At 42.6% G+C, this 288,358-nt stretch overlaps 1 protein-coding gene across 2 annotated transcripts; it reads right to left on the bottom strand.

Moving 5' to 3' along the window:
• Positions 1–76,195: 76,195 nt before the first annotated feature.
• On the bottom strand, positions 76,196–254,021 carry LOC142759518 (putative cation-transporting ATPase 13A5). 2 transcript variants are annotated; one of them, XM_075861765.1, is made up of 30 exons: positions 253,940–254,021; positions 239,674–239,847; positions 235,026–235,148; positions 227,668–227,738; positions 227,503–227,583; positions 208,411–208,480; positions 205,791–205,925; positions 205,625–205,697; positions 203,610–203,741; positions 202,886–203,056; positions 200,200–200,357; positions 186,123–186,311; positions 183,250–183,311; positions 181,170–181,320; positions 180,980–181,054; positions 175,424–175,580; positions 174,314–174,431; positions 119,906–120,030; positions 112,703–112,866; positions 109,972–110,109; positions 109,061–109,140; positions 108,565–108,607; positions 101,378–101,487; positions 98,029–98,125; positions 96,848–96,920; positions 93,790–93,964; positions 88,496–88,668; positions 88,161–88,249; positions 85,394–85,474; positions 76,196–76,491 (listed from the first exon to the last, which is right to left on the bottom strand). In XM_075861765.1, the coding sequence occupies exons 1-30, from the start codon at positions 253,982–253,984 to the stop codon at positions 76,315–76,317; spliced, it is 3,510 nt and encodes a 1,169-aa protein (XP_075717880.1). In that variant the 5' UTR covers positions 253,985–254,021; the 3' UTR covers positions 76,196–76,314. The 2 variants fall into 2 exon arrangements, with proteins under 2 accessions (XP_075717880.1, XP_075717881.1); XM_075861766.1 differs by lacking the exon at positions 235,026–235,148.
• Positions 254,022–288,358: the final 34,337 nt, after the last annotated feature.

Here is a 288,358-nt window from a genome sequence, read left to right as displayed (position 1 = left end):
ATAAACACTCCCCCCCCTTACAGCCCTCTTTCACTATTTTATTTGTAAAAGTAAATCCCACGACAATACGATATAGTCCAAGACAAACCTGTAAAAAAAAACACAGATAATAAAACACATGTATAAGACCGTTACAAGCATACAATTACACACTTATCCAGAAGCTGATTCCTGATGTAGCCGGCGCTGTCTTTCTTCGTCCTTCACTGGCCCGCCCTCAGTGAGGATGTTGTTGCAGACAGAACCAAGAACCCAGCAGGGAAAGTGTCAGAATTGATGGACACATCGCTGACGTCATCAGTGCTGGTCCATCAGAGGGCAGCGGACGGCTGGAGGGGTGTCTCACACTTGAGACGGAACAAAACTAGAAGCAAGCAAGTTTACCAGGTAGGTTAATTATAATGCTAAATATTTTTTTTCTTATTTTATATTTATTTATATTCTATTTTGAGGGTCCCTTTTTAGGTGCAGCTCAGTAAACATTCTATACTGTATTTGCTAGTCTAGCAGACAGTTGCAACTTTTTAAAGACCAATTAAATTGCACAATTTAATATTTTCAGGATAATTACCTTCCTGATAATTCAGCACTGTCAACATCATTCTGTCCACATTTAGGCCCCTATCACACTGCTTTTTCCAGTCTTTGTTTGACGTATATGCCAGAAAAAGAACTCGACTTCTACGTTAAACGAAAGCTGTGATGAAAGTGGCATCTGTCACCAAAGACTATATGGTATCTGTTTAACTGATACGTCCTGAACTGCTATTGAAAAGCTCATGATGTATAAGTTAAATGTCACGGTGTCTATCATTTTGCAAGACAGAATAGTGCAAAATGCTGAGTTATATGGTCCATGAAAGGACTTAACGGAACACACGTAATGGAATGGCTGCATATTTTCCATCCGGAACTGCTGTCGGAAAATACGCAGTGGAATACAAATGTCATGCACACACTGCAGAAAAATTCTGTCCAGAAATTCAACAGCTTTGCGTAATTTTGTTTCCGCACTATGTCAAATATTGCTTTGGAAATTGGACCGAGTTCCTGAGTTTTTTCCCCTAAGAAATCAACTTGGAACAACAATTCCGCAACAAACTACAATATGCTGCGTAATTTGGTGCGGAAATGCTGCAGAATTTCTCACTGGAGGTGGAAATTACATCACAGGAAGAAGAAATATAACCATCACACAGGTCTTGAAAAAATGCACTAAAACAACACAGCAAAAATCGTCACTATTTCCCGCAGTAAAAAAACGCATTCTTGCTGGCACCCGTTTACATATCAATTTGACTGTGTTGGAGTGCTGCTGTCTTCTCTGCTGGTATATATATATATATATATATATATATATATATATATATATATATATATATATATATATACATACTAGACCTTCTCAATGAATTAGAACATCATCAAAAAGTTAATTTATTTCAGTAATTCAATTCAAAGAGTGAAACTCATACATTATATAGATTCACTACACACAGAGTGATCTATTTCCAGCATTTTTATCTTTTACTGTTGATGATTATGGTAACAATTAATGAAAACCCAAAATTTAGTGTCTCAGAAAATTAGAATATTAAATAAGCCCAATTTAAAAAATGATTTTTAATACTGAAATTTTGGCCTACTGCAAAGTTTGTACAGTATATGCCCTCAATACTTATTCAGGGCTCTTTTTGCATGAATTACTGCATCAATGCGGCGTGGCATGGAGGCGATCAGCCTGTGGCACTGCTGCTGTGTTATGGAAGCCCAGGTTGCTTTGATAGCGGCCTTCAGCTCTTCTGCATTGTTGGGTCTGGTGTCTCTCATCTTCCTGTTGATAATACCCCATAGATTCTCTGAGGTGTTTAGGACAGTGGACTAACACTGTTGCTCGGTGGTCCAACGTCCTGTTTTCAGATGAAAGTAAATTTTGCATTTAATTTGCAAATCAAGGTCCCAGAGTCTGGAGAAAGAATGGAGAGGCATCAATTCAAGTTGCTTGCGGTCCAGTGTGAAGTTTCCACAGTCAGTGATGGTTTCGGGAGCCATGTCATCTGCTCGTATTGGTCCACTGTGTTATATCACGTTCAGAATCAACGCAACCATCTACCAGGAAATTTTAGAGCACTTCATGCTTCCCTCTGCTGACAAGCTTTATGGAGATGCGGATTTCATTTTCCAGCAGGACTTGGCACCTGCCCACATTGCCAAAAGTACCAATACCTGGTTTAATAACCGCAGTATCACTGTACTTGATTAGCCAGCAAACTCGTCTGATCTAAACCCCACAGTGAATCTATGGGGTATTGTCAAGATGAAGATGACACACCAGACCCAACAATGCAGACGAGCTGAAGGCCGCTATCAAAGCAACTTGGGCTTCCATAACACCTCAGAAATACCACAGGCTGATCGCCTCCATGCCACGCCGCATGGATGCAGTAATTCATGCAAACGGAGCCCAGACCAAGTATTGAGGGCATACACTGGACATACTTTTCAGTAGGCCAACATTTCAGTATACAAAAATCATTTTTAAATTGGGCTAATAATAATATTCTAATTTTCTGAGACACTACATTTTGGGTTTTCATTAACTGTTAGCCATAATCATCAACATTAAAAGAAAAATAAATGCTGGAAATAGATCACTCTGTGTGTAATAAATCTATATAAGAGTTTCACTTTTTGAATTGAATTACTAAAATAAATCACATTTTTGATGATATTCTAATTAATTGAGAAGCACTAGTATATGTATACATGCTGTGAAGGATGGTTTATTTGCTTATATTCTCTGTATGAAATTACATTATGAATTATCAAGCAGGATGCCGAATTACTAAGATATGTATTATGTGAAAGTGATTATAATAATGTTTAAATGATTTTGTTTCGTGCAGCAGCCATCTTGTCTGGAGTTCCCATCTTGTTTTTTTTGTAGTGAATAAGAAAGTCATTGTTCCTTTAACGCAAGTAATGTTGATTCCGTATGTTTTATCTTTGACCTTGGCTCCCATACGAAGCTTACAGAGAAGGCACAGGGAGTGAGATGGGAGGGTGGAAAATATGCTTTGGGGAGTGCCTCCCCCATCTTACAGGAACATTCTTGCCAAGAGAGATAAGGCCACCTGCAAACCTGATGTGTGAAGAATTATAATGATGTATCTGGAATGTATCGTATGTCTGTAATTGGCTGAATAAGAATTATTGTCACATTGCCTCTGATTGGTTAACCTCAAGTCTACACCCCATTTTAATGATATTATTATAGTGGAGTTTGGTAATAAACCTCCAGAGGAGTATTTCGAGCATATCAGCAGCGTCTGTGTGTTTTTTCCTCCTCTCTCGATATATAGGGGTATGACATATCCTGATTAGGATGCTGGATAAAGTTCCTGGCGTGAGTGTCTATTGGAACACTCATCTAAATTTCAGTCTAATATATTTTCAGCCATTGACTTCCACGACAGTAATGGTGCTGAAACCCGGAAGATTGCTCATCTGATAAGCTGTCGCTAGAGAGGTGTGGCTTTGCATCTGTGAATTACAAAAAACCCGCGGTAGGTAAGGAGCTTATTCTTACACCATTCACACATGTATTGCGTAAGCCACGGAATTTAGCTGTCATGACGTCACATCTTCTGGACGTGGCACTTTGTCCAGCAGTGGTATTAAAGATTGATCCAAAAAGGTATGTTGAAGCTTTTTGTGTGATGAAAGATTGCAGGTGCGTACGTGATCTTGAACTGTTGATATGAAAGACATGAGAAAATTGTTGCCAGCAATTACATTGTTTACCAGAAAAATTGTGAGAAGTGTAAGACCTCCCCCTTTGGAATGCAGTGACGTAGCGCATGGCGGAGAGAAGTTGTAACTCACAGGTGAAGTTTTTAAAATAAAAAGATTGTAGTCTGGACAGTGAGGAAAAAAAACTTGTGCTTGCTGCTCTGTTGTGGTGTGTCATTTGTTATTTAGTTGTGTAAAATGGTTGTGGATTAATAGTTGTTCTGTTACCCGATTTGCTCTGGGATTATAGTTGGGAGGTACTGACTGTCTGTAGGTGAGAGAAAAGTTGGATATTTGTGAATAATATCCTGTAGTACCACAAGAGCTTCAATGGTTAAGTCCTGATAATGGAGAATCCAGTGCAACAGGGAAAACTTTGAATGTAGTTTTGAATAATCATTGATACACTTTTAGCACAAACTGCCATCTTGTAATACTGTGTGTAAGGGTCCTTCTGTATGAACCAAATGCTATACCCCGGCAGTGAGGGGTTTGTAGATGTTTGAAATGATGTTTGAAATGAATGTGACCAACTCCTGTTTGATTCAATGGAGGTTCATGAATGTCGATTGTGTTGAAGAATTTGCTCTTGCAATTGTTGATTGGAAGCATTTTGAGGGATCAGAGGAAAGGGGATCCTACTGACAGAATGTCTGGAGGAACAACTTTTGAAATCGTATTGGTAAGACAGTCTAGGAGATAGACTGGTCTGAGATATCTGTCGGCAAACGTGGAAAGTTTGCCTGGAGGGGGGGATGTACCGGAGATCACCCTACTGCTCTCTGACCATGGGGTCAGGAGGAAATGAGACAAAAATGCGGGACAGCCTTGGGGCACGGGTCCCGGCCATCATTATAGTAGAATGAGCAAAAGGAGCTGGGGCTTTGATTGTAAAGTATGTGAAGGCAAAATAACACACTGTAAAAAAATTGTTGAAGAGGCTGGAAGCCGTAAGATGGTTGTTTGCATGTGATAAATAGAATGGTTTGTGGAGAGTGAAGAAAATGGAGCAGCTACGTACATTGCAATGACTAACGTGGGTCAGAACGGGGGGAGTGTAATGTGAACGGGTGCGATGTGACATCTGTGTGATGTGTGAGACATGTGTGTAATGTAACATGTGTGAAGTTTGAAACTAGTGGCCACAATAAAGCAGATCTATATTGTATGTTCTTATTTTTAACAGCAGTAATGTCTAAAAAAATAAATACAATTCTTAGTGTTTTGTGTATGGGGTTAAAATCAGTTGCTCTCTGTATAAAGGAATTTTTCTTAGCTTTGCGCATGCGCTGTTGTCCGTAACTACACCAAGCGAGATAAATATTACAGCCGGCTGGATTTGTCTGCAAAAAGATAAAAGTTACGTTGCATATTTATGTGTTATGATGTGATAAGATTTAATGTTGGAATGTTTTGATGTTAATTCAAATGAACTAAAATATAGATATTGTGAGACACAGGGTCTTGAACGTGTATGTACCCCCACTGTTCCCTATTCTTATATATAGTTTATTGGTTTGCAGTATTACCAGATATATTATTTTCTGTTTTATTGAATAACTAATTACAATTGTTTTGTTTTTGTTTTCACACATGAGGCTGCCTAAATGTTATTTTTGAAAATGTGAGATGTTTTACAGGTAAATGGTTGCAAGTCATTTTAAAGATAAAATGTATTTTTGTCAGGAGAAAGTCATTTTTGTTCCAGGCTGTTTTGTATTACAGGGGGCCAAACTAGTGCCCCCCAGAGAGAGTGACCAACTTTATTATGTTGAGATATGTAGATTTGAACCCTGCTACATTACTTTCGCAGAGTCCAAATAGGAGGGAATGGTGAAGGGACTGATCAGGTAGTTTTGTTTTGTGTTTTATTTTGTTTTGAATTAAGGAATTTGGTTCTAGGAGGTCTACAAAATGTGTATCAGACCCCAATGAGTAATCCAAATTAAATGTGTATGCCAGTAACCTACATTTTGAGGTATTTCTGTATAGATGGTTCCAGATCCTTCCAGAACGGTAAATATGGCACTGGGTATGCTGTGCTGTAGTCTCCACCCAATATGAGGTATTGTGTAAGAGACCATCCCCCTCCAGCAAATTTACACAGGAGGCGAGGTGACGTCACTCACAGATGAGTCTTTACAGATTTAGATGGGGGAGAAGGCAAAACAAAAAAATTGTCTGAACATTGTTCATTTTATGCCAGATTTCAGTAACATAATTTGTTTGTTTTTGTATTAATCAGGTATTTACAGGACCTGGTGGGTGGGATTTACAAGTGTCCTGGATCATCAGATGAATGTGGAAAAATAAAACTCCATCCTTTTGAAATTTTCTATCTATCTGTGACAAGGGTTTCCAATGTAAATTTGTAATGTAGAGATACTTGATCATATACAGTATGTACAAGACAGGATATGAGGCACAAGGTAAATCATCCAGAAACCACTCTCACCTTCTTGTTCATCTCAAGGAACAGAGCTGAAGGTGTTCGCTGAGGCTTGTAACCTGGCAAAAGGTAAGACGACCGACATTTACATTGACTCTAGGTACGCTTTTGGCATCACCCACAATTATGGGCCCATTGGTAGTAGGAACTTTATTGGATCATCGGGTAAGCCAATTGAGAGAGCAAGAGATGACAGACCTGACAACAAGAGTACACTGCCGTTCAAAAGTTTAGGGTCACTTAGAAATTTCCTTATTTTTGTAAGAAAAGCACAGTTTTTTTCAATGAAGATAACACTAAATGAATCAGAAATACACTCTATACATTGTTAATGTGCTAAATGACTATTCTAGCTGCAAACGTCTGGTTTTTAATGCAATATCTACATAGGTGTATAGAGGCCCATTTCCAGCAACTATCACTCCAGTGTTCTAATGGTACATTGTGTTTGCTAACTGTGTTAGAAGGCTAATGGATGATTAGAAAACACTTGAAAACCCTTGTGCAATTATGTTAGCACCGCTGTAAACAGTTTTGCTGTTTAGAGGAGCTATAAAACTGACCTTCCTTTGAGCTAGTTGAGAATCTGGAGCATTACATTTGTGTGTTCGATTAAACTCTCAAAATGGCTAGAAAAAGAGAGCTTTCATGTGAAACTCGACAGTCTATTCTTGTTCTTAGAAATGAAGGCTATTCCATACGAGAAATTGCCAAGAAACTGAAGATTTCCTACAACGGTGTGTACTACTCCCTTCAGAGGACAGCACAAACAGGCTCTAACCAGAGTAGAAAGAGAAGTGGGAGGCCCCGCTGCACAACTTTGCAGCAAGAAAAGTACATTAGAGTCTCTAGTTTGAGAAATAGACGCCTCACAGGTCCTCAACTGGCAGCTTCATTAAATAGTACCCACAAAACGCCAGTGTCAACGTCTACAGTGAAGAGGTGACTCCGGGATGCTGGCCTTCAGGGCAGAGTGGCAAAGAAAAAGCCATATCTGAGACTGGCTAATAAAAGGAAAAGATTAAAATGGGCAAAAGCACACAGACATTGGACAGATGAAGATTGGAAAAAAGTGTTATGGACAGACGAATCGAAGTTTGAGGTGTTTGGATCACACAGAAGAACATTTGTGAGAAGCAGAACAACTGAAAATATTCTGGAAGAGTGCCTGACGCCATCTGTCAAGCATGGTGGAGGTAATGTGATGGTCTGGGGTTGCTTTGGTGCTGGTAAAGTGGGAGATTTGTACAAGGTAAAAGGGATTTTGAATAAGGAAGGCTATCACTCCATTTTGCAACACCATGCCATACCCTGTGGACAGCGCTTGATTGGAGCCAATTTCATCCTACAACAGGACAATTACCCAAAGCACACCTCCAAATTATGCAAGAACTATTTAGGGAAGAAGCAGACAGCTGGTAATCTATCTGTAATGGAGTGGCCAGTGCAGTCACCAGATCTCAACCCCATAGAGCTGTTGTGGGAGCCATATGGTATGCAAGAAGTGCCCATCAAGCCGATCCAACTTGTGGGAGGGGCTTCTGGAAGCATGGGGTGAAATTTCTCCCGATTACCTCAGCAAATTAACAGCTAGAATGCCAAAGGTCTGCAATGCTGTAATTGCTGCAAATGGAGCATTCTTTGACGAAAGCAAAGTTTGAAGGAGAAAATTATTATTTCAAATAAAAATCCTTATTTCTAACCTTGTCAATGTCTTGACTATATTTTCTAGTCATTTTGCAACTCATTTGATAAATCTAAGTGTGAGTTTTCATGGAAAACACAAAATTGTCTGGGTGACCCCAAGCTTTTGAACAGTAGTGTATGTGCAGCCAGGTATCAGTAAATTGGCTTGTCCCTGGATACAAAAATGCCACCTCTAGGTTTGTAGCAGCCTGCATGATGTGCACACGGCATGACATAGGTAAAACATAAAAGGTACCTGTGAAAAGTACAGCCCGGCCAGATTACCCGTTACATCGACTGCAGAACATACAACTACCCGAGGTAGAAGTGTATGAAAAGGTGCTTGTATGTGTAGACCTGTTCTCAGTGTGGTCTGAAGCCCAGCCAGTACCTTCCCCACTACAGAATTCAAGAAGTGTTGTGGGAATATTAAATACTAAGGTTAAGTTTTATGTAAAGTTCTAGACCAGCCTTAGCATTGGACTATTGGAGGCATCCGTCAGATAAAATGTACAGAAGCGGAATATTCCCATTTGAAAACATTTTAATGAATAAATTTTGTTGTTGTTGCGAAAGGAACATTTTAGAGCAGAAAATTCTCTGAAGTGTATATATATATATATATATATATATATATATATATATATAGAGCAAAAATCAGGCAGCACTCCGTTTGTGAAGGTGAAAAAAGAGGGTACTTTTATTGTCCCATAGGCAACGTTTCAGCTCCTTCCCCTGGAGCCTTTCTCAAGCAACTAACATGTGTCAATACAAGCATTTAAATGCTTGTATTGACACATGTTAGTTGCTTGAGAAAGGCTCCAGGGGAAGGAGCTGAAACGTTGCCTATGGGACAATAAAAGTACCCTCTTTTTTCACCTTCACAAACGGAGTGCTGCCTGATTTTTGCTCTATATAAAATTGGGCTCTTGGTCTATCCCTTTGGGCTAGCACCCACACTATACCAGTGCTGCTGGATCCATTTGTCTATCTATATATATATATATATATATATATATATATATATATATATATATATATATATATATATATATATATATATAAAGAAGAAAAATGAGTTTGCATTTATCACTTCTAGTTACTGCTCAATGTCACCGTTTAATGTAAAGATGTTATTTGTTAATGTTTTTCTTCAATTGAATTATCTGATTAAGATCAATTAATGATTATACAATGAAAAAGATTGTTCTACACAGGAAGTCTCCAACTGGGAGCGAAAGGCGTGAGACCCAGATTCTAACAGAATGTGGACGGATAAAGGAAGGTAAACCGGTAGCACTCAAGGCACTCTTGATGGCACTTGCATTAATGGTGTGACCTCACATATGCCCCAAGATTGCAAGGATCGATGTGGTAAGATCTAATTGGTATGCCCCAGGCTTTACAGCTGTTGCTGCTAAATTCTATTAGAGCTGTTTGATTTGCCTACAGAACAGTCCTGGCAGACCGGTGCCAACCTTATCATACCCGCCTCCCACGAAGTGAACAGAGCTTGAGAGGTCTTCCCATGCAATACAAGTCAGAGTAAGAAAAATTGGTTTGCGACATTTGTCAGATAAACATGTGGAATCTGTGTATATTTTTGTGAGTTGGAGCTGTTCCAGGCAATCAGCTCAGATCAAGGTACAAATCCTGCTGAAAAGTGTAACACCAAGTGCAAATACAATTTACCCAGTAACTACACATTTTCTAGGTGCCCTGTCCATTGTAACAGAGACGTTTTTCTTATAAAGGTGTGTTTGATTTCGTTTAAGGGCCTGACATTGTTATTGTATGTACTTAGAACAACTTTTATATTACGTAGATGATATCACCAGATTAGTATTTATTTTAACAATTGATAAGGGTTGGGGGTCCCCAGCAAGTGCCAGTAAACATGATCTAAAAGACTTTTAACATGATGAACTCCATCACTGAGATGCGGCAGGCGCAGCCGGAGCCAGTACAACGCGTTTGTCATGGACTGACGGCAGTGTCACAATTCTAAGCAGCCGCCCAGACAAGTAACTTACCAGAGAAAGAGGACAGATGCGGAGGGTTTGTGGTAGTCACCATCAAACTCCACTAATCCGTCTACGTGGGAACTCACCCCAGGCTCACAGCGCAGCCGAGTGATGTATACTAAAAGAGACGGTGTCTGACAGATGAGAAGGACCAAGCCAAGTCCTGATGACATCAGCAAAGGTCAAAGTAAAGCAAAGACAACTGGGTGAACCCGTTAGCAACATCCAAGTGTTTTAATAAGTAAGTGACTAGGAGGGGGTAATAATAAATCCCCCACTGGACACCACCGTACAGTCTGACACCATAAATTGTGTGGGTTACCCTGAGGGTGACAGTCAGTGAAGAGCAGAAGATAGAAGAGGACAGCCCTTCGAACCAGAAACGAACCATGTACAGGACTTGTCAATGCACTTGTGGGACCCCATACCCAAACTGGACATTGGTGATGCATCATATTAGTTGTGGCCCTATTGATATATTGTTTGAGTTTTATAATCATAATATATTATTTCTGTAATTTAATATGAGAAAAAGGGGGTTTGTGAAGGATGGTTGATTTGCTTATATTCTCTGTATGAAATTACATTATGAATTATCAAGCAGGATGCCGAATTACTAAGATATGTATTATGTAAAAGTGATTATAATAATGTTTAAATGATTTAGTTTCGTGCAGCAGCCATCTTGTCTGGAGTTCCCATCTTGGTTTTTTTTTGTAGTGAATAAGAAAGTCATTGTTCCTTTAACGCAAGTAATGTTGATTTCGTATGTTTTATCTTTGACCTTGGCTCCCATACGAAGCTTACAGAGAAGGCACAGGGAGTGAGGTGGGAGGGTGGCAAATATGCTTGTGGGAGTACCTCCCCCATCTTACAGTTACATTCTTGCCAAGAGAGATAAGGCCACCTGCAAACCTGATGTGTGAAGAATTATAATGATGTATCTGGAATGTATCGTATGTCTGTAATTGGCTGAATAAGAATTATTGTCACATTGCCTCTGATTGGTTAACCTCAAGTCTACAACCGATTTTAATGATATTATTATAGTGGAGTTTGGTAATAAACCTCCAGAGGAGTATTTTGAGCATATCAGCAGTGTCTGTGTGTTTTTTCCTCCTCTCTCGATATATATCGGTATGAAATATCCTGATTAGGATGCTGGATAAAGTTCCTGGTGTGAGTGTCTATTGGAACACTCATCTAAATTTCAGTCTAAGGCTGGGTTCACACGACCTATTTTCAGACGTAAACGAGGCGTTTTAAGCCTCGATTTACGTCTGAAAATACGGCTCCAATACGTCGGCAAACATCTGCCCATTCATTTGAATGGGTTTGCCGACGTACTGTGCCGACGATCTGTCATTTACGCGTCGCTGTCAAACGACGACGCGTAAAAAAGACAGCTCGTCAAAAGAAGTGCAGGACACTTCTTGAGACGTAATTTGAGCCGTTTTTCATTGATTCCAATGAAGAACAGCTCCAAATTACGGCCGTAATTGACGCCTCGCAAAACGCGAGTACATGCAATTACGTCTGAAATCACGGAGCTGTTTTCTCCTGAAAACAGCTCCGTAATTTCAGACGTAAATGCAGTTATCGTGTGCACATACCCTTTTATATTTTGAGCCATTGACTTCCACGACAATGCATACATACATATGTATATCCACACATTTTTATACATATATCCATATATCTTTGTATTGAAAAGAATGTAACTATATAATGTGTACTCTCAAGAGGGAAAATTATTGCAAAGTTAAAGGGGATGTCCAGTTTCAACAAATTAATGTTACTTTTTGTATAATTAAAAGTTATGCAATTTTCCAATATACTTTCTGTATTAATTCCTCACAGTTTTCAAGATCTCTGCTTGTTGTTATTCAGTAGGAACATTTATTGTTTACTTCCAGTGGATAACATTTTGTCCATGGTCATGTGATGGACACATCATCTTCTGGCTCAAAAGCCACAAGATATATGTCTTCAATGTTTCATTTTTGATGACTCATTATATGTTATGTAATTCTAAAGTCTCTCTTTACATGTTTACATACAGCCGTTAAAAAAATACGGTATGTCAGTGCCAGAACTACAAGCTCAACTCACATGGTGAAGTTTATTTTGTATCACATGAGAAGCATACGACTGAATAATATGTTAAACTAAGTCAGCCCCATAACAAATTCAGGCATAAATGGCATTTTTTCTATATGAGTAAAACCCCATTCTTCTCAGTGAACGACCCTAAAGCAAGTTTTTATATCAAAATGAATTTTCTTCCAAGTGAAGATTCCATTTTAGGATCCAAACACTTAGCAACTGTTTAAGTGGCTCTAGGGAAACGTGTTTTTTTTTAGATTTGCACTGTACATTAGGTTATGACATTATGTAACAATAAATAAGGCTTGCTTCATAAGAAAAAAAAGAGCATGGGGTCTTTGAAAAAACAAATTCTGAAATGTCTCTGTAATGTCAGTTGTCCAGCTGAGTCTTCAAGACAAACAATCTTCAGTACTGTCAGGACTTACACAATTTCCCAAGCACAGATACTCATGAAAATTCAATGTGTTCAGTGATCCCAATCTTTTAACTATTTCAGAACCTCCCACTGTCAAGTTTTGTTGTATTTGCTGATATTTGTGCAACACCGACATAAATTAACGTTCATTCTTCTGCTGGAGATCAGAGCCCCCACAAAGAACCCAACACTTGGACCAGGCTGTTACTCGCAACCTCTGTCCTAGTGATATAATTGAGACCTAATTGCTTTTTTACGGCAATCACGTGATTGGGACCTGAACCAATTATGGCACTGAAACTATTTCAACATATTTCCACTGTATAATTCACTGGAATAGTGAGAAAATAAAAGAAGAGAGCCTTTGTTTTTGACCCTATAGCTAACAATACATCTAACGTCCTTATTAGGGCACATTCAGACGTGGCGGAATTGCTGTTGAATTCCGCTGCAGACAGTCCACAGTGGAATTCTGCAGCAGCCGTTTTTTACATTTGTTTCTATAAATCTTTAGAAAATTTAATTCAGATGTTGCGGAAAATAACTGTGCGGAATTTAGGCTGCGGTGCAGATTTTCCCCCCTGCAGCATCCACTGTCTGTTGCGGAGAAGCAGAGGAATTTCACTGCAGATTTCAGCCTTTGCAATGCAAAAACTGAAATCTGTGGCAAGTCCGCTGTGATATCCGCAACGTCTGAATTACCTGTCAAATATGCAAATTGCGTAATTGACGTGAATCTGCAGCAACATTTGCAGCGGAAAAATTCTGCCACGTCTGAACATGGCCTAATTTTTCAGTCTATCTGCAATATGTGGTCCTAACAATTGTCATATAAAACCTATCATACAGTATCATCCTTCAACACGTTTCATCCTTAAATATAGAGGGATCATCAGGAGCACTAGATAAGTTATGCAAAAAATATAAATAATTAAGACAAACAGATACAAAGTAACAAAAGCAGTAAAAATTGCTGTGGCAGAGCTCGGGTGGTGAACTCGGGCACAATATGAAACCAGAAGCATATTGACGTAATAATACACCTATCACAGAGTATCGACAAATGTAGCAGTTAAAATGACTATGACAGTGCTCTGATGTTGAGCTCCAATACTAAGCCCTGCAGTAACCTTAAATTGATAATATCAGCCCTGCAATAAACTTAGCGATTTATTTTTCTTCCTTTATTTGAGTTCTATCTCGATTTAGTCCATAGATAGTTTACTCTTCACATGGATAATTACGTGTCCACAACAGCTTGTTGTGGTGCTCTCTTGTGGAGGTACTGTACATGTGCATACTTCAAGAAGTGGAGTGGACATGTCCATCAGTGATGGGCACTAATATATAGAGGTGGAGAAGATACTAGCAAACTAAATAATGCTGGACCACTATTCATTATCTCATCTCCATTTATATATACAAGAATTTTTTTTAATTCAAATCACACTTATTATTATTGTATTTTATGTTTATGTAGAGACGCTGCTTTTTGCGCATATATGGTATTCAGCAGCACCATAGTATATAGCAATGGAGTTTGTATTATGAGCACTGTGTGTATCCGCGTCCTATCTCTATAGCGAAGGGCACGCCACCTCACCCTGACGCAGCCAATCTGCTCATCGCTGCCACGGTCCAATCAAAGGGAGCAGGAGGGGCGGTGCTTAATGCATAAATAGTCAGCATTTGATCAGCTGTGAGGTAGACCTCGGTATCAGAGTCCACCATCAGGGCGCAGATTCAGCAGTTTTCACTGCTCACCTTTGTTATTTGTGTTCATACTCCTGGCTCTTTTCATGTGTTTGAGCTGAACATAGAGTCTACTACACAGCAGTATTCACTGCTGGATTGGCCTGATGAAGTCGTTAGTCCAACGTTGAAACGCGTTGCCTACTTATCTCCATTAAAACTAGTTATTTATTTGCTAACCACTTATCATCATTATCTTCATTCTAGCATTCTGGGCTAAGTGCAGATTCTCTGCAACTGGACGCGCACTGGCCCTTTAAGGTCGTGCAAGCGAGTGCGCGCGCGCCCTGCGGGAGACAGTCTCAGAACCAGAAAGTGAGTGCCGGCGTCTCTCAGGAGGGAGATGCCGCCGAGAACTCACTCGTCCATGGCCGCGGCCGACAGAGGGTAAGTCAGAACGACGGTCCGCGGCCATAGACGTTACACAATATAAACATAAATGTACAAAATTAGTCATTAATAAATCTTTTTTTTAAAAATAAAATAATTTGCTTTTTCAAAAAGAAAAACAATGTCAGCCACAGTAATGCACAGAGGCTTGTGTATATCTGATGGGAGATGCTTCAAGGCAAATCAGGTGTTACATTCAGTTGACATTGAAAAGCAAAGAATATAACCATATCTAGAGTATATAAGTTGAAACTTATAGAAAATGAGTCAGTAGAGATGAGCGAACTTATGAAAATTTCGGTTCGGCTGGTTCGCCGAATTTCATGAAAAAGTTTGATTCGGACCGAACTAGTTCTGACCGAACCTGTAATTCAAGAAAGCCCCTAAAAATTGTGTATAAAACTGTTTAAAAGCCCTAGAAGCCCTGTATAACACTCTTAGGTCACCCATGAGTGTATCCAAGTACTTTTGAGCTGTCTTTAAGGCAAAGTTAGTGTCAAAGTTACGCCAACATGTATGGCTATAGGAAAACTGATGGGACACGGTGATAACTAACAGAGACCACTGCACTTGTGCATGTTGTATGCTTAATGCATTGTTAAAAAAGGTACAGAAATTAACCATTTTTGGCGGCAGATGCCTGCCAGGGTTCATACATATAAGGTGGTAAAAGAAGAAGCAATGGCTTTTGAAAAGCACTCCAAAAATTTACCCTTTTTATTGGCAGATGCCTGTCGGGGTTCATCCATACAGATACATGGATGTAAAAGCAACAAGTAATGGCTTTTCACAAGCCCTCCAAAAATTTACCCTTTTTATTGGCAGATGCCTGCCGGGGTTAATCCATACATGGATGTAATGTAAAAGCAACAAGCAATGGCTTTTGACAAGCCCTCCAAAAATTTACACTTTTTATTGGCAGATGCCTGCCGGGGTTCATCCATACATGGATGTAATGTAAAAGCAACAAGCAATGGCTTTTGACAAGCCCTCCAAAAATGTACCCTTTTTATTGGCAGATGCCTGCCGGGGTTCATCCATACAGATACATGGATGTAAAAGCAACAAGCAATGGCTTTTGACAAGCCCTCCAAAAATTTACCCTTTTTATTGGCAGATGCCTGCCGGGGTTCATCCATACATGGATGTAATGTAAAAGCAACAAGCAATGGCTTTTGACAAGCCCTCCAAAAATTTACCCCTTTCATTGGCAGATGCCTGCCGGGGTTCATCCATACATAGATGTAAAAGCAATAAGCAATGGTTTTTCACAAGCCCTCCAAAAATGTACCCTTTTTATTGGCAGATGCCTGCCAGGGTTCATCCATACAGATACATGGATGTAAAAGCAAAAACCAATGGCTTTTCACAAGCCCTCCAAAAATGTACCCTTTTTATTGGCAGATGCCTGCCGGGGTTCATCCATACATGGATGTAATGTAAAAGCAACAAGCAATGGCTTTTGACAAGCCCTCCAAAAATGTACCCTTTTTATTGGCAGATGCCTGCCGGGGTTCATCCATACATGGATATAATGTAAAAGCAACAAGCAATGGCTTTTGACAAGCCCTCCAAAAATGTACCTTTTTTATTGGCAGATGCCTGCCGGGGTTCATCCATACATGGATGTAAAAGCAACAAGCAATGGCTTTTCACAAGCCCTCCAAAAATGTACCCTTTTTATTGGCAGATGCCTGCCGGGTTTCATCCATACATGGATGTAATGTAAAATCAACAAGCAATGGCTTTTGACAAGCCCTCCAAAATGTACCCCTTTTATTGGCAGATGCCTGCCGGGGTTCATCCATACAGATACATGGATGTAAAAGCAACAAGCAATGGCTTTTCACAAGCCCTCCAAAAATGTACCCTTTTTATTGGCAGATGCCTGCCGGGGTTCATCTATACATGGATGTAATGTAAAAGCAACAAGCAATGGCTTTTGACAATCCCTCCAAAAATTTACCCTTTTTATTGGCAGATGCCTGCCGGGGTTCATCCATACATGGATGTAATGTAAAAGCAACAAGCAATGGCTTTTCACAAGCCCTCCAAAAATGTACCCTTTTTATTGGCAGATGCCTGCCGGGGTTCTTCCATACATGGATGTAAAAGCAACAAGCAATTGCTTTTAACAAGCCCTCCAAAAATGTACCCTTTTTATTGGCAGATGCCTGCCAGGGTTCATCCATACATGGATGTAAAAGCAACAAGCAATGGCTTTTCACAAGCCCTCCAGGCCTGCTTGTAGCAGACGGCAGTGGAGGTGTATTGGTGGTAGTAGAGATAGCCAACGGACAGCAAGGGTGGTGGTAGTAGTAGTAGCAGCACATTAAAAGACACTGGACAGTCACAGGACAAAGCCCTGTGGTGGGGCAGGCCTGCTTGTAGCAGACGGCAGTGGAGGTGTATTGGTGGTATTAGAGGTAGCCAACGGACAGCAAGGGTGGTGGTAGTAGTAGTAGCAGCACATTAAAAGAGACTGGACAGTCACAGGACAAAGCCCTGTGGTGGGGCAGGCCTGCTTGTAGCAGATAGCAGTGGAGGTGTATTGGTGGTAGTAGAGGTAGCCAACGGACAGCATGGGTGGTGGTAGTAGTAGTAGTAGCAGCAGCACATTAAAAGACACTGGACAGTCACAGGACAAAGCCCTGTGGTGGGGCTGGCCTCAGGCCTGCTTGTAGCAGACGGCAGTGGAGGTGTATTGGTGGTAGTAGAGGTAGCCAACGGACAGCACGGGTGGTGGTAGTAGTAGTAGTAGCAGCACATTAAAACAGACTGGACAGTCACAGACAAAGCCCTGTGGTGGGGCAGGCCTGCTTGTAGCAGACGGCACTGGGGGTGGATTGGTGGTAGAAGTAGTAGCAGCACCAACAGCGGCACATTAAAAAAAGAGTGGACAGGACAGAATCCCGTAGTAGCAGGCGGCAGTAGCAGGCGGCAGCGGCAGCAGCAGCAGCAATGGCAGATCTAATCAGTGGCATCAGGCACAGGGGTTTTAAAATCCTCACCGATCCACGCTTGTTTCATTTTCAGAAACATGAGATTTTCAAAGCTGTTGGCGGACAATCTTGTTTGCTTAGGGGTGACGAAGCCCCCTGCCGCGCTGAATACCCTCTCTGACGCTACACTTGAGGGTGGACAAGACAGTACACCCATGGAAACTGGGCCAGTTCTTGCCAATGATCCAATCTGCTGACACAGAAGTCCATGGGGTCTGGGATCAGGATTTCTGATTTAGAAAGGGCACAGTCCAGGTACGAGTGAACCTGGTTGTTTAGGTGCTGGTGATGGTGAACATCCCTTTGGTGACTACGATGTGTGTCAGGTCGGGTTATTGGATGTAAAAATGTTGTCATCATATTTTCCAAACTGAATTGGCTGCTGCTGCTGCCGCTGCTGCCGCCTATTGCAGAGGTAGCTCTGCCAGAGGCGGTGGAACGATGAGACAGTGGGGAGCGGAGAGTGGCCCCCCGGTCAGACATGCTTGTAGCAGGTGTTTGCCGTTTGAAAGCCGTGACAAGCTGGCTGCATAGCTTCTCTCGATAATAAGCCAATTTTGCCTCCCTCTCGGAAGGCACAAAAAACTCCCCCATTCTGGCTTTATACCGATGGTCTAAAAGTGTGGCAATCCAATACTCATCACTTTGCTTCATACTAACAATACGACAGTCAGCGCGCAAGTAGCAAAGCATACAGCTCGCCATCCTGGCCAGCATTTCAGAGGGCCCGGTTGGTTCCATCTCCGCCCCATACTGCCATGGTTGTCCATCATTAAGGTCGTCGTCAGACTCGTCATCATCATCACTGTCATGTTGTGCGGCTGACTCGTCCCCTATCCCTTCCAGTGATTCCATCTCCAAATCCAGCTCCTCTTCAGGTTCTGTTTCCTCATCCTCCTCCTCCTCAACATCCATAGCCAGATGTGATCCTTCCTCCATCCTTTGCTCAATTATCGCTGTGAGTGTTTGCTCCAGAATGAATATCAGCGGCATAACATCGTTCATTCCGCTAGCGTCACGGCTCACAAATTGTGTGGCCTCTTCAAAGGGCCTAAAAATGCGACATGCGTCTCTAACCAGCTGCCAGTGCCTGAGCTCAAAATTACACTGGCTCCAAACGCTGCATCAGGAAATCATTCACGGCTTTCCGCTGTTCGTACAGACGGTCCAACATGTGCAGGGTGGAATTCCAGCGTGTTGGAACGTCGCAAATCAGGCTGTGTTCTGGGAGATTGTTTTGACGCTGCAAGTCCAGGAGGGCGTGCTTAAATGCATACGAACGTCTAAAGCGAACGCAAACCCTCCTGGACATGGTCAGCACACCCTTCAAACCAACATATGACTTTAAGAAGCGTGTTATGACCAGATTGATCACATGTGCCATGCAAGGAGCGTGTGTCAGGTGACCTAGACGCAGTGCAGCCACAACGTTCTTCCCGTTATCAGAGACAACATTGCCCAGTGTGAGTTTCAGAGGAGACAGCCAGCGTGCGATTTCCTCCTTGATGCACAGCAGCAGCTCCTGCCCTGTGTGGCTTTTCTCGCCCAGTCTCAGCAGGTGTAAGACAGCGTTGTGGCGCTTCACCTTGCACCTATGAAAAGAGGAGGGAGGAGGAGTGGAAGATACGCTGTGTCCTGTCGGGGACGGGAAGACCTCCATTGAGGAGGGAAAGGAGGAGGAGTAGGAGGGGAAGGATGGTAGGCGCCTGGTGTCCGGAGCTGAACCAGAAAGATACAAGCGTGGAGGTGGTAATGCCTGGCATTGCCGCGGTGGTGCATCAGACTGCAAAATATTGACCCAGTGGGCCGTGAAAGACTTGTACAGTCCCTGCCCATAGTTGCTGCTCCACGTGTCGACGGTGGCATGTACCCTGCTGCACACGGATAATTGCAAGGACTGGTCCACCTTTTCCTCCACGTGCTTGTGCAAGGCAGGGACAGCTGTTTTGGAGAAGTAATGGCGGCTAAGTATTCGCCACCTAGGCTGAGCGCACGCCATCAATTGCTTGAAGCCGGCGGAGTCGACCAGGTGGTACGGCAGCGACTGCACCACCAACAACTTAGCCAGGTGTGAATTAAGCCGCACGACAAGTGGATGACTTGGTATATATTGTTGCTTATTGGACAACAATTCCGTAATGGATAACTGATGGGACGTAGGAGGAGCACTAGATGACAGTGATGATGATGACAACGAGTTGGTGGATAAGGCCTGGCTACTACTTAGATGACAGGGACTTGGAGCAGCAGCAGCATCAGAGGGGTCTTCATTAGATATACATGATGGTGGGGCATGTCGATTGTCCCACATGGACTTGTGATGCCGCTCCATGTGTTTACATAGAGCGGTAGTTCCTACATTGCTGCCCTGCCCACGCCTTACTTTCTGCTTGCAGATACGGCACTGTGCCATGTTTTCGTCCTCCGGGAAGGTACAGAAAATTTGCCACATGGCAGAGTACCGTAAAGAGGTAGTACCACGTCCACCACCACCACCACCCGAGCTTGCCCCTTGTCTGGCAGGCTTTTTTCAGGAGCCTACACCAGTAGCAGCAGTGTCGCCGTCACCGGCTCCTGTGCTGACCCTACCGCTGCAACGTTTTGCAGATTTACTTCTTCCCCTAGCTCGGCTTGGCTGTTTATCACTGCCAGTGCCGCCACTACTACCCTCCTCCTCTGATGCTGTCATCACCTGGTTCCCACGTCCTGTCTAAAACAACATCATCATTATAGCCCTCCTCATCATCCCCGCCACTTCTGTCACTGTGTTGTGAATGTGATGTGACATCATGGCGGGCTCCATGCCCCCCTCATTACTGTGTCTGCCACCACGGCTACCACCAACACCCCCACTACCACAGCTATGCGTCTCGGACACCGCTTCCACCTCCACCGCCGCAACACACTCCGTTGGCTGACTCGCGGAAAACAAATCATCATCACTATGTTGTTCAGTATCTTCCTTCGCACCCGAGGAGATGTCTCTTAGGACTCTCAGGAAAGATGGCTTCCCGCTAGGAAGGGGGAGTGAAGACATAGATGATGGAATGGAAACGCTAGAAATACCAATATTACTACTGTCACTGTGCCAAGGAACTGTAGAGGATCTGGAATCCAACGAAACCTGGCTTGAAGCCAGATCGTCAGAGTCTTCCTGCTGAGATGACCGCGAGCCAACCAAACCAGTCCACAATGGCCGTATTGTCTAAAATAACCCGCCCGCCGGAGGAGATGGACAAGTCTGGCTTGCTGATACTGCTACTACTACCAGCAGGCACATGGCTGCTGCTACTTGTAGAACTGGGCACATGTCTTGTGCCACAAATGCTGGTACTGGGTCTGGCACCAACAGATCCAACATTTGGACTGGAAGAGGACATGGCATGGGTGTTTTTTCCTCTACCCCGTCCTTTCACAACCTTTTTTTTACCAGACATTTCACTGCTGGAGTGCAGCAAGTTGAATCAAAACCCCTTCCCCTACTAGAGGAATGAGGCCCTTATAAAATATTATTTGGACTGGCTGAAAATGAGCGACTGTGAATAGGTGGCAGTCAGTGTATGCTGTGACTTGTATAATAGCACCAAAGGCACCGGCTGTACTTAATTAGCACGTTGAATTAAACCCTTAGACAGAAATGAGGCCCTTTTAAATTGTTATTCGGACTGGCGGAAAATCAGTGACTCATAAGGTGCCAGTCAGTCGGGGAATGCTGGGCGTTGTAGTACTACAAAGGCTGCCTGTATTGCAAGTTGAATGTTAACTCATGCAACGGGGATAAGCCCCTTCTAAAAGCTTATTCACACACTGGCTTGGCAAATGGCAATGAATGAGAATTTCTATCAGCCACTGTGCACTCAGGGAATGCTGGGCGTTGTAGTACTACAAAGGCTGCCTGTATTGCAAGTTGGATGTTAACCCATGAAACGGGGATGAGCCCCTTCTAAAAGCTTATTCACACACTGGCTTGGCAAATGGCAATGAATGAGAATTTCTATCAGCCACTGTGCACTCAGGGAATGCTGGGCGTTGTAGTACTACAAATGCTGCCTGTATTGCAAGTTGGATGTTAACCCATGCAACGGGGATGAGCCCCTTCTAAAAGCTTATTCACACACTGGCTTGGCAAATGGCAATGAATGAGAATTTCTATCAGCCACTGTGCACTCAGGGAATGCTGGGCGTTGTAGTACTACAAAGGCTGCCTGTATTGCAAGTTGGATGTTAACCCATGCAACGGGGATGAGCCCCTTCTAAAAGCTTATTCACACACTGGCTTGGCAAATGGCAATGAATGAGAATTTCTATCAGCCACTGTGCACTCAGGGAATGCTGGGTGTTGTAGTACTACAAAGGCTGCCTGTATTGCAAGTTGGATGTTAACCCATGCAACGGGGATGAGCCCCTTCTAAAAGCTTATTCACACACTGGCTTGGCAAATGGCAATGAATGAGAATTTCTATCAGCCACTGTGCACTCAGGGAATGCTGGCAGTTGTAGTACTACAGCTGCCTGCCTGTATTGCAAGTTGGATGTATCCCATGCAACAGGGATGAGCCCCTTCTAAAAGCTTATTCACACACTGGCTTGGCAAATGGCAATGAATGAGAATTTCTATCAGCCACGCCGCGGTGCACTCAGGGAATGCTAGGCTTTGTAGTACTACAGCTGCCTGCCTGGATTGCAAGTTGGATGTTAACCCATGCAACGGGGATGAGCCCCTTCTAAAAGCTTATTCACACACTGGCTTGGCAAATGGCAATGAATGAGAATTTCTATCAGCCACTGTGCACTCAGGGAATGCTGGCCGTTGTAGTACTACAAAGGCTGCCTGTATTGCAAGTTAGATTGTTATGTTAACCCATGCAACGGGGATGAGCCCCTTATAAAAGCTTATTCACACACTGGCTTGGCAAATGGCAATGAAGAATGGCAAATGGCAAATGGAGAATTTGTATTGCAATTTGGATGTTGAGAGTAGAGTAGACTCCCACTGTAGTGGGAGCCCCTTCGATTGCTGGATTCCTGGCTTTTAGATTCCTAAAGCTTTCCCTTACTGCACAGAGATGCTATCCCTACAGCTCCTGTCTCTAAAATGGCCGCTGAGCTCCGTGCATAGACTTTTATTGCAGGCTTGAGCCCGCCCCTATGCTGCCTCCCGATTGTTTGGGAGAGCCGTTTGCAAGGCATTATGGGGTAGCCTGATGTCAGGTGACATTTTGAAATCCTCCATTTTAGATCTAACATGTGGCAGGCGCCAAAATGTAGCCGGGTTCGGTCAAAACGGGTTCGGCCAAACCCGGTGAAGTTCGGATTCGCTGTGAACCGAACTTTTCACGATGTTCGGACCGAAACCGGGTTCGGTTGTCCCGGTTCGCTCATCTCTAACAGTCAGGTAAACAGGGGAGGGAAACAGTACATCATAGCTATATATTTTTGAGCCCTTTCATATGTGTTCTATTAGTATCCTATTAGCATCATTAAAAAATAATGATGCTAACAGGATGCTAATATAATTACATTGTCCAGCAAAGAGAACATTCTTCTAGAAACAGAAGCCAGGACGAGACACCATTCTCTTTCTCTTACAAGTCCCTGCATGCGCTTTGTAAACTATACAGGGTCTTGTAGAATGAGCTTCAATATGAAGCATGGTGCTTCAGGTATTTTAGTCATAGGGTGGCGACACCAAACTTAAGCATCCTACAGCAACTGCTATGGCGGTAGTGTTCTCTTCTATAGAGTCATAGTAATAAATACGGTAAATATCATACGGCTACAATACACTGCTTTATTTGTCAAACAGTATCCATATTTACAAAATGTAATGCAATAATCATCGAAACATTTTTATTACTTATCCCAGCCTTCTATTCACAGACGAGAAGTCCCAAGCCACTCCAGGCAACAAATCCCTTATTAAAATGCAGCTTTTGGAGGAAGCTGTTGACAACGGTGCTTTAAAAGTGAACAATAAATATGACAGTGAATTTCCAGCCCTTTCCAATAAGAAAATCATCTGTCAGGCGCAAATTCTAATTGATACAGAATTGTGCACGGATCTGCTGGGAATGAACTGTGAGCAATGTTTCATCTATCTGCGTTATGGAGAAAAAGTTTCTGTTCAGGTATTTGGAATTTGTTATTTTACTGAATTGTAATTAACATACTGTACACAGTCAAAAGTAGAAATGATTATAAAAACCATACAAAAAAATAACAATTGCCGGGGCACTCACCAAGTTAATAAACTTTCTCTTATTATGATCATGGTGACAGGATGTGGAATAAGAAATAGCCAATGGCCATTTTACATGCTATCCACTCTTTGTTCGGGCCACCTTTTTATATACAAACATTGTAACTTTAACCTCTTCCCGCCGCAGCCCTTTTTCAGATTTTAATTTCCGTCTTTTCCTCCCCACCTTCCAAAAGCCTATTTTTCCATCGATATAGTCCTATGAGGGCTTGATTTTTGCGGGACAAGTTCTAGTTTTTTGTAGCACCATTTATTGTGCCATATAATGTACTAGGAAACAGGAAAAAAATTATTTGTGGGGTAGAAAATGAAAAAAACAGCGATTCCTCCATTGTTTTTTTCATGTAGTTTTTACGGAATTCACTGTGCAATTAAAACAACATGTTAACTTTATTCTGTGGGTCAATACAATTACGGTGATACCAAATATATATAGTTTTTTCTATATTTTACCACTTTTACAAGTAAAAATCTAAGTGTAAAAAATAACATTTATTTTGTGTCGCCAAATTCTGAGAGCCATAACCTTTTTTTATTGTAATAGTTCAGACTTTTACGGATGCGGCGATACCAATTTTGTTTATTTATTTTTTTATTTTTTTACTATGCTCTAGGGGGAAAATGGAAAAAGGTTTTTTTTTTTTAAACTTTTAATATTTTTTATTATTTGACATAAAAAAAACGTTATTTTACAAATTTTTACTTTTTTTTATTAGTCCCCCTAAGGGACTTCAACCAGCGATGGTTATATCGCTTGCACTATATACTGCAATACTAATGTATTGCAGTATATCGTGATTCTGACAGGTAACTATTAAGCCCTGCCGGAGGCAGAGCTTAATAGGAGCACAAAGATGGCGGACCTGGGGGCCTTCATTAGGCCGCCAGGCAGCCATAGCAACCATCGCCACCTCGCGATTGCATTGCGGGGGGCACGATGAGCTGTTAGAGCGGGTAGCCCCCCTCTTTCTAACGATTTAAACGCCGTGGGCGCTATTGACCGCGGCATTTAACAAGTTAAACAAGCGGGATCGTGCTAGTTTTTACTCTGAAGTGTCGGCTGCAGCATACAGCCGACACCGGCATCGTATGGAGCGGGTTCACGCCGTGACCTCTATCTATAATTCACCTACCCGACTTGGCATATGGATACATCAAATGTCGGCAAGGGGTTAATATAACAAACATTTAAAAGAAGAATATAAATACCAAAACAGAATCTGCACAATAAAATGAAGGATATACATGATTTGGGCTCTGTTCACATCTGCGTCAGGGCTCCGTTCCGACGTTCCGTCTGAGCTTTCCGTCGGAATGGAGCCCTGACTGACACAAATGGAAACCAGAGATTTCCGTTTCCATCACCATTGATTTCAATGGTGACGGATCCGGAGCCAATGGTTTCCGCTTGTCTCAGTTGAGCAGGGCTTCCGTCGGGTTCCATTGTTTTGACAGAATCAATAGCGTAGTCGACTACACTATTGATTGAGGGCTCCGTTCTGACGGAAATTTCAGACGGAACGTCGAAGCAGAGCCATGACGCAGGTGTGAACAGAGCCTTATTACTCAATTATGCTTTATATTCGAAAAGGACTTAGATAATTTGTATGATTGAGACCAAGCGGTCCTAGTAGCTCCGTTTATAGAATTAATTCAGTTTCCTACTGAAGTAACAGGCTACATGGAAATATTACCTGTTTAATTTTAGGTCTAATTCACATAAACACATGCATTTTAGCGCACTATACAGTGTCCAAAACATAACTGTATTGTACACTACAATATATCAAAGTGAGTTTTCACTTATCAGCAGGTCTTGTTTTTTGAGGGATGAGATGTAGATTCTACACGTACCATTTGGGGTACATATAAATTAGCGTTCACTTTTTATTAACTTGATTTTGAGGGAAACAATTTAAAAAAAAGAATTTTTCAATTTTTCCCCTTTTCTTTTGCGTAGTTCATCGCTGACTTTTAAAAAGTGCATATATTTATAATACTTATCGTGACAGTCACAAGAATATGAAATATTTGGGGGTTATGTTACTGTATGTGTGTTTTGTTTTTTGTTTTTAAATAAAAGTCAATTTTAACAATACTTAAAGTGTCAGTCCAATTATACTCTCCCGCCCAAACTAATATCAGGCGTGAAAATGCATTGGAAGTTTATGCTGTGTTTAAGGCCTCATTTACACGAGCGTGTGCGTTTTGCGCGCGCAAAAAACGCTGCGTTTTGCGCGCGCAAAAGGCACTTGGCAGCTCCGTGTGTCATCCGTGTATGATGCGCGGCTGCGTGATTTTCGCGCAGCCGCCATCATAGAGATGAGGCTAGTCGACGTCCGTCACTGTCCAAGGTGCTGAAAGAGCTAACTGATCGGCAGTAACTCTTTCAGCACCCTCGACAGTGAATGCCGATCACAATATACACCAACCTGTGAATAAAAAAAGATGTTCAAACTTACCATGAACTGCCTGCTTCCTCCAGTCCGGTCTCCCGGCCGTTGCCTTGGTGACGCGTCCCTCTCTCGTCATCCGGCCCCACCTCCCAGGATGACGCCGCAGTCCATGAGACCGCTGCAGCCTGTGATTGGCTGCAGCCTGTGCTTGGCCTGTGATTGGCTGCAGCTGTCACTTGGACTTAACTGTCATCCCGGGAGGTCGGACCGGAGTTATCGGTAAGTCAGAACGTCTTTTTTTTTTTACAGGTTCATGGATTTTCGGAGCGGAAGTCACTGTCCATGGTGCTGAACCAGTTTAACGCTTTCAGCACCGTGGACAGAGACTGTCTCCTGACGTCGCGTACCCGAACATTTTTTACCGGTTTCGGTCAAAACGAGTTTGGCCGAACCCGGTGAAGTTCGGTGCGCTCATCTCGAATTTGACACTCCGTTTGGATGTTTGTAAACAGAAAAGCACGTGGTGCTTTTCTGTTTACATTCAGGAGTTTGACAGCTCTTGCGCGAATCACGCAGTTCGCACGGAAGTGCTTCCGTGCGGCATGCGTGGTTTTCACGCACCCATTGACTTCAATGGGTGCGTGATGCGCGAAAAACGCACGATTTTAGAACATGTCGTGAGTTTTACGCAACGCACGCGCACTGCGCAAAATTCACGCATCGTCTAAACAGCCCCATAGACTATTATAGGTGCGTACGACACGCGTGAAAAGCACGCGCGTCGCACGCGCGTATAATACGCTCGTGTAAATGAGGCCTTAGAGACATTTGCAGTCGGGATATTAAATAACGCCGACCAAGGGGATAAGCTGACACAGAGACCCAGTTTAGAACGGATCCACCTCTCCACTTAATTCCAGTGAGTCTGAGCTACTCAACAAAACCACCAAATATGACATAATGATCCCAGCCACGGAAGCATAAATTAGAATGGGAGAGAAATATTTTCGCCAGTCGTTCGGGAGTTAGGTACCATCTTGTGAAGAGTTTGTATGGGGTTTCTTTAATATTATAAGAGCAGGAAGAAGTGTGGACATTCCTCCAAATCTGCTGCCAAATAATGCTATCAGTGAGATCAGGCCAATTTCCTTTTCCCATGCCTCTGCATAGGATGGAGTACCGGTAGAGCTCAGGTTCCTAAATTTGGAGTAAAATTTAAAAATCATCCCTTTATTTTTAGGTGCTAATCTACAGATATTCTCATGTATGAAAGTGAGCGTACCAGGAGTGATTGTAAAGAATTTAGAAATTAAGTGACATATCTGAATATACCCAAAGTGTTCCCTTAAAGAGATATTCATCTTATTTCTCAACTCAACTGAAAAGACTTTAGTTGGCCATTTCAAGTAAGATGAAAAATGGTAGTAAGGTGGTGATCCAGACACCATTGAAAGGTAGCGGTAGTTTGGACTGGGAGGAAATCCGGGTTATTGAAAAGACATTGCCGAGAAGAGGGGTCTGACATCATCTTAAAATTAAGCCTGTGAGTACTCCAGAGTCTCAGGGAATGTGCAACCACTTTATTACCAACCGAATGTAGGTGTGTGCCCAGATGAGTGCCCCCCTCAGAGTGAGACAGAAAGAAATTCAAACAATGCCCATCTTTTTTAACGTGGGTTATCGTTTGACACTGCTAATTGAGAAAGCAAGATAATATAATTTTAAATTCGACAGTTCCAGGCTCCCAGAGAGTGGGGAACTACAGTATATAAAGTCTGTCTGTGAATTCTAAGTCTGCAAACGGCCCAGATAAATTTATCATTAATACCCTGGATATGTAATAGAGCACATCTGGGAACGGACCCTGGCAAATATCTGAATAAATACAGCAGTTTAGAAAGAACAGTTATACAGATAGCAGATAGTCTCCCCAGCCATGAAATATTATAATGGGGACCATTCCTCCAAAAGCTTTCTTATACCTGAGAACAATTTAAGGAAATTACAAAGGTAAAGTGAGGATGGGCTTTTGGAAATAGTAACCCCTAGATACGACACGTGGACCTTTTTCAATCTAAACCCAAAATTCGGAGAAAGTAAACCCTGGTGTAGATTAGGAAGGGAAATCAGAGGATTCCTGATAAATAAGAGTATGTGATCTGCATACATACTAAGTTTAAAAGACGGCATACCACTAGTATACTTTAACAGGCTTTTTAGAAGAAACAGCCCTAGGGACCTTTATCTGGCCCCATGCTGTCTCATAATTCAAAAACATCCAAAAAGATTTTTTTTGAAAGGCACAACTGTCAGTGACTTTTATCCATCTATTTTGTATTTCAATTGCTTCTCCTGCCATTGACCGAGTGGGCACAGTAGCAGCGTAATGTCCTTGACGTATTAGTATCTACCTAAGGACCTTGATGTACTATAATATCAATGTGTGGAAATGCGTATAAGTGAGTGTTTTTATTCATTTTCAAATACATGATTCTTATAACAAACGTCTGCCAATATCGCCCCCTCCTCCCCCAGCAATAGTCCCATAAAATAAATCAAACAATAAAACATGCACTCTAGTACATATATTTTACTATTTAAATTTATATTTATTTTTTGGGGAGTGGTGGCACAATTAACTTTATATCCACAGAATATGATAAAAATGCCTGAAGGCCAGTTCTTTGCGGCTGCATTCTCCATATACATCAATGGAAAGGTGGCTGCACTTTCGTGAGGCAACATAAATTGAAATCATGGCAGCACTTGGTTCTTTCCATAACTCCCATAGACTACTTTGGAGGGGCCGCACACAAGTGTGGCCACCTCTCCATTGATGTGTATGGAGAATGTGGCGAACGTAAATTGAAGAACAGGGGTCAGGGTACCTCCATTCCCCCGATAGCTGGGGGTCCCACAGATGGCATTTAAGGAATATTCAGTGGATGGTAATTCCTCCTCAATTCCTTAAGTGCGGCCTGTTTTGGGCCTTTAGGAAGCAGCATTTTTTGATGAAATTTCTGTGAGTATTCCATTTATCAGAATGGGGCCAGCAGAAACCCATGCAGATGTTGCAGAAACATTCAGATCTATGAAACTGATTTTTCAGTCGCAAACACTTCTGCAACAAATCTGCCGCATGTGAATATTCCCTTAGGATGCATGCAAATTGCACTAAATTTACACATGGCACATGGCATGATAAATTTAGCGCTGCTTGCTATTTTAGACACATTCCCTTTTACCACCTCATGTACATTTACATCATTAGTATAAGCCAAAAAATGGGCATGTTCTCCACTTTTTTGGAGCAGTTTGTGACAGAATTCTGGAACATTTTTCCTAGGTTATCTCCCCTTCTGTTTTAATTATAGTATTGCAATTAGAGGAATCAGAAATGATGTTATACCCATGATGACTAATATCAAATCTTAATCAGAGAAACTCTATATTACATTATGAATACAACCTAGTAACAATGGTAAGTATAAAATGCGCTGCTGCTCCCTCTTATCAGCATGTAGTGTGGTATTAGGCTTCTCTTGTTCACATAATGTTTACTCAGTATCCCCATACAGCATATTTCATTCTTTGCAGACTGGGAGTAGCATAGTGCATCGGCTATGGATGTTTAGCAGTGGCAGTTTAGTCAATGTATAAGACTTAACAGAGTTACTTTGTGAGACTATGATAAGCACATTCACTTGAGGGAGTATGTGCTGCTTTAAATATATTTTTAGCACATTATATGGCTCAATTCACGCCATGACTGTAGTGAACGGTTGCCGTAAACAGTGGGAAAATCTCACTTGCCCATAGACCTAATGGATAAATGTACAGTATATCGAAAGGATATTCTTTTGGTGAATGTTTGGCCAGGATATGTCATGACCTTGCAGCTCCAGCTCTTTGGAACAGTGCAGTCAACTACACACACTGTTTATTAACGATTAGCTTTCCTGATTACTGTTAGGAGGGGGTCCCGCATCTTTCAGACATTTATGACATATTCTGTGGACAGGGGCAGATTATAATGAGGGAAATCTGGACAAGTGCTCGGGGCCTGAGGCTGAAAGGGGGCCCAATGACCTCCCCCCAGTGGTGTAGCTATTTGGGGTCGCAGCAGTCGTAGCCCCCCACACCACATCTCTTCACAGTTACTGTGGTAACTGGAGCCTATAGGCCCATGTTACTATAGTAACAGTAAACTTACCCTTCCCGCTCCGGAATCAGTTCTAGACGCTGTGCTGAGTCCTGACGTCACGATGTTATGTGCACTGCGCACAACGTTGTGACGCTGAATGGCGTCAGGACTCGAGATGCACCCGGTGAAGAAGAAGACAGTATCTGCTTCCGAGGCGTTCTGCTTCCGATTTAATCCGTGTGAACATAACCTTACCCCTGACAATATTTCTTTTTAATGTGATTATATCAATTGTTTGGGGACTTACAACTGATATATTTTTACAGTCTTTCACAGTAGCGAGGAGGGTAAGTATAAGAATATTGTCTGCTAGACCCTGTATCGAATCCTTAAATGGGGGATACTGTCTGCTGGGCCCTGTATCTAAATCTATCATGTGTGATGCTGTCCGCTTGGCCCTGTTTCTGAGCCTATCATGTGTGATATTGTCCGCTGGGCCCGGTATCTAAGCCCAACATTTGTGATACTGTTCGTTAGGCCCTGTATTTAAGCCTATCATGTGTGATACTGTCTTCAGGGCTCTGTATCTGAACCTATTATGTTTGATACTGTCCGCTGGGCCCTGTGTCTAAGGCTGTCATTTGTGATACGGTCTGCTGGGCCCTGTATCTGAGCCTATAATGTGTGATACTGTCCACCGGGCCCTGTATCTAAGCCTATCATGTATTATACTGTCTGCTGGAACCTGTGGGCAGTGTGAGTGGCATTATCTACAGGGGGCGCTATGTGGGGCACTATCAACAGGGGGCTCGATGTGGGGCACTATCTACAGGGGGCAGTGTGAGTGGCACTATCTATCGGGGACATTGTGTGCAGCACTAGCTACAGGAGGCATTTTGAGTGGCAATATCTACAGGGGGCACTGTGTGTGGTGCAAGTGTATGGTGCTATTATATTCAGGAGCACAGTGTATGGTGCTGTTATAATCAGATGCTCAGTGTGGGGCACCACAAGAATTTTATCTATTTTATAGGTGCAGAAATGTTGGAAAAGTGAGGAAATTAACACATCTGAGCCGCAAACTCTGCAGAAATGGGTCGTGGCTGGGAAACATCGTCATGGAGGTCCGGACCAGATGGAGTCGAAAAGAGAAAAATAATGACTCGAATCTGAAAATACATCACCTGTGAGTCACTAAATGTGAATGTTTATTCACCCTCTGACTGTGTTTTATCAGTACTGTAGTCACGGTATGATCTGCAGCGTGATGATGGGCGGTAGCATTCTTTTTGTGAAACACCAACTCCCAGCATATACTAACCATTGTTCAGGCCATGCTTTGAGCTGTAATTTCACATGGTACAAATTTATATAGCAGGGATTAAACTGAATTGTCAAATGATCTCTTTACTGAGCTGTATTTGTGCTGCATATATGTACTGAGCTTTGTTCAGGTGGTGTATGTACTGGACTTGGTTCTGGGGCTATATTTATGTATGAGCTTGGTTCTGATTCTGGTTCAGGCAGTAAAAACAACATGTTCACCTTATTCTATTGGTTGATATGATTACTGCGATGCCAAATTTCTGGTTTATTTTTCTGTTTTACCACTTACTGATACCATTTTGGGGTACGTGACTTTTTGATCACTTTTTATTCCATTTTTTGGAGCGCTAAGGTGACCAAAAAGCACCTTGGATGTCTTATATATATTTTTTTTTATGGAGTTTACCGAGCGGGTTAAATAAAGCTATTGTGATAGTTTTGGAATTTTACGGATGGGGCTATACCAGTTATGTTAACTTTTATTTCTTTTAACATTGGTTTAGGGAAAGTATGGGATTTAATATATTTTAAATTTTAGGGGACTTGAACCAGGGATCTTTGGATCGCTTGCATGATATACTGCATTACTAATGTATTGCATTATATGGCTATACCTACAGTCTCCTTTGAAGCCCTGCTAGAGGCAGGGCTTCAAAGGAGTACAAAGATGGCAGAACTGAGGGCCTTCATTAGGCCCCCAGGCTGCCATGATGACTATCGACAATCCGTTATCATGCCCTGGGGGGGCCAATGGTAAGTTGGGGGGGGGCCGCCCCCTGATTCTAACGATTTAAATGCCGCAGTTGCAATTGACCGAGGCATTTAAGGGGTTAAACGGGCAGAATCAAAGTAATCTTAGCGCAAATGTGAACGAAGCCTTAGGGTATGTTCACACGCTTAACCAAAAACGTCTGAAAATACGGAGCTGTTTTCAGGGGGAAAACAGCTCCTGATTTTCCCAAATTTTTTTTAGCAATCAGTCAATTTAGTCAATGAAAAACGGCTCCAAAAATGGCTCAAGAAGTGACATGCACTTCTTTTCCACTGTTGTTTTTTTACGCAGCCGTTTTTAAAATCAGCCGTGTAAAAAAATGGCCCGTCGGAACACAATGCCGTTTTCTCATTGAAATCAATGGGCAGATGTTTGTAGGCGTTCTGCTTCCGATTTAATCCGTGTGAACATAACCTTACCCCTGACAATATTTCTTTTTAATGTGATTATATCAATTGTTTGGGGACTTACAACTGATATATTTTTACAGTCTTTCACAGTAGTTGTGTCTGAGGTTACAATTTCTCAGTTGATGGGATGCCTCTTTGTGCTGCTGCTGAAATTCCAACTTTAAATAAAAATTACAATGATCAACAAAATCTGAAATTTTACAATTAGAAGCTCTGGTACATTAAAGGGGTTTTCCAGCCACTAAGTGAATGGGAGAAAAAGCCACAATACATGTGAATCACCATTAAATGCGTGTCGACGGCTCACAGTGAGCAAGAAGAAATGAAGAGGAAGCAGACTCGTACGATCGATGTGGCCCCTTCAAAACAGCTGATCAGCGGGGATCCTGAAAGTCGGACCCCGACCCATCAGCTATTGATGGCCTATCCTGAAGATAGGCCATCAATTTTTAGTGGCTCGAAAACCCCTTTAGTACCATTAGAGTTTAGACATGTAATACCTCCTTAGAAAAAAGGAGTCCCTAAAAGAAAAGAATAGATCTCACAAGTAATCTTTTGTATAGAGCAACAAATGCAGTAAACTTTTCTTGACCCTTTTGTACTACTGTTTTTCTAGAACATGACATAGTTATGTTCTGAATAAGTCCTAAACCCATTTCACTTTCTATGCTTGTCCTCTGTCCAAGTGCACACAAAACAAGTATTATGCAGTCACAAGATGTTAGAATGTTCTACATGATAACCTTTCATTCAGTTGTAACCATTGGATTCAGGAGAAAATGTGCATAGCCTTATTTTTATTCCCCCCCCCCCCCAAAAAAAAAGACGCTGGTTAAAAGAAATACTATTTATAGTAATGTATTTTTATAAATATATAAAATACATAGTGCTACTATTAGAATAATGAATAAATAATATTTATGCATTCATTATTATATTACCCAGAATAAATGGGGATTAAGAAATAGTTCTAAAATGTCATTTTTAATCATAATGCAATACATCAGGCATCATTTAGGGATACATTCAGATGTAGCCATCTTTATCTTGACTTTTAACGCATTAAATACACAGTGTCAAGAATCTTGAACTTGACTTTTTCAATGTTTTTTCAATGGCTTTAGTTGTGTGATATCAGGCTGCAGCAACTTATCAGAGTCAAGATAAACTTGGCTACATCCGTAAAGGTTAGTGTTTAATATATATGAATTCATTTAAGGCCTCATTTACACGAGCGTGTGCGTTTTGCGTGCGCAAAAGGCACTTGACAGCTCCGTGTGTCATCCGTGTATGATGAGCGGCTGCGTGATTTTCGCGCAGCCGCCATCATAGAGATGAGGCTAGTCGACGCCCGTCACTGTCCAAGGTGCTGAAAGAGCTAACTGATCGGCAGTAACTCTTTCAGCACCCTCGACAGTGAATGCCGAACACAATATCACGTAACCTGTTTAAAAAAAAAGAGGTTCGTACTTACCGAGAACTTCCCGGCCGTTGCCTTGGTGACGCGTCCTTGGTGACGCGCCTCTCTTGACATCGGGCCCCACCTCCCTGGATGACGTGGCAGTCCATGTGACCACTGCAGCCTGTGCTTGGCTTGTGATTGGCTGCAGCTGTCACTTGGACTGAATTGTCATCCCGGGAGGTCAGACTGGAGGAAGAAGCCGGGAGTTATCGGTAAGTCAGAACTTTTTTTTATTTTGACACGTTCACGTATATTGGAATCGGAAGTCACTGTCCAGGGTGCTGAACCAGTTTAACTCGTTCAGCACCCTGCACAGTGACTGTCTCCTGCCGGGTTCGGTCAAAACGAGTTCGACCGAACCCGGTAAAGTTCGGTTCGCTCATGTCTAAGACACTCTGTTCGGATGTTTGTAAACAGAAAAGCACGTGGTGCTTTTCTGCTTACATTCAGTTTGACAGCTCTTGCGCGAATCACGCAGTTCGCACGGAAGTGCTTCCGTGCGGCATGCGTGGTTTTCACGCACCCATTGACTTCAATGGGTGCGTGATGCGCGAAAAACGCACGATTATAGAACATGTCGTGAGTTTTACGCCACACACTCGCGCAGCGCAAAATTCACGCATCGTCTGCACTGCCCCATAGAGTAATATAGGTGCGTACGACACGCGTGAAAAGCACGCGCGTCGCACGCGCGTATATTACGCTCGTGTAAATGAGGCCTAAATGGCAAAAGGCATAAAAAAAAGCTATTTACCCATAGTTGTTTTTATTTATTGTGTTTTACGCCATTCACCCTTAACCTTACCAACAAACGACGGATATATCCCTCATGAGCGGGTGCTAGCTTGAATTTTATAAAGTTCAATAAAAAATTAGAAAGTAACCCCAGAAAACAAAATAAATTAAACCCTTTTTGCATTAAAAATATTTATTTTTTAAAAAAAATGGTTCACCTTAATAAACAAAAACATATGGTTCGCCTTAAAAAAAGGAAATACATATTAGGTACCGCTGCAATCATAACGACCTGTAAAATAAAAACAAATTATTATTTTAAACACGTGACATGACAAAAAAACTGCTGGCAGATTTTGAGTATTTTTGCATCGCCCAAAAAAAAAAAAGTCAAGAAATGTATATGTACCGCAAAATGGTACCAATAAAAACGACAACATATCCTGCAAAAAAAAAAAAGCTGTAATATGGCTATATCGGCAAAAAAACGAAACAAATTATGACTTCTGAAATGCGGCAACACAATAACGGCTTTATTGTGCAAATGTACTAAAACTTAAAAAAAACTTTACATATTTTGTATCGCCGCATTCTTACCAGCCAGTAAAATAAAATGAACATGTTATCCTTACTGCACGTTAAACGGTGAAAAAAAACCTGCAAAAAACAAAAGCAGAATTGCTGTTTTTATGCATTCCCTTACACAAAAAAAACGAGTAAATGCTAATAATTTATATGTGCTCCAAAATTCTATCATTGAAAAATACAACTCAAAAAGTTATGGGTTTTGAAATGTGAGGATGAAAAAAAAAATTTTTTGGAACATTGACACCCAAACAGGCCTGGTTGTCAAGGGGATACACGATATGAAAGAAAAAAATCTCACAAGAGTTGTTTTCTGTAAAATGTGGGAAAAAAAATCTCCACAACTTTGATGATGAAGATGCTACAGTGCTCCTGCAATGTAGTGTCCCACTAAGACAATAGTAAATGTGATATGTAATTTATTTTATGTTACAGTAATGTATTCAATTTTAGTCCAGCCAGAAACCTGTTTTAAATTAATCTTTGCACTGTATTTGATATAATATGTACTGTGCCTTTAAAAAGTCTGGGAGAGACCATTTGAGGCAGGAGCATGAGAGTAAGGCCTAGTTCACACAGAGTTTTTGGCAGGCAGAAAAATCTTTCTCAAAATTCCTTTCGGATTTTTTAGGCAGATTTTGACCTGCCGGCGGAACATTTGGTGAGTTTTTTGCCATGTTTTTCATGTTGTTTTTCAGCCGTGTCCATTGAGTACAGCAAAAACCGCAGCGAAAAACGCTTTCTCTGCCTCCCATTGATGTCAATTGCAGGTCAGAGATGATAATGCCTGAAGAAAGGACATGATGTCTTTTTCTCCTGTGAGTGTTTTTTTTATGCTCGCGGGAAAAAACACCTCCGCTTCCCATTGAAATCAACGGGTGGCGATTTCAAATGTTTTTGGCGCGGTTTCCGCGCCAAAAACTCTGTTTGGACTCTCCCAATGGTTTCCCCTGTTTCTGTGGTTGAAGCTCTGAAGATTAATCTAGAAGAAGGGGCGGAATTTAGAAGCTTCGGTGGACTTCCCCTCCTCTAGTCAGTTGGTGGAAGAGTGTTCAGCTTAGGATGGGCTGAGCGGATGATGAGTGCTGTATTCTGAGTGGTACAGAACAGTCTGTGAGAAGTTTTTCCTAGGCATCACAGCCACAACTGGGTCATAGGCTTCCGGCCTGGCTCAGCAACTTTTGGGAGTTTACATGCTGTTTTTTGTTGAAGATCTACACCATGCTGTTAGAAATCACAAAAAATGTATATATATATATGTACACCCTGCCATTGGGAACTGCATGGGACTGAAAGTGTTATTTGAGGAATTGAATCAGAGTAACAGAATTGCTGAATTTGAGATTGAAATTTAGATTTTGGGAACTTTGCTCTAGCACCGCCAGTCCATTGCCAGACAACTGTTTTATAAGAACTGTGTGCCTCCATCTTGGAAGTGTTCTGCAACTTGCTATAACTAAAGAAATTGAGAGTTATATGTTCACTTGCATTACAATCTCCTGCCTATCATTTTCACTAGACCATCAAGAGCACCCCATCTTCCACCAGCCTGGAGACATTTACACATGGTGTGTCCCAGAGGAACAACTTCAGCAGTGGCGTAACTACCGCGGTAGCAGCCGCTACGGGGCCCGCGGCTTGAGGGGGCACGTGCCGCTAGCCGACACATCCCCCCTATATGCCCGGTGGCACCGCTAGCAGCCATTATGGCTGCTACAGCGGTAGCGCCACTACTATGGGGCCCGTGCCTCCAACAAGTATGGGCCGGGCGACACAGGCCCTCTCATGCCTGTAGGCGTCGCTAGCACCTGAGGGGGCCCCGGTGCTAGCGACAGCCAAATACATGCATTAGCGCTGAATGGCCGGGCATGTTCCGTGCCCGACCATTCAGCGCCTTAGAATGACGCTGATTGGCTAGCGGCGCGAGGATGTCATCGCGCCGCTTCCATGCTTGAAAGGCGCTGATTGACGGGGCAAGTCATTCTGCCCCGCCAATCAGCATCATTGGACGACGCTCGTTCAGCTCCAGCAGACCTGCTCAGAAGAGAGCAGATCTGCATTGCCAGCGAAAAGCGCGGGAACGGGATCATGTGTTTATGTAAAGTTTTTGTTTTTTTTTCTCATAAAACTGTGAGTGGCATTATATATAGTGGGGGCTCTATCTATAGCGGGGGTCGTCTATGTGTGGGCCACTATATACAGGGGGGTCTATATGTGGGGATTTGGGGCACTAGCTACAGGGGTGGTCTGTATGGGGGGATGTGGGCCACTATATACAGGGGGGTCTATATGTGGGCCACTATCTACAGGGGGGTCTATATGTGGGGATGTGGGGCAGGGGTCTATATGTGGGCCACTATCTACAGGGGGGTCTATATGTGGGGATGTGGGGCACTATCTACAGGGGGTCTATATGTGGGGCACTATATACAGGGAGAGCTATATGTGAGACACTATATAGGGGTGGGCTATGTGTAGAGCACTATCTATGGGGAGCTATTTTTTAGGGCACTTTCTATAGGGGTGAGCTATATGTGGGACACTATATACAGGGGTGGGTTACCTGTGGGGCACTAGCAACAGGGTGGCTATATGTAGGGCACTGTCTACAGGGGTGGGCTATATGTGGGACACTATATACAGGGGGAGCTATATGTGAGACACTGTCTACAGAGGTGGGCTATACGTGGAGCACTCTCTATAGGGGAAGCTATATGTAGGGCAGCACGGTGGCTCAGTGGTTAGCACTATTGTCTTGCAGCTCTGGAGTCCATATGTGGGCACTATCTACAAAGGGTTGTATGTGGGACACTATCTTCAGGGGCTTCTATGTAGGTCACTATCTACAGAGGCTCTATGGGGGTCACTATCTATAGGGGGCTATGGGGGCACTATCTATAGGGGGTGACGGTGTGTGTGTGTGTGGGGGGGACACAGTGTATGATACTATTATAATCAGGGACACAGTTTATGGCGCTATTATAATTAGAGGTACAGTGTATGGTACTATGATAATCAGGGACACAGTGTATGGCACTATTATAGTTAGTGGTGCAGTGTATAGTGCTTTATTATATTTGGAGGTGTTGAGAATTTTAACTTTGTTTATAGGTGCAGAAATGTTTTAAAAGTGAGAAGCTGAAGACATCTGAGCGGAAAACTGCAGAAATGTGTCATTGCCGGTAGAAATCCGTCATAGATGTCTGGACCGGAGGGAGAAGAAAAGAACTAGAATCTGAGACACCACTGGTGAGTAACTTAATGTAAATGTTTATTCTGCCTCTAATCAGTATTATAGTCACTCTATGATCTGCAGCGAGATGATGAGTGTTATGTTTTTTTAAATGAAACAGCATCTCCCAGCATATCCCCACCGTTGTTCGGGCCATGCTGGGAGCTCCAGTTTTACGCCGTACAAACTTTTACGGCAGGGGTTGCACTAAATTGAGCTGTATTTGTTCTGGTGTTGTATATATGAACTGATCTTGGTTCTGATTCTGTATGTAAATACTGAGCTTGGTTCTGGTGCAGTATATATATATATATATATATATATATATATGAGATTGGTTTTGGTGCTGTGTATATATGTAATGAGTTTGGTTCTGATTCTGTATGGAAATACTGAGCTTTGTTCTGGTGCAGTGTATATATATATATATGAGATTGGTTTTGGTGCTGTGTATATATGTAATTAGTTTGGTTCTGGTGCTGTATATATATGTACTGAGCTTTGTTCTGGTGCTGTATTTATGTACTGAGGTTGGTTCTGGTGCTGTATATATGTATGGGCTTTGTTCTAGTGCTGTATTTATGTACTGAGCTTGGTTCTAGTGCTGTATTTATGTACTGAGCTTGGTTCTAGTGCTGTATTTATGTACTGAGCTTTGTTCTATGGCTGTATATAGGTCAATGCTTGGTTCTAGTGCTGTATATATGTACTGAGGTTGGTTCTAGTGCTGTATTTATGTACTGATCTTGGTTGTGGTACTGTATTTATGTACTGAGCTTGGTTGTGGTACTGCATATATGTCAGAGCTTGGTTCTGGATCTGTAGTTATATAGGATATATTTATAATAACAAAATTGCAGGGCAGATGGAATTGTTCTGAATTCATTGTGTATTTAATGGGAATCTGTCAGGTAGTTTTAACCCCTTGAATCTCCACCATGCCATAATGCATGACCTGACAATATTTCCAAACATTCCCTTGTATGTTTTTTTCAGATGCAGCAAAATCCTTAAAATCCACTTTTAAAACGGCGCACACTATATGCTAATTACTAATTAGAGGGTCATGGGGCGGTGCCGCTATCCTGTAGAGTCAGATAGTCCTGCCTCCAAACCCACCTTTCCATGTTTGAATGACATCTCCCTGGCTGATACAACTTTCTCGGATGCGCCATTGCCTTCTGGCACTATACACAAGCGGGGGGCTGTGTGGCACTATACACAAGGGGGAGCTGTGTGGTACTATACACGAGGGGGAGCTGTGTGGCACTATACACATGGGGAAACTGTATGGCATTATTTACAAGGGGGAGGGCTGTGGCTCTATCTACAGGGGGTTGAGTGTGGCGCAATCTACAGGGGTCTGTGTGTGGCACTTTCTACTAAGGGGTCGGGCTGTGCTGCACTTTCTACTAAGGGGGGGCTGTGTGGCGCTATATACAGTGGGAGCTGCATAGCGCTATATACAGTGGGGGCTTTATGGCGATATCTACAGGGGGGCTGTATGGCACTATCTACAAGGGGTAGGTGGGGCGCTATCTACAAATGGGATGTGACACTGTCTATAGGTGGGGCTATATAGCACTGTCTTCAGTGGCTGTATGGCACATTCTACAGGGGGCACTATTTATAAGGGGGGCTGCTTGTGGCACCCGGGGGTGGGGGGCCCGGTCAAGAGTTTGCTATGAGGCCCAGTCTTTCCAAGTTACGCCCCTGAACTTCAGTATCATCTTAGCGCAACCCCCTCATCACTGTGCCAGCTCTAGAAGTGTGGGAGGTCTAGTGAAGGCGGGCCCTGCCACCATAAACCCTTTGACCAGACTGTGATTTAGGTCTATTACTCCCAACGTCCTGCCTGCCTGTTGTCCCACAAGGTCAAACCGCAGTTGACTTCCCCTGGAGCCTTGGGGGTCACAGAACAGGCACATGAGGGACATATGCGGCCCTAAGTCATCAATTAAGCATCTTTGGTCTAGAAGTATGCTGTTAAATCAAAGATAGCAATCTGATCATTTTAAAGAATGTAGCAATTTATTTTATTTCACATAGATGAACTAAAGTTATAGCTAAGTGTCCCTCTTTTGGATTTACGCTTCCACTTTTTAACTAAAATTACTCTGTCCCTTATTTTTTCCAAAAATTTCCCATAATCATTGCGTTCTGTAGATCTACATTAATTGATTTAAAAGCATGAAAACACTTCACCAGAACTGCTCTATTTTAACCAGTTCAGGACCGGGCTATTTTGCGCCTTCAGGACCAGACACCGTTTAGCCATTTTTAGCACGTGTTCGTTAAATGGCTATAACTTATTTATTTGTTGGGCTAACGACGTGATTTTTGCAACGTTTTTTTCCGTAGACAATGCAGGTTTCATTTTTTATCGTTTTTATACACACCTTTTTTGCTATTTTAGAATTTTTATTCATAAAGTTTGAAAATAATAGTAAAAAAAAAAGAGCTTTTTTACGTTTCAGCTATTTTTTTTTCGGGCAATAACATAGTTTTACCCTAAAATAGACCTTTTATTTGTGATCATCATTGTCTACCATAAATTTTAATATATTACATGTCTATATTACGGTAATTGGGTCAGCGCTAGCGTTACAACATTGATTGGCAGCGGGAACGTTTTTTTTTGGGGTGGGTATTTTATGTGTATTTATTATTTCATTTTTTTTGCACTTGACTTTACTATTTTTTATTACTATGGTCTGTCCCTCAAAGGTCAAAAAAGACCTTTGGGGAACTTTATCTATTTATTTTTCTTTCTTTTACACCATGTTTTTCCACTGTAACTGGAGCTGCACAGCAGCCCCAGTTACAGGGGAAATCAGCCCTCTCGTAGTGACGGTTGTCACTAATAGGGCTGTGCTGGGTCTAGTAAGACCCAGCAGCAGTCTGTCAGTAACGGCACCCGGTGATCATGTGACCAGTCACATGATCACCGGGAGGAATAGAGACAGCGCCGCTGCTGCTGTCTCTATTCCTATACACAGCGTTCATTGAGCGCTGTGTAAAAAGACATCGGAGAAGACAGAAGCAGCGAAAGCTGCTTCTATCCTCTCTTCAGGGTCCCCGGCAGTCACTGACAGCCGGAGACCCGACATTCAGCTGCCCGATCAAAGCGGGCAGCAAGTTAAAACCCGAGCCGTAAAAAGTCTATGGCTCGGGTTTTAAGGACCCTGACCGCTGGCCGTAAAAATACAGCCAGCGGTCGGGAACCAGTTAACAAGATCTAACAGCCCCAAGATCTAACAGCCCCAGGCAGATTTTTTGCAGATATTTCTGCAAGTGAAAATTTATTCCACACATCTGGAATTATTTCTGTAGCATAGGTATGGATTTTTACAAACCCCATTCTGGAACATTAAGTTTCTGTAACAAATCTGCCACGTAAGAACCATAATACAGTGCCCTTATAACTGTTTCGGCGCTTACTGTACCTACATATGCCCCTGTAGAAATCAGACAGAACATTTTTTGGCAAGCTCTATCGGATACAGTGTGGATGGAGGTATTATCCCCTAAAGGCATTGCTTCGGAGCCTGTATGGTATTACACGGAGGATGTATGATGCCATACAGCCAGTGGTGGTTTACAACATGGGCGGTATTGGCACCTGCCGGGGGCCCAAAGATTTAAAGTACATTGTGGTTTTGTTGTAGTTAGGGCTCTGAGGTCTGTATTGGTTTAGAGGTCTGTTTTGGGGGTCTTTTTTTAGGCGTTCTGGTCTGGGGTCTGTATTTGTTTTGGTGGTCTGGTCTGGGGTCTGTTTTAGTTTAGGTGGTCTGAGATCTGTATTTAGGTGGTCTGGTATCTAAATTAATTTTGGGTGTGGCGTGGTTCAGTATTTAGGAGGTCTGTGGTCTATATTTTTTCCTATGTCTCTATTTATTCTAGTGTCTGGTCTGGGGTCTTAATTTAGGGGTCTAGGGTCTGAATTTATTTAGGGGTCTGACCTTTGGTCTGAAGTTATCAGTGTTGCTACAGAGGCTGGGGATGACTGAAAAAGTGAGTGGTCAAATATGTCTCACCAGCAAACTACAGTCATCAGGAGAAGTTGTCCTGACAGTCTGGGCCGGACAGAGAAGAAAAGGAAAGAGATAGTCTACATTGAAAGTAGATGTCACAAGTGAGTCAATGAATTTATAGAGGAGTGGTCAACTCTCTTGCCATGTATGTTATAGTAAATCCTTGAAATCTACAAAAAGTCTTTGTGAAGCCAAGTCCTAATTAGAGAACACTTTCTGCAGTTGTTTCATTATGATGAATCAATCAGCCGATTAATTTCTATGTCATTTTGATGAAATAGGTAAAATTATATTTGCTCAAAGATTATGTTATGTTAGCTTTTATGCACTATATAGCCTAAAGTATTTGGACACCGCAGTTCAGGTTGTTCAGCCAAATCCATTGCAAACAGGTGCATAAAATTAAGCACATAGCCATGCAATCTCCATAGACAAACATTGGTAGTAGAATGAATTGCACTGAAGAACTCATATTACTTTATAGATGGCACTGTCATAGGATGCCACCTTTGCTACAAGTCAGTTTGCAAAATTTATGATTTGCTAGATCTACTCCAGTTAACTGTGCTATTATTGTGAAGTGGACCCATCTAGCAGTAGACCATGCAAACTCACAAAGCCGGGCTGCCAAGTGCTGAAGAGCATGTCATGTAAAAATCCTATATCCTCTGTTGCATTACTCAATACAGAGTTCCAAACTGCCTCTGGAAGTGACATCAGTATAAGAACTGTACGTCAGGGGCTTTATGAAATTGGTTTCCATGGTCGAGCAGCTATCCACAAGACCAAGATCACATGCACAATGCCAAGTGTCAGCTGGAGTGATGTAAAGCATGCCACCACTGGACTCTGCAGTGGAAACATGTTGCCTGCACTGATGATTCACGCTGTCTGATTGATAAATCTGTGGTTTGCAGGAGAATGTTACCTACCTGAGTACATAGTGCCTGTTGTAAAATTTATGGAAGAGGGATAATGTTCTGGGGCTTTTCAGGGTTAGGGCTAGGACCCTTATTTCCAGTGAAAGGTAATGTTAATGCTGAAGTATACAAAGGCATTTTGGACAATTGTATGCTTCCAACTTTGTGACAACAGTTTGGGAAAGGCCCTATCCTGTTCCAGCATGACTATGTCCCTGTGCACAAAGCAAGAACCATGAATACTTGGTTGACGAGTTAGGTGTGAAGGAACTTGAGGGACTGAGAGACCTGCACAGAATCCAGACATCAACACTATTGAACAGCTTTGTGATGAATTGGAATCCAGACCTTCTCATCCTACATCAGCTACTGACCTCACAAATCCTTTTTTGGCTGAATGGGGACAAATTCCACAGACACACTCCAAAATCTTGTGGAAAAGCTTCCTAGACGAATCGAGGTTGTTATAGGCATAAAAGGGACCAATTCCATATTAATGGCCATGGTTTTAGAATGGGAAATTTAACAAGCTCATATACAGTAGGTGTTTAGTTATTTACATACTTTTGACCATATAGTGTATGTTGGACTCGTACATAAGAAATTTATCTTTTTTTTGTCTTGACATTCAGTAATGCATTTCACCAATAACCCTTTTTCTAAGATCAGCAGTTTGTATTACATGCAAAGTAACTTTTTACTTTTGTTAAAGACATCTTTATAAATAGCAGTTCTTTAAATTGGTGTTAATGATAAAAAGTTGTACACAAAACTATGTAATGTAACAATGCAGATCAAATGAGCAAAATATTTCTGTTATATAAAATACTAATAAATCATCCGTCACTACCTTTAAACAAATGAAACCCCATTATGAAAACACATTTAGCACCATGATATTGACAGTGAAACAAAGTTCTGAAGCTCGTGTTTATTGTTTAAAGGAAATGCCCTGCAGTTTACACCTATTTTTGAATATTCAATTCCAGAAAGAAAGTACTGATCGGATTAAACATACCACCAAAGATTGCAGTTGAATCTTCAGTTACAGAGATTTCTCAATCAAACTGTCTTTGTTATCCAATAGGTACATTATCAGGCAGGCACGTCTCATATGTCTCATTTGCGGATTAAGCAGCACTTGTTTATTTGCTGCAAAAGCACAGAATGTGCTTTATGTAAAGAGGTTTGTATCATTGGCAGGCTGTATGCTTATTTTATATAAGATTAATTAGAAATGGGTTGCACTGTTTAATTACCTGGGTTCTAGGCTATGTACAACTACACCATGCAAAATACTAAAATTCAGTGTTAAAGCTATGTACACCTGTATACAGAGCGACTGTATATTGCGCTAAATCCTGTATCTGTCAGGTCAGCGGGACTGATGGGTTCAGTGTCAGCGGGTCCTGCGTGTCTCTGGCACGCATGATCGAGATGTTATTGATCACATCTAAGTTCATAACTTAGATGTGATAGATTACAGGTGAATCCTACGTGTCAGAGATTGAGGTCTTCACAATAAATACAGCTGCTCTGTATACAGGATACAAAGCAGCTGTATCTCAAAAAGTAAAAATTATTTTTAATAAAAACTAATTAGAAAGACCAAAACTACTGATAGACATTTTTATTAAAAAAAACAAAAAACAAAACGCTTTTTAAAGTTGTACATAGCCTTTAACCCCTTCCCGCTCCTGGACGTACTATTAGGTCATGGTAGTGTTAGGGATCTGCCAGGTACTACGTCTAGGTATACTCCTGGGATTAATCAATCCACACCTGAGGCCAGACCTGGTCGTCTGACACCATCTCCCACCAACCAGGGTGGCAGGCTCAGGAGTGGGAGAGCCTATCGCGGCCTGGTCAGTCGGAGTTAGCTCCGCCCCCTGTCCTTTATTACCTGCTGTGTTCTCCTCCTCAGTGCTTGTAATTCTTTTGGATTCCTGGCCCCACTGCTGCTTGCTCCAGCCTGCTCCTGCCGTGCTTCTGCCTTGCTGCTGTTCTGCTTAACCTGCTTTGCTTTGCCTCCGGCTTGCTTCCTCCTCCGTGCTCACTTGGGTATACTCCACCTTATCCTGGTCCTGACTACTCATTCACCGCTCCGTTTCCTCGTGGCGTTCCGTGGGCTACTGCCCCTTCCCTTGCGTGTTCCCTGTTTGTTTTCCCGTGCACTTAAACAGCGTAGGGACCGCCACCCAGTTGTACCCCGTCGCCTAGGGCGGGTCGTTGCAAGTAGGCAGGGACAGGGCGGTGGGTAGATTAGGGCTCACTTTCCCTTCACCTCCTTCCTGCCATTACATAATTACAAGCCCTTTACCTAGTCTACCATTTCCCCTACGCTGACACTATCATGGACCCCCTTGAGACCCTGACCCAGCAGATGCAGGGCCTCTCCCTACAGGTCCAGGCCCTGGCCCAGAGGGTCAACCAGGGTGACGCTGCCGTAGTAGTTCCCCTCACCTCACCTCTAGAACCCGACCTCAAGTTACCTGACCGGTTCTCAGGGGACCGTAAGACGTTTCTCTCCTTCCGGGAGAGTTGCAGACTGTATTTCCGCCTTAAACCCCACTCCTCAGGTTCCGAGAACCAGCGGGTGGGTATCATCATATCCCGACTCCAGGAAGGACCCCAAGAGTGGGCCTTCTCCTTGGCTCCTGACGCCCCTGAACTTTCCTCTGTTGATCGCTTTTTCTCTGCCCTCGGACTCATTTACGACGAGACTGACAGGACTGCTTTAGCCGAGAGTCAGCTGGTGACCTTACGTCAGGGTAGGAGACCGGTTGAGGAGTACTGTTCTGATTTTAGAAAGTGGTGCGTAGCTTCTCGGTGGAACGATCCAGCCCTAAGGTGCCAGTTTAGGTTAGGATTATCTGACGCCCTGAAGGATCTGCTGGTTAGCTACCCCTCTTCTGACTCCCTTGACCAGGTTATGGCCCTAGCAGTACGACTTGACCGACGTCTCAGGGAACGTCAGCTTGAACGCTTCAATGTGCTCCCCTCTGACTTTTCTGCGATCCCCCCGAGGTCCCGTCTCCTCGCCCCTCCACGGAGGACTCGGAGGTACCTATGCAGCTCGGGGCCTCCATGTCCCCTCGACAACGTAGGGAGTTTCGCAGAATGAAGGGTCTCTGCTTCTACTGTGGGGACGACAAGCATCTTCTGAACACCTGTCCCAGGCGCAAGAATAAAAAGCCGGAAAACTTCCGCGCCTAAGTGATCATCAGGGAGGTCACTTGGGCGCACAGGTATTTCCCGTTAATGTGAAACGCAATAAAATTTTGCTTCCCTTTCAAGTCTCGTTTGCTGGCCGGTCTGCCACTGGCAGTGCCTTCGTAGATTCTGGCTCATCTGCTAATATCATGTCTGTGGAATTTGCTATGTCTCTAAAAATGCCTTTTATTGATTTACCTTATCCTATCCCTGTAGTAGGTATCGACTCAACTCCCCTTGCTAATGGTTATTTTACTCAGCATACTCCTGTTTTTGAACTCCGTGTTGGCTCCATGCATTTGGAGCAGTGCTCTGTACTGGTGATGCAGGGATTATCGTCTGATCTGGTATTAGGTCTTCCCTGGTTGCAGTTGCATAATCCCACGTTTGATTTGAATACTGGGGAGCTTACCAAATGGGGTAGTGAATGTCTTATGTCATGTCTTTCTGTTAATTCTATTTCTCCCCGGGAGGAGGTAAACACGCTTCCTGAGTTTGTTCAGGACTTTGCCGATGTGTTTTCTAAGGAGGCCTCCGAGGTGTTGCCCCCGCATAGAGATTACGATTGCGCCATCGATTTGGTGCCTGGTGCCAAGCTTCCTAAGGGTAGGATATTTAATCTTTCATGTCCTGAACGTGAAGCTATGAGGGTGTATATCCAAGAATGCCTGGCCAAGGGTTTCATTCGCCCCTCGACTTCTCCTGTAGGTGCTGGCTTCTTCTTTGTGGGGAAGAAGGATGGTGGTCTTAGGCCGTGCATTGATTATCGTAACCTGAATAAGGTCACCGTAAGGAACCAGTACCCACTTCCTTTGATTCCGGATCTTTTTAATCAGGTTCAGGGAGCCCAATGGTTTTCTAAGTTTGATCTACGGGGGGCATATAACCTTATCCGCATCAAAGAGGGGGATGAGTGGAAAACTGCGTTCAACACACCCGAGGGTCATTTCGAATACCTGGTCATGCCCTTTGGGTTGTGTAATGCCCCTGCTGTCTTCCAGAATTTTATTAATGAAATCCTGAGAGATTACCTGGGTAATTTTCTTGTTGTGTACCTTGATGACATACTGGTGTTCTCCAAGGACTGGTCCTCCCACGTGGAGCATGTCAGGAAGGTGCTCCAGGTCCTTCGGGAGAATAATCTGTTTGCTAAGACTGAAAAATGTGTCTTTGGGGTACAGGAGATACCATTTTTAGGGCAAATCCTCACTCCTCATGAATTCCGCATGGACCCTGCCAAGGTTCAGGCTGTGGCGGAATGGGTCCAACCTGCCTCCCTTAAGGCGTTACAGTGTTTTTTAGGGTTCGCCAACTATTACAGGAGATTTATTGCCAACTTCTCGGTCGTCGCTAAGCCTCTTACGGACCTTACTCGCAAGGGTGCTGATGTCCTCCATTGGCCCCCTGAGGCCGTCCAGGCCTTTGAGACCCTCAAGAAGTGCTTTATCTCGGCCCCCGTGCTGATTCAGCCCAACCAAGAGGAGCCATTTATTGTGGAGGTTGACGCATCCGAGGTGGGAGTGGGGGCCGTCTTGTCCCAGGGTACCAGCTCCCTCACCCATCTCCGCCCCTGTGCTTACTTCTCTAGGAAGTTTTCGCCCACGGAGAGTAACTATGATATTGGCAACCGCGAACTCTTAGCCATTAAATGGGCTTTTGAAGAGTGGCGGCATTTCCTGGAGGGGGCCAGACACCAGGTAACGGTCCTTACGGATCACAAGAATCTGGTTTTCCTAGAATCGGCCCGGAGGCTTAATCCTAGACAAGCTCGGTGGGCACTATTCTTTACCAGATTTAATTTCTTGGTTACCTATAGGGCTGGGTCCAAGAATATTAAGGCTGATGCCCTGTCACGTAGTTTCATGGCCAATCCTCCTTCCGAGAAAAATCCTGCTTGTATTTTACCCCCTGGTATAATCATTTCTGCCACGGATTCTGATTTAGCTTCTGATATCGCGGCTGATCAGGGTGCAGCTCCCGGGAACGTCCCTGGGGACAAACTGTTTGTTCCCCTGCAATACCGGCTAAGGGTACTCAGGGAAAACCATGACTCCGCTCTATCTGGTCATCCTGGCATCTTGGGCACCAAACACCTCATTACCAGAAACTATTGGTGGCCTGGGTTGCCTAAAGACGTTAGGGCTTACGTCGCCGCTTGTGAGGTTTGCGCTAGGTCCAAAACCCCTAGGTCCCGACCTGCGGGCCTACTACGTTCCTTGCCCATTCCCCGAGACCTTGGACCCATATCTCCATGGATTTTATCACCGATTTGCATCCATCTCAGGGCAAGTCGGTGGTGTGGGTGGTAGTAGACCGCTTCAGCAAGATGTGCCACTTTGTGCCCCTTAAGAAGCTACCTAACGCCAAGACGTTAGCTTCTTTGTTTGTGAAACACATCCTGCGTCTCCATGGGGCCCCAGTCAATATCGTTTCTGACAGAGGGGTACAATTTGTTTCCTTATTTTGGAGAGCCTTTTGTAAAAAGTTGGAGATTGATCTGTCCTTCTCCTCCGCCTTCCATCCCGAAACTAATGGCCAAACGGAGAGGACTAACCAGTCCCTGGAACAATATTTAAGGTGTTTCATCTCTGACTGTCAATTCGATTGGGTCTCATTCCTTCCCCTTGCTGAATTTTCCCTGAATAACCGGGTCAGTAACTCGTCAGGGGTCTCCCCGTTTTTCTGTAATTTCGGGTTTAACCCAAGGTTCTCCTCCATTTCCCCTGGTTGTTCCAATAATCCTGAGGTAGAGGATGTTCATCGGGAACTGTGCACTGTCTGGGCCCAGGTTCAGAAGAACCTAGAGGCGTCCCAGAGCGCACAAAAGATTCAGGCGGATAGTAGACGTTCTGCTAACCCCCGGTTTGTCGTCGGGGATTTGGTCTGGTTGTCGTCCAGGAACTTGCGCCTTAAGGTCCCGTCCAGGAAGTTTGCTCCCAGATTTATTGGGCCTTATAAGATCATTGAAGTCCTCAACCCTGTATCCTTCCGTCTGGAGCTGCCCCCATCCTTTCGCATACATGACGTCTTCCATGCCTCCCTCCTTAAACGCTGCTCCCCGTCCTGGTCCCCCTCGAGGAAACCTCCTGTTCCCGTTCTCACCCCTGAGGGGGTGGAATTCGAGGTGGCCAAGATTATGGACAGTAGGATGGTCCAGGGCTCCCTCCAGTACCTGGTCCATTGGAGAGGGTACGGGCCGGAGGAGAGGACTTGGGTACCTGCCCGTGATGTTCACGCTGGGGTATTGATCAGGAGGTTCCACCTTCTCTTCCCTACTAAACCGGGTCCTCTTAGTAAGGGTCCGGTGGCCCCTCATAAAAGGGGGAGTACTGTTAGGGATCTGCCAGGTACTACGTCTAGGTATACTCCTGGGATTAATCAATCCACACCTGAGGCCAGACCTGGTCGTCTGACACCATCTCCCACCAACCAGGGTGGCAGGCTCAGGAGTGGGAGAGCCTATCGCGGCCTGGTCAGTCGGAGTTAGCTCCGCCCCCTGTCCTTTATTACCTGCTGTGTTCTCCTCCTCAGTGCTTGTAATTCTTTTGGATTCCTGGCCCCACTGCTGCTTGCTCCAGCCTGCTCCTGCCGTGCTTCTGCCTTGCTGCTGTTCTGCTTAACCTGCTTTGCTTTGCCTCCGGCTTGCTTCCTCCTCCGTGCTCACTTGGGTATACTCCACCTTATCCTGGTCCTGACTACTCATTCACCGCTCCGTTTCCTCGTGGCGTTCCGTGGGCTACTGCCCCTTCCCTTGCGTGTTCCCTGTTTGTTGTCCCGTGCATTTAGACAGCGTAGGGACCGCCGCCCAGTTGTACCCCGTCGCCTAGGGCGGGTCGTTGCAAGTAGGCAGGGACAGGGCGGTGGGTAGATTAGGGCTCACTTTCCCTTCACCTCCTTCCTGCCATTACAGGTAGCTATATCGTTCGCGCTCCATGACCTAATAGTACGTCTCGGGAGTAAGGGCCATTTCGGCCGTCCTCTCGACACATACAGGAGCTGTGACAGCTGCTGTCTCGTACCGCAGCTCCTACAGCGGGGACCGATCGCTGTGTCTCCGCTGATTAAGCCCTTAAAAGCCGCGTTCAATAGAGATTGCGGCTTTTTAGGGGTTAACCTACCATCGCCGGCCTGCAACACGATAGCGGCCGGCGATGGTTACTATGGCAACCGGACACCAAACAATGGCGTCTGGCTATGCCATCAATGGAAGCCTAGTGGGTCCTGACAAAGTTAGGACCGACTATGCTTGCTGTCAGTGAGTAGCTGACAACTCTGATACACTGCACTACGCATGTAGTGCAGTGTATTAGAATAGCGATCAGGGCCTCCTGCCCTCAAGTCCCCTAGTGGGACAAAGTAATAAAGTAAAAAAAAAGTAAAAAAAAGATGTGTAAAAATAAGAAAATAAAAGTTTTAAAAGTAATAAAAGTAAAAATCCCCCTTTTTCCCCTATCAGTCCTTTATTATGAATAAAAATAGATAAATAAACTATACATAATTGGTATAGCCGCGTACGTAACGGCCTGAACTACAAAGTTATTTCATTATTTATCCCGCACGGTGAACACCGTAAAAGAAAATAATAATAAACCGTACCACAATCACAATTGTTTGGTCACTTCACCTCCCAAAAAATGGAATAAAAAGAGATCAAAAAGTCGCATGTACCTAAAAATTATAATGATTGAAACTACAGTTCGTTACGCAAAAAATAAGTCCTCGCACGGCTTTATTGATGGAAAAATAAAAAAGTTCTGGCTGTTAGAATAAGGTAACACAAAAAGTAAATGATTTTTTACAAAACGTATTTTATTGTGCAAACACCATAAGACATAAAAAAAAAACTATAAACATCTGATATCGCCGTAATCGTATCGCCATGCAGAATAAAGTGAATATGTCATTTACAGTGCACGGTGAACGCTGTAAAAAAAATAGAATAAAAAAACAATAGTAGAATTGCTGTTTTTTAGTCACCACGCCACCTAAAAATAGAATAAAAACTGATCAAAAAGCTGCATGCACCCCAAGAAAACTACAATGGATTCCTCAAGGGGTCTAGTTTCCAAATTGGGGTCACTTTTGGGGGTTTTCCACTGTTTTGGCACCACAAGACCTCTTCAAACCGGACATGGTGCCTAATAAAAAGGAGGCCTCAAAATCCACTAGGTCCTCCTTTGCTTCGGAGGCCGGTGCTTCAGTCCATTATCACACTAGGGTCACATGTGGGATATTTCTCAAAACTGCAGAATCTGGGCAATAAATATTAAGTTGCGTTTCTCTGGTAAAACCTTTGGAGTTTTAGAAAAAAATGGTATAAAAAGGATTTTCTGACAAAAATAAATATGTAAATTTCACCTCTACTTTGCTCTAAATTCCCATGAAACACCTAAAGGGTTCATAAGCTTTCTAAATGCTGTTGTGAATACTTTGAGGGGTCTAGTTTCTAAAATGGGGTGTTTGATGGGGGTGTCTAATATATAGGCCCCTCAAAGCAACTTCAGAACTGAACTGGAACCTAAAAATAAATAAAAATGGGGCAATACTTCGCTTCTCCTAATGAGCATTGCCTACTCCAAGATGACCCCAGTTTTGACCGTTTGTAAACGGAGACCCCTATTAGACCGTTTCAGTGCCCGGTTTTCTCAAGCATACACCACCGAGACGTGTATTTCTATTGATGAGTCCTTGGTACATTTTAAAGGGAGGCTTCAATTCCACCAGTACCTGCCGGGTAAGAGGGCAAGGTATGGTGTGAAGATGTATAAGCTGTGGGTTTCAACTGTACTGGTACCTCAGGGGCTTCTGCATACATGACTTAGCACCAGAAAATCCCCTGTAGGCCAAATGGTGGTCCTTTCCTTCTGAGCCCTCCCATGGGTCCAAACGTCAGTTTATCACCACAAATTGGGCATTGCCGCACTCAGGAAAAATTGGCCAACACAATGGGGTATTTTATTTCTTGTGAAAATAAGAAATTTTCAGCCAAAACTACATATTATTGGAAAAAATTAATTTTGTTTGAATTCCCAGCCCAATTCAAATAAGTTATGTGAAAAAACTATGATGTCAAAATGGTCACAACAACCATAAATGAATTCCTTGAGGGGTGTAGTTTCCAAAATGGGGTCACTTCTGGTGGGTTTCCATTGCTTTGATACCTCTGGGGCTCTGCAAATGCGACATGGCACCCGAAAACCAATACAGCAAAATCTGCACTCCAAAGAACACACAGCGCTCCTTCCCTTCTGAGGCCTCCCATGGGCCCAAACGGCAGTTTATCGTCACAAATGGGGTATTGCTGCACTCAGGACAAATTGGGAAACAAAATGGGGTATGTATTTTGTTCCCTGTGAAAATAAGAAATTTTTATCAAAAATGACATCTTATTGGAAAAAATTTAATTTTTTTAAATTTCACAGCCCAATTCAAATACGTTCTGTGTAAAAACTGTGGGGTCAAAATGGTAACAACAACCATAAACTAATTCCTTGAGGGGTGTAGTTTCCGAAATGGGGTCATTTTTGTAGGATTTCTACTGCTTTGGCACCTCAACACCTCTTCAAACCTGGCATGCTGCCTAAAATATATTCTAATAAAAAAGAGGCCTCAAAATGTACTAGGTGCTTCTTTGCTTCTAGGTCTTGTGTTTTGGTCCACGAGCACACTAGAGCCAGATGTGGGACATTTATAAAAATGGCAGAATCTGGACAATACATATTTAGTAGTGTAGTGTTTCTCTGGTAAAACCTTCTGTGTTACAGAAAAAAATTGAATACAATTGAAATTCAGAAAGACAAATTAAATTTGCAAATTTCACCTCTACTTTGCGTTAATCTCTGTGAAATGCCTGAAGGGTTAAATAAACTTTGTAAATGCTGTTTTGAATACTTTGAGGGGTCTACTTTTCAAAATGGGGTGTTTTATGGGGGTTTCTAATACATAGACCTCTCAAAGCCACTTCGGAACTGAACAGGTACATTAAAAAAAAGGCTTTTGAAATTTTCTTAAAAATATGAGAAATTGGTGTTTATGTTCTAAGCCTTGTAACATCCAAGAAAAATAAAAGAATGCTCAAAAAACTATGCAAATCTAAAGTAGACATATGGAAAATGTGAACTAGTAAATATTTTGGGTGGTATAACCATCTGTTTTACAAGCAGATGCATTTAAATTCAGAAAAATGCTATTTTTTCTAAATTTTCTCTAAATTTTGCAATTTTTCACAAATAAACACTGGATATACAGACCAAATTTTACCATTAACATAAAGCTCAATGTGTCACAAGAAAACATCTCAGAATCGCTTGGATAGGTTTAAGCATTCCGACATTATTACCACATAAAGTGAAATATGTCAGATTTGGGCTCTGAGCCTTAAGGCCAAAACAAGGCTGCGTCCTTAAGGGGTTAAGGATAGGCCATCAATGTAAAGCCCCTTCAATAACAAAAAATTGCTATGGAGTGAATACCCTTCTAACTTATAGGGTGTAAATTCTCATGAAACCTTCTACGCCAGTTTTCTGGCGAAGTAAAGTAATAGATGCTGCAAAAGTGCAAAAATTAGATGCCGCAATATTTGCAAAAATGTTCAACTTTGCTACATTTATACTGCTCACGCTACTTTACACCAGTCTTAAAAAAATCCCCCCGTAAAAACATCAAAGAGGGGTTGACCGCTTGGGACCTCCTCTATTAGACAGAGTGGGGAGCCACTAAGTAAAAGCCGTACTTTCTCTGGCACACCCGGACCATCAATGTATTAGATTACATGACATTCATTAAAATGACCATTTTGTAATACTACATTTTTCCTGCAGCAACACCCTTGCTACTAAACAATGCCAGGTCTCACTTTGCATTTTTCATCACCATTTTTATAGCAAGAGAAGTGGTACAGAATTGTGGGTACATTCGTACACCAGTGCGCTTCATGCAATTGAAAGACTATGCACTTTTTTATGAACATTGCAAAGAAGTTGTTTGTGTCCAGAATTGTGGCAGTAGAACGTCCTACACAATGGGGCAGATTTACTACTGTCCTAAAGGGGTTTTCCCATCTTGGACATTTATGGCATATCCACAGAATATTCCATAAAAGTCTGATAGATGTCAGTCCCACCTCTGGGACCCGCACCTATCTCTAGAACGGGCCCCCTAAACCCCGTTCTAGCCTACTCGGCTACCGTTGCTTCGATGGCCATATCCTGGTTAGGTGGTCAGAAGTTACGGAAACAGCCGAGCTCACTGAGCTCTGCTGTTTTCATAACTCCCATAGAAGTGAATGGAAGTTACGGAAAAAGCGTAGCACTGTGAGCTACACTGTTTCCGTAGCTACCGAGTTTTGGAAACAGTGTAGCCCGTCGTGCTACGCTGTTTCCGTAAGTCCCATTCCCTTCTATGGGAGTTACGGAAACAGCGTAGCTCAGGGAGTACTTGACTGTTTCCATAGCTCCCGACCAACTAACCAGGAAGTGGCCGGGAGGCAGCAGAGACAAGTAAGCTAGAATGGGGTTTATTATTGAATATTCAATAGTATATGCGTCCTTAGGATGCAGATACTATTGAACACTATAGCTGTTATGGCCGGAAGAAGGGGAAGGGGATAAGTGAGCCCTGATCTACACACCGCCCTGTCCCTGCCTACTTGCAATGACCCGCCCTAGGCGACGGGGTACAACTTGGCGGCGGTCCCTACGCTGACTAAGTGCAAGGGAATACAAACAGGGAACAAGCAAGGGAAGGGGCAGTAGCCGACGGAACACCGTGAGGAAACCAGAGTGGTCAACGAGCCAGACAGAATCAGGATGTCACAAAGTATACGAACGCAGAGCAAGGAGCAGGAAGCAAGCCGGGATCAGAGCGAAGCAGGATAAGCGGAAGCTGTAGCAAGGCTGAAGCAAGGCAGTAGCAGGTTGGAGCAAGGCTGTAGCAGGGCATGAAACCAGGAAGAATCACAAGCAATGAGGAAGAGAAAACGGCAGGTATAAATGGACAGGGGGCGCAGCTAACTCCGACTGACCAGGCCGCGATAGGCTCTCCCACTCCTGAGCCTGCCACCCTGATTGGTGGGAGCCGGAGTCAGTCTAAGAGGTCCGACCTCAGGTGTCGATTGATTAATCCTGGGAGTATCCACAGAAGTAGTGCCTGGCAGATCCTTTACAGTACCCCCCCTTTTATGAGGGGCCACCGGACCCTTACTAAGAGGACCTGGTTTAGTGGGGAAGAGAAGGTGGAACCTCCTGACCAATACCCCAGCGTGAACATCTCGAGCAGGTACCCAAGTCCTCTCCTCCGGCCCGTATCCTCTCCAATGGACCAGGTACTGGAGGGAGCCCTGGATCATCCTACTGTCCACAATCTTGGCCACCTCGAATTCCACTCAGGGGTGAGAATGGGAACAGGAGGTTTCCTCGAGGGGGACCAGGACGAGGAGCAGCGTTTAAGGAGGGAGGCATGAAAGACGTCGTGTATGCGAAAGGATGGGGGCAGCTCCAGACGGAAGGATACAGGGTTGAGGACTTCAATGACCTTATAAGGCCCAATAAATCGGGGAGCAAATTTCTTGGACGGGACCTTAAGGCGCAAGTTCCTAGATGATAACCATACCAGATCCCCGATGATAAACCGGGGGTTAGCAGAACGTCTTCTATCAGCCTGAACTTTTTGTACGCTCTGGGACGCCTCTAGGTTCTTCTGAACCTGGGCCCAGACTGTGCACAGTTCCCAATGAACGACCTCTACCTCAGGATTATTGGAACTACCAGGAGAAACGGAGGAGAACCGTGGATTAAACCCGAAATTACAGAAAAACGGGGAGACCCCTGACGAGTTACTGACCCGGTTATTCAGGGAAAATTCGGCGAGGGGAATGAATGAGACCCAATCAAATTGACAGTCAGAGATGAAACACCTTAAATATTGTTCCAGGGATTCATTAGTCCTCTCCGTTTGGCCATTAGTTTCGGGATGGAAGGCGGAGGAGAAGGACAGATCAATCTCCAACTTTTTACAAAAGGCTCTCCAAAATAATGAAACAAATTGAACCCCTCTGTCAGAAACGATATTGACTGGGACCCCATGGAGACGCAGAATGTGTTTAACAAACAAAGAAGCTAACGTCTTGGCGTTAGGTAGTTTCTTAAGGGGCACAAAGTGGCACATCTTGCTGAAGCGGTCTACTACCACCCACACCACCGACTTGCCTTGAGATGGAGGCAAATCGGTGATAAAATCCATCGAGATATGGGTCCAAGGTCTCTGGGGAATGGGCAAATAACGTAGTAAGCCCGCAGGTCGGGACCTGGGGGTCTTAGACCTAGCACAAACCTCGCAAGCGGCGACGTAGGCCCTAACGTCATTAGGCAACCCAGGCCACCAATAGTTTCTGGTAATGAGGTGTTTGGTACCCAGGATGCCAGGATGACCAGATAGTGCGGAGTCATGGTTTTCCCTAAGTACCCTTAGCCGGTATTGCAGGGGGACAAACAGCTTGTCCACAGGGACGTTCCCGGGAGCTGAACCTTGATCAGCCGCAATATCAGAGACTAAATCAGAATCAGTGGCAGAAACGATTATACCAGGGGGTAAAATACAAGCAGGATCCTTCTCCGAAGGAGGATTGGCCATGAAACTACGCGACAGTGCATCAGCCTTAATATTTTTGGACCCAGCCCTATAGGTAACCAAAAAGTTAAATCTGGTAAAAAAATAGCGCCCATCGAGCTTGTCTCGGATTAAGCCTCCGGGCAGATTCTAGGAAAACTAGATTCTTGTGGTCAGTAAGGACCGTTACCTGGTGTCTGGCCCCCTCCAGGAAGTGACGCCACTCTTCAAAAGCCCATTTAATGGCTAAAAGTTTGCGGTTGCCAATATCATAGTTACTCTCCGTGGGCGAAAACTTCCTGGAGTAGTAAGCACAGGGGCGGAGATGGGTGAGGGACCTGGTACCCTGGGACAAGACAGCCCCCACTCCCACCTCGGACGCGTCAACCTCCACGATAAATGGCTCCCTTTGGTTGGGCTGAACCAGCACTGGGGCCGAGATAAAGCACTTCTTGAGGGTCTCAAAAGCCTGGACTGCCTCAAGAGGCCAGTGGAGGACATCAGCACCCTTGCGAGTGAGGTCCGTAAGAGGCTTAGCGACGACCGAGAAGTTGTCAATAAATCTCCTGTAATAGTTAGCGAACCCCAAAAAACACTGTAGCGCCTTCAGGGAGGCAGGTTGGACCCATTCCGCCACAGCCTGAACCTTGGCAGGGTCCATGCGGAATTCATGAGGAGTGAGGATTTGACCCAAAAATGGTATCTCCTGTACCCCAAACACACATTTTTCGGTTTTAGCAAACAGATTATTTTCCCGGAGGACCTGGAGCACCTTCCTGACATGCTCCACGTGGGAGGACCAGTCCTTGGAAAACACCAGTATGTCATCAAGGTACACTACAAGAAAAATTCCCATGTAATCTCTCAGAATTTCATTAATAAAATTCTGGAAGACAGCAGGGGCATTACACAACCCAAAGGGCATGACCAGGTATTCGAAATGACCTTCGGGCGTGTTGAACGCAGTCTTCCACTCATCCCCCTCTTTGATGCGGATAAGGTTATACGCCCCCCGTAGATCAAACTTAGAGAACCATTGGGCCCCCTGAACCTGATTAAAAAGATCCGGAATCAAAGGAAGGGGATACTGGTTCCTTACAGTGACCTTATTCAAGTTACGATAGTCAATGCACGGCCTAAGACCACCATCCTTCTTCCCCACGAAGAAGCCAGCACCTACAGGAGAAGTAGAGGGGCGAATGTAACCCTTGGCCAGGCATTCTTGGATATATTCCCTCATGGCTTCACGTTCAGGACATGAAAGATTAAATATCCTACCCTTAGGAAGCTTAGCACCTGGTACCAAATCTATAGCGCAATCGTAATCTCTATGAGGGGGCAACACCTCGGAGGCTTCCTTAGAGAAAACATCAGCAAAGTCCTGAACAAACTCAGGTAGCGTGTTTACCTCCTCACGGGGAGAAATAGAGTTAATCGAAAGACATGACGTCAGGCATTCACTACCCCATTTGGTGAGATCCCCAGTATTCCAATCAAACGTGGGATTATGCAGCTGCAACCAGGGAAGACCTAATACCAGATCGGACGATAATCCCTGCATCAACAGTACAGAGCACTGCTCCAAATGCATGGAACCAACAAGGAGTTCAAAAACAGGAGTATGCTGAGTAAAATAACCATTAGCAAGAGGAGTGGAGTCGATACCCACTACCGGGACAGGATTAGGCAAATCAATAAAAGGCATTTTTAGAGACATAGCAAATTCCACAGACATGATATTAGCAGATGACACTGAATCCACGAAGGCACTGCCGGTGGCAGACCGACCACCAAACGAGACCTGAAAGGGAAGCAAAATTTTATTGCGTTTCATATTAACGGGAAATACCTGTGCGCCCAAGTGACCTCCCCGATGATCACTTAGGCGCGGAAGTTTTCCGGCTGCTTATTCTTGCGCCTGGGACAGGTGTTCAGTTGATGCTTGTCATCCCCACAATAGAAGCAGAGACCATTCTTCCTGCGGAACTCTCTACGTTGTCGGGGGGACACGGAGGCCCCGAGTTGCATAGGTACCTCCGAGTCTTCCGTGGAAGAGCGAGGAGACGGGACCTCGGGGGGAATCGCAGGGAAGTCAGAGGGGAAAACACTGAAACGTTCAAGCTGTCGTTCCCTGAGACGTCGGTCAAGTCGTACTGCTAAGGCCATAACCTGGTCTAGGGAGTCAGAAGAGGGGTAGCTAACAAGCAGATCCTTCAGGGCGTTAAATAAGCCTAACCTAAACTGGCAACTTAGGGCAGGGTCATTCCACCGAGAAGCTACGCACCACTTTCTAAAGTCAGAACAGTATTCCTCAACAGGTCTCCTACCCTGACGTAAGGTCACCAGCTGACTCTCGGCCAAGGCAGTCCTGTCAGTCTCGTCGTAAATGAGTCCGAGGGCAGAGAAAAAACGATCAACGGAAGAAAGTTCAGGGGCGTCAGGAGCCAAGGAGAAGGCCCACTCTTGGGGCCCTTCCTGGAGTCGGGATATAATGATTCCCACCCGCTGGTTCTCGGAACCTGAGGAGTGAGGTTTTAGACGGAAGTAAAGTCTGCAACTCTCCCGAAAGGAGAAAAAAGTCTTACGGTCCCCTGAGAACCGGTCAGGTAACTTGAGGTCAGGTTCTAGAGGTGAGGCGAGGGGTACTGCTATGGCAGCGTCAGGCTGGTTGACCCTCTGAGCCAGGGCCTGGACCTGTAGGGAGAGGCCCTGCATCTGCTGGGTCAGGGTCTCAAGGGGGTCCATGATAGAGTAGGAGAAAGGGTAGACTAGGTATGGGCTTGTGATTATGTTATGGCCGGAAGAAGGGGAAGGGGATAAGTGCGCCCTAATCTACACACCGCCCTGTCCCTGCCTACTTGCAATGACCCGCCCTAGGCGACGGGGTACAACTTGGTGGCGGTCCCTACGCTGACTAAGTGCAAGGGAATACAAACAGGGAACAAGCAAGGGAAGGGGCAGTAGCCCACGGAACACCGTGAGGAAACCAGAGTGGTCAACGAGCCAAACAGAATCAGGATGTCACGAAATATACGAACGCAGAGCAAGGAGCAGGAAGCAAGCCGGGGTCAGAGCGAAGCAGGATAAGCGGAAGCTGTAGCAAGGCTGAAGCAAGGCAGTAGCAGGTTGGAGCAAGGCTGTAGCAGGGCAGGAAACCAGGAAGAATCACAAGCAATGAGGAAGAGAAAACGGCAGGTATAAATTGACAGGGGGCGGAGCTAACTCCGACTGACCAGGCCGCGATAGGCTCTCCCACTCCTGAGCCTGCCACCCTGATTGGTGGGAGCCGGAGTCAGTCTAAGAGGTCCGACCTCAGGTGTCGATTGATTAATCCTGGGAGTATCCACAGAAGTAGTGCCTGGCAGATCCTTTACAATAGCAGAGCCGGGAGGTATCTCCCTGCTCTGCTATCTACTAGGCAAATGGTTCCCAAATGTGGTGCCGCGATAACCCTCCAGGGGTGTCGCGACGCTCCTCTGAACCATGACTGTGCTTTCTCTCTTCCTCCTCACAGTGCGAAGAGCATGTGAGATTTTTTGCTGCCTCCATTGATGGCACCCCCCACCACCCCTTCCTGGGGCCACATACCCCCCTTGTTAGGTAGTGCCACACTCCCCTGTATATAGTGCCACACAGCCGCCTTGTACAGTAGGCAGTACCTACAAGGGGGCTAGGTGGCACTACCTACAAGGGGGCTGTGTGGCACTACCTACAAGGGGGCTGTGTGTGAATGTCTATAAGGAGGAGGTTGTGGATTATGGCACTGTCTACAGGGAGGCTGTATAGCACAATCTACAGGGGGGCACTATCTACAAGATGGGGGCTGTGTGTGGCAGCAAGGGGAGGGGGGCATTATACTGTGTGCAGGCCACTATGCGGACATTATACTGTGTAGGGGCACTTCAGGGGCAATATACTGTGTGTGGCACTTAGGGGACATAATACTGTGTTGGGAAAATTAGAGGACAAAATACTGTGTCTTTGAAGGGGTTATAATATATTATTATTATAATTATTATTATACAGATGTAGCCGTCTTTAACTTTACTTTTAACGCATTAAATAAACAGTGGCAGGATCCCTTATCTTGACTTTTTGAATGACGTTTCATTGGCTTTTGTTGTGTGATATCACGCTGCAGCAAGTTATCAGACTCAAGTTAAACACGTCTACATCTGTACTGTATGTGGGGCACTAAAGGGGAATTATACTGTATGTGGGGCACTAAAGGGGAATTATACTGTATGTGGGGTACTAAAGGGGCATTATACTGTGTGGTGGCACTATATAGGGCATTATACCGTGGGGGTGCATTATACTTTTCTATGGGCCATTTTTTTATGATGAGGTGTGGCACCGAAAGATAATTTTGCACGGGGCGCCATCTATCCTAAGGCCGACGCTGGGTGCGTGTCCCATAAATGTCCAAGATGGGGAATCCCCTTTAAATTTAAACAGCTTAGAAATCGACTAGATGCGCCAAATTCATCACAGTGGCTCATGCATGATGATAAATTTGGCACATTGTGTTCATGCCAAAGGCCAAAGTTTATTTTTAAATGGTTGTATGAGTTAAAAAAAAAAAAAAAAAGGTCCATGTCTGGTATTGCTATCCAGGTGCAGCCCATGTTCAAAGGTGGCGCTACTTCTGGTAAAAGAAAAAAATAAATATATATTTTCTAATCTCATAAACCCCATTAACCCTTTCAGGTCCAGGGTATTTTGAGCTGTCAGGTCCAGACACGGTTTAGTCATTTCTAGTACGCATTAGTTTAATGGCTATAACTTTTTTATTTGTTGGGCTATCAACGTGATTTTTGTGGCTTTTTTGTAAAAAATAACCTATGTTTGTACACATTTTAACTTTTTCTGAATTTTTAGGCTTATAGGTTGTTTATTTTTCTGGTAATAATTTCGTTTTACCCTAAAACTTTCTTAGAGTTTGTCATTGTCTACCGAAATATTTGATGTATTTGATGGAGCTAGCAGTACAGCAATGATTAGAGGAGGGGGGGGGGGATATTTTGTGAAGGGGTGCATATTTTCTCTGTATTAATTTATTTTATTTATTTACATTTTGTTTACTTTTATTTTTGTATTTCTTTTGTGTGTCCCTTAAAAGACAGAAAAGACCACTGGTGGATTATTATAAAAAAATGTTTTCACTATATTTTCCACTGTATCTGGGGCACAGCAGCCCTGTTTCAGTGACCCTGCAGCAGTCTCTTTCTACCGGCATCCTGGTGATCATGTCTGCCTCTTTTCCACACACTCTGCTCATTGAGTGCTGTGTATGTGAGAACAGAGAAGACAGAGAATTGAATATTTCTCCTATCTCCATTAATTTTACGAATCACATTAAATCATTAACTCTGTAAAAGAATGCATAAAAAAAATCATAAAACAACTACTACACCTCACATCTTTAATATAGAGAAAGCAAGTGTATTTGATATAGCAACCACCTCAGTTTTATGTGCAAGAATTAAGTTGTTTACAAATATATGCAAATAACAGAAGAATAATAAGTTTCAGATAGCAATACAAAGACATGCAAGTGTTTCCTAAATTTTTACCTTAAGTGTACCTTACCTTTTTACCTAAAGTGTAACTAAACGTTCAACAAACTTCTGACTTGTCGAAGCGGCAGAAGCGCTTGTGTGAGCGCTGAGCCGGCTTCGTTTCTGTTAGTCTTTTTCTGGAAATCGATGTAGCGGTGTGCGGACCCAATACAAAGTCCATCAGCACGTACACCGCTATATCGGCTATACGGAAAAAGCGCTCACACGAGTGCTTCTGCCGCTTTGTTTTAGCGATTGGAGGGGGTCTCATTGCTTGGACCCACACCAATCAAAACTTCTGACACGTCATATTCTGAAATAGAAAAACTATTTTCAAATATAACGGTGAAAAATGCACTAACCGTCAGTTTCATCAGTCGAAGTGCAAATGAATCATTAAAGTGAAAATGTAGGCTAGGAAGCCATTGACAATTGTAATGTTTTATAACTATTATTTTTTTTTTAATGAGGCAAACTCTTTAAATGCCCTTACTGATTCAAGCAACAATCAGCAAATGTTTTATTTCAATGTTGGGTTGGCCACTAAAAAGCAAAATAAACTAAGTGTCCCAAAAAAAAAAAAGAAGGAAAACAATATGCTTTATATAAAAATAAAACGTATAAAGAAGCAGTAAAATGCATTTAATAATTTTTTTTATGTCCATGTGCCCATTTAAGACCTGTGCACAGCAGACTTGTGTGGGCTGGAATACAAAGAATCAAAAGTGAAGACTCCCTACATGCCTCATTGTGATGTCAGAGGCTCCTAACGTCCCTGTCTGTAATCAGCATGGCAACTTGCCGATTAAATATTTGACTTCTTCAGCTGGCAGCCCTTGTATTAGTGCCGCAGTGTGGGACTGTGTTATGGTCACTTTTTAGTTTCCCCATTCCGTGGTTGGTTTTAAGGAATTTTCATCTCCTGAAATGGTAGAATTCTCCTAGCATTTTAGTAGGAGAATTCTACTGGTCCAAGAGATGTTATGAGTATGAAAAGGGAGAATTCTAATTGTCAGAAGCTGATATCTAGCTTACCAGGAAACAATATCAAAGAGAAATTTACATAGAAAGCGCAGATGGAATAAAAAGCCGAGCCAGTGAAAGACAAAGCTAACGGGAAAGTATGTACAGCTGGCTCACAGTGTGTCTGGGCCTGGTGTACCCAACAGAAAACAAGCAGTGGCAGCTCTAGACCTGGTGAACACATTAAACAGAGAAGCAAAAAGCACGGCGCCACATGGTGCAGGTCAATGGGATAAAAAGAATCGTGAACGTAGTCTATTATGCTCACCACATTGATGTATGATAAAAGCAGTAGATCAATCCACTTAGTGCTGCTGCCAGGATCCAAACCGGTGAACCCGGTGATTACCGCTAGTTAAAACATAGGGAAAAGAAATGGAAACAAAAGGGAGGATCCTATAGGGCGCTGCTGCGTGGTTGTGAGAAATAATCAATGATGATAAATATAAAGATATATAAATAGATATTTATTGAAATAATAAGGCTACGCGTTTCGACGCTGTACTAGCGTCTTCCTGAAGGCCTGAGGAAGACGCTAGTACAGCGTCGAAACGCGTAGCCTTATTGTTTCAATAAATATATATTTATATATCTTTATATTTATCATCATTGATTATTTCTCACAACCACGCAGCAGCGCCCTATAGGATCCTCCCTTTTGTTTCCATTTCTTTTCCCTATGGTGAACACATTGGAACACATGTGGAGGTGGATCACGAGAGCCTCCGTGCAGAGCGCCATCTGACCGTTCTGCTTCAGACAAGTAGCAGAGTTATACTATTCCAGAAGATTCCAAGAGAAACGAAACAAAAACTACAAACCAGGATGAATCTTCACAGGCATACAATAAAACAGGGGGTGGATACACACGTGGGAAAACACTTCTCTGGACCAGACCACAGTCTGGCAGATTTAAAGGTCCTTATACTGAAGGGTTTTAAGAATGACAGAAAGAAAAATTTGGGAATTCAAGCTGATGATAAAATTCCAGTCATTGACACAAGGCCTCAATCTAACACCAGGATTTATGAACCACTACATGGACACACTGTCACATCCCCCATCAGACTGACTCCAGATGCCTTAACTCCTAAGTCATCACCCCTATAACCTCAGTTTTATTGCCCCGGCTTATCTTAACGATGTATCACCTCATATACTAATTGTTTTTGGGTATCATCTTTTAACCCCTTAACGACCTCCCACTGTCTTTTGACTGCAGGTGGTGCAGGTGCTTCATCTACAGCGGCGTCTTTTGGCGTCATTGTAGAAGAGGCTGATGAGCGCTCCTGTGAGCGCTCATCCTCTAACTAGGATCTGTAACTAACAGCTCCTGATCATAGAGAAGCCTGCTGAATACAGCTGGGGTCGGAAAACATTCAGACTCTTGCTGTTTAACCCTTTGTTTGCCGCGGTCCGTGACCACGTCAAGATCAAGGGGAACTCCCCTCTTTGATCGCGTCACTGGAAAACCGGTCAAGTAATCAAAGAGCAGGGAATCCCTCTGCAGTCATCCTTGGGGACTACAAAGGACCCCAGGGCTGTCTGTTCAGTTTGCCTGCTGTTAGGGCACACTATGTGCTGTCCTAACAGCAACCTGTGTCATAGTGACAGTGCAATGTATTAGCATACAGGAGTATGCTAATATATTACAAGTAAAAAATAAAGTTATAAATAAAGTTATCCCTTAATGGGATTAAACAAAATTAACAAAAAAAATATATATATTTTTTTTAAAAAGTATATTTTCGTGCCCCTAAACTAAATAAAAACAAAAAACCTACACATATTAGGTATCTAAACGACTGTAATAACCTGAAGAATTAATCTAATGGGAAATTTCATGTGAAACATGAGTGGGATAAAAAATAAACAAGAAACACTATGCCAAGAATCGCTTTTTCTATATTCACACCGTAAAAATAATTTTTTTCTACCTCCAAACTGTGAAAAATAATAATAATACAATTTCTCCGGCATAAAACAAGGCATCATACGGCCACGTCAATAAAAAAATAAAACAGTTATGGCTGCTGAAATGCAGAGATAAAAACTGAAAAATGTAGCAGGTCATTAAGACCATTTCAGGCCCGGTCATTAACCCCTTTGCGCACGCAGATGTGCTTTTACGTCCGGGTGCGGGGCGTGGTGTTTGGAGCGCACTCACGCGCTGAGCTCGCTCCATATGATGCGGGTGTCGCTGTTCCTGGCTGCGATAGTGATATTCCTGGCTATTTAACCCCTCAAATGCTGCGGTCAATCGCAACATCAGAATCTGAGGCGTTGAAAAGAGAGGACTGCCCTCTCTGACAGCTCATCGCCCCCCGGCAGTGAGATGTGGGGGGGGGTGACAACAGTTGTTATGTCAGCCCAGGGGCCTAATGAAGGCCTCCAGGGCTGCCTTCGCTCTGCCTGTTAAGCCCTAGTAAAAAATACACAATTTTCCCAATTTCCCCCTAAAGTAAAGTAAAAAATAAAAAAGTTAACAAAATTGCTGTAGTGGCATCCGTTAAAGTCTGAACTATTACAATATAGGATTATTTAATGCGCACGGTGAACAAAAAGGTCTACGTACCAAAAAATGGTACAGGTGAAAACTACAGCTAGTCCCGCAAAAATAAGCCCTGACACAGCTCAATGAAAAAATAAAAAAGTTATGGTTCTCAGAATGTGGCGACACAAAACATTTTTTAACAAAACGTTTATTATCACTAAAAGCAGTAAATAAAAAACCTATATAAATATCACCGTATTCGTATTGAGCCAAAGAATAAAGATAAGTTGTCGTATTTACCGCACAGTGAAAGCCGTAAAAACTAAACCCAAAAAACAATTGAGGAATAGCAGTTTTTTTCCATCTTCAGCCCCCAAATAATTTTTTTTCAGTTTCCCAGTACATTATATGGAACTATGAATGGTACCAAAATAAACAACAACTCCTCCCGCAAAAAATAAGCCCTCACACCACTCTATTAACGGAAAAATAAAAAAGTTATGGCTCGAAGGGGTTAAGGGGTTAATGTTGTGCTCTTTTCTAAGTCTTTCATTTGTAAACTTGCCTGAAGAAGGAGCCTGTGTGCTCTGAAAGCTTGCAAACATAATTTTTCTGGTTAGCCAGTAAAGGTATCATACCTATAATACTTTTTTTTTTTTTTGACACTAAAGTATTTAACATTGCATAATTCCAGAAGATAAAATGGAGTATGAATAATAGAATTCTCCTACTCGTCAGAAGCAGGCAAACAGATGGCAGATTCAACAAACTTACAGCAATTGCAAGTTATGGGGCACAACAGAAAGCAGTCAGGCTGTTAGAGAGGAGAGATAATTATATACTTAGAGCCAGAAACTGAGATCCAGGTCTGCCCCATGGAAATAGCAAATACGGTCACCCGTGCAGGTCCTGGACGTCATGCGCATGCGCAACTGGCTTTCTCAGGAGGCTGAGCGGAGTCTCCAATGAGTGAATCATTACATCTAAGAAACTAACGGGTGTGCAGTACACTTATGGCCATGTGGCATCACATGATTCTTTGTCTCCTGACATTTTATGGAGTAGAAGGCTTTTTTGAACCAGGAGGCATTACTTCCCCAACCAAGAAAACAGCACAGAGCTTCTAATGTTAATATTATTACCTATTTTTCCCTTTCCCACATATTAGGGATTAGGGGTCGGGCCGGGGCTCTGAAGCCAGGGGTGCCCATGGCCTCCTGCACCACGTCTGTCCACAGTTACTGTAGAAACTGGGGTCTATCTCGTAAAATACACAGGCCCCTGTTACTACAGTAACAGTATACTTACCTTTCTTACACTTCTGAGTCAGGTCATCTTTGGGGGCACCGCTGGGTCTTGACACTTTCTGTGTCAGTACGTTGTATGTGCGATGCGCAAAACGTTGTGGTGCTGAATGGCATCAGAATCCAGCGTTGCCCCCGAAGAGGACCCAACTTAGGAGCAAGGAGGATAAGTATTTGGATACTGTCGGCTGCGAGGCCCTATATCTAAACCTATTATGTGTAATACGGACTACTGGGGCCTGTATCTAAGCCTATCATAGGTGATCCTGACTGCTGGGGCTTTGTATCTAATCCTATACTGTCTGCTAAGCTGTGTATCTAATCCTATCTGCAGAATTGCTGTACACCACGTTCCAGATTATTATGCAAATGTTATTTTTCGCTGATTTTCCTAAATAGACGATGCAAATGACAGTCAGTATAATCTTCAAGCCATCAACCGTTGGAGTATAATGCAAATTTTATTGAACAAATCTCCTAATGATAACAGATTTTTTTTAGAAGTAAAAAACTCAAAATGCACTGTTTCAAATTATTATGCACAACAGATATCAAAACATTTTAAAGGTTGTAAAGAGAACTAAAATGGTAATTTGTTGAATGTGCAGCATCAGGAGGACATATTTACAGAAATCAAAAGCTCTTTCAATCCCAAAAAAATTAGCAGGCCAAGTTACATGTTAACATAGGACCCTTCTTTGATATCACTTTCACAATTCTTGCATCCATTGAATTTGTGAGTATTTGGACAGTTTCTGCTTGAATATCTTTGCAGGATGTCAGAATAGCCTCCCAGAGCTTCTGTTTTGATGTGAACTGCCTCCCACCCTCATAGATATTTTGCTTGAGGATGCTCCAAAGGTTCTCAATAGGGTGGAGGTCAGGGGAACATGGGGGCCACACCATGAGTTTCTCTCCTTTTATGCCCATAGCAGCCAATGACACAGAGGTATTCTTTGCAGCATGAGATAGTGCATTGTCATGCATGAAGATAATTTTGCTACGGAAGGCACTGTTTTTCTTTTTGTACCATGGAAGAAAGTGGTCAGTCATAAACTCGTCGTACTTTGCAGAGGTCATTTTCACACCGTCAGGGACCCTAAAGGGGCCTACCAGCTCTCTCCCCATGATTCCAGCCCAAAACATGACTCCACCGCCTCCTTGCTGACGTCGCAGCCTTGTTGGGACATCCACCAACCATCCGCTACTCCATCCATCTGGACCATCCAGGGTTGCACGGCACTCATCAGTAAACAACACGGTTTGAAAATGAGTCTTCATGTATTTCTGAGCCCACTGCAACCGTTTCTGCTTGTGAGCATTGTTTAGGGGTGGCCGAATAATAGCTTTATGCACACTTGCAAACCTCTGGAGGATCCTACACCTTGAGGTTTGCGGGACTCCAGAGGCACCAGCGGCTTCAAATACCTGTTTGCTGCTTTGCAATGGCATTTTAGCAGCTGCTCTCCTAATCCTATTAATTTGTCTGGCAGAAACCTTCCTCATTATGCCTTTATCTGAACGAACCCGTCTGTGCTCTGAATCAGCCACAAATCTTTTCACAGTACGATGAGCACGCCTAAGTTTTATTGAAATATCCAATGTTTTCATACCTTGTCCAAGGTGTTGCACTATTTCACGCTTTTCGACAGCAGAGAGATCCTTTTTCTTTCCCATATGGCTTGAAACCTGTGGCCTGCTTAATAATGTGGAACATCCTTCTTAAGTAGTTTTCCTTTGATTGGGCACACCTGGCAAACTAATTATCACAGGTGTCTGAGATTGATAATGATCCAAAGAGCCCTAAGACACCATCCCATCCATGAGTTTAATTGAAAAACTAATAATTAAATGTTTATGACACTTAACCCTTTCAAGACCGAGCTCATTTTGGCCTTCAGGACCAGCCCCATTTTTTCAAATATGACATGTGTTACTCTATGTGGTAATAACTCCGGAATGCTTTTGCCTATCCAAGTGATTCTGAGATTGTTTTCTCGTGACATATTGTACTTTATATTAGTGGAAAAATTTGGTCAATAAATTAATTGCTTATTTGTGAAAAACACCAAAATTTAGAGAAAATTAGCAAAAATTATGATTTTTCTAAATTTAAATGTATCTGTTTGTAAAACAGATAGTAATACCACACAAAATAGTTACTCTTTCACATATTCCATATGTCTACTTTATATTTGCATTGCTTTTTGAACATTATTTTATTTTTCTAGGACGTTACAAGGCTTAGTACTTTACCAGCAATTTCTCACATTTTGAACAAAATTTCAAAAGGCGATTTTTACAGGGACCCAGTTCAGTTCTAAAGCGGCTTTGAGGGCCTTATGTACTAGATAGACCCCATAAATCACCCCATATTAAAAACTGCACCCCTCAAAGTATTCAAAACAGCATTCAGAAAGTTTCTTAACCCTTTAGGCGTTTCACAGGAATTAAAGCAATGTAGAGGGGAAATTGACAAATGTTATTTTTTTTGCTGCAATTCATTTGTAATACATTTTTTCTGTAACATAGAAGGTTTTACCAGAGAAACGTAACACAATATATATTGCCCAGATTCTGCAGTTTTTAGAAATATCCCACATGTGGCCTTAGTGTGAAAATGGACTGAAATACCGGCCTCAGAAGCAAAGGAGCACCTAGTGGATTTTGTGGCCTTTTTTAAAAATATATTTTAGGCACCATGTCGGGTTTGAAAAGGTCTTGTAGTGCCAAAACAGTGGAAATCCCCCAAAAGTGACACGGTTTTGGAAACTGCACCCCTCAAGGAATTTTTCTAGGGGTATAGTTAGCATCTTGACCCCACAGGTCTTCTGCTATATTTATTGGTGTTTGCCTGTGAAAGTGAAAATCTACTTTTTTCTGAAAAAATATAAAAAAAAAAGATATTTGCAAGGAATAAAGAATAAAAAGCACCCCAAAACTTGTAAAGCTACTTCTCCCGATTACAGCAATACCCCATATGTGGTACTAAACTGCTGTTTGGACCCACGGCAGAGCTCAGAAGGGAGGGAGCGCCATTTGGATTTTGAAGCGCAGATTTTGCTGGATTGGTTTACAGTGCCATGTCGCGTTTGCAACGCCCCGGAGGGAGCCAAACGGTGGTAACCCCCCAAAAGTGACCCCATTTTGTAGACTACACCCCTCAAGGAATGTTTCTAGGGGTATAGTTAGCATTTTGACGCCACAGTTTTTTTGCTGAACCTAGTGGAATTAGGCCGTGAAAATGAAAATCTACTTTTTTCTGAAAAAACATAGAAATGTTTAATTTTTACAATGAATAAAGGAGAAAAATCACCCCAAAATTTGTAAAGCAATTTGTCCTGATTACAGCAATACGCCATATGTGGTAATAAACTGCTGTTTGGACCCACGGCAAGACTCAGAAGGGAAGGAACAATATTTGGCTTTTGGAGCTCAAATTTAGCTGGAATGGTTTTTGGGTGTCATGTCGCATTTGCAAAGCCCCTGAGGTACCAAAACAGTGGAAACCTCCCAAAAGTCCCTTTAGGGGACTGGAACGAGCGATCATTAGGTCGCTGGTACAATACACTGCAGTACTAATGTATTGCAGTATAATATCATTTTTACAGGCTCCTGTAACAGCGCGATCGCTGTTCCTGTCCATTAGTCCCGGGTGTCAGCTGTAATACACAGCGGACACCTGCAGAATATGGCGCGGGCGCAGCGCATGAGCCCGCTCCATATATAACCCCCCGCACCATGACATGCTATTAAGTCGTGGTGCGCTAAGGTGTTAATGCGCAGCAGATGGTGCAAAGTGAAAATAAAAATTTTCCACTGATATGCCATTTTAACGCACAATATGTTGTGCCCAGTTTGTGCCACTGAAGACAAAAATACCTCATACAATGTTGAGCGGGTTCTCCCGGATATAAAATATCATATATGTGGACGTAAGCTGGTGTTTGGGCACGCTGTGGGGCTCAGAGGGGAGGGAGCGCCATTTGGCTTTTGGAGCGCAGAGTTTGCTTGGTAACTGTTCTGTTTGGGGTTTTGCTGGTATTTCAGTTTATGATGTGGGGGTATGTGTAAATTGGGCAGAGTACATCAGGACATAATAAGAGGGTATAATAATTAGGTAAATAAATAATAATCCGCAGATATGTGGCCAATGTCGCACTGATAAATGGCGCCCGATCTTATCCGCTTTTGGACACTGCACAATTTCTGTCGCTATATTCTGAGAGCCAGAACTTTTTTTATTTTTTCTTCACCGGAGCCGTGCGAGGACTTATTTGTTACGTTACAATCTGTAGTTTTCATTGGTACCATTTTAGGGTACATGTGATTTTTTTATCACTTTTTATTCGATTTTTTTGGCAAGCAAAGTGACAAAAAAACAAATTCTGACAATGTTTTTTGTCTTTTTTTTTTTTTACACTTTTCACCGTGCGCTATAAATGACATTTTACTTTATTCTGCGGGTCGATACGATTACGGCGATACCAGATGTATATAGTTTTTTTTATGTTTTGTGGCATTTGCGAAATAAAATCACTTTACGATAAAATTATTTATTTTTTGTGTCACCATATTCTGAGAGCCATAACTTTTTCATTTTTCAGTCAAAAAAGCTGTGTAAGGGCTTGTTTTTTGCGGGACGGGTTGTCATTTTTATTGGTACTACTTTAGGGTACATGCCACTTTTTGATCACTTTTTATTCTATATTTTTGGAGGGTTGATGACCAAAAAAATAGTGATTCTGACATTGTTTTTTTAATAATTTTTTTTGCGCTGTTCACCGTGCGGGAAAAATAATATTATAGTTTTATAGTTTGGGTCGTTACGAACGCGGTGATACCAAATGTGTGTACTTTTTTTAACATTTTCATTTTTTTTCTATAATAAAAGACTTATTATAGGAAAAAAAGCATTTTTTGTTTTTGTAAATTTTATAACTTGTTTTTACATTTTTATAAAACATTTGTATTACTTTATTTTTTACTTTTTACTTGAAGACTGGCAGCACTGATGGCTGCTATAATACATTACACTACCTAGGTAGTGTAACGTATTATAAACTGTCAGTGTGACGCTGAGAGTCACACTGACAGGAAGCTTATGAGAACCAGCATCCGGCTGGTTCTCATAGGCTGCTGTGCATGGCAGACCCGGGGGCCGTTGTGTGGCCCCCGGTTCTGCCTTATAACCGACTGCAGCACCCGCAATTGGCCCCCTGGAAAGTTTGTTGTAGCAACAAACTTTCCAGTTTGTTGTAGTAACAAACTTTCCAGTTTGTTGCTACAACAAGCTTTCCCTGCGATCACATGACCGGGACCTGAACCAATTAGGTCCAGGTCATGTCTCCGGACCAGAGGCAGGGGATAACAGCGCGATCCGGGTGTCAGCGCTACTCTGAGACATCCGGATCGCGCTTTTAACACCCACCGTGAATTCACGTCGGCACTGCACAGAGCCAAGCAAATGGCAACGTGAATATACAGTGGGCGGTCGGGAAACGGTTAAATCCAACGTGCATAATAATTTGGAACACGGTGTATTTATTCCTATCCAGGTGCATAGCTATAGGAATTTGTCTTATAAATATGATGTTTCTTATATAGATATATAATTAATGTACGTATATATATATATATATATATATATATATATATATATATATATATATATATACACACACTTTATTTTTTACTTTAATTTTTTTTTACAATTTGTGTGGATTTTTTTATGGTGGGCAAATATGTCTTGGGACTTGTGCCCCGGATATGTTTAAACCGTAGCAACGCCCCTGGCTGATAGTGCTGTATTAATGGGCCACTTAAGAGACCTAACGATGCAGTTGAAAGTTTCGGACGGGCCGTAAAGAAAAGTTGGGGGCCAAGAAAAACTTTTGCACTCGGGCTCATGAGCCTTTAGCTACGCCCCTGGTTGCCATGTAAGGGTATGTTCACACGGCAGCGTCCGTAACGGCTGAAATTACGGGGATGTTTTCAGGAAAAAACATCCCCGTAATTTTAGCCGTAACGGCATGTGCAGGCGCTTGAACGCCGCGTCCATTACGGACGTAATTGGCGATGCTTTTCCTTGGAGTCAATGAATAACGGCTCCAATTACGCCTCAAGAAGTGACAGGTCACTTCTTTGACGCGGGCGTCTATTTACGCGCCATCATTTGACGCCTCGTGTGAACAGACAAACGTCAGCCCATTGCTTTCAATGGGCAGATGTTTGTCAACGCTTTCAAGCCGCATTTTTCGGACGTAATTCGGGGCAAAAAAGCCCGAATTACGTCCGTAATTAGTGTGTGTGAACATACCCAATACCTCACATCCTCTGCAAGGGCCATTACATGTGTGGCCGCCGGCACCTTATAGATTGGGTGGCTTGCTTTAAAGGGGTTTTCCAGCCACTAAAAATTGATGGCTTTTTCTCAGGATAGGCCATCATTAGCTGATGAGTCCGGTCTGACTCCCGGGACCCCCGCCGATCAGCTGTTGTGAAGGGGGTGCAGTGCTCGTACGAGCACTGCTTCCCCTTTATTTCTACTTGTTCTCCGTGAATCGTCGACACATATGTAGCGGTGATTCACATTTTTGCAGCCTTTTCTCCCATTCACTTCAATGGGAGAAGGCTGCAATACTGTGATTCGCCGCATGCGGTTTCTTCCTATGCGCTTTTCAGGAGAGCGCCAAAAAAAATGCAGCAAAACTGCACCATGTGAATACAGCCTAAGGCCTTATTCACACGAACGTATTTTCTGTCCATGATACGCGCGTGAAAATCACACTCGTCGCACGAACCTATGTTAGTGAATGGGGCCGTTCAGACAGTCCGTGATTTTCACGCAGCGTATGTCCGCTGCGTAAAACTCACGACATGTCCTATACCTGGCTGTTTTTCGCGCATCACGCACCCATTGAAGTCAATGGGTGCGTGATAATCGCGCACGGCACACAGAAACACTTCCGTGTGTCGCGCGTTATTCGCGCAACAGTAGATAAAGAAATGAAGGAAAAAATAAAAGCACTTCCTTCATTTCTTTTTCTAAACTTCAAAACCGCGTGTCAGAAGTATGGCATATGCGTGAAAATCACGCAGCCACGCAGTCAACACTGATGACACATTTAAGTGCAATGCGCGCAAAATGATGCGTTTTTTTGCGCGCGCAAAACGCACACACTCGTGTGAATCTGGCCTGCGGCTGTATAAAAACTTTAAGAAAATCTTAAAATTACACCACTGTATACTGTACCTTGAAATAACAGTTAGGGTATGTGCACACGTAGTGACCAAAAACGTCTGAAAATACAGAGATGTTTTCAAGGGAAAACAGCCCCTGATTTTCAGACGTTTTTTGAGCAACTCGCGTTTTTCGCGGCGTTTTCGCTGCGTTTTTTACGTCCGTTTTTGGAGCTCTTTTCATTGGAGTTTATGAGAAAACAGCTCCAAAAACGTCCAAAGAAGTGTCCTGCATATAATGTATATAAGTGTCCTGCACTTCTTTTGACGAGGCTGTATTTTTACGCGTCGTCGTTTGACAGCTGTCAAACGACGACGCGTAAATGACAGGTCGTCTGCACAGTAAGTCGGCAAACCCATTCAAATGAATGGGCAGATGTTTGCCGACGTATTTTAGCCCTATTTTCAGACGTAAAACGAGGCATAATACGCCTCGTTTACGTCTGAAAATAGGTTGTGTGAACCCAGCCTAATACTGACAGTTTTAAAAGTGTCATGTGAGGTCTTGTTCACATCTGCATTGGAGGATTTGTTATGGGCCTCCGTCTCCAGATTACTGGAGACAATAGCCCAGCATGCTGCACTATTGTCTCTGGTGAAATCATGGACACCCCGACAGAAATGTATTAAAATCAATGGGCTCTGTTGGCAGCCGGCGGGGTCCGCTGTGCAACGGAATGATAGTTGCTTCCGGAATTGCTTCTGTTATTCCTTTGTTCTGCTCCTCTGCTTATTCTGCTCCTCTGACGGAGCAGTACAACAGAACACACTGATGCAGGTGTGAACGAAGCTTAAGAGGAATACAAGTTTTACTATCCATTATACTTCATAACATAATGAGCAACCCAGACTTCTTAAATGACAAGTGCATAGTTATTTTATGTTATCCAAAAACACACATCAAAACTAGAAACCATTTATGGTAATATTTTATCTGCACAAATTTACTCCTCATGTCCTTTGTCACTGAATGATACATTAAACACAGTCTCTTTCTAGTAATGAAAACCGTTGCATTGAAGGAAATATCCCTTTGTATAAAGAGGTGTCTGCATGCTTTTCCAAAGTCCATTGCATTTCCTTGTACTGGCTCTTTGACTTGTAACCAAATATCTTCTTTATGAACAACCAAAGTTCCCGATTGTACACAAATACCTAGTGGAAATTAAAAATGTAAGACATTATCAATAATTAGCAGAATCACATAACTACACCGCTTTCCAAATTATTATGCAAATGTTATTTTTCGCTAATTTTCCTAAATAGTCGATGCAAATGACAGTCAGTATAATCTTCAAGCCATCAACCGTTGGAGTATAATGCGAATTTTATTGAACAAATTTCCTAATTATAACAGATTTTTTTTAGAAGTAAAAAACTAAAAATGCACTGTTTCAAATTATTATGCACAACCGAGATCAAAACATTTTAAAGGTTGTAAACAGAACTAAAATGGTAATTTTTGAATTTGCAGCATCAGGAGGACATATTTACAGAAATCAAAAGCTCTTTCAATCAAAAAAACTTAACAGGCCAAGTTACATGTTAACATGGGACCCCTTCTTTGATATCACTTTCACAATTCTTGCATCCATTGAATTTGTGACTATTTGGACAGTTTCTGCTTGAATATCTTTGCAGGATGTCAGAATAACCTCCCAGAGCTTCTGTTTTGATGTGAACTGCCTCCCACCCTCATAGATATTTTGCTTGAGGATTCTCCAATGGTTCTCAATAGGGTTGAGGTCAGGGGAACATGGGGGCCACACCATGAGTTCCTCTCCTTTTATGCCCATAGCAGCCAATGACACAGAGGTATTCTTTGCAGCATGAGATGGTGCATTGTCATTCATGAAGATAATTTTGCTACGGAAGGCACGATTCTTCTTTTTGTACCACGGTAGAAAGTGGTCAGTCATAAACTCTACGTACTTTGCAGAGGTCATTTACACACCGTCAGGGACCCTAAAGGGGCCTACCAGCTCTCTCCCCATGATTTCAGCCCAAAACATGACCTCGCCACCTCCTTGCTGACGTCGCAGCCTTGTTGGGACATGGTGGCCATTCACCAACCATCCACTACTCCATCCATTTGGACCATCCAGGGTTGCACGGCACTCATCAGTAAACAACACGGTTTGAAAATTAGTCTTCATGTATTTCTGAGCCCACTGCAACCATTTCTGCTTGTGAGCATTGTTTAGGGGTGGCCGAATAATAGCTTTATGCACACTTGCAAACCTCTGGAGGATCCTACACCTTGAAGTTCGCGGGACTCCAGAGGAACCAGCGGCTGCAAATACCTGTTTGCTGCTTTGCAATGGCATTTTAGCAGCTGCTCTCCTTATCCTATTAATTTGTCTGGCAGACACCTTCCTCATTATGCCTATATCTGAACTAACCCGTCTGTGCTCTGAATCAGCCACAAATCTTTTCACAGTACGATGATCACGCCTAAGTTTTCTTGAAATATCCAATGTTTTCATACCTTGTCCAAGGTATTGCACTCTTTCACGCTTTTCGGCAGCAGAGAGATCCTTTTTTTTCCCATATTGCTTGAAACCTGTGGCCTGCTTAATAATGTGAAACGTCCTTCTTAAATAGTTTTCCTTTGATTGGGCACACCTGGCAAACTAATTATCACAGGTGTCTGAGATTAATTACAATGATTCCAAGAGGCCTAAGACACAATACCATCCATGAGTTTAATTGAAAAACTAATAATTAAATGTTTGACACTTAAATCCAATGTGCATAATAATTTGGAACACGATGTACTTAGTGTTATACTTATTAGGAGAAAGCATGGTGTAGTCAGTGTACATAGTATGAGGGTCAGCTCATATCTACTTAAAAATGTATTTACAAGTAAATCAAGTATAAGCTATTAAAGTTAAAGTGGATGCCCAGTTTCAGCAAATTAATATTACTTTTTTATATAATTAAAGTTAAACAATTGTCCAATACAATTTCTGCATTAATTTCTATAGTTTTCAAGATCTCTACTTGTTATATAGTAGGAACATTTATTTTTTACTTCTCATCTTTTTTCTCTTCCCTCTGTCTTCATTGTTGCTGCTACTAATCTGTGCTACTGGGGCAAGATCTGAGCATAAAGAGTCCTGTCCCGCCTCTGGCAGATGACATTATAGTCCCTTTTTATTTCCTCAGCAGATAGGTAACGTGGGGTCCAGAGTAGTGAAGGTATATACTGTGTGAGATCCATAGTAAGCACTCCCTTAGAAAACAATAAAATATGAAATAACAAAAAAGACTGAGTGGGCATGTGCAGGGTTCATATTTTCTATCAGGAAGCAGAGCTTTACAATCCGCAGCATGTCAATTTCTGTTGTGGATTTTAACCGTGGATTTCACCCCTTTACAATATAGAGGGGTGAAATCTGCTATAAATCTGAGGCGAAGTTTGCATGTTACACATTTGTGGCGGATTTTATGTCTATTGTGGACTAAAGCCGGCCATACACATTAGATATAGGTCGGCCGAACACGCCGATTTCGGTGGGACCAGCCAATCGTCCAATGTGTATGGGGGCATCTCGACTCTCTCATGACGACAGATGTCGGGAGAGAGAAGGGTCGGGCATGTTGAATTTGTTTGTTTGTGTATAAGCCACTGCCAGAGAAGTCTGGCAGCTGCTTTCGTCCTTCCCCTATTAAAAACCCATGCACGCTCGGCACACATGTACACTTTATATACCAGGTGGCACCATACTATGCAAGTAAATGTCATAACTCTTCACTTAAGCATGTAAGTGGCAAACAATGTGTAACGTCTATGGCCGCGGTCCGTCGTTCTGACTTACCCCTCGATGGCCGCGGCCATGGACATGTGAGTTCCCTGCAGCGTCGTCCTCCTGTGAGGCGTCGGCACTCACTTCCTGGTATTAAGACTGTCTCCGGAGGGCGCGCGTGCACGCGCGTGCACAGTTTTAAAAGGCCAGTGCGCGCATAATTGCAGGAAGTCTGCAATCAAGCCCAGAATGCCACTGGACTATAAAAAGGGCTCTGCCCTCTTGTTCTTTGCCTGAGCATTGTTCGTTAACCTAAGATTGTCTTGTAAATTGTCTCCTAGTGTCTTCCTGTTCCCAAGTGTATCCAGTATCCCGTGCTGTCCTAGTCAAGTGGGTCCACACCCCGCATCATGACAGTACGCTCAGGCCATGGACCCCGCTGGTCAATTCAAGGGCATGTCATCCTCCCAAGCCATGCAGGCGGACCTGCAGGATCTCCGAGCAAGACAGGATCAGCTTCTTGTGGCGGTGGACTCTATTGCACAGCAGCTAGGGATGCTGGCTGCTTCCCTTCCCACTCCTATGCAAGCTCCTTTAATTCGACCCTCCTGCTACACGTCCTGGCTGTTCCGGTTCGGATCCTCGGCTCTTGCTGCCATTACCTTCTCGGTTCCATGGAGACGCAAGTACGTGGAGAGGGTTTCTGAACCAATGCCATATCCATTTTACCCTGCACGCCCAAGCATTTCCGTCGGATGGAGCCAAGATCACCTTCATCGTGTCTCTACTGTCCGGCAAGGCCCTGGCATGGGGGAACCCAATCTGGGAACGTCAAGGACCCGAGACCCAAGACTTCCAGGGGTTTGTGCGGTTGTTCCGTACTGTTTTCAAGGAGACAGGAGGAGTCTCGTCGGCAGTCACTGCTATCTTTAACCTTCGCCAGGGGGACACCTCCATGGGCAAATACACCATCCAGTTCCGGACCCTGGCAGGAGAGCTGTCTTGGAACAATGAGGCCTTGGTAGCATCCTTCTGGCATGGCCTATCGCCCGAGATCAAGGATGAACTTGCTGCTCGAGATCTACCACCTGCCTTGGACGACCTGATTCTACACGCCACTCGAGTGGACATAAGGCTCAAAGAAAGATCTCAAGTGGTTCGACAAGAGAGACGGCTTCCTAGACTGGCGCCCAACTTCCAGCAACCCCTCTTGCCATCTCCTACTGCTTTTCCGCAGCTTCCGATGCAGGTGGATCGGCTAAAATTGTCCGTTCAAGAGAAACAGCGCAGGCGCACCTCTGGATTCTGTTTATATTGCGGCCTCGCCGGCCATGTCGTGCATCTGTGTCCTCAGAAGCCAAAAAAAAACAACGCCTAGGTTTGGTTGGAGAGACAACCCTGAGCGCTACTGCATTTAATCGAGAACTCTCCTCCAAACTGTTAATTCCCGTGTCCATCATTGCTGGCGAGAGGCCCCATCTGGTCTCTGCTTACCTGGACTCTGGATCTGAAGCCAATTTCATCTGCCAAGACCTTGTGGATCTTCTTCAGTTGCCCACTGTCCTGCTGGAAAGGCCGTTGATCATTGCATCGGTAGATGGACTGCCTTTGCCTGACCCCGTTTTGTCTGTGACCAAGCCATTGAGACTTCAAGTGGGAGCTCTTCACTCTGAGCTCATCTCCCTGTTTGTCCTGTCCAAGGCCGTCAACCACGTGCTGCTGGGTTTGCCTTGGCTCCGTTTGCACGCCCCTGTCCTGGATTGGAACTCTGGAGAGGTTCTCCCAGGTATCTCGAACACTGTCTGGGTCATATCCATGCACCACAGTCTTCTCCGCATCAGTCATTGGCAGGGTTGACTTCTTCTTACTCTATGCTCTCTGATGTCTTTGATAAGAAGGAAGCAGAAACCTTGCCGCCACATTGAGCATATGATTGTCCGATCTATTTGGTTCCTGATTCGTCTCCTCCTCGCGGTAGAGCGTACCCTCTCTCCTTGCCTGAGACCCAGTCCATGTCTGCCTAGATTAAGGAGAATCTGGATAGGGGCTTCATTCATAAATCCTCATCCCCGGCTGGAGCTGGGTTTTTCTTTGTCAAGAAGAAAGATGGATCCCTCCCACCCTGCATTGACTACCGAGGCCTCAACCAGATCATGATGAAGAACAGGTACCCATTGCCTTTGATTTCGGAACTGATTGATCACATACAGGGGGCACATTTTTTTTCTAAACTGGAACTGCGGGAGGCCTACAATCTGATCCGGATTCGTCAAGGTGACGAGTGGAAGGCTGAATTTAATACACATGATGGGCTCTATGAATACCTAGTTATGCATTTTGGCCTATGTAACGCCACCGCGGTGTTTCAGGGATTTGTCAATGACATTTTTCTTGATCTCCTGTATGTCTGTGTTGTGGTGTATCTCGATGACATTTTGATTTTTTCCCCAGATCCAGTAACTCATCAGAATCATGTCCGCCAGGTGTTGCTTCGTCTAAGGGAGAATCATCTTTATGACAAGCTGAAGAAGTGTGTGTTTGAAAAAAAGTATCTTCCCTTCCTGGGTTATATCTTCCACCACTCAGGATGGCAGGCTTAGGAGTGGGAGAGCCTATCACAGCCTGGCCAGATGTAGCTAGTTCCCGCCCACTGTCTATTTATACCTGCCTTTCCTGTTCCTCCTTTGCCTGTGATTCTTCTATTCTTGTTTCCTGGCTTGCTGCTGCTGCTTGTACTACTGATCCTCTGCTTGTTATTGACCTTGGCTTTCTGACCACTCTCCTGCTCAGCGTTTTGTACCTCGTTCACTCCTGGTTTGACACGGCTCGTTCACCACTCTTGTTGCTCACGGTGTCACCGTGGGCAGCTGCCCCGTTTCCCTAGCTTCTGTGTACCCCTGTCTGTTTTGCACTTACTGAGCGTAGGGACCGTCGCCCAGTTGTACCCCGTCGCTTAGGACGGGTCGTTGCAAGTAGGCAGGGACTGAGTGGCGGGTAGATTAGGGCTCACCTGTCTGTCTCCCTACCTTGTCATTACACGTGTCAAGAGAGCCCAGGTGCTCAGGTGACAGCTTCTTTGAGTCGTTTTCTTCTCCATCTAGCCCAGACCATAATGACGACTTCTCACAATGACTGCAGTTTTCTACCCATAACCATCTGTAGCAACACAATTAAATTTGGACCTCAGAACAGACCCTAAATTAAGTCACACCTCAGACCAGATCTAAAAATTAATTAAGACCCCTAAATAAAATTAAACCCAAACTCAGACGAGACCCATATACAAGTTCAGAACCCCGACCAGACCCTCTATATATTCAGAACCCTAATCAAACCCCTGTATAAATTCCGACCCTCAACCAGACCCCTGTAAGAGGGAGCAAGTACGCTCCGATCAGGGTCTCAAGATGGACCCTCAGAAGATAACGGCTGTCCTGGAATGGCCACGCCCCCAAGGCTTAAGGGTCATACAATGCTTCCTGGGATTCGCTAACTTCTACCGGCTGTTCATTCCCAACTTCTCGTCTTTGACAGCTCCCATCTCTACCCTCACTAAAAAGGGCATGAATGCCAAGGTGTGGACACCGGAGGCAGAAGCCGCATTTGAATCCTTAAAAAAAAGCCTTCACGTCAGCCTCCATTCTTCACCACCCTGATGTGTCCCTACAGTTTTCTTTAGAGGTGGACGCTTCCTCTGTTGGTGCTGGTGCACTGTTGTTACAGAATGGTTCAAAAGGCAAGACTGTGTTATGTGGCTACAATTCTAAGCTGTTTTCTTCCGTAGAGCGCAACTACTCGATTGGGGATCGGGAGTGACTGGCCATCAAGCTGGCTCTGCAGAAGTGGAGACACCTACTGGAAGGCACAACTTATCCTATCCTGGTCTTCACGGATCACAAGAACCTGACCTGTCTACAGACGGCTCAGCAGTTTAATCCTTGTCAAGCCAGGTGGTCGTTGTTCTTTGCTCGGTTTCGGTTCGAACTCCACTACCGTCCTGCTGACAAGAATGTGAGGGCCGATGCCTTGTCTAGGTCAGTTGAAACAGAGGACACTGTGGAGTCCCCACAGAATATTATTGATCCTTCCCGCATCTTCTCTGTGAACCCTCTGCAAGTTAGAGACATTCCTCTGGGAAGGACTTTTTGTACGTCTGGCAGACAGAGGATGAATCCTCCGCTGGGGTCACAGTTCCAAGCTGGCAGGTCACGCGGGTGCTCGTAAGACCCAAGATCTAATCGTCCGTCAGTTCTGGTGGCCCACACAGCCCAAAGACGTCATGGACTTTGTCTCCTCATGTACCGTATGTGCAGCAAATAAAGTTGCCCGCTCCAGACCGGCTGATCTGATCCAGGCGCTGCCTGTGCCCATTGCTCCCTGGCAGCATGTCGCAATGGACTTTGTCACGGTTCTCCCTCTCTTTGCGGGTGGCAGTGTGATCTGGGTGGTGGTGGATCGATTTTCTAAAATGGCTAATTTTGTTCCCTTGACTGGTCTGCCTTCTGCTGCGCGATTGGCCGACCTCTTCATTCAACACATCTTCCGTCTGCACAGCTTGCCTTTGCATATTGTCTCGGATCGAGGGGTCCAGTTCACCTCAAAGTTTTGGTGAGCACTCTGCGGTCTCCTCGGTGTAAAGTTGGACTTCTCTTCGGCCCATCATACCCAATACAATGGGTAAGTCGAGAGGGTTACCCAGATTATGGAGAACTATCTACGTCACTTTGTTTCCAGACGGCATGATGACTGGGTGCAGCTGCTCCCGTGGGCAGAGTTCTCCTATAATAACCACACTAGTGAGTCCACCACCTCCAGTCTGTTCTTCATCGTCTACGGCCAACACCCTCGAATACCTCTTCCTGTCTCTACTATATCCCAGGTACCTGCTGCTGACTCTACCTTCAGGGACTTTTTCTGCAGATATGGCAACAGACCCGATCTTCTATCCTGCTGGCGGTGGACCGCATGAAGAGAAAGGCAGATACTAGAAGACGGGATCATCCTCAGTTTCTTCCAGGTACTAAGGTATGGTTGTCTTCAAAGAATATCATGCTGAGGGTGCCGTTCTGCAAATTTGCTCCTAGGTTCCTCGGGCCCTTCGAGATCCTGCTACAGATTAACCCGGTGTCTTACAAGCTGCGGCTGCCTCCTACCCTCAAGATCCCTAACTCCTTCCATGTCTCCTTGCTGAAGCCCGTGGTCCTGAACCGCTACTCCAGGACTCCTAGTTCTGCAGTGGTCCCTGGCGGATCGTCAGGGACTTTCGAAGTAAGGGAGATTCTGGCCACCAAGAAGGTAGGAGGAAGGACGTTTTATTTGGTGGATTGGAAGGGATTCGGTCCAGAGGAGGTCTTGGGAGCCAGAGGAGAACATTGATGCCCCTGTCCTCATGAGGAAGTTCCTCTCCCGCTCTGGTCCCAAAAAGAGGGGGCGTAAGAGGGGGGATACTGTAACATCTATGGCCGTGGTTTGTCGTACTGACTTACCCCTCGACGGCCGCGGCCATGGACATGTGAGTTCCCTGCAGCGTCGTCCTCCTGTGAGGCGCCGGCACTCACTTCCGGGTATCGAGACTGTCTCCAGAGGGCACGCGCGCCCGCCCGTGCACGGTCTTAAAGGGCCAGTGTGCGCATAATTGCAGGAAGTCTGCAATCAAGCCCAGAATGCCACTGGACTATAAAAAGGGATCTGTCCTCTTGTTCTTTGCCTGAGCATTGTTTGTTACCCTAAGTTTGTCTTGCAAATGGTCTCCTAGTGTCTGCCAGTTCCCAAGTGTATCCTGTATCCCATGCTGTCCTGGTCAAGTGCCGTGGTGAAGCTGTTGTCGTGTTCTGCTACTCCACGCCTGATGTCTACCTGCTGCCTGGTCCCAGCCGAGCCCGACTTGCTACTGTCCGAGTTGCCATAGGTACCCTTTCTGGACTATAGACTCTGTACATGAGTTACATGTTAAAGTCACATTCTTTTTTTTATTGTTTCCACAATGGTTTAAATGTTTCATGTTTTTTATGAGAAATTAATATTATTATGACTATTATTAGTATCATGTAGGAAATTGGTGCCTTTACTTCATTGACCTTCTTCCTACCCATACAGCCAATCAGGTTTGTTGTCTGAATACTTTTTGCTTACAGACAATCCCTAGAAGTGACATCATGTTGGTTGCAATTCATAACAGATAATTCCTAGAATTTGAAAACCTCTGATCTAGAGCACACAGAACAAGTGTTTGATCACCTTTTACCTACTTACTAAAATTATATAGGTTTTTATGCAAAAGTTTATAGGGAATAAAAATGACTTACCTCTACACTGTAAGAAGCAGCAAAAAGGATGATAAGCATTCCTAATATTTCTAATCTCCAGTGAAAGGGAGTGCAGACAAGCTGGTAGAGAAGGTAAAATAAAGTGATAAAGTGAACAATATTGTATGTTATTTAATAGCTCAAACTCTTCACCATTGATTGGTTATTAAATATAAATATCAAATTTATAACAGAGTATTTAGGAGATCAGCAGCACAACCAGGTAAGTTTCACAGAGGAGAAGGACAAAAATATCCCAACGAGGGATGGTGCACGCAGAGAGAAAGGCCTAGGTCCAAAAGGACAAATTGTACGCAATATAAGTAAGGCGGGATTCACACGACCGGGTCGTTCCCGAGCCCGAATGCCGGCCGGTAAAATCGGCCATTCTGCCCGGCCGGTTTGCATAAAGTTATGCATCCGTGCCGGGCCGGGCAGATCCGGACAGTGACATCAGCGGCAGCTCCTGAAGGGGAATCCCCATGTGTTCGGGGATTCCGCTTCAGGAGTTTCCCCTGATGTCACTGCCCAGATATGGACAGAGACATCAAGCGCTCTGTCCAGGAGCGGAATCCCCGAAAACACGGGGATTCCGCTCCTTTAAGGAGCTAAAGTGCGGCTAGCACATAGCAGAGCGGGGAGATACCTCCCTGCTCTGCTATAGTGGCGTCGCTGCAGTAGTAGCAGCCGCAGCAGCAGCAGCTGCTGCTACTAGCGGCGCCATCGAAGGTGTCGCCGAGCCAGGGTGCTTTTAACAAGCAGGGGAAGGGAGCCAGCGCAGCGCTCCCTCCACCTGCTGTACACCCCGGCCCTGCCACACCGTGTACAGCGATGCCATTCGTCAGAATGGCATCAACTCCTCCTCCTCACATGCACTCTGCGGTGTGAGGAGGAGGAGATAGAGCGCAAGCTCCGGAAAACCCGGCCATCACTCGGAACACATTCCGGTGATGGCCGTGTAATACCCGGCCCCATAGACTTCTATGGGAGCCGGGCGGCCGGGTGCCCGGGCAAAGATAGAGCATGTCCTATTTTTTGACGGCCGGATTTCCCGGCCGTCAAAAAATCGGTCGTGTGAATAGCCCCATTAGGGGTCTATCATTCCTAATGCAGCCGGGTGCCGGCCGATTTATGAACGGCCGGCACCCGGCCGGGAAACCCTGCCGTGTGAATGAGGCCTAAGAGCAACTGCAGCACTCAAGTTTCCAAAAGATGTATTGGTTTTTATTCACCAAGTAAATAACTTGCGACTTTTCAACCCGTGTTGGGTCTTTATCAAGCATGATAAATTTATAACATATACATCATCTATATACTCAACATTCTATACGGCTGTTTTTACAATATTCATTCCCAGCATTAATTATTCGACTACGCTATTCATTCTGTCAAAATGACGGAACCCTTGCACAACTGACACAAATGGAAACCATTTGCACCGGATCAGTCACCATTGAAACCAATGGTGATGCAAACGGAAACCTATGGTTTCCGTTTGCCTCAGTCGGGGTTCCGTTCTGAACGGAAGCTCCGACGGAACGTCAGACTGGAACCCTGACTCAGATGTGAATGAAGCCTTACTGCTAACTTAGTGTTCACATATTTATGCTCTCCTTTCGCACTAAGGATACTTTATCAGTCATTTATTTATATAGTCATTTTATTATTAAAGGGTTATTCCCATCTCGGACATTTATGGCATATCCACAAGTTATGCAATAAATGTCCGATATATGCGGGTTCTACCTCTGTAACCTGCACCTATTTCTAAAATGGGTCCGTCAACTGACTTACGAGTTGGCTTGGTTTTCCGGAAACAGCCAATTTTGTTTTGCTACACTGTTTCCAAAACTATAGAAGTGAATGAAAGTTACACAGACAGTGTAGAAGAGCAAGTTCGGGGAGCCACTCACTTTTATCAGAGTTACGGAAACGGCGTAGTAAAATGCGATTGGCTTTTTCCGGAAAGCCCAGCCACAGAAGGTAGGACGGGGTAAAGGGGCCCAGTTCTAGAGATAGGTGCAGGTCACAGAGGTGGAACCCGCATCTACCGAACATTTATGGCAAATCCTGCGGATATGTCATAAATGTCCGAGGTGGAAATACCCCTTTAATATAATGTACTATTCTATGTCTGTCCTGTTTTAGAAAACACAATTTGATTAAATAAAGGGGTAAATTAAGGGCCTGCTCACATGAACGTTGGTTTCCATTGAGGGGTTTCATTGGACCTTTCCATTGGAGGAACCCCTCAACAGAAAGGCAAACGGAAACCATAGGTTCTGTTTGCATTACCATTGATTTCAATGATAATGCTTCCGTTGCCTATGGTTTCCGTTTGTTATCGTTGTGTAAGGTTTCCGTTTTGTTGATGGAATCAATAGCGCAGTCGACTGCGCTATTGATTCGGTCAAAAAAACGGAAACCTTACACAACGATAACAAACGGAAACCATAAGCAAAGTATCCGTCACCATTGAGATCAATGGTGATGCAAACGGAAGCTATGGTTTCCGTTTGCCTTTCCGTTGAGGAGTTCCCCTGACGGAAAGCTCCAATGGAACCCCTCAATGGAAACCAACGCTGATGTGAACACAGCCTAAGATCCTAAATCTCCACCCTCATCCTTCCATTCATCCAAGTTCTTTTGCTTCCCCTGGCTGGGCCCTATGGACATATGTATTTTTCAGCCATACTAACTATATAACTGTACACAAATAAAGCAATACACAAGCAGTTTAGTCAGCTCAGTTTTAATTTTTACATACCTCCATGGAATGGTAAAGAGGTTCAATATCAGCAAACAGCATAAACAAAAAGGCAACCAATTGGGTTAATATTAGTATGCAAAATACATCTGCAGAAACAAAAGGCAAGAAAATAGATTAAGAATTTAAGACTAATATTTCTTACCAGTCAACTTATGTTATATTGTTTGCACTAAAAATGCAAGGTGGCCCATATAAGACTCTGAGGTTTAATATCTAGCGCAACAACATGCACCATATTATAATACTATTTCCAGCACTTTTTTAAGTTTTGAAACCACTGGATTATTATTTTTAAGTAGAGGTACTGTAGATAAAATAACATAGGCACTTACAGTTTGTATATATTGGTTTTCTAAAAGGTTTTCCCTTAGAAAACACAAATTCGACAATGATGAGGTTTATCCCACTCACAGGCCACAACGTAGTAGTCAGGAAGTTCTGGGAATTACTGTGTGGCATCATCATTGTTTGGTTGACAGAAGTATCATTATGAAGAAGACAAGCACTGAAAAATGAGAAATATATAAAGTCAAGTGTTATTCATTAGCGAATATTTCAAAAGAATACGAAATCTAAGAACATGTTTAATACGCATTTGAATCTATCATAAGGTCAGCAAAACTGTGTATGTGGGGAAGATGGGACATAAACTGAAATGCTGCTCGTTCTCTATGTAACATAAAGACTCGAGATGATTGAATTTCCCAACATTTTTGGGTCCAATTTTGTAGAATCAGCCGTCTTAATCTGTCAAAATAAATTCGCTGTGAATCGAAAGTGCCCCGATTGCCCTGAAAACATGTGTGTCTGAGTCTCTGATGTCTTTTAGGACTGTAAACTGTTTAACACCAAGCCAGCATTTAATGTCAAAGAGACATCAACATGTATGGGTAGAGGGAGGGATAAATTAAGTGCATTTTGGGAACACTGCAAGGCATTATGAGTAAGCCCTCCCATGGTCATGTGAGCCTTTTTTTTATTCTGTAAAATGACTGCCATTGTACTGCAATTTGTGGGCCACGAACCCTCAAAAGTTAAAAAGTTTGCTGAATTCGCAACTTTTGGGAAATTTGGACTGTAAAATCAATTCGCTCATCTCTAATATATATGTGCGCTAAGAACCTCCCTATTGTAAGTAGATTTAGCAGTAATGCATATTTATTTATTTATATTTAGTGGCTTAGGTGACATTGGTGTTCGCAGTGTGCTGTCGCCATTTTATTGTGTGCTGTATAAATTTGCAGTCACAGGCGTTCTTGCACCTGTATACACGTTTTGTTTCATTTTGTTGGAATGTGTTGTTCAAACTTTTGTGTTGTTTATGTGATTCCTATATGTGTTGTTAGTGCCTCCATTTTTGATCTTGCACTCCTCCCATTCTGCCCTGGGTGATTTCAATTAGTTTAATACTGGTTCCTACCATCCCCAATTATATGTAGACTTAGTCCCAGTTCTGGGTGTATGTGCAGCATAGGTTCTCACCTCATAGACGTCGCCTTGTCGTGGCAGGTGGGCTCACATAATTTAATCAAAATGTTCACTAAGAACCTCCCAATTGTAAGTAGATTTAGCAGTAATGCATATTTATTTATATTTAGTGGTTTAGGTGGCATTAGTGTACGCAGAGTGCTGTCACCATTTTCTTGTGTGCTGCATCTCTAATATAGACCTAGTTATGTAAAATTGAAACAGGATTTTAACTGATCCACCCTGCAGCTAATAAAGTCCTGCGATTACAGTAGTGTCTGCACTGTTTAAAGTAGATGTTCTCTGCAGTGTGAGAGGGGTTAGGGGGAGGGAAATGTAATGTAAGATGCCAGGTTTGTAGAAACAATAAGGACTTATTCACACAAACAGGTGTCAAATCGGCCATTAAAAATTGCCGTTTTTCAATGCCGATTTGTACCCGTGCGGAACCTGAGTTCACAAATCCATCATAGATTTGAGTCTATTGAGAGATCTGTGAAAACGGGCAAATATAGAACATCCTAGTCCCATTTTCTCGTGGGCCGTTCACATGGTCCGTTAAAAAAATGGCTGTGTGAACAGCCCCACAGATGTGCATTGATTTTAATGCAGCCATGTGACAACCATTAAAAAACATACAGACGATTATCCCGTTCGTGTGAATAAGCCCTAAGAACAGCTTCCTGTTTGTGAATTAGGAAGAAAAGATCTGCAGCACAAAACAGTGGAGTTTGAATAGAAAGGTTTTACAAAGGTACTGCACAGTAGGATCTGTGCAGTTTTTATTTTTCACTGAAAGCATGTTTTAGGTAATCTGGAAAGAAATTAATTAAAAAAAGCTTTTCCTTTAGTTGAGCTAACATAGAACTATTAGCTTAGAAGTCCGTGACAATACAAGTATGAGACATGAATGGCAAGCAAGTGGCCTCATTGCATACAAGACACCATAAGCTTATTCATTTAACATAACAATCTGGCTAAATTAATGGAGTAACCGAGACAGTGACACTGCTATAGGTACCCTCGAGAGAGAGAGGGGGCTCAGCCCTAGTTGGCTCCATGCCCTCTGCAGCTGGGTGGCAAGTACGTGTGCAGGACTCATCTCCAGAGACGCTGCATGGTTAGCAACCAAAGGGGTGTCGAGAATTGGCATAATGGTCATGGACAGGGAGGAGGAAACAAACACCAGGCTCTTCTGTTGTGTGTGGCAAAACATGGCACCATAATAGGGGGCTCATTTAATGCCTTCGCGCACCACAACATAATAGCGTGTCCTGGAGCGTGGGGCAAAGTATGAAGCTGGTTCACGCGCTGAACCCGCTCCATGCTCTGCTGGTGTCAGCTGTGTATTACAGCTGACACCCTGGACTAACGGCCAGGAACAGCAAACACGCTATTTCTGGCCGTTTAACCCTTCAAATGCCACGGTCAATAGTGACCGCAGTATCTAAGCCGTTAGAAAGAGGGGCGGCCCCCTCCGACATCCCATCAGCCCCTGTGTGATACGATCGTGGGATGCCGATGGTTATCATGGCAGCCCAGGGGCATAATGAAGGTCTCCCTTCTCTCTGCCTCTGTCAAGCCCTGCCTTTAGCAGGGCTTAACAAGCCTGTGAAAATGACACTATACTGCAATATATTTGTTTTACAATGTATTGTTCAATTGATTTCAAAACACCCCCTTTTCCCATTTTCCCTCTAAAGTAATGTAAAAAATAAAAAAAGTAAATAAAATTGGTATTGCCGCGTCCATAAAAGTCCGAACGGAATATAACATTATTTAACTCGCATGGTGAATGCCGAAAATAAATGAGTACATTGAAAACACCAAATTCGCTGTTTTTTGGACACCTTAGCTCCCAAAAAAATAAATGTAATAAAAGTGATCAAAAAATGGTACCAATCACACTGACCGACGAAAAAATAAAAAAGTTATGGCTCTCAGAATGTGGTGAAACAAAACCAATTATTTTTTAATGAATAAATTTTTCTTTGTAAAAGTAGTAAAATATAAAAATGTTTTATAAATTTGGTATCACCTTAATCATACTGACCCACAGAATAAAGTTAAGTTGTTGTTTGTACCACACGGTGAAAGCTGTAAAAACAAAATCCAAATAACAATGGAGGTATCACAGTTTTTTCCAATTCCACCCCACAAATATTTTTTTTCAGTTTTCCTGTACACTCTATAGTACTTTAAATAGTGATAAAAGTAACTACAACACCTCGCGCAAATAAATAAGCCCTCCCGCCACTCTATTGACAGAAAAATAAAAAGGTTATATATATATATATATATATATATATAATATTTGATTTTTTTATTAAAAATTATTTTGACCTTTTGAGATACATTTTCTTTGTATCCTGCATACAGTGCAGCTGTGTCTTGCGCTGAAACCTGTATCCATGTGGTCAGCAGCACTGACGGGTTCAGTGACAGGATCAAGCTGTTACCGATCACATCTAACTTTATAACTTAGATGTGATCAATAACAGGTTGATCCTGCGTGTCAGAGACATGCAGGACCCGCTGACACTGAACCCGTCAGTGCCGCTGACCTGACAGATTCAGGTTTCAGAGCAAGATACAGCTGCTCTGTATACAGGATGCAAAGCAGCTGTATCTTAAAAAAAATGAAATAATTTTTAATAAAAACTATTTAGAAGGTTTCTGTATACTTTCATTGAAAATATTAATGTTGATTCCTGGGACAGGGCTGGGCTTAAGCAACTACATTGTATTTTTCGTTATTCTGTTGTTCGATCCTTCACTGACTTCTCCTTTTCTGATGGTATTTTGTGTTCGGACTTCTACAAATTTCTGTACATAAAACATGTGCTGGAATCTTTGGATGTCTCTCGCCCACTGATTGCTAATTAAGTATTGTTATTCTTTACCAACTAGCTTCCTAAAGCGAGGGGTATTTCCTTGTTTTATAATATATTTACTGCTTATATCCCGACGGTTAAACCTTCTTTTCTGCTTAAATGGGAACTTGAGTTGAACCTGATTTCCCGGCTGCAGCACTGGTTTAAAACTATGGCGTTTGTTAAGACAATCTCCAAGAGTTCGATACACTGGGCGATGTCGCGCAAGCTTATCTTGAGTTGGTATCTCACACCATTTCGTCTCTCAAAAATGTCTCCCTCTGCTTCAGATATGTGTTGGAGGGGGTGTGGGGAGAGAGATACCTATTTAAATACTTGGTAGGAGTGTGGTTTAGTTCATAATCTCTGGGTTATCACCTTCCAATTAATATCCCGGGTTCTGGAGTTGAGCGTTTCCTTGGATCCTGGTCTGGCCTTATGCTTCCTAAACCTAGATCATATACCAAGTCATGGAAGAACTGTAGCGTGTCTTCTTTTTTTGGCGTCCAGACTCATTATTGCCCGTAAATGGAAATGGGCTGATATATTCTCAGAAGTGGAATTGATAAATCAGGTAAATTTCTCGTATCAGATGGAAAAAGCATGGGCTATTAGAACACATGCTTTAGAAAAATGTAATTTTGGGTGGATATACTGGACAGAGTTCTTAGGACCACACAGTTCTCCTCTGGCCTCTCCCCCTCCCGATCGTAACCCTTTTTTAGCTGAGGAATGTACTGGTTGCGAAGTCCTCTTTATCTTATCTACATAATTCTTGTGACTGTATTGTTGCATTTATTTCTGTACTCACACTGATATTATCGGTTTATTTATTTGCCTATGCTGACACATTCACTTGCAGATGTTATGTTGTCAATTTTGTTTGTTACTGTTAATGGAATCCTTTGTTCTGATTCCTTTGATAACTGCTCGTCGCGTGATTGTTTCTTGTTGGAGTCCCTGCATTATGTCTGTGTATTTTTTCAAAAATGTAATAAAAATTTTATTGGAAAAAAACAAAAAAAAACTATTTCAAAGTTGCACCAAACACACTGATGGACATTTTGAAGGTGTCTATAGCCTTTAAATAATCAAGTCCTATGCCTAATTATTTTGATTATATATTTTGCAATGGAGAATGTTTATAATATAAAGGTCTGATATTGCAGATAGGCGAATGGATACTTTGAGTGTCTACTTAGTTCATGCACAACCAAAACATAGATTTTATCCCAGGGCTGAAAATAAAAACACTTCTGTTTCTAAAATAAAGAAAATAATCTCACCTAAAAACGTTACTTTCATTGTACCACGGTTGCTGCTGCACGAGGAAGAATGCACTGGTCTGTACTATGGTTGTGAATGAAATATGCAGAACCATTGAGAACAGTAAAGGTGGAGAAAGGAGACTCATTGCAGGTCTATAAGGGGCTAACTTTGGAGCAGGGCCAGTTATACTCACTGTGGGAAAATTAAGAAAACAATATATTTAGTAAAAATGGACACACTCTGCACTTGCGTTCAAATCCAAAGTAGTTTTTACAACAGATTATTGAATGCTTTGCAATAATAGTAATTACTACGTTTAATTGTAATGTTGTATTTTCTTCTGAATATAACTGTTGTCAGTATTACACCAGACTGATCTTAATTGAACATGAAATGACTAATGCCACCTTAAAGGAATTGTCTGATTTAGAAAACCCATTTCCATATACCCTATATATGGCATTTCAAATTAATAAAAAGTAGTTTCTTTGTTGAGGGCCTCTCACTTATTTACATCACATCACAGTTTTCTCAATATTTTCGTATTGTGTCTGTATAACTTAGGTTTATATAATAAGCAACTATCAACTATAGAAATATTATACTGTATAATTTACTATATAACTACAATAAATACTGATTTTACAGATTTAGCTGTTAAGTAGCGATATATGACCATAATTGCACCTGATAAATCTGCTATATGACTTGGTAAGGAAATAAAGGTGTATTGTGATTATCAACCACTAGAGGTCAGACAAGCTTAAGGGAACCTGTCACCAGGATTTCACCTATTAAAGAAGCAATACCTGGTGGTAGTGGGCGAAAAATAATTTCTATGTAACCTATAATTACAATATAATTATTTTTTTTAGTGTTCCTGTGCCATATGCTAGTGAGCATAAAAGAGTCATATCTTCATTCCTCAAGTCTTTCCGAGTTAACTCCCTCCATACTTTCGACTCAATGTACTGTTCTGGAGCATGCGCACAACGGGACACCATAGCGGCACATGTGCAGTAACTAGATTTGAGGCCCGGACGAACCAGGGAAGGGTGTCGGACCATACATTATGGGTGCATGTGTGCTATTTCAGATGATATTTCCGCATTCAGGGCGAGCCAGTTTTTGGTGGTGGCTGGGCATAAGAAGAGGAACGAACGAGGCTGCCAAATTATTACCATAAAGGGCGCAAAATGTTTGCAGACCATTATTTACGGTCAGAGGAGGAGTTTAGGAGAAGGGATAAAGGCAATGAACTTTTCACGGCAACGGCCAGCGAGGGGTGAGTAGAGTTCAATAGATGAAATGCTGGTGACAGGTTCCCTTTAGTCAATTTCAGATTTTTTTTATATTACTTACTTTTACTAAACAGTCTAAATATTTTAAACACATTACAAAGAAATAGACAACTTTTACCTCAGTCACCAAAGTAATTAAAGTCATATAATATAACATTACATTTTAAGGGTGGCTAAAATGAAAACCAGGAAAAAAATCAAACAGTTTCAAAAGGACAAAACTATATTTTACAATATATTTTATGAGATTGTTTGATTATTTCATTTTTCTATTTGAAGCCAAATTTTTTTCTAATACAAATGATAGGTTTTCAGCTGTAAAACTGTATAATCTAAATGTCAAAGAACACAGAATCAGAACTATTCTACATCCTGAAAAAAACAGAAGCAGAAGATTGAACAGAAATGACCACATAAGAATCTACTCCTCTTAACTAGCTGAATAGCATATTTTAGGTTAGAATCATGTTTTGTGCGGCTCTGTCATGTCATCAAGCTACATTTCTTCATGAAAACCGTGTTCCCTTACAGATAGATAGATATAGATATATGATATACTGTATGCACACAGCATATATATTATATTTTTATACACATACATACATTACAGATACATATGACCCCAATGAGCTTTTTACCCAAAATGTTTATACCCGAATACTGCCATACAATTCCTTTTACTTCCATTAAAATGCTCACAAAATACTTCCATTCACTGCTCAAATAATACTGCCATACAATACCTAAATAATGCCACGTAACACTGCCATATATTTCAAACACAATAGTATCATTCAATGTTGAAATAAAACTGTATTCAGTGCCCAAATTTTACTACTATTATCTCGAGGCCAGTGGGATAATATGTCCCGGGGCCACTATGTCAGCAAGGGATTTGACATAGGGCTAAACCAAAGAGTGGAGTCTAAGGAAAACCTTGGTATTCACCCTTAAACCCCTATACAGGTATCTGTATTTCACTGCAGGGGAACCCCAGGTCGCTGCCCACAGTGTATCCCTTGGTGACGGCCAATGTAACTGGTGAAGTACAACTCAAGTACAGTAAGTGGTGTCAGGTATAGCAATTAGGTCAGAGCAGGTAGCAAGGTTTGTCACGGGTCACTAGCCAGCGGTCAGGGCAGGCGGCAGGGGTTTGTCAGAGGTCACCTAGCAAAATGTCAGTACAAGTGGTAGGCAAGGATGGTCAAGGATACAGGCAGAGGTCAAACACAGGAATTCCACCAACGATATAGTGGAAAAGATAGGGTTAACCAAAATTGCTTTGGCATAAAGGAAGGGGAGTACCCTTTATACCCAGGACCCAGAAAGGAGCATTGGCAGGGTGGTTGGCCACCATACGCTGACCTGGGAGAAGAGGAGCGGCGTCGGGAAAGGAGGACATTACAACTATACAATGCCTAAAAAGGAAAGGGGATAATAGTAAATTCCCTGGGGTTGTACTACTGCAGTGAAGGTTTACATGCTCCACTCTTAGGGTGTTTGTGGGTGTCACTTGGAAACACTGGCCATGGGAAATTGCTCAGTTTGTAATCAGCTAAAAAAAACAGTCCTACTAACCAATCTCTTTCATAAGTTGTGTATATTCCCAGTGTTCTCATTCTTGTAGCATTTTTCCTATGTTGTCTGAAACCCATTCTTAGAACTAAATATTGTACATCACATTAAAATAAAAAGTCCACAATACTTCCTAACATACAGTAGACACATTAAGATGCCGTTCAACATCTGTCAATCCCAATGAAATCACACTCACTTGTTAGCAAGACTGTGACAGTGATGGCAATGTCCTGCATCAGATATTGGTAATTTCCTAATAATGTTTGTTTCTGGAGAGAAAAGTAATGTAAATAACTATTGTAACAGGTTCCTTGACACAATCAAGGAAAATAGACATATTATACAGTTAAAAAATTTATATCTTATCACATGTATGAAAAAATTGCAGACTAAAGGCTTTAGAAAGTCATAGACATGGAATATTTTATTGCTGTATGTCGTTGACAACTTAAATTAGAAGTTGACAGTGTTTTTAGGCTAGGGCTCTGCAGAGTCACCTGCGGTTTGCAGTAAAATCACAATGTTACCACAACTCGAAGGTGACTTCAATGTTTCCTCATGGGAAAAAAAGGTTACATTTTTAAAAGGTTGCTTGCAACTTCCTTTCACATAAGGAAACCCTAAAGTCATCCACAAGTCGTGTAAATGCTGTTATTTGCTGTTATGCAGGTGAGTCTGACACGCCGTAAAGTTCTACTTTTATTCTCTGTTTCTTTTGCAGTCCATTTTTCTCAAAAACTGTTTTGGATGACAGTGGAAGTGAGAATAGATAAAAAGAAAACTAATTTGCTCATATTCAAAATTTGATGTTTAAATGACTTTGACCAAATTCTTCTGATTCAAACTAAAAATATGAAATGTTAAATACTTTTGTGTCAAAAAAGACAAAAGTATAATAGGTATGATACCTTTATTGGCTAACCATAAAAGTTCTATATGCAAGCTTTCAGAGCACAGAGGCCTCTTCTTCAGGCAGTATATAGAACATATAGTGCATATAGAACTTTTATGGTTAGCCAATAAAGGTATCATACCTATTATACTTTTGTCTTTTTTGACACAAAAGTATTTAACATTTCATATTGTCTCTGGCTAACACGGTACTACACAATTTTTTACTGTACTTCGTCAAACTAAAAATAAAATTTGATAGCATTTTCACAAAAAAACAAACCCTACACTTGAATTGCAATTTAAATTTAAATTAACTTGTGTCCAGTTGGACTTCGATCACTTTACTAAGTTAGTGTGTTAGATGCGTAAAGACACAATGAAGTATATTAGATGCTTGTATTTTAGTGAATTGTCTATTATGCTACTATAACATATTATACCACAATCTAATTACTTCATATTCATAGAACAACTTTGTCTTACCCAGAATAGAAGCAACATGCAAATAAGCTCAACCAGGGTATACATAATGAGGTATTTGAACAAACATATAGAAGTAACAAATGTATTTCTTCCTTCTCTGTATGTCAAGGAAGAAAAAAAAAGAAAGATTAAAGCATCTTTTCACCAAAATAATAAAAACTTAATGAATATTCCCACCTGCTTACTCTTATCTGCATGACTAGCTATCCCTCCATTCGCACGTTAGTGTGATAGTTTAATGGAGAATAAAGCTATACATTATGAATTAACGCACACCCAAAATACACATCAAGATAACTTTATTTATATGGTACAAAATGCACAAAGAATAAAAGCATCTAAAACAAGGAATGGTCCATGTGTGTTATAGCACAGGACCGACTGCAGCACCAACCCATAATAAGGTAGAATCACTGTATACAAAATAAAGGTTCATAACAAATGTAATAATATACAAATTGAATGAAGGAAAAAAGGAAATGTTACTAATAGTTAGAAATATGGAAAAGTGTAAATGCAAATAATTCACCTCAGAACAGAGAAGGAATATATGCAATGTGACTTCATGATACCATAGAACACAAAAAGGTAGGTAATATAAGTAAGGATATACGTGACCCAAATGTAAGCTGCAGCATATGAAGTCTCCCCACAAGTATCGCTGCCTCCTAGTGCAGCTTCGTCAGGGGTAAAGTGGAGACTAAATGTTCCGCCTACAGTGAAGGAAATAAGTATTTGATCCCTTGCTGATTTTGTAAGTTTGCCCACTGTCAAAGTCATGAACAGTCTAGAATTTTTAGGCTAGGTTAATTTTACCAGTGAGAGATAGATTATATTTAAAAAAAAAAAGAAAATCACAGTCAAAATTATATATATTTATTTGAATTGTGCACAGAGAAATAAGTATTTGATCCCCTACCAACCATTAAGAGTTCAGCCTCCTCCAGACCAGTTACACGCTCCAAATCAACTTGGTGCCTGCATTAAAGAGGCTCTGTCACCAGATTTTGCAACCCCTATCTCCTATTGCAGCAGATCGGCGCTGCAATGTAGATAAGAGTAACGGTTTTTTTTTTTCAAAAACGAGCATTTTTGGCCAAGTTATGACCATTTTTATATTTATGCAAATTAGGCTTTCTTAAGTACAACTGGGCGTGTTTAAAGTTATGTCCAAGTGGGCGTGTATTGTGTATGTACATCTGGGCGTTTTTACTTCTTTTACTAGCTGGGCGTTGTGAATATAAGTGTATGATGCTGACGAATCAGCATCATCCACTTCTCTTCGTTAACACCCAGCTTCTGGCAGTGCACAGACACACAGCGTGTTCTCGAGAGATCACGCTGCGACGTCACTTCCTGCCCCAGGTCCTGCATCGTGTCGGACGAGCGAGGACACATCGGCACCAGGCGACAGAGGCTACAGTTGATTCTGCAGCAGCATCAGCGTTTGCAGGTAAGTCGATGTGCACTGCCAGAAGCTGGGTGTTAACGAAGAGAAGTGGATGATGCTGATTCGTCAGCATCATACACTTCTATTCACAACGCCCAGCTAGTAAAAGAAGTAAAAATGCCCAGATGTACGCACACAATACACGCCCACTTGGACATAACTTTAAACACGCCCAGTTGTAATTAAGAAAGCCTAATTTGCATAAATATAAAAATGGTCATAACTTGGCCAAAAATGGTCATTTTTGAAAAAAAAAAAAACGTTACTCTTATCTACATTGCAGCACTGATCTGCTGCAATAGGAGATAGGGGTTGCAAAATCTGGTGACAGAGCCTCTTTAAAGACACTTGTCTTAAATGGTCACCTGTATAAAAGACTCCTGTCCACAGACTCAATTAATCAGTCTGACTCCAACCTCTACAACATGGGCAAGACCAAAGAGCTTTCTAAGGATGTCAGGGACAAGATCATAGACCTGCACAAGGCTGGAATGGGCTACAAAACCATAAGTAAGACGCTGGGTGAGAAGGAGACAACTGTTAAAAAATTATGCAAACCAAAAAATAACATATGGTAAAAGGTCAGGTTACCTCCTCTTAGACACCGTAGTCTGCGGTGCATAGAGAAGCCATCAACGGCGTCCGGAAATAAGCATTGCACAGACTCCGAGGGAATACCCAGATTCATAAAGTAACACTGACTGCGCAGGTGCTGATAATACAGTGGTGCATGCGCAGGATTAGGACAGGCCTCCTAGGCAACATGACGCCAAGGAGTAATTGTCACACAAAGTCGCCCCAAAGCAGAGGGAGGCAGACAACACACAATACAATACGGAAGGGCTGCCCCACATTGGGCACCTGAAATTTTTAGAATGACTAATATATTGTTCCCACACTGAGCACACCCGTTGCCTGGGGCAAACACAGTCCAGTGCAAGACAGACACCATTCAGATCCACACACCAGCCCCCATACATAGCCCAACACTAGAGCAACATACGGGCAAACCTAGGCAATTATATTAGTGGTCCATGCATAGTACCCGATGTTGTTTGGTAACTGTATGACTATATTATCATATATAGATAAGTGTTTATTATAGGGAAACATTGTTAGGAGCTAGGGCTGATGCAGGAAAAACTTTCAAGGATGCAAGTTCCAGGTCTCACATCTTTGAATTTATTAATAAATTAATATCTAGGGAGAATTAACTGCTTAGGTATTGTATCTAAGCGTATCATGTGGTAAAAGATTTATCTTATAGCTATGCTGTCTTCGAGATATAAATGTATATATTTTTTTTGGGTGGGCGCAAAAGATATGCTTTAGGGCTCCTGCCCCTGATCTTTCAAGACCCTACCATCGCCCCTGCCAGATTTATAATATTAGCAGAAAGTTCTATAGCTAGTTTGAGATTAAGCACTTTTTACTGGATATAAAATCATATGTAATTCATACTTTAGATCTGTTCATGCGGGACATAATGAATCTCATTATTATACTTTATTGAGGCAGTTCATCCAACATTAATATAACTTGAACTTGGTAACCTAATCATAAGGTCATGTTCCCATGAGAATAACATTTACTTCTTTGTGACGCCATGCCCAAAGCAATTTTTATTATGATGCTGAGTGCTTCTCTTTTACATACTGTACAGTCCTTTGATAAATCTACAATTCCACATTCTCTCATGGATCAAGGGCAAACTATACTCTACGAAGCCTAAAACCATTTACATAACTCTCCTCAAGCAGAGTGAATAGATTGTATTTTACTTAGGTAGAAAAATAGAGCTGGATCAATTGATAAGAGGGAGATCAGTGTGCATGATTTTGAGTGGCAATCCATCAGTGCTACTCATCATATCTAGTAGGTAAGGCAACAGTAACTTACTTTAGTAATTTTGGCACGCATTCAATGTTTGGAATTTTGGATGTAAAGGGTGAAGCTACTGATGCTTCCAAGTTTGATAAAGATATTCCTGCATGGGCGACTTTAAGAGCCTAGTAAAAAGAGAAAAAAAATATTTAATTTAATGCACAGACCCCACTGATGGTACAAAAATGTTTAACTCAGTATTGATAAAAGCTGCATTTACATGACATAATTTATCAAACCACCAACATATGCTGTGCGACTTCGGCTGGATGAACTTCAACAGGAAAAGTCAGATTATGAACATTTACACTTAAAGGGACACTTAGGCCAAAACTAAACTTTCCCATGTGTACCATTATGGTATTCCAAGTGTCAGTTTCTCTTATGTTATTTTTCTTGCTATCTATATATATCAGACTGGGATGGTGTAACGTCCACGGTCGCTGACCACGAACTCTTCTCATCCTGCCGATGCCTTTCTCTCCAGAGATGCCACCACATGCGGCCGTCCTGTCCCGCAGTGACCACTAGGGTGAGCGTGCGAGCTCAGTCCAGCCTTAAAGAGTCAGAACGCACACATGTGTGAGATTGAGCTGATTGCTCCCAGATCCCCCCGGACTATTAGAAGGGCCCTGCCCCTTCCTTCATTGCCTGAGCGTTGTTTGTACCTACCCGTGTAGGAGTTGTGTCGCCTACTACACCCGCTGTGTTTCATCGCACCTGTTGTCTGCCTGCTGCCTGAGTTCCATTCGAGCCTAAACCATCGCTACTGTCTGAATTACCACAGATACCTTTATCCAAAATATAAACATTGACTTTGTACCCTGTTTGGCCAGCTACTATCCCGCTACGGCGGTATGGCCTAGTGGGTCCACATACCCACAGATCGTTTCTTAGTGAATTAGGCTTGGTGACACGCTTTCTCTACTTGAGTCTATGGAGATCTATGTGTCACCCATCACAGGGCTTCAGCAGTTCCTGTACGACACTAGTTTTGCTCGGTGGGGGATGGGACAGAGATTTCTATCATCAGATACCACTGATACTTAGTCAGGTTTCTGTCATACAAGTATAATGTGGAAGAATACAGTGCGGCCTCCCTGTCTGTATACTTATGGTTTCTCAGCTTATTTAGGAGAATATAAAGAGAATGATATTTACAGTGTCCTCCAGCATGCAGAAGTCTTATGGTCTTTAGCTGGTCGTGTGATTCTGTCCTGAAGCATCATGGTATTGATTGCAAAGCAGAGAGGAAGAGAAAGCTGGGGAAATGTAAGAATCAAGGTGGAGGCTTTTTTTTTTTAGCACAGACAAGGAAGCAGTTCATGAAGCAAGTACAGTATACATAAAAGAAGTGTAGAGTGTGGTATAAAGTCAGGTAGGGAATGCAGACATGGAAAGTTGTATTTCCACTGGAGGTCTTCTTTAACAACTTCTCAACTATAATGATGAATGTATGAATAATCTATTTTAATCAATGACAAAAACTATAATTTTATGGTTTCTAGTTGATCATTTTGTGACTTTACAGTGATCAGTTATTGTTCTAATCGCTTGAAAGCATACGAATGCCAATCATAGTTGATATGTGTAAACATAAGAAATGAGAAAATAGATTCTAAACAAAGCAAATTGGGTCCGAATTTCCCAAAAAGTTTCAGAGTCAGCAAAAAATGAAATGTTTTGGGTTCATGGTGCACAAATCACGTCAGAATGGCAGCCACAATTTTACAGATAATATAAAGGATCACATAACCTCAGACAGGCTTTCCAAAATGCACTGCAGTTATTCCTCCCTCTACCCATTTCACTTTGACATTGCTAATGCTGGCTTGGCGTTAAAGAGCTTGAAAGGGGTTGGATACATTCATAGAAGACACCAGAGGGTCAGGCACGAGTTTTAAGGGCAATCAGGGCACGTGCAATTCATAATTCAGGGTCAATCGGATGGCTAATTTGACCGAACCGAAAGCTAATTTCAGGAAAATTTGCTCATCTCTAGTAAACATGCCTCTAAAGAATAAACTTCAGCTTTACTATGGACATCATAGCTATTTCATTAATACACTATAGAAAATGTAACTTGTTTCAGCTTAATTCCTTCGCGCACCCAGACGTGCTATTACTTCCGGGTGCGGGAGGTGATGTTTGGAGAGCGCTCACACGCTAAGCGCGCTCCATATGCTGCGGGTGTCCGCTGTATTTTACAGTGGACACCCGACACTAACAGCCTGGAACAGCGATCGTGCTGTTCCTGGCTGTTTAACCCCTCAAATGCGGTGGTCAATCGTGGCCGCAGCATCTGAGGCGTTGAAAAGAGGGGTGGCCCCCTCCGACAGCTTATCGCCACCCCCACAACGAGATCATGGGGTGACAACTGTTGTCATGGCAGCCCAGGGGCCCAATGAAGGCCCCTAGGACAGCCTTCACTCTGCCTCTGTTAAGCCCTGCCTGTGGCAGGTCTTAACAGAAGCCTGTAAAAATAACATTATACTGCAATATGTTAGTATTGCAGTGTATTGTACCAGTGATCTAACGATCACTGGTTCAAGTCCCCTAGGGGGCTAATTAACTGTGTAAAAAAAGTGAAAAAAAGTTTTTAGTAGTGAAAAAAAATATATATTAAAAGTTTTTTCCCCTAAAGTAATGTAAAAAATTCAAAAAGAAAACAAAATTGGTATCGCTGCATCCGTAAAAGTCTGAACTATTACAATATAGCATTATTTAATGCGCGTGGTGAACAGCGTAAAAAATAAAACCGTCAAACGGTAAAATCACAGTTTTTTTGTCAACTTAGCCGTCAAAATTTTTTTTATAAAATGGGATCAAAAAGTTCTACGTACCAAAAAATGGTAACAATAAAAACTACAGCTCGTCCCGCAAAAAATAAGCCCTCAATCGATGTAAAAAGAAAAAAGGTCTCAGAAAGTTATGGCTCTCATTTTGTTTTTTAACAAAAAGATTTTAGCAAAAAATGTAGTAAAATATTAAAAAAAACTATATAAATTTGGCATCACTGTAATCATATTGAGCCACAGAATAAAGATAAGTTGTTGTTTTTTCCACATGGTGAAAGCCGTAAAAACTAAACCCAAAAAACAATTGAAACTACAACTACCAGTAGAAACTACAACTCCTCCCACAAATAATAAGCCTCACACTATTCTATTGACAGAAAAATAAAAAAGTTATGGTTCTTGGAACACGGGGAGTGAAAACGAAAATGAAAAATCAAAAAATGGCTCAGTCCTGAAGGGATTAAAGAAGAATTACATAGTTGAGAAGGTTGAAAAAAGACACACGTCCATCAAGTCCAACCTATAATCTTATTGTGTTAATCCAGAGGAAGGCAAAACACCCATGAGGTGGAAGCCAGTTGCCTCATTAGGGGAAAAAAATTCCTCCCTGACTCCAAATATGGAAATCAGAATAAATCCCTGGATCAACGTTCTATCTCCAGAATCTAGTACTATTATATATTTTTTTTTTAAACGTCAAGGCCCTTCTTAAACTTGTTCAAAGAATCAACCACCACAACTTCCTGTGGCAGAGAGTTCCACAATCTTGGTACAGGTCTAGGTGTAAAAAGATCATTAGAAAAATCTCTGTACTCTCCAATTATATATCTGTACATTGTAATTAGATTGCCCCTAAGGCCTCATGCACACGACCGTGCCCATAATACAGCCCGCTGTTGCGTAGTGATACGGAAAGGTGTCCGCGGCCAATAGAACATATTTTTTCTAAACTGAATAGCCCCAAGTTTTATGCCATATCCTGTGGATATGTCTGACAAGGTTTCTCGTGGGAAAACTCCTTTAAGTAGTTTGAACGCTTTATTTTTATCATTTATTGTCCCCCTTACTGTTTTATTCAACCACATTGGTTTCATCCTGTCTATAGCTTGTTTATTCTTATAAAGTATATATTTTTTACAGAACCTATTTAAGTGGCTTTTAAAAAAAAAGTGGCTTTTAAAAATGTCCCATTTCGTTTGTGTATTTTTATTTTTGAAGACATTGTACCAGTTTATGCCCTTAAGGTCATCATCCTTTAGCCCAAGAAAATTGGCCTTTCTGAAGTTTAGTGTTTTTGTAGGTACTCTACCAAACACCTTATTAAAGGATACATGAAAACTTATTATGATGTGGTCACTATTGCCTAGGTCATGCCCAACCTGTACTTTTGATATCCTGTCCGGCCTATTTGTTAAAGTTAGCTCTAGAAGTGCCCCCCCCTCTTGTTGGGTCCTGCACCAGTTGTGAAAGGCAGGGACATAACTAGGAAAGACTGGGCCCCATAGAAAACTTTTGACTGCCCCCATAGCAAACGCGGGATGGGGGCTCTGGGCAGTTGCCCAATTTTCCCCACCCTAACGCCAGCCCTTCCTGCAGCCTATTAAATGGCAGAGTAGGGAGCTACCTCCATGCTCTGCCATAGCGTTCAATAGTATCTGGTTCGCCGCGCATGGGTGGGGGGGCTGTAATGGATGGTGACATGGGCCCCTCATGCCGTTGGCCCCGTAGCAGCCGCTATGGTTGCTACAGCGGTAGCTACGCCACTGGTGGAAAGTAATTGTAATTAATTATTGTCAAAAACCTGTTTTCTTTTTAGGACCTGCAGGTTTCTGCCTCCCAGTCTGTATCAGGGTAGTTAAAGCCCCCCCCATAATAATGACTTCATTATGATTTTCTGCCTCATCTTTTTGTTTATTTGTTGATTTTCTGCTTCTTACATTATATTTGGAGACTTATAACAAACCCCTATCAGTATTTTATTATTATTTCTCCCTCCACTTATTTCAATCCCTAGGGACTTCACATAATCATTTTCCTCATAGACATCATCACGCAGGATGGGTTTTAGGTAGGATTTTACATATAAGCAAACCCCTCCCCCTTTCTTATTAGTCCGATAATTTCTAAACACACTGCAACCCTGCAAACTAACAGCCCAGTTATAGCCATCACCCAGCCATGTCTCACTTATCTCCACTATGTCACAATTCTCCTCCAGCATTATCAATTCTAATTCCTCAATTTTGTTATTGAGGATTCTGGCATTAGTATACATGCACTTTATATATTTATCCGCTTTTCTTCCTATTAACTGTTCTAACTCATTCCTTTTTAATCCATGTTAATTTCTTAGCCCCAGTTCACTAGCTACGCTGTTCTCCTATACAGTAATTGTCCCCACATTCCCTAGTTTAAAGACTCCTCCAGCCATCTTTTCCCCCAACACATCTGCACCCTCCCCATTTAGGTGCAGCCCATCCCTATTGTAGATTCTGTAGCCAACAGAGTAGTCGGACCATTTCTCTAAGAACCCAAACCCCTTTGTCCTGCACCAATTCTTTAGCCACTTGTTCACCTCCCTAATCTCCCACTGTCTCTCTGGTGTGGCACGTGGTACAGACAGTATTTCTGAAAATACTACATTTGAGCTCTTTGCCCTAAGCTTCTTACCCAAGCCCCCGAAATCATGTTTTAGGATTTCCCACCTACTTCTATATTTGTCAATGGGCACCATGACCGTTGGGTCTATACCAGCCCCTCCCAATAATCGGTCAACCCGATCCACGATATACCGAACCCGAACACCCGGAAGACAGCAAACTGTTTGGTATTTCTGGTCTTTGTGATAGATTGCCCTATCTGTTCCTCTAATAATACAGTCTCCCACTACCAGGACATGTTTAGCTTTTCATATGCTCCCATTACCTTCCTTACTGGAGCATACATTCCCCTGGTTGCTAGAGGAGGTGTCTAGTTGCTGCAGGTACCCCTGACCTGACTTCCCCCTCATTACCCAACTTGGCAAACTTTTTGGGGTGTTCCAGATCAGGACTAGTCTCCCTGACACTCTTTCTTCTACCCTTCCTTCTAAATGTTACCCAGTTAGCTGCCTCAATAGCCTGAGCCTCCTTTCTTCCATCCTCCCCTGCATCTGCCCCAGTGAGTGCTTGCTCAGTGAGCAGCAAACTCCTCACCATGTTGTTAATTGCCCGCAGTGTTTAAAGTTGCTCACTTAATTCCAGAATCTGGGCTTCCAAATGGGCTATTCTCACACACCCTGCACAGCAGTATGGTCCCTCAAATGGCTGTTCAATGAGAGCATACATGGCACAGAATATACACTGGGTAGCATTGGCAGCAATGGGGTTCATTGTGTCTAATGGGGATTTAACAGTCAATATACCGTTGTAGGGAAAAAAATACACTAAACACCCCAAACAACAACAATTTCTTCTAAAGTGACTTAACCTAAAGTTACTGAATCTTAAAGTGGTTGACCGCTAAACGACAACTGATGACCTATCCACCGGATAGGTCATCAGTACATGATCTGTGGGGTTCGACACCCGGACCCCACATCGTTAAGCCGCTCCGGCTGCCTCAGAGCACCAGACATACATGCCGGAAGCAGTTGGCTCCGGCCAGGGAATAGCGTCCAAGCTGCAGTTCTGAAGCATGGCCGCTATGCTATGTATGGAGCCAACTGCTTCCGGCTCCGTACATAGCATAATGGGCAACAACATCCTGTGCTCGGATGCAGTCGGAGCGGCTTAACGGTGCGTGGTCCAGGTGTCGGACCTGCACCGATGATATACTGATGACCTATCTGGTGGATAGGTCATCAGTTTTTCAGTAGTGGACAAACCCTTTAAGTCACACTCAAGACACCGCACACTCCCACACTCGCTTTGCCACTTAGCTGCTGTTTCCAGTAAGGTCTATGGCTGCATATTGATTTAGTGACATGCGGTTGCAAAAAAAATAAAAAAAATAAAAAATACAAGCATGTCTCATGACATGCCATATTACAAAGCATTAGAATGAATATCATGCATATCATTGGGCATTAAGCTTGCAGCAGTGTCTTCACACCACAAATGTAACATAAATGCTCCAAAATTATTGGACATCAGCGCAACTGTCACTACTTTATGCTGCCCTCAGACAGGGCAGCATAAAAACCTGAAAGATCCTCTGTAAATACAAGTATATTATGGGGTTTCTTATCAGAGATAGTAACCATTAACCAATACTATGTTCTGTTGTTAAAACCAATTATAAGACCTTGTTCAAACAGTGCAAATGTGGTGCATTTTTATATGTATTTTTTTAATAGACCAGGAATGGATCCAAAACCGAATAACATTATATAGGAAAAACTAATACTTTTCTCAAATTTCTTACCCCACAATCATTTGCTCCATCTCCACACATACCAACATAATAGCTAAAATAAAAGAATAAAATATCAGTCAATACATACATACTAGTGTTCTTTTTTGCCTACCCATACGGATGTATACATGCTAAAATGCTGTCATAAAATAAACAAATGTGTTCAAGATTGCTAAATCTCCTAGAAGGAGGACCTTAGAGTGCAGGACTTCTGTGAGGTTTGGCACAAAACAACTATGCCAGCTCATTGCCAATGTCTATTTTATGCTAGGCCATAATTTCCATTAGCAGCAATCTATAGTCATCATAAAACACCAATTAGTAATAGTTCCAATAATCATCAGATCATTTATTTTTAAAATCATCTGTGAAATCTACAGGTTAAGATTAAAAAATAGACCCAATCAAAATAATGAGCTCTAACATTGGATTATAGTCACTTTCAGCTTTAAGGAAAAAAACAAATGATGTTGGATGTCAGAAAAGATTTATTTAGTTAACTCACTCTGTTTTTTGCAAATCTTCTATAATGCTAGATTTTTGTTTTGGCGTCATTCTGCCAAAAATAGTTCCATTAAGAAGAATCTAAAACACAAAGTCAAAAAGTGATACATGAAATATTGAATTATATATATTTGCAGTCGTATCGTCATCAAAGAAGGCTGTGCAACTAGACTTCCGGTCCCCCTCCAGCACTATGAAAATCTATAAACATCTCAGAATCAGCGCGACGGGGAACCGGAATATATATTAGCGAGTGTACTCACATACTACAGTGAGTATACTGCTAATAAATTTTGATCCCCACATAACCCCTTTAAGACAGATAGCTAACAGGCATTGTCACAAGACAGCCCGAGGGCCTCTCTCAAGCCCCGGACTGGGAGTGTAAATGAGAGTACCATCTCTTTGTTTACAGATGTAGCAACCCTTGTCTTGATTTTGATAACTTGCTCTAGTGTGCTAACTTATAATGAAGCCATTGAAAACCATTGAAAAAGTCAAGTTAAAGTTTCTAGCCACTGTGTATTTAACACGTTTAATATCAAGTCAAAGAACGCTACATCTGTATGTCCTCTAGGTACCCCAATCTCTATAGACCATGATGTCTAAGGGGTAAAAGAGAAGGTAATTACTTGGACTTTGGGCTATTATTATGGCAGTTTGGCTGCCAAACACAGATACCCTTTTACTAACATCTATTCAGTCATATCTCTATGGTTGCAACGTATGGAGCATCGCAGTAAGGTATGCATTCTAACAAAATGTTTTTTATCTAGATAAATAAATATTTCTGCTTTCTCTATGTTTTGAGGTGATACATTTGCATTTAAAAGTTTTTAATCAATTCTTTTTTTACCCCAATTCATTGACATTACCATTTCTTAACAAAAATAAAATAAAATGAACACTTACATCTGGCACCATGTCAGGAAAATGTTGCTTGATAACTTCATATGATTTCCCGCTCATTGCATAATGATATTTCCCTGCACGTGCATTAAATCCCCAGGTAATATCAGAGGTTGTGGTTATGATCTGCTTCATGGTTTTCTGGTAAAACAAGAATTTATTTATGTTTTTCAGATAATTTTATCATCAATAAATAGAACAATGCTGTCAAAACATTCCTCTGGAGAGGTTCACAGCCGTATAATTCGTTCAGTCGTATAGTAATAGTTTGCAAAGGATGCACTTATGACTGGGTAATATAAGGGAGGTAACAGTGGTTCTATAGCGAGCAATGATACAATGGCCTGCCTCATGCCTTAACTTACATTAAGAAAACACATTAGACAAAGTTACCTTACTTTAGAAATTAATGCTTACTGGTATATATCTTGATCTAATCTAGAAAATCTTTAAAAAATGGGCGACTTGAAAATACATTGCACTATATATTATAGCCCAGAACTGCATTTAAGATTACATTTGTTGGTACTAGACACACTATTAAAAGCTTAGCTGAGATGGTATAAGACAAAGCAATTTACTATTGTTTTAGATAACCCTTTCTTAATATTATTCTCTTAAGGTGGAATTTTTACTGTCCGCAAATACTGATACACATCCGTAGCCGTCCGAAAGCGCACACAGACTTCCATTAGCGAGTCTGTGCCACAATTGCGGACAGGAATAGGACCGGTTCTATATTTTGCAGATCATTTCTACGGCCCGTGCACACATCCGTAAATATACGGAAAGGTGTCCGTGGCCTTTAGAAATTAATGGGTCCGCAATAACATCCGTAATTACCTGATCTGTAATTACGGATGAAAACTACGCTTGTGTGCATGGGGTCTAAAGCGTACCTAACTTTTCAGGTGACTTTTCAGAATAAGCTGATATATTTATGTACATGAGTAATAACACTATTTCTGGCCATTATATGACTTATATTCTTCATTATTTAGCAGTTTCTCCTCTGCAAGCTTTCTCTCTAAGGCCTTGTTCACATGGCAGAAATTTTGCAGCGGAGCCTGCAGCGGATTCCGACGCAAAATTCCGCCTCTCTTTCATTCCAATTTAGAGTCAGACGCTTCTTTTTCCTGCTAGCTGATTTTTTCAGCTAGTGGGAAAAAGAAGCGTCCTGCTCGATCTTCGGGCAGATTGTGCCCGAACCTCCCATTGAAGTCAATGGGAGAATGAATCTTCATGCTGACAGCAGGAATAATTCCACATTGGATTTAGTGGCGGGGCCGCCACGCAAAATCAGCCGTGTGAACAGTGCCTTATTCTCAGGTTTCTCTGAGCTAGTGGGTGGAGCTTAATGGCTATCATGTTTTCTATACACTGCACACAGTGAAGAGGATAATCTTGGTTTATTTTCTCTATCTATCACATATATAGAATCTACTGCTAGCAGCATGGAGGAGATTATACAGCAGTACAGACCAGTGTAAGTGAGAATCCAGTGTAAAGGATCTGCCAGGTACTACGTCTGTGTATACTCCCGGGATTAATCAGTCGACACCTGAGGCCAGACCTCCTAGACTGACACCGGCTCCCACCAACCAGGGTTGCAGGCTCAGGAGTGGGAGAGCCTATCGCGGCCTGGTCAGTCGGAGTTAGCTCCGCCCCCTGTCCATTTATACCTGCCGTGTTCTCTTCCTCAGTGCTTGTTATTCTTCTTGGATTCCTGGCCCCACTGCTGCCTTGCTCCAGCCTGCTTCTGCCGTGCTTCTGCCTTGCTTCAGTTCCGCTTATCCTGCTTCGCTTTTCCCCTGGCTTGCTTCCTGCTCCGTGCTCTCGTTGGTATACTCCACTACATCCTGATCCTGACTGACTCATTCACCGCTCCGTTTCCTCGCGGCGTTCCGTGGGCTACTGCCCCTTCCCTTGCATGTTCCCTGTTTGTTCTCCCTTGCACTTAGACAGCGTAGGGACCGCCGCCAAGTTGTACCCCGTCGCCTAGGGCGGGTCGTTGCAAGTAGGCAGGGACAGGGCGGTGGGTAGATTAGGGCTCACTTGTTCCCTTCACCCCCTTCCTGCCATTACATCCAGCACTAAAGTGGCACAGAAATCTTACCAACAGCCTGTATCTCTCTCTCTGATTCTGCTTCCTCCCCCTGCTCTCACTTCCCCTCTCCATAGACTTGTATAGGCAGTGTGTCTGTGTCTGGCTCACTTTCTCCCACTCCCCTCGCCATAGAATTGTATTGGCAGGCAGTGAAGAGACACACTCCCACCTTCTGAAGCCCATCAATTCTGCTCTGCAACATAGGATGGACTTTGCTTGACAACAGGAAGTGGACAGCAGATAACAGGAAGGGAGACACATGGTGGCAGTCACTTCACATAGAATTTGCATGGATAAAACAATTAAATTTTAACAGTAAGTAAATTACAAAGTTAATCTATATCAGGTATACTATTATATTAGCAGAAGTTGTTTGAAAAGTTACTGTAGATTTAAGATGGACAGTTTTGTATTTAAAGTAGAGTGGCAAAAATTGTTTCTGCTGCTAACAATCAATTTTAAGTAAACAATATTGTTTACAATTAAGAAATATTTTTTTAGGAAAACTACCCACCTTTATATTATTATTGTTCTAAGGTAGAATTTCTTTCTATTTAAAAAAAACATAAAAGTTGCTGTCTCGCTCCAACACTATCATGCATAAGTCAATTTGGTAATATAACTTACATTTTGTGTGTGTGATATGTCTCTGTTGCTTTCCACTGACTGGCTTGTAAATGACGCAGGACTTTCACCACGAGGTTCACAGGCTTCTAACATGATTAAACTGGAAGTATCAGGTACCATCTCAGAGCTCAGTCCCACTGTACAGGCCGTTTGAAGGTTGTCACCTTTCAATAAATTAACATATTATAACATAATAAATTAGCATATTAATGTAGATCGTTATTTTATAATCAAAGAGTGTTTTAAAATGAATTAAGACATTTAGTTGCAAAGTAGGTAAGCATTATTATCGACGCGTCCTGTAACCAAGTGATGCGCCGCTGATGTTCCTGCCTCACCCCCTCCTCACATAGGGATGCGTCCTGTAACCAAAATGATGCGCTGCTGCCTATTGAAGCAGTCACCAATCAGAGCCGGTTATGCAGATCTGATGAAAGTGAAATGATAGCTGATTGGTCTTTGGGCCAGACCATTCAGCCTGCTTCCATAACTTATAAAGAGATGCTAACCAAGCCACAGACGCCATTCTTTACAGCCGCTCTACCCTGAAGAGACTGTTTAGCGTTGTGAAACATATAGGAATGCTGAATCGAGACCTCGTTTTTTAACATCACCAATGTCCATGTCATCCACCGTCATTCAATATTAAAGGGGGCTATTAAGGGAAACAGGCAGTGATCTCAGCCTGTGCCCATCTGTATGTAAATAGGAGGAATGTCTCCAGCCTCTCTAAGTTGATAATAGGAGGAATGCCTCCAGTATCCCAACGATAATAAAGGGAAACTTTTCAGGAATTTAATCTAATGCAGTTATAGGCTTCCTCGTTTTAGATATATATTTAGTAATAGCACCCTTTTCACTGTGATCAATAAAGTCTAACAACAGACACAACAACAGTGGTTTCATGGTCAAAATATTTTAATACACTGTATGTTATACGTGAAGTGACACAAATTTTAATGCATATCATTCAAATTTAGTTTTATTTAATTTGAAGTCCACATAGTATCGTATTGGTTTGTGCAACGGGACAAGCCTTGTGTATATTAGAAGCATTATAAGTATAGTACTTCCCCTGTATGTTGTAATAGACCTATTCTGGTTTAACCCCTTCACGACCAGTGACGAAAATGTACGTCATGGTTGGGTGCTAGTTCCCGCACCAGGACGTTCATTTTCGTCAGATTTTCAAACTGTCACTCTGTGTAAACACAGAGTGACAAGTCCGTTCTGACCGCTGTCCTAGACAGCTGATCAGTTCTGTGAGTGGTCGAGAGACCAATCACGACGTCCTGGCGCCACGATCGCTATCATTGGTCAGTTACTGACCAATCATAGTGCGTGACGTAGTGTGCTAGGTGGAAAAGCCGGTGTTCGGCTCTGATCTCCTCAGTCCTGTCAGTTGTGTTGAGGAGATCAGAGCTGTGCTGCTTGATCCTCCTGTCATCATCAAAAAGTTAAAAAACAGACAAATTTAACCCTTACACTGCCTCCCCAATGTCCCTGTTACCATTCCCCTTATCCCTGTTACATTTGCTTTCATAAAAAAAATTGTACAAAAAATAAAAAAATATATAATTTATCGTTCAGGTAGTGTTAGGTAGCGGCAGGTGTAGGACGTTAGTTAGCGTACTTTTTATTTTATTTTTGTTATAAAGAAAAAAAAAAAAGAAAAAAGAAAAAAAAAAAATTTTTTGGGGGGGATTTGTTTAGTGTTATAGGTAGCGTTAGGGATTTGGCGTTAATTCGCGTTAGGTGTAGGGCTAATTAGGTGCGTTTTAGGGTCTTGTATAAAGAAAAAGGAATTGTTTAGTGTTATAGGTAGTGTTAGGGATTGGGCGTTAATTAGCGTTAGATAGGTGTAGGGTTAGTAAGGTACATAGTCGTTACACATTATCTAGTGCGTGTTAAATATAAATATATATATATATATATATATATATATATAAAAGATTTTGATCTAAAATAATGGCTCAGCGGATGTTTACAGCAGAGGAGGCGTATGCAATGTTGTGCTCTGATACAGACACTGCAAGCGAAAGTGAGGAGCAGTTTTTATTATCATCCTCATCATCTAGTAGCGACAGTGATGAGCCCCAAGCACAGCGGAGCAGGCCTAGTGAAAGTCAGCCGAGTGTTAGTGACCCTGATTGGCAGTCCGCCGCCACATTTATTCCCCAAATTCCTGATTTCATACCTGCCGCAGGAATTAACATCAACACCACAGGATTTAGCGAGGGAGATTTTTTTAAAATCTTCTTTTCAGAAGATTTAATTAATCTAATAATTACTCAGACAAATTTATATGCCAACAATTTTATTTTAACTCACCCCGATTCATTTTATGCCAGGGAAAACAACTGGCAGCCGGTTGACAAAGCAGAAATGCTTAAATATTGGGGACTACTATTGAACATGGGCCTTGTAAAAAAGCCGACTATAAGATCGTACTGGTCGACGGATGTCCTGTACGATACGCCCCTGTATCGTGCAGTGATGACGCGCAATCGTTTTGAGGCCGTAATGAGATTTATCCATTACAACGACAATGCACAATGCCCCCCAGCAAGTGACCCCAACCGTGATCGGCTATTTAAAATTAGGCCTCTTATAGAGCATTTCAATTTAAAATTTGCTGAGGCATATACGCCTGATAAAAATGTTGCTGTGGATGAATCCCTGGTTTCATTTAAAGGGAGGCTAAAATTTCGGCAGTATATACCCACCAAGAGGGCCAAATATGGCATGAAAGTATATAAAATTTGTGAGAGCAGCACTGGTTTTACCCATCGTTTTAGGGTATACGAGGGAAAGGACACCCAGATCAACCCCCCAGAATGCCCAGCCATGCTCAATGTAAGTGGCAGAATTGTTTGGGACCTAATTCACCCGCTGTTGGACAAGGGTCATCACTTGTATGTAGATAATTTTTATACGAGTGTGCCCTTGTTCCAATGTCTATTGGCCAGAAAAACCGTAGCTTGTGGCACAATTAGACGGACCCAAAAAGGCCTTCCAAAGACCCTGGTAAATTTAAAATTAAAACGTGGTGAAAAGAAAACCCTTTGTAAGGCAAAGGTAATGGTGGTTAAATACCGAGACAAAAAAGATGTCTTTATCTTGACATCAATTCATGCAGATGAAAGCAGCCCTGTGCCTGTACGTGGGAGAGATGCCACCATTTCTAAACCCCTCTGCATACAGCAATATAATAAGCACATGGGAGGGGTGGACCTTGCCGACCAAATGCTGCAACCCTATAGCGCAGTAAGGAAGTCAAGGATCTGGTACAAGAAATTGGCAATAAATCTGGTGCAAATGGCACTTTATAATTCTTTTATTATTTTTCGGAAGGCAGGCAACAACGGACCTTACCTGAACTACCAGGAAAAAGTAATAAAAAACCTAATTTTCGGAAACCAGGGTGGTGATGGCAGGGCTACAACTTCAAGTGAGGCCAGCAGGGTGATTCCGGGACAGCATTTCCCTTCCCAAGTGCCCCCAACCGCTAAAAAGACACGTCCACAAAAAAGGTGCCGTGTGTGTTTTAAAAATGGTATTAGGAAAGACACGGGCTACCAATGTGAGTCCTGCCCAGACAAACCAGGGCTGTGCATACACGAGTGTTTCCGAACATATCATTCCTCACTAGATTACTAATTTTTTTTGAAGATTTTATTTGCACTACTGTTTTGTCCCTTCAAACATTTCCATTATTTGATTTTCTAATCCTTTTCACCCCATTTCCCATTATCATATTGGACACGCTAAAATGAAAATACTCATTATACCCCTAGATGAATATCTTGAGGTTTTTTTAATTCATAGAATTATTTTTCTTTGGCATAACACCTTACAGTGGGGCCTAAAACATTTTCAAGCAAAATATGAGTCCTGAAAGCCTCCGGGTGCTCCCTCCCTTTCGGGCCCTGTCGTGTCTCCAAGCAATGCATTAGGGTCACAATGGGGGCATTTTTGAAAACAGGAGAAACAGGGTGATATATTTTGGGGTGTGTTTCTTCATTCTCTTGGTCGCTTTATACAGAAATCGGTCTTCAAAGTGATACTTTTATGAAAAAAGTGTTTTTTGGTTTTTTTTCACCTGCTATGCATTAAATTTAGCAAAAAACTGTGGGGTCAAAGTACTCACTACAGCCCTAGATAAATACCTTAAGGGGTCTAGTTTTCTAAATGGGGTCGTTTATGGGGAGATTCTATCGTTCTGGTAGTTCAAAACCTCTCCAAATGTACAGTGGGGCCTAAAACATTTTCAAGCAAAATATGAGTCCTGAAAGCCTCCGGGTGCTCCCTCCCTTTCGGGCCCTGTCGTGTCTCCAAGCAATGCATTAGGGTCACAATGGGGGCATTTTTGAAAACAGGAGAAACAGGGTGATATATTTTGGGGTGTGTTTCTTCATTCTCTTGGTCGCTTTATACAGAAATCGGTCTTCAAAGTGATACTTTTATGAAAAAAGTGTTTTTTGGTTTTTTTTCACCTGCTATGCATTAAATTTAGCAAAAAACTGTGGGGTCAAAGTACTCACTACAGCCCTAGATAAATACCTTAAGGGGTCTAGTTTTCTAAATGGGGTCGTTTATGGGGAGATTCTATCGTTCTGGTAGTTCAAAACCTCTCCAAATGTACAGTGGGGCCTAAAACATTTTCAAGCAAAATATGAGTCCTGAAAGCCTCCGGGTGCTCCCTTCCTTTCGGGCCCTGTCGTGTGTCCAAGCAATGCATTAGGGTCACAATGGGGGCATTTTTGAAAACAGGAGAAACAGGGTGATATATTTTGGGGTGTGTTTCTTCATTCTCATGGTCGCTTTATACAGAAATCGGTCTTCAAAGTGATACTTTTATGAAAAAAGTGTTTTTTGGTTTTTTTTCACCTGCTATGCATTAAATTTAGCAAAAAACTGTGGGGTCAAAGTACTCACTACAGCCCTAGATAAATACCTTAAGGGGTCTAGTTTTCTAAATGGGGTCGTTTATGGGGAGATTCTATCGTTCTGGTAGTTCAAAACCTCTCCAAATGTACAGTGGGGCCTAAAACATTTTCAAGCAAAATATGAGTCCTGAAAGCCTCCGGGTGCTCCCTTCCTTTCGGGCCCTGTCGTGTGTCCAAGCAATGCATTAGGGTCACAGTGGGGGCATTTTTGAAAACAGGAGAAACAGGGTGATATATTTTGGGGTGTGTTTCTTCATTCTCATGGTTGCTTTACACAGAAATCGGTCTTCAAAGTGATACTTTTATGAAAAAAGTGAAATTATATTTTTTTACGCCTGCTTTGCATGAATTCTTACAAAAAAACTGTAGGGTCAAAATACTTACAACAGCCCTTAATAAATACCTTAAGGGGTGTAGTTTTCAAAATGGGGTCACTTGTGGGGGTTTCCACCATTCTGACACCGATGAGCCTCTGAAAACCTGGCTTGGTGCAGGAAAACAAAATGTACTTCAAAATGTATAAAATTCTTACTAAATTTGTAAGTCCTCTAAATTGCTAGAAAAAAATTTTTTTTTTTCAAAAGTGCTGCCAAAATAGAGTAAAGAGATGGAAATATATATTTAATAAAAAAAATTGTACAGTATGTATGTACATATATGACATATTACAGTTAAAAATAGGGAAAAATGATAATTTTTACAAAATTTCTTCAATTTTTCTATTTTTTTAATAATTTCCGCAAATCGTATCAGTCTACTTTTACCACTAAAATAAAGTACAACATGTGACGAAAAAACAATGTCAGAATTACTTGGATATTCAAAACTTTCACAGAGTTATTCTCTGATAAAGTCAGACATACCAGATTTGACAAATCTGGCTTGGTCATTAAGGTACAAACATGCCCGGTCATTAAGGGGTTAAGTTTTGCTATGTAAACATCAGGGATAATATTTTGACTTTGAATTGAGTGCACTGTCCTTTTAATCTAGACCATCCAACAGTCCTTTAGGCCTATAAGAATATGTACTCTAGGAGTACTACTCTGGCAAGATTGGTGCAATGCTGGAGCCTCACCCTCTCAGGCCGGATCACGACTGAGAGACATTTATGTACTCACTCTGGCATCTTTACACTAATGATTGATAATGCATAAAATACAATACACGTTTAATGGTGAAATGTGTTGAACTAAGATAAGATACAATAGGGCTCAAAACTCCCTTCTCTTGAGGATGGGGTTCTGGCACATAAGTGTCCTTGTCATGCTAATACCTCTATATATGCATATAGCCTTATTGGTAGGACAAGTATTGAAGGGCTTAATTCAAAAATAATGTGAACATAATTTCCCTGGATCTCACACAATTTTTGTCCTAACCCTATGGGACTGTTCACACGCATAGATTTTACTTTGGTGCACTTGTTGCAATGTTTAAACAATAATACATATATATACTTATTTTATATACGGTTCCTAATATAATAAAATCATAAACGTTGTGACCATAATGTATATTTATAGTTCTGCATTTAGGAATATGATACCTACTATCAAAAACGAAGTATTCATTATACAGAAAAGCCCTGCATTAGGAAAATATATATATATATATATATATATATATATATATTGATATTTACCACTGCTGATTAGTAAACTGTCATTTCTTAGGGGACTTTCCTAAACAGCAGCACTTTCCTGCGCGAGGGCAAGAGCAGGGTGAAGCTGAAGAGGGCTGCTCAACAGAGAGTTAGTAAGCAGGAAGGAGGGAGAGGTAAATGATAAGAGTGCAGGAGGACTGAGGAGAACTAGCGTGCACCAGGGGTACCACATGGAGCTGCCTGGGAAGGTGCTGCTGCAGTAGAGGATAGATACACTTATTTGGTACTTCTGACCTCTGTTGTAAGTATCCCTGATTTCTGAATACAAACTCAGTTCAATTTTAGTGCCCTTCTATGACAAAACGGTGCTAAAGTGGCAATGGATGGCAAATAGGGATCCCGTGCGCATTGAATAGACAGGAACGAAAGAGTAAATAAATGCCAATTCTGCGCCCATTTTCTCTTTAGTGTCCTTTTGTTCAGTGGCCCTTTTCTGCCCTATTGCCATTCATTGCCATTTTCCTTCTGCTTGGTATATATATGGCGGGGGGGGACAAGATTTGTGAACAGCCCAGGACCTATGATACACTTAATCCGCCGCTGCATGTGACAGTAATTAATTTCCACACCAAAATTATATTTTCTCACCTGTAACCATGATTGTTCTTATGTTTGCAGATTTTAGTTCATGAAGAACTGGTTTTGTTTCAGACTTGAGTCTATTTTCCATTACTAAAAAGCCAAGAAACTGAAGTTCATTCTCCACTTCTTCTCTGGAAAAAAGAAGTTATTTGAAGGACTAAAATCAACAGGTGAAATCATAGCTGACGCCTTTGAGTAACATTTCAGGAACACATACATTGTAGAGCACCTCATTCATACCCTCACAATACACCACACTCACAATGAGCTGGCCAATATTTGATCTTAGGATATGACTAAGGCATTTTGCCTCTGTTCTAGATCTATAGATAGCCTATTGGAAAGCGCAGTTGTTCCTCTGGGTCAGGGCCGTATTATAGTTTATGCTATGGAAATTGGTGCTGTAAATTCTGATGACTGCTGGTCATGTCTCTGTTACATTTACATTGACTAATTCTACTTGCACATGATAGATCAATGTGAGTCACTGGAGCCTTTAGTTGTAAATTCTGTCCTTAGACTTAACACAAATTCATGTGTAATCAATATTGTTACCTTCTTTAGTGGTAAGTGTTAGATGGGATGTAACCAAACCACTCATTGGAGTGGCCTATCTGTTAGCGGTAGTTGATCTTTGCCCTGTCATTGCAGTTACATAGTTACATAGTTAGTGCGGTTGTAAAAAGACACATGTCCATCAAGTTCAACCAAGGGATGGGAAAAGGGAAGGTAAAAATTTCTACAGTGGAGGAAAAAAGACTGAGTAACAGCATCAGAATAATATAGATTTACTGAAAGAATAATGTGTTCTTCCTCACATCCTGTAAATCATTTTGTAAAAATCTGGTTTAAGGCTTTAGAACTGTATATGTAGTTTTAGGCTACAGTCACATGACAGTGAAAAAAATGGCCATAAAAAACTGATCAACTGTAATTTTTTTCATGATCGTTTTGCATTAGTGTGTCTCCAAATTTTCGTCCAATTCTAGTCCGTCTATCCATTTTTAATCGCCATTTGTAATCCGTTTGCCATCCATTTTTCATGGCCATTAAACAAATGGATGGATTTAATTTGTCAGGGTTTTTTTTGTCCCAACCCCCTGAAAACACCTCAGTGCCCATGGCCGGGGATTCCACTCCAGGAGGATCCTCTGACGTCACTTTCCATATATACTGTCCCCGGCAACTTTCTGGCCGGGGATTCCGCTCCAGGAGGATCACCTGATGTCACCATCCATATATGGATAGTGACGCCAGAGGCTCTTCCAGGAGTGGAATCACCGGCCAGAGTGTCGGCAATGCTCTGGCCCGGGATTCCATTGCAGGAGGATCCCCTGATTGTTTGATTGTCCTTACATTGTCGTGTGAATGTAACCTTAACCCCTTCCCGACATTTGACCAATCCATACGTCATATCCGGGTAGGGGAAGTATGGAACGGGCTAACAGAGTGAACCCGCTCCATACGATGTGGGTGTCGGCTGTATGCTACAGCCGACACTTCACAGTAACAAGCGGTATCGTGCTCGAGCGCGATCCCTCTAGTTTAACCTGTTATATGCCACGGTCAATAGCGACCACAGCATTTAAATTGTTAGAAAGAGGGGCGACCCCCTCTAGCAGCTCATCGCGCCCCCCGCAATGAAATCCCGGGGTGGCGATAGTTGCTATGGCTGCCTGGGGGTCTGATGAAGGCCCCCAGGTCTGCCATCTTTGTGCTCCTAATAAGCCCTGCCTCGGAAAGACGATATACGGCAATATATTGGTGTTGCAGTATATCATGCAGGCGATCCAACGATCGCTGGTTGAAGTCCCCTTGGGGGACTAATAAAAAAACATATATTACAAATAAATTACATCTCTTTTTCTCCCACCTCTGCCCAAACCACCCCCCACCCACTTGTTTCTTGTGCTTCTATATTCAATTCTACTTATCTGGAAAAAACATATTCCACTGAGCGAAGATATCCTGAACCTCAATTCCATAATATTTCTTTAGAAACTCTCCCCACCTCTCCCGAGAGAGAGTACATCCATCTTGCTTCCCCTCATTCCTTCAACCACAACATTATTTTTTCCAAAATATCTATTATAATTTCCCTTAAAGAAGGTTGTGGTTTGCTCCAGTTTATCAAAAGGTTTAATCAGAATTTAACCTTGAACTCCAAAACTCTGAACCTTCTGGAGTTGATATAACATTTCTCCTTTACTATAAGTCTATATTCACATGACAGTGAAGAAAAAATGGCCATTGAAATCTGATCAACTGTCAGTTTTTTTATGCCTGTGTTGTATCAGTGTGTCTCCAAATTTTCATCCATTTCCAGTCTCTCTGTCGGTTTTTCATGACCAATAAAAAAATAGATGGATTTCATTTGACAGTTTTAATTTCAATCCCAACCCCCTCAAAACACCACAGTGCCCATGTAGATAATGCCGCAATGCCCCTGTAGATAATGCCACAGTGCCCACTGTAGATAGTGCCCACATAGATACTGCCAGTGCTCACATAGAACCATAGTGCCACAGTGCCCACTGTAAATAGTGTCACAGTGCCCACATATGAAGTGCCAGTGCCCACACAGAAAACGCCAGTGTCCCCTGTAGATAGTGCACATATAGTGCAACAGTGCCCTTGTAGATAATACCACACCCCCTTGAAGATACCGCTACACCCCCACTGTATATAGCGCCACACACACACACACCACTGTCCAAATTTGGACAGTGACACCAGGGACTTCTCCAGGAGCGGAATCCCCGGCCAGAGCGACGGTTCCACTCTGGCTGGAGATTCCGCTCCTGGAGGAGCCCCTGACGTTACTATCAATACATGGACAGTGATGTCAAGGGCTTCCCCAAGACAGGAGTCCCCGGCCAGAGTGCTTGCGATGCTCTGGCTGTGGACTCCATAATTGAAAGCCCTCATATTACTGTCCAGATATGGACAGTGACGTCAAGGGCTTCCCCGGTCTGAGCGCTTAAAGTAGCGCTGTACCCTGGGAGTCCTTTTGTGAGTGTCCGGATCAGTTTTTAACGGCTGTCACAAGGATTCATTCCTGAAACATGGCCGTTAAACACACACATTGAGCTCTATAGCAGCTGTGAAAATGGCCAAAAATAGGACATGTACTATTTTTTTACTACAAGAAATCACGGGTCGTTAAAAAAAACGGCAGTGTGTATACAGCCATAGATTTACATTGTTCTGAAAACGGCCGTGTAACTTTAGCCTAAGTAACAGATCCATTTGGCACCTTTACATGTTAAAGGATATTCCCATCATAGACTTTTATGGCATACCCACAGGATATGTACACCGCGTTCCAAATTATTATGCAAATGTTATTTTTCGCTGATTTTCCTAAATAGTCGATGCAAATGACAGTCAGTATAATCTTCAAGCCATCAACCGTTGGAGTATAATGCGAATTTTATTGAGTAAATCTCCTAATGGTAGATATTTTGCTTGAGGATGCTCCAAAGGTTCTCAATAGGGTTGAGGTCAGGGGAACATGGGGGCCACACCATGAGTTTCTCTCCTTTTATGCCCATAGCAGCCAATGACACAGAGGTATTCTTTGCAGCATGAGATGGGCTTAACAGAAGCATAGTAAAGGCATTCCTGGGGGCCTTTATTAGGCCCCTAGACTGCTATGACAACCGTCATCACCCCACGATCTCATTGCGGGGGAGATGAGCTGTCAGAGCAGGCCACCCCCCCTCTTTTCAATGCCTCAGATGCTGCGGTCGTCCCGGGTGTCAGCTGTAAAACACAGGTGACACCTGCTGCTTATGGAGAACGCTCAGTGCATGAGCACGCTCCAAACATCAGCCCCCGCAAAAGGACGTAATGGCACAGCCGGGTGCGCAAAGGGGTTTTTAACTAATTTAGTTATTTCAAATAAGTGAGTTCAGTGTAACGGAAAACAGTCATTTACTTTCATTTAGTCCTTTTATAGACAAAAGTCTACACAAACAACCTAATGAAAAAAAGAATATAAGCAAAAAACATTGCATTTGTGGTCTTTTCTAATCTATGTATCTAAGTTCCCATATAAGCTTTGCAGTTTGCCTGATTTAACAACACTTGAGTACTGTATGGCAGGACAAAAAATAAATAATTAAACGTACATTCTTTAAAAACACGTGCTAGTAGTCTTATATAAAGAGGAACAGTAACTGTTCCTTGTACGTCATATGAGCATGACATGAAATGTTTATTTAAACAAAGAGGAAACAGCTTAAAAAAAAATTACTGAGATGATTCAGCAGTGAAATATTTTTTTCCTGGTCTATTGTCCACTTCTGAATCCTGTCTTACTACCACAGGAACAAAGAAAACGTCATGATCAATCCTAAAATCAGTGACGGATACCGACATTACTGTGAAACATTTACTTATAAGTTATACATCATGTAAATCTGAAAGGGCATGTAGCGTCCCCTACTTTTATTGATGTTTATTTTCTTTGCTAGAAAATCTTTGTAGATCTATATCTAATGTAGGAGGTTAAAACAGAAAAGTTTAAGAACAGAATATCTACAATAAGCTTGAAAAATTTACAGAGTTTTGGAATCCCTTGGTGAGGTTCCAGACACAACCTTTTTACACAACCTGTCTTTTAGACAAACATGTAGACAGTTTCTCTGACAGATCTCTCGCTCACTTAGAGACTTGAATTGGGTTGAGAAACTTCTCACAGACACTTTACCTAAGGCTAAATCCATATCTAATATCTACTCCTTACACTTCCAAATCATACTATATAGGCGACTGGGAACGGGAACTTGAGGCAATTCTCAGAGATGGAACCCAAAATTTGGCTGCTACAAGTTGCTAATCCCACTACACTAGAGAGATCCAGAACCCCCCTCAATACAGCAACGGCGTGAGAAAGTTCATCAGCTTTTCCATTTTGAGTAATTATGCGGGTGGGAGCAGAATAGTAGGCAAAGATTCCTTTTTACATGGAATGCCTGGATTACGAATACGACACCTCAGCAAACATCTACCCTTCCCAGTATAACGACTTAACCTGGAAAGTATTCCTGCTGTCTTGAATACATTTCAATTAATGTGGTGATTGTCCCCCTGGATATTTTGACAATAACCTATATACATTTATTTCATTATTTATTTCACTGTTACCTTTTTGAAAGCTTACTTGCAGATGTGGCGGCAAGAGGCATCTCCGCCACAAATCTTAATTTATTGTTTCTGTTGTAATGTTCTGGTCTCGACATTGAATTGCTTTGTATTGTATTGGGTGTTCCGATGTTCTAGAATACTTTTTTGTTTATGTGTTTTAGAGCTTACGCAAGTATTAAGTTACACATGCTACCTTGTGAGGTGTGCCTTTATACTTGTAGTTATTTACTCTCACATTTAGTGTATGTTGTGAAAATTTCATTAAAAACTAATTTGAAAAACTTACAGAGCAAGAAAAATAATACATTGTGTCACATCAGGGAATACACCTACTATGTTTTTACAATACCTGCACAATTAAACTAAGCGTTTTATTCTTTAGTGTTATATTACTTAACGCATACCTCCCAATTTTCAAGCATCACAAAGAGGAACAACCGATGCGGCGCGTGCAGCGTGGCACAGATTGTTTTCCCCTTATAAGTCATGGCTTTAACCCCGCCCAGTCCCAGCCCATACACACCCGATTCAGCCCACACAGTATCATGCTCCCATAGTGCCTCCCCAATGTATAATGCCCCCATAGAACCCCTCACACAGTATAATGACTCTATAGCTGCCCCCACACAGCATAATGCCTCAAAGTGCCTCTTACACAGTATAATGCCATATAGCTGCCCCCCACACAGTATAATGCCTCAAAGTGCCTCTCACACAGTATACTGCCCCTACACAGTATAATGCCCCATAGATGCGCCCATACAGTATAAGTCAAACACAGATGCCCCCATACAGTATAAGGCCCACACATATGCCCCCATACAGTATAAGGCTCACACAAATTCCCCCATTGAGTATAATGCCCCATAGCTGCCACCATACAGTATGTCTCAGCTGCCACCATACAGTATAATTCCCCCTTAGCTGCCCCATACAGTATAATGCCCCATAGCTGCCCTCATACAGTATAATATCTTATCTGCCCCTAGTGCCAGTACCACATAGATCGTGCCACAGTGCCCATGTAGATAGTGCCACAGACAGTGCCCATGTAGATAGAGCTACAGTGTTCCCTGCAGATAGTGCCTACATAGTGCCACAGTGCCCATAAATATAGTGCCACACCCCCTTAAAGATAGAACCACCCCCCTGTAGATGGCCCTACATCCCCTGTATATAGCGCCATTGGGGCTCCCTCTGGGAGCGGAATCCCCAGCCAGAGCGTCAGCCACGCTGTGGCTAGGGATTATGCTCTAGGAAGCGCCCAGATGTCACTGTCCATATGTGGACAGTGACGTCAGAGGAGCAAAATCCCCGACCAGAGCATTGGCAACTCTTTGGCAGGTGATTCCGCTTCAGGAGTAGCCCCTGACGTCACTGTCCATATATGGACAGTGGCTTCAGGGGTTCCCTTCTAGAAGCGTAATCTCTGGCCAGAGTGTCGGCAACGCTCTGGCAGTGGATTCCGCTCCAGGAGTAGCCCCTGATGTCACTGTCCATATATGTCCCCAGCCAGAATGTCGACAACGCTCTTTCCGGGGGATTTTGCTACTGGAGGAGTCAGTGACGTCACTGTCCATATATAGACAGTGTCGTCAAGGGCTTTCCCAAGACTGGTGGAGTCCCCGGCCAGAGAGTTTGCGTTGCTCTGGCCGAGGACTCCATAGTTGAAAGCCCGACATCACTGTCCATCTATGGACAGTGAGGTCAAGGGGGTCCTCAGACTCACGCTTAAAGTAGCGCCATGCCCGGTAGTCCTCGACGAGTGGAGGAGCTCCCTCTGCTCCTCCGCTTTGTACTACTGCTGAAGCAGGGAGCTGACGGCTCCTTGCTTCAGCATTGGATTCAAAAGTATCTGCATCCTGAGGAAGCAGATTCAGTTGACACCGGGATAAACCACCGGCCGCCCGGAATCCGGGACTGTCCTGCTGTATCCGGGATGGTTGGGAGGTATGCTTAACAGGTAACTGTCAGTTCAATTTTTTTAAATAATGTATAGGGCAGGCAATTTCAATAAATATTGCCATACACTCAATTAATTAATTCAGTCTCCTTTTATTGTAAAACTGTTCCACAACTGGAGATAAGATCAGTGTGGCTGGGTATTAGTAATGGACTGAAACAGACTGTTGTAGAAATACCCAATGCACTGAGGCACTGAGGTTTCAGGAGCAGGCAGCATTAAGTGTTCCCCACACAGAGTAGCTGTGTTCAGTGTTCGGCGTTGAATACAGATTTTCCCTAGCTACGGCGAGTAGTAAAGGATAGGGGCAGCAGTTCAGGAACAGTTTTAAAATGAAAGGAGGCTGAATTGCTTAACCCCTTCAGGTCCCAGCCTGTTTTGGCCTTAAGGGCACAGCCAATTTTATCAAATCTGACGTGTTACTTTATGTGGTAATAACTTAGGATGCTTTAACCTATCCAAGCGATTCTGGGATTGTTTTCTCATGACTTATTGTACTTTATGTTAGTGCAAAAAATTGGTTGATAAATTTAGTATTTATTTGTGGAAAAACTCCAAAATTTTGAGAAAATTTGCAAAAATTAGCATTTTTCTAAATTGAAATGTATCTGCTTGTAAGACAGATAGTAATACCACACAAAATTGTTACTAATTAACATTTCATGTATGTCTACTTTATGTTTGCATTTTTTTCTGAACGTCCTTCCAATTTTCTAGGACGTTACAAGACTTAGAACTTTAGCAGCAATTTCACAGATTTTCAAGAAAATTAAAAAATGCTATTTTTTCAGGGACCAGTTCAGTTCTAGTGTCTTTGAGGGCCTTATATATTTGATAGACCCCATAAACCCCTCAAAGTATTCAAAACAGCATTCAGAAAGTTTCTTAACCCTTTAAGCGTTTCAAATGAATTAAACAAAAGTAGAGATTAAATTTACAAATTTCATTTTTTTTGCCGAAATTCAATTGTAAAACTTTTTTTTTTGTACCACAGAACTTTTTACACAAGAAATGCAACTCAGTATTTATTGCCCAGAATCTGCAATTTTTAGAAATATCCCACGTGTGGCCCTAGTGTGCTAATCGACTGAAGCACATGCCTCTGAAGCAAAGGAACACCTAGTGGATCGTGGGTTCTCCTTTTCTTAGAATATATTTTATGCACCATGTCAGGTTTGAAGAGGTCTTGTGGTGGCAAAACAGTGGAAACACCACAAAAATAACCCCATTTTGGAAACTACACCTCTCTAGGAATTTATCATGGGGTATAGTTAGCACAATATCTATTGACTAGGTTTTTTGCTAAATATATTGGAATTAGTCTGTAAAAATTAAAATCTACTGTTTTTTTGAAAAAACATAGACATTTCTAATATTTACAAGGAATTAAGAAGAAAATGCCAACATTTGTAAGCAATTTCTCCCGATTACGGCAATACCACATATGTGGTATTAAACTGCTGATTGGACCCGGCAGGGATCAGAAGGGAAGGAGCGTCATTTGGATTTTGGAGCACAGATTTTGCTGTAATGGTTTTCTGTGCCATGTCACGTTTACAACGCCTTTGGGGGACCATAACAGTGGAAACCTACCAATAGTGACCCCATTTTGGAAACAACACCCCTCAAGAAATTTTCTAGGGGTATAGTGAGCATTTAGACCCCACAGGTCTTTTGCAGAATTTCTTAGAATTAGGTAACAAAAAATAAATATCAACATTTTTTCTACTAAAATGTTGATTTTTTTTATTTTCACAAGGGATAAAAGAGAAAAAGCACCCCAACATTTGTAAAGCAATTTCTCCTGAGTACAGCAATACCCCACATGTGGTCACAAATGTTTTTTCATGACTGATCCATTTTTTGCTTTCTTATTTTCGTTTTTCACTCCCCGCCTTCCAAGAGCCTAAACTTTTTTTATTTTCGTGTGAGGGCTGATTTTTTTTCGGGAGTTGTAGTTTCTATTGACACCATTTAAAGTACCATAAAATGTACTGAGAAACTGAACGAAAATGTCAACTTAACTTTATTGTGCAGCTCAATACAATTACGGTGATACCAAATTTATATAATTTTTTTATTATATATTTTACTACTTTTACAAAGAAAAATTTATTTGTTAAAATAAAAAAAATCACTACATTCTGAGAGCCATACCTTATTTTATTTTTCCGTGGATTGAGCATTGTGAGGGCTTATTTTTTGCATGACGTGTTGTAGTTTTTATTGGTACCATTTTTTGGTACATAAAACTTTTTTGATTACTTTGTATTAAAAAATTTTTTGGAGAGCTAAGGTGAAAAAAAACAGGTTTTGGTGGTTTCAATTATTTTTTTTACAGTGCTCATCGTGAAAGTTAAATAATGGTATACTGTAATACATTAACTTTTACGAACGTAGCATTACCAATTTTTTATTTTATTTTTGACATAGTGCGCAAATGGGTTTATGCGCAGCGGATGGTGCAAAGTGGAAATTGCAATTTTCCACTGATACAGATGTAGCCATCTTTAACTTGATTCTGTTTATTTAATGCGTTAAAAGCAGTGGCGTAACTACCGCTATATAGCTGCCGTAGCGGCTGATACGGGGCCCGCAGCATGAGGGGGCCCGTGACACCCGCCGGGCAGGGGTCCCCCCATGGCCGGAGGCTCCGCTAGCAGCCGCTACGGTTGCTACAGTGCGGCGCCAATGAAGGGGTTGTTCCTACAAAAGACATGCATTGCCTATCCACAGGATAGGGCATACATGTGGCGTCGCTGGGACGCCCAGCGATAAGGAGAACGGGGGTCAAAAGTCCCGCGAAGTTCTCCATGACAGACCTCGGACTTCTGGGGTCTGTCGCCAGCTCCATAGAAATGACTTGTGCACCGGTCGCGCTTGTGCGCATGCGTGACCAGCGCTCCCTTCATTTTTATTGAACTGCACAGACCCCGTAAGTCCGAGGTTTGTCATGGAGAACTTGGGGGGACTTTCGGTCCCCCGTTCTCCTTTTCGCTGCCATCGATCACACATGTATCCCCTAGAGAGATACATCTCTTTTGTAGGACACACTATAGGCTGTTTTTTGTTTGGGTGGGCTGTATGGCGTTATCTACAGGGGGGTTGCATTGCGTTATCTACAGGGGGCTGTATGGCATCATCTACAGGGGGGATTTGGGACTGTATGGCGTTATCTACAGGAGGGCTGTATGGCGTTATCTACAGGGGGAAAGCTGTATGGCGTTATCTACAGGGGGAGGGCTATATGGCGTTATCTACAGGGGTAGGGCTGTATGCCGTTATCTACAGGGGTAGGGCTGTATGCCGTTATCTACAGGGGTAGGGCTGTATGGCGTTATCAACAGGGGGAGGGCTTTATGGCGCTATCTACAGGGGGGCTGTGTATGGCGCTATCTATAGGGGGCTGTGTATGGTGCTGTCTATAGGGGGGCTCTGGGTGGCAGAATCTATAGGGAGGCACTATCTACAAGGGGGGGTTGTGTGATACCCAGGGGAGGGGGGCCCCAGTCAAAAGTTTGCAATGGGGCCCAGTCTTCTCTAATTACGCCCCTGGTTAAAAGTCAAGGTAAAGACGCCTACATCTGTATGTCATTTTAGTGCCCAGTTTGTGCCACTGAAGACAAATACCTCATAAAACGTAAACTGCTGTTTGGGCACGCTGCAGGGCTCAGAAGGGAGGGAGCGTCATTTGGCTATTGGCACGTGGATTTTGCTTGGTAGTAGTACTGTTTGGGTTTTCAGTTTATAATGTGGGGGCATATGTAAGCTGTGTGGAGTACATCAGGGTATAATAATGCGGTAAATAAATAATAATTTGCAGTTATGTTACCAGTTTCGCACTGATAAATGGTGCCCGATCTTATCCGCTTTAGGAACACTCTGCACATTTTGCATCGCCATATTCTGAGAGCCAAAACTTTTTTATTTTTTTCCCCAATGGGGCTGTCTGAGGGCTTATTTGTTGCGGGACAACCTATTTTTTTATTGGTACCATTTTGGGGTACATGCAATTTTTTTAACACTTTTTATTCCATTTTTTGGCAAGCAAGGTGACCAAAAACCAGCAAATCTGATGTTTTTTTCTTTTATTTTTATTACAGTGTTCATCGTGAGCTATAAATTACATTTTACTTTATTCTGCGGGTAGGTACGATTATGGCGATACCATATGTATATATATTTTGCTATGTTTTGCAGCATTTGCACAATAAATCACCATATTCTGAGAGCCATAACGTTTTTACTTTCAGTCAAAAAAGCTGTGTAAGGGCTTGTTTTTTGAGGGACAGGTTGCAGTTTTTATTGGTACTATTTTTTGGTATATGCAACGTATTGATCACTTTTTATTCTATATTTTGGGAGGGTTAGTGATTTTTTTTTTGTGGTGTTCACCGTGTGGAAAAAATAACATTATAGTTTTATATTTCGGGTCGTTACGAACGCGGTGATACTAAATATGTGTACTTTTTTTAACGGTTTAATTTTTTTTTAACACAACTATTATTTTTACACTTTTTATCAACTTTTTTTAACTTCTTTTTTTTGTCCCACTAAGGGACTTGGAAGACTTACAGCACAGATCGCTGCTATAATACATTACACTAGCTACGTAGTGTGATGTATTATAAACTCTCAGTGTGACGTGATAGTCATACTGACAGGAAGCCTAGGAGGAACAGCCAGAGGCTGGTGCTTCTAGGCTTCCATACATGGCAACCCGGAGGCCATTGTCTGGTGTCCGGGTTGCCATGATAACCATTGGCAGCACCCGCAATCACTTAGTGGGGGCTGCCGATCTGCTTCAAACCCTGTAAATGCGGCAATCGCAATTGGTCACCGCGTTTAAGGGGTTAATTGCCGGACTCAGCGGCGAGGGAACGCTGGCCGGCAAGACTGGAGTGTCATCTGTCGGGAACAGCTGACCTCCCGGCTCCTGGACACTGTTCGTTAGGACAGTGTACGCCGAGAACCGCTCCGCAACTACGTCCTGGTGCAGGAAGCAAACCCTCTCCAGGACGTACAGTTGCGGAGCAGTGCGGCAAGAGTTTAATAGAGTATTCTGCAAAATGTCTTGGAATCTCGTGCTCTATACATTATTTAAAAAAAATACGTAATAGTTACCCTTTAGTGCAATAACATTTGATTTTACTCCCCTCTGCTTCACAGATCCTCAAATCTGATAAATCCCTTTTTCATGGACCGTTTAAACCACACCAGATGTCTAACAATATGCCTTTTATGACATACTTTTATAGATACTGTATATTGTAAGAGGTGAGAGCCTTAACCCCTTGCCATCGCTGCCAGTTTTGCCTTAATGGTGGGGCGCTATTTTTCAAATCTGACATGACTAGGTGGTGCCAGTCCTGTTAATCCATCAATTAATATACTGAATTGGCTGAATGTAGATATGTTTCAAGCTAAGTTAAATAAAATAAATGTGAGCAAGGCTCAGGGACAAGATGGGTTACACCTAAGAGTTGTTAAAAAAATTAGTTCAGTTATTTCTGTCCCCATCTTCATAGTATTCAGAGATACTCTAGTGACTGGTATAGTGCCAAGGGACTGGAGCAGGGCAAATGTGGTGCCTATTTTCAAAAAGGGCTCAAGGTCTTCACCAGGTAATTTTAATTATAGACCAGTAAGCTTAACATCCATCGTGGTGGAAATGTTTGAGGGGCTATTGAGGGACTATATACAGGATTATGTGTAAATAAATAGTATTATAACTGACAGCCAGCACGTTTTTACTAAGGACAGAAGCTGTGAAACCAACCTGATCTGTTTTTATGAAGAGATGAGCAGAAGCCTAGACAGAGGGGCCGCTGTGGTTATAGTGTTTTTGTACTTTGCAAAGGCATTTGACACTGTCCCTCATAGACATCTAATGAGTAAATTAAGGACTATAGGTTTAAAAATTATTGTTTGTAATTGGATTGAAAATTGGCTCAAGGACCGTAGCCAGAGAGTTGTGGTCAATGATTCCTACTCTGAATGGTCCCCGGTTATAAGTGGTGTACCCCAGATTTCCGTGCTGGGACCACTATTATTCAACTTATTTATTAATGATATAGTATATGGGATTAATAGCACTATTTCTATGTTTGCAGATGACACCAAGCTATGTAGTAATGTTCAGTCTATGGATGATAAATTGCAAGCTGATTTAGACACACTAAGGGCGGATTTACACGAACGTGTGTGTTTTGCGCACGCAAAAAACGCGGCGTTTTGCGTGACCAAAGGGCACTTAACAGCTGCGTGTGTCATGTTCATATGGTGCGTGGCTGCTTTTTTTTCACGCAGCCGCCATCATTATGACACTCCGTTTGGATGTTTGTAAACAGAAAAGCACGTGGTGCTTTTCTATTTACATTCACTCTTTTACTGCTGTTGCGCGAATAACGCGCGTCCCACGGAAGTACTTCCATGTGCTGCGCGTGATTTTCACGCTCCCATTGACTTCAATGGGTGCGTGATGCGCGAAAAACGCCGAAATATAGGACCTGTCGTGAGTTTTACGCAGCGGACCCGCGCTGCGCAAAAATCACGGACAGTCTGCACTGCCCCATAGATTGGCATAGCTCAGTGCGACACGCGTGAAAAACACGCGGGTGGCACGGACGTATTACACGTTCGTGTAAATCCGCCCTAAGTGTTTGGGCGTCCACTTGGCAAATGAAGATTAATGTAAAGTTATGCATCTGGGTACAAACAACCTGCATGCATCATATGTCCTAGGGGGACAGGTCAGGATCCTGTTTCTTTTAAATGCTGCTGGGGAACCGCTCGATCCACTATATAAGGCTGCGCTACAGTGCTTGGGAATAAGTGACTGGGGCAGAAGAGGATGGAGGCGCAGCCTTATATAGTGGATCGAGCGGGTTCCCCAGCAGCATTTAAAAGAAACAGGATCCTGACCTGTCCACAGAGTTTAAGGCAGCACAGAGTATTTCAGGAGATGAGCGTGCGGATCTTGTGCGGGGTGGTGACTTGCCAATCATGTGAAGGTGTTATTGAGGACAGGAGTGGAGGAGAGGTAACAGACTGAGAGCTATGTAATGGTAAGAGCAGAGTTCACAGCAGCACAGAATCTTTCAGGAGAGGAGCGTGCAGATTCTGTCCTGCTGTGAACTCTGTTCTTACCATTACGTAGCTCTCATTCTGTTACCTCTCCTCCACTCCTGTCCTCAATAACATCTTCACATGATTGGCAAGTCACCACTCCGCACAAGATCCACACGCTCATCTCCTGAAATACTCTGTGATGCCTTAAAGGGAACCTGTCACCAGCATTTCACCTATTGAACTTTACTTATCCCTCACTGGCCGCTGTTATCAAAAGTTCATTGCCGTTATCCCCTCTCCTAAACTCCTTCTCCGACTGTAAATAACGGCCTGCAAACATTTTGCGCCTTTTATCGTAATAATCCGGTGTCCCTTTGTGCGCACACACCAGAAGAGGACATTAATGCACAAGCGCAGGATTTTGTGTGCTGGGGTAAGGCAAAGAGCTGTCAATCAAAAGTAAGGAGGCAGGGTAAACTCGGAAAGACTTGAGGAATGAAGATATGACTCTTTTCAAATGAAGATCTGACTCATTTCAAATGAAGATCTGACTCTTTTCTGCTCATTAGCATACGGTTAGAGAACACTAAAAAACTGAATACTAAAGCTACAGAGCTGACTAAGAAGACAATTATAGGTTATATAGGAATGATTTTTCACCCACTACCACCAGGTAGTGCTGGTTTAATAGGTGAAATGCTGGTGACAGGTTCCCTTTAAACTCTGTGGACAGGTCAGGATCCTGGTTTTTTTTAAATGCTGCTGGGGAACCCGCTCGATCCCCTATATAAGGCTGCGCCTCCATCCTCTTCTGCCCCAGTCACTTATTCCCAAGCACTGTAGAGCAGCCTTATATAGTGGACCGAGCGGGTTCCCCAGCAGCATTTAAAAGAAACAGGATCCTGACCTGTCCACAGAGTTTAAGGCAGCATAGAGTATTTCAGGAGATGAGCACGGCCGGGCACAGCCGGCCACGGGCAGCCGGTCGTTTTTCCGAGCCGTGCTCCCATTATAAAGTATAGGAGCACGGCCCGTAAAATAAAAAAATAGAACATGTTCTATCTTTTTAACGGCACGGGCACCTTCCCGTGAGAAAACGGGAAGGTACCCGTGGCTAACAGAAGTCTATGGGCCCGCTATTTCGGGTCGCAATTACGACCCGTAATAACGGGTGTTTTTACGGTCGTGTGCATGAGGCCCCGTAATGACGGGTGGCTACATGTGTGCACCCGTCATTACGGCAGCGTTGCTAGGCGACGTCAGTAAATAGTCACTGTCCAGGGTGCTGAAAGAGTTAACTGATCGGCTGTAACTGTTTCAGCACCCTGGACAGTGAATTCCGATCAGAATATAGAGTAACCTGTAAAAAAAAAAAAGACGTTCATACTTACCGAGAACTTTGTGCTTCCTCCAGTCCGGTCTCCCGGCCGCTGCCTTGGTGAAGCGTCCCTCTCGACATCCGGCCCGACATTCCTGGATGACGTTACAGCCCATGTGACCGCTGCAGCCAATCGCAGGCTGCCGCGGCCTCTGCAGCCAATCACGGGCTGCAGCGGCCTCTGCAGCCAATCACAGGCTGCAGGCGTGAGGAAAGAAGGTCGGACTGGAGGAAGAAGAGGGACTCGTCACCAAGACAACGACCGGGTACGTATGAAATGCTTTTTATTTTATTTTTAATCAGCAGCCTCTTTTCTCTATCAGTGATTGATAGAGACAAGTGGCTGCCGATTTGTATAATATTTTTGACCGGGTTCGGTCAAAACGTGTTCGGCCGAACCCGGTGAAGTTCGGATTCGCTGCGAACCGAACTTTTCCCGATGTTCGGACCGAAACCGGGTTGGGTTGTCCCGGTTCGCTCATCTCTATTGATAAGGATCTGGGTGTACTTGTAGATCATAAACGAAATAACAGCATGCAATGTCAGATTCTTCTAAGGCCAGCAGGATATTGTCGTGTATTAAAAGAGGCATGGACTCGCGGGACAGGGATGTAATATTGCCACTTTACAAAGCATAAATGCGGTTTCATTTAGCATATGCAGTCCAGTTCTGGGCTCCAGTTCATAGAAAGGATGCCTCAGAGTTGGAAAGAATACAAAGAAGACCAACGAAGCTAATAAGGGGCATGAAGAATCTAAGTTATGAGGAAAGATTAAAAGAATTAAACCTATTTAGCCCTGAAAAGAGACGACTAAGGGGGGACATGATTAACTTATATAAATATATTAATGGCCCATACAAGAAATATAGTGAAAACCTCTTCCACGTAAAATCCCCTCAAAAGAAAAGGGGGCACTCCCTCCGTTTGGAGAAAAAAGGTTCAATCTCCAGAGACGACAAGCGTTTTTTACTGTGAGAACTGTGAATCTATGCAATAGTCTACCGCAGGAGCTGGTCACAGCAGGGACAGTAGATGGCTTTAAAAAAGACTTAGGCTGGGTTCACACGACCTATTTTCAGACGTAAACGAGGCGTATTATGCCTCGTTTTACGTCTGAAAATAGGGCTACAATACATCGGCAAACATCTGCCCATTCATTTGAATGGGTTTGCCGACGTACTGTGCAGACGACCTGTTATTTACGCGTCGTCGTTTGACAGCTGTCAAACGACGACTCGTAAAAATACAGCCTCGTCAAAAGAAGTGCAGGACACTTCTTTGGACGTTTTTGGAGCTGTTTTCTCATAGACTCCAATGAAAACAGCTCCAAAAACGGACGTAAAAAACGGCGCGAAAAACGCCGCGAAAAATTCGAGTTGGTCAAAAAACGTCTGAAAAGCAGGGTCTGTTTTCCCTTGAAAACAGCTCTGGATTTTCAGACGTTTTTGGTCACTACGTGTGCACATACCCTTAGATAATTTCCTAGAATGAAAAAACATCAGCTCCTATGTCAATGTGTAGAATTTTTATTTCATCCCTTCCTTTTCTCCCATCTCTTGGATGAACTTGATGGACATACCGTATTTTTCGGACTATAAGACGCACCCAGGTTTTAGACAACAGAAAATAGGAAGGAATTATTACATATTTTTCTACTTTTACAAAGAAAAATCTATTTGTTAAAAAAAAAATTCTGTTTCACCACATTCTTAGAGCCATAACGGCCAAGTGCGGCTTTCACCAATCACTTTGCCACAGGGCACAGTGATATGGTGGCGATTGGTGCTGTCTGAGTGCCAGTCTATAATCAGCCCCAGTGGTTATTTGTTTACAAAGGTTTTTTGGGGCCTTTTTTTTGCTTTTATTAAAAAAAAAGCGTTAGGGCGTTAGAATAGCAGACGTTTACTGACGTCCGTTTTTGTAAAAAAAATATATAGCAGAAGTTATAGCTATATATTTTTTTTAAAAGATTTAGAATACATTTACAGCGTTATAGTTAGCGTAAGTTAGTGACGGACATTCAGTTTTTTTAACTGAAGTTCTTTCACTAAATATTTGATATCATAGCGACAGGTATAGTATAAATTTACAGCGTTAGGCCTCATGCACACAAACATATTTTTGTCCTACCGTAAATACTGGCGTTAATACGGGTCCTTGGTCACACGTATTCGACCCGTATTGCACCAGTATTTATGGACCCGTGCCCGTAAATACGGGTCCGGTGTCATCAGTATTCCACCCGTATATACGGGCACGTTTTCGATGCAAAATTGCACTGCACTAATCGGCAGCCCCTTCTCTCTATCAGTGCAGGATAGAGAGAAGGGACAGCCCTTTCCAAAGTAAAAGTAAAAGAAATTCATACTTACCCGGCCGTTGTCTTGGTCTCTTGACATCCAGTCTGACCTCCCTGGATGACGCGGCAGTCCATGTGACCACTGCAGCCTGTGATTGGCCTGTGATTGGCTGCAGCGGTCACATGGGATGAAACGTCATCCCGGGAGGCCGGACTGGAGGAAGAAGAAGAAGAAGATGATTTCTGGGTAAATTCACTTTTAATACTATTAACTCCAGCGTTAGTCACTGTCTCGGGTGCTGAGAGTTACTGCCGATCAGTTAACTCTTTCAGCACCCTGGACAGTGACTATATCCTGACGTCGCCTAGCAACGCTCCCGTAATTACGGGTGCACACACGTAGCCACCCGTAATTACGGGAGCCCCATAGACTTCTATGGGCCTGCCCGTGCCGTTATTACGGCCTCAAATAGGACATGTTCTATATTTTTCAACGGCACGGGCATCTTCCTGTAAGCATACGGGAAGGTGCCCGTGGCCAATAGAAGTCTATGGGCCCGTAGTTACGGGCCGTAAATACGGCTCGTAATTACGGGCGTTTTTACGTTTGTGTGCATGAGGCCTTATAGTTAGTATCAGTTAGTATCAGCTAATAAAAATGTCCCAATCATCCTAAAGGGTCTATTCAGCCCAAGAGGCATACGCCATCCTGGCCTCTGACAGTGAATCGGCCAGCGAGGGAGAAGAGGAAATTTCCCCATTCCTCTTGACCTCCTCCTCATCATCCTCATACAGTGATGAGGAACACCCGCAAAGACGCCCCAGGACATCAGTTGAAGCAGCCCCCCAAAAGAGTGATACCATGTGGAACCCACCCTCTGAAAATTATGAGCCTCACACTCCAGATTTCATGGGCAGCTCAGGAATTCGATTTGAGACTGCAGGCAGAAATTGACTTTTTCATGGTCTTTTTCTCTGAGGATTTAGTGAATTTAATGGTGGCCCAGACAAATTTATATGCCCAGCAATTTTTAGCCCAAAACCCCACATCATCATTTGCTAGGTGGACCCCCATAGAGGCAGTGGAGATGGGAACATTTTTGGCCGTTGTCCTACATATGGGCCTAGTAAAAAAGCCAGAGATTAGGCAATACTGGAATACGGACATTTTATACATCACCCCATTTTACTACATGGCAATGACCCGGATACGTTTATTGAAATAATTCTGACATTTTTGCATTATAATGATAATGCACAGTGCCCGCCCTGTGATGACCCCAATAATCATTGATTATTTCTGCACCAAATTACAAGAAGCTTACACCCCTGAAAAGAACTTTGCAATAGACGAGTCCCTTGTACATTTTAAGGGGAGACTAAAATTCCGCCAATACCTGCCAAGCAAGAGGGCGAGGTATGGAATTAAAATGTACAAGCTGTGCGAGAGCAGCTCAGGGTACACCTACAGGTTTAGGGTTTATGAAGGGAAGGACACTGGGATAGAACCTCCAGAATGTCCCCCTGTCCTGGGAGTTAGTGGGAAAATAGTGTGGGATTTGGTTCACCCACTGCTGGACCAGGGTTATCACCTCTAAGTGGATAACTTCTACACCAGCATCCCACTATTTAACTGCCTCTCCACCAGAAGTACTGTAGCATGTGGAACCATGCGCAAAAACTAGAGAGGCCTCCCTAAAACTTTTATTGGGCAACCAATAAGAAAGGGAGAAAGCAGGGCACTACACAGCGAGAACATGTTGCTGGTCTAGTAAAAGGACAAGAGGGATGTCCTTATGTTGACCTCAATACACGGTATCGGCAGCACCCCTGTCAGAGGTAGCACTACAATAACCCCCCCCCCAAGCTAGAGTGCATCCTGGGCTACAATAAGTACATGGGCGGGGTTGATCTCTCTGATGAAGTACTGAAGCCAGTGCGATGCGTAAAACAAAGGTGTGGTACAAAAAGCTGGCTGTGCACATGGTACAGATGGCATTGGATCACTCTTACGTGCTATACAGGGGACATTCCTTCAGTTTCAAGAGGCGGTTATCAAAGCCTTTGTATTTGGGAACAAAGAAAGGGAGGGCCCCAGTACTTCTAGAAGTGATGGTCCACGTATTGTACCAGGGCAACACTTTCCCGGCGAAATCCCCTCCACTGGTAAAAAGAGATGGACCCAAAAAAGGTGTAAAGTGTGTTACAAAATGGGGAGAAGACGAGACACAACTTATCATTGTGAAACCTGCCCCGACAAATCCATGGATTTTTAATTGAATAATTTTTTTAAATGCTCACTATACCACTAGATACATTCCTTGAGGGGATGTAATTTCCCAAATGGAGTCACTTTTGGGTGGTTTCCACTGTTTTGGCCACTCAGGGGCTTTGCAAATGCGACATGGACTCCGCAAACCATTCCAAAGAAATTTGAACTCCAAATGGTGGTCTTTCCCTTTTGAGTCCTGCCGTGTGTCCAAACAGCCGTTTATAACCACATGTGGGGTACTCTTTTACTCGGGGGAAATTGCTTTACAAATGTTGTGGTGTTTTTTCTCCTTTAATCCTTGTGGGAATGAAAAAAAATTAGCTAAACCTACATTTTATTGGAAAAAATTTAGATTTTCATTTTCACGGCCTAATTCCAATAATTTATGAAAAAAACCTGTGGGGTCAAAATGCTCACTATAGGCCTAGATAATTTCCTCAAGGGGTGTAGTTTCTAAAATGGGGTCACTTGTGGGGGTTTCCCGTTTTGTCCCCTCAGGCCCTTTGCAAATGTGGCATGACCTCCGCAAACAATTCCTGCTAAATTTGAGCTCCAAAAGCCAAATGGCGCTCTTTTGCTTCTGAGCCCTGCCGTGTAGCCAAACAGCCGTTTATGACCACATGTGGGGTACTGTTGTACTCGGGAGAAATTGCTTTACAAATGTTGTGGAGGTTTTTCTCCTTTAGTCCTTGTGGGAATGAAAAAAAAAATAGCTAAACCTAAGTTTTATTGAAAAAAAATGTAGATTTTCATTTTTTCCCCCTAGATAATTTCCTCAATGGGTGTAGTTACCAAAATGGGGTCACTTGTGGGGGGTTTCCACGGCTTTGGCATCACAAGACCTCTTAAAACCCAGACATGGTGCCTAAAATATATTTTCATAAAAAGGAGGCCCCAAAATTCACTCGGTTCTCCTTTGCTTATGAGGCATGTGCTTCAGTCCATAAGAACACTGCAGTCACATGTGGGATATATGTCTAAAAACAGAATCTGGGCAATAAATATTGAGTTGCTCTTGTAAAAGCTTATGTGTTACAAACAAAATGGATAAAAAATGAATTTCTGCAAAAAAACAGAAATTTGTAAATTTCACCTCTACTTTGCTTTAATTCCTATGAAATATCTAAGGGGTTAAGGAACTTTCTAAATTATGTTTTGAATACTTTGATGGTTGCAGTTTTTAAAATGGGGTGACTTGTTGGGAGTTTCTAATATATAAGGCCCTAAAAGCCACTTCACAAGTTAACTGGTCCCTGAAAATATAGCCTTTGAAATTTTCTTGAAAATGTGAGAAATTGCTGCTAAAATTCGAAGCCTTGTAACGTCCTAGAAAATTAAAAGGATGTTCAAAAAACAATGCCAATCTAAAGTAGACATATGGGGATGTTAATTAGCAACTATTTTGTGTGGTATAATTGCCTGTCTTACAAGCAGATACATTTAAATTTTGAAAAATGCTAATTTTGCAATTTTTTGCCAAGTTTTTCACAATTAAATACTGAATGTATCGAGCAAATTTTGCCAGTAACATAAAGTCCAATTTGTCACGAGAAAACAATCTCAGAAATCGCTTGGATATGTAAAAGCATTCCGAAGTTATTACCACATAAAGTGAAACATGTCCGATTTGAAAAATGAGGCTCTGTCAGGAAGGTCAAAAGTGGCCAAAGTGGGAAGGGGTTAAAGGGGACTTTGGTGCCTATTTTGTATATTTGTATACACATATGCCAGAATATACTGTAGTTCGTTTATTCATGCTCTGTGCTTTAAAGCTCTGTCATTTTGTGTTGTCCCCCCAGGGGCGTTCCACAAGATGACTGGTCTGTATAACTTTCATATTTATGTTGTGCTGCTGTCTAGACCGCTCGCGGTCTAAATTACTTAGTGTCGGGCTGAATGGTATGCTACGCCGTAGCAGTGCCAGGACGTTGCAGCGTGGCTATACCACGTCCTGTTGCTGGGCGTGGCAATTACGGTTTAGAATTTCTACTGGTCCCACCAAGAGTGTTAAAGGACGGGTGTCGCGAAATTTTTTTTTTTCTATCAATTTGCTTTTAGTGTTTTATTAAAACATTTTTTATTTATTTGTGTGTTTGTGTTTTACTTTTTTTTATTTTTGAACTTTTTCTTGTCTATGGGGGATGCCATTTTTTCTTCCATCTCTGTATGTGTCGATTAACGACACATACAGACATGGAATACGGCACATACAGCCCCATAGTGAATGCGAATGGGACCGGTTCCATTCACTATGCTGTACGCCGTCTGTGTGGGAACGGCGCATGTGCCGCTCCCACACAGTCCAAATTGAAGGTCTTTGGCCGAGCGACGTCCGGCGCCATTTTCTTGTGGACCGGAAGCTGCGGCCGGACAGTAAGATTACTACTTCCGGTCGCGGCTTCCGGACTTGTGTTCTAATGCAAGTACTTGGAGCGGAGGGAGCAGACAGAGCGGACAGACCGGAGGGAGCGGTGGCGGCAGGAGCAGGTAAGTTATTTCTGTGTATGTACGTGTTTTTGGTGTGTGATTACTACTGTATGTAAACCTACTACACTGTGTGTTCGCTCAAAAAATGGCGACACACAGTGTAGGAGGCTTGAACGTTCTATCCCCTCCTTTCTCCTGGCACTAGCCAGGATAAAGGAGGGGGGATTCTGTGAGTTCACTAGAGCGAGTGTGTATTCTCAAATTTTGCAGCATAAAGCAATGTGGTTGCTTTACCACATGCCAATGCTGCAATTTTGGGAATTGCTCCATCTAGCGACCAGCACTGGGAAATGTTATAAATTAGAATCTAATTTATAATATTTCCTGACTCGTGAAAAAATTAAAAAGATTAGAACAATGTTTAATCATTTATACACTAACTGTTTAATTTAAAAAAAAAAAAAAAAATCTAGCGACACATTCCCTTTAATAGTATGGCAAGTGCTGTGGAGTGAAAACCGCTGAGATAGAGAAAGAGATACTCAGAAAGCTGCTGAAAACTCTGAGTGTGCGACTACAAAAGATGGTGGACTGTAGTCTGTGGATCCTGGGGATGATTGCGGGTGATGGGCAGTAGCCTCTCCAAGTGCGCAGTGTCTTGTGAGCTGTGGTCAGCGGGTGACTGGCAGGAGCCTCCCTTCATGAGACAGTGAAACAGAGCAGTCAGTGCAGCAAGTACAGCCAGTTGCAGACTACTAGGGAGTAGTGCCCTTGTCTCTGACCAACGAAAGAGTGAGCCAGCCAGCCATCAACCGCCAGCCTGAGCCGACAATTGTAAGAACTGTGCCTTGCATATTGAGAAGTGTTTGTTTGTCGGGTGTATAGTAAAGTTTGTGTTGCCAGGAGCTCCTGGTATTTGTTCCATCTCTTCTGCGACAAATTTGCAAGGGCCGTACACCATCTTAAAGGGAAGGTGTCACGAAAAAAAATGTTTTTATGTTTTTGATTTTAGTTTGTTATTAAAATAAATTTTATTTATTTGTGTTTTACTTTTTTATTTTTTCTGAGTTTTACTTCTCTATGGGGGCTGCCATTTTTTTTTCATCTCTGTATCTGTCGATTAACGACACATACAGAGATGGAATACGGCACATACATCCCCATAGTGAATGCGAACGGGAACCGTTCCATTCACTATAGTGTACGACGTCTGTATGGGAACGGCGCATGCAGTCCAAATGGAAGGTCTTCAGCAGTGCGACATCTGACGCCATTTTCATGTGGACCGGAAGTAGCGGCCGGACAGTAAGATGACTACTTCCAGTCGCGGTTTCCATCCATATGTTCCGAAGAAAGGACTAGGAGCGGAGGGAGCTGAGGCAGCGGCGGCGGCAGGAGCAGGTAAGTCATGTTTGTGTATGTTCGAGTAATAACCACTGTATCTAATCCTCCTACACTGTGCATTCGCTCAAAAAATGGCGGCACACAGTGTAGGAGGTTTGAACATTCGACCCCCTCCTTTCTCCTGGCACTAGCCAGGAGAAAGGAGGGGGCATTGTTTGAGCGCACTAGAGCGAGTGTGTCTTCTCCAATTTTGCAGCATAAAGCAATGAGGTTGCTTTACCACATGCCACTGCTGCAATTTTGGGAATTGCTCCCTCTAGTGACCAGCACATGGAAATGTTATAAATTAGAATCTAATTTATAAAATTTCCTGACTTGTGAAAAAATGTAAAAAATTATAACAATGTGTAATCATTTATATACTAACTGTTTAACTAAAAAAAAAAAAATCTAAAAAATTTCTAGCGACACATTCCCCTTAAGTTCCTATTTTGCATCTTAAGGCTGGGTTCACACGTGGCGGAATTTCACTTAAATTCCGCTGCGGACATTCCGCAGCGTTAATCCGCAGCGGAGCCGTTTCTGCATTGACTTCCACTTCTATTTAGAAGTGTTCGTTTAGACGATGCGTAACATTCCGCTGCGGAGCATAGGCTGCGGAGCGGAATTTGGTGTCCGCAGCATGCTCTGTCTGTTGCGGAGCAGTGGCGGACTCATGGCGGAATTTCTCCATTGACTTCAATGGAGATTCTAATTTCCGCAATGAAGTCCGCAGCTGTCATGCACATGTTATGTGTGCTGCGGATGCGTCTTGCTTTTTTGCCATGACATTTCTTCATTCTGGCTGGACCTATGTATTTCTAGGTCTACAGCCAGACTGAGGAACTCAATGGGGCTCCCGTAATGACGGGAGCGTTGCTTGGAGACGACTGTAAATAGTCACTGTCCAGGGTGCTGAAAGAGTTAAGCGATCGGCAGTAACTGTTTCTGCACCCTGGACAGTGACTACCGATCCCAATATACAGCAACCTGTAAAAAAATATAAGTTCATACTTACCGAGAACTCCCTGCTTCTGTCTCCAGTCCGGCCTCCCAGGATGACGTTTCAGTCTAAGTGACGGCTGCAGCCAATCACAGGCCAAGCACAGGCTGCAGCGGTCACATGGACTGGCGCGTCATCCAGGGAGGTCGGGCTGGATGCCGAAAGAGGGACGCGTCACCAAGACAACGGCCGGTAAGTATGAAAGTCGTTTACTTTCACTAGGGAAAGTGCTGTCCCTTCTCTCTATCCTGCACTGATAATAGAGAGAAGGGAAGCACTTTTCCCGCAGTCCGCAGCAGCTAGTCCGCATCAATTTTCTGCACATTTTGTGCAGATCCGCAGCCGTAATACGCAACCCGGATTAGGTGCGGCATTGATGCGGACAGTTGCGGAGGAAATCCGCCACATGTGGTCATGCCCAAATAGTTACAGACTACAAATAAATCCTGTGTAGTTTGATCCTGCAGTCATACTCTCTTCCATTTGCCGTCTACCTCTAGCTAATATATTACCTACCTACCTCTTGCTATCTCTTGCTACTATGGTAAGTTTAACCCGTTGCGTACCTTGTCCGCAATAGTACGGTGCACGCCGCTCATTGCAGCGGACCTTCGCCGTACTATTGCGGAGAAGGAATAAACTGTCACTATGTGAAATCACATAGTGATATAACAGCGGCGGCAGCTGTCATTGACAGCTAACCGTCTCTACTACTGGCCTGGGGACCAATTAGCAGGCCCCCATGCCGGCGATTGCTGTAATTGGTCAGTCTTCAGAGACTGACCAATCACAGCCGTCTGTGACGTCGTCTACAGGAGAAAACTCCTGTCACTTTCTCTGATCTCCTAATTTCTGTGAGATCCGTGAGGAGATCAGGGAAAGCCATGTTAAAAAAAAAAAAAAACACTATTTTTATTAACCCTTCCCGAAAATGGGCGTATAGTAACTCCCTGAGGATGAAGCGGGCATCTTCATCGGGTGTCGGCTGTAATATACAGGCGACATCCCACTGCAACAACAGCGATCACGATCTCTCCGATCGCTGTAGTTTAACCCCTTAAATGCTGCTGTCAATAGCGACAGTGGCATTTAAGTGATTGATACAGAGGGAGGGGGCTCCCTGCGCACCCCATTGCCCCACCCCCGAAAAAATCGCAGGGTTCTGATGGTTGCAATGGCAACCAGGAAGCCTAGCAACGGCTTCCTGGTTGCCAGGTACGGGAGCCTATTAGATCCTGCCGAAGGCAGGATGTAATAGGCTCAAATGTCAGTTGTAAAATGACAGTTACAATACACTGCACTACACAAGTACATACAGAAGTAGTGCAGTGTATTGTACAGGGGATCAGAAGATCAGATCTTCCAGTCTCCTAGTAAGTGTAAAATAAAAAGTGAAAAAAAAAAAGTTTTAGATAAATAAATACATAAATAAAAGTATTACGTAATAAAAACAATAATCGCGGGGGGCGGAGCTTGCCGCTGACTGAGATGGCGGTGTAAGACAAGTTCTCCTGCATACCGAGTAGCTAAGTAGCGGCTCACAGCGACAGATCGCCTTGAAAAGAAGCGGAAAAACGAGGGTTCCACTCCTTAAACTTCCTAGCACCGGGGAGCAACATGACTAAGAGGAGGGGAGCAAAGGTAGAGCTGAAAAAGCTCCCGGACTACTTCCCAGCGACGGACCGCATCCAAGATGGCGCCGGCTCACCTCATGAGAGGGAAGACACGCGTCCCTGTGCCTCAACAACGGCTAACCCAGGTCAGTCAGCAGAAAGGGATATATCTATCCAGGGGAGCTCAAAAGATGTGGGCATCCCGGCCAAACGGGGGGCGACTCGTTCAGCACCCTCCCCGCCTAACAGCATGAACCCGAGTCAGGAGAAAGCACAGTCCCCTGCTCCATTAACGGCCTGCGTGGGTGGCCTTACAGCAACCAACGTTCCTGAAATGGCGGCCATCTCAGACGATGCACCCCTTACTACTGCTATCATGAAGGGGTTAATACAGTCGTTGCAAAGCTCAATATCGGAGACATTACATAAAATGATGTCACAGATTCAAACGTCGGTGGATGACCTGGGGTGCCGCACCGACCACATTGAACGCAAAATGGGTGATTATGCTGCAGCCCATAATACGCTTATAGATGCTCACTCTGCCCTTAAAGACGAAGTGGTATGGCTGAAGTCCAAACTAATGGATCAGGAAGATAGATCCAGACGTAATAACTTGAAGGTACGGGGGGTCCCAGAGACCGTCTCCCCTGGGGATTTGCAGAATTATCTACAGGACATGTTTAAGGCTTTGTCTCCTACGATAGCTCCTCTAGACCTGAGTCTAGATAGAACGCACAGGATCCCTAAATCCCGCTCAGCTCCTATTGATTCTCCAAGAGATGTATTAACAAGAGTACATTTTTATCAAACTAAAGACCGCATCCTTCAAGAGTCCAGAGGATTGGGAAAACTTCCTGAACCCTACACCCAAGTCTCGATTTTTCCGGATTTATCTGCTTCTACGCTGATGCTTCGCAAGCAATTCCAACCAATTACAGTCACTCTCAGGGAGCACAATTTCAAGTATAAATGGGGATTCCCGGTCAAGTTGATCGTCAATAAGAATGGTTCTACTCATGTGATATCGTCCCCTTCGGATGGAGTATCGCTGCTGCGACAATGGAATATCCCGATCACTAACTTGGCGGCCGTCCCTAAAAGAGCATCTCCACGCCGTATTCCTCCCGAGTGGGAAACAAATTAATGACACCCTACGGATGGACACTCAAAGGTGACTGTCTGATAATAAACGCGCGATATATGCTACCTTGATGCCTTTTTCTCTCCCCCCCATGGAGGTTCTTTCGGCGCAGTGTAGGCGCCATGTGTTTCTCATTTATGCTTTAATGCTTTTGGTTTTTATGTTTAACGTTGCCAGGTTTTGTCCATCCAGATGTCTTGCTTGGATCACCCGCAGCCAGCGGGCGACAACCAGGTATTTAGCTCTCACTAACGCACCTTCAGATTTAACACTATGCCGGTTACAATATCCTCCTTGAATGTTAAAGGGCTTAACAGCCCCTTCAAGCGCCAAATGATGTGGAAAGAGGCGCTAAACTTGAAATGTGAGGTTTTCTTTGCACAAGAAACTCATTTCTCGCAACTCAACCCCCCTAAATGCACACACTCTAAATTTGCGCATGTTTATCAGGCCAATAGCTCCAAGAAAACCAAAGGAGTCCTTACGGCAATTAAGGAATCGGTGGTTTTTAAAGAGCACGAGGTGATCTTAGATCCCCAGGGCAGATTTTTGATCCTCATTTGTGATATTAATCATATTACGTATACTTTGGTTAATCTATATCTCCCGAACTCTCATCAACTCAGGGCCTTCCATAAAATCCTCCGTAAAGTTCGGAAAGTTGAAAAGGGTTTACTAATTATTGGAGGCGATTTTAATGAGGTAATGCACCCTATAGTTGACTCCTCGAACGCACTTAGGCCACGCTCCCAATTACACCACACGATACATGGGGAGGAGTTGTATGACATTTGGCGATGTCAGCATGGAAACGAACGTGATTTTACGTATTTCTCAGCACCCCACAGGGTGTATTCTAGAATTGACATGTTCCTGGTATGTAAAAGAAGCCTGCGATATATGTCTACATCGTTGATAGGAGATATATCGTGGTCTGACCATGCCCCGATTACTGTGGTGGTTTCGGATACGTTCCCCTCCCCTCCCTTCTCTTCTTGGAAATTGAATGATCTGGTCCTAGATCACCCAATGACTGAGGATCTTATGAATAACCACCTCAACTTATACTTTGAGGTGAACTCTCCCTCCTCCGAGAATAGTTTCTCCCTATGGAACGCGCATAAGGCGTATATGAGGGGATTGGGGATTCAGGCCGCGTCTAGATTAAAAAAGCATCGGGAAAAAACGACTGCTGACATTCTCTCCCAATTACATAGTTTAGAATCCCTTAATAAAAAACAGGCAACTCCGGACACTTCCCTCCGCATCAAAGCTCTTAGAGGGCAACTCCAGAGTGTGCTTACGTCAAGATATTTGACATTGTCAAAGTCTATGCAGCTGGGGTTTTACATTCAAGGGAATAGACCGGGAGCCTTACTAGCCAAAATGATCAAAAAGTGCAATGCTAAACAAAGAACTGCGCACCTATTAGATCGACAGGGGGGCCACATCACTCACCCTCAGGAGATAAGTGAACAATTCAGGAACTATTATTATAGTCTGTACAATCTGAAAGAGGATCAATTGACGCACCAGCCTTCCCCGGAGGATATAAATAACTTCTTGGGCGGCCTGAATCTCCCTTCCCTCTCAGAAACCGATAGTACGGCCCTGAAAGCGCCTTTTACAGAATTGGAGCTCTCCCGAGCCATTAAAAGTTTGCCGCAGCACAAGGCACCGGGCCCTGATGGGTTCACTAATTATTATTATAAAAAATTTACGAAGGTGTTGTCCCCACATCTGGTGGGGGTGTTCAACAAGGCGGCGGCAGTAGGCTCCTTCCCAGAGGAGATGCTGTCCGCTACTATAGTCACACTCCCAAAACCTGGGAAGTCTCCGGACTCCCCGGCAAACTTCCGTCCCATTTCACTTTTGAATGTGGATATTAAACTTTACGCCAAAGTAATATCTAATAGATTGATTAATCTGCTCCCTACCATTATACATGAAGACCAAGTGGGATTTGTTGCAGGGAGGCAGGCACCTGATGGCACAAGGCGATATGTTAATCTGATAGACTGGGCTGTAAAAAGACGAGTGCCTTCTGTGCTCCTTGCTCTGGACGCGGAGAAGGCATTCGACAGGGTTCATTGGGGATACCTGGAAGCGATCCTTATCAAATTCGGATTTACAGGGTGGATTAAATCTGCGATCCTAGCGTTATATTCTAACCCTTCCGCCAGAGTCTTGGCATCAGGCTTCTTCTCCACGCCATTCCCCATTACTAATGGTACTCGACAGGGATGCCCACTCTCCCCCCTGATATTTGCTTTAGTAATGGAGCCATTAGCGGCGGCAATCCGGCAAAACACTGATATTCAGGGAATTCAGGTTGGTCACACCCTGCATAAAATAGGGCTATATGCGGACGATGTGATTCTCTCCTTAACAAATCCGTTAGCTTCTCTGACAGAAGCTCAAAAGACGCTAGACAAATTTGGAGAGGTGTCATACTATAAGGTTAACTGCAACAAGTCTCACTTGCTGAATGTAGGTCTCCAAACCTCCATACGAAGTACATTTCCCTTTCAATGGAATCCCCTTAAAATTTCGTATCTCGGCATTTCTCTTACCAAGTCCACTAATCTCCTTTTTAAGCACAACTTTAGCCCATTATTGCAAACCATTCCTCAACAATTGGCATCATACTCCCATGTCAGTACGTCCTGGGCGGGCAGAATTGCGGTCATTAAAATGATGATCATTCCCATAATCTTGTATCAATTTCGTACGGTGATAATACCCCTTCCTAACTCGTATTTGAGAGAGCTCCAAAGATTGCTGAATAATTTTATATGGGCGCACAAAAAACCACGAATCAGGATGCACACGATGTACAGACATTGGAGGAAGGGGGGGATGGGGGTGCCAGACGTCCAGAGATATTACCGGGCGGTTATTCTTGATCATCTAAAATTTTGGTGTACGCCTACGCCCTCAAAACAATGGGCCCAAATAGAGCAGACCATAATAGAGCAACCTCTTTTATCACTCCTGAGGGTAAACCCCAAGGTAAACATTAAGCCTTCCGGGGTAATGTCCCCGCCTATCTCAGCTTCTCTTAAAGCTTGGAAACACTACTCAACACATCTCCCCTCATCGGCTCTTACACCTATAAAAAATTTACCTTTGAAATTCCTGATCTCGGAGCTCCCGGGGGTGTCTCTGGACAATTGGATATCATCTGGAGTCTCCCACATACACAAGCTGTTCACGGGTAGCACTCTGCGGGCATTCTCTGACCTGGTGTCGGAGTACTCTATCCCGAATAGGGATTTTTATAAGTATCTATGTATCAGGCATCTCTTTACTTCTCTGAATGTTAATGTGCCATTATTCCCTTCTGTGGCCCAAAATTATTATTTCGGTCCTGTAAATCAAAAGAAGGGTATCTCTATGTTTTACGAAGATTTGTGTGCCCGCCTTCTCTCCAGCAGGCCTCCTTACTGTGTAAAATGGGAGGGAGAATTACGCTCATCCTTCACATTGAGGGAATGGGGTTCGGCCTTCACGTGGACTAGGAAAATATCGAAAGGGGTAAAACATTGGGAATCGTCTCAAAAACTACTACTACGATGGTATATGACTCCTTCACAGATTGCGAGATCAGATCCTACTTGCTCGGAGGCGTGCTGGAGAGGATGTGGGTGCAGGGGTTCATACTTTGTAAATTTTTTTTTTTTTTTTTTTTCCCCTTGCAGATTCGTTCCAGCTGAACAGCTGATGAGGGGGAAGGGGTTAACTGGACACAGGTGGTATAAATTAGTCATCAGACCTCATTTTGAGCTTGCTCTTTCTGAGCTTGGTGGTTTAAGTGGCTTGTGAACTAAGTGGAGTTCTAAAACCGGAGTTGAAAAGAGGAGTTGAAGCCCCAGTAAGTACTCTTCTTTTTCTTTGACAATTGTTTGCTGTTTTGGTGTAACTTGGATAATGGATAGCAAGATTGGAGGTTTTCTTCAGTGCACAGTTTGTCATATGTATACACGACTGGAGCCGGAGTTCCAGGGTGAATATCTCTGTGGCAGATGTGAGCATGTTGTTCACCTGGAAGCTCGTATTAGAGATCTGGAGGAGCAGAATGCAACACTGAGGAGGATAGACAATTTTGAGCGGAGCTTGCTGCTCACAGAGCATGCAGTTAGTGGGTTAGAACTGGAGGGTGAAGACATGGGTGAGCAGGATCAGGTAAGTAGCTGGGTTAATGTAGTTAGGGGCAGTAGAAAGGGGTCAAAGACAAGGAAGGCCGATCCGGTTTCTGGCATTCCAAGCAAAATTGCCAGGTTGGGTGATGATGCGAGGGTGTCAGTCTCAGAAAAGGCAGCCCTAGTGGATACTGATCTCCCTAACAGCCGGGAGAACAGCCCAGCTAGTAGTCGGCGGGATGGTAATGCAGGCAAGCCAAGACAATTGATAGTTGTAGGGGATTCTATAATCAGGAAGACGGATAGAATAATTTGTCGCCAAGACCGCCTCAACCGAATGGTTTGCTGTCTCCCTGGTGCCAGGGTTCGGCATGTGGTGGAACGGGTGGACAAATTGCTGGGAGGGGCTGGTGATGATCCAGCTGTCGTGGTCCATGTCGGTACCAACGACAGAATAAATGGTAGGTGGAGGAGCCTTAAGAATAATTTTAAAGAACTAGGCTACAAGCTGAAGGGAAGGACCTCCAAGGTTGTATTCTCAGGAATACTGCCTGTGCCATGCGCATCACAGGAAAGACAGCGGGAGCTTAGGGAGTTAAATGCATGGCTGAAGTCTTGGTGTAGAGGAGAAGGATTTGGGTTCCTAGAGCACTGGGCTGACTTTTCATTGGGGTACAAACTGTATTCTGCAGATGATTTGCACCTAAATGGAAGGGGGTCCGCTGTGCTGGGGGAGAGAATTCTAGCTGGGGTGGCGGAGTATTTAAACTAGGGCTGAGGAGGGAGGTCAATGTAGAAAAAAAAGGGGTAGCCAGGTTAGAGAGGGGTCAGACTATATTGGTGGGGGGAGAAACAGAATGTGGGGAGAGGACTAGACAACAAGATAAGGAGATCCTTTCGTTGCAAAACATCAGTGTAAATAAAAAGGACCGATTAATGTCAAATCACATTTCTGATAATAAAAGTGAAAAACTGACAGGCAAGTTAAAGTGTATGTTCACAAATGCCAGAAGTCTAGCAAGCAAAATGGGGGAGCTGGAGGCCTTGATACTGGAAGAAAATATAGATATAGTTGGTGTTGCTGAAACATGGCTGGACTCTTCACATGACTGGGCTGTAAATCTACAGGGTTTTACACTTTTTCGTAAAGACAGGACAAATAGGAAAGGTGGTGGTGTATGTCTGTATGTGAGAAGTGATATGAAGGCGAGTGTGAAAGAGACAATAGTGGGTGAAGACTGTGAGGAGGTTGAAACCTTGTGGGTGGAACTAGAAAGGGAGGTAAACACTGAAAAAATTACTTTTGGTGTAATCTATAGACCCCCCAATATAACTGAGGAGATGGAAGGTCAGATATATAAACAGATGGAGCGGGCTGCACAGGCGGGTACTGTAGTGATAATGGGAGATTTTAATTTCCGGGATATTAATTGGTGTCATGGTTCGGCTTCAACTGCAAAGGGGAGACATTTCCTCAACCTGTTGCAGGAAAATTTTATGGGCCAGTTTGTGGAAGACCCGACTAGAGGTGAAGCTCTGTTGGATCTGGTCATTTCTAATAATGCAGATCTTGTTGGGAATGTCAATGTTCGTGAAAACCTCGGTAACAGTGATCATAATATAGTTACATTTTACCTATACTGTAAAAAACAAACGCAGGCTGGGAGGGCAAAAACATTTAATTTTAAGAAAGCCAATTTCCCCAGGATGAGGGCTGCAATTCAGGATATAGACTGGGAAGAACTAATGTCAAATAATGGAACAAATGATAAATGGGAGATTTTCAAATCTACTTTGAGTTATTATAGTGCAAAATTTATTCCTACAGGTAATAAGTATAAACGACTCAAATTAAACCCCACATGGCTTACACCTTCTGTGAAAGGGGCAATACATGACAAAAAAAGGGCATTTAAAAAATACAAATCTGAGGGTACAGCTGTAGCCTTTGTAAAATATAAAGAGCTTAATAAAATCTGTAAAAATGTAATAAAATTAGCAAAAATACAAAATGAAAGGCAGGTGGCCAAGGATAGTAAAACAAATCCTAAAAAATTCTTCAAGCATATAAATGCAAAAAAGCCAAGGTCTGAACATGTAGGACCCCTAGATAATGGTAATGGGGAGTTGATCACAGGGGATCAAGAGAAGGCAGAGTTACTAAATGGGTTCTTTAGCTCTGTATATACAACAGAAGAAAGAGCAGCTGATGTAGCCGGTGCCAGTGCTGTTAATATATCAGTTGATATACTGAATTGGATGAATGTAGAGATGGTCCAAACTAAATTAAATAAAATAAATGTGCACAAGGCTCCGGGACCAGATGGGTTACACCCTAGAATTCTTAAAGAGCTTAGTTCAGTTATTTCTGTCCCCCTTTTCATAATATTCAGAGAATCTCTAGTGACTGGTATAGTGCCAAGGGACTGGCGCAGGGCAAATGTGGTGCCTATTTTCAAAAAGGGCTCTAGGTCTTCCCCGGGTAATTATAGACCAGTAAGCTTAACATCCATCGTGGGGAAAATGTTTGAGGGGCTATTGAGGGACTATATACAGGATTATGTGACAATAAATAGCATTATAAGTGACAGCCAGCACGGTTTTACTAAGGACAGAAGTTGTCAAACTAACCTAATCTGTTTTTATGAAGAGGTGAGCAGAAGTCTAGACAGAGGGGCCGCTGTGGATTTAGTGTTTTTAGACTTTGCAAAGGCATTTGACACTGTCCCCCATAGACGCCTAATGGGTAAATTAAGGACTATAGGTTTAGAAAATATAGTTTGTAATTGGATTGAGAATTGGCTCAAGGACCGTATCCAGAGGGTTGTGGTCAATGATTCCTTCTCTGAATGGTCCCCGGTTATAAGTGGTGTACCCCAGGGTTCAGTGCTGGGACCACTATTATTCAACTTATTTATTAATGATATAGAGGAAGGGATTAATAGCACTATTTCTATTTTTGCAGATGACACCAAGCTATGTAATATAGTTCAGACTATGGAAGATGTTCATGAATTACAGGCAGATTTAAACAAACTAAGTGTTTGGGCGTCCACTTGGCAAATGAAGTTTAATGTAGATAAATGTAAAGTTATGCATCTTGGTACCAACAACCTGCATGCATCATATGTCCTAGGGGGCGCTACACTGGCGGATTCACTTGTTGAGAAGGATCTGGGTGTACTTGTAAATCATAAACTCAATAACAGCATGCAGTGTCAATCAGCTGCTTCAAAGGCCAGCAGGATATTGTCGTGTATTAAAAGAGGCATGGACTCGCGGGACAGGGATGTAATATTGCCACTTTACAAAGCATTAGTGAGGCCTCATCTAGAATATGCAGTTCAGTTCTGGGCTCCAGTTCATAGAAAGGATGCCCTGGAGTTGGAAAAAATACAAAGAAGAGCAACGAAGCTAATAAGGGGCATGGAGAATTTAAGTTATGAGGAAAGATTGAAAGAATTAAACCTATTTAGCCTTGAAAAAAGAAGACTAAGGGGGGACATGATTAACTTATATAAATATATTAATGGCACATACAAAAAATATGGTGAAATCCTGTTCCTTGTAAAACCCCCTCAAAAAACAAGGGGGCACTCCCTCCGTCTGGAGAAAAAAAGGTTCAAGCTGCAGAGGCGACAAGGCTTCTTTACAGTGAGAACTGTGAATTTATGGAATAGCCTACCGCAGGAGCTGGTCACAGCAGGGACAGTAGATGGCTTTAAAAAAGGGTTAGATAATTTCCTAGAACAAAAAAATATTAGCTCCTATGTGTAGAAATTTTTCCTTCCCTTTTCCCTTCCCTTGGTTGAACTTGATGGACATGTGTCTTTTTTCAGCCGTACTAACTATGTAACTATGTAACTATGTGGTGGCAATGCCCTGAGGTCCACTCATTTTGGGTTAGGGTATTTGCAATGATTTCCCAAGTGTCTTCCTGCATAGTAGAACCAAGTCCGGCTATGGCATTATGTTTTCTCGATATGTCAGAGATCCCAGCGGTATCCAGAACGGTGTCTAGCCACATTATTATAGCGGCTCGTTTGTTGATTGCTAGATCATGGAAATGCAGTGACACTATTTCCAGTCCTGAACTTGTCAATCTAGTGAATGTTTCATTCACGATGGAACGCATGCATGCGTTACGAACACATCAGTTGCCAAAAATTTTAAGACTATGGGAGCCATGGCAGACTTATCTGGCTTCTTCAATCCCGGGCTCCAACTCAGGAGCATCTATATGTCCCATAGTTTGACCCTGTCGAAAGCAGACACTTGGGACTTCATAGGAGACCTAGAAACCCGTGGAAGGGAAGTGCCTGGCCACGGCCGGAGGCTCGGATACCAGAGCACGGGTAATGCCAGCCGGTATTGTGTATGTTTTTTCTACCTCATTTATAGGCATGTAACGAAGCCAAGACATGTTTAGTTCTGTATGGACGATGTTTGTTTGTTGTTCTTTTTGTTCCTCAGGTTTTGATTATTTTAATTGCTGTAATTTATTTTTCTTTTCTATGAATAATGCACTGATAAGCACTGTAACTGCCCGGGCTTTATGTCTCTTTGTAAGATTGTGACAAGAATTGTTCATTGTGAATACCGTGGGTTATGTATAATTTTGTCATTGATAGCCTGATTAGAGATATATTGGCGTATGCATTGTCTTTGTATTACCTGAAAAAACTTAATAAAAATTTAATGTTGAAAAAAGAAACAATAATCGCCCTGTTTCCCTAATCAAGCACTTTATAATTAGAAAAAAGTGAAAAAAAACAAAAAACTAGACATAATAGCTATCGCCGCGTTCATATCGGCCGGACCTAAAAAAAAATATCATATTATTTATCCCGCACGGTAAACACAGTAAAAAAAATACAATAAAAAACAATGGCAGAATTTCCTTTTTTGGTCACGTTCTTTCCAAAAAAATTTAATAAAAAGTGATCAAAAAGTCACACGTAGCCAAACATGGTACCAATAAAAACGAGTGTGTCACGCAAAAAACAAGCCCTCACAAAGCTCCGTCGAAAAAACAATAAAAAAGTTATGGCTCTCAGGACATGGTGACACTAAAACATTTTATTTAGAAAAAAGTGTTTTTATTGTGTAAAAGTAGTAAAACATATAAAAACTATATAAATTTGGTATTGCCATAATCGTATCGATCCGCAGAATAAAGTAAACATGTTGTTTATACTGCACAGAGAACGCCGGTAAAAAATTATAAAAAAAACAGTGAAAGAATTTCTGTTTTTTGGTCTCCTCACCTCACAAAAAATGGAATAAAAACTGATCAAATTATCGCATGTACCCCAAAATGATACTAATAAAATCTACAGTTCGTCCCATGAAAATCAAGCATTCACACAGCTCGTCAACGCAAAAATAAAAAGTTATGACTCTTGGAACGCAATAATGCAAAACGACGGCCCAGACTAATTTATATGTGCAGCAGTTCTTCACCTGAAACCCCACGTCATAATTTGCAGCCCCCACTGGTAGACCCTGTAAATGCAGCTGAAACTATGACATTTTGGGGTCTGTGCTACATATGGGGCTAGTGAAGAAGTCAAAGATTAGGCAATGCTGGAGTGCGGATGTTTTGTACACCACAAACACCATTTAGTAGTGCGACTCCTGCACCCAATAATCCGGCCTGTGCATAAAGGATTGGTTCAAAGCGTACGTCACTATCCATGTATAATTAATTGTATTATTAATTCTCCCCATTATTACATCATCCTATTATGACCTGTTGCACTCCGCCCAGCTTACATATACCCTGATGTACTCCGCACAGCTTACATATACCCTGATGTACTCCACACATATTACATATACCCTGATGTACTCCGCACAGTTTACATATACCCTGATGTACTCTGCCCAGCTTACATATACCCTGATGTACTCCGCCCAGCTTACATATACCCTGATGTACTCCGCCCAGCTTACATATACCCTGAGGTACTCCAAATAGCTTACATATACCCTGATGTACTCCGCCCAGCTTACAGATACCCTGATGTACTCCGCCCAGCTTACATATACCCTGATGTACTCCGCACAGTTTACATATATCCTGATGTACTCCGAACAGTTTGCATATATCCTGATGTACTCCGCCCAGCTTACATATGCCCTGATGTACTCCGCCCAGCTTACATATACCCTGATGTACTCCGCCCAGCTTACATATACCCTGATGTACTCCGCACAGCTTACATATACCCTGATACACTCCACCCAGCTAACATATACCCTGATGTACTCCGCCCAGCTTACATATACCCTGATGCACTCTGCCCAGCTTACATATGCCCCCACATTATAAACTGAAACACCAGTAAAACACTAAACAAGACTACTACCAAGCAAAATCTGCGCTCCAAAAGCCAAATGGCGCTCCTTCTGGGCCTGGCAGTGTGCCCAAACAGCAGTTTATGACCACATATGGGGTATTACCGTACTCTGGAGAACCGCTTAATTTATGGGGCGTATGTCTCCAGTGGTACAAGCTGGGCCCAACACATTGGGCACTGAAATAGCATATCTGTGGAAAATGGCAATTTTCAATCTGCAACATCCACTGTGCACTAATTTCTGCAAAACCTTTGGGGGTCAAAATGTTCACTACACTTCTAGATTCCTGGAGGGGTGTAGTTTCCTAAATGGGGTCACTTCTCTGAGTTTTCACTGTACTGGTACCTCAGCGCAATGCAACATGGCGTCAAAAACAAATTTTGTAAAGTCTCCACTCCAAAAACGAAATTGCGCTTTTTCCGTTTAGACCCTTGCCGTATGTCCAAATAGCCGTTTACAACCACATATGGGGTATTTCCCTACTCAGGAGAAATTGTGTAATACATTTTGGGGTGTCTTTTCTCCTGTATTTCTTGTGGAAATGAAAAATTATGAGCTAAATCTACAGGTTATTGGAAAAAATAAAAATGTTCATTTTCACGGACCAATTCTAATAAAATCTATAAAACACCTGAGGGTTCAAAATGCTCACTACAGCTCTAATTTAATTCTTTCAGGGGTATAGTCTCCAAATTGGGATTACATCTGGGGAATTTATACTGTACTGGTACTTCAGGGACTCTGCAAATGCGACATGGCCCCCAGAAACCAATTCAGCAAAATCTGAGCTGCAAAATCCAAATGGTGCTCCGTCCCTTCTGAGCCTTGCCGTGGGTCCAAACAGCAGTTTATTACCACATATGTGGTATTACTGTAATCAGGAGAAATTGCTTTACAATTTTGCCTACAATGTTGAGGTGCTTTTTCTCCTTTATTCCTTATAAAAATTAGAAAATTCAGGTTTTTTTCCGAAAAAAAAGTCTCTTTTCGTCTTCACAGACTAATTCCAATAAATTCAGCAAAAAACCTGTGGGGTCAAAATGCTAACTATACCACTAGAAAAATTCCTTGAGGGGTATAGTTTCCAAAATGGGGTCACTTTTGGGGGGATTCCACTGTTTAGGTCCCTCCAGGGTGTTGCAAACGTGACACGGCACCGAAAACCATTCCAGTAAAATCAGAGCTCCAAAATCCAAATGGTGCTCCTTCCCTTCTGAGCCCTGCTGTGGGTCCAAACAGCAGTTTATTACCACATATGGGGTATTTCCGTAATCGGGAGAAATTGCTTTACAAATTTTGTGGTGCTTTTTCTCCTTTATTTCTTGCAAAAATTAGAAATTTTTATGTTTTTCCAGAAAAAAAGTAGATTTTCATTTTCACAGACTAACTCCAATAAATATAGCAAAATACCTGTGGGGTCAAAATGCTAACTATACCCCTAGATAAATTCCCTGAGGGGTGTAGTTTAAAAAATGGGGTCACTTTTGGGGTGTTTCCACTGTTTTGGCACCACAAGACCTCTTCAAACCTGACATGGTGCTTAAAATATATTCTAAAAAAAGGAGGCTCCAAAATCCTCTAGGTGCTCCTTTGCTTCGGAGGCCGGTGTTTCCGTCCATTAGCACACTAGGGCCACATGTGGGATATTTCTAAAAACTGCAGAACTTGGGCAATAAGTATTGAGTTGCGTTTCTCAGGTAAAACCTTCTGTGGTACAGAATTTTTTTTATTATAAATGAATTTTGTAAAAAAAAAAATGAAATTTGAACATTTCAGCTCTACTTTCCTTCAATTCCTGTAAAATGCCTAAAGGGTTGAAACACTTTCTGAATGTTGTTTTGAATACTTTGAGGGGTGCAGTTTTGAAAATGGGGTGTTTTATGGGGGGTTCTAATATATAGGGCCCTCAAAACCACTTCAGAACTGAACTCGTCTCTGAAAAAATAGCCTTATGAAATTTTCTTAAAAATGTGAGAAATTGCTGCTAAAGTTCTAAGCATTGTAACGTCCTAGAAAAACAAAAGGATGTTCAAAAAACTATGCAAATATAAAGTAGACATATGGGAAATGTTAATTAGTAACTATTTTGTGTGGTATTACTATCTGTTTTACAAGCAGATACATTTCAAATTGGAAAAATCCAAATTTCTTCAAATTTTCTCTAAATTTTGGTGTTTTTCACAAATAAGCAATGAATTTATCGACCAAATTTTTTCACTAACATAAAGTACAATATGTCACAAGAAAACAATCTCAGAATCAATTGGATAGGTAAAAGCATTCCTGAGTTATTAGCACATAAAGTGACACGTCAGATTTGAAAAAATGGGTCTGGTCCAAAGAGCATTTCCAGTGAGCTGGACAATAACAAATTTAATTTAAATGTAGTTTTTGTGCCATAGCTTACTGTACATGTCCAGAAAGCTGTTACTTACCCCGTTAGTGACCGCCCCATAGTGTTTTTACGGTGGCTACTAACAGGCTTTATTCCGATGCAGTAGACTTTTTACGGCGTTGCATCAGAATAAATAAATAGAGCAGGGAGCCATTAAAGCTGAGGGCTGGGTGCATCCCTGTGCGAACGGGTGAGATCGATATCCGTATCGATCTCGCTCGTTTAACCCTTCAGATGCGGCGCTCAATAGCGAGCGCCACATCTGAGTGGTTTTGGAGAGGGACAGAGCTCCCTCTCTTACCCCGCGGCACCCTGCGTTTGATCTCACGGTGTCGGTGTATTCTATGGCAGCTGGGGGCCTAACAAAGGCCCCCAGGTCTGCCCCAATTAATGCCTGCTAGGCCATGCCAGAGGCCTGACAGATTCCTGTCCGTTTTACACAGACATGCAGTAATACACTGCAATAGAGAAGTATTTGCAGTGTATTATAATAGCGATCAGACGATCACATAGTGAAGTCCCCTAGTGGGACTGGTAAAAAAAAAAAAAGTTTAGTAAAGTTAATAAATAAAAAAGTGAAACAGATCTAAAATGAAAACCCCACTTTTTCCCCCTACAAGCTGCTTTATTATATATATAAAAAATGTACACATATTTGATATCGCCGCGTCCGTAACAACCCCAACTATAACATTATTTTATTATTTAACCCTCTTGGCGAATGCCGTAAAAAAATAAAATAAAAAACAACGCAAAAATTGCTGTTTTCTGTGAATCCTGCCTTAAAATAAAATATGATAAAAAGTGATCAAAAAGTCGCATGTACTCCAAAATGGTACCAATAAAAACTACAAATTGTCAAACACACAAAAAGCCCTCAGAGCGCTGCATCGGCGGAAAAATCAAAAAGTTATCTCTCTTCAAATATGGAGACATAAAAACAAATCATTTTGAAAAAAAAAGAGATTTTACTGTGTAAAAGTAATAAAACATACAAAATCTAAATTAATTTGGTATCGTTGCAATTGTAACAACACGCTAAACACAGTTATTTTGTTATTTATACCACATAGTAAACAGCATAGATTTAGGATGCAAAAAAGTGTGGCGAAATTGCTGTTTTTCACTATTACCCCCCAAACAAAAGTTAATAAAAGTTAATCAATAAATTATATGTATCCCAAACTATGCTATTAAAAAAACAGAACTTGTCCCGCAAAAAACAATTCCTTATAGAGCTATGTCGAGGCAAAAATATAAAAGTTATAGCTCTTTGAATGTGACGGTGGAAAAACGTAAAAAATAGCTTGGTCATTAAAGAGGCTCTGTCACAACAGTATAAGTGGCCTATATTGTACATGATGTGATCGGTGCTGTAATGTAGATTACAGCAGTGTTTTTTTATTTAGAAAAACGATCATTTTTAACAGTTATGACCTATATTATCTTTATGCTAATGAGTTTCCCAATGGACAACTGGGTGTGTTTTACTATATGGCCAAGTGGGCGTTGTGCAGAGAAGTGTATGACGCTGACCAATCAGTGACCAATCAGCGTCATACACTTCTCTCCATTCATTTATACAGCACATAGCGATATCGCTATGTGCAGCCACATAAACAATCTGTAACGTTACTGCAGTGCCCTGACAATGAATAGACATTACCTCCAGCCAGGACATGATGTGTATTCAGAATCCTGACCACTTCTCCGTGATTTACAGCACAGCACGATCTCGCTGTAAATGACAGATTACAGCGTAATCTCATGAGACTACGCCTGCCATGCTGTAACTCACAGAGAAGTAGTTAAAAAAGACTTTAACCACTTCCCTCTTTGGCCACTTTTGACCTTCCTGACATGGCCTCATTTTTCAAATCTGACATGTTTCACTTTATGTGGTAATAACTCCAGAATGCTTTTACCTATCCAAGCGATTCTGAGATTGTTTTCTCGTGACACATTGGACTTTATGTTCCTGACAAAATTTGCCCGATACATTCAGTATTTAATTGTGAAAACACCAAAATTTAGCGAAAATTGCAAAAATTAGCACTTTTCTCAAAATGTATCTGCTTGTAAGACAGGCAGTTATACCACACAAAATTGTTGCTAATTAACATCACCCATATGTCTACTTTAGTTTGGCATCGTTTTTTGAACATCCTTTTATTTTTCTAGGACGTTACAAGGCTTAGAACTTTAGCAGCAATTTTTCACATTTTCAAGAAAATTTAAAAATGCTATTTTTACAGGGGCCAGTTCAGTTGTGAAGTGGCTTTGAGGTCCTTAGATATTAGAAACCCCCAATAAGTCACCCAATTTTAAAAACTGCACCCCTCAAAGTATTCAAAACAGCATTTAGAAAGTTTCTTAACCCTTTAGACATTGCGCAGGAATTAAGGCAAGTAGAGGTGAAATTTACAAAGTTCATTTTTTTTTGTACCACAGAAGGTTTTACCAGTGAAATGCAACTCAATATTTATTGCCCAGGTTCTGCAGTTTTAGGAAATTTCCCACATGTAGCTCTAGTGTGCTACTGGACTAAAGCACCGGCCTCAGAAGTAAAGGAGCACCTAGTGGATTTTGGGCCTCCTTTTTATTAGAATATATTTTAGGCACCATGTCAGCTTTGAACAGGTCTTGTGGAACTAAAACAGTTGAAACCCCCCAAAAGTGACCCCATTTTGGAAACTACACCCCTCGAGGAATTTATTTAGGGGTGTAGCAAACATTTTGACCTGACAGTTTTTTTTGCTAAATTTTTTGGAGCTAGGCCATGAAAATGAAAATCTACATTTTTTCAAATAAAATGTAGGTTTAGCTAATTTTTTTTCATTTCCAAAAGAACTAAAATAGAAAAAGCACCAGAACATTTGTAGAGCAATTTCTCCCGAGTAAAACAATACCCCACATGTGGTAATAAACGGTTGTTTGGACACACGGCAGGGCTTAGAATGGAAAGAGCGCCATTTGGCTCTTGGAGCTCAAATTTAGCAGGAATGGTTTTCGGAGGCCATGTCACATTTGCAAAGCCCCTAAGGGGACAAAACAGTGGATACCCCCAACAAGTGACCCCATTTTGGAAACTATACCCCTTGAGGAAATTATCTAGGGGTATAGTAAGCATTTTGACCCCACAGGTTTTTTGCAGAAATTTTTGGAAGTAGGCTGTGAAAATGAAAATCTACATTTTTTTCAAATAAAATGTAGGTTTAGCTAATTTTTTTTTTCATTTACACAAGGACTAAAGGAGAAAAAGTACCATAAAATTTGTAAAGAAATTTCTCCCGAGTAAAACATTATCCCACATGTGGTAATAAACGGCTGTTTGGACACACAGCGAGGCTGAGAAGTTAAAGAGTGCCATTTGACTTTTGGAACTCAAATTTAGCAGGAATGGTTTGCGGTGGCCATGTCGCATTTACAAAGCCCCTGAGGGGACAAACGAGGGGAAACCCCCAACAAGTGACCCCATTTTGGAAACTACACCCCATGAGGAAATTATCTAGCGGAACAGTGAGCAGTTTGACCCCACAGGTGTTTTACAGAACTTATTGGAAGTAGGCCGTAAAAATTTCCACAAGGATGAAGGAGAAAAAGCACCGCAACATTTGTAAAGCAATTTCTCCCGAGTAAAACAATACCCCACATGTGGTCATAAACATCTGTTTGGACACACGGTAGGGCTCAGAATGGAAGGAGCACCATTTGGACTTTGCAATGGTTTCTGGGCGCCATTTCACATTTGCTGAGCCCCTGTAGTACTAGTACAGTGGAAACACCCCAAAGTGACTCCATTTGGGAAACTGCACCCCCTGAGGAATCATCTAGGGGTATAGTGACAATTTTGATCCCAAAGGTTTTTTGCTGAATTAATTAGAATTAAGCCATGAAAATGAAAAATATTTTTTTTTTCCATCAAGATGTAGATTTAGATCAACATTTTTCATTTTTACTAGGAATAGAGAAGAAAAAGCACCCCAACATTTGTAAAGAAATTTCTCCCGAGTACGGTAACACCTAATATGTGGTTATAATCAGCTGTTTACATATATGGGAGCATTCAGAAGAAAAGGAGCAGTATTTATCTTTTGGAGCGTAAATTTTGCTGGAATGGTTTGCGGACGCCATGTTGCATTTGCAAAACTACTGATGTACCAAACAAAAGTGACCCCGTTTTAGAAACTACACACCTAAAGGCATTTATCAAGGGGTGTAGTGAGAATTTAGACTCCACAGGTGTTTTTCAGAAATGAATACGCAGTGGATGGTGCAATGTGAAAATTGCAATTTTTCCACTGATATGCCCATTCACCGCACAATATGTTGTGCCCCTAGAGAATCTTACCCCATAAATTGTTAAGCGGGTTCTCCCGGGTATGGTAATGCCTTACTTGTGGCCATAAATTGCTGTTTGGGCACACTGTAGGGCTAAGAAGGGAAAGACCGCCATTTTGAGCATGGATTTTGCTTGGTAATAGTTCTGTTTGGGGTTTTGCTGGTATTTCAGTTTAGAATGTGGGAGTATTTGTAATCTGTGCGGAGTACATCAGGGCATAATAAGATGGTATAATAATCGGGTAAATAATAAAATTATCCATAGAAGTGTGTTACGATGTGAAGCAATCCGTTATGCGCAGGCCGGTGTCACACTGATAAACGGTTTTCTTTCTTATCCCCCTTTTGTAACGCTTTGCACCTTTTGGGGACTTTTTCTCCTTCGTAGTTTGGGAAATATTGCTGGGAAAGTTTTGCGCGGGTATAATACGGGCACCCTCACTTCCAGCGGATGTGCTATGTCCCTTCCCTTTCCTAGCTCCTAAATACTAGGGCCCTGAAACTGGAATGTTCCCCTCCGCACTGGCGTAGCTATAGGGGTCGCAGCGGTCGCAATTGCGACCTGGCCCCAAAGCCAGGTGGGCCCACAGCCCCCCACACCACATCAATAAAAAGTTACTATAGTAACTCGGGCCGCGGGCCCCTGTTACTATAGTAACAGACTGTACTTACCTTCCTGGTTCCGGATCGCAGCGGAGGTCCTGACGTCAACGCCACGCTATGCGCCACGGACAACATCGAGAGGACAGAACTACTGCCGCGGCTGAAGAGGAAGGTAAGATTAGTAGCCCTGACTGGCAGGGTCCGACTCCCGGGACCCGCCAATCAGCTGTTTTGAAGGGGCCGCAGCACTCGTACGAGAGCTGCTTCACCTTCATTCCGGTCACACTGTGAATCGGTGTCGGCGATTCAAAGTGTGAGCGAGTAGTGAAATGAAGGGGAAGCAGCTGTCGTACGAGTGCTTCGACCCCTTCAAAACAGCTGATTGGCGGGTCCCAGGAGACGGACCCTGACACATCAGCTATTGATGGCCTATCCTGAGGATAGGCCATCAATGTTTAGGGACTGCACAACCCCTTTAAAGCTACAATGTAGCAGGCTTAGGGGGCCCATGAGACAGGATCACAGATTGTGTGATCCTGTCTGCTGGGCCCTGTATCTAAGCCAATCACATGGTAGGCTTAGATACAGGGCCCATGTGTGATCTTGTCTGTGGGACCCTGTATCTAAGCCTACCACACTGTAGGTTTAGATACAGGGCCCCAGCACACAGTAATCTTATACTGTATAAGATTACTGTCTGCTGGACCCTGTATCTAAGCCTACCTTGTGGTAGGCTTAGATACAGGGTCCCACAGACAGTATCACACATAGGCCCTGTATCTAAGCCTAACACATGTGTTACTAATCGTTTTTTTTGTGTCTTTTCTTACAGGTTCGGTCGTTGGACTACGTCGGATTCCAGGACTACTTCGATGACAGCTTTTTTTTTTATTATCAATAAAATGGTTAATGAGGGTTGTGTGTTTTTTTATTTTTATTTCAATAAAATATTTTTTCTATGTCTTTGTGTTTTTTTTTTAAACTATATTACTACCGCCTTAGTAATGGCCACCGGCTGATTGACAGCATCCATTGCTAAGGCGGGGCTTAGTGTTAGCCGGTGCAGAGGCGAACACTAACCCCCTTTATTACCCCGGTACCCACGGCCACCAGGGGTGCTGGGAAGAGCCGGGTACCATCCAGTACTCGACCATCTGTAGTGATGGTCGGCCACTGGGGTGGCCGCAGGCTGGTATTATCAGGAGGGGAAAGGCCAAAAACAGTGGCCCTTCCCACCCTGGTAATGCTAGGCTGCTGCTGCTTTATTGTATCTGGCTGGTTATGAAAAATGGGGGGGACCCCATGTCATTTAAAAAAAATAAAAAATAAATAATAATTGGAAAGAACGATGTCGGGTCCCCCCCAATTTTCATAACCAGCCAGATACAACACAGCAGCAGCAGGCAGCCTTACCAGGGTGGTAGGTGCCACTGCTTTTGGCCTTCCCCAGCCTAATACTACCAGCCTGCGGCCGCCCCGGTGCCTGACCGTCACTACAGATGGTCGGGTACTGGTTCGTACCCGGCTCTTCCCAGTACCCCTGGTGGCGGTGGGTACCGGGGTAATAATGGGGGTTAGTGTTTGCCTCTGCACCTGTTAACATTAAGCCCCGCCTTAGTAATGGAGGTTGTTAATCAGCCAGCGGCCATTACTAAGGCGGTGATAATAAAGTTTAAAAAGATACAAGCACATAGAAAAATATTTTATTGAAATAAAAAAACACAACCCCCATTAACCATTTTATTGAGAATAAAAAAACTCCGTCATTGAAGTCCTCGTATCCGAAGTCCAACAACCGAACCTGTAAAAAAATACAAACACACAAAAATAATCAGTAACACATAAAGAAGCAAAATTATTATTCTTACCTTTCCTGGGTCCAGCGCTGGAGCCGCAATGTCAGCAAGCTTGGCACCTATATATAATCCAATCATGTGTGATACTTTCTGCTGGGCCCTATATCTTATCCAATCATGTGTGATACTGTCTGCTGAGCCACTGTACCTAATCCGATCATGTGTGATACTGTCTGCTGGGCCCTATATCTAATCCAATCATGTGTGATACTGTCTGCTGAACCACTGTATCTAATCCTATCATGTGTGATACTGTCTGCTGAGTCACTGTATCTAATCCTATCATGTGTGATACTGTCTGCTGAGTCATTGTATCTGATCCTATCATGTGTGATACTGTCTGCTGGGCCACTGAATCTAATCCTATCATGTGTGATACTGTCTGCTGAGCCACTGTATCTAATCCTATCATGTGTTATACTGCCTGCTGAGCCACTGTATCTAATTCTATCATGTGTGATACTGTCTGCTGAGCCAATGTATCTAATCCTATCCATAGTTTATAGGGTCGTAGTGCTATAGACATGCTATGCTGTCTCCTATACACACATTTTTTATTGGGTGGACACATATGTATTGGGGCTATTTCCCCTGACATTTTAAGCCCTGAGGGTATGTTCACACGGCAGCGTCCGTTACGGCTGAAATGACGGTGCTGTTTTCAGGAGAAAATAGCACCGTAATTTCAGCCGTAAAGGCATGTGCAGGCGTCTTTTGCTGCGTCCATTACGGACGTAATTGGAGCTGTTTTTCCGTGGAGTGACAGGCACTTCTTTGACGCAGGCGTCTTTTTTACCATCGGCACAGAACATCGTAAGACCCATTATAATGAATGGGCAGATGTTTGCCAACGCTTTTGAGCCGCATTTTCGGACGTAATTCGGGGCTAAAACGCCCGAATTACGTCCGTAAATAGGGTGTGTGAACCCAGCCTTAGTGACGCCCCTGGCTGCTAGTGCTGCATTGTTGGGTCACTTAGGAGACCGAGCGATGCAGCTGAAAGCTGCGGACCGTCGGTCATGAGAAGTTTGCGGGGGGGGGGGGCAATAAGTACTTTTGCATCGGGCCCATGAGTCTTTAGCTACGCCCCTGCCCCTCCGGCCTGTGCATTGAGATGTTTTTTCATCACCGCATTACTAGTGCCATAACTTTTTTATTTTTCAGTTGATTGAGCGGTGTGCGGGCTTGTTTTTTGCAAGACGGGCTGTAGATGTTATTGGTACTGTTTTGGAACACATACGACTTTTTGATCACTTTTTATTTCATTTTTTGGTAAAGGAAATTACCAAAAACAAGCAATTCTGGAATAGTTTTTTATTGTTTTTTTTTTCGGTATCCACAGTGCGCCCTAAATTACATGTTAGCTTTATTCTGCGGCTCGATATGATTACGGCGATACCAAATTTATATAGTTTTTTTATGTATTGCAGCTTTTGCACAATAAAATCACTTTTTTTTAAAAATCATTTGTTTTCTGTGTCGCCATATTCTAAGACCCATAACTTTTTTATTTTTGCGTGCACAAAGCAGTGTCAGGGATTATTTTTTGCGGGACGGATTGCCGTTTTTATTAGTACTATTTTGGAGTAAATTTGACTTTTTTATCACTTTTTATAGCATTTTTTGGAAGGAGATGTGACCGAAAAACAAAGATTATGGCGTTGTTTTTCATGTTTTTTTTTTACAGCGTTCACCCTGCGGGATAAATTACATAATAGTTTTGTAGTTTGGGTCGTTACGGACGCGGAGATACCAATTATGTATAGTTTTTTAATTTTTACGGTTTTTCCCATAATAAAAGACTTACTATGGGAAAAAAGTCAGTTTAGCTTTATTTTTATTTGAAACGTGTGTGTTTTTATTGTTTTACCACATTTTTATTAACTTTCTTTTACTTTTTTGACTTGTCCCACTAGGGGACTTGATGGCCTGATGCCCCGATCGCTACTCTAATACACTGCACTACATATGTAGTGCAGTGTATTAGCGATGTCAGTTATTCACTGACAGCAAGCCTATGAGGACACGCCATACAAGGCAGACTCGGATGCCATTTTCTGGCATCCGATTGCCACAGCAACCCAGCGATTACGTCATATTGAGCGCAGCATCTGAGGGGTTAATCTGCCGGATCGGAGAATAGCTCCGGTACTGGCAGTTACAGGAGGGTGCAAGCTGTATAATACAGTTGTCACCCCGCGGTGATGGTGCCGGCTCTGCTTCTGAGCCCGCACCATCACCGCGACGTAACTGTACTGCGCTTTGCGGGAACACCTTCCCGGCAGCGCCGTATATATACGGCGGATGTCGGGAAGGGGTTAAAGCTATTTCTGAACAAAATACGCTGAATAACCTTAATTTCATTCAACGTCAGGCCATTAAACAACTTAAAGGTCTTAAAGATGTGGTTATTAAACAAGCGGATAAAGGGGGTAATGTTGTGATCTGGCCTACACAGATGTATGAGAGTGAAGCATTTTGCCAGATTAACACACAGCAATGTTATCGCAGGCTACCTTCTGATCCCACCCTGATTTTTAAGAAAGAACTGGACACTCTACTACAAAAAGGTGTGGACGAACATATCATTAATGTTAAACTGAAGGAGGGCCTTGTGGTTCACTTTCCTGTTAAACCCACATTTTATTTATTTCCCAAAGTGAACAAAAACTCTATTAGTCCTCCTGGCCGTCCCATTGTATCAGGGATTGGTGGCTTATGTGAGCATTTGTAGATTTGTCGATTTCTATTTGCAGGGGTGTGTCGAGACCCTGCCTTAGTACATTAGGGATACAACTGACATGCTCCAGCGACTTAATGGGTTACATCTGGAGGATGACATGTTTCTTGTGACATGCGATATGGAGTCCCTTTATATGTCTATATGCCACGACCACGGAGTACAGGCGTCTAGATATTTTTTGCACATGACCAACCATGATCCGGATCTCATTGAATTTGTTTTGAGTCTTTTTGCATTTTGCTCTCACACATAACTATTGTACGTTCAAGGATCGCCTTTTACTACTTGCGCGCCCTCTTATGCGAATTTGTTCCTGGGGCTGTGGGTGAGAGATATTGTTCAACATATTCCATTTCATGATGCGCTACTCCTGTGGTCAAGGTATATAGACGATATTCTATTCATCTGGCAGGGCTCCGCATCCCAATTAGATTCTTTTTTGGCCTCCCTTAACGATAACAACTTCAATATCAAACTTACGTGGCGATATAGTAAAACCTGTGTTGAATTTCTGGACATTCTGGTTATGAAAGATGATGAGCGGTCTATTTCTACGGATATTTTCAGGAAGAAAACTTCGACCAATGCCCTGCTTCATGCCACTTCCGCATACTATCCTAAAGTTAATAAGGCTATACCTGTGGGCCAATTTTTGAGGGTGAAGCGTATCTGCTCCAGTGATAGCAATTTTGAGCGTCAAGCATTAGATATGACAGCTAGGTTTCACAATCGTGGTTACAGCCAGAGAGATATCCGAACTGGCTATTTACGAGCGAAACACTCTACTCGTGATGGACTATTGGTAAGATCAAAAAGAAAAATCACTTTGAACAAAAAGTGAGGTTTATTACAACATTTAATCCTCAGTGGAATGAGATCCGCAGTATTCTACAGAAACACAGGAGTGTTCTACTCACTGACTGTGATTTGGCAAGGGTTCTACCTCATTATCCCTCCATCACTTGGAGAAGATCTAAAAATGTAAGAGACCTTTTAATATCTAGCCATTACGTTCCCAGCCCTCCCAAGAATCCTTTTGGTAGTCGTGGCCCCCCTTGGGGATCCTTCAACTGTGGCAATTGTGCAGCTTGCAAGTACATCTCAAGTGTTTTTAACTTCTACAGCCCTGACAAAGGAAGGAGTTTAAGATAGTGTACAATATCACCTGTAACACAGAAGCGGTGGTGTATTTTGCCACTTGCTCATGTGATCTTATCTACTGTACATTGGTATGACGAGCAGACCGCTCAAGGTACGAGTGTTGGAACATGTGAGCAAAATGCAATCAGCTGCTAATGCACAGGATGTTGATAAACTTCAGCCTATCCGCCGTCATTTCCGTGAGCACCACTCCTGTAACCCTAAAAGCTTTAAGGTACATGGGATTGACAGAATCCCTTTGGGTTGGAGAGGAGGAGATGTACGCTTGGCCCTATTGAGGAAAGGGATTAAATGGATCACTCTACTTAACACAGTGGCACCTTTCGGTCTGAATGAAGCCACTAGTTTCAAGCCCTTTTTATGATTTTCCATCTTGCGTGAATTTTATGCATCTAGGGTTTTTTTTCTTGTTTTTTATTCTTGTTTTCTATTTTTCAGTTTTATACATTTTGGTACATGGGACATGCCTCTTTGGTGGTGAAGGAGGAGGAGCTATTGGTTCACAATCAAGTTGAATATTGAATTGAACGATTTCTGAGATGGATTCATTTGAAGATTCTTGTTTATATATGTTTTTATATTTATATATTTTTATTTTATTATTTTTTCATTTTCATTCTACTATATACATTTGTTTATTATTTATTATTATTATTATTATTATTTACCATTATTATTTTTTATTAAAAACATTTTTTATATTTCATTACATTTTTTGTTTTTCTAGTTTATTTTTATTTTGTACCATTATATATATTTTTACACCATTTTATTTATTTATTCATTATTATTTATTATGTATTTATTATATTTTTTTTATATTCCAGTTCTTTTATTCATTATTATATATTTTTTTATATCAGAATTTATTATTTATTTTTTAATTTTAATTTGTATTTTTTTACCATTATTCATGATTTACATGATTGTTTTTTGCACTATGAAGTTATGTAATGCACACAGACATTTTAATGCATATTTTTATATGTTCTAAATAATAATATTGGTTTATTCTCACTATTTATTTTGTCTATTTTTCATGATTAAATGTATTGAGCACTTCTTGTTGTCACTGTTTTATTTATTTTTTATTTTAATTTTTTTTGGCACGTTTTATTCACTTCATCAGATCACTGGCACTTTTTATATTTATAATTATGTATAGTTCACATTTATATGTATTTTCATATACTTGATTTTCTTTTTTCTTATATGTTTTTACACTTTTATATGTATATATATTTCTATGTAAACTTCTGACTCTATTTCACTTCTATCATACATTCATGTATGTTTGCTTTACGTTACATATATTTTTTATATTGTATTTATTTAGATTTTTTCATATATTTTTTCATATTGTATACATTTTTCCACATTTTATTTGTTATTTATCATTGTTTTTATTATTTGTGTATACTATACATATATAAATTTTTCTATATCTGTGTATGTCCATCTCCATTATTCATATCTATACTCCATGTTATCCATATGGGTATATATATATATCCAGCTTCTTATTAATTGCTTTATTTAGTGCCACTTCCCCATTATTTTGGTACTGTTACCAACACCTCACTATACATATATTCTTCGTCCATGTCCCCTTTTTTGTCTCAAATGTGGTGTGTGCACAGACGCTGGTACATGCACACACTGTGGGATCCACATCCGGAAGTGCCGCTTAGCGTCGGCGTTACCATGGTGATTCTGTGTGACGTCATCATGGTGCGCTTCACCACCTTGACGTGCGGTGCTTCCCGCGATGTGCGAGTCTCTCGGTGGGCGGGTCTAGCACCGATTTGCGCCCACCACACGTGAGTACAATTATTTACCCCCTATATAAACCCCCTTAGTTTTAACTTTACCCAGCCTCCTGATGAAGCTGGTCTGTTTGGCGAAACGCGCGTCGAGGTGGTCTTCAGTCCCTGGTTCACCGGTCTCACTTCCCACAATGTCTCACGGTATGTGCTGATTTAACATTCATGTTGTTGCTCTGGTTTGGATTGCCTTTATCTTTTTGGATGTATCATCCCCAGACTTTGTGTCATAGCTGGCACATGTTATATTGTACAATATTCATTCTTCCATCCCTGTCATATTTACCGCAGTACATACATATGAGCATATTCTACTTTGTGTTTTATGTATGCCTTATTGTGGGTTATTGAGTGTATTCCGTTTACCCAGGTCATTGTCTCTGTAGGCCATTGGTCTATTTCATCTGACTACTCTGCTTTTCCTTCGTTCATAGTCCATTTTTTATTCTGCATTGTATCATTGTCTATTCTATCTAATAAAGATTTTCTACTTTTGTACAATATTGTGTATATTGCATTGTGTCTGGGATTTCTGTTCCCCTATGGTCCATGTTTAGGTTGTCTACTAAGTTTTTTTGGGGACCCCTTTTACGCCAATTGTTTGGTTGGAGGTTTTTGTAGGTTATTCATTAAGTTAAAGTTTCTTGCCAGAGTATATTTAAAGGGGTTATCCCATCATAACAACTTATCTCCTATTCCCGGAGCAGCGGTGGAAGGAAGGCTAGATGTTGTTTTAAACAGGTGCAGACTCTGTTAAAGAGGACCTGTCACCTCTTCTGACATGTCTATTTTATTCCATACATTTAACTATTCAGGAACATATTTTCTTAGTACTCTGCGTCTCTCTTATTGCTCCTAAAAATGGATTCATAAATTGACAACTAGGTGTTACTATTCCCCTTGTCAAAAGGGTTTGTTCCTACACAGTCTCATTCTCAGTGCTGATTGTATAGTGTCAGTCTCTGAAGGGACACCCCCCCCCCCCCCCGACTGGTAACACCCAGTTGCCAATTTATTCATACCACAACGCAAAGTTCTAATAAAAGATGTTCCAGAATTGTAATTCCATGAGGAATACAGTTATTTACTATAACAGACATGTCAGGAGATGTGACAGGTCCTCTTTAAAACATGTGGCCTATATGTCTGCAGCACAAACGTCTGAACTTACGTTAGAATGACTGGGCACATAAGATTACTTAACGTAAGGATTCGGGAGCTCTACAAAGTTTTTATTTCATGGATAAGATCAATCCTACTGAAACATTTTTAATTACTCACCTTTTTAAGTTCTCCACATTAATATCTTCATTTACTTTGAAATCCTTATATGCAATGCCAATGACACGGAAACCTTGCATCGCATAGTGGTTAAGAATGCAAGAAAAATTGGCTGGCACTATAGGTGTAAAAAAATAACATAAAAAAGTGTAGAATGAATCAAAAATGGATTACATTGATTGTGCAGAAATACATCATGGGGAAATTTATTAACATTTGTACGCTAGTTTTCTGGTATAGAAAAGTCGCAATTGGCACAAAGGCCAACATTTGATGAAAAACTGCAACCTTAGTGACGTTTCCGCTCATAGCAATTTTCTAAAAAGGTAAGCGGAGCTTAGCGAATGGGGCGGGGCCATGCACGGCCTGACAAACTATAATGTACGCCAGAAGCTGACGTAAATTATAGTAGTCATTTGCACCAGCTTCTATGTGGTATTTCACTCTGTGGCACCCGAACAGCCAGAGATGAGCCTAATATAGTAAGAGGAAGAGTGCGCATCTTAATAAATTGGGAGCATTTTGTTTCAGTGCTCTTCAAATTCTCTTGTATTGTTCAGGGTTTTTAAAGCATGCACATATCGCAAACACTAACACTGAGACAGATGGGGACTGGGAAGAGGCTTAAAGGTCACCCCACCGCAATTTCTGTCTGTAGCAGTAGTTAGATTTGAATTTCAGCAGGGTGTAATTTTGTCCATCTACTAGTAAATACTTCTCCATAAAACATATTTTTTTATCACTCAGTATTGTGTATTTCCTCTGCTATTCCTCCTGGAAATGTAAGAGTAAATAGACAATGAATGCTACTATTCCCCTTGTCAATGCAGCATGTCCCTAAATACTCTGAAACATACTCTCAAATCAGTGCTGACAATGTCAGCTAGTATGTAGGTACACGTCGAATTGACAAGCAAAATAGTAATGCCCAGTTGTTAATTTATTCAGAGGAATGGCACAATGAAGGAATGGCACAATAGAATCGTTTTTTTTCCAGGAGGAATGCAAAACAGACATGCCAGGAAAACCGACAGGTCCTCTATAATGGCATGGCATACGTCTATGGCAGGAACACAGCTAAGTTACATAAAATGTATTCATCTACAATACCTGTTTCTTTCTTGCAAAACTGAACTATCACTTCTGGAGCTCCTTTCATGAAAACTGAAAACTTCATTTCTCCTATTGTCTTAGCAATAACAGACATGCGTTGTAGACTTGAGGAGAATGGAAATTGGTAAAAAATACAGAATCCTTTGACTGGTACCTATCAAAATAAAAATAATCAGTGTTACAGACATATCATCAGACGTCATGCATGGCATATGTAAAAGTGGTTGTATTTATTATGGATTTTACCAATTTTGTTTGGATGTTATTGCTTTTCCTATTTATACTTAACATCCAAAAAGACAACAGAATTTGGAAGATAGTACATATTGTGGAAAGCAGCTGTTCCAAACAATGTTCTAATACAGATCCCATTAGTAGGACACTTTGTTTCCTGCTCACAAAGCAATATTATGTAATAGGAAATGACAGGTCATATGAGTGTGCAAAAGGTTATTTTTAGAGATGAGCGAATTCTCTAGTTATTTTGTAGGAGCAGCACATGCACCTGTTTATATAAGAAAATAGAGATCTCCAGTCTAGGGTGGCAGAAGTTCTTCCCAGGCAATGGCTCAGGCTGAGATGCACTTTCAAGTTGGCCCCATCTTGGTGGTCTCTCATTAACATTCTGTTTGACATGGGTAAGTGATACACTTAGTAGTACCATACAAACCAGTATTTGCTGCTGCTTTTGCACTGTTCATTCCCTTCTTGCCATACTCCATAAATGTACACAGCTGTAACAGCACAACCATTGCTATCACGGCATCACAAGGGAGTGGAGCTTGTGTCCCCCCCCCCCATCAGTACGATAGAAATTGCCAGGGCTGGATGTTTTAAGTTAGCTCTGTGCAGGGCCGACCTTAGGGGTGTGTGACGTGTGCGAGTGCACAGGGTGCTGCACCCTCCCAGCAAGTAGGGGACGCCACTGGGCTCTGGCTCTGCTCTGTCCTCTGCTCTTATTTACACACACTGAGTAAACAGGAGCCAAGGAGCAAGAGCAGAGGAGGAAGCTCCGCCCACAGCTTGTCCTGCAAGAAGCCTGTGAGACTATCAGCAAGGAGAGATAGTAAGTGTCTATGTGTGTATATAAGTCTCTGTGTTCGTATGTGTATATGTTCTAGTATGTGTGTCTATATACGTGTCTGCATGTGTTTATGTCTCATTGTAAGTGTGTGTGTTCAATGAAGATATCTGTGCTGCCCCCTATATACTATCCTGCTTCTTATATACTATGCTGATTCTTATATACTATGCTGCTTCTTATATACTATGATGCCCCCTATATACTATGCTGCCCCCTATATACTATGCTGCTCCCTATATATTATGCTGCCCCTATATACTATGTGGCCACTGATATGCTATGCTGCCTCAATATACTATATGGACCCATTTATACTATGCTGCCCCCTATATACTATGCTGCCCCTTATATACGATGCTGCCCTCTATATACTATGCTGCCCCAAGAGCAGAGGAGGAACCTCTGCCCACAGCCTGCCCGTCAAGAAGACTGTGAGCCCGTCAGAAAGGAGAGCTAGTAAATGCCTATGTGTGTATAGAAGTCTCTGTGTTCGTATGTGTATATGTTCCAGTATGTGTGGGTTTATATATGTGTCTGCATGTGTTTATGTCTCTTTGTAAGTGTGCGTGTGTTCAATGAAGATATCTGTGCTGCCCCCTATATACTATGCTGCCCCCTATATACTATGCTGCCCCCTATATACTATGCTGCCCCTTATATACTATGGTGCTCCCTATGTACTATGCTACCCACTATATACTATTCTGCTCCATATATACTATGCTGCCCCTTAAAGAAAACACCACATTTTCATATATAGACAGAAGTAAGGCAGCACTACCAAATATGTGAAAAGCATTTCAAGCATCAAGGGTCACATTGAGCTGAAACTTCGCACGCACGTGGAATAAAAGGATCATTTTTCTTACTTTCTTCTGTCTATATTGAAGGGTCATTGGACTGTGACCCAAGAGGCGTGCACCCAATTCAATTTTTTGTCCAGTGCTGCTGATCTATACTTGTTTACATTTTCTTATATGGTAATCTATAAAACTTTAACCAATTCAGGGCAATTCATTCATGCAAATTATCTTTTTACAGTTTATCACCAGTTTGGAGGTGAACTGCATGATTATATATATATATATATATATATATATATATATATATATATATATATATATAGATAGATAGATAGATAGATAGATAGATAGATAGATAGATATCTGTGTGTGTTTATATGTGCCTGTGTGGGTATAGTTATCAGTGTGTGTTATCTGTGGTGTTACATAGGACTGTAGGTAACATCTACTACATTATCTGTACTCAGGGAGTTATCACTGTTATCTGTGGTGTTACATAGGACTGCATGTGAAATCGACTACATTATCTGTACTGTGTGTATATATAAATATGTGCCTGTGTGGGTATATATTGGTCTGTATGTGTCTTTGTGCGTGTATATATATGTGCCTTTTAGGTATTTGTATATGTTTCTGTCAGTGTATTTATGTGCCTATGACATCGCGCCGATTCCATGCTTGGAAGGTGCTGATTGGCGGGGCAAGTCATTCTACCCCGCCAATCAGCGTCATTGGAGGACGCTCGTTCAGATCCGGCAGACATGCTCAGAAGAGAGCATGTCTGCATCGCCAGTGAACAGAGTGGGAACGGGATCATGTGAGTATGTCAAGTTTATATATTTTTTTCCTCATAAAAATGTGAATGGCATTATCTATAGTGGGGGGTCTATCTACAGGGGGGGTCGTCTTTATGTCGGCTATTATATATAGGGGGGTCTATATGTGGGGCAGTAGCTACAGGGGGTCTATATGTGGGGGTGTGGGCCACTATATACAGGGGGCTCTATATGTGGGCCATTATATACAGGGGGGTCTATATGTGGGGCAGTAGCTACAGGGGGTCTATATGTGGGGGTGTGTAGGCCACTATATACAGGGGGCTCTATATGTGGGCCATTATATACAGGGGGGTCTATATGTGGGCCACTATATACAGGGGGGTCTATATGTGGGCCACTATATACAGGGGGGTCTATATGTGGGGCACTATATACAGGGGGGTCTATATGTGGGCCACTATATACAGGGGGTCTATATGTGGGCCACTATATACAGGGGGGGTCTATATGTGGGGCACAGTCTACAGGGGTGGGCTATATGTGGGACACTATATACAGGGGGAGCTATATGTGAGACACTATCTACAGAGGTGGGCTATACGTGGAGCACTAACTATAGGGGAAGCTATATGTAGGGCAGCACGGTGGCTCAGTGGTTAGCACTATTGCCCTGCAGCTCTGGAGTCCATATGTGGGCACTGTCTACAAGGGCTTCTATGTAGGTCACTATCTAAGGGGGCATGGTGTATGTGTGTGTGTGTGTGTGTGTGTGTGTGTGTGTGTGTGTGTGTGTGTGTGTGACAGTTATATTTAGATGTGTTGAGAATTTTAACTTTGTTTATAGGTGCAGAAATGTTTTAAAAGTGAGAAGCTGAAGACATCTAAACGGAAAACTGCAGAAATGGGTCATGGCCGGGAGAAATCCATCATAGATGTCTGAACCGGAGGGAGAAGAAAAGAACTAGAATCTGAGACGTCACCGGTGAGTCACTTAATGTAAATGTTTATTCTGCCTCTAATCAGTATTGTAGTCACTGTATGATCTGCAGCGAGATGATGGTGGTATGATTTTTTTTGTGAAACCGCATCTCCCAGCATATCCTTACCATTGTTCCGGCCATGCTGGGAGCTGTAGTTTTACGCCGTACACACCTATACGCAGTGGCGTAACTACCGCTATAGCAGCCGTAGCGACTTCTACGGGGCCTGCAGCATGAGGGGGCCTGTGCCACCCGCCAGCACGGCCCCATCCCATGGCCGCAGGCTCTGCTAGCAGCCGCTATGGCTGCTACAGCGCGACGCCACTGAAGGGGTTGTTCCTACAAAAGACATACATCCCCTATCCACAGGAGAGGGGATACATGTGGGATCGCTGGGACGCCCAGCGATGAGGAGAACGGTGGACCGAAAGTCCCCCCTATGTTCTCCATGACAAACCTTGGACTTCCGGGGTCTGTGTCGGCAGCTCCATGGAAATGACTTGCGCACCGGTCGCGCTTGTGTGCATGTGTGACCAGCGCTCCTTTCATTTTTATTGAACTGCGCAGACGCCGGAAGTCCGAGGTTCGTCATGGAAAACTTCGGGGGACTTTCGGTCCCCCGTTCTCCTTATCGCTGCCAGCGATCACACATGTATCCCCTATCCTGTGGATATCCTGTGGAGAGGGGATACATGTCTTTTGTAGGACAAACTATAGACGTTTTTTTTTTTTGGGGGGGGCTATATGGCGTATTCTACAGAGAGGGTCTGTATGGTGTTATCTACAGAGGGGGTCTGTATGGCGTTCTCTACAGAGGGGGCTGTATGGCATTATCTACAGGGGGGGCTGTATGGCGTTATCTACAGGGGGACTGTATGGCGTTATCTACAGGGGGCTGTATGGCGTTATCTACAGGGGGCTGTGTATGGTGCTATCTATAGGGGGGCGCTGTGTGGTGAAATCTATAGGGAGGCACTATCTACAAGGGGGGGGGTTATGTGATACCCAGCAGAGGGGGGGCCCCAGTCAAAAGTTTGCTATGGGGACCAGTCTTTCCTAGTTACGCCCCTCTGTGTCTATATATGTGGTTAATTTTTGGTTTGTGGAGATCAGCAATAGAGCGTTACGCACAGGGCGCCATCCAACCTTAGGTCAGCCCTAGCTCTGTGCTCTATGTAGGTTTACAGGTCTATTCTGTGAGAATACCTGTTAGGGTTTACCTGATGTGTGCCCTAACAGCTAACTGTGCATTTCACATTCACATGCAGCAATGGAAAGCTTAGGTATTCCAAAGAGTTGTAATAAAAAAAATAAACTAAAAAAAAACTTCTTGTGGGACAAAAAAATTAGTTTAAGAAAATAATCAGTTAAAAAAAGTACACAACTAAATCAAAGAATAAACAGTGAAAGTAATTTACAGTGCTCAGAAAAAAATGGTGGAATCAATATTTCATTTTTTTTGCAAAAATTTTTTTATAACAATAATTACATTGATTAAATTATATTTTATAAGTACAAGAAAATCATATTGAAAAACACACTCCTAAATGTAACAAATAAGATCTCACACAGCAACGTCAGCAAAAAAAAAATAAAAAAAAATATATGCTGCATCTTGAAGGTCAAAATTAGCTGCATTCTTGAGGAGGTATAATCCATTGTTCCCTACTTCCTGACTGATGTAACCCCAGTGATGTCGCAATTTCCTTCTTGCGAGACCCCTTTTTTATGTTGATAACTTGTAACAACAAATGTTATAGGATACTTTTTTTTTGGGCTATGTACAGTCTTTTGTGTTGTTGGCCTAAGTTTCTGGTTTATGTAAAATTTAGATCTGAAGCTTAGAGCAGCAGTAGTCCAGGTGATTTGAATATTATAAAGAGTGATCACAGAGCCACACAACTTACATTTAGTGTCTGTGATACTGGTGTAACGATGGAATATGAACTAGATTTCCCATTTGCTTTGCATTCTTCAAGTTCCTGAGAAGTTTCAAAATATAAATAAGACAAAGCAAATATGTTAGGCTCATGTGGTTTATGCTGAGTTTCTGTGTTAGGGAATCAATTTTAAGGCCACTCAGTGGTTAAATATTACCCAGCCTGTTCCTTCAAACATCTTCATGTCTAGGGGATCTCCATGTACTTCTCCATTCATTAGAACCAATGAATGACAAGTAGCCATTGCTCCAATAAAAGGACTCCAGGATAAAGTACAGCCAGGTGTAATGGACACTGCCTCCTGGAAACTGATAGACATTGGAGTAATAAGTAATCTATAGCAGAAAATAAATAGTTGCATAGTTGAAAAAAGACACACGTCCATCAAGTCCAACCTATAATCCTATCGTGTTAATCCAGAGGAAGGCAAAACCCCCATGAGGTAGATGCCAATTTCCTCATTAGGGGAAAAAAATTCTTCCCTGACTCCAAATATGGAAATCAGAATAAATCCCTGGTTCAAAGTCCCATCTCCAGAATCTAGTACTCATAACCTGTAATATTATATTTTTCAAGAAAGGCATCAAGGCCCTTCCTGAACTTCTTCAAAGAATCAACCACCACAACATCCTGTGGCAGAGAGTTCCATAGTCTCACTGCTCTCACAGTAAAGAATTCACTTCTGTGATGGTGGTGAAACGTTTTTTCCTCTAGATTTAGAGGATGCCCCCTTGTCATTGTTACAGGCCAAGGTGTAAAAAAAATAATTAGAAACATCTCTGTATTATCCAATTACATATTTGTACATTGTAATTAGATCGTCCTTAAGATGTCTTTTTACTAAATTGAATAGCCCCAAGTTTGATAACATTTCTTGGTACTACAATCCGACCATTCCCTTAATTACCTTGGTCGCCCTTCTTTGCACCCAATCTCGTTCAGCCATGTCCTTCTTATACACAGGTGCCCAGAATTGTACCCAATATTCCATATGTGGTCTAACTAGTGATTTGTATAGAAGCAAAACTATGTTCTTGTCAAGAGCATCTATGCCTCTTTTGATGCATCACATAATTTTATTTACCTCGGCAGCAGCTGCCTGGTACTGGTTTCTAAAGGTAAATGTACTGTCCATCAATATCCCCAAACCTTTTTCAGTAGTAGTTCTACCCAGTATTTTACCATTTAATGCATCATTTCTAAAAATTGTTTCCTCGGCCCAAGTGCATAACCTTATATTTATCCACATTAAACTTAATTTGTCATTTTCTGCCCAAACCACCAGCTTCCCCAAATCCCTCTGTAGAATTACATTATCCTCCTCTGTGTTTATTACTTTACAGAGCTTAGTATCATCTGAAAATACTGAAATTATACTCTGTAAACCCTCTACAATGTCATTTATAAACATATTAAAAAGAAGAGGGCCTAATACTGACCCCTGTGGAACCTCACTGGTAACTGCGACCCACTCTAAGGATGTACTATTAATAACCACCCTCTGTTTTCTATCACTGAGCCAGTTGTTAACCAAATTACACATATTTTCCCCCAGTCCTAGCATTCTCATTTTATATACCAACCTTTTATGCGGCACAGTATCAAACGCCTTTGAAAAGTCTACATACACCACATGCCCAGCCTTACCCAGCACCAGTCTAGAACTTACCTCCTCATAGAAGCTAATCAGATTGGTTTGACAGGACCGATCCCTCATAAACCCATGCTGATGCTGCATTACGGGTTTATTCAGATGAACGAGTGGATGTTAAAAATGACTTGAGTCTATTTGTACCCCCACCTATCGCTAAAACGAAGCAGCAGAAGCACTCGGGTGAGCGCTCAGCCTCTTGGTTTCTGATCGGCTTTCCTTGGAAAGCTGATGTAACGATGTACGGACTCAATTGAAAGTCTATGAGCCGGTATACCGCTACATCGGCTTTCGGAGAAAAGGCGATCAGAAATTAAGCGGCCGAGCGCTCACCCGACTGCTTCTGCCACTTCGTTTTAGCAATCAAAACTTATGACATGTCACTATGACATGACAGAAGTTTTCTGAAAGTTTAGTTAACCTTTAATTGTTCCTTGAAAGTTCATTCTGGAAATACCAATATGATATTGAAATCATATACAAGCTTTTAAACATTTTTAACAAAGAATTAAAAAATGTGTATAGTGACCTCCAATTGTCCTCAACTATTTTACATTGTATTTTCCAGAAATAGAAACAAACCTACCTGTTCTCTTTGGAAGGAACAATGCCCCACAAATCTAAGCTGTCTTCTGTTAATGTACCTGTCTGGGTAAAAATAAACCAGTCTGTACTTTCAATCAAAAATATATTTTTTTATCATTAACGATTTCCATATATAAAAAACATATAATTTTAATTATTTAAGACTGACAGCCAGTGGCGTAGCTATAGGGGTCGCAGCGGTCGCAGTTGCAACCGGGCCCGTAAGCCAGGGGGGCCCGTAGGCCCCCCTCGCCACACTAACGCTGACTGCAGGGCCGGGCAGCCTATCTGGCAAATGCCAGATGCCGGTGTATGTAGTGGGCTGCTGCTGCCCGCCCACCTCTTTATCCCCAGCGGCGGGCCCTGCCCTGTAGTCTGACACATTTCCCCTCCCTGAGCAGCGCACAGCCCACTTGCTAGACGCTATGCTACGCAGCCTGCTGCAGTCCAGCCAATTAGTGTGGGTCATACTGATTGGCTGGGCTGCACTAGGCTGTGTACTACAGCGGCCAGCATGTAGACTGTGCACTGCATAGGGGGGAATTGTCGTGGTCCTAGCAGCAGGAGGTGCCTCATGAGTCCGTCGACTGACCTTTTCCACTTCCACTTCCACTCCCCCTCCCCCGGCCCCATCATATTACATCTTGTACCTGCTCTGCATAAGTAGGTATGTCCAGCCACCCGCCCACATTCATCCTCGGGGGACAGAGTGCCGGCGGCATCACGGCTCACAGAGCTGAGCAGAGACATAGTCAGACTCAAAGGTAAGAGCCAGGCAGCACTGCAGCAGCTTATAAGAAAAAAGTGTGTCCCCAGTACTTTGCAAAGAAACTACTGTCTGTTATGCCCTTCCCCTGCATGGGGAACTATAACTCTAATCCGATCATGTGTGATACTGTCTGCTGGGCCTTATATCTAATCCAATCATGTGTGATACTGTGCTGAGCTACTGTATCTAATCCTATCATGTGTGATACTGTCTGCTGAGCTACTGTATCTAATCCTATCATGTGTAATACTGTCTGCTGAGCCAATGTATCTAATCCTATCATGTGTGATACTGTCTTCTGAGCCACTGTATCTAATCCTATCATGTGTGATACTGTCTGCTGAGCCACTGTATCTAATCCTTTCATGTGTGATACTGTCTGCTGAGCTACTGTATCTAATCCTATCATGTGTGATACTGTCTGCTGAGCTACTGTATCTAATCCTATCATGTGTGATACTGTCTGCTGAGCCGTGTATCTGATACTGTCTGCTCAGCCACTGTATCTAATCCTATCATGTGTGATACTGTCTACTGGGCCTTATATCTAATCCTATCATGTGTGATACTGTCTGCTCAGCCACTGTATCTAATCCTATCATGTGTGATACTGTCTGCTGAGCCAATGTATCTAATCCTATCCATAGTTTATAGGGTCGTAGTGCTATAGATATGCTATACTGTCTCCTATACACACATTTTTTTTGGGGGGGGACGGACACATATGTATTGGGGCTATTTCCCCTGACATTTTAAGCCCTTAGTGATGGCCCGGCTGCTAGTGCTGCATTGATAGGTCACTTAGGTGACCCAGCGATGCAGCTGAAGGTTGCGGACCGTCGGCCATGAGAAGTTTGCGGGGGGGGGGGGGGCCCAATAAGAACTTTTGCATCAGGGCCCATGAGCCTTTAGCTACGCCCCTGCTGACAGCTAAACATTTTTCATAATATTCTGCAGAAACAGTTTGACACCTAACAGTAGTTTTATCCTTTTATCATTTCTTTATCTAAGTCCACTTTCACATGACAGTATTTTGGTCAGTATTTTACCTCAGTATTTGTAAGCCAAAACCAGGAGTGGATGCAAAAGATGTACAAATATTTCCATTATCTCTGTGTAGGTTCCACTCCTGGTTTTGACTTAGGCTAAGTTCACACTAGTGTTAGTATACGTTTACCTCTCCTCCATCAGAGGAAGAGAGGATCGAAAGATTAAACGAAAAGCAACGGTTACATTAGAATTACCATTTATTTCAATGCTAATTCTTTTATTTCAGTTGCTTTCCATTTGTCTCTGTTCGCTAGGTTTTCGTTTTTTGAACGGAAACAAAAGTGCAGTCTGCAAAACTTTTGTTTGCGTTCAAAAAAATGGAAACCTAGCGAACAGAGACAAACGGAAAACAACTGAACCATAAGAATTACCATAGAAATCAATGGCAATTCTAACAGAACCATTGCTTTCCATTTAATCTTTCTATCCTCCCTTCTTCTGACGAAAGAGAGGTAAACGTATACTAACACTAGTGTGAAAGAAGCCTTACAAATACTGACCAAAATACTGGCATGTGAAAGTGGCATAACTTTTATGTTTTTTGTTTCTAGAATGCTATTAAATTATACAAACTGTAGATGCCTATTGTTAAATGGGTTGTCTCTCGAAGACAACCACTTTTCAAATGTAAACTGGCCAGATGATCACAGCGTGACAAACAATCGTCAGGAGAAAAGAGAAATCACATCTGACTATACATTTCCCCTGCAGAGACCTAATGTGTAATGGCAAACCATGGAATTTATGGATGGGCCATATTCACTAGGCCAGGAGCTGTTTTTACAGAGCGGTTCTTCATTCTCCCTCATAGAGGGTTCCCAGAACAGGGGATCCTGCTTCTATGACTTCCGTATTCTCTAATAGGGCATATGAACAGGCTTTGCCTTTATACAACAATCCCTTTAAATATCAACAATTTGAAACAATTTGTAAGGGTGTAGAAAGCAAAGAACTAAACGGTTAAAAAAAGTGTTATTAAAATTTGGATTACTATATTGGATTACTATATTTGTAACGAATAATTTTCACTCAGCTATTGTAAATGAACCACATACTTTATCGAAGCAGACAAGGTTCAACTGTCCACACAAAACAATCCGTTGAGGACTGATGCAAAATATCCCTTGCTTCTTTAAACGAGTTTCAGAGTAAAGGGTGCAGATGGTCAAAGCTGGGGGCAAAGAGACAGGAACTGCAACAGTGGCCATAATAAGAGCCATGATTACTAAATCCTTTGTTGTAGCCTGTAAAGAGAAGGTAAAAGAAAAATAACTAAAAATACATAATATCATTAGGCAAAACTAAGTTAGTGTCAATAGTGCTGTGCTATTGTCTTCGGTAAAATCAAGGACACCCTGACGGAACCTATTAGGGTATGTTCACACGCAGAGTCAAATACGTCTCAAAAGATGGAGCTGTTTTCAAGAGAAAACAGCTCCTGATTTTCAGACGTTTTTTGTGACACTCGCGATTTTCGTGGCGTTTTTCGCTGCTATTTTTATGGCCGTTTTTGGAGCTTTTTTCAATAGAGTCTATGAAAAATGGCTCCAAAAACGTCCCAAGAAGTGTCCTGCACTTTTTAGCGGCCATTTTTTTACACGTAAAAAAACGCAGTGAAAAACGCTCCGTCGGAACAGAACGCCGTTTTCCCATTGAAATCAATTGGCAGATGTTTGGAGGCGTTCTGCTTCCAATTTTTCGGCCGTTTTTCGGGCGTTTACGGCTCGAAAAACGGTCGAAAATAGGCCGTGTGAACCTACCCTTAAAGTCAATGGGTTCCGGCGGCCGCCAACAGAACTGTTGCTTCCGTTATTCCCTGGTTCTGCTCCTCTGACAGAGCAGAACAATGGAATAACACAATGCAGGTGTGAACATAGCCTAAACTATAATTTAGATACTCTTTGAATCATAGAAGTAGCAACAGCAATTTACAATAATAAAAGATGAGAAAAACAATACTTTTTACTACACTAACAGCTATTGTGTTTTGGGCTTCTATGACAGATAATTTTAATGGATCTCTTTTCAGAAGATCATTGAAAAAGGATTGGATGAAACTAATCTGCAGGACAATGGAGCATAAACTGATACCTTTATTGGCTAACTGGGCAGAATAAAGACAATCAGTTACATCCTCCAAATAGGCTGTCAGAACATGAGAATAACATTTTTCTTTACTATACCATTACAATTTTGCTCTGGTACCACACTGCCACCTGCCACTGTCCCCACCCCCATTCAAATATTTTATTTATCAGGGCTTAAATAACAATTGCGTGCCCCTAAGCAACTTCTATAAAACAAACAAATAACCTCTGGTCATAAGAAAAAAACAAAAACAGGTTTCAATATGTTACATTTGTAAGCCAACATTTAGAAACTAGTTCGGAAAAAATAAGTACATTCTTCCTTAGGAGATTATCTTGGCAGATATGACGGTCTCCCCCAACACAGCTAGTCAACGAACGTGGAAAGAAGTTTAAACATACCTTTGATGCTGATCTTAGTCCTTGCATAACTGGTAAAAAGTAGTTTTAATTACCTATGCGACATATGCAAATGTACTGGCAAGTCTCCATTGAAGCGAAAAGTGTCCTGCATTCTGTGCTGTAAACATTCCCCAACACCTTCGCTGTTGATTAACGACTCTACTGGTCCTCAGCATAACGCATGACGTTGAGAACTAGTAGAGCGGTCAATTAACAGTGCAGGGGAGGAGTTGGGGAGAGTTTTCAGCATAGACTGCAGGATTCTTCCCGATTTGGCAGACACTTGCCAGCTCATTTGCATATGGACCTTGGGTGATAAAAACTACTTTTTAACAGTTATGCAAGGACTAAGATTGACATCATAGGTATGTTTACACTGCTTTCCACGTTAGCTAACTAGCAGTGTTAGTGGTAGGAGGGTCAAAACTGCTGACAGTCTCCCTTTAAGAGAGTAATTAGCAGACAAGTGTTACTAATTAAATGTACATGGTTGATCATCAAGGAGTGTGAATCTCTATAAAAGCAAAACTTAGTAGTTTGGTGTTTTGGAGCACTCAGATGTGGACATCAGCCAATTGTTGCTGCTTATCAATATGGAAAGTGGTGTTTAGTAAAGGACATTTTACACGAGCCAATTATTGGGAAACGCTTGTTCATCTGCTGATCGTATAGTTTTAAATATAATATTATCGTTGTTGGCAGCACATCTCCCTATGTAAACAGAGAGAAGTGCTGTCGACAAGATAGAAATGTATGGGGGCGAGCAATCGTAGTAACGGCCGCTCGTCCACATACTAGCTCCGTGTTAAAAGAGTAAACGAGCGCTGATCAACGAGCTGTCTTTGATCAGCGTTCGTTGCAGCGGCCAAAATTGGGTGGTGTAAAAAGACCTTAAGTCCATCATCATACAACTTGAAACTCACTATTCTACAATGAGAAGGACTGTTTATAAATGTAGAGCCTTCAAGACGGTCGCCAGTGATGCACGATCATTCCCTTTATTGCTTAGAGATATGAATAATAAACAAAGAGCTACATTATGTGACCTACAGACCTGTGTAAGCACAATTAGGCCATGTTCACAAATTGCGGATTCTGTCAGGTTTTTGGCGAGGATTCCATTTATGCCTCATTCACAGGCTCTTGAAAAAATCTGTACAGTATAATGACCATGACACAGATTTTTTTAATCTACAGAATGTTTATTATTTAAGTAGTTTCCACACTGAATAGGCTTGGATTAGGTCCATTAAATTTTGTGACAGGGGTGCAATTGCACGGGGGCCCATTGTCACCATAAAAGCAGATTCCTACTGTCTACTTAAAGAGGTTCTGTCACCAGATTTTGCAACCCCTATCTGCTATTGCAGCAGATAGGCGCTGCAATGTAGATTACAGTAACGTTTTTATTTTTAAAAAACGAGCATTTTTGGCCAAGTTATGACCATTTTTGTATTTATGCAAATGAGGCTTGCAAAAGTACAACTGGGCGTGTTGAAAAGTAAAAGTACAACTGGGCGTGTATTATGTGCGTACATCGGGGCGTGTTTACTACTTTTACTAGCTGGGCGTTGTGTATAGAAGTATCATCCACTTCTCTTCACAACGCCCAGCTTCTGGCAGTGCAGATCTGTGACGTCACTCACAGGTCCTGCATCGTGTCGGCCACATCGGCACCAGAGGCTACAGTTGATTCTGCAGCAGCATCAGCGTTTGCAGGTAAGTTGCTACATCGACTTACCTGCAAACGTGGATGCTGCTGCAGAATCAACTGTAGCCTCTGGTGCCGATGTGGCCGACACGATGCAGGACCTGTGAGTGACGTCACAGATCTGCACTGCCAGAAGCTGGGCGTTCTGAAGAGAAGTGGATGATACTTCTCATCAGAACGCCCAGCTAGTAAAAGTAGTAAACACGCCCCGATGTACACACATAATACACGCCCAGTTGTACTTTTACTTTTCAACACGCCCAGTTGTACTTTTGCAAGCCTCATTTGCATAAATACAAAAATGGTCATAACTTGGCCAAAAATGCTCGTTTTTTAAAAATAAAAACGTTACTGTAATCTACATTGCAGCGCCGATCTGCTGCAATAGCAGATAGGGGTTGCAAAATCTGGTGACAGAGCCTCTTTAACTTCAATAAACCCCTTCCTGCTTTGGCCACTTTTGACCTTCCAGACAGAGCCTCATTTTTCAAATCTGACATGTTTCAGTTTATGTGGTAATAACTTCGGAATGCTTTTACCTATCCAAGCGATTCTGAGACTGTTTTCTCGTGACACATTGGACTTTAAGTTAGTGGTTAAATTTGGTCGATACATTCAGTATTTAATTGTGAAAAACACCACAATTTTGTGAAAAATTGCAAAAATTAGCATTTTTCTAAATTTAAATGTATCTGCTTGGAAGACAGATAGTTATAGCACGCAAAATTGTTGCTAATTACCATCCCCCATATGCAGGGCCGCCATCAGGGGGGTATTACGGGTACTTCTGTAAGGGGCCCGGCCAGTGGTACGCGGCATGAGGGGGCCCGTGTCGCCCGCCGGCACGGGCCCCCACCATGTCTGGAGGCTCCGCTAGCAGCCGCTATGGCTGCTACAGCGGGACGCCACTGAACACTACGGCAGAGCAGTGAGGTATCTCCCCGCTCTGCCATTAAACAAAAGACATGTATCCCCTATCCACAGGATAGGGGATACATGTGTGATCGCTGGCAGCGATAGGGAGAACGGGGGACTGAAAGTCTCCTGAAGTTCTCCATCACAAACCTCGGACTTCCGGGGTCTGTGTCGGCAGCTCCGTAGAAATGAATGGAGCGCTGCTCGCGCTTGTGCGCATGCGTGACCCGCGCTCCTTTCATTTTTATTGAGCTGCGCAGACGCCGGAAGTCCGAGGTTAGTCATGGAGAACTTCAGGGGACCTTCGGTACCCCGTTCTCCCTATTGCTGCCAGCGATCACACATGTGTTTTGGGCTTCTATGACAGATAATTTTAATGGATCTCTTTTCAGAAGATCATTGAAAAAGGATTGGATGAAACTAATCTGCAGGACAATGGAGCATAAACTGATACCTTTATTGGCTAACTGGGCAGAATAAAGACAATCAGTTACATCCTCCAAATAGGCTGTCAGAACATGAGAATAACATTTTTCTTTACTATACCATTACAATTTTGCTCTGGTACCACACTGCCACCTGCCACTGTCCCCACCCCCATTCAAATATTTTATTTATCAGGGCTTAAATAACAATTGCGTGCCCCTAAGCAACTTCTATAAAACAAACAAATAACCTCTGGTCATAAGAAAAAAACAAAAACAGGTTTCAATATGTTACATTTGTAAGCCAACATTTAGAAACTAGTTCGGAAAAAATAAGTACATTCTTCCTTAGGAGATTATCTTGGCAGATATGACGGTCTCCCCCAACACAGCTAGTCAACGAACGTGGAAAGAAGTTTAAACATACCTATGTTGCTGATCTTAGTCCTTGCATAACTGGTAAAAAGTAGTTTTAATTACCTATGCGACATATGCAAATGTACTGGCAAGTCTCCATTGAAGCGAAAAGTGTCCTGCATTCTGTGCTGTAAACATTCCCCAACACCTTCGCTGTTGATTAACGACTCTACTGGTCCTCAGCATAACGCATGACGTTGAGAACTAGTAGAGCGGTCAATTAACAGTGCAGGGGAGGAGTTGGGGAGAGTTTTCAGCATAGACTGCAGGATTCTTCCCGATTTGGCAGACACTTGCCAGCTCATTTGCATATGGACCTTGGGTGATAAAAACTACTTTTTAACAGTTATGCAAGGACTAAGATTGACATCATAGGTATGTTTACACTGCTTTCCACGTTAGCTAACTAGCAGTGTTAGTGGTAGGAGGGTCAAAACTGCTGACAGTCTCCCTTTAAGAGAGTAATTAGCAGACAAGTGTTACTAATTAAATGTACATGGTTGATCATCAAGGAGTGTGAATCTCTATAAAAGCAAAACTTAGTAGTTTGGTGTTTTGGAGCACTCAGATGTGGACATCAGCCAATTGTTGCTGCTTATCAATATGGAAAGTGGTGTTTAGTAAAGGACATTTTACACGAGCCAATTATTGGGAAACGCTTGTTCATCTGCTGATCGTATAGTTTTAAATATAATATTATCGTTGTTGGCAGCACATCTCCCTATGTAAACAGAGAGAAGTGCTGTCGACAAGATAGAAATGTATGGGGGCGAGCAATCGTAGTAACGGCCGCTCGTCCACATACTAGCTCCGTGTTAAAAGAGTAAACGAGCGCTGATCAACGAGCTGTCTTTGATCAGCGTTCGTTGCAGCGGCCAAAATTGGGTGGTGTAAAAAGACCTTAAGTCCATCATCATACAACTTGAAACTCACTATTCTACAATGAGAAGGACTGTTTATAAATGTAGAGCCTTCAAGACGGTCGCCAGTGATGCACGATCATTCCCTTTATTGCTTAGAGATATGAATAATAAACAAAGAGCTACATTATGTGACCTACAGACCTGTGTAAGCACAATTAGGCCATGTTCACAAATTGCGGATTCTGTCAGGTTTTTGGCGAGGATTCCATTTATGCCTCATTCACAGGCTCTTGAAAAAATCTGTACAGTATAATGACCATGACACAGATTTTTTTAATCTACAGAATGTTTATTATTTAAGTAGTTTCCACACTGAATAGGCTTGGATTAGGTCCATTAAATTTTGTGACAGGGGTGCAATTGCACGGGGGCCCATTGTCACCATAAAAGCAGATTCCTACTGTCTACTTAAAGAGGTTCTGTCACCAGATATTGCAACCCCTATCTGCTATTGCAGCAGATAGGCGCTGCAATGTAGATTACAGTAACGTTTTTATTTTTAAAAAACAAGCATTTTTGGCCAAGTTATGACCATTTTTGTATTTATGCAAATGAGGCTTGCAAAAGTACAACTGGGCGTGTTGAAAAGTAAAAGTACAACTGGGCGTGTATTATGTGCGTACATCGGGGCGTGTTTACTACTTTTACTAGCTGGGCGTTGTGTATAGAAGTATCATCCACTTCTCTTCACAACGCCCAGCTTCTGGCAGTGCAGATCTGTGACGTCACTCACAGGTCCTGCATCGTGTCGGCCACATCGGCACCAGAGGCTACAGTTGATTCTGCAGCAGCATCAGCGTTTGCAGGTAAGTTGCTACATCGACTTACCTGCAAACGTGGATGCTGCTGCAGAATCAACTGTAGCCTCTGGTGCCGATGTGGCCGACACGATGCAGGACCTGTGAGTGACGTCACAGATCTGCACTGCCAGAAGCTGGGCGTTCTGAAGAGAAGTGGATGATACTTCTCATCAGAACGCCCAGCTAGTAAAAGTAGTAAACACGCCCCGATGTACACACATAATACACGCCCAGTTGTACTTTTACTTTTCAACACGCCCAGTTGTACTTTTGCAAGCCTCATTTGCATAAATACAAAAATGGTCATAACTTGGCCAAAAATGCTCGTTTTTTAAAAATAAAAACGTTACTGTAATCTACATTGCAGCGCCGATCTGCTGCAATAGCAGATAGGGGTTGCAAAATCTGGTGACAGAGCCTCTTTAACTTCAATAAACCCCTTCCTGCTTTGGCCACTTTTGACCTTCCAGACAGAGCCTCATTTTTCAAATCTGACATGTTTCAGTTTATGTGGTAATAACTTCGGAATGCTTTTACCTATCCAAGCGATTCTGAGACTGTTTTCTCGTGACACATTGGACTTTAAGTTAGTGGTTAAATTTGGTCGATACATTCAGTATTTAATTGTGAAAAACACCACAATTTTGTGAAAAATTGCAAAAATTAGCATTTTTCTAAATTTAAATGTATCTGCTTGGAAGACAGATAGTTATAGCACGCAAAATTGTTGCTAATTACCATCCCCCATATGCAGGGCCGCCATCAGGGGGGTATTACGGGTACTTCTGTAAGGGGCCCGGCCAGTGGTACGCGGCATGAGGGGGCCCGTGTCGCCCGCCGGCACGGGCCCCCACCATGTCTGGAGGCTCCGCTAGCAGCCGCTATGGCTGCTACAGCGGGACGCCACTGAACACTACGGCAGAGCAGTGAGGTATCTCCCCGCTCTGCCATTAAACAAAAGACATGTATCCCCTATCCACAGGATAGGGGATACATGTGTGATCGCTGGCAGCGATAGGGAGAACGGGGGACTGAAAGTCTCCTGAAGTTCTCCATCACAAACCTCGGACTTCCGGGGTCTGTGTCGGCAGCTCCGTAGAAATGAATGGAGCGCTGCTCGCGCTTGTGCGCATGCGTGACCCGCGCTCCTTTCATTTTTATTGAGCTGCGCAGACGCCGGAAGTCCGAGGTTAGTCATGGAGAACTTCAGGGGACCTTCGGTACCCCGTTCTCCCTATTGCTGCCAGCGATCACACATGTGTTTTGGGCTTCTATGACAGATAATTTTAATGGATCTCTTTTCAGAAGATCATTGAAAAAGGATTGGATGAAACTAATCTGCAGGACAATGGAGCATAAACTGATACCTTTATTGGCTAACTGGGCAGAATAAAGACAATCAGTTACATCCTCCAAATAGGCTGTCAGAACATGAGAATAACATTTTTCTTTACTATACCATTACAATTTTGCTCTGGTACCACACTGCCACCTGCCACTGTCCCCACCCCCATTCAAATATTTTATTTATCAGGGCTTAAATAACAATTGCGTGCCCCTAAGCAACTTCTATAAAACAAACAAATAACCTCTGGTCATAAGAAAAAAACAAAAACAGGTTTCAATATGTTACATTTGTAAGCCAACATTTAGAAACTAGTTCGGAAAAAATAAGTACATTCTTCCTTAGGAGATTATCTTGGCAGATATGACGGTCTCCCCCAACACAGCTAGTCAACGAACGTGGAAAGAAGTTTAAACATACCTATGTTGCTGATCTTAGTCCTTGCATAACTGGTAAAAAGTAGTTTTAATTACCTATGCGACATATGCAAATGTACTGGCAAGTCTCCATTGAAGCGAAAAGTGTCCTGCATTCTGTGCTGTAAACATTCCCCAACACCTTCGCTGTTGATTAACGACTCTACTGGTCCTCAGCATAACGCATGACGTTGAGAACTAGTAGAGCGGTCAATTAACAGTGCAGGGGAGGAGTTGGGGAGAGTTTTCAGCATAGACTGCAGGATTCTTCCCGATTTGGCAGACACTTGCCAGCTCATTTGCATATGGACCTTGGGTGATAAAAACTACTTTTTAACAGTTATGCAAGGACTAAGATTGACATCATAGGTATGTTTACACTGCTTTCCACGTTAGCTAACTAGCAGTGTTAGTGGTAGGAGGGTCAAAACTGCTGACAGTCTCCCTTTAAGAGAGTAATTAGCAGACAAGTGTTACTAATTAAATGTACATGGTTGATCATCAAGGAGTGTGAATCTCTATAAAAGCAAAACTTAGTAGTTTGGTGTTTTGGAGCACTCAGATGTGGACATCAGCCAATTGTTGCTGCTTATCAATATGGAAAGTGGTGTTTAGTAAAGGACATTTTACACGAGCCAATTATTGGGAAACGCTTGTTCATCTGCTGATCGTATAGTTTTAAATATAATATTATCGTTGTTGGCAGCACATCTCCCTATGTAAACAGAGAGAAGTGCTGTCGACAAGATAGAAATGTATGGGGGCGAGCAATCGTAGTAACGGCCGCTCGTCCACATACTAGCTCCGTGTTAAAAGAGTAAACGAGCGCTGATCAACGAGCTGTCTTTGATCAGCGTTCGTTGCAGCGGCCAAAATTGGGTGGTGTAAAAAGACCTTAAGTCCATCATCATACAACTTGAAACTCACTATTCTACAATGAGAAGGACTGTTTATAAATGTAGAGCCTTCAAGACGGTCGCCAGTGATGCACGATCATTCCCTTTATTGCTTAGAGATATGAATAATAAACAAAGAGCTACATTATGTGACCTACAGACCTGTGTAAGCACAATTAGGCCATGTTCACAAATTGCGGATTCTGTCAGGTTTTTGGCGAGGATTCCATTTATGCCTCATTCACAGGCTCTTGAAAAAATCTGTACAGTATAATGACCATGACACAGATTTTTTTAATCTACAGAATGTTTATTATTTAAGTAGTTTCCACACTGAATAGGCTTGGATTAGGTCCATTAAATTTTGTGACAGGGGTGCAATTGCACGGGGGCCCATTGTCACCATAAAAGCAGATTCCTACTGTCTACTTAAAGAGGTTCTGTCACCAGATATTGCAACCCCTATCTGCTATTGCAGCAGATAGGCGCTGCAATGTAGATTACAGTAACGTTTTTATTTTTAAAAAACAAGCATTTTTGGCCAAGTTATGACCATTTTTGTATTTATGCAAATGAGGCTTGCAAAAGTACAACTGGGCGTGTTGAAAAGTAAAAGTACAACTGGGCGTGTATTATGTGCGTACATCGGGGCGTGTTTACTACTTTTACTAGCTGGGCGTTGTGTATAGAAGTATCATCCACTTCTCTTCACAACGCCCAGCTTCTGGCAGTGCAGATCTGTGACGTCACTCACAGGTCCTGCATCGTGTCGGCCACATCGGCACCAGAGGCTACAGTTGATTCTGCAGCAGCATCAGCGTTTGCAGGTAAGTTGCTACATCGACTTACCTGCAAACGTGGATGCTGCTGCAGAATCAACTGTAGCCTCTGGTGCCGATGTGGCCGACACGATGCAGGACCTGTGAGTGACGTCACAGATCTGCACTGCCAGAAGCTGGGCGTTCTGAAGAGAAGTGGATGATACTTCTCATCAGAACGCCCAGCTAGTAAAAGTAGTAAACACGCCCCGATGTACACACATAATACACGCCCAGTTGTACTTTTACTTTTCAACACGCCCAGTTGTACTTTTGCAAGCCTCATTTGCATAAATACAAAAATGGTCATAACTTGGCCAAAAATGCTCGTTTTTTAAAAATAAAAACGTTACTGTAATCTACATTGCAGCGCCGATCTGCTGCAATAGCAGATAGGGGTTGCAAAATCTGGTGACAGAGCCTCTTTAACTTCAATAAACCCCTTCCTGCTTTGGCCACTTTTGACCTTCCAGACAGAGCCTCATTTTTCAAATCTGACATGTTTCAGTTTATGTGGTAATAACTTCGGAATGCTTTTACCTATCCAAGCGATTCTGAGACTGTTTTCTCGTGACACATTGGACTTTAAGTTAGTGGTTAAATTTGGTCGATACATTCAGTATTTAATTGTGAAAAACACCACAATTTTGTGAAAAATTGCAAAAATTAGCATTTTTCTAAATTTAAATGTATCTGCTTGGAAGACAGATAGTTATAGCACGCAAAATTGTTGCTAATTACCATCCCCCATATGCAGGGCCGCCATCAGGGGGGTATTACGGGTACTTCTGTAAGGGGCCCGGCCAGTGGTACGCGGCATGAGGGGGCCCGTGTCGCCCGCCGGCACGGGCCCCCACCATGTCTGGAGGCTCCGCTAGCAGCCGCTATGGCTGCTACAGCGGGACGCCACTGAACACTACGGCAGAGCAGTGAGGTATCTCCCCGCTCTGCCATTAAACAAAAGACATGTATCCCCTATCCACAGGATAGGGGATACATGTGTGATCGCTGGCAGCGATAGGGAGAACGGGGGACTGAAAGTCTCCTGAAGTTCTCCATCACAAACCTCGGACTTCCGGGGTCTGTGTCGGCAGCTCCGTAGAAATGAATGGAGCGCTGCTCGCGCTTGTGCGCATGCGTGACCCGCGCTCCTTTCATTTTTATTGAGCTGCGCAGACGCCGGAAGTCCGAGGTTAGTCATGGAGAACTTCAGGGGACCTTCGGTACCCCGTTCTCCCTATTGCTGCCAGCGATCACACATGTATCCCCTATCCTGTGGATAGGGGATACATGTCTTTTGTAGGACACACTGTAGGTCAGATTTTTTTGGGGGGGGTTGGGGCTGCATGGCGTTACCTACAGGGGGGCTGCATAGCGTTACCTACAGGGGGGGCTGTATGGCGTTACTTACAGGGGGGCTGTATGGCGTTACCTACAGGGGGTGCTGTATAGCGTTACCTACAGGGGGGGCTGTATAGCGTTACCTACAGGGGGGCTGTATGGCGTTACCTACAGGGGGGGCTGTATGGTGTTAGCGCCATACAGCCCCCTCTGTAGATAACGCCATACAGAGTCCCCTCTGTAGATAACGCCATACAGCCCCCCTTGTAGGTAACGCCATACAGCCCCCCCTGTAGATAACGCTATACAGCACCCCCTGTAGGTAACGCTATACAGCCCCCCTGTAGGTAACGCTATACAGCCCCCCTGTTGGTAACGCTATACAGCCCCCCCTGTAGGTAACGCTCTACAGCCCACCCTGTAGGTGACACTATACAGCCCCCCCTGTAGGTAACGCTATACAGACCCCCCTGTGGGTAACGGTATACAGCCCCCCCTGTGGGTAACGCGATACAGCCCCCCTGTAGATAATGCCATGCACCCACCGTAGAGAACGCCATACAGAACCCCCCTGTAGATAACGCCATACAGCCCCCCCTGTAGAGAATTCTATACAGCCCCCTCTGTAGAGAACTCCATACAGCCCCCTCTGTAGAGAACTCCATACAGCCCCCCTTGTAGAGAACGCCATATAGCCCCCTCTGTAGATAACGCCATACAGCCCCCACTGTAGAGAACGCCATACAGACCCCCTTGTAGGGAACGCCATACAGAGCCCCTTGTAGAGAACGCCATACAGACGCCCTTGTAGAGAACGCCATACAGACCCCCTGTAGATAACGCCATACAGCCCCCTTTGTAGATATCTACAGAGGGGGCTGTATGGCGTTATCTACAGAGGGGGCTGTATGGCGTTCTCTACAAGGGGGGCTGTATGGCGTTAAAGTTGTATATAAGAAAGTTTGTTACAATGCATCAGTCAATCATCTGTAAGCTAAACGCAGCAACAGCACAAACCCCTCTCCTGTGCTGGACTCCAGGCAGATGGCTCTTATCTACACTGATACATTGTAACAAGACCATCAGCTGTGAAAGTAATAAGCCAGGACTGGTTTTAATGTTCTCATTCACAGACAGCAGGCAGAGATCTTGAAAATCATGAGGAACTGAAGCAGGAAGACAGAAAGTTGCAGAATGCCATTATACAGTAGGCTGGGGTGCTGCACCACTCGCAGGGAATTTATACGTGTAAGGCTATGTTCACACGGAGTATTTTAACAAGTTTTTTGACGCGGAAACCGCGTCGCAAAACTCGTCAAAAACGGCCCGAAAATGCCTCTCATTGAAATTTCAATGGGAGGCGTCGGCGTCTTTTTCCCACGAGCAGTAAAAGGGGGTCCCAGAAAATTTAGCTTTATGGGGCCCTGAAATTCCTGATGGCGGCCCTGCCCATATGTCTACTTTAGATTGGCATCATTTTTTGAACATTCTTTTATTTTTCTAGGATGTTACGAGGCTTAGAACTTTAGCAGTCATTTCTCAATAAGTCACCCCATAATAAAAACGGCACCCCTCAAAGTATTCAAAATCGCATTTAGAACGTTTCTTAACCCTTTAAACATTTCGCAGGAATTAAAGCAAAGTAGAAGTGACTTTTTTTTTTTGCAGAAATTCATTTTGAATCAATTTTTTTTGTAACACAGAAAGTTTTATCAGAGAAACGCAACTCAATATTTATTTCCCAAGTTATGCAGTTTATGAAATATCCCACATGTGGCTCTAGTGTGGTACTGGATTGAAACACAGGCCTCAGAAACAAAGGAGCACCTAGTGTGCTACTGGACTGAAGCACCGGCTTCAGAAGCAAAGGAAGCACCTAGAGGATTTTGGGGTCTCCTTTCTATATAATTTAGGCACCATGTCAGCTTTGAAGAGGTCTTGTGGCACCAAAACAGTGGAAACCCCACAAAAGTGAACCCATTTGGGAAACTACACCCCTCGAGGAATTTATTTAGTATAGTAAGCATTTTGACCCGACAGTTTTTTTGCAGAAATTTTTGGAAGTAGGCCATGAAAATTAAAACCTACATTTTTTCAAATAAAATGTAGGTTTAGCTAATTTTTTTTTCATTTCCAAAAGGACTAAAGGAGAAAGCACTACAACATTTGTAGAGCAATTTCTCCCGAGTAAAACAATACCCCACATGTGGTCCTAAACGGCTTTTTGGACACACGGCAGGGCTAAGAAGGGAAAGAGCGCCATTTGGCTCTTGGAGCTCAAATTTAGCAGGAATGGTTTGCGGAGGCCATGTCCCATTTACAATGCCCCTGAGGGACCAAAACAGTGGAAACAACCCCACAAGTGGCCCCATTTTGGAAACTATACCCCTTGTGGAAATTATCTAAGGCTATAATTAGAATTTTATGTGTTAACTATTGTTTATGTCACAGAAAAAAAATTTGCACCGTCAAAGTAGTAGACATGTTGTGTAAATGAAATGGTACAAAGCCCACAATAATCCACTTACATATAAGGTTGTAATGCAACAAAACAGGAAAAAGACCAAGTGGGTACTTTTGCAAGAACTGTACATATTTGTTAAAAGTAAGAGGTCATAATAGTCTTAAATACTCACGCCATTAAGTGAATAAGTCACAACAGTGTAAATAACTCCAACAATAGAAAGAACCATTAATCCAATAAGAACCTTCAACACCTCTCGGTGGAGTTTAAAATTCATTGGTTTTGGATAGAGAATGGAACGTATTAGGTCTCCCTTTGCAGTATTAAACCCTAGATTTAAAACAAATTGAAAATGTGTTACAAAAGTACTTCAATTACTAATCCAAATGCATTGAATCTTTACAGGACCATTCTTTGTATGAAACTGAAGAGAATAAATGGCTCTCATACTTATCCATGAGCACAGAACATCAACCAATATCTCTCATTTAAGTTATGAATAATCAGAGCGTGTTCACATGTGGCAGACTTGTTGCAGAATGTTTCTGCAACTGAAAATGTGTTCCTTACATCAGAATAGGGTAGTTTCTACACCATGTGCATTGATTTGTACATGCCCCATTTAGATCTATGGAACAGTCGCAGAAATGTATGCAACAAATATGTCACGTGTGAACATACCCTTATGTGAGGTACAATAAGAAAAGTTATTAGCAAGAAGAATTGAGGACTTGAGATGAACACATTTCCAGAAATTCGTTTCAGTTTCGATTCTAACAATCCGGCTATCAGATTCGATTTGGTCTGAATAAATTTGTTGCGAATTGAAAGTGCTCTGATTGCCCTATTAAGTTATGTATGACACTCTAAGGTTTTCCTCTTGAAGTAGATTTGTAAATGTTGTGATGAAGATTGGTGATTTACAAATTAGCGTATATTCACACGGAGTGTTTTCTGACGTATTTTGGGACGTTTGCGCCTGGAAAAAACGCATGAAAAAACGAACACCTCCAAACATCTGCCCATTGATTTCAATGGGAAATACAGCCTTCTGTTCCGATGGGCCTTTTTTTTTACACCTCATTTTAAAAAAACGGCACGTAAAAAGACACCCGCGAAAAATAAGTGCATGTCACTTCTTCGGATGTTTTTGGAGCTGTTTTTCATTGACTCTATAGAAAAAAAGCTCCAAAAACGGTCGTCAAAAACGCAGCAAAAATCACGAGTGGCTTAAAAAACGTCTGAAAATCAGGAGCCGTTTTCCCTTGAAAACTGCTCCGTATTTTCAGACGTTTTTGATTTTGTGTGTGCACATAAGTTTATTGTAAGAATTGTATAGCTGCAGCAGCACTAACTCACAGCAATGGCTGACTATGCCTGCCTAACTAAAACACTGACACTGACTGACTCCTATCTTTTTTTTACATTTATCTCTCTATCATATTATTGTAAATCTTTTCTTCTCCTCACTGTGAAACACACTTACTGACACTAATCCACCATCTATCTGTAGCAGCATTTCCTGGCTGGGCTGTTCATAGTGGCTATGACTCATCTGACAGTCATCCATTGAGTCATCAGTGACTGACACCTATACCTCTCATGATTGGCTGTGCTAGAAGGAGGGCTGCCTGCAATTATGGGGAAGCCCGCCGGGCTGCCATCTGAGTTCATGTAATTTTTATTTTCTGTCTTCTGATCTGTAAAATTATGAGACCTTTTTTGTGCGGGACAAATCCCAAAACTTTTAGATTTGTGAAATTCGTGAAGAATCAATTCACTCATCTCTATTTAAGACATTCTGTGGGGACAGGTGGGTCTTAGGGGGCACTAGAAAGGTATACATAATAAAGTGTCCACTGAGCGTACATTTGTAAACATGGATGTGTGTATTTGGATTGGAACTTCTGCAATAGACAATTTTACATGTTTTTTTTTTTAGTTCCTTTGCAGATCATGTACACAAGAATGTGACCTAGTGAGCAAGACTTTCAAGATCAATATACAGTATATGGTATACAATATACTGGTTAGTGTGTTGCAACAAAGTTTCCTTCTACAAGAACAGCACTAAATTTGCTGGTTATTTGGTTATTGTTGTAACTAGAGACAATAACATTGCAGGTGTACAAAAACGTTTTAATAACCTGATGATATATACCTTTCAATGTTCATTGCAGGCCATGAATTATTTATGCAAACAAACTTTAGTTACTGTAATTTTAAGACTTGTCCCAGAATGTTGCTTCTGTGTGCAGTTTTAGGAAGAAAGGCATCCTAGAAGTCTATGCTGCCTATGCAAATAAATGTATACAGTATGTTGTTTAAGGAAATTAAATTAAAATTGCATGTAACATATGATTTGCTCCACTGCATGACACCTAGGAAAATTTTTCCAGCCATACTAACCTATTACAGAGTTCCCATAATCGTAAAGAGAACCTGACACACAAAAAATCTGTCCGATCGCCAGTGAGCATGCTATCAAGCAGTAGGAGCGGAGCAGATTAATGTATAAATATACTGTGAAAAGATTCAATATAACTTGCCATCTATTGATCTAAACCTTTGTGAATATTGGGCTGTGGAGCAGTGGGTGGTCCTACTCAGTGATTGACAGTCTTCCCTGTATAAGTATGCATACAGCGATAGCTGTCAATCAATGAGTATAACCGATCACTAAACCCCTAACTCCAGATTAAGCAGCGGTTTAGATTAACAAATGACAAGTTATATTGAATCTTTTCCTTCAAAATATATTTCAATCTACTCCACTCTTCCTAATGTAAACCCTGCTGTCTACAGATCAGACTGCACTTACAATGTGCCAGGATTATGAAATGCCCTATTTATCTCACCTGTTTGTAAGACCACTGCTTTGACAAAGCCACCAGGAGGGGGTTTTGTCTTGATAACTTCTGTTCCACAATACAGCATGTGTGTTCGATAATTTTCTCCACTGTGTATTTTCCATGGAATTCCATTATCTGCATTCGGTAAGGGAACTTTTGTCACAGGAACACTCTCCCCTTAAAGAAAAATAATACAACTTTAAAACCATGACAGTATGAAGGTATCAGGTTTTATTTTTAATAAATCAGATTTTACCAGCTTATGTATGACAAGCTGGATCTGTCATACCAGTTTACCTTGAGTTCAAGTTTGGAAACATTGATGAAATGCTGCAGAACTTTAGAAATTTCTTTCAAATGTCTCCATTCATGGTGACCTCACATGAGTGAGCTAAAGTGTCATACAAATATAACTATTTATATATGACCATTATGACCCAGTTACACCATATTTCCCATGTTCAATAAATACACTTGTCTTGATATAGGAGGATTTTCATATATTGAGCAAGATCTATCTATTATAGTAAGGCATTAATTTTTGCAGATTCACCATCATATCTAGATAATCTCATTTAGGCAGGATTTATGGGAATGGGGAAGTACATTAAACTTCTGGTGAAAATGAACATGCATCGTGGGGTGTGATATAAGAAACATATTGTATATTAATCATATATATATATATATATATATATATATATATATATATATATATATCTTACTGTACCTGTTAGCATCCCTTCATTTATAACACATCCCCCAGATATCAGTAAAGCATCACAAGGTAGGTAAAACCTTTTTTCAGATATAATTATTACGTCTCCTGGTACCAGGTGTTTGGATTCAATCTCTTTGACCACTGGAAAGAAGAATTAGATGAATACAGTATATCATGCACCCTTTATTTATATAGATCTCTGAATGCCATAATATATTTTAATAGAACCACACCATAATAAATTTGGACAGCCATTGTTTATTCCTATGATTGTGCATCTTGTGGTCATCATTTTTTAACCATGATGTAGAAAATGTGTACAGTCTGTAGGTTTAGTTTCAACTACAAATAGCAAATGTTATGATTACCATTCATAAGAATGTTACTATTTATGGATGAATGAGCAAAAAAAAGCAAATAGAAACTAAATGTGCTCAATGCAAATAAAAGAGGCCAACACCCAGCTTGGAAATCTAAAATAGTATAATAAATAGTATAAAAGTACAATAAAAAACAATTATATTAAAATATACGTCTCCATATCCTATTATATCCTTAGTTTGTTGCTTAAGCTTGGACATATTTCACAGGTGATTGTATAGTCAGAAGCTAGCTCTAGAAGGTATTAATGCAATGTGCACTATGGGATGAAACAGTCAACATTATGTGTTTTTTAAAATATATGATCCTACTTCATATCACAAGAATTTAGACACTGCAATTTTTCGAGGGCTATGAAAGTTTGTATAGCTCTCATCCGAGAAACTTGACTCACAGAGTCATAAGTAGAATTCAACTCAACTTAAAGAGGCTCTGTCACCACATTATATGTGCTGTATCTCCTACATAATGAGATTGGCACTGTAATGTAGGTAACAGCAGTGATTTTTTTATTTAGAAAAACGAGCTCATTGTCTATTTACTGTCAGGACACTTCAGTAACGTTAATATGTGTGTGTATGTGACAGCACATAGTGAACAATGCAGGATCACTATGTGCACATGAATGGAGAGAAGTGTATGACGCTGATTGGTCACTGATTGGTCAGCGTCATACACTTCTCTCCGCAACGCCCACTTGGTCAAAAGTAAAAACACGCCGAGTTGGGCATTAAGAAAGTCATTATCATAAAGCTAAAATCGCTCATAACTTGGTGAAAATAGATTGTTTTTCTAACTAAAAACCACTGCTGTCACCTACATTACAGCGTCAATCTCATTATGTAGGAGATAGGGCACTTATAATGTGGTAACAGAGCCTCTTTAAGAAGCAAACAATAGTAGTACTAAATTGCTACACAATGCCTGAAAAATAGTACCCACATTGTAGAATACCGTAATAGAGTGGTGCCAACACAGTACTGCTAATATATTAATACTGCACAGAAGTGTGGAAAGTAATGTTACATGGCTGTGTCTACATCAGCAACCCCTCCATATAGTTCTTAGTAGGAGCCATAAAAGAATGCACTTATGTATATTGTCATGTAATATTTTGGAGAGGACACACATTTTTTCAACATTTATACAAGATTGCCTGGTGATCACTTTATTAAGTTTGCATCCTTTTGTATTGCTCCTCAGCCCTGTGGTAATATCTCTAATTTAATAGCAGCAGATATACAATGTGGTATGTGCGTCTAGAAAAAAAAAAAAGTCTTCCATTTCACAATCAAATTAAATGCTAGAATGATTTACCCTTGTGAAAGCACAAAAACTATTTTCTATTGTCTGAATCTAGAAATACAGGTTTTTCATGCTTAATGGTTTCTGTAGGATGGTAAAAATTACATATTTGATTTAACATAATAATGCAAGAGGTGAGATTTACCTTATAATATGATAAATAAACAGCAGCAGGAAATGACTAATCCATGTTAAAGAGGAACTGATGAGCTTATTTCACAACTCTAAATACGATTGTAGTTTATTGGGGAAGCATAATATTTATATAATTATACTTTATGTAATAAATGATAAGATAAAACATAAGAGATGCTTAAAAAGAGAAAAAGTAATCTTACCTCCATTTTTCTGAAGCACAGAAACCAAAATATTGTTGTGGGATTTCACCATATGATGAAGTTTAACAGATTGCTAAAAAAGTGCAAAAAGTTTTATTTTGAGTGTTCAGTACTTTAAGTGAATAGTAACATTTTATATTAAAAATAAATACTATAATAAACTTACCATTCTCAACAAATAAATGGATGCAAGAATAGATAAAATAGTCATGAGAAATATGGCCATGGAAAATTCAATATAACCAGTTGCAAGCCATGTACTTAGTGAGTAAACTTCAAAACAGTAAAAAGGATTTAAAATCTGTGAAAAGAAACAAATAAAAATTACAGTACACTCAAATTTCTACCAACAGAAATAGTCATATAATCCATAGACGACTGTAGTTATGACAGATTGATATCTAAGGTTAGCGAAAAGACCCACTTTAGTACTTATTGAAGGGGCACAATATTTTAAGGAACAATTATTTTAATTACTACATTTGTGATATTCCATATAACTGTATAGATTCATAGATGCTGTTGTGGTTCCCTGCTAAAGGTAGTAGCGTTTTCATGTGTATGGTGCTTTTCTCAAGAACGCATTTGACCTCCTTTTGCCACCTCTACACATTTACATTATTTAATAATATACTATATTTTTTTCTAACAATTTTAATGTATACACTATTCAGCCATAACATTAAAACCACCTGCCTAATATTGTGTAGGTCCCCCTCGTGCCTCTAAAACAGATCTGATCGGTCAAAGCATGGACTCCATAAAACCTTTGAAGTTGTCCTTTGGTGTCTGGCACCAAGACGTTAGCAGCAGATTATTTAAGTACTGTAAATTGAATTGTGGATCGGACTTGTTTTTACCAAACATCACACAGATTGTGCTTGTTCGGACTGAGATTTGGAGAATTTGGAGGCCAAGTCAACTCCTTGAACTCTTTGTCATGTTCCTCAAACTATGCCTGAACATTGCCTCTGCCCGGCTTGCTTTCTTCCGACACGGCACCAGGATGCACTCTCTTCCCAGGTGAGCGACACAGACCCATTTGGCCATCCACATCATGTGAAAGAAAATGTGATTTATTAGACCAGGACAACTTCTTTTATAGCGAATGGCCCACTTCTGATGCTCACGTGGGTGCCATTGTAGGCACTTAGGCAATGGACAGGGATCAGAATGGGCACCCTGAAAGGTCTGTAGCTACACAGCCACAAATGCAGCAAGCTGCAATGTATTGTGTGTTCTAACACCTTTCTATCAGAGCCATAATTAACTTTTTTCTTGCAATTTGGACTATATTAGTTATTTTGTGGGATCAGACCAGACGAGCTAGCCTTCGCTCCCCAAGCGCATCAATAAGCCTTGGGCGCCCATGATCACTTGCTGGCTCTCCTTGAACCACTCTGGTATGTGCGAACCACTGCATCCAGGAACACCCCACAAGACCTGCCATTATGGAGATGCTTTGACCGAGTCGTCTAGTCCTCACAATTTGACCCTGTTCAAAACTGCTCAAATCTGTATGGTTGCCCATTTTTCCTGCTCACAACATATCAACATAAAAAACCGACTGAATCATGTTATGGGGTACTGTCTATTTAAGGTCCACTGCAGTTGCAAAATGACAGTAATTTCCAATAACAAGGTAATGAATACTTGCAGAATATAATGTTAACTCTTTAGAAGCTTGTCTCAGTTATTCAGGAGAAGAAGGAGGGGTGGTGGATCACCAAACAGTAAGCCCAAGCCACTTACTGTATGTATCAGAGTATATCACACAGAGTGTGGACTGCATGTCCACAGGTAGTCCCTGGTACAGACCCATTTTCACACTAGACATGGTCTAATGAAGTGAAACTTTATGGCTGCAAAGCTGGTATATACAGTAGCACAGCTCTCTTTGAGACTCCTATTTTTGAGGCACACTTATGGATAACAAAGTGCTTCTTGGCCTTCTCCATTACTTATCTCATCTGTCCCCCTTGCGCCCCATTAATTCGGCATTGACTGGTATGGTCATCTGCCACTCGGCTCCTTCTCACTTCTCCGACGCCAAGTAAACCCTGTTCCCTGGCCGCTTGTGACGCCTGCTGGAAGCTAACTTAGGCCTTATTCACACGAACGTGTCTGTTTTGCGCTCGTAAAAAACACAGCGTTTTTCTTGCATTGCAGTTCCACGTGTCATTCAGGTTTGCGTTTTTTACGCGCGTATGTCATGCGTTTTTTACGTCAGCAAAATAAACTGAAGGAGGTGTTTTTTTTTCTCATAATTTCTTTAGCAACTGTTGCGTGAATCACGGACAGAACATGGATGTGCGTCTTTTGATTTTCATGCACTCATTGACTTCAATGGGTGCGTGATGCGCAAAAAACACACAAGTATAGGACATGAAGTGAGTTTCACGCAGCGGACACACGCTGCGTGAAAAATACTGAATGTCTGAATGGACCCATTGAATTGCATAGGTCCATGTGACGTCCGTTGTTTTAACGCGCGTAACACGGACGTGAAATACGCTTGTGTGAATAAGGCCTAAGGGACACAAGGAGCAACTCACACATATGGGGGACAAAGAAATGACCTAGGTGCAAGCGGAAGACAGGATAAACATACTTCAGATGTGGTGGGGGAAGGTTAGGGTTACCCTCCTTAAATTAGAAAGGACATACAATAATTCAAAGTTACTGGATGATATTTCATAAAAGGATATTTCATTAATAATATACACATTATCCATTAAATTACATAGATATATATGAAATGAATGTGTTTTATTTTAAACTCTTACCTCCTTAAATAGTAGCTTCCATATTGGGGTTATTTCTACTTCAATTGTATTCGGCCCACACAATTTCTGTCTACATTTACAATATAACACAAAAGATAATATTAAGTGAGAATACTTCCATACAGGTTTTATATACATACTCCACTTATACTTCAATAACCTCTAAATTTGTTCTGTATCTTTAATATTTTAATTTTACTAGGAATATTTCCTGGCTTTTTATTAACTGAAATGAATGTTATATTTAATTTTACATGTGTTTCTGACATCCTCAAATTTCTATTTGGTTAAACATGGAGGACATCATTTTTTTTAACTATAATAACATACCTGTAGCTTAAGCAAGTAATCGTATTTTAAATATTTAGCATTTAATCTATTATGTCATATAAATTATATGTATGGAGTACTATGCTCCATAAATAAGTAGAACCTGGCCAACAGCCAAGATGGAAGGTCATGTTTAAGCCATGATTTAGGGGACTGTTACAAATCCTGACAAATATCCTGCATTAACAGTATACCTATGCCATATTAATAGAATGTCTCCGGGCTATCTGCAGGCTGACAACACTCCTGAGCAGTTTGGGACCTCTCCCCTGCCTGGATGCCACACAATAAGCTGCCGTCCACGTGGTGCCTTGCGGCCTTGTAAAGCCTCCTGAGACGCGTCATTACTTCAGCCGTGTGGGTGGCGAATGCCGGAGCGAGGACTCCTTCTGCCAGTCAACCAGTGCAATATCTCCTGAATGCAAAGGCCGATTCTTTATCATATAACAAAGATAACTTACCTTGCTGTGCGGCGTGCTCTGTCTCGCTGACACCCACGCATCTTGCTACTGAAAGATCCAGTGTGGCGAAGAGACCGTGTCATTTAAGCCTGAGGTAACAGTTTATATGGACGCTTACCTAACTGCTTCTCCCAAAACCCGTCTAGTCCTTTAATACCTGGATGGTGCCACTATCCATACTAAACCAGTATACACACAATAAGAATTTTATTGTAAGGAAGATACCATTGCTTTTTGAAGAACTGTCACATTACCTCAGGTTTATTCTCTTGATTTTGATATCTTTTACACCCTGATTCCCACTTGAGTTTTTCAACCTGTTATAACAACCTGTGAGCTGTTTCTTTTACAACTGTAAGAAATGCACACGTCTAAACATCAAGCCGCCATGGACAAGTTGACGGAATTTGTCCGCAAAGACCAAGAGGAAGGCATTTCCACTTCACGTACAGCACGCTCTGCACAAGGCAAATCAAAAGATGGTGATACTCACTCACGATGTATGGACTCTGACACAGATCCTGAACCCACATTATGCCAAGTTTCCTCGCAACTATTATCGGCCATAAATACTTGTAAAACTTCCTTAACAGGTGAAATTGCTGAAATTAAAGAGAACCTTTCACCTGCCCGTACATGTGCAGCTAAGTGCAGCATGTAATAGGAAGGGCTGCAAAAACCCTGGGGCACTTTACATTTCATTCCTATCCTCCTCCGTTATTTAGATATAGGTGCCATTATATTTGGCGCCCAATATTTAAATAACCCCCTGATCTGTCAATGGGGCATGTAATTGGCAAGGGGGCGTGTAACATCATTGTGACACTGTCCAATCAGCTATGGACAGTGTCACAGCAAAAGCTGGAGAGAGAGAAGAGCGTGTGCGCACGCACGCTCTCACTCACTCTTCAGCTCCCGGAAGACTAGACTGTGTGCTCTCTTGCAAGAGATCAGTCTTGTCGTCCTTATCTGCCAAGAGCTGAAGAGCCAGAGCGTGCATGCTCGCACAGCTCCGAGCTGCGCGTGATCGCGCACACGCACTTTTCTTTCCAGTTCTTGCTGTGACTCTGTCCGTAGCTGATTTGACAGTGTTACAGCGATGTTACACGTCCCTTGCCAATTACACGCGCCATTGACATTTCAGGGAGTTATTTAAATATTCGGCACCAAATATAACGGCACCCATATCTAAATAACGGAGGAGGATAGGAATGAACTCAGCTGCACATGAATGCGCAGGTAAAAGGTTCTCCTTAACCCCTTCCCGCTTTTGGGAGTGACTGTACGTCTTGATTCACAATATATTCCCACAATAGGGTGTACAGACATTCCCTGTGGATGAAGCGGGCATAGGAGCTGTGCGCGCTTCATCGTCAGCTGGTGTCAGCCTAAAATTCAGCTGATATCCCGCTGCAACGGCGGCGATGGCAGTTACCACAGAACGCCGCCATTTAACCCCTTCAATGCAGCGGTCAATGGCACCCGCCGGATTGAAGTGGTTGACAGAGGGAGGGGTTGTGATAGTTGCTATGGCAACCAGGAAGCCTAGCAACGGCTTCCTGGTGCCAGGTACGGAAGTCTATTAGGTCCTGCCCTAGTACATAAGTAGCGCAGTGTATTGTACCCGGGATCAGAAGATCAGATCTTCAAAACCCCAAGTAAGTGTAAAAGAAAAAGTTAAAAAATATGTTTTAGAAGAATAAATACGTTTTATGTAATAAAAACAATAATCGCCCTGTTTCCCTGATCAAGTCGTTTATAATTAGGAAAAAATGAAAAAAAACAAAACTATACATAATAGTTCGGAACGGCATGAACTATAAAAATATCACATTATTTTTACTGCACGGTGAACACTGTAAAAAATGAAATAAAAAAAAATTAAAAATGAACAAAAACTCGCGAGTATGCCAAAATGGTACCGACAAAAACTACAGTTCGTCACAAAAAAAACAAGCCCTCCCATAGCAATATCAACTGAAAAATAAAAACGTTATGACTGTCAGAAAATGGCGACACTAAAACATGATTTTTTTAGAAAACAGCATTTTTATTGTGGGAAAGTAGCAAAACGTAAAAAAAACTATATAAATTTGATGTTGCTGTAATTGTATCGACCCACAGAATAAAGTTAACATGTTGTTTATGCTGCACAGTGAACGCTGAAAAAAAACAACAAAACGGTGCTAGAATTTCTCTTTTTTGGTTTCCTCGTCTCCCAAAATATGGAATAAATAGTGATAAAAATAAATAAAGTGCATGTACACCAAGATGGAGCCAGTAAAAATTGCTGCTCATTCCACAAAAAACAAGCCCTCACACAACTCTGTGAACGGAAAAATAACACCTTATGACTCTCAAAACGCAATTATGCAAAATGATGCTAAATGACGGCCCAGACTCATTTTTTAGGTCCAGTAGAATTTCACTAAATACCCCACATCGTCATTTGCTAGACCCCACACGTGAACCCCGTAGATGCAGCGGAGATGACGAAACTTTAGGGCCTTGTGCTGCTTATAAGGCTAGTGCAGTAGTCAAAGATTAGGCAATACTGGAGCGCATATATTTTGTATAATACCCTAAAAACCCGGCCTGTGCATAAAAGAATGGTTCAAAGCCTACCACACCAATCTGTGGATTATTCATTCACCCCATTATTACATCATCCTATTATGCCCTGATGTACTCTCCGCTCAGCTTACATATATCCTGATGTACTCCGCCCAGCTTACATATACCCTGATGTACTCCACCCAGCTTACATATGCCCCCCACATTATAAGCTGAAATACCAGTAAAACTCCAAGCAAAATCTGCTCTTCAAAAGGCTTATGGGCCTGGCAGTCTGCCCAAACAGCAATTTATGACCACATATGGGGTATTACTGCACTCTGGAGAACCCGCTTAACAATTTATGGGGTGTCTCCCCAGTGGTACAAGCTGGGCACAACACATTGGTCACTGAAATTGCATATCTGTGGAAAATGGCAATTTTCAATCTGCAACATCTATTGTGTACTAATTTTTGCAATACTCTTGTGGAGTCAAAATGCTCACTATACCTCTAGATGAAGTCCTTGAGGGATCTAGTTTCCAAAATGGGGTAATTTTTTTTGGGTTTCCATTGTACTGGTACCTTAGGTCAATGCAACGTGGTGTCAAAAAACAAATCTTGTAAAATCTCCACTCCAAATACCAAACAGAGCTCCTTCCCTTTAGAGCCCTGCTGTGTGTCTAAATAGCAGTTTACGACCACATATGGGTATTGCCTTAGTTGGGAGAAAATGCTTTACAAATGTTGAGGTGCTTTTCTCCTATAGTCCTTGTGAAAATGCAAAATTTTGAGCTAGAACTACATCTTATTGGGAAAAACAAATATTTTTTTTATTTTCACATCCCAATTGTAATAAATTCAGCAAAAACCTGTGGGGTCAAAATGCTCTCTATACCCCTAGATTAATTCCTGAAGGAGAGTAGCTTACCAAATGGAGTCACATTTCAGGTTTTTTTTTTTACTGTACTGGTGCCAAACAGCAGTTTATGACCTAATATGGGGTATTTCCCTACTCTGAAGAAGTTGCTTTACAAACATTGGGGTGCTTTTTCTCCTTTATTTGTTGAGAAAATGAAAAATTTTGAACTACAGCTACGTCTTATTGGAACAAAAAGGGAGAGAGGAATCCCCGGCCAAAGTGCCGGCATCTACAAAGGGGTGTGTGTGGCACTATTTACAAAGGGGTGTGTAACATTATCTATATAGGGCACTGTGGCATTATCTACAGAGGGCACAGGGGAATCATCTACAGAGGGCATTGGGGAATTATCAACAGAGGGCACTGTGGCATTATCTATGGGGGTGTGTGGCATTACCTACAGAGAGCACTGTGGCATTATCTACAGAGGGCACTGTGGCATTATCTACAGAGGATAAATGAACGGGAAAAAGGCAGTGTAGTAATGTGGCCTCGTTCCTTGTCCTCCTGAGCCTGGCGCCGTTACCCAATACTACACTGCCTTTTTCCCGTTCACTTATCCTCTACATGCTCTGTCCCCGGTACTAAGGAATTTATCCCCGAGGGACTGCAGTGGGTGGCAGCCAGCAACCAACACCATTTCACTCCAAGTATAGTCTCGGAGGAGCGCCGTTGATCCCTCACCTGTTCCGTTGTGCAAGACATTATCTACAGAGGGCACTGTAGCATTATCTACAGAGGGCAATGTGGCCTTTATCTACAGAGGGCACTGTGGAATTATCTAGGGGGGGTGTGGCTTTATCTGCAGAGGGCCCTGTGGAACTATCTAAAGAGGGGCTGCCCAATTCTGACAATCCTGTGTCTGCCAAACGCTGCCAACAGAGCAGCCAGACTTTGTTTAGCGACACTTAAACTGGAAGACTGGATTGTTAAAATAAGCACGTGGAGTAAACGTGTACATTTCCGGTAAGTTTAAACCTAGCGGTATTATTATAATAATGTAGTATTGTTATTATAGTAACTAGCTGTGCCCGAGACTTCGTACGCGCAGACCACTGACAAAACGTACTGATGCCGTTTTTTTTTATAAGTATACTCCTAGCCTTGGACCATATTCAAAACAAAGTGAAAAAAAAACCAAAGACAATAAACAAACTTCGACAACGCTTCCCTGTAAACAATGTTAGCAGTAGAACCACCAGAGACGTGTGCATAAATATTGGTGGAGTTGCTAACACGGGAGAGAGCCACATAGAGCTGGCTGTGCGCAAAGCAGCTGACACTAAGGTCTACACCCGCAACGCGCAACGTTTGGCCCTGCGCTTTGTTGATGGTCATAGCGTAACATAAGCTGACAGGAAACTGTACACGTTTAAAACTGAAGGGAAAATTATTTGAGGGGGATGCGGGGTATAAAAACCTGTATAAATCACCTGTGCCGCATCCTGTTAAAATCTCAGCTTCTATCACATTTTGTTGTAGATTTGTGATTTTTAGTTGGGTGCCATTACATAGTTTTGGTGGGCTTAAATTTCTAAGGAGAATTATGGGAACGCCGACTTTTAAATGAATTTTGTGTGACGAAAGACCGGATCAGGTGTGCTTAGGCCCCATGCACACGACCGTAAAAACTCCCGTAATTATGGGCCCATAGACTTCTATTGGCCATGGGTACCTCCCCGTATGCTTACGGGAAGGTGCCCGTGCCGTTGAAAAAGATAGAACATGTCCTATTTTAGGCCGTAATTACGGAACGGGCAGCCCATAGAAGTCTATGGGACTCCCGTAATTACAGGTGATTACGTGTGTGCACCCGTAATTACGGGAGCGTTGCTAGGCGACGTCAGTAAATAGTCACGTCCAGGGTGCTGAAAGAGTTAAACGATCGGCAGTAACTGTTTCAGGACCCTGGACAGTGGCTACCGATCACAATAAAGATAAAGCTGTAAAAAAAAAACAAAAACGTTCATACTTACCCAGAACTCCCTGCTTCTTCCTCCAGTCCGGCCTCCTGGGATGACTTTACAGCCCATGTGACCGCTGCAGCCAATCACAGGCCAATCACTGGCTGCAGCGGTCACATGGACTGCCGCGTCATCCAGGGAGGTCGGACTGAATGTCAAGAGAGGGACGCGTCACCAAGACAACAGCCGGGGAAGTATGAATTTCTTTTACTTTTATTACGGAAAGGACTGTCCCTTCTCTCTATCCTGCACTGATAGAGAGAAGGGCTGCCGATTAGTGCAGTGCAATATTGCAGCCAAAAACGTGCCCGTAAATACGAGTGGAATACGGGTGATACCGGACCTGTATTTACGGGCACGGGTCCGTAAATACTGGTGCAATACGGGTCGAATACGTGTGACCAAGGACCCATATTTACGCCAGTATTTACGGGTGGACAAAAATATTCCACAGGATAGTTGGTAGCGTCTTCTTGTTCAATGACTATGTTGATAGAGATATATTCTGCACTTCCCCCATGAACACACGTCAATATTTCAGCGTTTATTGCTGCTGCCTGGTCGTTGCGAGGGGTCAAAATAGCTCTTTCGCATAGCTAAGAGTTTTCATGATTTGTTATTTGCGTTGGGACACCATACACAGAAGAAATATGGTCTTGCAGTGATGGAACAGTACTATATAAATTATCAGGCAAAATAATTTTCCCTTCTTTTTGCGGGAACGTGCCGTCACCAATTTTAAGTAATAAATCTGAAAACTCTTGTGCATTTGCGTTGCCTCCTGTTCGTTCCCACATATTTATTGTTAAATGCATCGGTATAACGTTGCGCCACAGACTCTTTAGGCAGGCTCTAATTTCATCTGCCCTCGTTCCTCGTGGTATGACTGGAAAAGTCTGCCTAAAATCGCTACAGAAAAGCATTGTCATACCACCCATGGGCCGGTCATTTTGTCTGATATCTACCGCTTCCACCACTTTACAGTCTGCCATAGTGCACTCGTCCCATATTACTAAGCAGCAATCGCGTAGAACCCTTGCTTTGTCGCTGTTTCTAGAAACATTACACACTGGGCTTTCCATAAGATTCAAGTCGGGATCTTGAACATTGTATGGGCGGTTTTGCCTCTGGGCAACAATGTGTCTGCTATGCCCGATGAAGCGACAGCAAGAGCAATGTTGCTTTGATTGCGTATTTGGGCCAAGATGACTTTGGTGAGAAATGTTTTTCCCGTCCCACTGGGTGCATCTAAAAATGGGATTTCTCCTAAAGTACCATTTACGCTATGACACACGCGATCGAATATCATACGCTGTTTCGCTGTCCGACTTGATACACCGTTTTGCAATTTTTCGGCCAGTTCCGTTGGATTGTAGTTTATTTCCACCGCATACTCCCTATTAATGTGTTCCCCCGTCTAAAGCTGGTGCGGGCTTACCATATTGAGAGACAGGATTACCCCCTTTAGATATAATCATGTCTTGGATAACCAACAAACATCGATTCATATTTTTTTTACACAACGCGTTGCTCAGTTGGCCGTTATTGTTTAGTTGTGCATTCCTGAAAAAATCTTTAACTAATTTTTCCTGATATTTTTGCCACAACTGTGCAGCATCTGAAAGTCCACAAGAAACCAGCAAAATGGCAAACAAATGACGCAAGCGATGTGGACTATCGCTGACGCATGCTTCGGCCAAAGCGCCATCCCAATGCTGATCACCATCTAGCAAGTGACGCACTCGGCAAGCAACCTGGTAAGTAGGATATTCAATATCGTCAACCTTTCGCAATTCGGCAAAAACCTTGCTGCTTATTATAAGTAAAATATGACAAAACTTCGTTATATAACAGTGTTGTTGCGAAATCATCTGTTTCACAAAGTTGAAAGTATGCCAGCAAAGTGGTTTGTCTTGGGTTTTCTAAATGCTCTGCCAAGTTTTCAGGGTTGAATTACACCAGTTGCCTGCCTTCAAGGTGAACATCAAGATGCATCACTGGCGGATGTCTCTCGTGAATGTGGAAGCTCAAAATGCACCACACCGCCTCAGAAGAGCTTCTATATTGGCCAGATTGGACTCTCGTGACTTTGTTGTATTCATTATTATTTCTCAACGCACTAGTCACTATCCTTGTTGACGTATTTACATATATATTTGTTGGCTTCGACGCTGTTACATATTTCGAAGTTGTTGTGAGCTTGAAATGTTATTGATAACACCAGTCAATAGTGTACAACCCATCGATTGTCCAAAACAATTTCTTGACCATGTAACATGACTGTAGCTGTGAAACCGCGACGATACAACGGATACCCGTTTCCCCCCGACATAGTTTGCTCTAATAGCGCTCTAGGGTATCTTTCAGCGCAATGACACTTCTGCATGCAAGGAGAGTTTCTATTTAAAGCGCCGCATGGCCCATGAACCATGTGCGTCTTTACAATCTTCTGCAATATCGTATCCTCGTTCCGGTCAGGAAATTCAGCAATTTTTTTCTTGCAGCCACAGGAGAATGTTGGCGTGTGGCAAGCCACTCTTTTGCCACTCAATGCTGTACACGAAACAAAGAGCTGAACCGAAAACTTTTTGTTTTGTGATCAGATCGATCATCAACTTTATTTTTAAGTGGAAAACTCTGGCTATAATATCATGCCTATCATAAGACGCCTGTACTGCGAGAAGTTCTTGGGAAATTTCATACCACTTTGGATTAGTTGTGAACGTTATGAAAAGGTCTGGCCGGCCGTATTTTCAGACGTAGCAGAAAGCATCTTGTGTACGTTCATGCATATAACACGGACCACCGGTAAAACTGGATGGCAGGAAAACGAATCGCCTTAAGTTTTCCACGTTATTATCTTGTTGCATGGTGTCTCGCAGATGCACGTAATCTTCAGCGCGTAAACGTGTCTGGTTAGTGGGTATGTACACTAAACTCTCCGTCTCTATTTTCGCATACATGTCCACAATAAATTGGTTGAACAATCCTCGAAATCATTGCAAATAGATAAAATGATTACGCCTAGATAAGCAGATAGCAGCAGGCATGAGTAAAATTGCTGGGCTGATATATTTTTATGAAAATTTGTTACCCTAGTAGTAGGATTAACTTGGTAGAGTCCAAAATTGTACCCATCTTCGCCGTGACAATAAATTAAAGGATATTGCAGGGCGTCGTAAGCTCTGTGTGTTTCGAAAATGCGTTGCAGGCAATTGCCGTGAGTGCGCAACACAATGTCACACCTATCGCACTCCTGATCAACTAAAACCACTGCAACTTCATCTGTGACGGGGGCGTTATACCTGGCGTGGTGTTCAGCAACAGGACATCTATCTGCGCTGATGATAATTTTGTAATCATTGCTTAGCCCCTGCGGAATAGACTGTAGTGCAAATTTGAATCTATGCACGTACAGATTCACCTGATGCAGCATGTTTTGAAGTGGAGATATAAGGTTACTATTTAGTTGTGGAAAGTTCTGATTTCTGAAATTGGCCTATTCATTGTAATCTGACACAAAATAAATCTGAAGAAATTTTGACTCCTCTTGTGGTAGCAAAGATCCGATGAGATGGTAAACTTGGCCTTGCACCTTGGAGCTTGGCATGAATGGTCCCTCTGTAATTAGTTCTGCCACAAAAGATGTAATTTGGAATGCGCTGTTATATAAACGGATACAGTCTAAGAAGTGTTTTGATTGTGGATGGCCACCATTTAAAAGTTGTTTTATAAACTCTGGAGGTTCTTGAAATTTTTCAATGTGAACTTTACCACTCGAACAACAGATTCCATTTGGTTCCTTTCTCCATTTGAGAGCACCGCAAAAATTGCAAGTTATGACCATACCACCTACGGAAGCAAATTCAGAATAGTCAATCCTAGAGGAATACATAAAACCTACTGTTTCCTTATTGACTCAAGGAACAACATTGTTTGCCGCACCATACTCCTGAGTCTCCTGATGAGTAGACATTCTATTAAGAGAGTGTCGAATTCGATCAGCCTCTAAGCTTGATTGACGTTGTTCTGGTGTTTCTATCTGCCGTATTTCATCTACTCTTTCCCTTTCAGTCAATAATGAACTTTCATTATCTTGGCGCGTGCGTTCATAATTCTCTCTAGCTGATTCCAATAGTCGTTGATATTGGTCTTTGTTTTCCAGAGCTCTGGCATAGTTGCGATGTTTGTGATCGGCGGTTAATCACGCTTCACATTCTTCACTACTTTCAAGCTCTCAAGAGGCCGCTGTGCGAGTTCTCGGACAACTCAAGCGAGGTTCTCTGTCGGTGAAAGTTTCAGACTCGCGAGACAAAGCATGGTGCTCTCGGTCAGCAGATAGTCGCGCTTCGCATGCCTCGTTACACTCCAGAGACCGAGGGGCCGCCATGCGAGTACGCTGTGTACTTAGCCGAGACTCACACTGGGTAGAAGTTTCTGATGCGCAAGTTCTGGCCTGACGTTCTTGAGCTGCAGTAAGTGTCGCCTCATGATCTTCTTCAGATCCTTGAAACCTAATGAGTCTAATTCTTTTTGCATTTCTGCTATATTGAGACAAATTTGATCTTTTTCTGGAAGGCATTTACTCTCTTGAGGCCGAGAGGCCGCTGTCCGAGCCCTTTGAGACAACCAATCAGATTACAGTTTTTTGAGGCAGCTAGGTGTATGAAAGCAGCGAGCGGATTGGTTGCTTTATCTCTCTTCTATGTGTAATATCCAAAATAGACAAAGGTTGGAACTGCTGTCCATAGCAACCCATAAGACTACAGTTTAGATTCTTGTGAGGCAGCTAGGAGAATGAAAGCAGCAACCTGATTGGTTATTTTATCTCCCTTCTATGTGTAAGAGCCAAAATAACCAATCAAATTGTAGTTTACATTCTTGTTAGGCAGCAAGTGAATGATAGTAGCGATCTGATTGATTGCTATATCTCCTTACTATGTGTAAAAATCAATGTAGACAAATGTTAGAGCTGTTGTCCATAACAACCAATCAGATTACAGTTCTTTTTTTCTGAGGTAGCTTTGACAATGAAAGCAGAAACCTGATTGGTAGTTATATGTGCCTCCGATGAATAAAAAAAACAATATAGACGAAAGTTGGAGTTGTTGTCTTTAGCAACCAATCAGATCACAGCTGTAATTTGTCTAAGGCAGCTTGAAAAATTTGCAGCAATCTGATTGATTGCAACCTTTCCCTTATATAACAATCAGTATAGATGAAATTTGGAGCAGTTGCCCATAACAACCTACTGGTGCCTATTTTTCCAAGATAATACAAAATTAAAGTAAAATCTGATTGGTTACCATGGTTTCCATGTGTTTCTTGTTGTACTAATGCAATGTAAATAAATTTTTGAAAATATAAAATTTTCATATCTTCTGATTGAGTGAACCGATTGCGATGAAATAAAAACTAAATGTTACTTCAAGTTGACCCCTATGTTTTTCTAAAAACTCCATCCGAATTGGGTCAGTAGTTTTTATGTGATGTGTGCACAAACAAACAGAAAAAATTCCAAAAATTATCTTAAAGCATTCTATCACTTATACTCCATCCACCCCAAATATATTTTTTTCGCAAATATTTTCAATGTACAGACACGCAAAGTTTATACTTTTATTATATGTAGAGATGTACAGACACGCAAAGTTTACAGTTTTAGTATATGTAGAGATGTAGTAATGTAGTATTATAGTAATGTAGTATTGTAGTAATGTAGTAGTATTATAGTAATGTAGTATTGTAGTAATGTAGTATTATTATAGTAATGTAGTATTGTTATAGTAATGTAGTATTATTATAGTAATGTAGTATTGTTCTAGTAATGTAGTATTATAGTAATGTAGTATTGTTCTAGTAATGTAGTATTATAGTAATGTAGTAATGTTATAGTAATGTAGTATTATAGTAATGTAGTATTGTTCTAGTAATGTAGTATTATAGTAATGTAGTATAATTATAGTACTGTAGTAGTATTATTATAGTAATGTAGTATTATAGTAATGTAGTATAATTATAGTACTGTAGTAGTATTATTATAGTAATGTAGTATTATAGTAATGTAGTATAATTATAGTACTGTAGTAGTATTATTATAGTAATGTAGTATTATAGTAATGTAGTATAGTTATAGTAATGTAGTATTGTAATAGTGATGTAGTAATATTAGGGTATGTTCACACGACAGCGCAAAATACGTCTGAGAAAACAGGTCCTGAATTTGAGACGTTTTTACAAGTGCACGCATTTTTCACGGCGTCTTTACGGACGTAATTGGAGCTGTTTTTCAATGGAGTCAATGAAAAACGGCTCCAATTACGTCCCAATAAGTGTCCTGCGCTTCTTTGACGCGGGTGTAATTTTACGTGCCGTATTTTGACAGCGACGCGTAAAATGACAGCTCATTTGCACAGAACATCGTAAGACCCATTGCAAGCAATGGGCAGATGTTTGCCGACGTAATGGAGCCGTCTTTTCAGCCATAATTCGAGGCGTAAAACGCCTCCATTACGTCTGAAAATTGGTCGTGTGCACATACCCTCAGAGTAATGTAGTATTATTATAGTAATGTAGTATTGTTATAGTAATGTAGTATTGTTATATCAATATAGGATTATTATAGTAATGTAGTATAATTATAGTATTGTAGTAGTATTAGGCCTCATGCACACGACCGTAGCCGTGTGCATAGCCGTGATTTTTGGGTCGGCCGGCTGCGGACTGTCAGCCGCGGGCCGATGCAAATCGTAGGACATGCACATGGCCGCCGTCATTGTTTTCAATGAGCCCGGACCACAGAATTTGTCCGTAATAGGACATGCCCGTTCTTTCTGCGGTGCGGGTTCCCGGGCCATGCACGGACCGTAAAAACTACGGTTGTGTGCATGGCCCCATAGAAAAGAATGGGGCCGCAATTCTCCCGTGGATTTTCGGGGGAATTGCGGCCGCAAAAACACGTTCGTGTGCATGGGGCCTTATAGTAATGTTGTATAATTATAGTAATATAGTATTATTATAGTAATGTAGTATTATAGTAATGTAGTATTATAGTTACATAGTACGGCTGAAAAAAGATACATGTCCATCAAGTTCAACCAAGGGATGGGAAAAGTGAAGGGAAACATTTCTACACATAGGAGCTAATACTTTTTTGTTCTAGGAAATTATCTAACCCTTTTTTAAAGCCATCTACTGTCCCTGAAAGCCATCTACTGTCCCTAGTATTGTTATAGTAGTTCAAATAACGAATTGATTAACAATAATTTCGTATTTTATCAAATTTGAAAGTAATGCAGCCCGTCAACTTTTTCTATGTGCGGCCCATTTACCCCGACCGAGTTTGAGACCCCTGATGTAGACTATAAGATCTTAACAAAGATATTGGCTAAAAGGTTAAATGAGGTAATACTTTCTATAATTCACGCAGACCAAACTGGGTTTATGCCAGACAAATCTACCACTATTAACATCAGGAAAGTTCAAACAATAATACAATTGGGAAGGGCACACATGATATGCAATAGGCTATCGCCTCTTTAGATACTATGAAGGCCTTTGAATCTGTAGAGTGGCCATTTTTGTCAACTTTTTTTTTTTTTTGCGGGAAGACTTGTAGTTTTTATTGGTACCATTTTGGAGTAGATGCGACTTTTTGATCACTTTTTATCACATTTTTTTAAAGTCAGGATTAACAGAAAACAGCAATTTTTCCATTGTTTTTTATTTTATATTTTACGGCGTTCACCGTGCGGATTACATAATGTAACAGCTTTATAGTCGGGGTCGTTACGGTCGCGGCGATACCAAATATGTGTAACTCTTTTGCTTTATTGTGGTTTTTTTTAAATAGTAAAGCATTTTGTAATGGGAAGAAGTGGGTTTTTCATATTTTTTTTTCACTTTTTTTTTTTTTATCAACTTCTTTTTACTTTTTTACTAGTCCCACTAGGGGACTTCACTATGCGATTATCTGATCGCTTTTATAATACACTGCAATACTTTTGTATTGCAGTGAATTACTGCCTGTCTGTTTAAAACGGACAGGCATCTGCTAGGACATGGCTCTGGCATGACCTCGCAGGTATTTACTACGTGCAGACCTGGGGGCCTTTATTAGGCCCCGGCTGCCATTGGAGACACAGACACTCGGCGATCTTATCGCCGGGTGTCAGTGGGATGAGAGGGAGCTCCCTCCCTCTCTCCAAAACCACTCAGATGCGGCACATGCTATTGAGCACCGCATCTGAGGGGTTAAACGGGTGAGATCGATACTAATATCGATCTCACACGTTCGAGCAGGGACGCCCCCAGCCCTCAGCTACATCTGGCAGCTGAGAGCAGGGAGATTTCACGGCTCCCTGCTCTGTTTACTTTATTCTGATACAGCGCCGAGAAACGGCTGTTGCATAAGAATAGTGCCCACTAATGATCGCCGTGAAAAGGCTTATAGGCGGTCACTAAGGTTTGGGATCAATGGCTAGCTACATATGTTGCTTCATTGGAGGATTCCCTACCCATACTTAGGCCTGGAGTCTCTGATCTATTCTTGACCTGAACATATAACCAGGCTTGTATGTGATAAAATATGACATATGCATTCTGTTCTGTTAGTATGTTTATTTTCTTATTCTTCAAATTCCTTATCCTATGTAATTATCCTATATATTATTAGGCTGGGCTCACACTGAGTTTTTTGCAGGCGGAAATTCTGCCTCAAAATTCCGTTTGGAAGTTTGAGGCAGATTTTTCTCTCCCGACACGCCGATTTTCGCTGCGTTTTTCGCCCGTGGCCAATAAGAGCCACAGGCATAAAAAGAGATACGCTTTCTCTGCCTCCCATTGATGTCAATGGGAGGTCAGAGGCGTAAACGCCCGAAGATAGGGCGTGTCCATTTTTTCTCCCGCAAGAGGGTTTTACCGCTCGCAAAGAAAGACGCCTCCGCCTCCCATTACAATCAATGGGAGGCATTTTCGGGCCATTTTTGACGAGTTTTTTGGATTGGTTTCCACATCAAAAAACTTGTCAAATAACTCTGTGTAAACATACCCTAAGTGATTTGATAAATTGCCTGTGTACTTTATATGTCACTATTGACTTCATTGCTGCATTTGTTACTGATGTCATTCCTTTTAGGGAGGATTTACACGAGCGTGTAATACGTCCATGCAACGCGCGTGATTCTCACACGCGTCGCACGGACCTATGTTAGCATATGGGGCCGTGCAGACAGTCGACGATTTTCACGCAGCGTGTGTCCTTGGGCGCTTCCGTGAGCACGTGCGTGATTCGCGCAACAGCAGTAAGAAGTATGATTGAAAACAGAAAAGCGCCACGTGCTTTTCTGTTTAGAAACATACAAACAGTGTGTCATAATGATGGCGGCTGCGCGAAACTCACGCAGCCGCGCATCATATGGTGATGACACACGGAGCTGTTAAGTGCCTTTTGCGCGCGCAAAACGCAGCGTTTTTTGCACGCGCAAATCGCACACGCTCGTGTAAATCCGCCCTCATTCTGATGTTTTATCTAATCACTATGAGTACTTTGACTGTAACATGTTAAATAAAACAAAATAAAATAAATAAATAAATATGTAGAACCTAAAGTAAATATGCACTTTGTGACTATTCAACAACAGTTGAATGTTGAAAAGTAAATATGTAATAAAGAAACATGAAGGTCGGAGAAGGCGTACACTTTTTCATAGCTTTGATAACTTGCCATTGTGATGACAGCCACCCCACCTGATGCAGACTTAGGCCTCGTTCATACATTTTCACATGGAATTTTAAGCAGTAAATCACGTGAAATCCGCTAACAATCTGCTTCCCATTTAAGTCAACTAGAAATCTGCAAGGCCCTAAACACATCACACACATTTTATGTGCATGGAAAAAAGATACATGTCACTTATTTGAGGGGATTCTGTGCCCAATCCCTCCATTTGAATTAGTACCATTGAATGAGTGTAGATCCGCAGCAGATCACACTGTATATCTGCTGCATCCTCGGATTCCTTCCACGGATATTCTAGTAAATGAATAGAGCCTAAGGCCCCATGTACACAACCGTAAAAACGCCCGTAATTACGGCCCGTAATTAAGGGCCCATAGATTTCTATTGACCAAGGGTACCTTCCCGTTTGCGTACGGGAAGGTGCCGGGGCCGATGGAAAATATAGAACATGTCCTATTTTAGGCCGTAATTACAGCACGGGCAGGCCCATAAAAGTTTATGTGGCTCCCGTAATTACGTGTGGCTACGTAAGTGCACCCGTAATTACAGGAGCGTTGATAGGCGACATCAAGGGATTTAAATTTTTGAATAAAGAGAAGCGGAGAAAATGGCGTCTGAGCGATCATGTGACCCATTTCCAGCCCCCCTTTTTTTACGGGTTCGTAAATACGGATGGAATATGGATGACAACGGACCCGTATTTACGGGCACGGGTCCATAAATACGGGTTAAATACGGGTTAAAAACGTGTGACAAAGGACCCGTATTTACGGCCAGTATTTACGGGAGGGAAAAAATACGGTCGTGTGCATGGGGCCTAAGGAGCCTACTGTATATAATGATAAAACACTTAACATTTTTTTCAGGAAATTGTAGCCCAATTTTATTGTTAATTTACCAGGAATCCTCTAGCACAACGATGTATTTTTTCACTGTTAGGGTATGTGCACACGACCTATTTTCAGACGTAATGGAGGCATTTTACGCCTCGAATTACGCCTGAAAAGACGGCTCCATTACGTCGAAAAACGCGAGTTGCTCAAAAAACGTCTGAAAATCAGGAGCTGTTTTCCCTTGAAAACAGGTCCGTATTTTCAGACGTATTTTGTTAATCGTGTGAACATACCCTTAGGGTATGTTCACACTCAGTGGTTTCAGACGTAATTCGGGCGTTTTACGCCTCGAATTACGCCTGAAAAAACGCCCTTATATGCCTACAAACATCTGCCCATTGCTTGCAATGGGTTTTACGATGTTCTGTGCAGACGAGCTGTCATTTTACGTGTCGCTGTCAAAATGTGGCGCGTAAAATGACGGCTCGTCAAAAGAAGTGCAGGACACTTACATAGACTCTATTGAAAACAGCTCCAAAAACGGCCGTACAAAATGCAGCGAAAACGCCGCGAAAAACGCAAGTTGCTCAAAAAACTTCTGAAAATCAGGAGCTGTGTTCCCGTGGAACTACTGTCCCATACTGAAAACATGATTATAGTATGGGACAGTTGTCCCGCAGCGAGGCAGGGACTCCTAGCATCTTACATAACTATGATGCTAGGAGCCCGGCTCCCTGCAGTGTGTTCGGTCCGGTACCTGCGGCCAAAATACGTTCCGTCCTTTACGGACCGAACCTGCTCGTGTGAATCCAGCCTAATAGCCATTCTAACTGCCTTGTTTCCCTGGCACAAGCTCTACACTTGCTGATCCATAGCCCCCGGAAGAAACTACACACGTGCAAAACACGTGTTGGGGTTGGATCCGCTCATAGTTCTGGTCTGTATGCCTCCTTAAATAATTTTCCTTGCTATCTGGTTCTTATTATTATATTACCTTTTTCCTTGGACGGTCTCCCTATCCCTTTTTAACACTTCATGATATACGTACCAGTTTTTGCATGCACTACTTGCACTTTATCATGGGAGGCTGTTGGACATGACCTATGTGGGGATCCCTTTTCATGGGTAATGTTATTGCTAATGTGCTTGTTTTTAACTATTGTGTCTCTTAATAAAATATTGTCTATATTTTGATAGAAATCGTTCATGTGTGATTTCTTATATCGGTGTTCATATTTGTATGTCACACAGTTCATCAAGTTTGCTATATGCATATATTAGCCCAATCGTCTTAGTAGGTGTTATACTTACTGATCTATGTTATATAGAGCAATGTCTGGGTAGATGTCACACAGTGCAGCAGTGTATGTACGCAGGACCGCAGAGTTCGCAACGAGCTGTGAACTGCACACACTATACAGTACCCAGCAGGCCGTAAATGTCTTACAGTGGTTTAGTAAATCATCTGTTAGCTATACACAGCAGTAATATATATTTCTCTCCCAACCTCAGTTGTATAAGCGACACTAGAGTAGGACAACTTTTAAGCCTCTAAAAGCCACTAGCAAGTAGAGATCTTAAAAATGGTGAGGACTTAAAACACACAGTTAGGTCCCATGCACACGAACGTAAAAACGCCCGTAATCACGGGCCGTAATTACGGGCCCATAGTCTTCTATTGGCCAAGAGGTACCTCCCCATATGCTTACGGGAAGGTGCCGGGCCGTTGAAAAATATAGAACATGTCCTATTTTAGGCCGTAATTACGGCACGGGCAGGCCCATAGAAGTCTATGTGGCTCCCGTAATTACGGGTGTATTACTTTTCATTATACAACAATCAAGCTTTATTTACAGAAGGCTGAACACCCCATTAAAGCTAATAAATAGTATCATTTGATTTAATAGATATACTTTTTTTGTCTGTAGTAGCCTGAACGGTGAAATATAGGCATTAGGGACACGATACCTAAACTGTATATTATCTGCATTTGCAATGTAGATTCATGCAATCTTATGTAAGCAGGCAATAAAGGCTAGGTAACAGACAACTGTTGTGTTCTTCGGTGGGATTACAGACAGGAAACCAAAAATATGCCTGCTCTCATCATTGCTAATTTATGTCATATATGTCCAGTTGGAATACTTTTTATAAATATTTACATACACATAATTTATATATTAATGATTTTAGTATAAATCTATGAATTTTAATAAATGTTATGCTTTAAGTTCCCTTAGACATAGTATGGAAAAATAGTAGAATGGAATCATCGTAATATATGCTTACCTGACTTTTTGTTCTTCGGTACTTAAACCCAGTCCATACTTAGTATGAATGTCAGAACATGAGTGACTCTGTTCCAGAACCCTTAAAATAGAAAAACACTGGTTCTATCAATAAAATCAAAACTAGCAATATTGGAATATAACAAATTTTGTGCACCACACTCACCCAATTTTCTGAAATAAGCTTTCTGATGGATTCCACACATATCGAGTCTTCTGTACTCTTATGAATCGTACCTGTGAATTGATTTACAAATATTTGCTTCTCATACAATATCAGGATCCATGTTCTTCCTAACAAGCTGAGATTATATAGATATATATCTATATATAGATATATATATACACATATATATATATATATATATATATACACACATATATATATACAGAACATGTATGTATATATATATATATATATATATATATATATATATATATATATATATATACAGTGAAGGAAATAAGTATTTGATCCCTTGCTGATTTTGTAAGTTTACCCACTGTCAAAGACATGAACAGTCTAGAATTTTTAGGCTAGGTTAATTTTACCAGTGAGAGATAGATTATATAAAAAATAAATAAATAAATCACATTGTCAAAATTATATATATTTATTTGCATTGTGCACAGAGAAATAAGTATTTGATCCCTTTGGCAAACAAGACTTAATACTTGGTGGCAAAACCCTTGTTGGCAAGCACAGCAGTCAGACCTTTTTAGTAGTTGATGATGAGGTTTGCACACATGTTAGATGGAATTTTGGCCCACTCCTCTTTGCAGATCATCTGTAAATCATTAAGATTTCTAGGCTGTGGCTTGGCAACTCGGATCTTCAGCTCCCTCCATAAGTTTTAGATGGGATTAACGTCTGGAGACTGGCTAGGCCACTCCATGACCTTAATGTGCTTCTTTTTGAGCCACTCCTTTGTTGCCTTGGCTGTATGTTTCGGGTAATTGTCGTGCTGGAAGACCCAGCCACGAGCCATTTTTAATGTCCTGGTGGAGGGAAGGAGGTTGTCACTCAGGATTTGACGGTACATGGCTCCATCCATTCTCCCATTGATGCGGTGAAGTAGTCCTGTGCCCTTAGCAGAGAAACACCCCCAAAACATAATGTTTCCACCTCCATGCTTGACAGTGGGGACGGTGTTCTTTGGGTCATAGGCAGCATTTCTCTTCCTCCAAACACGGCGAGTTGAGTTAATGCCAAAGAGCTCAATTTTAGTCTCATCTGACCACAGCACCTTCTCCCAATCACTCTCAGAATCATCCAGATGTTCATTTGCAAACTTCAGACGGGCCTGTACATGTGCCTTCTTGAGCAGGGGGACCTTGCGGGCACTGCAGGATTTTAATCCATTACGGCGTAATGTGTTACCAATGGTTTTCTTGGTGACTGTGGTCCCAGCTGCCTTGAGATCATTAACAAGTTCCCCCCGTGTAGTTTTCGGCTGAGCTCTCACCTTCCTCAGGATCAAGGATACCCCACGAGGTGAGATTTTGCATGGAGCCCCAGATCGATGTCGATTGATAGTCATTTTGTATGTCTTCCATTTTCTTACTATTGCACCAACAGTTGTCTCCTTCTCACCCAGCATCTTACTTATGGTTTTGTAGCCCATTCCAGCCTTGTGCAGGTCTATGATCTTGTCCCTGACATCCTTAGAAAGCTCTTTGGTCTTGCCCATGTTGTAGAGGTTAGAGTCAGACTGATTCATTGAGTCTGTGGACAGGAGTCTTTTATACAGGTGACCATGTAAGACAGCTGTCTTGATGCAGGCACCAAGTTGCTTTGGAGCGTGTAACTGGTCTGGAGGAGGCTGAACTCTTAATGGTTGGTAGGGGATCAAATACTTATTTCTCTGTGCACAATGCAAATAAATATATATAATTTTGACAATGTGATATTCTTTTTTTTTTTTTATATAATCTATCTCTCACTGGTAAAATTAACCTAGCCTAAAAATTCTAGACTGTTCATGACTTTGACAGTGGGCAAACTTACAAAATGAAAATGGCTCTGAGGAAATCCCGGTTCGGGATGAAACATGTCAGCTGATCAATTAGTCTACACCTGGCAGGTAGTGACGTCAACCTTGCCTCGTCTTGCAGTCTCCAGTGTTGCCAGAAAAAACCAACGTGGATACCAGCATATTACGATACCGACTCTCCAATGAGGAGTGTGTTCCATTGCTATAATTTGCTCACCTTGGGTGAAACCTCGGCTGCCCCCGAGTATAGGAAGATCCAAGCTATTCAACATAAGGATTGACCGTGGATGGAGTGGATATAAGGAGAACCTTCCATGTGGGAATTGTGATCTGCCAATGATGGGATTGAAGGGGTGAAAAACGCGATTGATATAATTTTTTTTAAAATCTGCCTTAACTCTACAATTGCTCCAGGAGGAGGAACATAGTGAAAAAGAGTGAACTTTCAGTCCACCTTGAGTTGCGAGATCAACATAAAGATGAGTATTCAACTCTTTATCTATATTTGCATGGCTATTATATAAGAGGAACTGCTCCTGTTGGTTTCGGACCAAAATTCTAAAAGAAGGAGGAAAAAGCAAAAACTGCAAGTGTGAACTGAGACCAATGGTGTCTGAATAAAAATTTAACGTGGATACCAGCATAGCAGGATTCCGACTCTTAAATGTAGGAGCGTGCTCCATTGCTTAAATTTGCTCACCTTTGGGTGAAATCTCGGCTGCCCCCGAGTATAGGAAGATTTAAAGATGAATATTTAACTCCTTATATACAATTGCATTGCTATCACACAAGAGGAACTGTTTCTGTTGGTTTCGGACCAAAATTAGAAAAGAAGGAGTAAAAAGAAAAAAGCGCAAGTGTGAACGGAGACCAATGGTGTCTGGATAAAAAAATCTTCAGAACCGGTTCTTATAGCTAATCTCTTATATGGGTCTGATTTTGGCTTATGTATAGAACACCTATTACCTAGATATCTCATCATGACATGTCATTGTGTTTAGAGGGGGATAAATTAATGGCAGTAATGTTATAAAAGTCTGTGTTGGTATCCTGGCCAGGAGACAATTTTTTTTTTTTTTTTTTTTTTTTAAATTATGTACATCTAGTTTGAAACAAATGTGTTTTCTCAAACCCTTTTCTTTTCCTATAAAAAATCTTTGTATTATGGATAAAAGAGGAAAGAGATATATTTATATATGAAAAATCTTTAAAATATATTTTTATATGGAATTTAATAAAAATTTATATAAAATTATTCTTATCCCAAAGAGTGCCTGGTATGTTTTGGAAAATATTTTTTGTTTTTTTCTTTTCAAAATCTCACCTCGTGGGGTATCCTTGATCCTGAGGAAGGTGAGAGCTCAGCCGAAAACTACACGGGGGGAACTTGTGAATGATCTCAAGGCAGCTGGGACCACAGTCACCAAGAAAACCATTGGTAACACATTACGCCGTAATGGATTAAAATCCTGCAGTGCCCGCAAGGTCCTCCTGCTCAAGAAGGCACATGTACAGGCCCGTCTGAAGTTTGCAAATGAACATCTGGATGATTCTGAGAGTGATTGGGAGAAGGTGCTGTGGTCAGATGAGACTAAAATTGAGCTCTTTGGCATTAACTCAACTCGCCGTGTTTGGAGGAAGAGAAATGCTGCCTATGACCCAAAGAACACCGTCCCCACTGTCAAGCATGGAGGTGGAAACATTATGTTTTGGGGGTGTATCTCTGCTAAGGGCACAGGACTACTTCACCGCATCAATGGGAGAATGGATAAAGCCATGTACCGTCAAATCCTGAGTGACAACCTCCTTCCCTCCACCAGGATTAAAAATGGCTCGTGGCTGGGTCTTCCAGCACGACAATGACCCGAAACATACAACCAAGGCAACAAAGGAGTGGCTCAAAAAGAAGCACATTAAGGTCATGGAGTGGCCTAGCCAGTCTCCAGACCTTAATCCCATCGAAAACTTATGAAGGGAGCTGAAGATCCGAGTTGCCAAGCGGCAGCCTCGAAATCTTAATGATTTACAGATGATCTGCAAAGAGGAGTGGGCCAAAATTCCATCTAACATGTGTGCAAACCTCATCATCAACTACAAAAAACGTCTGACTGCTGTGCTTGCCAACAAGGGTTTTGCCACCAAGTATTAAATCTTGTTTGCCAAAGGGATCAAATACTTATTTCTCTGTGCACAATGCAAATAAATATATATAATTTTGACTATGTGATTTTCAGTTTTTTTTTTTTTTTTATATAATCTATCTCTCACTGGTAAAATTAACCTAGCCTAAAAATTCTAGACTGTTCATGTCTTTGACAGTGGGCAAACTTACAAAATCAGCAGGGGAACAAATACTTATTTCCTTCACTGTATATATATATATATATATATATATATATATACACACACACACACACACACACACACTGTATGTATATATGTATATATATATATATATATATATATATATATACAGGGTGGGCCATTTATATGGATACACCTAAATAAAATGGGAATGGTTGGTGATATTAACTTCCTGTTTGTGGCACATTAGTATATGGGAGGGGGGAAATGCCTCCCGATCTGACCCCCTTAGACTTTTATCTTTGGGGTCATCTGAAGGCAATTGTCTATGCTGTGAAGATACGAGATGTGCAGCAACTGAAACTACGGATACTGGAAGCCTGTGCTAGCATTTCTTCTGCGGTGTTGCTATCAGTGTGTGAAGAGTGGGAGAAGAGGGTTGCATTGACAATCCAACACAATGGGCAGCACTTTGAACACATTTTATAAGTGGTCAGAAACTTGTAAATAACTCATGAAAGAATAAAGTAACATTAAAACCAAGCACACCATTGTTTTTCTTGTGAAATTCTCGATAAGTTTGATGTGTCACATGACCCTCTTCCCATTGAAAAAACTAAAGTTGGATACAAAATGGGCGACTTCAAAATGGCCGCCATGGTCAACACCCAGCTTGAAAAGTTTCCCCCCTCCCATATACTAATGTGCCACAAACAGGAAGTTAATATCACCAACCAGTCCCATTTTATTTAGGTGTATCCATATAAATGGCCCACCCTGTATATATATATATGAATGAATAAAAGTACAAAGAAAGAGAATAGGCAAAATTTACAAGACACTTGGGTTATATCCAGGGCCACCACCAAAGCAATACAGGTGGTACTCCCATCAGGGGCCCGGGCTAAACAGGGACACTCCGCGACCGCTGTAGGCACAGCTATAGGGGTCGCACAGCCCCTCTCACTACGTCTTTTAGATCTCCACAGCCCCCTCACTACGTCTTTTAAAAGTTACTACAGTAACTGGGGCCTATGTAATAAACTACACGGGCCCCTGTTACTATAGTAACAGTATACTTAGCCTCCTCCTTCCCAGCCCAACGGAGGTCCTGATGTCTTTGACATCATGGTGTTGCGACACTGTGCTCCGCGCACAACGTTGCGATGCTGGGTGGCGTCAGGACCTCCACTGCGCCGGAACCGACGAAGAGGAGGGTAAGTATAACGTTACTGTCTGCTGGAGCCCTGTACCATGTGGTAGGCCTAGATGAAGGGCCCATCAAACAGGATCACACATGGTGTGATCCTTCTGCTGGGCCCTGTATCTAAGCCTACCTTGTGGCAGGCTTAGATAGAAGGTCCAACAGACAGTATCACACATGGGCCCTGTATCTAAGCTTACCACATGGTAGGCTTAGATACAGGGCCCCAGCAGACAGGATTACACATGGGCCCTTTATCTAAGCCTACCACATCATGTAGCATGAACACAGCACGTCATTGTAATGGGAAGAAGGAAAAAAGGCTGGCACTGCTAAAACCGCACAATCGGAATAGGAATATGGAAAGTGGCTTTCTTTCTATTTGGATAGTTGCAGGTAAGTTGCCACGGAGTTGCTCATCGAAAGTGTAGCACAACAAGCTAAATATAGTATAGAAGAATGATCGAGGCACTCACCGGAGCTTTCAAAACAGTTTCTTTATTACAAAAAGATCTCGGTCAGGATGTGGAATTGCCTACGGCCGTTTCACGTGCGTACACGCTTTCTCAAGGCCCTGGCGTCACTTCCTTCACCTGCCCTTTTATTTACATATCAGTGCAAATTGTTACATAACAAGTAAAAGTTAAAAAAGACAGGAAAATGCACAGTATACTTTTGTGATTCATGCATCTGATACATATTCATCTTAGAATGACAATACTTTAGTTATTGAATTTTATTACTTTATCTAAAAACAGCAAGGTTCATGTTAAGAACGAACTCGGATCGTTCCGGTCATTAAGACCGAGCGGTCCTAGCGCACCTGTCTGAGAAATTATCTCTGCCTCTCTTTGTAATAGAGATTTGTGTCTGTCTCCTCCTAACACCGATGGCTTAATGTGAACTATGCCCACAAATCGCATACATCGAGCGTTATTTTCATGTTTTTCCTGCATGTGCTGTATCAACCTAGGGCATCCCTCGCATGTAATTAATGATCGTATATGTTCACGAAATCTTATGTACATAGGTCGTATAGTTTTTCCTATATAAAATCTACCACAATTACAGATCACTGCATATACAACATATTGGGTCCTACAGGTTATTAATCCATTGATTTCAAACGTAATGCCCCCTAAAGTCAGGTTCCTTGTACGTATTATGGAATTGCAATAATTGCATTGTCCACATTTATGATTGCCCTTTGGACTATTAGCTGTCAGCCAATTTTCATTACCCTTTTCTTTTTGGGAAAAACGGCCCCTGACCAATATGTGTTTTAAATTTCTACAAGATTAATATGTATCAGATGCATGAATCACAAAAGTATACTGTGCATTTTCCTGTCTTTTTTAACTTTTACTTGTTATGTAACAATTTGCACTGATATGTAAATAAAAGGGCAGGTGAAGGAAGTGACGCCAGGGCCTTGAGAAAGCGTGTACGAACGTCAAACGGCCGTAGGCAATTCCACATCCTGACCGAGATCTTTTTGTAATAAAGAAACTGTTTTGCCAGCTCCGGTGAGTGCCTCGATCATTCTTCTATACTATAGCACGTCATTGTGTAAGCAGGGTAAACAGAGATGACTGGGGATTACTAAGATAAGTACATAACAATTTCATCTATTTTCAACCTAAAGTCTTATTAAACTAATTTTATTATCTCAGAAAACCCCTTTGACAATCTCCCCCAGTGGTCGCTGCTTACCATGCTTCCTGCTGACCATTCTATTCACTTTCCTCCCTTTAAAAGCTCAAATGGTAAACCCCCAGGGGCCCTAACCAATCTCACTGTATGGGGCCCCGAAACTTCAGATGACGGCCCTGGCTATACCATTGAGGTTAACATTTTTTATGTTAATGTAGCGTGCATAGAATGGAATGTAATTGTATACCAACTGTACTTTTTCGATCATTCAGTCAAATTGATGCAATAAAAAAGTTAATTTATTTTCATAATTTTTTTTTTTAGAAACTTAAGACGGTATTGTACTATATACTTCTTTTTGCAACTGACCCTGATTTCCTGCCTAATTAATAACTTATGTAGGTCAGATGTTTCCATTGTTGGTGTTCCAACATTAGATGAATCTGAATGGATCAATTTTACTCTCTTCTTGGTATACTTCTTGAACTCATCCTGTGTAGTTGTAAACAGAAAGAAAAACATAACACTACATTGTTAGGTATACATAGGTTAGAAATAGTAAAAGAACACTTAATAAAAGAAAAGCACAATTACTAGTGCTCAGTACTTGGAATCATCTACTACCACTAGAAGTTTTACTTCAGCTACTGAGCCCCAAATCAAAATGTGTACCAGTGCCCCCAGTTACCATATACCCTTTATAAAACTGGTGTCCCAGGAATGACTGCTACCCCTGAACCTCCTATAACTATGCCCTTGGTAACTACTACTACTACTACTACTACTACTACTACTACTACTAACTACTAATACTACTACCAACTACTAATACTACTACTACTACTACTACTACTACTACTAATACTACTACTAACTACTACTACTACTACTACTACTACTACTACTACTACTACTACTACTACTACTACTACTACTAACTACTACTACTACTACTACTACTAATACTACTACTAACTACTACTACTACTACTACTACTATTACTACATAAAATACTTTAAACACAACTTTAAGAGTGAAATCAATCAGTAAATGATTGGAAATATTATTATTGTGTTTCACAGAAGAAAATTTAAATTTGAGGGAAAACTGTCATGGCAGCCAATGCAATTGATTTAGATCCCCTTCTTATTGTTTTATTGCAGTTTCTAAAGTTAAAGTGTGTTCACTATTGATCACCACTTCACAATTTCTATATAGAGAAATATGCATAAACAGTTGACTAATATTTCAAATACAATGCATTACTGAAGTCAAAACATATATTGAATCTCAGAGCTAAAATGTCCCAGCATTCCTTGTACAAAAATGTGATTTAGGGGAAAAAAATGGTCTCCTCCAAGGTTTTAGACTGGAATCACGCCTGCTTTTTTTTGTGGAAGTGTTTGAACTAATGTTCGAAAAAAACACAACATTTTTTGTGTTTATTTGTGTTTATGGAGCTATTTATACACATGTGTAACTGTTTTTACTAACTGTCAGGGTGTAACTAATGTGGGAGCAGAGGTAGCAGATGTACCTAGACCCTGGTCCAAATGGGCCTTTTTCCACAAAAACAAATAATGTTATATATATCACAAAGTAGGTGGGGGCCCTGGTACAGATTTTGCATTAGGCCCAGAAGTTAAGTCATTTTTCTACTACAGTGATAAATTAAAATCCTGGATAGTGCACATCCTGGGACAACCAATGCTAAATAAACTAGAGCACATACACCAGTTGCTAGGAAATATAACTAAAAACATAGAAATCTGATAATTCATTAAAAATAGCCAGCACTATCCCAAGGCTTGTTATATGCTATCAGGTATGTTATTAGAAAAACAAATATCTAAAATAAAGTCAGAGATAAGTTTAAAGAAAATATAGAAACCAAAAAGATTAGAGGGGAAAAAAAATCTATGAAAAAACGTTTTTCTTTTTTTTTTCCTACAGTACATGAAATTAACTAACTGCAAATAGTTTTGATTAAAAATAGCCTACTGTTTTGTGTCTACAATTCCTATTCAAACCTACGGTATTTGTCTCCATGGTTACAGACTACAAATAAACTCTGTGCATAGTCAAATACTCCTCTCCTTATGGGATCTACTTCTTGCTACCATACATTTAGAGCTTGTGTTTCAATATTTACCAAAGGCACTCAATCAGAAGTGGACTGAAACTGTATAAAACATCATGTGTTATTGCATTGTGATATTTGTCAGCTGTATTGATTACCATTTTATTTCCTTTTAGATCCTTTAGGCATATTGAAACATTGAAATTCTTTCTAGGTTTTCAAATTCACATATTTGACCCTTTTAGAAGCTTGTGTGGACACAACTGTATTTTCACTTATAAAACACTTGCCTCATTTATTAACAGCCTACAATAGTGTATAGCTTGCCTTCAGCTAGAGTCGGATATAGTTAATTCTAAATTTATTTTTAGTATCTATGGGTTGTAAATCTAAAGTTTTATTCACATAGCGTTTCTGCCTTCTGTTTGAACATACGCTGGTATACGCTATATATCATACAGTTGTATATGTCGCCCATAAGTACTAATCATAAAGAAACATACTGCACAGTTGAGTATGCTTTTCAATACAGCTGAAAAGAGGTATGCTGAAGCATACCTACCGAACATATGCCAAAGGAAATCTCTTTTGGCATACTTCGGGTAATGGGACCATATGCATGCATTCGGTGTATGGGATGGGATAATTTGAGGCTAGCGCCAAACATAAAATAAAAATGATGTGAACATAGCCTTATTCAGGCAGCACTGTTTCTTAAAGAATAACTACACTTCCATCAAACTTCTGATATGTCATAGAGACATATCAAATGTTTGTATCGGTGGGGGTCCGGGTGCTGAGACCCCCACTGTTGCTGAAACAAAGGTACAGAAGCGCCCAGCTGAGAGCTTTGCACCTTCTACTGTCATCAGCACTCCAGGATAGCCGTAAGATGGCTCTCATAGAACGTCTATGTGAGTCGTCTTCAGTCTGACTATGAGCGCTGATCACAGCCGAAGGTGCAAAGTGCTGAGGCTGAGCGCGTCTACACCTTTGTTTCAGCAAAGTTGGGGGCCTCAGCACCCGGACCCCCACCGATACAAATTTGTGATATGTCTCTATGACATATCAAAAGTTTGATGAAGGTGTAGTTACTCTTTAAAGGGGTTTTCCACTACTTTTTTTTTCTTTTGATAATCACAGCAACACTTAAATAGGCTCTGTCGCCAGATTATAAGTGCCCTATCTCCTACATAATCTGATCGGCGCTGTAATGTAGATAACAGCAGTGGTTTTTATTCTGAAAACTGATCATTTTTTAGCAAGTTATGAGCAATTTTAGATTTATGCTAATTAGTTTCTAAAGACCAACTGGGCGTGTTTTTACTTTTGACCAAGTGGGCATTGTAAAGAGAAGTGTATGACGCTGACCAATCAGTGACCAATCAGTGACCAATCAGTGTCATACACTTCTCATTGTTCCAGCCCAGCTTCTTTCACTGCACAATCACACTGTTCTGTGGATCATGCTGGGCTGGAGCAATGAGTGTATGATGCTGATTGGTCACTGATTGGTCAGCCTCATACACTTCTTTACACCGCCCACTTGGTCAAAAGTAAAAACACGCCCAGTTGGTCTTTAAGAAACTAATTAGAATACATCTAAAATTGCTCATAACTTGCTCAAAAATGATCGTTTTTCAAAATAAAAGGTACTGCTGTTATCTACATTACAGCGCCAATCAGATTATGTAGGAGATAGAGAACTTATAATGTGGTGACAGAGCCTCTTTAACTATTAATGCCCCCTGACTATCGCTTTCTGAATTTTATTTATTTAATTTATCATTACGCTGTAATGTTTACCTATTGGGGTTTGTTTACCTCAATATGTTCGTTCTGTTTCTCTTCCTGTGTTTCTGCTCCCGGCATGCACCGCTTGTGTCCCAGCATGCAGTGCGCCGGCAGCAGGGACTTACTCCGCCTACTACACCTAGCTGTAACAAATTTCTAAACTCTGTCGCCATTTTAGTGCTCTCATTCGATTAGTGAGAGATAAAGCTAAGGGTATGTTCACACGAGGGCGTCCGTAACGGCTGAAATTACGGGGATGTTTCAGCCTGAAAACATCCCCGTAATTTCAGCCGTAACGGCATGTGCCGGCGCTTGAATGCCGCGTCCATTACGGACGTAATTGGCGCTGCTATTCATTGAAGTCAATGAATAACGGCTCCAATTACGGCCAAAGAAGTGACAGGTCACTTCTTTGACGCGGGTGTCTATTTACGCGCCGTCATTTGACAGCGGCGCGTAAATTACGCCTCGTGTGAACAGACAAACGTCTGCCCATTGCTTTCAATGGGCAGATGTTTGTCAGCGCTATTGAGGCGCTATTTTCGGACGTAATTCGGGGCAAAAACGCCCGAATTACGTCCGTAATTAGTGCGTGTGAACATACCCTAAACCCCCACAATATCTGTGCGGTCCCAAACAGCGCATGTATGAAAAAGTTAAATAGTTTGGAACGCGCAGGCGCAATTTCAAGAAGATGTCGTTCGGGAGAGAACACGAAAGGGACGTCATAGATGACGCACCGTTAGTGAAGAAGACCGGAAGAGGAGCTCGTTCGGAAGTCATACATGAGGAAGACCAAACGAGAAAAGTTCCGATGGTGGTGGAATCACGTGACACTAGACGGTATTAGAATACACCTACACCTTTGAAATGGTAAGTATATTAAAAAAAATACTTTAATACATATTTAAATAGTATTACATAATTGTTTTTTAAAGGAGGAAAACCCAATTAAGAGTATAGGTGTATCCATTTATTTTATGTAATTTAATTGTATGGCTGTGTTCACACTGTGTATTTTTGTTGTGTTTTTAACTTACTTTATATTGTTTTGATAGATAATCATCCATGTCTCTTAATGGGAGTTGATCAACGGAAAAAACAAAAAACGCACAGTGTGAACCCAGCCTATGGTCACTTACTGTGGTTCTGAGCAGTATCACATCAGCTTCTGCCAAGTTGCATGAGACACAGTGACACCAGACATCCAGTTCAGGTTTCCAATAGAAGGTCATTTTAAGGAGCCCCAGAGTAAAGATGTAGCCAAAAATACAAAGAATATTTCGACACCGCTCTGTCTTATAACCAAACAGTTCCTGGTAAAATAAAGAAACATACAAATTTGTGAAAGTTTTCAGCAAAACATTTTTAAAAATGTATATAGTACAAGATGCACATAGGGTTCTGTATACCCAGGGCTTAGGTTCAATTCTAGTTATAATAGAGTGTGAGAGGGGGAATAGATTTATTAAAGTGGTGCAAAGGCAAAGTGAAGGGTTTGCTTATAGCAGCCAATCAGGTTTCATTTTCTAAAGAGTCTCAAAAAAAGTGAAATCTGATTGGTCGCTCCAAGCAACTGCTCCAGGTCTGCTGCAGAACAGGGCAGCAATCTGTGACAAAAATTTAACATTTAGCATGAAGATTTTGCTACAAACTTTTGCTGCAGATTTGGTGTTGGTGTATATCTACTAAAATATATCTTATGTGTGAACATGGCCAAAATTCCATAAATAGTTAAATACTGTATGGACTGTAATGAATCATTGTACAGAGTTTCTTGAAATATTTTTTAAATGAAAAAGGATATCTGCACACACTGCAGACCCTGTCCCTTTCCAGACCAGATGGATGTTCGAGATAATCACCTGTCAAATCTACTAAGACATGCCCACCGCGGATGCTGTGGCGTGGCATGCTAGGTGAATAGATGGCGAACCCTTTACGGGTGTAATGTCCGTGGCTGCGGGCTGTCAGCTCCAACATCCCGCTGACAGCCGCAGCCACGAGTCGGCAAACGCTGGCCCCAGCCTCCACTTCAGGAGACGCCAGCGCTTGCATCCACTCACCTCTGCCGAATCCCGTAGGGTGCGCACGCACGCTCGTCCGCGCTCTCAAACGGGCAGCGCGCGCACCGGACATCATGGACGACCTTTGACCCATCAGTACCCTGGACTATAAGAGGGGTCCAGCCCCCTAGTTCGATGCCTGAGCATTGTTGTGTTTCCTTAGTTTGTCTATGCAAATTGGTCCCCTAGTGTTTCCTGCTCCCAGTGTTTCCCGTTCCTGCTCCTGTTCCAATATCCCGATATAGTGCCGTGCTTGCTATTGTCGTGCCGTGCTGGATACCACGCTTGACTACCTACCCACGCCTGTCGTCCACCTGCTGCCTAGTTCCTGCCAAGCTACTGTCCGTGCTGCCACAGGTATCCTATATACCATAGACTGTGACCTGCGCCCTGTTGGCCAGCTGCCTTACCGCCAAGGCGGTACGGCCCAGTGGGTCCACAGACCCTTCGTGACAACGGGCAAGGTTCTCCATATGTCCTTTATTCATTATTGTTAAAAAAATAAAGCTGTGACCTACCCCACTCTACCCACATACCAGTTTCCATATATTTTCTTATATAATTTGTGTAGGTTATGCGGCGGATTTGCATCCCAATCTTTAATGCTGCCAGTCTTTAAAGAAGCACAGCATACCCTCAAAATAAGGCTTTTTAATAGCACTGTGTGAATGGGATTTCATAAAATTCCATTTAATACAGTGTAACATTTGGCTTCTGCAGAAATTCACAATAAGTTATCGCAGCACCAGAAACCTCAACATGCAGAAAGCAGAATAAAAACAGAGGGTGGTTATTATTGGTTCATAGTCAGAAATTGGGTCATTATTAATAGTGGGGTACCACAAGTGGCAATAAATTGAAGAAGGAAGAACGGCTATCATACCACTTTTCAATCAAAATAGCCAATCCTTATAAAATGCAAAATTAGAGAAAGGGTTTGTGGCCCTGAAAATGTACCCTGGACTGAAGCTTGGGACCTTTTTCTGGGCCACCCTAGATGTCCGCATGCACTCTTTCATTGACTGACGAAAGGAGATAGTATATGGAATTAAGTTTACCTGTTAAACTGTTATGCAGTAGTAACATTTAGGATATTGTACCACTTTAATTGTTGTAACCAATAAGCTTGCAGTGCTACTTATATTAGAGAAAGTAACCACATGCTTGTATGCCACTGTAATAACAGTGGTGTATTCAGCAAACATAATTGTTCAATGTTCTTTTGGTCTGTAAATGTGTTTCTTTAATGGGGACCACTTGAGAAACCCCACGTTACATGATGGAAGGGTAACATGGAAAATAAAATACAGATCACTGTGAGACCAACTGAAGTACAATATTACTGTAATGTAATATCATCTTATTCTTATATTATGGCACTACTTTTTGCATTATTTCTATGTTGTGATGTCACTATACTGACTTTTTTCTGTACTGAGACAAAATTATATGCAGTACTGTGTTGTACAGGGACCCAGAGGGGCAAGAGGGGCCACTGGCCACAGGGTGGCTTCTCTATTTATTCTATATAGGTCCCTGCTTCTCTTACCATCTCCCTATACTTGCACCCTACTCTCATAGATTACTCAGACACTGCTTGAACCCTGTCAGCCAATCACAGAGACTCTATGATTGTCTGATTTGCTATGTAGTTGGATAAAGGGTGATCATGCAGTATCTGGGCGTCTAAACAGTCTACTACCACAAATGGAAGAGCAGGAAGAAAAAGTCCTGAAGACTTTAATTTAGGCAGTTAATCACTTCACAGGCGAAGCTAGGCTTAACTTCACTGGGGCCAAAGATTTAGATTGGTACCCCAACCCCCATCTAAAACTAAACTTAGTATGCTGAATGTGCTGTTTTTACTTAAAACATAAATAAAACAATAAGAAAAAAGTTAACATGAGCAACAATAGAAATGGCATGTACATATCACACCATACATACATACATACATACATACATACATACATACATACATACATACATACATACATACATACCAGTTATTGCAGCTGGTATTGGTACAACTATTTATGTAATGGGGTAAAAAAAAAAAAAATAAGGACCATACATCTATTTCATGACTAAACGATATTTAGAAAATTGGTGGAAGACATTGCAAGGTGCAACCTAGAGTTGTTCGTTCACTTCATGAATCTGCCACATTATTCACAGGGGAGAGATACTGTTGCACTGCAAGTATTAATTAATCTCTTCTGGGTGGAATCAGAGGCACAGCATTATACTTGGGACTTGTATGAGCTCTCACTGAAAGTAATTTATTGCAAGTTATCAAAGGTGTAAATGGAAGGTTTTGTCATGATTTACTGTGTGAGGCATCAGGGGCATTATACTGTGTTTGGGAGGCACTATGAGGGCATTACATTTTGTTGTGGACACTATTGGGGCCTTATACTATGGTGGGCACTATGAGGGCCTTATACTGTGTAATGGGCACTTTGGGGGCATTTTACTGTGTGATAGGCATTATGGGGACATTACACTGTATGATGGGCAGTATGCAGGCATTATACTCTGTGGGAGGAACTATGGGCCATTATACTAAGTGGGGGCAGCTATGTGGCAATATACTGTGTTAGAGGCAGCTAAGGGCGTCTTATACTGTGTGGGGGCACTATGAGGCATTATACTGTGTGTGGGGTTCTATGGGGGCATTATACTGTGGCCAGGCACTATGGGAGAATGATACTGTGTGGACTGAACTGGGTATGTATGGGCAGGGATTGGGGAGGTTAGAGGCATGGCTTAACAGAGAAAAAACATGTCCCTCTTTGCTGTACGTCAAAGTTGGGAGGTATGGAGCTACTAAAGAAGCTAAGGCACTGACTTTGGCCTAAGAGTGTGGTCCTGGAGCGTATTTCGGGTAGGAGCTTGCCCATGGTTGTGTGCGTAGTCATGTGAGCAGCGGTGGGGGCAGGAGTTTTCCCAAGTTACAGTGTGCAGTCAGTTGCGGCCTACTAAGCTTGAAGTATTGCCGGGCGGCCCCCTGCCTCAGGAAGGAGCGTCCTTGGTTCTTGTTTACGACAGTAAGTAGTCAGCCAGACAATATACACCTGTGTGAGCCATGTAACAAGAACTGTGCCTCTCTGTGAAGGGGAATAGTTGTCAGTGGCGTAACTACCGCCGTAGCAGCAGTAGCGGCTGCTACGGGGCCCGCGGCATGAAGGGGCACGTGTCGCCCGCTGGCACGGGCCCCCACCATGGCCGGAGGCTCCTCTAGCAGCCGATATGGCTGCTACAGCGCGACGCCACTGAACACTACGGCAGAGCAGGGAGGTATCTCCCCGCTCTGCCATTAAACAATAGACATGTATCCCCTATCCACAGGACAGGGGATACATGTGTGATCGCTGGCAGTGATAGGCAGAACGGGGGATTGAAAGTCCCCCTGACATTCTCCATCACAAACCTCGGACTTCCGGGGTCTGTGTCAGCAGCTCCGGAGAAAAGATTGGAGCGCCGGTCCCACTTGTGCGCATGCGTGACCAGCGCTCCTTTCATTTTTATTGAGCTGCGCAGACGCCGGAAGTCAGAGGTTGGTCATGGAGAACTTCAGGGGACTTTCAGTCCCCCGTTCTCCCTATCGCTGTCAGCGATCACACATGTCTCCCCTATGCTGTGGATAGGGGATACATGTATTTTATTAGGACACACTGTAGGTCTCATTTTTTTGGGAGGGGGACGCTGTATGGCGTTCCTTACAGGAGGGGACGCTGTATGGCGTTCCCTACAGGGGGGGGGACGCTGTATGGCGTTCCCTACAGGGGGGGGACTCTGTATGGCGTTCCCTACAGAGGGGGGGGGACGCTGTATGGCGTTCCCTACAGGGGGGGACGCTGTATGGCGTTCCCTACATGGGGGGGGCTGTGTGGCGTTCCCTACAGGGGGGGCTGTATGGCGTACCCTACAGGGGGGCTGTATGGCTTTCCCTACAGGGGGGGCTGTATGGCGTTCCCTACAGACCCCCCTGTAGGGAACGCCATACAGACTCCCTGTAGGTAACGCCATACAGTCCCCCCTGTAGATAACGCCAGACAGCCCCCTCTGTAGGGAACGCCATACAGCCCTCCCCGTAGATAACGCCATACTGTCCCCCCTCTAGATAACGCCATACAGCCCCCTCTGTAGATAGCGCCATACAGTCCCCCCTGTAGATAACGCCATACAGCCCCCCTGTAGATAGCGCCATACAGCCCCCCCTGTAGATAGTGCCATACAGTCCCCCCTGTAGGCAATGCCATACAGTCCCCCCGTAGATAACGCCATACAGCCCCCGTAGATAACGCCATACAGTCCCCCCGTAGATAACGCTATACAGCCCCCTCTGTAGATATCTACAAAGGGGGCTGTATGGCGTTATCTACAGGGGGACTGTATGACGTTATCAAAAGGGGGGGGTTTGTAAAAAAGGCACTATCTACAAGGGGGGGTTGTGTGACACCCGGGGGAGGGGGGGCCCCAGTCAAAAGTTTGCTATGGGGCCCAGTCTTTCCTAGTTACGCCCCTGATAGTTGTGTTTCCAGTTGTGGCCTAGTAAACTTGTTGCTATTCAAATCTATTTGGTCTTCTTACCATCTTCAGCATGACAACCCTGCAGGGTTATTTACCATCTTGCCCATTTCTGACCCTCTATCATGTTATCAGAGGAAACATAAATTAAACAAGATGAATTTTACCTGTGCTATTCATTTGTTTACATTAAAGATGCGCCGCACCAGAGGTATCTGGCAGCTACTCATTTTTGCTTTTCTATTGAAAAAACATGCTTGAAGATTGGCCAAGCTAAATGTGCATGCAATTGGGTCTGGTTACTGTTGTCAGAATGACCGAACCATCTTTATCTCATCCCTGTGACAACCCAAAGGCCTTTAACAGCACTAAAGACATGTGCATAATTGTTTGCTTGAATAATTGTAATTACTTAATGGTTTTCAAGATCATTGTAACAAAGGTACTGTACAAAACAAATGGGGTATGTTCACACGCTTAACAAAAAAATGCTTAATATACGGAGCGGTTTTCGTTTTTTAAGCAACTCGCGTTTTTTGCTGTGTTTCTTACCGCCATTTTTGGAGCTGTTTTTCTATTGTCAATGAAAAACGGCTTTAATAACGGTTCAAGAAGTGACATGGACTTTTATTTACGAGGCGTAAAAAACGCCCCGTCGGAATAGAACGCCGTATTTCCAATTGAAATCAATGGGCAAATGTTTGGGGGCGTTCTGCTTCCGAATTCTCAGCCATTTTTCGGGCCGTTTATAGGAGGTGTGAACATACCCTTGCAGTCATGTGACCAGTGGTGAGTGCGGGCAAGCGTTTTCCCATATGATTTTTTTACAAGATTTTTGTAACAAAGGTACTGTACAGAACTAACAGTCATGTGAGCATAATTGTACATATGACTGTTTGCACACTAAAGATATGTGCATAATTGTTTTCTGGAATAAATGTAATTAATGGTTTACAAGATCATTGTAACAAAGGTACTGTACAAAACAATTGTTTCAGAAAGACTGTTAAAGTAAAAGTCACAACTGTGTAGGCAGCGTGATAGTGTGCACAGCTTTGTTTCTGCAGAAGCAGTGTGCAACCATAGCTTGAATCAGAAAAAAGATTTGTAGAGCAGAATATCCTCTAACAGGCTTTCACGAATAGCAGTTGCGTGAGCCCTGATGGGCTTACAGAAGGAGCCCCGTCCATCTGTTAGGGTATGTGCACACACACTAATTACGTCCGGAATTGACGGACGTATTTCGGCCGCAAGTACCGGACCGAACACAGTGCAGGGAGCCGGGCTCCCAGCATCATAGTTATATACGATGCTAGGAGTCCCTGCCTCTCTGCAGGACAACTGTCCCGTACTGTAATCATGTTTTCAGTACGGGACAGTAGTTCCACGGAGAGGCAGGGACTCCTAGCATCGTACATAAGTATGATGCTAGGAGCCCGCCTCCCTGCACTGTGTTCGGTCCACTACTTGCGGCCGAAATACGTCCGTCAATTACGGACGTAATTAGTGTGTGTGCACATACCCTTAAACTCTTTAGGTGCCACTGACGCTATTGCTTCTAGGGGAGAATATCTCCATAAATACGTAATCCAGTAAAGCATGCCATGATTTTTTTTCTGTCCAGTTCCATACTAAAAAAAACCTCTGTATGCTTTCTTTTGAAATTTGAGGCATACAGAGGTACATTAGAGGGCTCATGCACCTATGTCGAAATCCTATTATATCTCCATACAAAACATAGCAGTAACATAGTCATCTGCAGGGCCGTATTTACAACTCACGCTGCCCTAGGCACTAAGCCTGAATATGCCCCCATTAAATGGCACATTTACACTTACCAATTATTATCATGATGCTTATACTTACCAATTATCATCATAATTCAATTATACTGAGCAATCATACTGAGCAATCATACTGAGCAATCATACTGATAATTGGTCATTGTTAACAAAGGAGAAGATCAACAATTAAACTATTGCTTATTGTTCATTATCAACTGTGATTCTGAAAAATAATTGTTATTGCTGCTCAGTGACATATATACAAGATATTGCTGCCCAGCGCACAGCCAGGTTCATGTGTTCAGTGGTGTGGACTGTGTTCCCCAAGACTAATGTGCTCTCTTGTGAAATGCAGGGAACACTATGATGTACCAGATTCTGGAATCTGTATACTTAGATTGGCCCAACCCCCTAACTAATAATAACTACAGTGACTATATAATACCACCATACCGTGACTGGATAACACCACCATACCGTGACTGGATAACACCACCATACCGTGACTGGATAACACCACCATAACGTGACTGGATAACACCACTATACCTTGACTGGATAACACCACTATACCTTGACTGGATAATACCACCATACTGTGACTGAATAAAATCCCCCATACTATGATTGGATAACACAATGTTACTGTGACTGGATAAACCCACCATATTTTGACTGGATAACACTTTCATTTCGGAACTGAATAACACCACCATATCATAACTGGAGTACACCACCATACCATGACTGCATAACATCTCCATACGTCACTGGAGAATATCATCATACTGTGACTAAATAATACTACCATACAGTGACTCGATAACACCTCAATAACATGAATGGATAATACCGGCATACTGTGACTGAATAACACTATTATACCATGATTGGAAAACCCACCATATCTTACAGGATAACACCAATTTGTGATTGAAAAATACTACCATAAAGTGACTACATAAGACCCCCATACAGTGAATGGGTAAAACCACCATACCGTGACTAAATAACTCCATACTGTTGCTGAACAAAAAAAAACTACGGGAATACAAAAATAACAACCTTACTGTAATTGAATATTACCACCATACTGATACTGAATACAGTGATAATATAGAGGATTGCTACCACACAGCCAGACTGGAAAAATTAATAAAACACTGATCAGATGCATTCAAAGGCAGAATAAACAGTTACATCGATTGACTCACAGGGGACGTCTTCTCTGATTAAAGTCATTCACTTTCCCCATCTTCTCCACCTGACCCAGACTGTCATGTCAACTTCTTCCCACTATCGCTCACCTCTGCAAAGTTTGCCACACAAACATCTTTGGCTCCATGCTTTCCCAGCACATCCCCACCCTCTTCACAAACCCTCCCATCCTGTTGCCCCCTTTAATAGTGCAATACTGCTGTAACCTCTAATAATGTGTCTGCTGTGAGCTCAGTATACTATACCACAGTGAAAGACATTGCCTGACAATAAATAGTGCCATACACATAGTGACCCCCCAAAGTGTCCACAGTAAATAGCAATATACAGATAGTACTCCATAATTCAGGGGTTAACAACCTTTGCCACTCCAGCTGTTGTAAAAGTATGATTTCCAACATGCCCTGACAGCCTTTGGATGGAAATATAAAGTTTTTGGCTGTCAAGACATACTGGGAGTTGTCGTTTCACAACAGCTGGAGCGCTGAAGGTTGCTGACCCCTGCCATAATTAATAGTGGCTCCATTTAAGGGCACTTCAGTAAATAGCGCCATAAAGAAAGTGTACCATATAAAATTGTACCATATTGATAGTGTCCGCTAAGTACCCCATATGAAATTGTGCCATAAACAGTCCCCCACACCATTCAGACCAGACTCTAATTAATTCAGACCCCAGACTAGAGCCCCTAAATTCAGACCCAAGTCCAGACCGTCTAAAATCAGAGCAGAAACAGCTAAATTAAATCAGACCTCAGATGAAAAATAAATTCAGGCCCCTTTATTTACTTACTCTCCCCCACTCCTGTCTTCTCTATACCGCAGGGTGACGGCAAAAGCAAGGTCCTGGCACTGGTCAGTGCTCACATTACACATGAAAGAACCATTTATCGGCGAATCCGAACGGAGCCTGACATATCACACTGACTTAGGGCTTATTCAGAACGTTGAATACATCCGTATGACGGCTGTCACACGGATGCATGTATTTCAAAGGGGCCGTTTACACAGCAGTTTCCACGGAAGAGTCAGTTGAAAAATAGAACGTCCTATTTTCTGCAGTTTTTACGGATCCCTCCACAGATTCAAGCCTATGGGGATCCGTGAAAACAGGACCTGCATGGGGGCAACGCGGACGTGAAAAACAGCCGTTCACGTCCGAGTTTCCCCACGTTTCCATCAGATTTCCACCTTTTCTGATACTATATCAGAGGCAACGGAACTCTGCTGGGGCAGAGCCATGACACTAGTGTGAGCAGCGCTTAAATCCATTCAGACTTTACGATTGAGGTGCGGTTAGGGTATGTTTACACAGGGCAGATGAGCTGTGTAAAATCACACAGCATAGTGGCATAGCTATAGGGGGTCGCAACGGTCGCAACTCCGACCGGACCCCTAAGCCAGGATGCTACACAGTGCTGACCGTGCTCGTCTAGCTTCCAAACTAAATCTGCGTTAGCAGGACGCAGATTCAGTTGGGTTCAGTGCTGGAGCTTCCAGCATTCATTGTGCCGCCAGCGGCTCGGCGCAGATAGGCGCGATGTAGTGACATCATCATACCTGTCTGAGCCGAGTCACTCACAGCACTGTGCAGAGCAGCATTATACTATATGGGGCAGCTATGGTGGGCATTATACTGCGTGGGGCATTATACAGTATTTGGCAGCTATGGAGAGCATTATACTTTATGGGCGGCATTACACTGTATGGGGCAGCTATGGGGGGCATTATACTATATGTGGCAGCTATGGAGGGCATTATACAGTATGGGGGAATTATACTGTATAGGGCAGCCATGGGGGGGCATTATACTGTATGGGGGCATTATGCTGTATGCAGCAGCTATGGGGGGCATTATACTGTATGGGGGCATTATGCTGTATGCGGCAGCTATGGGGGGCATTATACTGTATGGGGACATTATACTTTATGGGGCAGCTAAAGTGGGCATTATACTGTATGGGGCATTATACTGTATGGGGCAGCTATGGGGGCATTATACTGTATGGGAGCATTATACTGTATGGGGCAGCTATGGGGGCATTATACTGTATGGGGCATTATACTGTATGTGGCAGCTATGGGGGCATTATACCGTATGGGGCGTTATACTGTATGGGGCATCTATGGAGGGCATTATGCTGTATAGGGCAGCTAAAGTGGGCATTATACTGTATGGGGGCAGCTATGAGGGGCATTATGCTATGTGGGGGCACTATACTGTATAGGGGGGCATTATGCTGTATGGGTCAGCTATGGTGGGCATTATACTGTATGGGGGCATTATACTGTATGTGTAAGCTATGGAGGGCATTATACAGTATGGGGGCATTATAATGTATGGGCCAGCTATGGGGGCACTATACTGTATGGGGGCATTATACTGTATGGGGGCATTATAATGTATGGGACAGCTATGGGGGCACTATACTGTATGGGGGCATTATACTGTATGGGGCAGCTGTGGGGGCACTATACTGTACGGGGCATTATACTGTATAGGGCAGCTATGGGGGCATTATACTGTATGGGGGCATTATACTGTATGGGGGCATTATACTGTATAGGGCAGCTATGGGGCATTATACTGTATGTAGCAGCTATGGAGGGCATTATACTGTATGGGGATCATTATATTGTATGGGGCAGATATGGGGGGCATTATACTGTAAGGGGGCATTATACTTTATGGGACAGCTATGGGGGACATTATACTGTATGGGGATGCTATGGAGGGCATTATACTGTATGGGGGCATTGTACTGTATGGTGGGCATTATACTGTATGGGGGCATTATACTGTATGTGGCAGCTATGGGGGCATTATACTGTATGGGTCATCTATGGAGAGCTTTATACAGTATGGGGCAGCTATGGTGGGCATTATACTGTATGGGGGAATTATATTGTATGGGACAGCTATGGGGGAGGCATTATACTGTAGGGGGGCATTATACTGTATGTGGCAGCTATGGGGGCATTATACTGTATGGGTCATCTATGGAGAGCTTTATAAAGTATGGGGCAGCTATGGTGGGCATTATACTGTATGGGGGAATTATATTGTATGGGACAGCTATGGGGGAGGCATTATACTGTAGGGGGGCATTATACTGTATGGGGCGGCTATGTTGCATTATACTGTATGGGAGGCATTATACTGTATGGGGCAGTTATGGGGACATTATACTATATGTGGCATCTATGTAGGGTATTATACTGTATGGGGCACCGTACTGTATGGGGCAGCTATGAGGGGCATTATGCTGTATGGTGGCATTATAATGTATGGGGCAGCTATGGGGGCACTATACTGTATGGGGGCATTATACTGTATGGGGCAGCTGTGGGGGCACTATACTGTACGGGGCATTATACTGTATAGGGCAGCTATGGGGGCATTATACTGTATGGGGGCATTATACTGTATGGGGGCATTATACTGTATAGGGCAGCTATGGGGCATTATACTGTATGTAGCAGCTATGGAGGGCATTATACTGTATGGGGATCATTATATTGTATGGGGCAGATATGGGGGGCATTATACTGTAAGGGGGCATTATACTTTATGGGACAGCTATGGGGGGCATTATACTGTATGGGGATGCTATGGAGGGCATTATACTGTATGGGGGCATTGTACTGTATGGTGGGCATTATACTGTATGGGGGCATTATACTGTATGTGGCAGCTATGGGGGCATTATACTGTATGGGTCATCTATGGAGAGCTTTATACAGTATGGGGCAGCTATGGTGGGCATTATACTGTATGGGGGAATTATATTGTATGGGACAGCTATGGGGGAGGCATTATACTGTAGGGGGGCATTATACTGTATGTGGCAGCTATGGGGGCATTATACTGTATGGGTCATCTATGGAGAGCTTTATAAAGTATGGGGCAGCTATGGTGGGCATTATACTGTATGGGGGAATTATATTGTATGGGACAGCTATGGGGGAGGCATTATACTGTAGGGGGGCATTATACTGTATGGGGCGGCTATGTTGCATTATACTGTATGGGAGGCATTATACTGTATGGGGCAGTTATGGGGACATTATACTATATGTGGCATCTATGTAGGGTATTATACTGTATGGGGCACCGTACTGTATGGGGCAGCTATGAGGGGCATTATGCTGTATGGTGGCATTATAATGTATGGGGCAGCTATGGGGGCATTATACTGTATGGGGGCATTATAGTGTATGGGGCAGCTATGGAGGGCATTATACTGTATGGAGGCATTATACTGTATGTGGCAGCTATGAGGCAATATACTCTGGGGCAGTTATGGGGGCATTATACTGTGTGGGAGGCAGCTACGAGGGGGCTCATTATACTGTATGGGGACAGCTATGGGGGCATTATACTGTGTGGTGGCATTATACTGGGGGGGCATTCATTGGGTCTGTCGGACAAGGGCGCTGGGCACAGGCGTGCGCAGGGGTCTGGTGGTGTTGGGGAGGGGTAGGGGGGACCAAGCTGAATTCTTGCACGTACTGTATTATGCTGCGGATTTTCCATCTGCAGTATTTACGCTATGTGTGAACTTACACTAGATGTGAACTAAGTGCAACCACAATGAAAAGCACACCAAATCGCTGTAAGACTGGGTTCACACTACCTATTTTCAGGTGTAATGGAGGCGTTTTACGCCTCGAATTACGCCTGAAAAGACGGCTCCAATACGTCGGCAAACATCTGCCCATTGCTTTCAATGGGTTTGCCAATGTACTGTGCCGACGACCTGTCATTTTACGCGTCGCTGTCAAAAGACAACGCGTAAAATTACAGCCTCGTCAAAAGAAGTGCAGGACACTTCTTGGGACGTTTTTGGAGTAGTTTTCTCATAGACTCTATTGAAAACAGCTCCAAAAACGTCTGAAAAAACGGTGCGAAAACGCAGCAAAAAACGCGAGTTGCTCAAAAAACGTCTGAAAATCAGGTGCTGTTTTCCCTTGAAAACGGCTCCGTATTTTCAGATGTTTTTGGCTCAGCGTGTGAACATACCCTAAGAATGCATGCGGTTATCAGATGTATTTTTTAGGCAGTTTTAACCTCAACTCAACCACAACGTCTTAGTGGCGCCTAATACAAAAAATGCATCAGTTTTCAAATCTGCCACCAGGGATATATCTGCTTTTGTTATACCACGCTTAAGAGGATATATCTAGAGATTTTTTTATTTGTTACGGGAATGGGGTGTGCGGGATTCTTCTCTAGTAGCACCTGTTAATGCTACTATTAACACATGACCTGAAAAAAGTTTTTTGTCCTTGGGGACAAGTTTAGACAATTACTTTAAATCAAACAAAAAAAAAAGACAAAAAAAAAAAGTAAAAGCTAGTGCATATTCCTTCAGTTTTTTTGGGGCAGAAAATTACTCAATATACTACCTGTATACCATGCCCACAGTGGTATACAGTTCACGCAGGCAATGATTAAAAGTGTGAGAAAATAATTTAACTAGGTTATTCACATATTACTAAAATAATCAGATTAGCACATTGGAATTCATAATACAGTAGTGTAGTATACCGTGATCACAAAAGCTTCTTTACAACCATTTTTACACCCTGGACTGTATATTAATCATAGTTATTACATTCAGCAAAAAAGTAAATAGCCATCTATGTAAAAGACTGCTTACACAATGTACTTTTAGAAAAACAAGGAAATTCTAAAGTTCTTAAAATAGCTACAAGTATTCACTATTTATGTAAGCAAACATGTAAAAGTGTATACACATTCATTTTTATATAATTATTATGTGTATAAAAGATAAAGCTGTTTACCATTTCATTTTCCTGCCCCTCATTGAGTATGTTCTGCGTGGTCATTGTAGGCTGATGTCCCTCTCCTCTAGTAGAACTTTGTTCAACAGCATGTACTTTCTGAGTGCACACCCTCTTCATCCCCTTCAGCTCCACCTTGAAATTGCAGCTCAGGTTTTTCAGGGTTGATCGTGAGACATATACTTAGGGGTAAATGGTATAGCATTCCTTTTAAATGAAAGGAATTTGACCTAAATAAATAACGTATGGATTGAACTAAAGGTGTCTTTATACGTAGGTGTTATGTTAAGTCTATTAACAAGATGACCGTTAACAGTTAACACAATGTCTATGTTGCTAAAATTATTAATAACAAAAATAGGACTTGTTATTTTACTCAGTTATCACTGAAAAAACACTTTGGAGGTATGATGGTGCAAACATATTGAAGACTTTTATTAAAACAGTATTTATGCATGAGATCCAATGTAGTTTTCTTTTCATGCAAATGCTTCCTTTTCATGACTGGGGAACTTTTGAGTCTAAGGTTTTGTAAACATCTGCGTCGGAGACTCCGTTAGGGACTTCTGTTGCAGGTCCGGCCAGGATTACTTGAAACAACAGCGCAGCATGCTGCGCTATTGTTTCCGGTAAAACCACGGAACACCTGATGGAAAGCGGACATAACCCACTAAAGTCAATGGGTTCCGTCGGTCACCGGTGGTGTCAGTGGTGCAACGGAGCCATTGCTACCGGTATCCCCTTGTTCTGCCCCTCACGGAGCAGAATAATGGAATGACCTGACACAGGTGTGAACCCAGTCTAAGACCACTTTCACACAGGCATATTTTGGTTAGTATTTTGTAAGTAGTAGCATAGCTATAGGGGTTGCAGCGGTTGCAATTGGGACCGAGCCCCAAAGCCAGGGGGGCCTGTGCCCCCACACTTCTATTTAAAGTTACTATAGTAACTGGGGCCTATGTAATAAACTACACGGGCCCCCGTTACTATAGTAACTGACAGTATAATTACCCTCCTTTTTCCGAAGTGCTGCGGATGTCCTGACGTCACCTCGCGTCATGACGTCATGACGCAGTGCCCTGCGCATGACACCACGACACTGTGCGCAGCGCACAACGTCGCAACGCTGGATGGGTCAGGACCTCCGCTGCGGCCGGAGCCAAATAGGAGCGTAAGTATAATATTACTGTCTGCTGGGCCCTGTATCTAAGCCTACCACATGGTAGGCTTAAATAAATGGCCCATGTGTAATCCTGTCTGATGGGCCCTGTATCTAAACCTACCACATGATAGTCTTAGATACAAGGCCTCAGCAAAAAGTAATCTTATACTGTATAAGATTACTGTCTGCTGGGGCCCTGTATCTAAGCCTACCATGTGGTAGGCTTAGATACAGGGCCCTTCAGACAGGATCACACATGGTGTGATCCTGTCATCGGGCACCATATCTAAACATACCAAATGTTAGGCTTAGATACAGGGCCCCAGCGGACAGTAATCGTATACAGTATACGGCTCCTGCATCTCTATGGAAGACCGATTATGACTCTTTACAAAACAAAGCCATAATACGGCAAAGAGCATTGACAAATTATCATTACATTAAAGCTGGTGTCATGCCCATGGCCGCGGGCCGTCAGGCTCACTCACCTCCTGATGCCCGCAGCCATGGAACTGTGAGCGCTGGTCCCCATCTCCTCCTCAGGAGACACAAGCGCTCACTTGCGCTTCTCCCGGCCGGGTCAAAATTAGCACATGAGCCCCTGGACTGTAAGAAGGGCCCAGCTCCTTCCTTCCTTTCCTGAGCCTTGTTGTCGTTACCCTAGTTTGTCTAAGCAAATGGTCTCCTAAGTGTTTTCCAGTTCCCAGTGTTTCCCGTTCCTGCTACCTGTAACTTGTATGCCGTGCTATCCTGGTCAAGTACCGTGTTGAGCTGAAGTTGTGCTGTGCTGTATACCACGCCTGTCCTGCTACACCACACCTGGCGCCTGCCTGCTGCCTAGTCCCAGCCAAGCCTGTCTTTCTACTGTCTGAGCTACCACAGGTACCCTATACGAACTATAGACTGTGACCTGTGTCCTGTTGGCCAGCTGCCATACCGTCAAGGCGGTACAGTCCAGTGGGTCCACATACCCAACGAGACAGCTAGTTGATGATTCTTTTGGTTTTGCATTGTATTCTAATTGGTAATTGAAAGTGTTCATACATAGCTACAAATGATCACTTATTTTATATTCACAGTTATGAGGCCAAAAGAACATTCTGACAACATATGTTGAATATAGTTCTATAGAATATATTGTCCATTATCGATGTATTGCAAACCTGTACCATTCACCTGTTTCACCCTGACCATTTCTCTGTTTAGGTACCACACTTCCTATTCTGTGAAACACTGAGGGTATGTTCACACGCAGTGACCAAAAACATCTGAAAATACGGAGCTATTTTCAGGCGAAACTCGCGTTTTTCGTGGCGTATTTTACGGCCGTTTTTGGAGCTGTTTTTCAATGGAGTCAGTGAAAAACACCTCCAAAAACGTCCCAAGAAGTGTCATGCACTTCTTTTGACGAGCCGTCATTTTACGCACCGTATTTTGACAGCAACGCGTAAAATTAAGGCTCATCGGAATAGAACACCGTAAAACCCATTGAAAGCAAGATGTTTGTAGGCGTATTAGGGGCTTTTTTCCAGGCGTAATTTGAGGCGTAAAACGCGCGAATTACGTCGCAAAACACTGCGTGTGAACATACCCTTAGACTCATGAGAGATTTCAACATCCCCATTGATCAACCATTGACTTTCTCAGTTTTAAAGCTTCCGTACTTTACCACCTATTTTGCCCCCTTCAGGACCCAGCCTATTTTGGCCTTCAGGACACAGCCGATTTTTTCAAATCTGACATGTGTTACTTTATGTGGTAATAACGTTGGAATGCTTTTACCTATCCAAGTGATTCTGAGATTGTTTTCTCGTGACATATTGTACTTTATGTTAGTGAAAAAATTTGGTAGATAATTTTGGTATTTATTTCTGAAAAACACCAAAATTGTGAAAAAATTTTCATTTTTCTAAATTTAAACGTATCTGCTTGTAAAACAGATAGTAATACCACACAAAATAGTTACTAGTTAACGTTTCCCATATGTCTACTTTGTTTGCATCGTTTTTGAACCTCCTTTTATTTTTGTAGGATGTTACAAGGCTTAGAACTTTAGCAGCAATTTATCATATTTTAAAGAAAATAGTTCAGTTCAGTTCAGTTCAGTTCTGAAGTGGATTTTAGGCCCTTCTACATAAGAAAATCCCCAGAAGTCACCCCATTTTGAAAACTACACCCCTCAAGGTATTCAAATCAGCATTCACAAAGTGTTTTAACCCTTTAGGCGTTTCACCGGAATTAAAGCAAAGTAGAGGGGAAATTTACAAATTTTATTTTTTTTGCCGAAATTCATTTCTAATAAAAAAAAAAATTGTAACACAGAAGGTTTTACCAGAGAATTGTAACTCAATATTTATTGCCCAGATTCTGCAGTTTTTAGAAATATCCCACATGTGGCCCTAGTGTGATAATGGACTGAAACACAGGCCTCAGAAGCAAAGGAGCACCCAGTGGATTTTGGGCCTCCTTTTTTTTAGAATATATTTTAGGCACCTTGTCAGGTTTGAAGAAGTCTTGTGGCGCCAAAACAGTAAAAACACCCCAAAAGTTACCACATTTTGGAAACGTCTCCCCTCAAGGAATTTATCTAGTGGTATAGTTAGCATTTTGACAGCACAGGTTTTTCGCTAAATTTATTAGAATTAGTGTGTAAAAATGAAAATCGACTTTTTTTCTGAAAAAACATAGAAATTTTTAATATTTACAAGTAATAATAAAGAAAATGCACCCCGAAATTTGTAAAGCAACGTCTCCTGATTACGGCAATATCCCATATGTGGTAATAAACTGTTGATTGGACACACAGCAGGGCTCAGAAGAGAAGGAGCACCATTTGGATTTTGGAGAACGGATTTTGCTGGATTGGATTTAGGTGCCATGCCGCGTTTGCACGGAAATACCCCACATGTGATCAAAAGTTTTTTGTCATTAGAAATTAATTAACCCTTTCAGGACAGATCCATTTTTTACTTTCTTATTTTCGTTTTTCACTCCCCGCCTTCCAAGAACCATAACTTTTTTCTTTTTCCATCAGCAGAGTGATGTGAGGGCTTATTTCTTGCGGGAGGAATTGTAGAATGTACTGGGAATCTGAAAAAAATAGGAAAATATAGGAATATAGGAAAAAAAACTGATTCCATTTTTTGGGGTTTTCGTTTTTACAGCTTTTGTCGTGCGGTAAAAATTAAAACGACAGCGATTTTGGCAGTTTAAATTATTTAAGTTTTTTACGGTGTTCACCGTGCAAGTTAAATATTGGTATATTGTAATAGTTCGGCCTTTTACGGACGTAGCTGTACCAATTTTGTTTATTTTTTTACATTACTTTAGAAGAAAAATGGGAAAAGGTTGTTTTTTTAACGTTAAACTTTTTTCTTTCTCACTACTAATAACTAATTCTTCTACACATTTTATTAGTCCCTTAGGGGACTTGTACCAGCGATTCTTGGATCGCTGGTACAATATACTGCAATACTACTGTATTGCAGTATATTGTTATTTTTACAGGCTTCTGTAACCGCACGATCGCCGTTCCTGTTTGTTAGTCCTGGGTGTCAGCTGTAATACACAGCCGACACCTGCAGCATATGGAGCGGGCTCAGCATGTGAGCCCGCTCCATACATCAACCCCGCACCATGATGTGCTATTAAGTCATAGTGCGCAAGGGGGTTATTGCGCAGCGGATGGTGTGAATATTGCAATTTTCCACTGGTATGCCATTTTAGTGCATAATATGTTGTGCCCAGTTTGTGCCACTGATTACAAATACCTCATAAAACGTTAAGCGGGTTCTCTCGGGTATGGTGATGCCATACATGTGGGCGCAAACTGCTGTTTGGGCACGCTGCAGGGCTCAGAAGGGAGGGACGCCATTTTGCTTTTGGAGCGCAGATTTTGCTTGGCAGTTGTTCTGTTTGGGGTTTTGCTGGTATTTCAGTTTATAATGTGGGGGCATATGTAAGCTGTGTGGAGTACATCAGGGCTTAATAAGAGGGTATAATAATGGGGTAAATAAATAATAATTCATAGATGTGTGGCCGGTATTGCACTGATAAATGGCGCCCGATCTTATCCGATTTTGGAACACTGCACATTTTGCATCGCCATATTCTGAGAGCCAGAACATTTTCATTTTTTCACCACTGGAGCTGTGTGAGGGCTTATTTGTTGCGGGACAATCTGTAGTTTTCATTGGTACCATTTTGGGTACATGCAATTTTTTTATCACTTTTTATTCAAGTTTTTTGCAAGCCGGGTGACCAAAAACAAGCAATTATGACAATAATTTTAGTTTATTTTTTGCAGCGTTCACCGTGTGCTATAAATTTACTTTATTCTGCGGGTCGGTACGATTACGTCGATACCATATGTATATAGTTTTTTTTATGTTTTGCAGCGTTTGCGCAATTAAATCACTTTTTTATAAAATAATTCATTTTCTGTGTAACCATATTCTGAGAGCCGTAACTTTTTTATTTTTCAGTCAAAAGGGCTTGTTTTTTGGGGGACGGGTTGTAGTTTTCATCGATACTATTTTCGGGTACATGCAACCTTTTGATCACTTTTTATTCTCTATTTTGGGAGGGTGGTGACCAAAAAATAGCGATTCTGGTGTCGTTTTTTATTGATTTTTTTGGGGGTGTTCATCATGCGGGAAAAATAACATTATAGTTTTATAGTTGGGGTCGTTACGAACGCGGTGATATGAAATATGTGTACTTTTTTTAACGCGTTCATTTTTTTCCTATAATGAAAGACTCATTATAGGAAAAAAAATGCAGTGTTTGTTTATATAACTTCTAACTTTTATTTTTACACTTTTTTTAAAACATTTTTATTACTTTTTTTTACTTTTTTCACTTGTCCCACTAGGGGACACTTAGACTTGCAGCTTTGATCGCTGCTAGAGTACATTACTCTACACACGTAGTGTAATGTACTCTAACTGTCATTGTGACGTAACTGTCACACTAACAGGAAGCCTCGGAGGACCGGCCGGGGAGGCTGTTCCTCCGAGGCTTACGTACATGGCAACCCGGAGGTCATTGTCTGGCCTTCGATTGCCACGACAAGCATCGGCAGCCCCCACAATCACTTCGTGGGGGCTGTCGATGTGCTTCAAACCCCTTAAATGTGGCGAACGCAATCTGTCGCCGCAATTATGGGGTTAATTGCCAAAATCAGCGGCGATGGTCCGCTGACTGGCAAGACTGGAGTGTCAGCTGTCGGGGACAGCTGACCTCCCGGTTCCCGGACACTGCACCGGGAACTACTCCGCAACTGTACGTCCTGATGCGGGAAGCAAGCCCTCTGCAGGACGTACAGTTGCGGAGCAGCGCGTGAAGAGGTTAAAGACCAACCTTCCACATGAAGGTTGCAACATTCCTGATCTTATCTTCACCATCTTTACTCAATGTCTGCCTCTGATAACTCATTTTCCCCTCTAGGATCACCGTCTGCTTTCCTTCTCTTTTCTATCCCTATTGGTCCCACTGATTTTAACCACCACTCTTCCCTTTTGTTTTAACCTGGCCACAGATCATCATGCCTAAACCGTAAAATATTGTTCCCAGGTATTGCAGTTGAAAGCAATGAATTATTAGAGCCTGCCTTTGTCACAATTTAATAAGCATTCAGCCATGGCAAGTCTGGGGGCTCTTATTAGGTCCCAATTGCCATGGTAATCCATCGGCAACCCACAATTGTGTCCCCGATGAGGTGACAGTGTGAGCCTCCTCGCTCTGTAGTCACTTAGATTTAAGAGGCTAAACTGGCAGGATCAGAGTTATCTCTGATCTGGTCTTTGCAGTAGTATGGCTGAATATTACCGTCGGCACCCGCTGCGGATGGCGCATACGCAGCTACTGTACCCATGCCACGAACTGGGAATACCTCTATGTTGTATTGAAGTCTAGAGGTCTGTAATTTGGAGGTAATCATCTGCCAATTTACACTAACAAGTTAAGGACCAAGCCTAATTTGGCGTTAAGGGCCATAGGAATATTTTTAATTTTTGATCTATGCATTTAGAGAGCCATAATTTTTTATTTTTCCATAAACATAGCTGTATGATGGCTTTTTTTGTAAGATGAGTTATATTTTCCATTTTAGGGTAACTATAACAGTTTTTTTGGGAATAGAAAATTAACAGCAATTCCGTCATTGTTTTTGGCATGTCAAATTTACACTATATGCCATGTGGCATAAATTGTAAAGAAAATAAAAAAGAGGGATACTGTAGGCGCTGCTTGGTTGATAAAAGTTGGTTTATTGCATAAAGCAAGGTAAACAGATTGCTACGCGTCTTCCAGTCCGGCGTAATAAACCAATAAACCAACTTTTATCAACCAAGCAGCGCCTACAGTATCCCTCTTTTTTATTTTCTTTACAATTTTCATCAAGGCAACTCCTTTAGGTGTTTGCGTTTGGGGATCGGCAGCAGCTTGCACCTCTTTGCATTTACCTGCCAGTATTTGCAATTTGGAAAAGGAAGCAAATATTTTGTTTCCCTGGAAAAACAAACCTCTTCTGGCGCCGTGTCCTTTTTTCTTTTATCTATCATTATGTGGCATAAATAACATGTTACAGCAAATAGAGGTGGGAATGTCAGCTCACCTCCCCGGGTGCACGAAACTAACAGTCACCTCCATGCAACGACCTGGTGGTGATAGGGTAGTGCGAGGCGGTATAGGGACACGGTGGCTGGGCCTTCAAGCCCTCCCTGTGGAGCCATTACAGGGAAAATGGAGGGGGTTTGCACTGTAAGGCTGGGTTCACACGTGGCGGAATTTCACTTAAATTCCGCTGCGGACACTCCGCAGCGTTAATCCGCAGCGGAGCCGTTTGTCCATTGACTTACACTTTAATTTAGCAGTGTTCGTTTAGACGAGGCGTAAAATTCCGCTGCGGAGCATAGGCTGCGGAGCGGAATTTGGTGTCCGCAGCATGCTCTGTCTGTTGCGGAGCAGTGGCGGACTCATGGCGGAATTTCTCCATTGACTTCAATGGAGATTCTAATTTCCGCAATGAAGTCCGCAGCTGTCATGCACATGTTATGTGTGCTGCGGATCCGTCTTGCTTTTTTAACTTGACATTTCTTCATTCTGGCTGGACCTATGTATTTCTAGGTCTACAGCCAGACTGAGGAAGTCAATGGGGCTCCCGTAATGACGGGAGCGTTGCTAGGAGACGTCAGTAAATAGTCACTGTCCAGGGTGCTGAAAGAGTTAAGCGATCGGCAGTAACTGTTCCTGCACCCGGGACAGTGACTACCGATCCCAATATACATCTATCCGTAAAAAAAAATGAAGTTCATACTTACCGAGAACTCCCTGCTTCTGTCTCCAGTCCGGCCTCCCAGGATGACGTTTCAGTCTAAGTGACGGCTGCAGCCAATCACAGGCTAATAACAGGCTGCAGCGGTCACATGGACTGCCGCGTCATCCAGGGAGATCGGCCTGGATGCCGAAGGAGGGACGCGTCACCAAGACAACGGGCGGTAAGTATGAAATTCTTTGACTTTCACAAGGGAAAGTGCTGTCCCTTCTCTCTATCCTGCACTGATAGGGAGAAGGGAAGTACTTTTACCGCAGTCCGCAGCAGCTAGTCCGCATCAATTTACTGCACATTTTGTGCAGATCCGCAGCAGAATCTGCAACGCAGATTCTGTGCGGCATTGATGCAGACAGTTGTGGAGGAAATCCGCCACGTGTGGTCATGCCCTAATGTGAATGTTGATGGTAGTAGTTGTAGTTTCCCCCCGGGGCACACCCTGTAGTACAGCCTCCCGGTCTGATGGTATTTGGGGTGCCCTTGTTGGTAACATGGGTGCAGATTGCATACACAGGAGATGGTCAAATAACTTTTAAATAGTATGGTCCTTTACTTCAGGTCTGGTAGGGTATAGATACAATGGCTGCAGGCTGGCAGGTGAGGAGGCAAGGCAAAGAATTATTTCTGAATTTTCTCCTTTGACACTCTCATGAGCTGGATTCGCTTTCTGTGGCAATTACACAACTGGTTTAGTTGTGTGTGTTTCTCCAGGTTTGATCCAAGATCCCTAAACTGGATTCTCTCCTAAGAGCTGCAGGATTTCTTCCTACACAGGAACTACTACTCACTCCAACCGTTTCTGGGTTCTCCCAGAACTAACTGATTCAAAAACTACCAGGGCCCAGCCTTATAGGAACAGTTTTAAACACATATTTTTTCATACCATGTCAGAAATCACAGTACATTGCTGCAGTGTATCTGGGAAACTGCATACACCCTCTTTTTGAAGAAAGCCGTCCTCAGCGTCTGTGGACCTGTAAAACATGAGACATGCAAAAATATACGGCAAACATTTCTAAGTCCTTTAAATCTTTAAGGCACAAAGGTGTAGGTAATTGGGGCGACGACTCTTCTAGAAGGGGAATAGGGTCGTGAATCAATCAATCAACGTAACTGCGGTAGTGTTTATAGTACGGCACTAAACTGGAAACATGGGCGCTTAGGCCCATCTGGGACATAGCAGAGGCAAATGTTCTTGGTCTCTCTTAACCCCTTGAGTACCCAGCTCATTTTGGCCTTGAGGACCCGACCCATTTTTTCAAATCTGACATGTATCACTTTATGTGGTAATAACTCCGGAATGCTTTTACCTATCCAATTGATTCTGAGATTGTTTTCTCGTGACACATTGGACTTTAGTTTAGTGCAAAAATTTGGTCGATAAATTCATTGCTTATTTGTGAAAAACACCAACATTTAGCGAAAATATGAAGAAATTATGATTTTTCCCATTTTAAATGTATCTGCTTGTAAAACAGATAGTAATACCACACAAAATAGTTACCAATTAACATCTCCCATATGTCTACTTTATGTTTGCATCGTTTTTTGAACATCCTTTTATTTTTCTATGACCTCACAAGGCTTAGAACTTTAGCAGCAATTTCTCATATTTTTAAGAAAATTTCAAAAAGCGATTTTTTCAGGGACGAGTTCAGTTCTGAAGTGGTTTTGATTGCCCTATATATTAGAAACCCCCAAAAAACACCCCATTTTGAAAACTGCACCCCTCAAAGTATCCAAAACAGCATTCAGAAAGTGTTTCAACTCTTTAGGCGTTTTACAGGAATTGAAGGAAAGTAGAGCTGAAATTTTCAAATTTCATTTTTTTTTACAAAATTCATATGTAATACATTTTCTTCTGTACCACAGAAGGTTTTACCTGAGAAACGCAACTCAATATTTATTGCCCAGATTCTGCAGTTTTTAGAAATATCCCACATGTGGCCCTAGTGCGCTAATGGACTGAAACACTGGCCTCAGAAGCAAAGGAGCACCTCTTGGATTTTGGGGCCTCCTTTTTTCAGAATATATTTTAGGCACCATGTCAGGTTTGAAGAGGTCTTGTGGTGCCAAAACAGTGGAAACCCCCAAAAGTGACCCCCATTTTTTAAACTACACCCCTCAGGGAATTTATCTAGGGGTATAGTTAGCATTTTGACCCCACAGGTATTTTGCTATATTTTCTGGAGTTAGTCTGTGAAAATGAAAATCTACTTTTTTTCTGGAAAAACTTAAAAATTTCTAATTTTTGCAAGAAATAAAGGAGAGAAAGCACCCCAACATTTGTAAAGCAATTTCTCGCGATTACGGAAATACCCCATATGTGGTAATAAACTGCTGTTTTGACCCACAGCAGGGCTCAGAAGGGAAGGAGCGCCATTTGGATTTTGGAGCTCTGATTTTACTGGAATGGTTTTCAGTGCCGTGTCACGTTTGCAACGCCCTGGAGGGACCTAAACAGTGGAATCCCCCCAAAAGTGACCCCATTTTGGAAACTATACCCCTCAAGGAATTTTTCTAGTGGTATAGTTATCATTTTGACCCCACAGGTTTTTTGCTGAATTTATTGGAATTAGTCTGTGAAGATGAAAAGAGACTTTTTTTTGGAAAAAAAAACAGAATTTTCTAATTTTTATAAGGAATAAAGGAGAAAAAGCACCTCAACATTTGTAAAGCAATTTCTCCTGATTACGGAAATACCCCATTATGTGGTAATAAACTGCTGTTTGGACCCATGGCAGGGCTCAGAAGGGACGGAGCACCATTTGGATTTTTACAGCTCAGATTTTGCTGAATTGGTTTCTGGGGGCCATGTCGCATTTGCAGAGTCCCTGAAGTACCAGTACAGTAGAAATTCCCCAGATGTGATCCCAATTTGGAGACTATATCCCAGAAAGAATTAAATTAGAGGTGTAGTGAGCATTTTGAGCCCTCAGGTGTTTTATAGATTTTATTAGAATTGGTCCGTGAAAATGAAAACATTTTTTTTTTCCAATAACCTGTAGATTTAGCTCAGAATTTTTCATTTCCACAAGGAATACAGGAGAAAAGACACCCCAAAATGTGTTACACAATTTCTCCTGATTACGGAAATACCCCATATGTGGTTGTAAACGGCTATTTGGACATACGGCAAGGGTCTAAACTGAAAAAGTGCAATTTCGTTTTTGGAGTGGAGATTTTACAAAATTTGTTTTTGACGCCATGTTGCATTGCGCTGAGGTACGAGTACAGTGAAAACTCCCGAGAAGTGACCCCATTTAGGAAACTACACCCCTCAAGGAATTCATCTAGAAGTGTAGTGAGCATTTTGACCCCCAAAGGTTTTGCAGAAATTAGTGCACAGTGGATGTTGCAGATTGAAAATTGACATTTTCCACAGATATGCTATTTCAGTGCCCAATGCATTGGGCCCAGCTTGTACCACTGGAGACATACGCCCCATAAATTGTTAAGCGGTTCTCCAGAGTACGGTAATACCCCATATGTGGTCATAAACCGCTGTTTGGGCACACTGCCAGGCCCAGAAGTAGCGCCATTTGGCTTTTGGAGCGCAGATTTTGCTTGGTAGTAGTTTTGTTTAGTGTTTTACTGGTGTTTCAGTTTATAATGTGGGGGCATATGTAATCTGTGCGGAGTACATACATTTTTTGCGTGACACACTGTCGTTTTTATTGGTACCATGTTTGGCTACGCACGACTTTTTGATCACTTTTTATTCCATTTTTTTGGAAACGTGACCAAAAAAGGAAATTCTGCCATTGTTTTTTATGGTATTTTTTTTACGGTGTTCACCGTGCGGGATAAATAATATGATATTTTTTTAGGTCAGGCCGATACGAACGCGGCGATACCTATTATGTCTAGTTTTTGTCTTTTTTTTCATTTTTTTTCTAATTATAAAGGGCTTGATCAGGGAAACAAGGCGATTATTGTTTTTATTATGTAAAACTTGTATTTATTTATTTATCTAAAACTTTTTTTTTTACTTTTTTTTCACTTTTTATTTTACACATACTAGGGGACTGGAAGATCTGATCTTCTGATCCCCTGCACAATACACTGCACTACTTCTGTATGTACTGATGTAGTGCAGTGTATTGTAGCTGTCACTTTACAACTGACAGTTGAGCCTATTACGTCCTGCCTTGGGCAGGACCTAATAGGCTCCCGTACCTGGCAACCAGGAAGCCGTTGCTAGGCTTCCTGGTTGCCATTGCAACCATCAGAACCCCGCGATTTTTCGCGGGGGGGCAATGGGGTGCAGAGGGAGCCCCCTCCCTCTGTATCAATCACTTAAATGCCGCTGTCGCTATTGACAGCGGCATTTAAGGGATTAAACTACAGCGATCGGAGAGGACAGTGATCGCTGTAGTTGCAGTGGGATGTCGGCTGTATATTACAGCCGACATCCGATGAAGATGGAGCGAGCACAGCTCCTGTGCCCGCTTCATCCTCAGGGCGTTACTATACGCCCATTTTCGGGAAGGGGTTAATAAAAAGTGTTTTGTTTTTTTTTACACCGCTTTCTCTGATCTCCTCACGTATCTCACAGAAGTGAGGAGATCAGAGAAAGTGACAGGAGCTTTCTCCTGCAGACGACGTCACAGACGGCTGTGATTGGTCAGTCTTCAGAGACTGACCAATCACAGCAATCGCCGGCATTGGGGACTGCTAATTGGTCCCCAGGCTGGTAGCAGAGACGGTTAGCTGTCAATGACAGCTGCCGCCGCTGTTCTGTCACTATGTGATTTCACATAGTGACAGTTTATTCCTGCGCCGTAATAGTACGTCGAAGGTACGCTGGAATAAGCGGCCAGCGACGTACTATTACGTCAAAGGTACGCAAGGGGTTAAAGGGAATGTGTCGCTAGAAATTATTATATATTTTTTTCAGTTAAACAATTAGTATTTAAGTGATTACACATTGTTTTCATTTTTTAAATTTTTCAAAAGTCAAGAAATATTATAAATTAGATTCTAATCTATAATATTTCCATGTGCTGGGCACTAGAGGGAGCAGTTCCCAAAATTGCAGCATGGTCACTGTGGCAAAGCAGCCTCATTGATTTATGCTGCAAATTTGGGGTGGACACACTCTCCTCTAGTGTCCTCACACAATCCCCCCTCCCTTCTTCTTGCTAGTGCCAGGAGAAGGAAGGTTTTGAATGTCTTCAAACCTTCTACACTGTGTGCCGCCATTTTCTGAGCGACTGCACAGTGTAGGAGGATTAGATACAGGGCTCAGCAGACAGTATAACACGAACATACACGAACAAAATACACCCATCACATACACAAAAATAAATTACCTGCTCCTGCCCCCGTCGCCGCCTCCGCCACCGCCTCCGCTGGTGTACGCTCCTCTTCCTTGCACCTTCGCTTCGTTGAACATATGGCTTCCGGTCCACATGAAAATGGCGCCGGATTTCGCTCTAGGTACGAGCTTCGTTTTGGTTTGTATGGGAGCAGCGCATGCGCGGTTCCCACAGAGACGGTGTACGCTTCTGAGAATGGAACGGCTCCCGTTCGCATTCTCTATGGGGTTGTATGTACAGTACAGTACAGTACAGTCTGCCTGTTGCTTTTGACGAGCATCTTCCATCTGACTGTCCACAATCTCGTTAGCTTCTACCAGGCGACGTTGGTGGTCACTCACCCACTCAATCTTTGGCAGGGGATTGATGGCACCTCAACATCCAAGGTCACATCTGATGGTAACATTCCTTGTCGGCCAAACAGGAGATAGTAGGGTGTGTACCCTCTGGAACAATGGGTGGTGTAATTGCACAGGTACACCAGTTCTGGCAGTAAACTTGGTCAATCAGCTCTTTTCTGGAATGGAACAGTTCTTAGCATCTGAATGAGCGTGTCACGGTGCGGGGGGTGGACCCACTGGGCCGTACCGCGTAGCGGGATAGCAGCTGGTCAACAAGGTACAAAACAATGTCTATAGCTCTGAACGGGTACCTGAGGCAATGTAGACCGTGGCAGGAACACGACTTGACTTTTACAGCAGGTGACGCAGCAGATGCAGCGGGAAGACACGACTTGGCTTTCACAGCAGGTAACGATAGCACAGGATACATGGTACAGGCAACAGGAACGGGTAACACTGGGAACTGGAAAACACTGGGAGACCTTTAGCAAGACAAACTAGGGAATACAATAACGCTCAGGCAAGGAACCAGTGGGCAGAGCCCCTTTTTATAGACCAGCAGCCATTTGGGCTGATAATTGATTTTAGACAGCTGGACGCGTACTGGCCTTTCAAGGCCGTGCACGCGCGGGCGCGCGCACCCTGCGGGAAACAGTACAAGGACCCGGAAGAGAGAGCTGGCGTCTCCCAGGAGGGAGCGGACGCCGAGCAGAGACATGTCCATGGCCGGGATCGTCAAGAGGTGAGTTAGAACGACGACCCCCGGCCATGGACGTAACAGTATCCCCCCTCTTATGCCCCCTCCTCTTGGGACCAGAGCGGGAAAGAAATTTCTTCACGAGGACAGGAGAATCGACGAAAAAATAGGTTTTGGAAATTTCTTGAGAATGTGAGAAATTGCTGCTAAAGATCTAAGCTTTGTAACGTCCTAGAAAAATAAAAGGATGTTCAAAAAACGATGCCAACATAAAGTAGACATATGGGGGATGTTAACTAGTAACTATTGTGTGTGGTATTAATAACTGTTTTGCAAGAAAATACATTCAAATTTAGAAAAATTCAATTTTTTTGCAAATTTTCTCTACATTTTCGTGTTTTTCACAAATAAATACTGAATTTATCGGCCAAATTTTTTCACAGACGTAAAGCACAATATGTCACGAGAAAATAATCTCAGAATCGCTTGGATAGGTAAAGGCGTTCCCAAGCTATTACCACATAAAGTGACACATGTCAGATTTGAAAAAATCGCCTGCGTCCACAAGACCAAAACAGGCTGTGTCCTGAAAGGGTTAAGTGACTCACCGGTGACGTCTTCTATTTCTTTTTCTCCATCCGGTCCAGACCTCTATGATGACTTCTCCCGGTCACAACCCATTTCTGCATTTTGCCACTCAGATGTCTTCAGCTTCTCAATTTTCCAACATTTCTACACCTATAAACAAAGATAAAGTTCTCATTATACCACACACTACGCCCCTAAATTTAATAGCGTACCATACACAGTGTCCCACACACACACACACACACACACACACACACACACGCACACACACACACACACACCGTGCCCCCTGTAGATAGTGCCTGCCATAGAGTGTATACTTTTTGTCTCTTGTTTATTGTTATAGCAGGTGATCAGGAGTCTGGGAAAGCTGGGTGACATTCCCCTTTAAAACTATAACACTTATGTCCTATGAAAATAGCAAAAAGGGGGGACACCCTAGAAATGCCTATTACTTTAATAAGTAGAAAGGAAGGAGATGGATCCAGCGCTGTTTTAAATAAAACGGAAACTAATTCCAAGTTTAATTCCAATGTTAAAACAGGATCAAAATAGAATGATGTCCTGAAGCGCAGGGAGAAGTTACAATGGTATAGGAAGCCTACGCGTTTCAGACGCCTCCTGCGTCCTTATTCATGGCTGGGTTTGACTGCCTGACATGTATAGCTAATATATATATCCGGTTTGACATGTGTTTTCTGATTGCGTACCAGGTGACGTGGGTCTCCCGGAACGCAAACCAGAAATGAAGTGCGGCCTTATACGATAAGCTTTTCCTCTTATATATTTAATTTCTTACAATATCTAACAATTGATTCAATTCTACAAGTATTGCCATCTTCCACACTGAATGACATAATGTACTAACCAACCAAATCGGCGCGTGCCGGGCTCACTTCCCAGAGACCAGACGCCGCTCTGATTCCTGCTTGCGTTCCAGGGGATCCACGTGACCTGGAGCGCAAACACAACACACATGACATACCAGAAATGACTGCGTCCCTGCCAAGCCGGTTAGACAACGACATCAATACTAAGTTTTTCCCCAAAAAATCAAAACAAAATCTTGGCACCCAAACCATTACCACTAGTACTATCATTTCTTATACATCATTAAATAATTTACTTACCGAATCCAGGGAACGTCACGCCCATCAGGCAGGACTCCGGCCGCACTTCATTTCTGGTTTGCGTTCCGGGAGACCCACATCACCTGGTACGCAATCAGAAAACACATGTCAAACCGGATATATATATATTAGCTATACATGTCAGCCAGTCAAACCCAGCCATGATTAAGGACGCAGGAGGCGTCTGAAACGCGTAGGCTTCCTATACCATTGTAACTTCTCCCTGGACTTCAGGACATCATTCTCTTTTGATCCTGTTTTAACATTGGAATTAAACTTGGAATTAGTTTCCGTTTTATTTAAAACAGCGCTGGATCCAACTCCTTCCTTTCTACTATCTCTTCATCGTGTGCGAACACGAGGACCCGTGCGCAGTCAATAGTGCAAGTCTACACGCAAGGTGAGCTGGAGGTTTCTTCTCCCCTTTTTTCCATTATACTTTAATAAATGTTATAGTTTTAAAGGGGAATGTCACCCATCTTTCCCAGACTCCTGAATGGCAAATCTGCCTAAGTATGCAGGAATACCGCAGCGGATAGTAACATTGTCTTGAAAATTGGTTACGCACCAGTTCCGATCACTTACCTGGTCCTGTTATCTGCCGTTCTTGGTACTCTTTTTTTTTTTTCTTCTTTCCTTTCCTCTTTTACCCTGTCGCACTGAAAACATCATATTAGCGGTGTGCATGCGCAGTACGTTCGTACTGTCATCGCCCATGTCCTCCCCTTATGCATCACGTGCGCGCATGCGCATACGTGAGCCGGGGACGCTGATGTAGTGAGTTTCCCTTCATTGAGTATCGTCTTTCCTGTACTGTAAGTTTTATTGTAAATCCACCACTTCCCCAATGTTTACTAAACCCTGTATACACTGTACCGCTATACACACTGTTATAACAGAGGGCTCTCTGCGCAGATGCCTCACACTCACTTAGGTTGTTATGTAGTAACCACAGTAACCACTAATGTATCACCTGTTCCTACTTGTTAACTCAGGTTGAATCACTGATTGTATTACCACACTGGGTTATATATACCCTGCTAAGATTGTTGGTCATTGCTTGACAAAGATCCCATAGAGACGGATCGAAACGTTGCCTGCCTGGGGTGAATAAACACACCACTTTTTTTCACCAATTTCCTTGGAGTGCTGCCTCTTCATTTTTTGGGGGATTTTATATATATATATATATATATATATATATGTATATATATGTATATATATATATATATATATATATATAGCGCCAAAGGTTTAGGTCTTCTGGCCATCCTATTGCAAACAGGTGCATAAAATCAAGTATACAGTCGTGCAATTTTCATAGATAAACATTGGTATTAGTGTGGGTAGTATTGAAGAGCTCAGTGACTTTAAGGCTGGATTCACACGAACGTGTATTGCGTCCGTGCGGGCCGCGTGGTTTCCACGCGCCACGCACAGACCAATACAAGTCTATGGGGCAGTACAGACAGTCCGTGCTTTTTGCGCAGCGTTTGTCCGCTGCGCAAAAAGCGCGACATGGTCAATATCTCGACGTATTTTGCGCATCACGCACCCATTGAAGTCAATGGGTGCGTGAAAACCACGCAGGTCGCACGGAAGCACTTCCGTGCAAACTGCCTGTTTCGCGCAACAGCTGTCAAAAGGATGAATGTAAACAGAAAAGCACCACGTGCTTTTCTGTTTACAAACATCCGAATGGCGTGTCATAATGATGGCGGCTGCGCGAAAACCACGCAGCCGCGCATCATATGATGCTGCCTCACGGAGCAGGTAAGTGGCTTTTGCGCAGACAAAACGCCGCGTGTTTTGCGTGCGCAAAAACGCCACGCACGTCTGAATCAGCCCTAAACCTGTACACTTCACAGAATGCCAGCTTTGCCACATGTGAGTTAGTAAAATTTGTGTTAGATCTGCCCTGGTCAACTTTAAGTGCTATAATTGTGAAGTGGAAGTATCTAGGAGTAACAGCTCGCTCAACAAGTGGTACACCACGCAACCTTACAGAGTGGACTTGCCATGTACATAAAAATTGGGCGCCGATGTAGATGTAGTGTGTGGCGGCGCACACATTGTCCTGGCGCTGCCAGTGTTTGGACTATGAATATATATAAATATATGTCCTTCCTTAACTTTTCTCTTATCTTAAGTAGAGATGAGTGAATAGATGCTACATGAATCAAATTTGTTCTGAATTTCCCAAAATTATTTTTGGATTTTGTGCCACAGGAATCTCTTAAAATGGCGGCCACCATTTTACAGATTATAAGAAGACAAGAAGACACAGAAGGTTTACAAGACCTTGGCGGCAGCTTGACAGGCTTCCCCAGAATACAGTGCAGGCATCGCTCCCTCTAGAAAATAAGAACATTAGGGATATAGGTGTAAGTCACTAATGATTTAGTGGATGACACTCATATGAATGGGGTCACAAAATACGGATAGTGGATTAGTGAGTGTGTTTCATAGTGAGAAGAAGAGAGTAGATAGTTAGATTAAGGCTGGGTTCACACGTGGCGGAATTTCACTTAAATTCCGCTGCGGACACTCCGCAGCGTTAATCCGCAGCGGAGCCGTTTCTGCATTGACTTCCACTTCTATTTAGAAGTGTTCGTTTAGACGATGCGTAACATTCCGCTGCGGAGCATAGGCTGCGGAGCGGAATTTGGTGTCCGCAGCATGCTCTGTCTGTTGCGGAGCAGTGGCAGACTCATGGCGGAATTTCTCCATTGACTTCAATGGAGATTCTAAGTTCCGCAATGAAGTCCGCAGCTGTCATGCACATGTTATGTGTGCTGCGGATGCGTCTTGCTTTTTTGCCATGACATTTCTTCATTCTGGCTGGACCTATGTATTTCTAGGTCTACAGCCAGACTGAGGAAGTCAATGGGGCTCCCGTAATGACGGGAGCGTTGCTAGGAGACGTCTGTAAATAGTCACTGTCCAGGGTGCTGAAAGAGTTAAGCGATCGGCAGTAACTGTTTCTGCACCCTGGACAGTGACTACCGATCCCAATATACAGCTACCTGTAAAAAAATAGAAGTTCATATTTACCGAGAACTCCCTGCTTCTGTCTCCAGTCCGGCTTCCCAGGATGACGTTTCAGTCTAAGTGACGGCTGCAGCCAATCACAGGCCAATAACAGGCTGCAGCGGTCACATGGACTGCCGCGTCATCCAGGGAGGTCGGGCTGGATGCCGAAAGAGGGACGCGTCACCAAGACAACGGCCGGTAAGTATGAAATTCGTTTACTTTCACTAGGGAAAGTGCTGTCCCTTCTCTCTATCCTGCACTGATAGGGAGAAGGGAAGCACTTTTCCCGCAGTCCGCAGCAGCTAGTCCGCATCAATTTACTGCACATTTTGTGCAGATCCGCAGCAGAATCTGCAACGCAGATTCTGTGCGGCATTGATGCGGACAGTTGCGGAGCAAATCCGCCACGTGTGGTCATGCCCTAACAATAATTTTATACACAGATTTTAGAAAGAGATAGGAGTCAATCAGTGTCAGGGCGTATTCATACGAACGTATAATACGTCCGTGCCCCGCGCGTGATTTTCACGCGCGTCGCACGGACCTATGTTAGTCAATGGGGCCGTTCAGACTGTCAGTGATTTTCACGCAGCTTAAAACTCAGCTTAAAACTCATGTTCGCAGCTTAAAACTCATGACATGTCCTATATTTGCCCGTTTTTCGCGCATCACGCACCCATTGAAGTTAATGGGTGCGTGGAAACCGCGCACGGCATACGGACACACTTCCGTGTGCCACGCGTGTTGAGCGCTACAGTAGTCAAAACTATGAATGAAAACAGAAAAGCATCACGTGCTTTTCTGTTTACAAATATAAAAACGGAGTGTCATAATGATGGGGGCTGCGCGAAAATCAGGCAGCCACGCATCATATGCTGATGACACACGGGGCTTTTGCGCGTGCAAAACGCACACGCTCGTGTGAATCCGGCCTCAGTGTGTTAGTTAGGCAGGCACAGGCAGCCATTGCTGTGAATGCATGCTGCTGCAGCTACGCAATTCCCATAGTAATTCGTAAATCACCAATCTTTAACACATCATTCACAAATCTTCTTGAATAATATTAATCCTGGTGCTGATAGTGCACCGCTGTCTTCTGAAACAGACGTCATAAACGTGACGTCACTCATTGTTTTGCATATATCTAATAGCTAATAATAGTGCCACGAAAAATTATAAAAAGGAGAAAGACTGTAGCACTCCAAACTTTAGGGTTCCAAAAAGGGCTGTTTATTCACCAGCCTTTTTCTAAACTAGACAAAGACCTTATAGAGGATGAAACATTGCAGCTGTACTAGTGAATTAACATGTCTTTTTTGACCGCTAAAGTCTAGAGTGCTGAGGTCTTTCTTCATTTTATAATTTTGACTGTCTGGAAATCGGGATGCTGACTGCAGTGCACCCCCATTTAGGGTTGCATGATGCATCAAAATATCGATACTATTTCTAAGGTGGGCACCCTCAAACGGTTGAATACCATGAAGTCATGTATTTAAAAAATAAGCTGTGCGGCCATAAAGCTTAGTTTTGTAATACATGAATTAGCGACTAGATTGATGTGGTGGGGCCGGCTCTGCAATAATGGGCGGTGGCGCCGGACCTAAGGTCAGAGTACATGGCGTGCGCACTGCACTGCACTCTGTCTTCACTAACGAAGCCATCTCTTAATTAGAGCAGTGCCAGCTGCATCACATAATGCTGAGTTTCTTTTCTCGTGCGACCAGTAGCGGGGCAATGGCTGTGATACACAGCAGCAGCCCCACTCTAAAGGTGGAGATCAGAGAAACCTAATCTCCACTGTTATCTCTTGGATGCTGTCATCAAAGCACTTGATCAGGGAAACAGGGTGATTATTGTTTTTATTACGTAAAACTTTTATTTATTTATTTATCTAAAACTTTTTTTTTTCACTTTTTATTTTACACTTACTAGGAGACTGGAAGATCTTATCTTCTGATCCCCTGTACAATACACTGCACTACTTCTGTATGTACTTGTGTAGTGCAGTGTATTGTAACTGTCATTTTACAACTGACAGTTGAGCCTATTACATCCTGCCTTGGGCAGGACAAAATAGGCTCCCGTACTTGCCAACCAGGAAGCCGTTGCTAGTGGTACACACCGTTGTAGGAAATCTTCAGTTTCTTGGCAATTTCTCGCATGGAATAGCCTAAATTTCTAAGAACAAGAATAGACTCGAGTTTCACATGAAAGCTCTCTTTTTCTAGCCATTTTGAGAGTTTAATCGAACCCACAAATGTAATGCTCCAGATTTTCAACTAGCTCAAAGGAAGGTCAGTTTTATAGCTCCTCTAAACAGCAAAACTGTTTACAGCGGTGCTAACATAATTGCACAAGGGTTTTCAAGTGTTTTCTAATCACCCATTAGCCTTCTAACACAGTTAGCAAACACAATGTACCATTAGAACACTGAGGTGATGATTCCTGGAAATGGGCCTCCATACACCTATGTAGATATTGCATTAAAAACCAGACGTTTACAGCTAGAATAGTCATTTAGCACATTAACAATGTATAGAGTGCATTTCTGATTAATTGAATGTTATCTTCATTGAAAAAAACTGTGCTTTTCTTTCAAAAATAAGGACATTTCTAAGTGACCCTAGTGTATACACACGCACACACACACACACACACACACACACACACACACACACACACACACACACACACACACACATATATATATGTATGTATATATTCCAGAATGTGTGTATATATATTTGCCTGTTTGTCTAAATATCTGCCTTTATGTATGTGCAGTATATATGTTCCCCGTATGTGCGTGTCTATATATATATGGTTAATTTTTCGTTTGTGTAGGGCAGAAATAGAGAGTCCTGCAAAGGGCGCCATCCTACCTAAGGCTGGCCCTAATCGCAATACTACACAAAGCATCCGAATCGAAGTCCAAATATAACCCTACACAATCCTACCTCCATCTCTTACACAAAAGAGTTCTGCTTTTGCTGCCAAAATGATAATGCACCCTGTAGTTACACAGCGCCGTTATACATCAGTTTGTATTGAAGTGACAATTGTTTAATAAATAAAATAAATATATATATTCTGTAAAATAACACCAAACCTATTGCTACTCCCTAAAAAAGCATATAGTTTGGACTGCTTGTTAAAAACTTATTGCTTCTTCCGATACCACCGTGTGTGTATAAGCATAGCAGGTATCTATCCCAAAAGGGATCATTGTTTGACAGATTGTTAAAAAGCCACTGCTTCTTCTGATACCAGCGTGTGTCTAAACACCAGCAGGTGTTTTTAAACAGATTGTTTGTTACCACCGGCTACCATCCATTTACCTATAGCTATATATGTTTCTGTGATTTTACTAATGCTCTCTTGGCGTAAATGGATTGAAAGGGGAAGTATACAGTCCTAGAAGACCTCAGAGTGTCATACATGGCTTTTCATGGGCATTGGGGCACTTTTGATTTGAGACAAATTTATTCAGACCAAATAGAATCTGACGGTCTATTCGACCGATTTAGACCCAAAACTAATTTTGGGAAATTCGCTCATCTCTAGTCGTGAACGCACACTTCTCCAGCTTGGCATATAGGTGATTCTCCCTTAATTGAAGCAAAACTTTGCGGACATGTCTCTGATGAATTGGATCTGGGAAAAAAATCAAAATGTCATCGAGATACACAACAACACAGACATAGAGGAGATTACGGAAAATGTAATCGACACATTTTTTAAAGACTGCGGGGGCGTTACATAGGCCAAGGGCAAAACCAGGTATTCGTAGTGCCCATCACGTGTATTAAATGCCGTTTTCTACTCGTCAACCTGAATTTTGCCCCCTGTATGCGATCAAACAGTTCAGAGAAATTAAAGACAATGGGTACCTGTTCTTTACCGTGATCTGGTTGAGACCCCAGTAGTCAATGCAGGGTCGGAGAGATCTGTCTTTCTTTTCAACAAAGCAAAACCCGGCAACGGCCGGGGATGAGGATTCGAGTATGAAGCCCCTCTCTACATTCTCCTTAATATAGGCAGGCATCGACTGGGTTTCAGGTAAGGAGAGAGGGTATACTCTACCGCGAGGAGGAGAGGAATCAGGGAATAGGACAATCATACGCTAAATGTGGTGGCAACGTCTCTGCCTTCTTCTTGTCGAAGAAAACCGAGAACTGAGAGTAGGAAGAGGGCAACCCTGCCAACGACTGATGCGGAGAATGCTGAAGTGAATAGATATGCCCCAAACAGCGGTTGAGGCACTTGGGACCCCACTGGAGAACCTCTCCGAAGTTCCAATCCAGGACTGGGGTGCGTAGACGGAGCCAAGGCAAACCCAGCAACACGGGGTTGACGGCCTTGGGTAGGACAAACAGGGAGATGAGCTCAGAATGAAGAGCTCCCACTTGAAACCTTAGCGGTTTGGTCACAGACAATATTGGGTCGGGCAGCGGCAGTCCATCTACTGAGGCAGCGATCAACCCAGAAGGGTGGCGGGCAAGTAAAGAAGATCCCCAAGGTCTCCGGATATAAAATTGGCTGTAGAGGCAGAGTCCAGATAGGCAGAGACCAGATGGGACCACTCAAAAGCGACAATAGTCACAGGGATGGACAATTTGGAGGAGAGTTCTCTGTCAAATGCTGTGTCGCCCAGGGTTGTCTCTCCAACCAATTATAGGCGTTGGAGTTTTTTGGCTTCTGGGGACATAGACGCACAACATTTCCAGCGAGGCAGCAATATAGACAGAGTCCAAAAGTGTGCCTGCGCTGTTTCTCCTGTACAGATAGTCTAAGCTGATCTATTCGCATCGGGACCTCGGGAGGAGCAACATATGAGGACAAGAGGAGTTGCTGGAAGTTGGGAGCCAACCTAGGGAGCTTTCTCTCTCGATGAGCCTCTTGGGATCTTTCTCTGAGCCTCATGTCAACCCGGGTGGCAAGTAAAATTAGGTCGTCGAAGGTAGGTGGTAGATCACGAGCAGCTAGTTCGTCCTTGATCTCGGATGACAGACCATGCCAGAAGGAAGCTACTAACAGCACGTTGTTACAGGACAGCTCTCCTGCCAGGGTCCGGAACTGGATGGTATGATCGCCCACAAAGGTGTCCTCCTGGCGAAGGTTCAGTATAGAAGTAGCTGCCGACGAAACTCATCCAGGCTCCTCGAACACAGTGCGGAATAGCCGCAGGAACCCCTGGAAGTCTCGGGTTTCAGGTCCCTGTCGTTCCCAGATTGGGTCCGCCCACACCAGAGCCTTGCCGGGAAGCAGAGAAGCAATGAAGGCGATCTTGGCGCCGTCTGAGGGAAATGCACTGGCGTGCAGGGTGAAATGTATATGACACTGGTTGAGAAATCCCCTGCACGCGCTTGCGTCTCCGTAGAAATGAGGTGGCAGTGGCAGCGAGAACCGAGGATCAGAACCGGTGCTGACAGGTGGTGTAGCAGGATGATCAGTCGGAGAAGCTGGAATAGGAGCAGAGGAGGAAGCAGCTAGCGCCCCTAGCTGTAGTGCCATGGAGTTTACTGCCACAAGGAGTTGATCCTGTCGTGTTCGCAGGTCCTGCAGGTCCGCTTGCATGGATTGGGAAGGTGACAGGCTCTTGTATTGACAAGCGGGGTCCATGGCCTGAGCGTACCATCACAGCGCGGGGTATGGACCCACTCGGCCGTACCGTGGGATAGCAGCTGGCCAAACAGGTATAATGCAATATCTATAGTCCAGAAAGGATACCTGAGGCAATGTAGACAGTAGCGGTGGATTCAGGCTAAGATGAGGCTCCGACAGCAGACAGACACCCAGCGTGGTGCGACACAATAGATGCAGCAGAGGGCACAACACGACTACAAATCTTGAAGGCACAGAGGCACGGCAGCACGGGATACAGGGTACAGGCAGCAGGAACGGCTAACACTGGGAACTGGAAAACACTAGGAGACCATTTGCAGGCACAAAAAGAAGGTAACACAGCAACGCTCAGGCAAGGATCGAGAGGGCAGAGCCCATTTTATAGTCCTGAAGCATTCTGGGCTAATTGCAGTATTCTGCAACTGTGCGCGTACTGGCCCTTTAAGGCCATGCACGCGCCGTTCGGGAGACCGTGTCCAGACACGGATGTGAGTGCCGGCGTTTCCCAGGAGAGAGATGCCGCCGGGAACTCGCTCATCTATGGCCGCGGCCGTCAGAGGGTAAGTCAGGACGACGGTCCGCGGCCATAGACGTTACACTGAAGAGGAGCCCAGAAGTGGGGAGGATAAGCTTTAAGAGTTGCCTGGTCATGGGTCTGAAATAATGTAAAGGCCTGGTTTGGGGGTCTAAATTAAGTAAGGTGTCTCATCTAGGGTCTTACATAGGCGTTTAAAGGAAGAATTTGTATAGGGGTCTTGGATCTGAATTTCTATAAGTGTCTGAAGTAACTTAGGGGGCTGGGCTGGAGTATGAATTAATTTAGGGGGCTGGTCTTGGGTCTAAATTTATACAGGGGTCTGGTTGAGGGTCGGAATTTATACAGGGGTTTGATTATGGTTCTGAATTTATAGAGGGTCTGGTCTGAGTTGGGGTTTAATTTTATTTAGGGGTCTTTATTAATTTTGGGATCTGGTCTGAGGTGTGACTTAATTTAGGGTCAGTTCTGAGGTCCAAATTTAATTGTGTTGCTACAGATGGTTATGGGTAGAAAACTGCAGTCATTGTGAGGAGTCGTCATTATGGTCTGGGCTGGATGGAGAAGAAAAGGAAAGATAACGACTCAAAGAAGCTGTCACCTGAGCACCTGGGCTCTCTTGACACGCCTTGATTAGTAAATCCTTGTATTCCGAAGACTTCCGGAGGTGGGGTATCTTGAGTGGCCGCATCTTACATCGGCTCCGGGCATCGTGCAGGGAATCCGGCTGTCATCGCCGCCATCGGGGGTCCGCTTTCCTCCTCCTCGAAGATATCCTCCTCTGCACCGTAGGAGTCGCTCCTTTTCTGCTCCGGGAGTCCTTAGTGTCTCCAGGGAGACACGCCGCCCCAGAGACTGTCAGCCATCTTGGGACCTGCTGTTCTGCCGTGCTGCTGCGATTAAGGTCAGCTGGGAGGCTGCGCTGACACTGCTGCTGCATTCCCTCTCCTCGAGGGGGGTCTTGGAGCTCCTGTACCGCTCCCCGGGGACGCTCTCCCGTCGGTACGCACTGCGGGCATCGCGTTGCGGGCGTCTCCCTTGCCCGCCCTGTGGAGTTGTCGGCCATCTTGGGGCCTATCATCCGGGGCTCGCTGGCCTCTGCTGCTGGTCCTGAGGCGATTGTAGGGCCTCTCAGCTGCACCTGACACCCCCAGTTGCCTCACGGAGGGGACTGTGAGGAGCACATCATCCCCACTCATAGCGGTTGCGGCAGCGAGCTGAAAACCCTTGCCTGGCATTACAACAAGGTGGAACCGTGTGGCCTGGCCCCTTCCCCACCATCAGGAGGTTGGCGGCCATTTTGAGTGTCTTCACCTTTTACAGTAAAGCACCTGGACCGGAGGTATCGCCTGGTACTGAGTGAGTACAGTGTCTCCCCTTTCAAGGACTGAGTATAGTTTTCTGCTGAATACGATGGCCACAGTGGCGTAACTACCGCCATAGCAGCCGTAGCGGCTGCTACGGGGCCCGCGGCATGAGGGGGCCCGTGTCGCCCGCCGGCACGGGCCCCCACCAGGGCCGTCGGCTCCGCTAGCAGCCGCTATGGCTGCTACAGCGCGACGCCACTGAACACTACGGCAGAGCAGGGAGGTATCTCCCCGCTCTGCCATTAAACGAAAGACATGTATCCCCTATCCACAGGCTGGCAGCGATAGGGAGAACGGGGGACTGAAAGTCCCCTGAAGTTCTCCATCACAAACCTCGGACTTCCGGGGTCTGTGTCGGCAGCTCTGTAGAAATGAATGGAGCGCCGGTGCGTGACCAGCGCTCCTTTCATTTTTATTGAGCTGCGCAGACGCCGGAAGTCAGAGGTTAGTCATGGAGAACTTCGGGGGACTTTCGGTCCCCCGTTCTCCCTATCGCTGCCAGCGATCACACATGTATCCCCTATTCTGTGGATAGGGAATACATGTCTTTTGTAGGAAACACTGTAGGTCACATTTTTTTGGGAAGGTTGGGGATGCTGTATGGCGTTCCCTAAAGGTGGGCTGTATGGCGTTCCCTACAGGGGGGGCTGTATGGCGTTCCCTACAGGGGGGGCTGTATGGCGTTCCCTACAGGGGGGGCTGTATGGCGTTCCCTACAGGGGGGGGCTTTATGGCGTTCCCTACAGGGGGGGCTGTATGGCGTTCCTTACAGGGGGGCTGTATGGCGTTTCCTACAGGGGGGGCTGTATGGCGTTCCCTACAGGGGGGGCTGTATGGCGTTCCCTACAGGGGGGGCTGTATGGCGTTCCCTACAGGGGGGGCTTTATGGCGTTCCCTACAGGGGGCTGTATGGCGTTCCTTACAGGGGGTCTGTATGGCGTTCCCTACAGGGGGGGCTGTATCGCATTCCCTACAGGGAGGACTGCATGGCGTTCCCTACAGTGGGGGCTGTATGGCGTTCTATACAGTGAAGGCTGTATGGCGTTCTCTACAGTGGGGGCTGTATGGCGTTAGCGCCATACAACCCCCTCTGTAGATAATGCCATACAGTCCCCCTGTAGATAACGCCATACAGTCCCCCCTGTAGATAGCGCCATACAGCCCCCCTGTAGATAACGCCATACAGCCCCCTCTGTAGATAGTGCCATACAGCCCCCTCTGTAGATGGCGCCATACAGCCCCCTCTGTAGATAGCGCCATACAGCCCCCTCTGTAGATAACGCCATACAGTCCCCCCTGTAGATAACGCCATACAGCCCCCTCTGTAGATAACGCCATACAGCCCCCCTATAGATAATGCCATACAGTCCCCCCTGTAGATAACGCCATACAGCCCCCTCTGTAGATATCAGTAAAAGCTGAATCCAGCCCTTTCATCTCTCTCCCTGTCTTGATAATGGACAAATTTCTTCATAGACACGCTCAGCCCCCATGTCTTACTAGGCAATCTCAAGGGACCAACCCTAAACTAGAAATAATGGCGAAGGGAAAAACCGGTAAAGATAAACAGGGGCCTAGACCTCCTCAGACCCCGTCTGCATCGCTGTCTTGTCCTCATTCACCTCAACTTCTACACTCCGGTGACATCACTCCACCGAACCTATCGCCGGCTGACAGTCCTATGTCTTCTCCGCTTATGGACCATCATCATGCCACTGCAGTAGCGGAAGAGGTGTCTCACTTAATGATGCTTTTCTCTGACAGGAGACTGGATCTGATTCATACCTCCATCAACTCGGCACTGGCGCAGATTACTGCAAACGCACAAAAAATAGCTGACCTGGAAAACCGGGTGCTGGCATGCGAAACCACAGTGTCTGATCTGGAGAACTCGGTGGCTCAGCACCAAAATGCAGAAATCATTCTGAGAGATAAGCTGGAGGACCTGGAGGACCTGGAGAACCGGGACAGGCGGAACAATCTCCGCTTTGTGGGAATTCCCGAAAGTGTTGTGGGCGATGTTCTCATGCAGCTTCTCACGGCGGACCTCCCATCCGCCCTCCAACTGGATCTTGCACTGGACCCGTTCAGCATTGAGCGTGCTCACAGAATTGGCCCCCCGCGGGGAGAGAGAGAGAGCAGACCTCGCCCAGTGATAGCGAAATATCTGAACTGGGCGATCAAGGAACGTGTCTTAAGGGCTTATACACAGGCCAGGAACTTGCAGGTCAGGGGATCTAAACTCCTTATCTTCCAGGACTTCTCATCAGCTGTCTCCTTGAAACGAAAGGCGTTCACGAATGGTCAGCTGGAACGTTGCCGGCTTAAACACTGTGGTCAAGCGTAAAAAGGTTGTGACTCGCTTAAAGCGACTGAGACCTCATGTCATCTTCTTACAGGAGACAAACTGGCGAGAGGGCGCTGGGGGTTCACTGAAGGCCCCGTGGTTGGGTGACTGTTACACGGCCTCTTACACTGTCAAATCTAGGGGGGTGGCGACTCTCTTTCATAAATCTTTGGACCTGACCATTCATGATACATACTCAGACCCGGGGGGACATTTCCTCAATATTGATGCTACTATCAACACGCACAGATATAGCCTGGTTAACATCTACGCACCTGTGTACCCGAACGCAGACTTTTACTCCTCTCTTTTCACTTTCCTATTACAGAGACAAACATACACTTTGATTTTGGGAGGCGACTTTAACCTCACCTTGAATTCAGACATTTGGGGACTCTTCTACTTCATATTTTTCAGTGCCTTTCCGCATGTTGCGTATTTGCACTGTAATGCTGCTACTGTTCTCTTTTTCTATGCCTTGCATTGCTGATTTTTGTTCTTATGTGGTGCACATATTGTTCACCTTATTTACCTATGTTTTTCTCTTAACTCAGGTTTTTTCCTACCCCCTTCTTCCCCGGACACGTGTTATCCTCCTAGGTCACTACACAGTGGGATCTACTGCTTGCTGGGACAGTGGACCCCGATCTTGTAACGCTTCGCACCTCCACTCTAAGATCGCCCCTACTGGGATAGGATGAGTACCCTCTATAGCAATATAGACACACCTGTCGTCACACCTTCCACACTACGAATGGTCAGCTGGAACGTTGCCGGCTTAAACACTGTGGTCAAGTGTAAAAAGGTTGTGACTCACTTGAAGCGACTGAGACCTCATGTCATCTTCTTACAGGAGACACACTGGCGAGAGGGCGCTGGGGGTTCACTGAAGGCCCCGTGGTTGGGTGACTGTTACACGGCCTCTTACACTGCCAAATCTAGGGGGGTGGCGACTCTCTTTCATAAATCTTTGGACCTGACCGTTCATGATACATACTCAGACCCGGGGGGACATTTCCTCTATATTGACGCTACTATCAACACGCACAGATATAGCCTGGTTAACATCTACGCACCTGTGTACCCGAACGCAGACTTTTACTCCTCTCTTTTCACTTTCCTATTACAGAGACAAACATACACTTTGATTTTAGGAGGCGACTTTAACCTCACCTTGAATTCAGACATTGACCGGTCCAAGCTGACCACACAGGACCGTGCGGGGGCCTCAGTGCTCCTTACACTCATGGAACACCTATCTTTGTGTGATCCCTGGCGTGTAACCCACACCTCCTCTCGAGAATACATGTATTTTTCGCATGTTCACAACACTCACTCTCGCATTGATTATTTTCTTGTGCCGGATTCCCTTTTTCCATCACTCACTTCAGTAGACCTGACGCCCATATGTGTATCAGATCATGCTCCAGTATGCATGGAATTTACCACGGGCACTTCAACGTCCTATAGTCGTAATTGGCGGCTCCCTTCCTATCTGTTGACTTCTGAGGATTTCCCGCAAGTACCTGACCGTCCACTGGTCTCATTATGTAGATGACAATATTGCCCGCCTAGATGATACGGCTCTTTTTTGGTCCGCATCTAAGGCGGTTATGAGAGGACACATTATTTCTTATGTTAATTTTAAACGACGGGAATATCGTAAGAAATTTCACTCCTTAAATACAGAACTTATCAAGGCTCATAAATTACTGTTGGATACCTGTACTCCTGAGGGTAAAACAGCATATCTAGCAACTAAGACTCTATTGGGTCAGGCTAGATGGGGCGTGGATATGACCAACAACAGATATTTTAGATGGGGTAACCCTATCGGCTCTCTGCTGGCAAAGATTCACAGGCCTAAGCGCTCGATTCACAACATTGTGAGATTAGTGGATTCGGTGTCTCGCTCTGAGATTCTGGACTCTGATCTTATCCGACGGGAGTTCGTGAATTATTTTACGGATTTTTATCGAACGAAGACATATGATCAGGAGGAAACTAAATCATTCCTATCTAAGCTTCATCTGCCCAAACTGACTGAAGAGAATAGAACAGTGTTAAATACTGATATCACGGAGGCGGAAGTTGCTTTAGCAATTTCTAACTTACCCAATAACAAAGCGCCGGGTCCTGACGGTTTATCGGCGGAATATTACAAACTATTGCCTGATATTGTACCGACATTGACGAGGACCTTACAAGCCATCTTTAGTGGGGAGATCGACGTGCCTGACTTTCATGAGTCCAGGACCATATTGCTTCCCAAACCTGATAGGGACCTAACTCTCCTTTCCTCTTACCGCCCGATCTCCCTCTTAAACCAAGATTATAAGCTCCTAACAAAGATCTTGGCTGACCGCCTCCAAACCATGCTAGGCCCGATCATTGCCCCAACCCAGTTAGGTTTCTTGAGGAATAGACATTCCACTAAAGGTATTCGCCAGGCTGTAGCAGCCACGGTGTCTGCCCTAGACCCCTCCTCCCCAGTGACCATGTTGTTGGGACTTGACGCGGAAAAGGCGTTTGACTCCGTTTCATGGCCATTTCTCACAGCAGTGTTGCAGTCCCGGGACTTCGGGGATCACTTTCTAACATTTCTCTCACGCTCACAGGCCTGCTCTGTCACCTCCCTTACCATCAACGGGCTTAACTCGCCTCCTATCCCCATTTTCAGGGGCACGCGTCAAGGGTGCCCTCTCTCACCGTTACTTTTTAACCTGTCCTTAGATCCCCTTCTCCGTCACCTTCAGTCCCTAGCATGTTTTCAGGGTATCCAAATTGGAGGCTCTCAAATAAAATGATCGGCATTTGCAGATGATATTTTGCTGTTCATATCCAACTCTGCCTCTACGTTACAACCAATCCTCCAGGATATCTCGTTTTATGGCGCCTTGTCAGGTTTTAAAATTAATATACAAAAATCGGAAGCCCTAATTCTCAAGGGTCCCTCCAGGCCACTCTGGTCTTCAAAACATGCATTTAAATGGAACTCTGACTACATTCCCTATTTCGGGGTGCGCATCACGAGACAACCATCGCGTTTATATCAACAAAATCTTAATTCCTATGTAGCATGTTTGGAATCCCAACTCGTGGCTTGGAGGCACTTTACTTTATAATTTTTGGGTAGGGCAAATCTATTGAAAATGGTTGTCTTCCCTAAATTGTTATACTTACTACAGTCTTTGCCTATATACTTGAGACCAGTGGACGTTAGGCGGCTGAATGCTCTTTTCCGAGGGTTCATATGGAACCAGAGGAGACCAAGAGTGAGTCTATGCATACTGCAACAACGCCGTGAACATGGAGGGGTTAACTTTCCCCAGATTCATTTATACAACATGGCAGCTCAACTGCGAGTGATTGGGGATTGGATAACCGGCAGCTCCTGCTTTACTGATTCGACATTAGATCTACAATTTTCCAGACCCATTTCCTTAACATGCCTTCTACACACTCCCTACTCGGCTCTAACGCCTGATCAACGGGCTAATCCCCTAATCATGTCCGCCTGGAAGACATGGACCAAGGTCAGACAACATTTAGGATTAAACCCTAGATTCTCCTTACTCCTTCCCTGGACCCATAACCCTGACTTCCAAAACGCCAATCCCTTTCGTGGATGGGCTCGAAGGGGGTTGACATGTATTAGACATATAATTAACATGCTCACTCGCCGTCCCTATTCATTTAATGAACTACGTATACAATTAGATTTTTTGGGCCAACACCCCTTTTACTACATGCAGGCCTGTAGCTATGCTCACAAGGACATTAGACAGTTACAAGACCAAGACTGGGATGACTTCCTCTGTCACTTAACTCCATCTCACCAACACCGAAAGAGACTAATCACTACATACTATAATGTTTTAAGACAGCCACTGGACTACGCTAAATCGCGATCGGGTGTATCTTACTGGGTTGACCACTTAGAACATATCACTCATGACGATATCCTATCATCTGTAACCACGGCCGCTAAATACCTCCCGTCAGCCATGTACTGGGAGATGTCTTTTAAAATAGCACATAGGGCTTACGTGTCCCCTTACAGGGGCTTTCTTATGGGTAACTCCTCGTACCATTCATGTCTAAAGTGTGGAGCACCGGATGCAGAACTGTTACATTGCCTCTGGTCATGCCCAACTATTGTTGAGTTTTGGCGTAAGATTCAATGCTTTGTGTCAAATACCCTGTCCATACACTGCCCCTCAACCCAAAAGTGGGGTCTCTTTGGGATCCTGCCACCTTCCATGCTCTATATCCCGAACCATCACAAAAAACTGCTGTACCATGTCTCTGCGGCTGCTAGGAAGGCGATTCTCCAGGTCTGGATAACTAACACCCCCCCCCCCCACATCGTATCTTCCTGGAAAAACTATCTTACCTTTTCCGAATGGATTGGGTGGAAACCTCCCTTCGGAAAGAGCACAAAATTGAGGGATTTTTTAAGCTGTGGGAGAATTTTATACCTCTCTTGCCACTTCACATTAAACAAAAGCTGATTGCATGTTTTGGCTCCTCAACCTGGTACCTGGAGCATCAGTTGTCTGGTGTAACACCAATCATGCTATGAATCCTTGCACATCAGTGTGGAATTGTGGTACTACGGGGGATACACATGTCCATCCTCTCCCCCCCTCCCTCTTCTATCCTTCCCTTTCCCTTTCTTTATGGTTTCCTTTATGTGTTACATGTCCTATGAACATTGATACTCTTTTTTTCTCGTTGTTTTGGGGGTAAAATCTCTCGTACCGCTCTAACGAGGATCCTGTGTAATAATTTATATTACTTGTAGGATATATTTCCTGCAACATATTGATATCAGTGTTCAGAGATGTTATTGCCATGGGACATGCTGTTGAATTTTTGAATATTTGTTTATTTGTCTGTAATTGTTGGAATATAAAAATACATATTTAAAAAAAAAA

This window comes from Rhinoderma darwinii, chromosome 4 (genome assembly GCF_050947455.1).
Source record: "Rhinoderma darwinii isolate aRhiDar2 chromosome 4, aRhiDar2.hap1, whole genome shotgun sequence".
In the NCBI taxonomy this organism is placed as follows: domain Eukaryota; kingdom Metazoa; phylum Chordata; class Amphibia; order Anura; family Rhinodermatidae; genus Rhinoderma; species Rhinoderma darwinii.
Note: the sequence above shows the minus strand (reverse complement) of the source record. Positions and strands in the feature narration are given on the sequence as shown.

What these genes read in the sequence shown, in the direction of transcription:
- LOC142759518 (XM_075861765.1), bottom strand. Translation starts at nt 253,984, where the DNA reads ATGACCACGCAGAACATACTCAATGAGGGGCAGGAAAATGAAATG. An exon ending in AGGGGCAGGAAAATGAAATG is followed by an intron (nt 239,848 to 253,939) that starts GTAAACAGCTTT and finishes TTATTTTACCAG; the next exon opens with GAACTGTTTGGTTATAAGAC. An exon ending in ACCGAAGAACAAAAAGTCAG is followed by an intron (nt 208,481 to 227,502) that starts GTAAGCATATAT and finishes TTGTAAATGTAG; the next exon opens with ACAGAAATTGTGTGGGCCGA.